General features: G+C 43.8%; 14 protein-coding genes and 2 long non-coding RNA genes across 33 annotated transcripts; 11 read left to right on the top strand and 5 right to left on the bottom strand.

Annotated features, from left to right (window-relative positions):
• The first annotated feature begins 6,905 nt into the window (after positions 1-6,905).
• On the top strand, positions 6,906-26,840 carry LOC310684148 (uncharacterized protein). The gene is made up of 4 exons (XM_083454635.1): positions 6,906-7,456; positions 11,528-11,692; positions 24,017-24,226; positions 26,235-26,840. Exons 1-4 carry the CDS (start codon positions 7,199-7,201, stop codon positions 26,466-26,468), a joined length of 867 nt encoding a protein of 288 aa, XP_083310761.1. The 5' UTR covers positions 6,906-7,198; the 3' UTR covers positions 26,469-26,840.
• Positions 26,841-32,353: 5,513 nt separating this feature from the next.
• Positions 32,354-36,719, top strand: LOC310666752 (uncharacterized protein). The gene is made up of 2 exons (XM_083418020.1): positions 32,354-32,636; positions 36,015-36,719. The coding sequence occupies exons 1-2, from the start codon at positions 32,439-32,441 to the stop codon at positions 36,198-36,200; spliced, it is 384 nt and encodes a 127-aa protein (XP_083274146.1). The 5' UTR covers positions 32,354-32,438; the 3' UTR covers positions 36,201-36,719.
• Positions 36,720-38,990: 2,271 nt separating this feature from the next.
• On the top strand, positions 38,991-40,942 carry LOC310666767 (interferon-induced transmembrane protein 1-like). The gene is made up of 2 exons (XM_083418021.1): positions 38,991-39,324; positions 40,294-40,942. Exons 1-2 carry the CDS (start codon positions 39,124-39,126, stop codon positions 40,435-40,437), a joined length of 345 nt encoding a protein of 114 aa, XP_083274147.1. The 5' UTR covers positions 38,991-39,123; the 3' UTR covers positions 40,438-40,942.
• A 1,934-nt stretch (positions 40,943-42,876) lies between these two features.
• LOC310666771 lies at positions 42,877-45,742 on the top strand. The gene is made up of 2 exons (XR_014506024.1): positions 42,877-43,389; positions 45,059-45,742. It is a non-coding gene; the product is annotated as an uncharacterized lncRNA (long non-coding RNA).
• A 3,004-nt stretch (positions 45,743-48,746) lies between these two features.
• On the top strand, positions 48,747-54,660 carry IFITM5 (interferon induced transmembrane protein 5). The gene is made up of 2 exons (XM_083432350.1): positions 48,747-51,476; positions 53,581-54,660. Exons 1-2 carry the CDS (start codon positions 51,156-51,158, stop codon positions 53,797-53,799), a joined length of 540 nt encoding a protein of 179 aa, XP_083288476.1. The 5' UTR covers positions 48,747-51,155; the 3' UTR covers positions 53,800-54,660.
• Positions 54,661-70,621: 15,961 nt separating this feature from the next.
• PGGHG (protein-glucosylgalactosylhydroxylysine glucosidase) lies at positions 70,622-84,553 on the bottom strand. Of its 4 annotated transcripts, none has more exons than XM_083417695.1 (14): positions 84,409-84,553; positions 82,005-82,270; positions 81,159-81,369; positions 80,092-80,527; positions 79,060-79,179; positions 78,415-78,546; positions 77,931-78,042; positions 76,985-77,057; positions 75,726-75,862; positions 74,547-74,680; positions 74,307-74,402; positions 74,104-74,201; positions 72,276-72,490; positions 70,622-71,785 (listed from the first exon to the last, which is right to left on the bottom strand). In XM_083417695.1, exons 2-14 carry the CDS (start codon positions 82,249-82,251, stop codon positions 71,727-71,729), a joined length of 2,070 nt encoding a protein of 689 aa, XP_083273821.1. In that variant the 5' UTR covers positions 82,252-82,270; positions 84,409-84,553; the 3' UTR covers positions 70,622-71,726. The 4 variants fall into 4 exon arrangements, with proteins under 4 accessions (XP_083273821.1, XP_083273822.1, XP_083273823.1 ...); XM_083417696.1 differs by having other exon boundaries at positions 84,309-84,447; XM_083417697.1 differs by lacking the exon at positions 84,409-84,553 and adding an exon at positions 83,805-83,820.
• A 4,943-nt stretch (positions 84,554-89,496) lies between these two features.
• Positions 89,497-136,155, top strand: LOC310684142 (uncharacterized protein). The gene is made up of 24 exons (XM_083454626.1): positions 89,497-89,585; positions 90,997-91,365; positions 91,860-93,606; positions 95,937-96,074; positions 96,287-96,355; positions 96,917-97,087; positions 98,031-98,201; positions 98,903-99,073; positions 99,738-99,902; positions 100,858-101,028; positions 104,592-104,762; positions 105,903-106,073; positions 106,823-106,836; positions 110,640-112,308; positions 113,217-113,303; positions 115,342-115,512; positions 116,260-116,433; positions 118,139-118,309; positions 119,768-119,938; positions 130,626-130,796; positions 131,860-132,030; positions 133,143-133,313; positions 133,935-134,105; positions 135,745-136,155. Exons 2-24 carry the CDS (start codon positions 91,065-91,067, stop codon positions 135,830-135,832), a joined length of 6,675 nt encoding a protein of 2,224 aa, XP_083310752.1. The 5' UTR covers positions 89,497-89,585; positions 90,997-91,064; the 3' UTR covers positions 135,833-136,155.
• On the top strand, positions 120,199-130,239 carry LOC310678337 (uncharacterized protein; the record flags this gene model as incomplete). The annotated part of the gene is made up of 3 exons (XM_083442218.1): positions 120,199-120,205; positions 124,628-126,300; positions 130,219-130,239. Exons 2-3 carry the CDS (start codon positions 124,840-124,842, stop codon positions 130,237-130,239), a joined length of 1,482 nt encoding a protein of 493 aa, XP_083298344.1. The 5' UTR covers positions 120,199-120,205; positions 124,628-124,839.
• A 1,848-nt stretch (positions 136,156-138,003) lies between the features above and the next one.
• LOC310666698 (veficolin-1-like) lies at positions 138,004-144,881 on the top strand. Its single transcript, XM_083417961.1, has 8 exons — positions 138,004-138,228; positions 139,632-139,769; positions 139,970-140,032; positions 140,323-140,367; positions 140,756-140,889; positions 141,982-142,111; positions 143,572-143,706; positions 143,943-144,881. The coding sequence occupies exons 1-8, from the start codon at positions 138,123-138,125 to the stop codon at positions 144,191-144,193; spliced, it is 1,002 nt and encodes a 333-aa protein (XP_083274087.1). The 5' UTR covers positions 138,004-138,122; the 3' UTR covers positions 144,194-144,881.
• Positions 144,882-153,125: 8,244 nt separating this feature from the next.
• Positions 153,126-161,424, bottom strand: PSMD13 (proteasome 26S subunit, non-ATPase 13). Its single transcript, XM_083417948.1, has 13 exons — positions 161,127-161,424; positions 160,543-160,621; positions 158,772-158,806; positions 158,582-158,637; positions 157,905-157,948; positions 157,403-157,489; positions 156,346-156,517; positions 155,963-156,042; positions 155,752-155,877; positions 155,149-155,211; positions 154,815-154,895; positions 154,413-154,529; positions 153,126-153,931 (listed from the first exon to the last, which is right to left on the bottom strand). Exons 1-13 carry the CDS (start codon positions 161,219-161,221, stop codon positions 153,836-153,838), a joined length of 1,131 nt encoding a protein of 376 aa, XP_083274074.1. The 5' UTR covers positions 161,222-161,424; the 3' UTR covers positions 153,126-153,835.
• Positions 161,425-161,606: 182 nt separating this feature from the next.
• SIRT3 (sirtuin 3) lies at positions 161,607-171,046 on the top strand. Of its 8 annotated transcripts, none has more exons than XR_014505981.1 (9): positions 161,607-161,948; positions 162,606-162,701; positions 164,799-164,982; positions 165,358-165,540; positions 166,771-167,003; positions 167,170-167,270; positions 167,522-167,832; positions 169,046-169,255; positions 170,282-171,046. XR_014505981.1 is itself a non-coding variant. In XM_083417869.1 (9 exons), the coding sequence occupies exons 2-9, from the start codon at positions 162,626-162,628 to the stop codon at positions 170,300-170,302; spliced, it is 1,170 nt and encodes a 389-aa protein (XP_083273995.1). In that variant the 5' UTR covers positions 161,607-161,948; positions 162,606-162,625; the 3' UTR covers positions 170,303-171,046. The 8 variants fall into 8 exon arrangements, 6 of the variants coding, with proteins under 6 accessions (XP_083273995.1, XP_083273993.1, XP_083273997.1 ...); XM_083417869.1 differs by having other exon boundaries at positions 167,522-167,683; XM_083417867.1 differs by having other exon boundaries at positions 161,624-161,721; positions 167,522-167,683; positions 170,206-171,046.
• A 1,796-nt stretch (positions 171,047-172,842) lies between these two features.
• Positions 172,843-194,833, bottom strand: RIC8A (RIC8 guanine nucleotide exchange factor A). 6 transcript variants are annotated; one of them, XM_083417807.1, is made up of 13 exons: positions 194,740-194,833; positions 194,594-194,664; positions 192,207-192,422; positions 189,566-189,750; positions 185,450-185,497; positions 182,382-182,996; positions 181,156-181,250; positions 180,300-180,450; positions 179,498-179,593; positions 179,004-179,148; positions 177,961-178,105; positions 176,708-176,827; positions 172,843-174,128 (listed from the first exon to the last, which is right to left on the bottom strand). In XM_083417807.1, the coding sequence occupies exons 4-13, from the start codon at positions 189,647-189,649 to the stop codon at positions 173,993-173,995; spliced, it is 1,635 nt and encodes a 544-aa protein (XP_083273933.1). In that variant the 5' UTR covers positions 189,650-189,750; positions 192,207-192,422; positions 194,594-194,664; positions 194,740-194,833; the 3' UTR covers positions 172,843-173,992. The 6 variants fall into 6 exon arrangements, with proteins under 6 accessions (XP_083273933.1, XP_083273934.1, XP_083273936.1 ...); XM_083417808.1 differs by adding an exon at positions 191,541-191,613 and having other exon boundaries at positions 194,594-194,748; XM_083417810.1 differs by lacking the exon at positions 192,207-192,422 and having other exon boundaries at positions 194,594-194,748.
• On the top strand, positions 194,776-198,235 carry BET1L (Bet1 golgi vesicular membrane trafficking protein like). The gene is made up of 4 exons (XM_083418072.1): positions 194,776-194,909; positions 195,458-195,549; positions 195,958-196,014; positions 196,756-198,235. The coding sequence occupies exons 1-4, from the start codon at positions 194,891-194,893 to the stop codon at positions 196,921-196,923; spliced, it is 336 nt and encodes a 111-aa protein (XP_083274198.1). The 5' UTR covers positions 194,776-194,890; the 3' UTR covers positions 196,924-198,235.
• Positions 198,236-199,996: 1,761 nt separating this feature from the next.
• Positions 199,997-207,473, bottom strand: CIMAP1A (ciliary microtubule associated protein 1A). The gene is made up of 7 exons (XM_083418019.1): positions 207,189-207,473; positions 206,430-206,559; positions 205,778-205,975; positions 203,670-203,771; positions 202,759-202,880; positions 202,037-202,174; positions 199,997-200,596 (listed from the first exon to the last, which is right to left on the bottom strand). The coding sequence occupies exons 2-7, from the start codon at positions 206,536-206,538 to the stop codon at positions 200,507-200,509; spliced, it is 759 nt and encodes a 252-aa protein (XP_083274145.1). The 5' UTR covers positions 206,539-206,559; positions 207,189-207,473; the 3' UTR covers positions 199,997-200,506.
• A 20,084-nt stretch (positions 207,474-227,557) lies between these two features.
• Positions 227,558-230,688, top strand: LOC310670121. The gene is made up of 3 exons (XR_014507530.1): positions 227,558-227,697; positions 228,487-228,671; positions 230,439-230,688. It is a non-coding gene; the product is annotated as an uncharacterized lncRNA (long non-coding RNA).
• Positions 230,689-233,684: 2,996 nt separating this feature from the next.
• Positions 233,685-240,186, bottom strand: LOC310672091 (uncharacterized protein). 3 transcript variants are annotated; one of them, XM_083428692.1, is made up of 5 exons: positions 239,688-240,164; positions 237,508-237,628; positions 235,978-236,143; positions 234,449-234,642; positions 233,685-233,944 (listed from the first exon to the last, which is right to left on the bottom strand). In XM_083428692.1, exons 3-5 carry the CDS (start codon positions 236,027-236,029, stop codon positions 233,909-233,911), a joined length of 282 nt encoding a protein of 93 aa, XP_083284818.1. In that variant the 5' UTR covers positions 236,030-236,143; positions 237,508-237,628; positions 239,688-240,164; the 3' UTR covers positions 233,685-233,908. The 3 variants fall into 3 exon arrangements, with proteins under 3 accessions (XP_083284818.1, XP_083284817.1, XP_083284816.1); XM_083428691.1 differs by lacking the exon at positions 235,978-236,143 and having other exon boundaries at positions 239,688-240,186; XM_083428690.1 differs by lacking the exons at positions 235,978-236,143; positions 239,688-240,164 and adding an exon at positions 237,753-237,917.
• Between the last annotated feature and the right edge of the window lie 3,436 nt (positions 240,187-243,622).

Genomic DNA, 243,622 nt, shown 5'->3' with positions numbered 1-243,622 from the left:
GCCTTGCCCTCCCCTAAGCCAGGCTGCTGGCCTCAGGTGTAACAGAGGAGAACGTCCCATCACCATCCCAGAAATAATAGTCAGCATGGGATGGGGCGGGGACACCTTTGCTCCATACAGCAAAATGTATTGGACTGGCCCTGACTACTTTGCAGTCAGCCACCCTGTAAGCAAAGTAGAAATAAAAAACAAAAGGTGGGGAGAGCTTTTACAAAGAGAGTAAGGACAGGAAATCCAGACCCCATCTTCAAAGATACTGCTATCCTGCTGCATCTTGTGATGGTAGTGGCAGCGACATTGCTTCTGGGACCCGAGCACAAGGGGACTGTCCCCACCAGCTGTTCAGAAGCATTACTGCCTCTGGCTGGGGCAGCAGAGCAAAGCCACTGTGGCTAGTAGCTATTGACAGCCTTATCCTCTATGAATTTGTTTAATCCTCTTTTCAAACCATTCAAGTTGGTGGCTATCACTGCTTCATGTTAAACCCTTTGTTTCAGAAGTGGAAAGGAACGGCACCAATTTTAACCACTGATTTAAAAGCTGAACTGATTTTGGGGGTTTCTTAGAATTCCTGAGCACCACTGGGCACGAGGCTGCTAATAGGCAATGATAGTAAGTTTTATCTGCAGGAATTAGCATGTGAGCTATAACAATATGGAGCTAAACTTGCATCACCTGTTCATTTCTAGAGATCAAACTGCAGTTTTAAGAGCAGCTACAGGAGTCAGTTGTTCTATTCATGTATAAGAAAAGATTGTTGCCCTGTTACATAAAAAACAATTTAAAAAACCATTATCCTTTTTTGAAAGTTGCACTCAAGCGCTGGAGGAAATAAATACAAAGTTAGACAGTGGAACATTCAAGAAACCACAGTATGGCAAATGGGGCAGGGGGAGGAATCTGTCCCTGCCTCTCAGTGATTTTAGTGACACAAAAATTAAAAATGACCTCAATAGAGACTCAAAACATAACTACACTTACTGATTGTGGTTACTGGGGGATGAGTCACAACTAGCATGGTTTACTGGGTTCAAAGGGTGATTACGAGCAGTTGTTTCACAATAGAAGCAGATTCTAGAGAAATCTCTTTTTGGAAAATCAGAGATGGCTGTGCAACATCTCTGCATATTGTAAACCCCACAGAATATTGCAAGGCCCTCAGATCTTGAGCTATATACCCATTTAAGCAGAAAAAACTCCCAGTGACTATTTTTTGAAAAAGCTTTTGTGTCTTAGTGTCCCAAACTCAGTATCTAATTTTCTTGGCATGAGACAGCCTAATCCTTGAATTTTATCTAATACCCACAAATGAAAGGAAGAAAAACACACACAGGATGCCTGCAGGGAACACACAAAGACCTCCTGGAACAAGCGCCCATGACTCACCCTGGGAAAGAACGATTCGATTCTTTTGCCAAAGGGAGAGTCAGAGCTTCATTAATGTAGGGCCCCGAAATTCCAGACTCCCCCAAACTGATGCCAAGGTTTTCAGCTAGTTTTTTTGCTATTTTGCGCTGCAAATCCTGCATTTTGTGGTGCCCCTCAAACTGAGTAATTGAAAAAGCAAATCAGGGACACAAGCTAATGCCAAAAAAATACAATCTTGTCTGATTGACTCCAAACAGGTGCCAACGTGTTGTGCTAGTGCTGTGCCGCAAACCACACATTTTCTTTCACCCCCTAAAATGAGCAACTGACACTCAAACCAGGATCACAAGTAAAGGGCCAAAAACAAAACCTCGTCCTATTTGACTTCAAACTAGTGCTAAAGTGGTGTGCTGGTTTTGTGCCATTTGAGTGTCAGTTACAGTCAAACCTCGGATCCCGAATGCCTCCATTTTGGAATAGTTTGGCTCCCAAATGCCGAAAACCTGGAAGTAAATGTTCCGGTTTTCGAATGTTTTCCAGAAGTTCCTGCAACCAATCAGAAGCCCCACCTTGGTTGTCAAACATTTCGGAAGCCAAACGGGCTTCTGGAACAGATTGTGTTTGACGACCAAGGTTTGACTGTACTCAGTTTGTGGTGTTGTGAAGAAAGCGGGGTTTGTGGCACAAAACCAGCATACCATTGAGAGCTGCTCCACCCTTCCTTCAGCTGTAGCTGCTATGAGCACCCCTTTTCTTAAGAGGAACGCCTGGCTATTGTCTCAGCATTCCCGCACACAATTTATTTAGCCATGCTAGAAACAGATGCAGCACAACTTCATGGACTGAACATAGCTTTTGTATGACTCATACTTAGAGGTCGCAGGGAAGTCAAGGCTCAATTCATGCTGATACAAATTCACAAACCAACTGCACATTACACGCACACACATTTACCCTATGCAACTGTACACCTTCGCTAGAGATGAAATAGGAACTGGTTTGAAAAGCAGCACATCAAAAAGCAATGTTGTAAAACAAAGTACAGGATACATGTGCATTTTGGATAAGTTGCGTGAAACAGGGATTTTAAAACCCAGCATTAAGTGCACAGTAAATGGGAGCAGGCACACACGTGCTGCGCTCACATTCGATGATACAGTACTGCTACCATATTGTGGGGAGAGTATTGCCTGCTCTTTTTTTTAATCATTGTTTTACTTGTGTGGGAGTTCTGCCTGTTTTTCTGTGAGCATTTCCAAATTTTCTGAGCATTGCCAAATTTTTCGGAAGTGAAATGGGTATTTTGTGATGCCCATGACAGTTTCTGAAATTTCTAAATATACCCCCAGGCACACAAACATTATGGACCTTTGCTCTAGTAAGGAGTGGGGACCTTTGGCCCTCCAGAAGATACAAAGCTGTTGGTAATATAAATTTGTTTGCATGTGTGATAAGGATTCTAAGGTCTCAAATATAAAATTAATGTTCATAAAAGTACAAGGCAAACACATACATAAGTATATAAACCACGTGTCTGAAATAGTACTGGAGAACAATCCTGAGGCCATTTTGACTCCCAAATTGACCTCAAATATTTCTCTGCAAGGAGGAAGGAAATGGGAAAAGCTTTCCAATTGTCTTTTGACTGCAGGGGCTTACACCTCCCTTTTCAAACGCAGTCTGGCAAGTATCTGTTAAACTAAACACACTATCAGTATGCATAAGAGATTCAGGAACTAAGTATTTACCATCTCAAAAGAATGTCCAGGCTACCCAGAAAATGCAATCAAGTGAGGCATTATCAGGTATCCTGGCAGACAGGAGAGAAGCAACACTCTCAAATTTCTGCTGTAAGACCGCCTCCTTATGTGATATATGTATAATGTTTTTGGATGGTGGTCTTGGGCAATTTCAAAAGTCTTTATAAGGGCTTGCGCACCATTGTTCAAGGTTCTCCTTCCTCCTGTGTGTGGTGAGTGTAGACCCTGTTTCAACAGTTTATTTCTTTGAATAAAGATCAGGCTTACTAGCTGCTTTGCTTCTCTATATACTCTGGTTGGCCTCTGTTATTTTTCTCCTACCGATAGGGAACCCACTGAAGGACCCTATACGGGGTCTGGAATACCCCATAAGGGAAAGGGAACAGTTTTCCATACAACACATGTTATTATCTGGCTGTCACTTTGCAAATGGAAGAGGTAGGGATAATCAAAGGGTGAATAAAAAACATGAGAGGAGGGAACGGGCTGATGGAAGAAGAGCTAACAATTAATCATTAACAATTAACAATTTTTTGTTACAAAAGCCCCTCTCTCCTCCAAACAGTAGCCAGAGCACATGGGGTCACAGGCACACATACAGGGTCTGTCTCCCTTTGGAGAATTGAAGACATGGCAAAGACTGTTGTGCCTTTAAGAAATAGGGTTTATTTGCCTATTTGCACCTTCAGTCTGCATGGAGGGAGTCCAGATCTTACAGCATGGCTCACAGCAGTGCCAAGAACCTTTCATCTCTTCCTCCAAGATGGATCTCAACCTTACTTACTTCATGTTCTTCCCAGAAACCCCTTGTCCCCGCCCCACCAGCAGTTATCCTGGCAACCTTCTAAATCCCCCCCCCCCCCCGTCTCTGGTCATGCCTAGGGCCCTTGCCTTATTAACAACCTTTAATGGGCCCTCAATGGCTCCCTGTTGCTCACTTAATAGCCCAAGCTTGATCAGGCTACCCAGGAATTCCTTTGCAGCTTCCATTTCTCCCTTCCCACTCCAAATAATCACAATCCTAGAATTTATTAATTTCTATGTTTACCCTAAGTCTACAACATAATTACAGTGGTACCTCGCAAGACGAATGCCTCGCAAGACGAAAAAGTTTTTTGTTTTTTGAGTTGCTTCGCAAGACAAATTTCCCTATGGGCTTGCTTCGCAAGACGAAAACGTCTTGCGCCTTTTTCTTAAAACCGCCAATGCATTCCTATGGGAAACCGTCAATGCATTTCCTATGGAAACCGTGCTTCGCAAGACGAAAAATTCACAAGACGAAAAAACTCGCAGAACGAATTAATTTCGTCTTGCAAGGCACCACTGTACATGGATAACTAGACCTTCAGAAGCTAGAGGACACCCTCCCACTCCCTTGCATTAAAAAGTCACAAAGTAGGTTAAAGGTTTGCTTTTGGTTTACTCAAAATTACTTAAACAGAAGACAGGAAGGGCCTGTTTGTTATGTTTTGTGTCTTGCTTCCTCAGAAAATGATATTATCTTTTTACTTGGCGCTTCACAGTTTTTCTTACAAATATTAATTACTATACAGCATATATTATTTTCTGGCAGATTTCCTGCCTTTGGTAGCTTATGACAAGCAGAATAGCAACAGGTGAAGTTCTTCTCATCACAGTATCTGCAGATGCTGGTCAGAACCTCACCTATTGATTTTCTGCCTGTCCTAAAGCTGCTAAATGACATGAAAATGTTGCAGCTCCGTATATCAGGGAAGAGCAGCAGATGCAAAAGAGGACAGTGCTCTTCAACTTTTAATAGTTGTATAGAAGGTAGAATTTCATCAGGTGTATTTTTTCCTGCTGAAATTCCCTCTTCCTCACAAGTGTTAAAGGTGCAGGAGCACTGCCCTCTTCTACATCTGGCCAGCATATGGAGATACAGTGGTACCTCGGGTTAAGTACTTAATTCGTTCCAGAGGTCCGTTCTTAACCTGAAACTGTCCTGAAACCTGAGGCACCACTTTAGCTAATGGGGTCTCCTGCTGCTGCCACGCCGCCAGAGCACGATTTCTGTTCTCACCCTGAAGCAAAGTTCTTAACCCGAGGTACCATTTCTGGGTTAGCGGAGTCTGTAACCTGAAGCGTATGTAACCCGAGGTACCACTGTATCATCATGTACAATCCTATGTATATACAGAAGTCCAACTATGTCCAATGGGGGTTACTCCCCAGTAAGTGTGAACAGGACAGCAGCATTAACACCCCAGGCCCAACCCAGACTCAGGTAACATCCACTGACTAGCACAGAGCTGCAAAAGTATTTACATAGGTTTTTTTTATAAAAAAAACCCCTAGCACACCACTTGCAATGAATCCCCACCTTTATTTACATGAAGATCACTTAGGTTCTCTTTATTCCTGTTCTCTACTTACCAAGGAACCTGGGGGTTTTGCTCAAGAATGAAGACAGACCTAGGTAACACCTGTTTTTTGTACTCCCAGAGACGGCAAATCAGCCTCTCTATGTTTCTAGTTCCCAACAGGCCTTGGTGCAACCTGAAACCTGCATAGCACCCAACAAGACTCACTTGCATCCCTCCTACTTCCTCTCACACTCTGTCTTGACTCTTACCAGACACAGATGACTTTACCACCAGTCAATTTGCCTTTTCCCCACCCGCCCCCACATCACTTTCATTACCATCTAGCCTAAGATCCGAAGAACTCAAAAACTAGCACACTATTTTGTGAAATTTTGATGGGCTTGTTTAAAAAAATGTGGCACTGCCCTAATATGGATTTTGGAATCTTAACTATTTTGCCCACTAGAAAGAGATGGTTACCAACAAAGACTGGAGGATCAAGTAGTGACTTGCACACGTTAGTTATCGAAGACATGTTCTGAGAAGTTCTCACAAGTGTCTCTGTCTGCGGTGTGAGTGGGAAGCAAGAAAGGGCCATCTCCTCTGCGGTGGCTTCCAAACAATAAAATGCCTTCCTTCAGAAGCTACCCCAGTACAGTCAAAAACATTACTATACACTGGTTCCTCAGGTTAAGAACTTAATTCATTCTGGAGGTCCGTTCTTAATCTGAAACTGTTCTTAACCTGAGGTACCACTTTAGCTAATGGGGCCTCCCACTGCTGCCGCGCCGCCGGAGCACAATTTCTGTTCTCATCCTGAAGCAAAGTTCTTAACCCAAGGTACTATTTCTGGGTCAGCGGAGTCTGTAACCTGAAGGGTCTGTAACCTGAGGTACCACTGTATTTCTGGTGCCTGGTGAAGTATTTCCCCAAGCTTTAATTTTATATATATAACATGCTGAAAGGGTAAGTGAATTGGTAGAACTGGAAGGGACTCCTGAGGGTCATCTAGGCCAGCCCCCTTCAATGTACAAAATCTCAACTTGTGGTCCTCCATCCAATTTGAAACCACATTGAACTCTGCTTAGCTTTACAAAAGTGATAGCAGTTATTTTTCTTGCTGCTGAACTGCTATATTTTAACATTACCTGTACTTATATATTTGCTGTTGTTTTCTTAAACTGTGCTAGCAGCTCTGCTGGAGGGTGGTTATACATTTTTTATACAATAAATATGAGTGAACAGTTGTATAATTCGCAATTTAAAAAAATAGGTGGGTTGCAACTTCGATAAATTAGAGATGTATCAGAACACCAGTGCGTCATCTAATGCTTGTATGTGTATATGGTCATCAAGCTACAACAGCCATACTGTATTAATAACTTTTTTTAAGTAATGCTGATATATTTTACAGTATACGCTTGCAAAAAGGAGAGAGCGCGCATACTTCGAAGGCGGGGAGCGGGAAGATCCCTTCTCAAGTCAAGAGCAGGCCATGCCGCGTTACACAAAGGGCAAGCAGTTCACACATCCGCCTGCCCAAGTCCCCCAAATTTGGAGGTTCCTGCCTAAGTTTCGATTCCTTCAGTTTGCCCACTATTCCATGCTGGGAAACAGAGAGCGCATCCACGCCTCCCCGGGAAAAAAGCCTGGCAGCTCCGCCTCCTCCCTCCGCCTGCCTTTCACTCCCCGGGTCGCTGCCCCGCGAAGCAGTTCTTCTTGAGAGACCCGGTTGCAGGCGAGAAGATGGCAAGCGGCGCCCACTTCCCTCTGCCCGGCCAGCCCAGCGGCGGGCTGCCGCGCTACGAGGAGCTGAAGGACGAGCACGACATGGCCATCCTCGACCCCGCGGGCGCGTCGCCTGGCTCCACCGTGATCCACATGCACAACCAAAGCCAAGTCTGCGTGGCGCCTCCCCGCGACCATATCTTGTGGTCGATCTGCACCATGATGTACTGCAACTTCTGCTGCCTCGGGTTCATGGCCCTGGTCTTCTCGGTTAAGGTGAGAAGGGCAGGATGGACGAGAGCTCCGCCGGCCATGGGACGCTCCCACCCCTTCCTGCTCCACGCTCCATTTGCCCCCTCGTGGGTGGGGGACGGGGAGGGGGCGTAAAGCCGGCGGGACGTGATCAGGACTTTAAAAAAACCACGTTTTGGGTGCTCAGAAGTCCCTCCAGCCATCCTAGGAGCTCTCTCCTATCCGTGTTTACTCGGAAATGAGCCCCGCTGACATCGATTGAACTTTTAAAAGTATCTGTTGGGTTGTTGCTTCGCTTGCTAGACGGAGGAGGGGAGGCATTAATCATGGCCTCTCATTGGCAAGAGGCAGGGGAATGACGGCATTGTTTCTTCTTTCCCAAATTTTCAGAGCCGAGTTTTGGATTTAGATTTAACCCATGGGGTAAAGTATAGCTTTAAACCGGGCCCAGTTATGCTTTTGAACCAAAACTCAGCCCTGGCTACAAAGTCTGGCGGATCAAGCTAGGCTGTGATGCGTCCATGTGTCAGCCCTGTGTTGATGTATAAAGCTGGGGCGGGGGTCTTATTTCCTGCAAGGAAAGGGGCATGGGAGGGGAGGGAAACCTTTCCCCCAGTTGGCTCACTTCCAACACTGAAATTGCCTGGGAGGAAAGGTTTTTAAACAAGGGAGCACAGTGAGGAAAAACAGCATTTTGCCCACCCCCCTGCATCATCTTGTGTGTGTCTGCATGTGCAACACGGGGGGGGGGGAGCGGGGAACACCCATCCATCTGGCTTTATGTATATAAAAATGGGCAACCTTAAGGGACTGATCAGGCAGCTGCAGCCTAGCAGTACCACAGCATCGCTCCGGTTTACATTCCACACTCAGTGTCTGTGCCCTTGCCTTCCACTGGCAGTAGGGAGCCTCAGTCAGTAGAACATGAGACTCTTAATCTCAGGGCAAACGTTAAGTTATTGGGCTAGATGACCCTCGGGTCAATTCTATGAAATGTGGAGGGAAGTTACTAGGGCAGGGCAAAAGCTAGCTGGTCTCTAGGAAACTTGGAATTCAGTTCTTAAATTTGCTGGTCACCTGCTCTGATTGTTCGAGCAGCCTCTTTCTCCACAGTTTATCACTGAAAAACAAATATCTAAGACTATCTAAGCCCCTGAGGTAGGTGTTTTCTACACTTCAATAGTAGAAAACTTGTGCATGTAGCTTAACACAGAAGAGTCAATGACCAAAAACCAAGTCCGTTTATCATCTACAACACGGATTTTTCTTTTAGACTGCTTTGTGTGATTGCAACATCTGTGGGATTTCCCCCCTATCATCTTAACTTTAATATGCAAAAATAATGATCTGCAAGGGCAACAACAGACCAATAACTTAACTTAAACTTAAACTGCTGGATCAGGTCAATGCCCCATCAAGTCCAGCATCCTGTTCTCACAGTGGCTGACCAGACACCTTTGCGAAACCTGTAAACTAGACATGAATACAACAGCATTCTGCCCACCTGCAATTCCCAGCAAAGGGTATTCTGAGGCATAATCGCCTTGACAGGGGAGGCAGATCTGTGGCTTCTCTATCGTTTTTGTCCCATCTCTTAAAGCTATCCAAGTTGGTGGCCATCACTGCCTCCTGTGGGAGTAAGTTCTATTATCTATGCGCTTTAAACAAGGAGTGTGTGTCTCTTTATGATAATGGGGAGGAGCCAAAGGGTGCTATAAATGACCAAAAAAGAGGCACCCCTATTATTATTACTATTTGGCAGAGGAAGGTCAGTTCTGAAGTTGTGCAGGCCCTGCCTTAAGGTTGCAGCCCAATACACACTTGCTTCTGAGTAAACCTGCATTGGACTGCCCTGTACAGCTCTCTTCTTAAAACAGATTGGTATCAAAATAGAAGCCTGGAGACAAGATCCATCTTTGCACTTCCTTTAGCATATAGACGCCTGGAGACAAGATCCATCTTTGCACTTCCTTTAGCATATGAACTTGCAGCACCTCTCCAACAATATTGCCACTTTTTCTATCATTAAAGCATTTTTAAGAAGCTAGCAAGCATGCAGCTTGATTAAAAACCATACAAAACTGCTGATGAAATGCATGATCAACTGAACTTGTATGTAGAGGTTTGACATTTTTATATTTTTGAAACCAATATATATATATATATATATATATATATATATATATATATATATGCTTTCGTAGATTTTCACGGGTGCAGGAATGCAGGTTTTGGTGTCCTCGGGTGTCTTCCCGTGTAAAAGTTGGGGTGTCTAGGCGACGTTTCGACGAGGTCTCACTCGTCATCTTCAGGCTGGTGCTTTCGGCTTCTTGTTACTGGAACAGAGCAGGATCTCAGTGTTTGAGTTCCTATAAATACTGTTGAGGAGGTGTGGTGTATAGCCTCCAATGTTCTGGGCAGAGAGGAGGTTCCCAGGCTAGTGTGCCTTTTCTTCTTTTGTTCCTTAATTACTTGAGGGATATCTTGAGTGATTTCTTGAGTGATTTCCTGAATCCCACTTAGGTGGGTCATTAGGTGTGGATTAGTTGCTAAAGCCTTCGTGTCTTGAACTCTTGAACTTTGTGAAGAGTTTTTCTGAGAAGATGGCTGTACTGCACTTGGTTGTGCTCTGGCTTGGCTTCGTGTATAGGGGCGAGCTGTGGTTTTGTGGCCTGTGCCAGCCAGATCTGTGTAGGGATTGCAGGGGGGTGCAGCATCCGGAGGTGCCACCCTGGTTTGGCTACTGGATGGTGTCTGTAATTTATCTGTGGAGAGGGTCTGGGTTTGGGTCTGGTGTGGTTGATTGGTGATGGCGTTCTGTGTGCCTCTGGATCTGGTGTCAGATTTTGTGGGGAGGGCTAATTTCCAGATGTCTGGCAAGCGGGATGTGTCGTCACGCTTGTTCATGTTGTGAGGGTGTTTCTCTGCAAAGTCTGCCCAGCCACGTACATTGGACAAACAAACAGACGAATAAATGCACGGATCGCAGAACACAAGAATGCCGTCAAAAAAGAAGAAAAAACTTCCTCTCTTTTCCAACACATGAAAGAAACAGGACACGAAATTAATTTTGCAGATTCCAAATTGCTCTTTAACATGGAACATCACCACAAGAGAATAATCATGGAAGCCATCGAGATAGAGAAACACCCTCACAACATGAACAAGCGTGACGACACATCCCGCTTGCCAGACATCTGGAAATTAGCCCTCCCCACAAAATCTGACACCAGATCCAGAGGCACACAGAACGCCATCACCAATCAACCACACCAGACCCAAACCCAGACCCTCTCCACAGATAAATTACAGACACCATCCAGTAGCCAAACCAGGGTGGCACCTCCGGATGCTGCACCCCCCTGCAATCCCTACACAGATCTGGCTGGCACAGGCCACAAAACCACAGCTCGCCCCTATACACGAAGCCAAGCCAGAGCACAACCAAGTGCAGTACAGCCATCTTCTCAGAAAAACTCTTCACAAAGTTCAAGAGTTCAAGACACGAAGGCTTTAGCAACTAATCCACACCTAATGACCCACCTAAGTGGGATTCAGGAAATCACTCAAGAAATCACTCAAGATATCCCTCAAGTAATTAAGGAACAAAAGAAGAAAAGGCACACTAGCCTGGGAACCTCCTCTCTGCCCAGAACATTGGAGGCTATACACCACACCTCCTCAACAGTATTTATAGGAACTCAAACACTGAGATCCTGCTCTGTTCCAGTAACAAGAAGCCGAAAGCACCAGCCTGAAGATGACGAGTGAGACCTCGTCGAAACGTCGCCTAGACACCCCAACTTTTACACGGGAAGACACCCGAGGACACCAAAACCTGCATATATATATATATATATATGCATCTGCAGAGTCATACAAATTCCCTGCAGAGTCTGCACAGGGATATGAGCATAGGATTCTTGCACACTATATTCTCCCTTGTTCTGTCTTGTCTGTTTTGGCATAGATGACTTTTTGGTGGTCAACGCCAACCCAGAAGTGTGGGAGCAGCTCTGCTACCGAAGCACAAGCAGCTTATCTTCTACAGTAGTTTGTTTTCAATCACTGACTTTTTTTCTTCTTTCTGAACAGGCAAGAGATCGCAAAGTGGTTGGTGACCACAGTGGAGCTCGCAGCTATGGTTCTACTGCCCAGTGCCTCAACATCACAGCTGTGACCCTGTGCATTGTGCCCATTGTCATTGTCATCATCCTACTAGCAGCTGGGGTTTTCACTCCCCAATTTCATAACGGTTATTAGGAAGCCTATGGAGAACCATGTCACAGACGGGTTTCCCTTGTAAAACCACTCACTGCCTTTTCCCTTGCTGCCAAGGTTCCCACTCAAGTCACTTTGTCTGTGGGTAATGGTGATGTTTTGCTTTCCAATGACACGGGTGTGTAGTTTGTCAAAGAGCAGCCCTTATATTGATAATATGGTACTTCCAGTGATGTCTCTCCAGTGCTTGCCAAGATGGAGCTGGATAAGCATCAATTTCAAGAGTTGCCATGCTGTGAATTGTGCATTAGAGGGATTTCACCCCCCAAAAAATCCACATGGCTCTAGTGCCTCTTCTGCTCTCAAGTTATTTTCCTATGGATTATAAGCATCCAGTTTTCTCTCTTACTGGTGCACATGGGGACCAAGTGACATGAAGATTCATCTCCTGTTCCTGATGCAAGGAAGACAAATTATCCAGTATTTACACCTACACACACTTCTTTGTAATAAGAGATGCTTGTAGAGTTTGGTTTTTGCAACACTATCACCGTAATACATTTGCTTAAAAATATATTAAAAAACAAGCTTGTGGAGCTTTTGTTCTTGTACATGTTTATTAACAAAGAAGCTATGCACACCCCAAACAGGGGCTACAAAATGAGTTCCAGTTGTAAGGAAAATAGTTTCCTAGGATGTGTTTACACTCCAAAGCCGTCCAAATAATGTTCTTTTGCCATGGTGACTGGCTGTGCTGGTGTTACAGGGAAACAATTAAATGGTGCCTCTGACAAGAGTGCAAGCAGAGTTTACAAGTCTTGCTGCAGTTATCTGTGCCATTTCCACCCCCAAACACAAAGGCTGCATTCATCCTCTCGGTGCTTGGCTACCTGCTTCTAATTACAGTGGTATCTTGGGTTACATACGCTTCAGGTTGCAGACTCCGCTAACCCAGAAATAGTGCTTCAGGTTAAGAACTTTGCTTCAGGATAAGAACAGAAATTGTGCTCTGGCAGCAGGAGGCCCCAATAGCTAAAGTGGTGCTTTAGGTTAAGAACAGTTTCAGAATAAGAACGGACCTCCGGAACGAATTAAGTACTTAAGCCGAGGTACCACTAAAAACAAACTTTAGCTATCACAAAGAGGCAGGGCTGGCCCTCTTCCCAGCCATGTGGCAATAGATGCGCAATTGTACAATTAAAAAAATCGAAGTATTCTTAAATTGGAAAAAGCACAGCATCTAGAGTCCTAGTTGTAGGTGAGTGGGAGACTGGACTGAGTAAAGATGTAAGGAGATTCAGTGATGAGTTGTAGGTTTCATGATCCTATATTAAACCATTTACTGGGGAGGGTGTCTCACTGGAGGTCTTTCAGATAGAGGCTGAACAGACAGGGCGGGTGCGGGGGGGGGGAATCTAGCTCTGCATTTTCTGCATTAGGCAAGGAACTTGATCTGGCAGTGCATGGGATTTTGGCACCTGAGGCAAACCACAAAATAGTGACCCACCCACCTGCACCCCAGCCAGGGAAGAAAGAGTAAGTGAAGTTCTACATTGGGAAGGGTGGGGGAATCAAACCAACCTTACTGATGTGGAAATCAAAGTGGTGAAGGGCCCCCACTCTGAATCATGCTGGGCAGATGCAAAGCCCAGGAAACCCCAGAGGGCAACCCCCACCATTTCCTCCCTAGGGGTGCAAGTTGACCAGCAGTGCCTCCTATTTGCTTAGAGGCTGAATTGCAGTAGGAGGGGGTGGAGTGGCCACCAAAGAGGCAGCAGATCTGGCCTCCAAGGAGTGTATACCAGCAGTGAACAATACATTCGTTAGATGCTGGATCTGTGGATCCTGCCACCTGAGGTGGTTGCCTCACCTTGCCTCATGGGTGGGCTGGCCCTGTTAAGAAGCATTTAAAATTATGTATGGTGTGGATTGATACCTCCCCAACCCCCTGCTTTGCTCATAACACCAGAACCTAGCTCACTGGGTGAGCCTAAATGGTGGGAGATTTAGGACAAACAAAAGGAAATACAGTTTTGCATAAAGTATGTTAATGTAATGAATTTGCTGCTACAGATGATGTCCAAGAAGTGGAGACTGGGCATATAGCCTTATCCTCTGTCAGTTTGTCTTAAGATCTTTTAAAGTCGGTAGCCATCACTAGATCCCATGGGACACAATTGCACTTGTGACCAAAACTGACTTTCAAGCACATATGAAGCATATTTTCCCTGAAAGAATTCTGGGCACTGTAGTTAAATTGCAGTGCCCAAAATTATTGGGGGGGATGTGCTTCAAAGGTGCTCTTAAAATGGGAGAAAATGTATTAAGGGGTGGCTTCAATTACTCCACATAGGCAGGGTAAAAGCATATTCTCATGATGTATAGAAGAAAGAGGTAGGGTGTCAAATATATGGATTAAGACAGATGCTTTTTAACTTGTTCATAAATGATATGTTATGGCAGGTTAAGCAGTGAAGTGGCCCAATTCGCCCATGGCAATTAGGGTCATAAAAACTGAAGCAGACTGAAGCGTGTCAAAATCTCTCTCCAGACCGGGTTAAGGGGGCTAAAAAACGACACAGCGTTCACTGTAAGTACGTGTAAATGATGCAATCCTTGTTTGCAAATATTTACAGAACTTTTTGGCTCTTGAAGAGATGCAGGGCAAAGTAATGACCTTGTACTTTGTGACTGAACAAATGTAGAATGAGGGGCGCTTTCCCCTATCAACAAACATCTATATTATAAACTGTCCCATGATCCTCAGATGAAGGGAAGTATAGAAATTTAATTAATAATATAAACAGCATCAACTTTTCAATTGCAGTGGTAACTCAGGTTACAGACACTTCAGGTTACAGACGCTGTACAGGGTACAGACTCCACTAACCCAGAAATAGTACCTCAGGTTAAGAACTTTGCTTTAGGATGAGAACAGAAATCGCAAAGCGGCAGTGGGAGGCCCCATTAGCTAAAGTAGTACCTTAGGTTAAGAACAGTTTCAGGTTAAGAATGGACCTCCAGAACGAATTAAGTTCTTAACCCGAGGTACCACTGTAAATGAAACCATATTACACACAAAGCAAACAAAATGCTTTGTGCTAAATAGCACAAGGAAGAAATAGAACCATGTGGGAACCATGGAAACAACCACAATGTTGGATAGGAGTCTCTCACTCGCACCCCAAAACCACTTTCTGAACTACCCTCTGCACTGAGGGCTGGAACCATAGCAAAAAAACACACTCCTCAGTAGTTTGGAAGGTCATCAGGGTTGATAGTGCAGAAAAGTGGCAATAAGTTCAACACAATCAATATGGCTGCATTTCCCCTGGTTCAGTTCCCAGTGTGCATTGTCACCAAGGTAACCCAAGAGGTAATGCTCATGATTGAGAAAACGTCTGGCAATGAGACATGTTGAAGAACCTTGACCAAGAATGGAAAGTGGAGACTTTGCTAGATTCAACATGGTGGGATTCTGAGAGAGCTTCTTTAAGAGAAGTATTACTATTGCTGCCTAAGTAGCTGGAATAATGCCCCCATCACCCACTCAACCAAGCCAAATTTATTGTGGGTTTCCCAGGGGCATTTGGTTGGCCACTGTGGTGAACAAGATCCTGGACTAGATTGGACCAGCAGATCTCTCACATTGTTAACTACACACTGTGATAATCATGGCAGCCCTGTGGTGTGTTGTCACTCTCAAAAATATGCAGCACAGCTTATTCTGGGTCCTGATGTGTGATGCTGGTAGTAAAGCAGCAAACTTTGCTAAATAGGGGTTGGGAGGACATATTTTGACACCCTTTAAATTGGTTCGTACATGCTGCTCATCACTGATGACTGCAGCATGAAGCAGTCAGTTGGGTCTGTGAATAAGTCATTGCAGATCAGAGAAAAGAAAATACACAACACCTCAGGCACAAGGCCTTTCAGTGGAACCCATTCACACATTCATCTGTGAGTCATCAAGAACTGCTGTGTAACGAAGTGATAAACAATCAAATTATATCCATACATATGTAAGCTGGATCATAACGAGCAATCAGTTATATTCTCCTGGCTACATGGCAATAGCTTTAGTTATCAAATCACTGTTTGCAACTGAGCCATTGATAGGAGATATTTTCATTTCCCCCGTTTTCCAAAACAGTCCTTATTCCAGAACAAAATAACTTCACAGACTGAAAGGTGAAGGAGAATAATCACTTCCTTTCCATGTCTGTCAACTTCAATGGAAAATACTCAGTACTCACTAGCACAAATTATGTTAACTTTTGATATGGCAACTCCGTATCAGAGGGTGGGGGAGTCTACAAAGAAAAGCCTTTTGCTAGCCTGACCTGAAGGACAAAAGAGAATGTAGAGAAGCACAGCCAAATGTAGCCCACCAGCTATGAATGGGGAGGGTGCCCATTTTGATGCTTTTTTAGGATGGCAAAAATAAGACTTGGGTGCTGAACACCTGGCACGCCACAATATGTTACCTTGTTTGCTTGGTGCACCATAACTTATGCAGGCATGGGTTAAACTTATTTGTAGTAACAACTGAATAGCTGAATAACTGAGGGAGAGGGAGAGGCTGGGTGAACAGCCAATTTTTTCAGAGAAAAGCTGGAATTAATTACAGTTAAATTCTTATCTGTATAGTCATGGCTGGTTCCTTTGCTTTTGAGCTTTGGGAGTTGCAGGAGTCATCAGACGGCCAAATCTTTGATCAACAACTTTTCTGTCTGATTTTCTCTGCTCTGTTTAAAATATGGCAACCCTAGCTATCTATAAGATTTGGGTATTTTACACCTATGCCCTCATCTGGTTAGGTGAAGTGATGGCCAAAGTGATGATGTTGCATGGTGTACGAAGAATGTATGAATGCTTGCTTGGACTTCAAACCATAATACTAGTAACTTCAGTAACTAGTAACTAATAATTTATTTAGAAAGTTATCCAATTAAAAGGTATCTGGAAAGCTAGTCAGGCTTTCCTTTTAGAAATGTGTTCCCAAGTGGAGTCTTGTATATTCTGTTATATTTTACTCCAGGAAGACCCATTTATCCTAAATAGAACCCAATAAGACCAACATGTATATAGAAAATATTTTTTTAGAATGTGATCCCATTAAGATCCCAAGATTAAATTTTGCAGGAAGCTCTTAAAAATATGAAATAATCAATACATTTTGGGGGGAAATTTTAATCATATTGATTTTTAATCACTTAAAAAATTTTAAGTTATGCATATTAACTTTAAAGTAAATCCATCATGTGCCATATCATATTAAAGCTCATGAAGTTCGGAAGAGATTGGTATTTTAATTTTGAAATATCTCAATTCTGGGCTGAGCTTTTAAGGTTTTTGTGTAGTCTGGCAAGGCCAAAATTGTCAATTAAAAAAAGAAATCAAACCCTCATAACTCAAAAACAGTATGAGATTTAAAAAAAATTCAGATTCAGACTTGGCTCTGATCATTCAACAAGTGTACAAAATTTTAAGAAAATTGAACCACTTGATATGGAAGGACCTACGTGGTACCCCTGGAATCTCACACTGCTTGAGAATTGGGTAGTGTGTAACAATATATTGCCTAACCAAAAAGTTGACATCCCAAGAAAAGACACGGGATTGTTAGGATTATATATGGCTTGTTCCTGGTTGGAGATGAGAGGAGTTCTCATTCATGATTGACCAACTGCCCCCCACCTCTTCTAAGAATCCTGATGCCCTAGTCTTTTCTCTATTGATCTCCATTTGCTTTATGAGCAGGGTTTCATCTGTTGCTGCCATTTAAATGCAGGGCAGTGGGGAACATGAACACACACACACACACACAGCAATGATACACAAGGACCCTGTATAGACAGCTCAGGTGCACTTTGGCTCCCCAATCTTCAATTGCTATGGATTCACAGTTGGTGCAGAACAGCCCCCCTGTCATGGTGTTCCTAGGAAATGTCTCTACCCATTTCATGCCTAGTCTCTACTTGAGTCCATAGAAAGGAGAACTCGAAGCAGAAGAAAAGGACCTGGAACAGACCCAAGTTCACTAGTCCTTCTCCTTTCTGCTGTGAGGTTTCTGGTGCAATGAGAGGATGCCAGTATCTTTACTCCTGTAAACACACTGGAAACCTTGGACCAGGTGAGGAGAAGCCAAAAACACGCTGGAATCTACTATTGTGGGCTGCAATATTGCCAACCTCCTTTTCTGCTCCAGGCCTTGGAGCGTGTCACAAAGGCTTAGGCATTGTCCCTGTGCATATTCAGAAAAAAAAAAAAAAAACAGCACCAGGGCCCCTCAAACTGCAGACAGGAACCTCATGAGCAACTTCTCCTGGGCATGAGACTATAAAAAGCCTTGCTGATCAGCCCAGTGGCTAGCATCCTGTTCTCAGTGGCCTACCAGATGCACGCAGGTCCTGCTTCCCATAGGCAGAAGCACTCTTCCCACCTGCAGCTCCCAGCAATTGGCATCCAGGGGCATGCCACCCCCAACAGTGGTGGCAGAGCATAACCAATGTGGCTAGTAGCCATTGATAGCCTTATCCTTTACAAAGCTGTCTCTAATCCTCTTTTACAGCTATTCAAGTTGATGGCCATCACTAGCTCCTGTAGGAGTGACTTCCATAGTTTAACCATGCACTGCGTGAATAAGTTCTCTTCTCTCTGCTGACTCTTCCAACATCCTATTTCATTGGTTGTCCCCCAGTTTTAGCATGAGAGAGGGAACACACCCGGCAACAGGCCGCAAAGCACAGGGAAAGTGCCTTGCCAGGGGACTGTCCCGCTAAGAGTTCTCCCAAAGGGGGAGTATCTTCAGAGCCACTTGGAGAGCCCACCCCTTTTAAGGTCAGGGCTCTGCTCATCTCTTAAGTTTGTTTATTCACACTCCTGCCACCTAGCCTGCCCCAGAGTTTTCAAATCTTCCTCTCTTACTGTTTTCTCTCTCCTTGGTAACTGCTTGCTGCTGAAGGAGCATATTTTGAATGAGTCTTCCAATAAGCTTTGTCTAAACAGAAGTGGAATTTATCAACAAAGAGATGCCCACTTTAAAACAAGAAGTTTTATAAAGGGGTCTGTTAATATATAATTCTGTATGCACTGAGTGTTAAAACAAAGCTATTAGGTTTATGTTGAATTGAATGTTGTTTTGTTAAAGAAGATTGGTTTGGATTTCTAAAAGCTTCCTTGCTTCCTTGCTTGCTCTTTCTTTCTTTCTTTCTTTCTTTCTTTCTAAAAAAGAAATAGCTGTGTGTGTGTGTGAAGGCCAGTCTGGGACATAGCAAACCCTCAACTGGCAATGAAAGCTTGTTTTCCTCTAGTGTGGAATCTCTGGAGAGTTGAGAACTCATACTTTCCAAGTGCCTCATTGAGGTGAATATATGGCTGACACAGGATTAATCAAGATAGGTTTCTCTCTTTTTGAAGCACAAATTGAAATGCTGTGATGATACGCTTAGGCTCAAATGTTTCATGTAGCTTCTTTGGCCCATTAAGGTCTGCATTAAAAATGTCATACAGACTACTTCTGCTATCTCAGCCTCTATTGTAACATTGAGAACTTCATGTGATTTGTCAGGAAAAGGTTCTCTGTGTTCCAAAATTATTTCCTACATATTAGAAATATTGGTTGCTCCTCTGTGGAGAGTGGAAGTAGGGTCAGGGGGGTGTCTTTGGCAGTGGGAGAAGAAGTAGGTATGCTCGATCAGGGTCTGGGGTTCTAAGGGAGCCTGGAATACTTTGCTGGTTTTTAAGCAGAGGTTGGATGGACATCTGTCATGTATGATTTAGTTGAGATTTCTGCATTGCATGGGGTTGAACTAGATGGCCCTCAGGACTAGATTACCCACAACAAAACAGAACACCATCTAAGCAGTGCAAAAGAACATGACAATTAATCCAGACTCTCTAAAGCAGTCCACTTCCACACTTTCTTATGGGATACAAGCCCACATGAACTATGTTTGACATTCCCTTCCTGCTTGATACCATAAAACTGGTATAAATGATATATTAGAAACCTTGTTGATCTCAGCTTTTAAGATCTATCAAATTGCAATTATTGCCCCCCATTTATATACCTTTTAGGTATTTATCATGAAACCAAAGTACCAAACAAGGACAGGAAGTTTTGAAGAAGCTACCACAGCTGCTGCCAGTGTAGAGCTGAATTTAACAGATGAACAAAGGACGCCACTGTACAGCCCCTTGAAACTGAAAAAAGCATACCACAGAGTGATGTCATAAGTTCAGATGGAAAAGGTCAGTCTATCTGCTTTCTCACAAATGAAATCTCTGGGTTTCTCTTCTTTCCCCATAGCTCACAAAACAAGAACAGCTTTGATGGCAGAAATTCTGTCAGTTTCACAGACTGGAGCGCATTTATTATAGTAGCCAAAGTTCAACCTAAATAGCTCTGCTTCTGGCCTGGGCTTCTGAAAGATTATGTTTCATTAGTTTCTACTTAGTCTCCTAGAATAAGGGTGCAATCCTGTACTCAGGATCTGCTGGTTGAGGAGCTGTGTTGGAAGCTCCACCAGCAGTGAAAGCAAATGGGATGGGGTGGGATGGGGGTAGAGCACGCTCATTCTAACACATTACCCCTCCACATATTTGTTAACTGACTACATCCTGCTAAGATTCAGAGCCAATCTGAAAGCAGCATCTATTATGTTTTTCAGATCATCTGTAATCACAAACAGACACATTATTTAGTGTAGGACTCAACATGTCATATATCAGAATTATTCCAGGAATAGAAAAACTACAAAAACCAAGGGTGTTCTTCTGCCAATGCAACGGTTTGACATCACCCCCAGAGGAGTCTCTCAAGACAAACGGTTGCCAACAACAACAACAACATTAATCTTCCCGCTATTATAATCTCAGGAAACAGACACTGCCCTTTGCTTTGCTCCGATTGTCCTTTTCCTGCAAGACTAGTACTGGGCTGACCACAGCTGCTGTAGGAGATGTAGCACTGCACTGGAGACAGGGTGTTTACCGTATTTTCCGCTCCATAAGACACACCTGACCATAAGACGCACCTAGTTTTTAGAGGGGGAATGCAAGAAAAAAAAATTCTTTAAAGGGAGCACTGAGCAGAGCCTGTATGCATCCCAGGTATACAGCGCTCCCTTTCACGAGCCACATGGAGCATGTGTGCGGCGCTTGTAGGCTTTTCCCCAAGAAGGGAAAAGGGCATCCTCTCACTGACACACACGCTCTGCTTAGCTCTTTAAAGGGAGCGTGGCTCTTGCGGGCTTTTAAAGGAGATGAGGGAAGGGACAGAGCCGCGCGCTCTGTCCCTTCCCCCATCTCCCACAAAAGCCAGCAAGAGCCACGCACTCTTTAAAGGGAGCGCGGCTCTTGCTGGAGGTAGGGGAAGGGACAGAGCGCGGCTAAGCCAGAAGCTAGAACAGCAAGAGGGATTGCTGTGCAGCGATCCCTCTCGCTGTTCTGGCTTCTGGGATAGCTGTGCAGCCTCTTCAGGGCAGCAGGATGAAGGATCCTCGCTGCCCTGAAGAGGCTGTGCATGGCTAAGCCAGAAACTAGAACAGCGAGAGGGAGCACTGCACAGCAATCCCTCTCGCTGTTCTGGCTTCTGGGATAGCTGAGCAGCCTGCATTCACTCCATAAGACGCACACACATTTCCCCTTACTTTTTAGGAGGGAAACAGTGTGTCTTATAGAGCGAAAAATACGGTAACCCTTTTCTCCCATGCAATTTCCCCAAACTTTTTTTATATCTGCAGTGGGGGTTGGGGAGAAACATAGGCACAATATGTGTATCTGCTGTTCTTGTGGGGTGGTGGTACAAAAAGACAGTAAGACTCTCCCCCCCCCCTTTACTGTTATGCAGAAGAGGAAATTTCAGTTTGTAATGTCAGTTGAAACTCTCTCTTTTATACAACTATTAAAGGTACAAGCACCGTTTCTTTTGCACTGGGCTACCCTAATTTCTTCCACTGCAAAGCTAAAAACACTTTCTTCAGGGTGATTCAGATTGGTCTTCTCTAAACATGATGCTTTGAGGAAAATCAGTCCCACACACCTCAATAATTAAGATCACATCTTCACATCAGTTGAGAGATATGATCATGAATCTACCATGTCTTGTGTGGTTTGGTCATCAGGAGAATTCTTCACTGTAGTCCTGCCCTGGTGTTTTGCTTTGTAGCCTTTCAGCTGTTGCTGGAAAACGTTCTGCTTTATAAACATTTCTCAGTTTTTATGATTATCTAAGGAAGTAAAGAACTGAACTCTGAGCCAAGTAAATGTTTCTTTATTGAATCAGGCTAAAAAATATTTTCATGTGTACTCAGATTGTAGAAAAGAGCAAGCCTATGCAGGCTTGGATAGCTAGTTTCTAGATGTTTATTTTCTAATGCAGAGTTCTCAGCACTGGGAGTAAAGTAACCTCTATAAAATATGAGCCTGCTTAAGCCCAGGACAAAGAAGCAGGAAAAAGGAAATATGCCTAATTGTGACAAATGTCAAAAGAGGTTCCAAATTAGATCTGAAATCTGAGTACTCCATGGACATGTTACAACAAGAAGAAATTATCAGTATAACTATCTGACGTTCAGAAGACATATGAAGGCATCCCTGTTTAGGGAAGTTTTTATTCTGTTGGGAGCTACCCAGAATGGCTGGGGTATAAATAAATTATTATTAGCAAAAGTTTGTCAACCGCCAAGTGGATATAGATAAATCAATAGGGCAAGAGAAAGGGACTTTTAACTAGATAATTAAAGCTGGGCAAAGCAGGAATAGTGTCATACGAGTGGTGTTTTTTTCTAAAAAAATGTTTAGGGGCACTCCCATTTTCCTACTCATATTGAAATACTGCCCCTTAATGTGGCCAAACTTAGATTCACAAAATGTTTAGGGGTTCTGCGTCCCCCAGAAAAAAAGCCCTGAATACAACCTGTTTCCTGGACCAGGCAACTGCATCTCTGCAACAAACTGAAGTTTCAACAGGTCAGGTTTTTGGGTTGCTATGTGTCAGGCAGGGAAAATACACAATATATTTTCTAGAGGAACATAAAGGTGTAATACTATGTGTGCCTAAGTATACAAATATAGCATTCAGTTAACTTTTACTCAGAAGAGATTTGTGGAAATTAATGGACCTAAGTTAGTCATGGCCATTAATTTCAAAGGGTCTACTAGGAGTAAAAGTTAGCTGAATGCAACTCTTTACTAAATGAACTGTACCCCAGTCCCCTTTTGGTACTGAACAAAAAAATTGTTGGCAATATTATTTTAGTGGGTTTTTTTTAAGAAGCTGGACTAGCTGCCTTTCTCATATACCTGGTCATTTGTCAGACCATGGGCATACTCAGGATTTGAGGGGGGCAGGCTTTATGGTGGGGGGGAGCAGAACCAAGTTATCTGCGAGGCAATTGGCCAGTTAGTTAAGTATTTTTATTTATTTACTTGATTTAGCCCGCCCCGCCCCGCTACGCACATGTGTCAGACCCTTTAGCTCCTCTTTTTGAAAGTAAAAGCAGGGTACAAGCGTTGAAATGAAACAATGCAGTGAAAGGTCTGTCTCCAGGGCCGGATTTAGGTTTGATGAAGCCCTAAGCTAGTGAAGGTAATGGGGCCCTTTATATGTCCAGCTGTCCTTTGTCAACAACAAATTGCTGCTGCTTTTTGTGCTGAATATATGCTATATGGTAATTTTAGGGAGCAGGCTAGCAGGCGGGGCCCATTACTTACATCATTGGAGCCCACACAACACAAAGCACTGTTGCTATATATGTTTTATTTTATTTGGTTTTTATCTTATATTTTGGAAATGTACATCCAGTTCCCCCCCCCTTTAAATTTTTTGGGGGACCCCAAGAGAGTGGGGCCCTAAGCTATAGCTTGTTTAGCTTATATGTAAATCTGGCACTGCCTGTCTCTATAGGAATATAGTTCCCCCTTTACTTTCTGACGGTAGTTCCCAAACTGCCCCCCCTCCTTTTTTTTTTAACACTACGCTAAAAGCTTGCTGGCGAATTACCAGTGTGTGAGATACACGGCGGTTCCTTTTCTTTAGGCTGCTGCTAGAAAGCGGGCGGGATAAGAACTCGAGCCTCCCCAGGCCGCGTGGCCCCAGGACCGCCGCTGAGCTTCCCCTGCGGCTCTGGGAACAAACCCGCCTTCCCTCACGCGCCCCCCACGGATATACTGTATATCCATTGCCCTGTTCGCCCTGCTCCGCCCCCGTTTCCGAGGAGCAGGACAGAGGCCCCAGCTTCGTGCGCCAGAGGCCGCTCCTGACTAACCAGAGGCCGAGGAGACCCTCCCTCACCCTCACGGGCGGCGGGATCCTCTTCCTCCTCCTCTTCCTCAGCAGCCTCCCGCCAGCACTAGCAGCTCTCGGCCACCATGGAGCTGGAAAGTGCCATGGACGTCAACCTGAGGCCCTACAGCGTCGAGATGATCGGCGGCGACACCATCACGATCTGCCCTTACCCCTTCGTAGTCGAGCAGCCCAAGGACTACGTGCTCTGGTCGCTGTACAACTTCTCCTTCATGAACGCCTGCTGCCTGGGCTTCGCGGCCCTCGTCTACTCCATCAAGGTGAAGGCGCCAAGAAAAGGCGGGAAAGCTCCGCCAGTAAATCCTCCTTCCTCACCCCTCACTTTAGTGTCCGCCGACGGCCCCCCGCCACCTCAAAATGGCTGGGCAATATTTTTGTCTGGCCCAGAATATATTGTACACCCCTGTTCTTGCTACGTTTCCTGCCCTTGCTAGGACAACCCCTCGCTTTCCTCCACCCTTGACTCAGATCCTAGCGTTGCCCTTTCCAAGCAGCCTTTGTACTTTTCTCAGCGACTCTGGGAAAGTAGAAATCCAACAGCTGTGGCTCCCTGGTTCCCTTTGTGGTGGGAAAAGTATCACCTGTTGGATTTCTGCCAGTTACACAGGTATAAAACCCTGTGTGAAATGTGTTAAACTCTCAAAGTTCATCCCTGTCCGCTTTCCAAGGAATTTCCCCCCCCCCACCCCAAGACATTCAAAGCTGTGGATTCATTGTGGAAAGTTTCCCATCTCCTGTAATTCCATATCCGCCACACAGAAGACATACATTTCATTTTTAAAATCATTTTTCTACTAAAAAATGAGGTGTGGAGGACATATTTAGAGGCACATGGCCTGTTTTGCTTCAAAGTATTAGGATTCATCAGTATAAATTACTCAGTAACACTGAAGCAGTAGGCAAGGCTATTTAATTTTCATGTTCTCTAGCTTTGAGATGGATGAGTTTCAGAATACAGTTCATTCGTGTGTGTATGGGGGGGGGAGCGCTAATACATCAGTTATATTAATAGGATTTTGGGTACATTTGAGAAGAAAATGCCCTCCAATCCCTCTTACCGCCTTAGTTATTAAGACACAGTCTTGGGCACTGTTTGGGGATTGATAGTTAATGTCTGCAGGGGTCTCCAGCTGTGGCACCTGTGGGCACAGTGACACTTTTGAAGTATTTTCTGGTGCCTTCAGCACCCCTGAGGCTCTTCCCACTTACTGCCTCCTTCCTCATAAGGCGGTAGTGTGATGGTGAGGGTTACTGTTTTCTCCCATGAAAGTACCTTTGAAGGAGAAAATTGGAAGCTTGACACTCTCACTTCCTCTTTCAGCTGTACCGTAAAGTATGTGTTTTTTCAAGGCTCAGGGTAATTTTACTAGATTCAACTTTTACAGAGATCCATTGGGAAAGTGAGGTGTGTGCATTGTTTGTATGCGTATCTGTGTTTTGAGAAAGTGGGAAGTGAGGTTTCTAGGTTCCTCTTCCAACAACGATCCCCTTGTTTCCTTTGACTAAACTGTAAAGATCACAGATCCAGTGGTCTCTGGATCTGAGACACATAATCTTATAGATCTCAACTTTTAATTCTTTATTTTTTTTTACAAGGAATCTCCTTAAAACCACCATCAAATCATCAGTCACCTCTGTGTCCACAGATATAGTCTGAGATTTGTGGGTGGTTTTGTTGTCATCCTATGCAAAAATCATGAGGCTCTGTGTTTTAAATAAATGTTTTTTGAGGTAATAGGAAGCAACACACCTGTGATTGTTACTCTTCAGTCTGTCAGTGTAAGCTTTAATCATGGGGGTTGGGGTGTGTGTGGCTTGTATAAAATCATGCACATTCAAGAGGATCCATTTAAAATTTACTGGATCTGATTTTTGCTCATGGAAAAGTAAAGTGAATTTGAAGGTGGGCACATGTGCTTCTGTCTGTCTTGGGAGAGAGGAAAACAGGAGTTGGTTCTTATTACAGTCTCCACATTCCAAATACTTCCTTGGGCCTAGAAGGGTTGGTGGGCTCTCATTAAAAGAATATGAATGAAGACAGATGATGCTGAGGCTAGAATAGGATGCAACCTTTTGGGAAGCAGGAACTTTCATTTTGCAGAATCCTTTGGTCACTAATAGCACTGAACAGGAAACTGTAGATTTGATTATGATTACACAACAGCCATGGAAAGTCCATTTGAGCTTTAGGTGTTGTAAGCATGTGCAAATGTTTCCAATGTTAATTCTCATTTGTTTGTTTGTTTGAAAAAATTCTCTCCCCTGCAGGCAAGGGATTGTAAAGTCGCTGGAAATGCTGAAGATGCAACTAGATATGGCAAGAGAGCCAAGATTCTGAACATCGTTGCAATAGTTCTGAGTGTCTTGTTGTTCCTTTTGCTCTGTGGCTTCATTGCCAGTGTTTTAATAGCTTTACAAGAAAGAGTCCAGAAGTTGTTTAATGAATACAAAACGAACATGGGGGATGTTTTTGGATCAGGGAGTGGATCTGGGGCTCCCTAAACAAATCTTTAAGCACTGGCTATCCTTTCTTCTGCTTGTGAAAGTGCCTGCCCTGCTCGTTCATTTGCCAAGGCACGAGACCTTCTGCAAAGCAGTACTACTCGCATTTATGAAGATGTACTGCCACTGATTGCCTACCATCCAGTTTGAGATGTTTATTGAAAAAAATGCAATGCTTTTATGAGCAGTGATTTCTCTGTCCCAAGCTCTGGATTTGGAGCATTTCCAGTTCTGTTACTCATGGGAAGTGCCATATTCATTTGGTTTTTAAGTATTTTGGCAAGTCTCCAATTCAGTATGTGTATTAGAGCTTTCCTTTATTGAAATTTTACATTTGATGTGAATTCTAAGAAAATAAAACATATTTTGTTATTCCATGTAAAGTTACTTTGTTAATCACCCAGTAGAGGGGCATCTTTTCCAACTGGCAGTTTGTTGAGCTCCACCAAGACACAGCCAGCTCTTCTTCCAATGTTGACAACCTTGGCTGTCTCCTCCATTGAAAATGAGGCTTTCACACTACTTCCCACGGCCTGTGGAATTGGACGGAGCTCTGGCAGGAAGAAAGAGAATGCCAAAAAGTGAAGCAACAACTGTGTAGTGTGGTTGGCTTTGCTGCTCATTTGGTTTTTCCGCTTGTTCACTTGTCCAGGTAAGAGGGTACTGCTAGTTTGGCCCAGCTCAGATAACTTGTTTCTTGTGGAAATCCAGCCCAGGACTAGAGAAGGATGAGAGAGGAAAAGCTTTTAATCACCCCTTCTCCGTCTCCCTCTGACTACACAATGTTGTCCAGATGGGGAAGCTTGCACACTTGACATGTGAAGGGGGTGGGACAAAAGGAGTTACTCAGAAATCCAGCAGAGATGAGGATATCAAAGTTTTGGTGCTGGCATGTGGCTGGAAAACGTGGATGAAGAGATGGACAGAGGAGATCATAGGGTTGGATGGGAAGGTGAGAAGGGGGCACACTAGAACACAATCTATTTGGGAACTGTTTGAATACAGTCCACTCTCTTTTTTTGGAAATTATTCTCTTTATTTCTGCGAGGCCAAGAGATGGGTCTTGTCGACTGGACAGCCTGGACATCCATGCACACTGCCCAGGCTTCTGTCCTGGGGAGGTTACTTCAGCGCTGCTAACACAGCGGTTTGACTTCATCCTCAGAGGCACACTCCATTGTCTCTTGAGAAAGACAACAAGAACAAGAGTACCTAGGAAGCTAGTGTTGAGTGTGAAAAATGGGATCTTTATTCCCTCTATATTAATTTGCTTGAATGAGAAAAGGGATAATTAAATTTTAAATCAGTTTTCCACAATCTTTCCCAATCTTCAAATATATTATGACCTATGTCTTGTGCCCATTTAATCATAACTGATTTCACCTCATCTTTTGTTTCCCATTCTAGCAGAATACAATATGCGCCTTTCAGCAACTTTACTTTCGCTTCCAGAACTTCCTTCTGAAATCTAGATGTCGTGTAACTGAATCCTTTCTTATTGTCTTCTTTGTAAATCTCATGTAATTGCCAATAGTGTAACCAACTCTGAAAATGCTCTTTTATTTCCTCATAGTCTCTTAATTTCCATTTTCCTTCTTGGTCCTTTAACAAGTCAACATACATGAGCCACTTTCCTTTCTTTCCAAGTAGTTTGGGCAGTAAAGCTTCATGTGGTGAAAGCCACCAAGGGGTCTTGTGTTCTAGTAAAGTGCAGCTTTACTTCTTACACTTTCCCATTCAGCTAACGTTAAAAGCAATAAAACTGTATTAATATACTATAAAGAATTAAATGAATTATTCCAGAGAAAGCAATTCAGTTAGTTACTAGCTAAATTTAATTCCCAGCATAAAATAAATTATATCTACAGTTGAAAGTCCAGAATTCTCAAGTAGTATTCCAGATAAGAAACAAAAAGTCCAACACTTTCAAACAAAAGTTATATGGTAGTTCTATAAGTAAAATTAGTATTACCAAGGGGCAAAAGAAAAAAATTAAATTAGGAAGGATATAAGTATGGGTGTAGCCCAGGGCGTTTTTTTCCAGCCAGAACACACTGGCAGACCCTGGATGGAAGTTGGCGCAGCACATGTTTTTGGCACTTTTTAAGGTAGCCCGATGTGGCGCATATTTTTGGTGCCCCCCCCCCAAAAAAAGTTCAACAACTTTGGCACTGCCACCCTTAAATCAAGTAAAGAAATAAAAACACATAACTAACTGACCAACTGCATCACAGATAGCTCGGTTCTGTGCCCCCCAATTTAAATTCTGGCTACACTCATGAGTCTAGTCAGAGTTTAGGGCAAGATGGACCTTGGAAGGAAGTAGTTTGTGACAGATTCTTGGCCATGGAAACAGAAAAGCTGCAAAATTAAGAAAAGCGTGAAGAACTTAGATGGAAAATCAAAGAAGACATTGGTCAACATCAGAACCCCCAACAAATAGGGGAAACTGTGTCTGAGAGTGTGTGAAAACGTACTTGGAAGCAAATAATTCCTCCCCTGAAAGGATTCAGTGTCCATGAATGTTATCTTCTCACTAATGCAAGGACAAAAATGTTCCACTCTTGCCAAAGAAACAGCAGCAAGAAAGCCAGAGATTCTCCCACCCTTGTCTGTGTATCAGTAGAAATTCTGTTGGCAACCGATCATAGTCCAAAACATTTCTTGCATTCTGACTGATTCTCTCTAGTTGCCCCCTAAATAATTTCCTCCTCTTTAAAATGTCCTCTATTAATTTATGATTTCAAGCAAGATCCTAGGTCTTATTTGTCTTTCTTTTAATCTGAATCCTTCAACACCCTTATTCAAAGTAATCAGTGGTGCCATTATCAACAGACCATTGGGAAGAAGTCTGAGGCCCCAGCCCAAATGGCCACCTGCGTAGCAACCGGTGCCTAGGGCGGGGCATGCCACCTGAGTGGTGTCTTATTTTTCAAATGGTGGACTGACTGTGATTGAATTATGTGAACTGTGAACTTCTGGCTACTTCAGATGACAACTTTGAGCTAAGCCTCACTTTCCCCCCAAATTCTGACTGTGAAAAGTTCAAGTGCGGCTTATATTCGCGACCATGCAGTATGCAGCCAGGAGCGTGGGGCAAACAGCACCAGGAATGCGGCAAAGTGGCGCCCACCCCGCATGTCCTCTCCTGCAAATGCTGGGAAGGGAGAGAGCGAGGAAGGGGAAAGGCTGCTGGCAATGCAGTGCAGCTCCCCCCTCCCCCCCAGTATGCAGCCAGGCAAGGAACGGAGTGGCTTATATTTGGGTGTTTTTCCTTTTTTTTCTTTCTCCCCTTCCAATTTTAAAGGTGTGGCTTATATTCGGGCCAATACAATATATTGGCCTATTGCTACCTCTTTTTCTTAATGGTGACATGGACCATTCATAACATAGGAATATTTTCCCCAACTGTGAGGGCAGTAAGACAAGCTACAACAATTAACGTTATTCACTGCTTCTTCTCAGGCTGCATGGAAAAAGCATTTCCGAAATTAATTATGATTGTGCAGGTAAAGTGTAAATGATAGAATTCTACAGGATGGACTATTAGTGTGTGAAAGCAGTACAGATCCAATGATCTCCAGACAAGCACCTCCAGATGATGGAGATGTCAGGTGCCATCCTGGCACCCAGGCGTCTTCACTTGGTCGCAAGTGGCCAATAGCCAGGTGCAAAATGTTCCTGGTGCCTGTTTAATTTAGACCATGACTTTATTATGATGTCAGAAGTAATTTCAGAAGCTACAGAACCACCCACTAATCTTGAGAACCTAAACAACAGGTCATAACTGTAAAGGATTACTGTCTATACTTTATAACATATTAGCAAAGGGAAAGCAGGTACATACGAGGATTTTAAATCAACTTGGGAACAAGATATTAAAGCTACACTTCAACCACAACAGTGGGATGCTATTTGTATCAAAGCTCCATTTAATTCTGTCCCACCAAGGATTACAGATAGCTTTATAAAACTCATTTTACATTGGTATTTTACTCCTTCCAAGTTAAATAGAATTAACTCAGATTTGCTTCTCATGTGTTGGAAGAAATGGTGGTGAAAAACGAACTTTTTCTCATATACAGTGGTCTTGTAAAGAAACATTTAGTGTTTGGTCTGAAGTTTTCAAAGAGATGGGAAAAATAACTAATCAAAAAATGCAAGCCAGCTGGCTTCATTGTTAATTTTTGATGATTTCTCACGAATTATTTTCTTTAAATATTTAATAATGATTTGTATTGTGGCAGACAGAAAAGTCAAAGCAGAACACTGCAAACAATATTCAGCATTTACTGAATCCATGGTATAAGAAACTTTGGCAAATCACGGTAATGGAAAACGTGGCTTTTAAATGGAATGCACAAAGGAAATGACCAGAAGCAATCAAGATTTACACCACATGGTACAAGTTTATTGAACTTATGGCCTCACTCCAGTAGCTCACTTCATCTTCCTTCAACACACGGAATTCTGCCGATAACTACTTTTGTCTGCTCAGAAATCGCACGACAGAACTGACCATGATCTGTATAACATATGTTACGATATGCTCTGATCTTCCTTCCTCTCTCTGGTTTTTTTCTGACATGCTGTCTACCCTCTCCCATACCTTTCTTTTGTTTCGTCGTCATCGTTATGCTGTTTCTTTATGGTTATACGTATATGCACTACCAAAAATGTTTAAACCTCATTAAACACATCACGGAAGAAAGAAGGGTATATAGTATAGTATGCACGCAGCCATAGTAAAGACAGCTCACCAACCTTTGATGGGGGAGGGAAGGGCGGCTCTGTAAACAATGTTTTGTTTAATGTTAAAACCAATCCTGGAATTGAAAAATGCCGCGCGGAAAAGCAAATACTACTAAATGACCAGGCGGAAACCTAACTTGACAAATACTAGATTCAGGTAGGTATCCATGTTGGTCTGACGCAGTCGATATATAAATTTTTTAAAAAGTCCAGTGGCACCTTAGAGACCAACAAAGTTTGTTCTTGGTATAAGCTTTCGTGTGCATGCTTATACCACTTGTGCATGCACACGAAAACTTATACCAAGAACAAACTTTGTGGGTCTCTAAGGTGCCACTGGACAATTTATTTTTTATTTTATATATATATATTGACAAATACTGCCCAACCATTCTTGGAAGGATTCAAGAGTCACTAAATTTGAAATCTGGGAATAAAAGGAATACTGGAATTAGGCAGCCGAAATCTGACCTTCTTGAATCAAAACGCAAAGCAGCATCATGATTCTCTCGCCAGCCTGGCGTTCCCTTCTCTTCCCATCACGAGGCTATTTTACCTTTGGGAGAAAGCGATCCGAGTTAGAGCACTAATGCAGGAGAGAAGAAAGCAACTTCCGAGTTTTGTTCACTGCTCGCCTCCTAATTCTGAGTCCACCGCTTAGCCAGCAGGCTCTCCCCAAAAAGCTTTCCCGCCCACCCCCAGGGGCTCCCCAAGCTTTTGGCCACAGCATATTAAGGTCTCACCTTGCGCGGATGACACTTGTTGAAAACCTACAGAGATTTCGTTTTGACTCTGAATACAACGCCAGCACTAAGCTCAAGAAGAAAAAGCGAAGAGGGTATTTGGGAAGGGGGTACAACAGTACAGGATCCCAAACCGAGGGGCGCACATCGCCACCCGATCGTTGAATAAAAGGAATCGGGCTCCGTTCCCTCCTTGATCCCCGTTTCTGCCGCGCGAAACTTGTTGCAGCTGGAAGAAAGTGGTTTCGAAGCGGGTCTTGGCGAAGCCCCCGGGGGCAGCGCCGCCTCCCACTGCGAGGAATTCGCTCCCCCACCCGCTGCGCTCCCTCCCTTTCGTTTCCTGCGAGTCTGGGGGCCAGATTCAGCCCCTGGGCGCGTCTTGCCCAATCAGAGCGCGAGAGCCGCGCCCAGCCCCGGGCAGACTCCAGCCGCGCGCCCTGCGCTCGCCGTCGCCACTCGCTGGGGACCTCTCACAATGCAGACCGCTCCGCACCACCCCGTCGCCATCCATATGCAGCCTCACGACGGCAAGGAGTCGGACGCGCCGCCGTACCCCTACGCCAGAGCGGCCACGGGCCCGCAACCCCAGGACTACGTGCTGTGGTCCCTGTTCAGCTTCTCGTTCCTGAACGCCTGCTGCCTCGGCTTCGCCGCGCTCGTCTTCTCCATCAAGGTGAGGGAGCGCACGAGGGCTGCTTGACCTTCCTCTCTTCTCTGCTGCCTCCCTCCAGTATTATTGACTTCTCCCTTGCACCCAGTTGTGGCTGGGTTGTAGTTATTTCTTGCTCCCTCCTCCGCCAAGCCTGGAGCACTCCCCTGCTTTGCTGGGGCAGTCCTCTTTATTTCTTCTGCCTCCCTCTTTAGAAATTCAACAACCTGTTTTCTGAAATGCATCACCTGTTGAATTTCTGCCTGCCATGAAGCTCTTATGTAGGCATGACCTTCGCTCCCCCCCACACGAAATGTGTTGATCGTAAGCTAACTCTTAAAGTATTTTCCACCACACCCATTCCCAAGGAAGTTTTAATTCCCCTTACCTCATCTAGCTGTGGTTTCATTAAGAGAACTGGATAATTGTAGGATGGAAAATCACAGGTTGAAGTTTACTCCTCATTAGCAGACATTTGCTGCACTCAGAGCTCTAAAACAATGGATGTGCTTGGCACTTCTTCTTTTATTAATAATTAAGTATTAAATATATGAGCATATTCACTACTGTTATTTTCTAGCCGTTTGGAATCTGATGTTCTGTACAGTACAGTTTGAGCATAAATCTTCCAACAGCAAAAACGAACAAACCATCAACTTTAGTTCTTAAGACTGTAATATGATGTCAGCAATTCCCTTACACTGGTAGCATATTGCTTTAAGTCAGAAAGAAAAGAACATCACAAAATTAAAAGCACAGCATACGAGTAATTGTGTCTCTCACTCTCTGCAGTGTTTGTGAATGTAATGAAGGTTCCACCATTTTCCAGAGAAAGTGTTCTTGGCACGTCCAACAACATGTGCATTTGTTACATTCTAGAATAGCAATAGTAATAAATCTACTGTAGCAAAAAGGACAAAGGGGCTTTGTGGCACATGAGAAGCTAACAGTCAGATTTTGGTAGCATGAGGTTCTGTATAGGCTCTGGCTTTCTGGGAATGGCACAACACATGCTTACCATGAATGTTGAGAAATGTCATGTTGTGATTTGGTCCTTGTTGTTGTCCTTAATATTTGCCAAAATTGTTGGGTGAACCCAAATTGCCCTCGTGGCCCCTCTTTTCCACATGAAAACTGTAGGCATAATAAGTGACCATGTAGTGAGAGGTTGGGCCATATTCTGGCACCCTTATTCTGGCATCCCCAGTGGTGTAGCTAGGGCTTTTACCGCCCGGGGCAGTCACGGAGTTTGCCATGCCTCTCCCCCATCCACTCTGACTGTCCTTCCCTTCTCTTCCGCTTCCCAAGGGGCGGGAAGGAGCTCAGTTCCCATCACCTCAGACTCCACACCTTCTTCTCTTTACTTGTAATGCCTCATCGTGTATGTTGTTTCTCTTGCTTCAGCCACAGACAGAGTGGCAACCCCCATCCCCAAATAGTGCATAACTGGAGGAATAAGGGAGAATGTAGTCTCTCATACCTGCATGCTGCTTCTGTGGACAGCCATAATACTGCTCAAGTAAGGTGGATTTAGGTGGTGTCATAGGTGCTGCCCCCCTTGCACCTGTGACAAACCCTCTCAGACCTTTTTGTGGCCCACCACAGGCACAGGAAAGCCCAATGGGGCTCGTCGTAGGTGCAGTGAGGCCCACTGCAGCGAGGCCTGGCCCCTTAAAGTTGGGTGTCTGAGTCCCATCCCAATTTTGTCAGGAGAGCTGAGGTCTACTCAGCCATAGGGAGTTGGCACTTATGGGTGGTGTGGTCAGATGAGGGCTGCAATCTTAAACCTTCTGAAGTCTAGGTAAGTGCTTCACAAAATTCCCTGTTTAAAAAATCCCTGAATTGCAGCAAGTGACACTGGAGCCCATGGGAATGGATTTTTCTTTCTGTTCTTTTAAGTCCTACTAGTCCTTTTCAGCCTGAAAGGTTCTGCGCTTAGGTAGGAATAACCAGCTGCACAGATATAGGATGGGGGACACTTGGCTTACCAGCAGTACATATTAAAAGGATCTAGGAGTTTTAGTAGACGGCAACATGAGTGAACAACATGATGGTGCAGCAGCAAAAAAAAAAAGCAATGCGATTCTAGGCTGCATCAACAGAAGTCTAGTCTCTAGATCAAGTACCACTCCATTATGCTATGGTCAGACGACACCTGGAGTACTGTGCCCAGTTCTGGGCACCACAATTTAAGAAGCACGTTGGCAAGCTGGAACGTGTGCAGAGGAGGGCAACCAAGATGATCAAGGGTCTGGAAACTAAGCCTTATGAGGAGTGCTTGAAGGAGCTGGGTATGTTTAGCCTGAGAGGAGACTGAGAGGAGATATGATAGCCATCTTCAAATATCTTAAGGGCTGTCACATGGAAAATAGAGCAAGCTTGTTTTCTCCTGCTCTGGAAAGTAGGACTCGAACCAGTGGCTTCAAAGTACAAGAAAGGAGATTCCAACTAAACATCAGAAAAAAACTTTCTGACAGTAAGAGCTCTTTGACAGTGGAACAGACTCCCTTTGGAGGTTTTGAATACTCCTCCCTTGGAGATTTTTAAGCAGTTGGCTGGCCATCTGTCATGGATGCTTTAGTTGAGTTTCCTGCATTGCAGGGGGTTGGACTAGATGACCCTCGGGTCCCTTCCAACTCTACAATACTATTAATTCTATGAGAAAGGAGCCAAAAGAGGAAAATTGCTCTCCAAAGGTGTATTTCCAAGGTGAGAAGGGGTTTAAAGTGAGGCAGGAAAGACATGGAAAGGTGGGATACTTCAAAAATGCAGTACCTTACTCAGGAAAAGAAACCCATGAATAACACCTGCATGTAAGTGCTGAAGAGCTATGCAGTGCAGAAAGATTTATTTTCCTCCCTGTGCAGCACAGAAATGAAACTTGCTGGTAGCTCTGGGGTGGGAGGGTTTGGGGGTGGAAATTTCCATCTGTAGACCACAGACACTTACACATCGTGCCCCACCAGCTGCAGGTGTTTTCTGTTGCATGTGAGAGAAAGTGGGTCTGTGCTTCTCTAAACAGAAGAGACTGAATCAAGAAACAGAGGTAACATGGAAGAGCAGAGCTGCTAGATCACACCCAGCCAACATCCTCCCATTTGCAAATACTGGCACAGGACTGCAAGAATTACTGAGCTCAGGCGTGTGAAGTATTGAGTTCACATTGCTAGGGAGGAACTCAGTGGAAATGGCTGCTGATAAAACAGCTACACAATACCTAGTTGAATCCCACGCCAGAATATTAATCTACCATGTATAATCACCGTGTTTAAAAAACCATGAAAAGTCTATAGGGGCTTTAGGTATTCAAAGCCTATCCAAATGTATTTTCAGTGTTAATTCTCATTGTTCTTTTTAATTTTTAATTCTCTTTTCTCTCCCTCCCATACCTGCCACTTTCAGTCAAGGGATCGCAAAGTTGTTGGAGATCCTGAAGGCGCAACTACCTATGGCAAGACCTCCAAGTGCCTGAACATCGCTGCTCTGATAGTGAGCGTCATAATATTAATCATCTTCATCATCATCCTTAGTACCTTCGCAGCAGCTTTCCAAGCACAAATGCAAGAGATGATGAAGAAACGCCACTAATTGTAGTGTTGGCTCAGTGGCAAATTGAGAAGGCAGAATATTTCCCCCAGCATTATAGCATTGCTTGTAAGCTTGGGCTTGCCTTTGCTTCTCTGAGTGTACTCAACCTGCTCATCCACTTGCAAGGAAGGAGGCATTCCACACAGAACCTGGTACTTATGGAGATGCAGAAAGGTCAAGGCATGTTTGCCTACAAAGATGACTAGATGACCCCTAGGGTCCCTTCCAACTCCACGGTTCTATGATTCAATGAAAGATGGAGGAGAGACTCAGATGTCATCTTGAAATTCACCATCCAGTTTAAGATGCTTATTGAGAAACAACGTTTGTTTGATGCTCTTTCTTTGTTCAAGATCTGGCCTTCCTTCATCCTGTTGCTCATTAAATTTAATCATTTTTTTATTATTATTGGTTTTCCAGTTCAACAGGTTTCTCACTCAAGATGTGTACTGCAGCTTTTCTGTATTGAAACATGAAGTCTGGGGTGAATTCTGAGCAAATAAACACATGCCTACCTTATTCTGCATCATTTGCTTCCTTGTTGGTATAAAACTTAAAACATTGAGGCTCCCCTTATGTAGGATTCTTCAATATTGTGGTTTCATGGGCCAGACTGGATGCAACTTGTAGATTCATGTAATATTCTGATGACTGATGATATCGTGCAATATTTTTATACATGAATAAAAAAAATTAAGCTGGGAGGTCAGTCATTTAGGGGATCCAAATATCCCTAGATCCATTAAACATTTAAATATATGGGACTACTTAATTCTCTTGGAAACACACACACGGCATCTTTTAATTAAAATGGCCCTAGGTGTAAGAATTAGCATTGCCGACTGTGTATCTTCAGCCTAGAATTAAACCACAGGGGAAAGCACACACTCTCATGACAACAGTGTACAGATGTTGCCTTCTATCTAAAAAGGTTCACCCCATGAGAGAAATGTGCATGTTGGGAGAAGCTTGCTCATTTCTTCCCTTGTATACCTCCTTAGGGGATCATGCCTTAGTAGCTGAGAAAGTGTGTTGTTGTGTGTGTTGTTACGCCATCAGCATATAGGCAACTCCCAATTTACGTGGGGATAACATTCCAAGGCATCAGATGTTTAAGTAAAATCACGTTCATTTGAAGCACCATTGAGAAAGCCTGCAAACACCCCGTTCTGCCCCTTTACGTGACATTTTTGGGTCACTTCTGGGTTCAATGCGATGCACGTGCGCACGCACATATCAGTTGCCGTAAACGGTCACTGCCTGTATATGGTGCTTTACAGAGAAGACATGTTCTTGCTCCAAGGGGCTTACAATCCTAAATGTTGCCTTCTAATGGCCTCTCCCTGCCTCAGTGCTGGCAGTCTTTCAAATTTTTAGGTGGCCTGGTGCTATGTTTATTTGTGCTTATAATTTGATGATTGCCAGATGCTGTTTCTGGTAGCAGCAGCTATCATTCCACTTTGTTAGAAAGCCTTTGAGAACTTCCCTCTTCTTTAGGGAAGGGGAAATGGTTGCCCTCCGGATGTTGGATTTTGAGATTACAGTACTAGGTATGCGTCCAGAGCCAAGTGTGCACCCCACCGCTTTGAGACAATCTTTAAACCTCTTTTGTTGACCACCAGCGTTACGCTTTCCATTTTTAAGTTTAGAATAGAGTAGTTGCTTTGGAAGACGATAATCTAGCATCTGTACAACATGACCAGTCCAACGAAGTTAATGTTGAAGAACCATTGCTTCAACACTGGTGATCTTTGCTTCATCCAGTACACTGATATTAGTTCGCCTGTCTTTCCAAGTGATGTGTATATGTGGGTCCAGAATTGGCCTCCACAGTCACTTACGGATTCATTGTTCAAACCATGTTTATGGAAGACAATCTTACTCAGCTATGGGTGATCACCAAAGAAGAACACCCCACCGCTCATGTGTATTCATGCACACACTACCAAGAGGTTTAGGAGCTTCTGCTTTAAATATATGGCATGCACACAGCCTTATTTGGACCTCTTTATCTTTTCACACTTGAGATGCATATTTTTAGGATCCATCTTATTTCTGTGATTTTAAGTTGTTTCAAACTATTCACTAAATCTGTTTTAAGTGTCCCCTGCCCTGGGATATTAGGATGAAGGGTGGGTAAACAACAGGCAGAAAAATGATTAAGGGGTTCACCAAGATGCTCAGCAGTTTTCAAATGGTCTGAGAGTGGAAAGTTTGGAAATCAGTGTTGTTGACAAAGCAACATCTGGGAGATCCTTGGCCACGGCTGATTCCAGAACGGAAAGGGGCGTGGAGAGCAACAGATAGCCAGAGGCTGCAGGAAAATAATAGAAGTCATTGCAGCAGCTGCTCGCCTCCCAATTCTGGGAAGCGCAAAGCGAGTCCATCGCGTGGTGAGCAGGCTCTCCCAAAAAAACTTTCCTGCCCACCCCAGGAACTCCCCAGGCATGAGGTTCTGCACCCCTAACAAAAGCTTGCCCCCACAACAAAAATCCTGGCTACGCCCATGTCCCGAGGTGTTTGGCCACAGCATATTACGGACCCAGGTAGCGTAGATTACACTTGCTGAAAGCCTAGAGGGATTTCCTTTCCACTCTGAAGACAAGCCAGCAGCAACACCAAGCCGATAGTAAGGGATCAGAAAAGGAGGGGTGCACATCGCCACCTGCTTGTTGAATACAATAAGGGGGGTTCCGTTTCCTCCGTTTCTACTTGCTACAACTGGAAGCAGGTGTCTTCCAAGTGGGCTCAGCGTGCAATTGCGTCCCCCTCCCTCCACCGCCGCGCTCCTTCGGTTTCGTCTTCTCCAAATGAGGCTCAGGGAAGCGCCCGTCCCAGCCCCAAGGCGGGACCCGCTCTCTCTCTGCCCCTCTCCTGAATCCCTTCGCCACTCGGCCGTGGGCAGCGCAGGGAACTGTACGCCATGCAGAGCGCTCCACACCACCCCGTCGCCATCCGCATCCAGACCCACAGCGGCTATGAGCCGAGCGCGCCGCCGTATCCCTCCCGCGCCGGAGAGGTCGCCGCCCCGCCGCCGCAGGACCATGTGCTGTGGTCCCTGTTCAGCTTCTCGTTCCTGAACGCCTGCTGCCTCGGCTTCGCGGCGCTCGTCTACTCCATCAAGGTGAGGGAGCGCAGGAGGGCTGTGCGGGTCTCCTCTCTGTCGCCACTGCAGTCTGCACTTATCTCTCTCCCCGTGACTGGGTAGTATTTCTTTCTTGCTTTTATGTTTCGTTTACTGGAGCATTCACCTATCTTTGTGAGGCAGTTCTTTCTCTTTATTTCCTCTGTCTCCCATCCTAGGCTCACTACCACTTTGCGTTCCTTTCTGGCAGGCTTTATACCTCTATTCGTTCATAAGACAGGTTGAATGATGATGAGGATGATGATATTTATACCCCACCCATCTGACTGGGTTTCCCCTGCCACTTTGGGCGGCTTACAGCATATATAAAACATAATAAATTATCAAAGTTCAACAGATGCAGGTTCCCAACGGTTTGTTTTAAGAAACACTTCACCTGTTGAATTTCTGTCCGCCATACAGCTCTAATATACATATGAGCCCTGAAAACTCTTAACAAGCACTTAAAGGATTGTTCTCCACCTCCCTCTTTCCTTTCAAGTTTCCCCAGAAACCCCTGAAAGTACATTATGAAAACTTGTACACCATGCTTCTAACAGGATACATCTGTAAAACGTGTTCTTATTAAGTGATCCACAAGTTAGTAGAAAAACCTTTGGAACTGGTCTTTGGTTTTCTGGAGTATTTGTGAGTTGAGGACCCTGGCTGGTAGCTCTGGGTGAGAGTGGGGGGCAGGGACTGGGGCCAAGAAGATGGGGCAACTTAGACTGAAAGTTGCTCCTATCTCTAGTCCACAGACATGTGCATCTTGCCACTGTGCTGCAGGTCGTTTCTGTTGCATGTGGATTATGATTCTAACCAATGCAGTTAGTGTTGAGGAGTGTGTGTTTTGATAAGATTATACAATCATGGAAAGTTTATTGGAGCTTTAAGCGTTCAGCATGTACAAATATATGTCCATTGTGAATTTTCATAATTAATACTGTTAAAAATTCTCTCCCCTTTCAGTCTAGGGATTACAAAGTGCTTGGAAATTCTGAAATTGCGGCTGCCTATGGCAGGACCTCCAAGTGTCTGAACATCGCTGCTCTGATACTGAGCATCATATTCTTCATCGTTTTCATCATCGTCATCGTTCGCTACAGCAAATAGCAGCAATGGTGTAGATGAAGAGGAATGACCACTGAATGTTGGCTCAGTGGCAAAGTGTGTGCAGAATATTTTCCCCAGCGTTATAGCACTTCTTGTAAGCTTTTGCTGCCTTTTCTTCTCTGAGGGTACCCACCCTACTTCTTTCACTTGCAAGGAAGGAGGCATTCTACATGACACCTGGTACATCCTGCATTTCTGGAGATATAAAGGTCTCAGCACTGTTTGCCACGAAGGTGGAAGAGAGACTCTGATGTCATCTTCAACTTTGCCATCCAGTTTCAGACTTTTATTGAGAAAATAAAGTGTTTGTATGAGTGTTTTTTCTTTGTCCAAGATTCAAATTTGTGGCCTTGCCTCTTCCTGTTACTCATGAGATCTAAGCAGTATTTTTTATGATCTGTTTTCTACTTCAACAGGTTTATCACTCAAGATGTACACTGGGAGTTTTTCTTTATTGAAACATGAATTATGGGATGAATTTTGAGCAAATAAAACTAAGTCCTTATTCTGTTTGAACATTTTCTTGATAAAATCATTGAATATTTTTCAGGATCTAAAACATTGAGACTCCCCTTTGTATAGTTCTCCAGCATTAATGCTTTACAGGCCTACATCCATATATTATCATGACTTTTAAATGAATGAATAAATAAATAAATAGGGGGAAAATTAACTGGGGGACCATTAATTTAATGGAACCAAATGAAAGAGCATGATTTTGTACGTATGTATGGTAACTAAAAGGGTGTAAGATGTAAGAAATCACTCTTCTGTGTACTTTCAGCCTAGAATTAAACCACTAAAGAAAGCACATTTCTTCTTCTTTGGTGATTGCTTGTAGCCAAGAAAGATTGTCTTCCATGAAAACGGTCTTAATAGTGAGTCTGTAAGTGACTGGGAGGCCAATTCTGGATCCACACGTCCTTCCACAGTGGGGACATAGGTTTCCTGGAGGGAGTTGATCACAGTGAGGGTTTGCCAAACATGCCTTCTTCTTAGCTCGTTTCTCCTTCTTTCTCTGGGTTTGTGCTGCTTCAAAGTCCATAACACCTTTGGTAAAGGCTGCTCTCCAGCTGGAGTGCTCACCACAGGCCAGTGTTTCCCAGTTATCAGTGCTTATGTTACATTTTTTAAGATTTGCCTTGAGAGCATCTTTAAACCTCTTTTGTTGTCCACCAGTATTTCGCTTTCCATTCTTGAGTTGGGAATAGAGCAGTTGCTTTGGAAGACAATAATAAGGCATCCAAACAACATGACCAGTCCAACAAAGTTGATGTTGAAGAATCATGGATTCCACACTGGTGATCTTTCCTTCTTCCAGTACACTGATATTCGTTTGCCTGTCTTCTCAAGTGATGTGTAAAAATTTTCTGAGACACCATTGATGGAATCTTTCGAGGACTTGGAAATGGCATTAATAAGTGGTCCATGTTTCATAAGTGTACAGTAAAGTTGGTCCCGGTCCTCAAACACTCTGTGCTTCAATTGAGAGAAAGTTGCGCTTGCAGAGCTCAGGTGATGCTGGATTCCAGCATCAATGTCAGTTCTTGTGGAAAGATAACTGCCCATGTAGGAAAAGTGATCAACACTTTCCAATGTTACACCATTAAGTTTTCCAGTTCAACAGGTTTCTCACTCAAGATGTGTACTGCAGCTTTTCTGTATTGAAACATGAAGTCTGGGGATCACGTTCGCAACCCGAGCGTCCACTGTATCTGAATAGCAGTGCCCATCAAATATTTTATGGGGGGCCCTAGGAGATGGCTCCTATACCCCCGCCCCCTTTCTTAACATGAGAATGGAGGGCAGAAGAGAGGCATGGGATAGCCATCCTTTAGCTCGAGATTGTTATTATTACTTATTAGCCTTGATGGACGGCCCGAATGGAATCTGTCTTTCCCACCACCCTCACCCTGGAGACTAGCAGAAATCGCTGTGTAAACCATTTATGCCGGGAAGTCTGACACGTGTCCGTCAGAAGGGGTCAGCTATCTAGTGTCTGTTTTTAAACTTGCATAGGTCGGCAGTCTGGGCCAAAACGCACAGACTGGCAGTTGCAGTTTGGGCGAACGGGGATGGGATGGGGGAAGACTATTAAAGTTCTTTGCTGTTTGGCAGACAGAACAGGAGGTGAATGAGGCTTGAGACAAGTCCTGCTTTTTCAAAGCTGTCTGTTGCTCACTATAAAGAGGAAGCTCCAGCAAACGATCTGGGAGCAGCCATTGAGAAATGATTCTCGCTGCAGCACCTGCGCAGGTGAATAAATTTAGCCTTCCTCGGAAAGAACCCGTGTCTGTCGTTATTGACTGGGAGAAATCCTGCAACAGCCTTATTACTGTACTTGCTTGTTACCTAAAAGCTCCCCGGACCCTGGGTGCTTCCCTAAGTAGGGTCTCCACCTCACCCCCCACAGGTGAGCTGATCCTGAGCTCGCTGGCTCCAAGCAACTGTCAACATTTATTATTTTAGCGGACTTGCTGCCACCGACGCTTCGTGTTTCGGAGCAAACCGTCGGAGCACCACAGCTTCCTGCCTGCCTCTCCCTGCCTCTGAGTTTCGTTTCCTACCAAATCGGTCCCCGCTCTAACTCGCCCCCGGCCGCTTCCCTCCCTCGTGGTTTTCTCAGAATCGAAAGCGGCGGCTTCTCTCACGCGCCGCCCAATCAGGACCCGCCCTCGGCTCGCGCCCCATTTCGCCTCAGCGGCCGGCCGCCGCCTCCTGCTCTCGCCGCCCCGCGTCGCCATGCAGCCCGTGTCGTCGCCGCTTGCCCTCAGAATGGCTCCGCACGACCCGTACAGGCCCCGTACGCCGCCCCCCGCGAGCCCCTACCCCTACCCAGTGTCCTACGTCGTCGTCCAGCCCCCGCAAGACTTCGTCGTCTGGTCGATGTTTAGTTTAACCTTCATGAACCACTTCTGCCTCGGTTTCGCTGCTCTCATTTTCTCCATCAAGGTGAAGCCGCCCTTTCCCACCCACGAAAAAAAGGGCGGGAAAGCGCCATTATCTCACTAACCCAGTTATTTGCCCCCCGCTTCCGGTTTTCTGCCGTCCCTCAGTCTTGGCTCCTTTTCCTCCCCATGGGACTGGATAGCATTTCTGCCTCCGCTTCTTGCTTTACTCTCATTTTCTGGGTCATTCTTCCACCCCATTCACTCAGGTCTTGGAGTGGGCCACTGACCCCTTACCTTTCCTAGCAGCATTTGGCTTTAACAGCTCTCCCCTCATTGCCTCTGTGATGGGGGGGGGAATCTCTACCTGTTAAATTTCTGCCCATCACACAGCTGTCACAGAGGCCCCTACCCCAACAGTGTTAACCCTAAACTAAAACGTTCTATCCCCACCCCGCTTTCCAAGGGTGTTTTCATTCCCCTCACCCATGTCATCTAGCTAAGGATGGGTTGATTGATGGTAGGAACCAGGCACTGCTAGGCTGCAGGGTGGAGTCGGAGGCCTTTTAACACACCTTAGCTGCAAACAGAGGGGAAAAGATGGGTGCTCTATGTACTTTTCATTGCATGTGTATAAGATGGTATTTTATATATATATTGTTGTCACAAAAAGGCTTGCTCTGGAAGGCTTAAAACAAAGTGCCACCATCTTGCAAATGTTAGATCGTACAGAGTGCACTTAACATTCTTCCAGTCCACGGTGATAAGGAGAGGATGTATAGAGATAGATAGGAAGGTCATGACATCACTTAACATTCTGGGCTAGCTGGTGCCAGGGTAGTTTAGAAAGGAATGTACAGAAATACACGGCTACGCAGCATTTCTAGAAATATTACTCTGCACCACCAGCTTTTGTTTAATAGTCTATGAACCAAGGGCCTACAATGGCATACAATATAAATTCAAGCAATGTCATTAAAACAAAAATACAAAAACCAAATGGAATTAGGGAATTCAATCACAGAAAACACTATCTGATCTTATAGGCAGAGAAAGCCAGAGCAAAAAGGTGTGGACAGTGTCCAGCTGACCTGTCCCATCAGCACAGTTTACAACTGTGCAATTGAACTTTCCCCCCTCGCGCCCATCTGTGTCCTCCTCCAATCTGTTCTGGAAGGTTGTGGGAACCCCTAGAGCAGACTGGTGGGCATGGGAACGGGAGAGGAGGGGACATTCAGTTTACAAATGGAAATCTTTATGCTGATGGGATGCATTAGGTACTGCTCCGGCAGGAAGGTAAACAGCATTTCCGTGTGCTGCTCTGGTTTGTCAGAAGCAGCTTAGTCATGCTGGCCACATGACCCAGAAAAACTGCGGACAAATGCTGGCTCCCTTGGCCAGTAAAGTGAGATGAGCACCGCAACCCCAGAGTCGTTCACGACTGGACTTAACTCTCAGGGGTCCTTTACCTTTACCTTTCATATGCGGGCTGAGAATCAGAATATAATTGCCAAGTAAATCATTACTATTTGAAAAGAGTACTATCTCATTGCTAACAAGGATGCTGCAGTGGTAACACTGAGCAGGAAGTTCTTGGTTTGAAATGATTGCACAACAACCACAAAAAGCCCGTTTGACTTCCAGGTGTTTATAGCATGTGCAACGATATTTCTACTGCTAATTTTCTTTATTTTTTATTAAAAATACTTTTTTTTTCTTTACCTCTGCTTCAGTCAAGGGATTGTAAAGTCATGGGAGATAATGAAGGTGCAGCTATGCATGGCAGGAAAGCAAAGTACCTGAATATCCTTGCTTTGGTAGTGGGAATCACATTCTACATTAGTATGATCGCCGTGATTGCATTTGATCCACCACCTTTCCATAGAGCAGTGAAAGCAATACTGCAGAGATACCAATGATTCGAGCTGGCTAAGTTGGAACTTGTGTGTTAAGGATATTCTGCTCTGTACTGTATTTATATCCTTAGTGTGCATTGGCTGCACTTTCTTCTGCTTTGATTATACCCACTTTGTTCTTAACACTTGCAAGGAATGAGACAGTCTAAAGAAGACAGGACATCCGGCACATCTGAAGATATAAAGGTTTATGCTCTTCTATGCAGCTCTACAATCCCACCTTGTTTACAAGGACTATGAAAGGTTAGGGTGATCATCCTCAACTTCTTTGTCCAGTTTGTGTTTCTCAATACCTGTCTCAATGTTTGAGTGATGTTTTCTCTGTCCTAAAGTCTGGATTTGTGGCATTCCTAGTTCATGATGTTGATGGGAACCATCACTCTTTCTGTTTCATTTTTCAGTATTTTCACAAGTTTCTCAATTAAAGTGTATTAGAGCTTTCATGTATTGAAATATGAAGTCTCTGGTGAATTCTCTGCAAATAAAGGCATATCCTTCTGATTCTGTGGAAACAGTTTTCTTATTGGTAAAAACAGTTAAAACTATTCAGGACTGAAACACTTAGGACCCCCACTGCATTTTTAAAAACATTAGTGTTTGGGCAGTTGTTTGATTCCCCTATCAGGGTGAAACTATGTATTAAACTAATGTTGCATCTTTCAACTAGAAAGGTTAATGCTTTTGAGTTTTTTAAATCTTAAGAATTTGGTTGGTAGAATGTGGCATTCAACCTTTTGGGACCCAGCATCATCATGGTCATACTGCTCATTATTTAACAGTGTTCACTTAACAGCTCCATTCAGCTGTAGCTGGCATACTGCTCTGATTAGAAATCAGTGTTCTTCAATCTTGTGGGCCTGGGTACATTTAGCATTGTGAAAAAGTGATGTGGGCACCACCACAAAACAGCAAGAAGGTAAAAGTAGCACCCAGCAAATAAAACATTGATCCTCTTGTATGATTATTACATGAGATGCCCTGTAAACCACTATCAAGTTAAAGCTTACATTGGTGTCTGCTGACTGCGCAGTAAAATTTAAAGACTGGCTGTTTACTACCACCATGGAACAAAAATGCACTGCAATGGCACAAAAACATGGACCCAAGGGACACGTTCTCATGAATTTTCATAATTTTTAAAACAGGTGTTCCAAACAGAATCACCATCAAATCACAGTACACATCTGTGGACACAGAGGTATTGGAGAAAATGCATTGTAAGAATCTTTAGAATCCATGCCTCTGATCAATGTTTTGTGCCATTGTGGTATTGACAAGTTCTGGATTTGTAATTTGATGGTACAAAGAAGCTGTGTCTCTGTATGGGAGGCTCCCATCCTCATCATGTGATAGACATTTTATAATCCCCAAAATGGTTGCTGCATGATTAGGATGGAAGCTGACCTATATGGGCCACTTGGGTGTCAGTGGTGGAGAGTGAGAGTCTTGCTAGCACCATGTTGAAGGATGCCTAAGTTAAGAAGATAGGATTCTGTAAAACAGATTATCTACATCTTGAAAGTTGATAGATGCTCCTATGATGGCCTAAATAAATAAAATCATTTCTGTAGTGGTTAAAAGAGGAAAAGATGCACCTATATGAATGGGTTCCCCAACAGCTCAAGCAATCAAATCCTATCTATACATTTTCACTGTGAAGCACATAAGATTTCATCTTTAGTTGCACAAAATTATTTTGCATATGTAAGGCTGTGCAGTATAGCTCCAATGAGATTCGTGGAGCATAGCCATTTATGGCCCTTTGGAGCTGACTGAGGGCCATAGGATTGGCCCTACTGTTAAATGGAATGAGGTCACTTCACACAGCCTATGTCCTGTGGGAGGCAGGGAGCAGCAGAGGGGGAGCTGGAGGACAGAGCTAGCCTGATGCACTCTTTTCCAGTGGATACTGTCCTGTTGGCAGGTGTTTGAAGTAGGATTTAACTTCCAGTCTGTTCAGAAATTGGGCAGTCTTGGTGGTGGGACAGTCTTGTCATAGGAATATAGGAAGCTGCCTTATATTGAGTCAGACCATTGGTCCATGTAGCTCAGTATTGTCTACACTGACAGGCAGCGGTTCTCCATGGTTTCAGGCAGGGGTCTCCCAACCTTACATGGAGATGCTGGGAACTGAACCTGGAACCTGCTGCTTGCAAGGCAGACTCTTGTCATTTGCCTTGGTTCAGCTCTCACATTGTGCACAAAGGGGCTTACAGGGTTGCAGAGATTGGAAGAGAGTTCAGAGTACATGTTGAGTAAGTTGCTTGAAGAAGTGAAAAAGGCAGAAGAAACTACAATGAGAATAAAAACAATCACACAGTGGAGGAGAGAGTAGCCTTCATGTTATACCCTCACACAGTGATCATACAGCAGCAGCAGCAACTGCTCCACAGCCAGGGGAGTGACAGAGGAGGAGACTGACTATTTTGCCCTAGACTCACTCACCTGGGAATCACTTAGTAAGTGGACTTCATCCCCTTCTATTTGTAGTTTAAAACTTTGCCTAGAATTGTATACCTTTATGAATTGTTCATCTTCTTTCCTTTTTCCCCCTTCATAAAATAAATAATTGCTCTTGTTTTTATTAACAAGTGCTCTGTCCCTCCATTCCATATGCATCAGGAGAGGATGTGTAGGTATTGTTACTTTGGTGGGCTGCACTGGGGCTAACAGACTGAATTCTGGTAAGATGGAGGTCCATACCTGTAGCTGGTATGTGGCCTTTGACAGAAATAGTTGTCCCACCTCTGGATTTGTAACTTTTCATTTCCCTCTTTTCTCTGTCCCCCCTTCACATGTGTGTGTGTGTGTGTGTGTGTGTGTGTGTGTGTGTGTACACCCCCCACACCCCTCCCTACCTGTCTAGTAAGGAAGCCAATTCACACATCTGATCAAGTGGTGTTCAGAAGTCTATCCCATACCATAATACCATTGTTTAATCTTAAAACCCTCTACTTTTTGCTTAGCCTTCTTGCGCTTTTTCTTCTAGCCACGTGATGGAGCCAAAGAAAAGAGACTGGGGGAGCCTGATGTTCTAACATTTATACTGTAGTTACATATATATAACCTTGACTTGCAAGCTTTTGAGCTTCTTTCACAGGCTACTTTTATAGCAGAGACCTGTGTTTATACAGCTTTGGGTTTTATAGGAAGACCAGTAAGGGGAAAGTCTCATTGACTTTTAATAGCTGTAAGAAAGAAAATGCCTCTTCTGTGCAACAGATACAGGGGTGAGTTCTATCCTCCTTTGCCCTAGTGTTGGAAAGCCTGCCACTATCATACTGTATCCCTCCTTTTTCATTATTAGGGCCAAAGGGCTGCAGTTCAGCTGGTCAGATCCAGTGGCATCACAATGGACTGAATGATCCTTGTGACGAAGGAAGGGCCACCTGCTGCAGTAAACAGAAATCAGTTGTAGGGCAACTCAGCAAATAATTTCATACATAAATCCAGTTGACTGAATTTCTAAAGACACGGAGCTCGTTTACTTTTAATAGTTGTGGGAAAGGGTTTTGTTTCTTTTCTTTTTGGCAAGCAAAGCGAGTCAGGTGGGGATGATAAAAGCTGCCCTTGATAAAAAAATCCCTACAGAATCTTTGTTCTTTAAGCTTAGGACTGAGTTATAAGGTGACAGTCCTAAACAATAAGCATGATTGCTTCTTATGGAGGGTGGGTGATATTGGTGTCCGGACTGAGATCTCTCTAGTGCACAGAGAGGAGAGAGGTGCTGGGGAAAAGAGAGACAGGTAATGGAGACACCTGGTCCATTTCCATACATCTTTGCATTTCCTCTAGCCCAGCGTGTTCTATTGCCCATAGAGATCTGAAACACAGGGCAGTTCTCTGCCTTTCTTTTTTGGGGTGCACACACTTCACTGTCAGATTCACCATGACATAGTATGATAACCCTTGCAGTTTTGTTATTGTTGGGTAATCCAATAGCTACCACAGTTACAAACATTTTTTCAAGTTCTACTAGCAGCAGCAGCGGCAGCAGCAGCAGCAGGAGCAGGAGAAGTACAAACATCAGCGGTGTGCTAACAGCCATACAGGAGTGATACAGAGCCAAACTGACTACAATGCAGGAGATCCCTTAACTGTAAAACAGGTACACTGTTCTAATGTTATTATTAACAGTGGCAGTAGGAGGAGAATGTCTTTAAGGTTTCATATTCTAATGCAAATCCCTTCCTCTAAATTGCGCGCAAAGCTCAAGTTATCCCCACAGGAAGGAAACACAGGTGCAGCTCAACTGTTGTAGCTGTTTTCCCCACTTCACCCTCCCAGGGGCTGATAGCAGCTTCAGGAAAGTGATTTGAATCCAGGAAGTAATACGGGGGGGGGGAGGGGAGTTAAACACCTGTACCTCAAGCGCTACAGCTCTGATCAAAGGGTTCAGCCAGACTTGCTTGTCTCACTGCTTTCCCCTAGGGAATCCTAATCTTTACTGCTGAATCAGAGCAAACATCCATCAGGTTTTCTCAGGAGTGAGGTTGGTGAGCTCCCGTTGCTTGGTCCCTGCTCCTGCCAACTTAGCAGTTTGAAAGCACGTCAAAGTGCAAGTAGATAAATAGGCACCGCTCCGGCGGGAAGGTAAACGGTGTTTCCGTGCCCTGCTCTGGTTCGCCAGAAGCGGCTTAGTCATGCTGTATGCCGGCTCCCTCGGCCAATAAAGCGAGATGAGCGCCGCAACTTCAGAGTCGTCTGCAACTGGACCTAATGGTCAGGGGTCCCTTTACCTTTATTGCTCAACAGCAGGATTTCCAGCAGTGGGGCAAGGGCAAAACCACTCAGACCCATGCCTAGAAAGCACGGGAGAAAGCTTGTCCTGTGTGTTTTCTAGGCACAGGACAAGCACAATTCTAGATGAGGTCAAAGTTAGAACTCACAAGAAGGTAAGAAGAGCATGAAGGATCAAGCGAATGACGCAGCCAGCCCAGCATCCTGTTCTGACAGTGGCCACCCAAATGCCTGTGGGGAATCCTCAAGTAGGACCAGAGCGCAAGAACGCTCTGCCCTACCATGTTTTCTAGCATACTGCTTCTGACCATGGAGGCAGATCATAGTTATCTTCAATGGTAGTCATTCGTAGCCTCCTCCTCCATGAATTAGTCCAATCCTGCTTTAAAGCCATCCAAGATGGCAGCCATCACTGCCCCCTGTGAGGTCAAATTCTATAGTTTAACACCCTGTTCTTTCCTTTAGTGGCTTTTAAAATCTTTTTTTAAGTCAACAGCACAAACACTTTGCATCTTCCTGGTCCAGCCCACCGTTTCTACATTTTGCAATCTACATTAAACAGTCCTCCTCTGTTTAATATAAATTGTAAAATGCAGAGATGGTGGGCTGAACCAGACACAATGCAGTCATCAGCTGGCTTTTTGCTTTGTTGTTTTTCAGCCCTGCCAAAGCAAGGCCTCAAAAAATTACATGAAAACTCATGAATCTTTAGTAAAAGGCAAAAGTTTTATACGATCTGAAGAGAAACCAGAGTATGTCAGCTGGCTTTTAAAACCTTGTAACCTACAAGTGCAAGGGGAAAGCACTGGAAGGGTAAGAAGCAGGAGACATTTCTGCAGGGATAGGGGTAAAAACCCCTACAAGATAAGGTTTGTTAGCTCTGTCTGCCCTTACCTGATGACCTCACACATATGAGAGCACTTGCCCTGTAAGTAGCACCCTGTCGTGCTCCAGTTTGTATCTGTCCCGTACTTGCCTTTGAAGACAAGTGCCTGAATTGCTGGAGCTCTCTGAGACGGCATTGGGCCAACACCAACCACAGGGTTATAAAAAGCACTCCTTGTCCAAGGGAGCGAGGGCAGGCTTGGAAACCAAACAGTTCTCTCAGTCCTGGCAAAGCATTTCTGATAACCACAGTCAAACCAGAGCTGCAATTTCCCTGTTTTATATATAGATGGAGATGAATCTGTGCCTTGGCTGGGCACTATATAAACAGCTGTCCCTGCCTTCCCCCGCTCACAGGCTGCCACTGCTAGGAAACAGTGTGATTCCTCCAAGGAAACGGTGTGTGATTCGTCCAACTGGAGCCATGGACACTTCTTATCCTCGTGAAGACTACCTGCCCATGTCTTCCCGTAAGCAGGAACCTTCTCCAACGGTCATCACTGTCAAGCCTCCGGTGGTCCCTCGCGACTATATGATTTGGTCCGTATTCAACACCATCTACATGAACCTGTGTTGCCTTGGCTTTGTCGCCCTTGCTTATTCTGTCAAGGTAGGGAGATTCTCCACTGGTTCTTATCTCTTGGGCCCTGCACTGGAGCTACATACTTGCCTGGAATGGCCCCTCCAGAGAATTCTGGTTGAGAGCAATTCCCAGAGGTTAGCTGTGGTATTTGGTGGCATCACTTACACAGAATCTGCTATGGAACCTTAGAGATAAGGAGGAAAGCATTTCAGTCTATCTTGGGGAAGTGGACATATCTAGGCATAATGATGAACAGTGCTGTGAAACTCCAGAGCCTGTCTCTTACTGTTTCACACAGCAATTCCATTCCATAGTTCTTCTTCTAAAAACAACAGGCCAGATTGCAACCCTGAATTTAAGTTTTAAAATGCTGCTTTCCCCAGGGGATTGTAGCATGCATTTCAAGTGGGTCCTGTATAATAATTTTTCCATTTCTTTCTGTTCTCCGGATTATGAAGCACTTTTTAAAAGGCAAAGGAAACAGAAGTAGAAATTGAAGTAGAAATATCTAGTAATCGAGGAAATACCACAAACTCACTGCACCATAACCTGGTCATGTGTGAAACTGCTGGAAGGAGAGTTGAATTTCTGGATAGCTGTGGTTTTTCATGAAAGTTTAAAGAGCAAAATACAGGATAACAGAGACAAAAATTTACACCTGGTGCAGAAATGTGACTTCAGGAATCACTCGATGGCTACTTAATGTTATACCTGATAGAGCACATGCTTCAAACAGCTCATTTTTATGCAGATGACATTTCCCAGTATGTAGCTGCAGAAAATAAATTTGGGAAGGAACCAAATTCTCCCCACCTCTATGTACACCAGTCTTTAGAGCTTATTGTTTGTAATATTGTATTGTTCAGGATAATATGATGCCTTTTCAGAGCTATGACATCCAAAAATATTTCAAAGGAAATGTTTCCTGGTATGGAGATTAATGGGGAGAAAGTCTTAGCTACTGCATATTGTCAACTAGGCTGTTATTTAAAGGTGCAGGAGCAGCACCAGCAAAAGAAATAAAGAAAGAAGTTAGCTATCCTGAAGTGAAGCAAAGATTGTAAAGGACGCACAGGGGCAAGAGTACAATAAAATGTATAGGATCGATTTGTGGTGTGTCATGCCGTTCCTTCCATTCCCACTGGCTCACGCTGATTTGTTGATAGTTCATTAAATTGTGTAATTAATAGTCTGCAGAGAGGAAATGGGATTAAGAGTTGGGACAGGCTATTGTAAAGGCACTGTAGCCAATATTTCAACACATTCCTGCATGCGGAACTACTGCTAAGTCAGTGATTTATCCAGAGATAAGAAAGCTACTGTACACTCTCTTTGGTTTGTGATTGATGTAATGATTGTAAAAAATTATTTATGGATTTATTAAATTTGTTAGTCATTTTGTCTTGCCCAGGGCAACCCAAAATGACTTACAAAGAATTAGATTGGCATTTAACATAACAGGAAAGAAACAGCAGTAACATGTAAGTAACCAGAAACTCTCTAGACCTGGAAAAGGAGTTTGGAAAGCCAAGCTGGAGAGATGGATGTGGGTTGGGAATCAACATTATGTAATGACTAGCAGAAGTAAAATAGGTCACTGGTTCTAGAGAGCTGGAACGAGGATGTGCCATACTTCTGTCCCTGTGAAAGCTCCAGCTTGTGCATCCACTGGCCTACTGAGCACCCACTGGCCTTTAAGCGCATGGAGCATCTTATGCTGCCACTTTGGGACTTCTAGCACTAAACGGATGTGTATGGAATGCAGGAACAAGTGCTCACTATAAGGCAATGCCAACTTGTGTGGGCTTCTGTAAGCCATTCCTACATCTGGATGGTGTCACGTGTGCCAACCATCACCCACCCAATTTGCTTTGTGAACTTCAGGGGAATAGAATGAGGACTGACCCCAATACCACAGGCACTGTGTAGACCAAAGAGACTGACCAAATCCAGCTCCCAGACATGCATAGCTGTCTTGACATAGTCGCTTCTAACATTGTGACTCCAGTTTTGGGTGTTGTCCTTCTCAGTTGTGTTGTTCTGCTCTACACAGGGGGTTTCCCTTCCCCATCGCTTTCTTTCTGTGTAGCCTTACTAATGCTCTGTGCCTCTTCCTTATTCTTTCTTGAAGGCACGGGATCAGAAGGTGTCCGGTGACCTGGAAGCTGCCCATCGCTACGGCTCCAAAGCCAGGTGCTACAATGTCCTTGCCACAGTGTGGAATGTGGTGCTGCCGCTCATGCTCATTGCTCTGGTGATCACGGGCGTCCTCCACCTCTCCAAGCTGGCTCAGGAGTCCATGGACTTTTTGGCTTACAGACTCTTTCCTAACGATGATGACAAGAAGTGAGCCGAGGGTCTCGAGCATTCCTGTGAATGTATTTTTGACCATTAATATGGCTCTTTACTGAAACTGTCAACTGGTGTAACTCAACCACTATGCACTACAAAACACCTGCTAGCTGTAATTCAGGTCATCTGGTGCGTTATACTGATGCATTGATGTGCCTTGGAACTCATCTCCCAGGTCACCCTTTGGGGTTGCAGCAGACGAAGAAATTAATCCTTGGCGTTCTTCATAAACTCACGGCTGAGCTGCCCATCACAGTGTTTGTTCTCTCTGTCTCTCATCTTCCGCTCTGCTGGGCTTTCACACACTTGACAAACATGCAACAACCATACAGAAAGCAGATAGCCCAAGATATACTGATAAAACTATTAAATATACTTGTGTAAACTGCATACTATATTTACACCATGCATACTATTTGTCTTTTATTTTTGCTAGTTTGTGTGTTTTCAGTGTAGTTTCTATCTGCAGGAGGTTTGTACGAATATTAGTGAACGTATGTTGAGGCATGTGTGTTAAATTGTACAAAAAAATGTGATCTTTATTCTTTATTGGCATGATCACAGCTATTCAATCTGTTATTAAATAATTAGTTTCCATGGTGACTGCTGATTGGTATATGTTCAGACATGTGGTGGCTTATCTACAGAGACATATTTAATCTATTAGGAAGGATCCTAAAGTCACAATCTTTTATCTTGTATTAACAAATCAGGTGGATAATAATTACCCTAGAACCTTTTTATGTTTCCTTAGGTACAAACCTCAGAACATTCTTTTTAAAGCTGCATTTTCTTCTTCCCTGACTCCAGTCCATCTTGTTTCTATTTAAGTACCGTAATTAAATAATTTTACAAGTTACCATTCTGTTGTGCAAGTCTGTATTAATAAAAACAAAATAGGTTGTGTCACCTGGGTTTTCAACCTGTATTTCACATCAATAAGAGCTGGACACCCATTTTAATATTAACACAAACACAAGGCTTTGATGGGTTCACTCAGGTCCAGAAGCACAATGCCTGTGGGCAACTTTTTGGAATGGCCCTTCATTTATGCAAACACTCCCCCATATCTACATCCTTGAAGGCTGCAGCCACAAAACAAACATGTAAGCATGAGATTTTATGGAACAGTGGGAGGAATACAGACACGTGCCAATTGACTTGGCCATGGTGAGCAGAGCGCACAGGAGACAGTGACAGAAATGAGCTTGGCAGAAGCTTCAAGTATCCTCACAGTGCAATCATACGCATGTCCCCTCCTATGGTCAGTGGGGCTTCCTCCCAAGGAAGTGTGCATGGGCTTTCTACTTAAATCTATATTTAAAAGTGAGGTCAAGATAACATTGCATAATGCATCATGGACCAAGAGTTTCACTTCTCTAGAGATAGCTTGTTTTAGATGGGCATGTCTTTGAAGAATCACCCCAAACCATTTGAAAACATTCAGACATGGTCTGTGCTGGTTCAGATAGCTTTACACCTGGCCAGCTTTATTGGTAGAAAGCCCAAAACTGGTGCAAGTCCAAACCTGTGAGCATTCACCCTCGTGTAATGAGGTGCTCATGACCTCTCAGTTTGGCTTTCATTTTGAATGCCGAGTTGGGGAACCTTAAGTCTATGGGCTGCAGGTGGCCCTTTAGGGCTCAAAGCTCTCCCCAGGCTCTATTCATCCTCACTGGTTCTGGCTCCTAGCCAGAGTGTCCCTTTCTGGCTAGAATGTGTCCTTGTTCTCTGATAGTGCTCCTTGCTTCTCTGGACAAATGACTGAGAGAGGCGTGCAGATGCCTGTGGAAACTAAACACCTCCCCCCCCCCCCCGTACAGAAAGAAAATTTGTGTTCCTAGCTCTGCCCACATTTGCCTCTGGCCCTGTCCAACACTGACGTGTGGCCTCTGGAAAGGAATGCGGTCCTCAAGCTGAAAAAGTACCCCCCCACACACACACAGTAAAGGCATAAATGCAACATCTGCACATATTTCTGTAAGTCACCAGTTTGCTGCTAATACTCAAACCTGGATCCCCATAGCAAAGTGCAAACACTTGCATATAATCGTTCCTTTGCTGTTTGCATGTGCTGTCAGGCAACTGTCTCACACCTTGCTATTCTTGCTGATCAGAGTCCCTGATAAATAAATGCACCTACTTTCACAATGAAGCAATTACAGTGGCACAAACATGGCCTTCGAGGAAATGACTTGTAGTAATTTACCAAGCAGGGACGGATGCCAGCAGTCTCACACATTCACATATTATCTTTCTCGGTGTACATGAAATAGAGAGTAACAGCAGTGCGAAAACTCGTCTGAAAAAGTAAAGATAAATGCAATTAAATAATCACAAAGGTGTCTGTATATAGCTGCATTCCTGACCTACTATTGATATATACTGTAGGTACAAAATAACCAAAGCATCACATGCCAGGATATTTCTGCCTTGCTTGGCCATTTTGTATTTCTCGGAAGATGTTCTGCTAAATGGCTATTGGTTCACAACCCCTGGATCACATTCCTCCAAGGCTGACCTGTCATTATATTCCTGGCTACGTTTAAGAACAGGGACTGCAGTGTAGTGCAAAACTGTAATTTAAGAGTTTTGCCTCTCTCTCCCCATGTCAAGTGTTCATGTACTGCTGTTTGTTCTAAAATAGTTCCCTAGCATAAAAGGGCAGCTTTCATCTTTGGTCACACTCCGGTCGGCTGTCCTGGCCATTATCTCTTTTGCCTGCCAGGGTGGCAGGTTTCCCACAGAACAAGGTTATTTCAATCCAGGATAATAGCAGTGAAGTTCTGCACTTTGAAGCCTTTGTGGCTAGCTGCTTTGTGGCCTTGCTTTAACATTGCACTCCCATGTTTTCAGCATGCTTTTGCTTGATGGTGGCATGAAATTGCCAGCACTGCTGAAAGCCCTGGGTCAATAATAGTGTTGTTATTATCAGCTATATATTGCAGCCTGTGGCTTTGGAAAACCAATGGGATGTGCCATCCACTAATAGAACTCTTTCATTAGCATCTTGACTGAGCGAAACAGAAAGCTAATTGGGTAGTGCACAGACACACATCTCTCAGCGGGCAGAATGCTGGCTGAAGCACTTTTTTTACCTTTAATTGGAGCACTTATTCCCAATTTTCAGATTGGTGATAATATTTTTTGGTTTGTGCAGGACTTGCTTCTACTAGTTAGTGAAGTTCACCCCCCATTTAAGGATGAAATCCTGTGCATACATACTGATAAAGTTCCCATTAGTTCCCGTGTCTAGGAAATGGGGAGCTGGCCTGTTCTGAATGAAGTTGCATTCCCCCTGAATGAGCAGGTTCATCGCTTGGGAATGCTCCTGGATCCAGCTTTGTCCCAGGAGGACCAGGTGGCTAGGAGCCAGTGGCGTAGCGTGGGTTGTCAGCACCCGGGGCAAGGCAAGTAATTTGCACCCCCTAACCCGTGGATTTGCGCCCCCTAACCCTAACCCCAGATGTTGCGCCCGGTGCGGCCGGCCCCCCCTGCACCCCCCACGCTACGCCACTGCTAGGAGACCCTATTTGCTGTTCTGGCTAGTTGACCAGCTATATCAGTTCATGGACTGGGCTAGCTTTGCCACAGTGATCTACGTGATGGTAACCTTACCTCCCAGCTAGATTACTGTACTGCCCTCTATATGGGGCTTTTCTTGAAGATACTTTGGAGGTTGTGGTGGTGCAGAATTCTGCTGCTCGATTAGGAGGAGGGTGTTAAGTCAGTCTCCATGAACTGCATTGGCTGCCTATTCATTTCCAATCTTACTTCAATGCATTTCATTGGTTTACAAGGCTCTGAAAAACTGGGACCCAAGTACCTGATGGAGCATCTCATCCAGTATGTGCCAAACTGACAGTTAAGATCTCTAGAAGGGTTCCTCTTTGTGGCCCAACACTTTGGCAGAGTCTGGGGTGGCGGTGACCCATGTAAGAGCCTTCTTAGTTGTGGCACCCTCCTTCTGTCAGTTGTCTTCTCTACTTCAGTTTCACAGTTTGCTTAAGCAGCACCTTTCCCCCACAATCCTTTGGGCCCTTGTGAAATGTGAACAGTTTGATTTAGTTTATCATAACTATTTTCTTGCTGCTTTTCGTTTTAGTTGTGTGTCATCTGATATTTTATTGCATACTTCTATGTGAGCTGCTCTAGGATTTATTTATGAGATAATATATAAGACCCATTGAACACTGTGCACTGAGTAAACATGCATAAAATTGAGGTGCAACTCTCTGAGAATGAAAACAAAGCTGTTTGCAGGTCTTTGTAACACCTTCAAGACTTCTGGCAAGGCCTGCTCTTATTTTGAGAACAGTGGCCACACTCAAGCTAAATTTAGTCCCATCGAAAGTAATGGGACTAAGTTTGTCACATTGGTTAAAGTGGGACTTATAGTGTGATCCCTGTGCAAGTTTGCTCAAAAGTAAGTCCCATTATTCCCAGTTAGGATATATAGGACTACCACCTAAGCCGTGACCAGTTTAGCTGGGTCTACTGAAGAAACAGTAATTCAGAATGGATTCCTTCGTGCTTAATCCTCTCCCACTAAAATCAATGGGATTCAAAAGAAGTCCCTTACTTTGGTTGCATTGTACCCAACACAGGTATCTCTCAGGCCCTTCAACATGGGGAACTGTGCTGATTACCGTACATAGAAGGCCTCTGTCCTGGATTGCAGAGTCCCCTTTAAATAGAATTGTTCTCATCTTCAGTCCAGTACTTTCCTGTACCTCTAAGATCCCCAGTCCCACAGATGTTCCCCCTCAGTGGGTCATTCTTACATGTACATGCATAGAATTGATGTCTAAGTGTGAAATGAAACCTGCATCCCTCAAGCCAACTACAAAAGGGGGAAAGAACAAGTTTGGGGGAGACGGTTCCCTCCCACTGACCCACCCAGCCAATGTGGTTTTCTGATGATTAGGGGTATGAGTGTTGTTTTTTGTTTGTTTTTTAAAGACAGGTCTTGATTCTCAGCCAGACTAATTACAGGGCAGAAAGCCTCGTTTCTCTCCCTCCTTAAACATTCCCACATGCTGACATGAAGCTTGCAGTCTTTTTATACATCTGTGTTGGTTTGGGATTTCTTGAATGTGTTTGAACAGAAGCTCCTCCTTTACCGATATTTAGTTTTCTTGTCCACATGCCTTGTGTGTTAACACGATACCAGGTGGGTGAGAGAAGGAGATGCAGGCAATACATCAAGTGCAGAAATGAGGCACATTATTTGCTGCTTGGTCTTTTAAATGAGGTTGGAAAGCACATTGAGGCCCCAACTTTACAGAGCCGCTAAACACCTTCAGAACAAGTCCAGAAAGACAAACAGAACCATTTCATTTTTTTTTTTTTAAGTAATTTTTATTTTTCCACATAAAAAACAAACATAACAATAACATAAACAAAAACAATAACAAACATATAAAATGGACCTCCCCATACCACCCCTTTTCTGCATCCTTATTTCAGATTTTTCAGCAACTTTTTAGTCAAACAATGTATACCTTTTTTTCCATCAATTAAATTTTCTTTAACTTAGTATTAACAGCTGTAGCTCTTTACCTCTTATTGCCCTGAACCTTAGTTTTCATCCAAATTACAACGATTTTTAAGATATTCTTTAAATTTACTCCAATCTTCTTCCACCGCCTCCTTCCCCCGGTCTCGAATTCTGCCAGTCATCTCCGCCAATCCCATATAATCGATCACCTTCGACTGCCATTCTTCCAGCGTGGGTAGTTCTTGCGTTTTCCAATACTTTGCTAGGAGAATTCTTGCTGCTGTTGTGGCGTACATAAAAAATGTCTTGTCCTTCCTTGACACCATTTGGCCCACCATGCCCAAGAGAAAAGCTTCTGGTTTCTTGAAAAAGGTTCTCTTGAGAACTTTCTTAATTTCATTATAGATCATTTCCCAGAATGCCTTAATCTTCGGGCAGGTCCACCAAAGGTGAAAGAAGGTTCCCTCAGTTTCATTACATTTCCAGCATTTGTTACTGGGCAAATGATAGATCTTCGCTAACTTAGCAGGAGTCATGTACCACCTGTAGATCATTTTCATAATGTTTTCTCTTAAGGCATTACATGCCGTAAATTTAACACCAGTGGTGCACAACTGCTCCCAGTCAGCAAGCTCAATATCATGTCCAATATCTTGTGCCCATTTAATCATACTAGACTTCACCATTTCATCTTGAGTATTCCACTTCAGCAACAAATTATACATCCTTGATAGGTTTTTAGTATTGGGTTCTAACAATTCTGTTTCTAGTTTGGATCTCTCCATCTGGAAGCCTATCTTTCTGTCCTGTTTAAATGCTTCATTTATTTGTCTATAATGTAGCCAATCTCTCACCTTGTCTTTCAACTCCTCAAAACTTTTCAGTTTCAGTTGTTCACCATCCTGTACTATAATTTCAGAATATTTAGGCCAATGTGGCCCCATATTCAATTATTTCACCTCTTTGGCTTCCATAGGTGACAACCACCTGGGGGTTTTACTTTCAAGTAAATCTTTATATCGAATCCAAACATTGTACAAAGCTTTCCTGACAACATGATTTTTGAAACCTTTATGAGATTTTACCTTATCATACCATAGATATGCATGCCAACCAAATCTATTATCAAATCCTTCAAGATCCAAGATGTCTGCATTCTCGAGGCGCAGCCATTCTTTCAACCAGCAGAATGCTGCTGATTCATAGTACAGTTTTAAGTCTGGCAGGGCAAAGCCTCCTCTATCTTTAGCATCTGTTAAAATCTTAAATTTTATTCTAGGCTTTTTGCCCTGCCAGACAAACTTGGATATGTCTTTCTGCCACCTCTTGAAACAATCCATCTTGTCTATTATTTGTAAAGTCTGAAACAAAAATAACATTCTAGGCAATACATTCATTTTGATAACGGCGATTCTTCCTAACAGAGAAAGTTTCAATCCTGACCATGTGTCTAGATCTTTCTTAACTTCTGACCAACATTTATCATAGTTGTCTTTAAATAGATTCACGTTTTTCGATGTCAGATTTACCCCCAAATATTTAACTTTTTTTGCTAACCCCAAACCAGTTTCTTTTTGGAATGCCTCTTTTTCCTCATTTGTTAGATTTTTCTCCAGCACTTTAGTTTTTTGTTTATTCAATTTAAATCCTGCAACTTGACCAAATATTTCTATCAGTTCTAAAACTCTTTTTGTACTAGTGTTCGGCTGCTGTAATGTTAAGACTAAGTCATCTGCAAATGCTCTTAACTTATACTCTTTCGCTCCGAACTGAATTCCTTTTACCAACTGGTCCTTTCTAATCATGTTTAACAATATCTCCAAGACTGAAATAAAAAGTAAGGGAGAAATGGGGCATCCTTGTCGTGTTCCTTTCTCTATAGCTATCTCTTCAGTTACCACATTATTCACAATTAGTTTTGCCTTCTGTTTAGAATATATTGCACTTATACCATTTTCAAAACCTTGGCCTACCCCCATCCCCTGGAGATTCTTTTTCATAAAGCTCCAACAAATGTTGTCAAAGGCTTTCTCCGCGTCCACAAAAATCAATACTGCTTTTCTATTAATGTTTGTTTCCAATAACTCCACAATGTCAATTATATTCCTTACATTGTCCGACATGTGTCTTCCCGGGAGAAAGCCAGCTTGATCTTTATGAATCTCACCTATCAACACTTTCTTAAGTCTTTTTGCTAAAATGTCTGCAAATATTTTGTAATCCACATTTAAAAGTGAGATCGGGCGGTAGTTTTTAACCTGGTTCTTTTCAGTCTCAGTTTTTGGTATAAGTGATATAAAAGCCTCTCTCCACGATTCAGGTGCCCCCTTCCCTTCCAGTATCTCATTGCATACTTCTTTCAATGGTTGTACTAGACAGTCTTTCAAAACCTTGTAATATTTAGCCGTCAGGCCATCTGGTCCTGGAGATTTTCCCAATTGTGTCTTTTGAATGGCTTCCTCTATTTCTTGTTCTGTTATTTTTTGATTCAAAATCAGCCTGTTCTGTTCCGAGATTTTTGGTAGTCCATAATTTTCCAAAAATTCATCTATCTCTTGTTCCTTCACAGGCCCTTGTGAATATAATTTCCTGAAATAACTTTGAAAACAGTTACTTATCTCATTCGGCTTACATATACTCCTTCCATCCTCCTCCAGACAAGTAACAGTGTTCAGTTTCTGTCTTTTTTTCAATTGCCATGCAAGAAGCTTCCCACATTTATCTGCTGATTCAAATGTCCTCTGTCTCATTTGTTTAATTTTCCATTCTATCTCTTGGTTTGTAAGTTCCATATACTGCATCTGATAATATTTTATTTCTCTCAATATTTCATGAGACTTTGGATTGGACCTCAATTTCTTTTCTCCTTCCTTCATCTTTTCCAGAATTCTACTTTTCCTTTCATTTTGTTTTTTCTTCTTAATTGAATTCTGTTGTATCAGGAAGCCTCGCATCACGGCTTTACTTGCGTCCCAAATTATTCTTTTTTCAACTTTTGTTCTTAAGTTAATCTCAAAATAATCTTTCAATGTCCTTAGGGCCTTTTCACAAATTTGTTCATCTCTAAATAGGAAGTCATTCATTCTCCACCTAAAGGATCCAGTTGTTGTCAATTTCATTTCCATCTTCACTGCGTTATGGTCGGAGCAGGTTTTTGGGCAGATTTCCACTTTTTTTATCTTTGCAGCCATCACACTAGATACCCAGATTTGGTCGATTCTTGTCCATGTCATTTTAGATTCCGAGAAAAAAGTTCCCTCTCTTTCGAGAGGGTTTCTAGTCCTCCAAATATCTATTAGGTCCATATTTTCTGTCATCTCAAAAAAGATCTTTGGTAATCTACCTTCTTTAGAGATCATTTGTCTTTGTGCTTTATCCATATTTGTAGAGACCACTCCATTCATGTCCCCCATCATTATTATTTTGCAGTCGAGATAGTCCATCAAAGTCCCATGCAACTTCTTAAAAAATTCTGCCTTCCCGTCATTTGGCGCGTATACTCCAACAACCAAATACTTTTCTCCTTGAATCTGTACTTCAATTGCCAAATATCTTCCTTCTTCATCTTTAAATTTGATTTTTGGATCCAATTTTTCTTTTGCATAAATCACAACTCCTCTCTTTTTGACTTTGTCAGAAGATATAAATTCTTGTCCTAATCTTTTATTCACGAGCAATTTTCTATGTGTCCTGATTATATGAGTTTCCTGTAGACATATCAAATCCAATTGCTCTTTTTTCAAGATATGAAAAACTTGACGTCTTTTTCGGGGATGGTTCAAACCATTACAATTCCAACTAAGAAGTTGCAGTGACATCTTGATTATTAAGCGTTTGTCCCTCCGACTGCCCCAAGTTTGTCTTCTTCTTCAGTTGTTGATTGTGGTAGGCCGTATGATAAGTTTGCTATATCCACTGGTTCTCCCCCTTCTGCTGTTAGTCCTTGTGCCGTTCCTTTCTGCAGGTCCTCCAAATTTCTCTCCAAGAAATCTTCTTTCTCCTGTACTGTTCTTATTCTCACCTTCTTCCCTTTATAGTTAAAGGACAATCCCTGTGGGAACTCCCACCTGAAAGGTATGTAATTTTTCCTCAGCAAATTGGCAAGATCTCTATAAAAGGTTCTCACTTCCAAGATGTATCTAGGAATATCTTTAAAAATCAGAGCTTGAGTGTTCTCAATGACCAAAGCTTTTTGGTAATGCAGGTTCAATATCTTATCTCTCTCCTGCTTGGTTCTTAGGGTAATCAGACAATCCCTTGCCCTTTTAACTTGTTTTCTGCCAAGTCTGAAAGCCGTTGTTATTTCTATTTCATCATCTTCCAAATCCTCTCGCCAATTTTCCAAAATTGCCTCTGTGAGGAATTCCTTCAGGTCGTCCCCTTCGTTCTCTGGAACTTGCCTTAGTTTCAAATTTCGTTCTTTCCTCTGTAATTCCAATAGGGAGAGAGCTGCCTCATGCTCATTCACTTTTTTCTCAATCGGCGCAAGTTTCCCCTGTGTCTCTTCTGCAATTGCCTTCGCACTCGTAGCAATTTTCCTAGTTTCTGTAGATTCCTGAATCAGTCTATTAATAGATTCCGTATTAGTTGTCACAGATGTAGTATTCAAGTCCAGTCTCACTGTCAATTCTGTCAATTTTTTTGTATTTTCTGTGGATTGCTTTGTTAAAGCCTCAAGGGATTGATTAATTTTCAGTAGTGCCTGTGTCATAGAATCCATTGATGCAGCTGTTGAGCTTTCTGGTGCCGGCACTGTTTGGCCAGAAATTGAGGCTCTTTTCTTTTGTGTTACCTTAGTTTTAGATCTGGTTCTTATCTCCTCAGCTGTGCCGCTCATGTCCCAAGGTCGTTCTCACAGGAAAAACTCGCGATGGAAAATCCCACTGTTAGTCACACTTTTCCCCTCTTGATCCTCAAGAGGGAGCAATTAACAATGTCCAAATTCGGGGAAACAAAGAAACAGGAAGCCAAATGTGAAAAGTCCGAAGTCCGCCATTAAAGTTATTAAAAACACTTTTCCTCTGATGGATTTAATTAATCAGTTTCACTAATAAAGTCCCCTTCAAGTTCTACAACTTTATCCAACTTTCCGACTTTTTAATGATGCTCTTAAAAGACCCATTCCTCCCGGTGTTCACTCCTGGCAGGTCGTCCCGGGGGAGTCAGGGCGATGGGAAACCTTGTTTCCTTTTCAAATTAAAGAGTATCTTCACAAGACTGTCTTTCCCCCCCTTCTCTTGCCGATCGGGGGGGAAGGATACATTTGACAGGTCAGGGTTAAAAGTTCAACTGTAACTTTCTTGCAACTGCAGCGAGGTCTGACGTTGCTTTAGATTTCTGCAGTCCGGGGGGGGCAGACTTCCTTATTTTATGCCGTCCCGTTTTCAGCCAAATTTTTTAAAATTTTGTTGTACCGTCTTTTTTCCGCTCTTACTCACGGGTGTTCAGTCCAAATTTTCTTTTCAGGAAGGAATCGACGCTCTCCGCTTATGGCGACGCGGCTTCACTCTGCGAGCTGGGTTGCGACTCTCAGCACCGCGCTCACACCCGATGCCGCTACGGAGCCTTTAAAAAGGCTCTTTCGCAATACCGGGGGGCGCAAAAGGTGCCCGCCGAGTCTCCTTGTTCACAGGCTTCAGCGCCTGTGATTTTAGGGGTCCCCCGCTCGCCGTAGCGGGTCAGACCCGAACTCACAGAGCAGTCCTGCCTCGGAGCTCGAGGCAAGGACCGCCATTAAGCGCTGGCGCCGACCGGAAGTCCAAACAGAACCATTTCAAACTCCACCTATGTGACCTGGTGACATAGATCAGGTCAAGCCACAGATGGACACCTTGCAAAACTCTCCTCAGCAATTGAGCTCACTGGGTGGCCTTGGTCAAATCATTATCTTTCACCTGAACAAATCACATAGGGTTGATTGGAGGGGCAGGGAGAGACATTATGCCTTGTGGATTTACAATAATAATATGCTGAATCAGCACAACCTTGACCAGCAGGGGCAAACAACTTTTCTTTCTTTCTGTTGAGGGACACATTCCCTCAGGGGCAATTCGTTGAGGGACACATGTCAGTGGTGTGTGGATTCAGAACCAATTATATATGTGGAGCCAGAGACAAGTGCTTTGGATTAACACAATTGAAACTGCTTCAGTTTGCACCATGGTTCCCTTGTATTACAATTCCCAGCTCCTCAGGTTTACTCAGCACACCCCATGGGGTTTGAAAAGCTTCATCGCTATTCCCCCGAGTTAAGAGGCTGCGTCTCTTCCTGGAGGTTGTAGGTGCATCTTTAACCATCCTGATGAGGTTGCATTGCCAATCTGTGAGCCCTTTCCTGCTGGGCAAGAAAGAAGCACCCCATCCTGGTACACTGTTTCCAGCATCTAAGGACCCCCTTGTGGTAATGTTTTGCAGGTGCCAGGTCTGCACTGTTTGGCCTGAAATCTTACAAACACACTCCAGCACTGCAATGCTCTCTTATGTAGGGCATCCCCAGCAGGGCCGTCTTAAGCATATCCAGCGCCGTGGTGCAAAGACCCCCACCCCCCCACCCCCCCGTTTCCCAGAGTTGTCAAGCTTTTCTAAGGGGTGGAACCACTGGACTTACTCCCAAGTAAGCAGGTGTAAGATTGCAGCATTTTGTGCTGCTTCTCCTGCATTCTCCTGGTTCCTTCTCCTCACTTTCCTCAAAATGTGAAATCCTTGCATCTAATAGAAAAAAAATCTACTGACAGGGTTAGGGTTAGGGAGCTCACCCCGTCACAGGGATTTGAACTGCTGACCTTCCAATCGGCAAGCCCAAGAGGCTCAGTGGTTTAGAACACAGGAGGGGCGGTGGAAAATGTCCTCTGCCTCCCCCACAGTCCCGATCCCCGGCGTGGTGGCGGCGATCAAGCAGGAAAACATGCTGACAGACATGCTCTCTGGTGTTGGGGCACCCAAGAAGGCAGCCCGGGAAGGTTGCACACTGGCTGAGAGCCAGTGTGGTGTAGTGGTTAAGAGCGATAGACTCGTAATCTGGTGAACCGGGTTCGCTTCCCCGCTCCTCCACATGCAGCTGCTGGGTGACTTTGGGCCAGTCACACTTCTTTGAAGTCTCTCATCCCCACTCACCTCACAGAGTGTTTGTTGTGGGGGAGGAAGGGAAAGGAGAATGTTAGCCACTTTGAGACTCCTTTGGGTAGTGATAAAGCGGGATATCAAATCCAAACTCCTCTTCTTCTTTCTTCTTTCGCCAGGAAGCAGGAGGAGGACAATGACTGGGAGCAAGGCTGTCTTTAGCAGATGCAGAAGCTTGGGGAGGAAGCTGCGTGTCCGCCAGTCATATAGTTAGCGGGGCACAGCTGGCGGGCATGCAGGGAAACGGGAAGGCCACCGGCAAAGCCGCACAGCTCCCCCACTAGCTAGGGCGCCCCTGAGAGGCCGGCACTCTGGCGTGTTGAACCACTAAGACCAATGGGAAAGACAGCTCTGATCCCAAGGCTTGTATTATCTCAGAAGAAAGGCACGACTTCAGTTTGTATAGTTGCGACATAGGAAGCTGAGATATACCCGTTCAGAATAGTTGTCCATCCAGCTCAGTGTTGTCTACACTGACTGGCAGTGGCTCGCAGCAGTTTGGATGCAAAGCACCTGCTCTGCTACTGAGCTACTGTCCCAGCCCTTTGTTCCTCAAAAGATGCTTGGGGTTGTTTTTTTGTCAGCCCTGAGTGCCTGGAAAACGAAGTTGCCTGGCAGCTCTCACCTTAACTCACTGGCTGTTCAGGGCACATATGGCTATGAGAAAGTAACTAGGGCTTGAAGCAGGCACAGGCAAACTCGGCCTCCAGATGTTTGGGGACTACAATTTCCATCATCCCTAACCACTGGTCCTGTTAGCTAGGGATTATGGGAGTTGTAGTCCCAAAACATCTGGAGGGCCGAGTTTGCCTATGCCTGGCTTGAAGCATTTGGTTTGCTGTCCAAATCTCCCAGACGGCTATTCTTCCCAGTGTGGAAGAACAAAATGATAAAGAAATTAAAAATGAGAAAGTGTATGTGTGTGTAGGTGTGGTTTTGCTAGCAAGGAAGGAGGGACCAACAGCCCCAGGGTCAAACTGAAACGCAATGTCTGTGAGAGAAGAGAGTCTGGAATGTATAGCCTGTGTGTGAATAAGGCAAGGACTGGGATCCTTGACAAGGGAGACAGAGGCTCCAGCTGTCATCTCAAGGACTGCTTGCTAAGGAAGTCTGTTGAATAAACAGGAGGGAGGGGAAAAGACGAAGAACAGAAGATCTTGTTTTACATTCTTGAAGATTCTGTTTTACAACCTTGCTGTCACAAGGCTGCGTATGGAAAACTCCCACATTTGCCATGTGTGTGATCTTTTGTAGGGTATATAGGGCTTTAAGGGGTAGTAAGTCTTGGGAGGGACACGTTGTGCTCCTTGTGGGGTAGTTTGTCCACCTTTTGGTCCCCATCCTGCACTCCACTCTCTCCTGTGACTCTTAGAAGCTGTCAGCATGCGACAGCAGCCACACCCCAGGAACAGCTTCGACTAGCCGGCTAAACCAGGTGAGGGTAATCAATGGGTCTCAAACGCTCAGTGAGTTAGGGGTTTCCCCTGCCTGCAAAGATGGGCTCCAGTGAATTGAGACCAATAGTGGTCAAGAAGGCAGTTTTTGCACATGCTGGTGGGGCTTGTCAACCTGAGAAGGCAGCCCATCTAGGAAAAAGAAAACTCTGATCCTAAACCTCCACTGCTTTGTGGGATATCTTCGGCAGAAGAAATGACCAAGGAGTAAACTCTACACAAATCCAGAATGGAGTCCCTAAGACGGTTGTATGGCATCTTGTACATCTCCTTCTGGCAACTCCCACAGCCAGTTGGTATCTGGATTCAACTGGCTGGGCTTGAACCCCAAAATTCCCCCAACACAAGAGTGGAGGCTGAGATGAGGGAAATATTATAGAATGCTTTGCAGCCACTACAGTGTCAACCAAAGTTTGGCAGGTGGCTATCAGAGAAAGCCTCTGTGGCTGTAGGATGCCCTCTTCAGACAGGTTTGCCTGGCACTGGGGTTGCAGTCTTTCCTCTCCCAGATTATCTTTTAATTTTTAATCTTACCTTCTTTAAAGAGCTTCTGTACTGCTGTTGCTCTCCCTTTTTTGGTGTGTGTTTTTTAACGTATCTTTTATTAAAGATTTTTTGGTTTACAAAAGTATGTGTAATGTCTCTTTTTTCAAGTTACATTTTCTACAGATCCATTTCATTTGTTGAGACATTACATTAGGAAGAAAAAGGGGGGAAGAGGTGGAGGGGGCATGGTTGATGGGGCTGGTGGCAACGCTTCTATTCTGCTTGATGTATGTGTGGGGTTTTATGTCAGCATCGCTTGTGCGGGTTCTCTTTCCTATTTGCTTGTGTTCCTTTGGTGGTGAGAGAGACTGGGGTTGGCCTAGGGTGTGGTTGTTTGTTTGTGATTGGCTGTGGTGAACTTTGTTTTCATGTGTGAGTGGGGTGGGTGGGTATTTTTTACCGTATTTTTCGCTCTATAAGACGCACCAGACCACAAGACGCACCTAGTTTTTGGAGGAGGAAATCAAGAAAAAATAAATACTCTGAATCTCAGAAGCCAGAACAGCAAGAGGGATCACTGCGCAGTGAAAGCAGCAATCCCTCTTGCTGTTCTGGCTTCTGGGATAGCTGCGCAGCCTGCATTTGCTCTATAAGATGCACACACATTTCCCCTTACTTTTTAGGAGGGAAAAAGTGAGTCTTATAGAGCAAAAAATACGGTAATTACCGTAGGTTAGCCATATTGAGTCATATGCTGTTGGTGGATTCTTGTCGTCGTCTTGTTGGGCTGTGTATGTGATAAAGCGGAGTCATACCAGGGTGAAGGCGTCTTCTTCCATTTGTCCCCGTGTCAGTTTCAGTTTATTCGTTAATTTTTCTAATAACACTGTTTCCCATACTATCCCTTTTTTGGTTTTAAACCTGGATCTTATTTTGCTAGCGGTTTTCTTCCGTTTTAGTATTTTTTGTCTATTATATTTTATAATGTATTCTTTTGCTCTTTTTCATGTAAACCACTGCAAAAATAACCTTAACAAAATACTATATTCTACATAGCATTTTGCTCCACGGCCTCCATCCATTCTTTCTTCCTCTCCACCTGTTGTAACAAGCAGTACGTATGCTGCACAGCAGGCGGGCAGGCAGGCAAGGGATGCCTGACCCAGCAGGACTAGGAAAAGAAACTGTGGGTGCTTCTTGTCCCCTGCTGCCTTTGGAAATTTAAAAAAGGAATGTTCTCTTCATTTCCCCCCTGGCATTCCTAACCCCTGGCATTTACACAACCCAGGTCAGGGTAAACAGATGACAGTGCCATGCACAGCCCATTTCCTCTTCAGATGCTCCTTTCGGGCCTTCCCTTCCCTGAATCAGTGGTTTTGGTGCCATCGTGTGGTTGTTTTGTTGACTTTCAAAGGCTAAAAGTGGGAGGAAGCAACGCCCCCAAAGTTCCCTTAAATAATTCTCCCCCTTTGCCAACTCCTGTTCATGCAATGTTTCTACAACCGCCAAGCGACTCTCAGACAGTATTCTACTATTTGGAAGGAATGAATGGTTTTCTTCATCCTGGTGAAAGATTGCAGCGAGCAACCGTGTTGACCCTGAAATTCAGATTCCCTTCCTCTGCCTTCTGACATTGTCAGGACATAGCCCAAACATCAGGTTGAGGAAGGTCTGTGTAGCTGGTGGAGGAACAGGATGTGGAAAATAAGCTCTCACAGCATATGCAAAAAGAGACTTCTCTTAACCGCTGACTAACCAAACGGTGAAAATGCTCTGGAAGGCGTGTAAATGCCTTCTTGGTAGTCAAGATAACCCTGGGGCTAATTGGTGCAAGCTGTAAAATGAGATCATATATGCTTCTCTGCTTGCTTTGAAGCCTTAGTTTTGATTTAGCAAGTTGGGAGAGGGGAGCCTGTTATTCAAGGTAGGTCAGTTATTCCCTTATATGAGAGATGGATGAGAACTGGAAAGAGGCTTCTAAACCGAGTTAATTGGACTATTGCTGCCGGCATATGCAGCTTGCTTTTTGTATAAGTAACGCTTAGCATATTAGCCTCTCAAAGACAAGCCATTGGAAATGCTTGCTGTTTTGGCATCCATCCCAGGTCTGTAAAGGTAGCAAGGTCTTCTGCACTGCCTTGCAAGTTTCCATCTGGTAAACCTGCTGAAGAACATTTGGAACTGTCAGAGGAGGAGGTAGGAAGAAATCCTTGAAAATGCCAGGGTTCAGTTCTGGTCTGAAGAAAGACTACTACTGACTCGCAGTTTTATTTATTTATTTTATAAAATGCATATACCACTTGACTGTCAAAAAATTCTAAAAGTGGTTTACACTCCCCCATATACGGGGGGGAAATTGTGTACACTTGAAAACGCGGGCATCATTAAGATGAATTCAACAGTGTAAATAAGTTTTGATAGATGTAATAATGGAATACTGAATGGTTTAGTTTATGTAAAATATGCAGGGATTTATGTTATGCAAGGACGCAGGTGGCGCTGTGGGTTAAACCACAGAGCCTAGGACTTGCCGATCAGAAGGTCAGCAGTTTGAACCCCCGTGACGGGGTGAGCTCCCGTTGCTTGGTCCCTGCTCCTGCCAACCTAGCAGTTCGAAAGCACATCAAAGTGCAAGTAGATAAATAAGTACCTCCGGCGGGAAGGTAAACGGTGCTTCCGTGCGCTGCTCTGGTTCGCCAGAAGCGGCTTAGTCATGCCGGCCACATGACCCAGAAGCTGTCTGCAGACAAACACCGGCTCCCTTGGCCAATAAAGCGAGATGAGCACCACAACCCCAGAGTCGGTCACGACTGGACCTAATGGTCAGGGGTCCCTTTATGTTATGCAAAATGAACCATGGAAAGAGAAGGAGAGACGTCATTGATACATTTTAGAATATTTAAACAACCTTAAAGTAAAACAGAAAATTTAATAAAAATTATAGGGGGAAAATATAAGTGGTTTACACTCCCCCCTCCCCTCCCCCAATGCTAATCACAATGTACAATAATCAAATTAACAGGAAAGTTTTTGGGATTTCTTCAGACTAGCTGCTTGCCCCTCCCTCCAAAAAAAAGAATGGAAAATAAGCTATTTTCCTTTTCTCTCCATTGCAGAACCTTTCTGTCCAGGAAGGAAGCTACATCTCTAAGGTAGTCAGTGGTGGTGGGTGGGAATTTCAGCTCCCACTTCAGCAGGTTGGTTATATACACAATGAATGCAGTCAAGAACTCAAGATTCAGGCTCTTCAGTATTGCTGCATGCTAACATGAACCACAAAGCCTCTAAGATACTACTGGCTGGCTGCTAGCTTGCAAAGGCCTGGTAGTTTTTTCATATTTGTCATAGAATCAAAACAAGCTGGCTTTAAATTGTCTCAACCTTCTGGATCCAGCCTGCGGCTGCAGGGAAAGAGATACTCTGTCCTGAAATAGAACAGAAAGCACACAAGCTGTAAAGGTGGCCATCCAAACAAACAACTCTTCTAGTATCATCATCTTTTTAGCCTTCTATATAGATGCTGCAGAGGATCAACAGGTCTCCTGAGGTAACAAATTATTCCACCTATATTTAGCTTGTCTTAGGGCGTAAATATTGAGGGAAGTGGATCCAACAGGTTGGTTGCAGCTTGGACAGGAGGCATTGCTTAAAACCACCACCAAGGTGGTGAACCCTTTCCTCGCCATCTTTGCTATATACCAAGGGTGGTGTTCAACTAGGTTTTCCTCAGAGTAAGCCCACTGAAACAAAGGAACATAACTACACCAGGCCCATTAATTTCAATGGGTCTACTCTAGTTCAGTACCAACCCAAGAATATACCTCAATTTGTTAAAACATTCAGCTAAGTGGGAGAGGATCTCCCTGTCAGCAACAGGAAACCTTGATAATACAGCTGTGGGAGATGATGCTGTACCTTCATTTAAGGGAAGATGCTCGCCGGTTCCTGCCAGCACAGCCTCCAGACCAGGTGGCTGTAGGACAGAGGAGGCCTGTGTCACTCGGATGGTGACATCTTCTTTGGTAAGGGTGAAATCCAGCTTGCTTCCTAAGTAGCACACACCGGTGATCTTTAGTTTCTTTATGTCATCTGGACAGATGGGGTCAAACTTCAGGTGCTTCTTGGTGATCCTAAAGGAAGTACAGGAAGACTTTCTGTTGGAGAGTCAAGAAGGCACCCTACTTCTTTTGCCTCTCACTTTCCACACCCCACATTCACAATGGACTGGACAGCTTAGGATGGTTCCTGCCAGTTGTGTGGGCTGGCAGAGATCAGAAGCAGCCATCAAAGATGGACTGTGGCAATTAGAACCCACCTGGGAACCATCTGGCGGTGCCCCAGCAAAGCTACCACAGAGATTACTTTTCCCCCCCACGTCTCCTTCTGTTGATTTTGCTTCTATAAATATTAATCTTCATTTTGACAATTGCCTTCTGCCTTTTTAATACCGGCATTCTAACTGTGACAAATCAATATAAGTAGAAATCTGTATATACTTTATCAACACAATGCTGATTATGCAAAAGCACTGAGGCTCCCAGGCGTGGCTGAAGGCGCCTGAGGACAGACCAAGAAACAACCTCAAGAGGGCATTTCCCCACTTCCTCAGGACTCTCAAAACCGGACCTGATTTGAGTACTTCAGCCATTTCCTGTTCTTCCTTAACCTAGAGGCAGCTTTGTGGTTATTTTTATCTGAGTGCCGAGAGGCTCTGTCCCACTTCAGTATTGACTCAAACTTTGTTAGGACAAGCTTTGTGGCTGCAACTAAGTTTCCCACACATGTTGGTTGCAAATAAACCATCTCACTAGGAAAAAACAAAAAACAGAGCAAGAACGCCTCTGCTATTCCTCCCACCTTAGGGCAGCCAAACTTAAATCACACTAGTCCAGAGATAAAAGCCCTTCCTTCTAATAACATCTCTCCACTGGAACTGTTTGCTTGTGTTGCCCTGAAATTTGGGTGATGCACCCACAACGCTTTCCTCAGTATGAAGATCACATTGGGGACAAATCAGGAGGAAACTGGATTACTTCAATCTCAGAGCCAGGGGGTATACAGGCTTTATTGGGGCAGGCTAGAGAGTGACTCGCCACGGACCAATCCAGCAAGAGTAACCATTTAAAATCAGCCCCCCCCATCCCTATTTGAAGCTCTTTGTCAAGTTGCAATCACTCCCCAGTCTTTCAGGCATCCAGCAGGGTGGCAGGGACAGGAGGGATGGGGATTCATCTTTCCTGACTCCAACAAGTCATTACAGAGACAACAGGTGGAACCTGCAGCTCATATGTGATTCAGTTTCCTGATGTAGTGAACACCTTTTTCATAGGAGCTGACATCCTTTTTATTCCAATGCACTTCAGGACCATGTACATTCAGCGACATAGCTAACTGCTTGGGTGCCCAGTGCAGCATGCATGGGGGGTGGGGCAGGGCACGCCAGAGTCCCACTGGCCGAGCCCCATTCCGCTCTGGCGCCCTGCAGGCCCATGTTGCTTTTTTGAGCAGCACAGAGCCTGCTGGGAGTCTGCCCATCGCCTCCCCCTCAGCTGTAGCGCAGCTGAGTGGGAGGTGGCAGGCAGCGTGGAACCTGCAGGCGCCTGAGCCACAGCGTCACTCCCATAGGAGACGTGTGGCTCGGGCGCAGTTAAGTGCCACCCACCACGGTGTGGCACCCAGTGTCCCCTTCTCCCCCTGGCTACGCCTCTGTGCACATGAAAATTATTGTTAATACAGCTTGTACCTGAATCCAGTGTATCCATAAACAATAGCCTGCAGAAATCCACCCATCCCTGTAAGGAAGTTCACAGCTCCTGATCCATCAGCGTTCTCCACCCAGATCTGAAAGAGTCGGGGGAAAATATTTTTTTCAAGGTTGTTATTTGGAAAGGGTACCTACAGGGATCAGATTTTAAGAGGGGGGTGGGAAGGTTTGACCTGCCTGACCTTAAATGGCTCAGTGATGTTGCTGAAACATTTGCTCAGCTGCTGTTGGGCTCTTCCGGTCTCCTTCAGCTCCAACCAGCCAATAGCAAACATGCTCTGATGGAGAAAAGGACCAATGCCATTACCAGTGAGGGCCACCACAGCCTCATTCAGATAAATTCATTTCAGCAGCAAACCTATGGAAGACCTCGCACTGAAACCATTTGAGGTTTCCATCCTTTTCAAGACAAGGTTTTTTACCCAGGTCATGGCTGGCCCCTGAGGGTCAGTCACTGGCTCATACATCTCTAGGTCATTCCTTCTGACTTCTGGGTCCATGGGATACATGACAGGGAATCCAAGCAGGACAACATCAGCCTGTTTCACTTGCTCACCTGAGGAAAGGACAAGAGGCAAGATAGACATGTGACCCCAGCCCACGTGCCTTATGGTGAATTGTACCAGAAACGGAGTTGCCAGACTACCTTGGGTGAGGGTGCAGCAAGCGCAACAGCTAGGACAACAGTGTGGGAAGCCCCACTGTGGTGCCATGGCTGTGGTGCCATGATGTCGCTTGGATCTGTCACCTGGGGTAAATGGCTCCACCTTGCCTCATAATAGTTGTGTGTGCAAACCAGTTGCACTCAGGGGGCAAGACAAGTGCCTTCAAGGTGGGGAAACTGAATTTGGAGGATGTGTGAGGGAGGATGCACATTCTCCAAGATGAATTCTCTTACTCCCACCCCTTGTGTTACTTGAAACTGCCGAGGGTGTGTGTGTGTGTTCGTGCAGACTAAGAGACTCCTCAGGGAGGAAACTGGACTTCAAGACGTGCCTTCTAAGGTCAATTCCTTTCCTTCCCCCTCATCTTCCAAATTGTGGAAAGACTCAGGAGGCGGTGTGTCTCCTCTGAACGCAGGAAACTCCACTTCTGCTGCCAAATGTAATGTCAGCTTTGGCAGCAGAGGGTTTATGCTTCTCTGCTGTTCCCTGCTGCCAGTGTTCTGTGGTGGCATGAGGGCAGTGTGCATGGACCACAAGAGATTGCAGTGCCAGAGCCATGGAAAGGTCCCAGGTTCGCTCCCTGGCAAACCCAGGCAGGGCTGGGAGGGACTCCTGCCTCAAACCTTGGAGAGACAGTGCTGGTCACGATACAATACTGACCTAGGTATATAAAAAAAAGCTTCCTGTGTTCCCTGCCTCAGACTCTGCTACTCTGAGGTTTTGTTGGGGACCTAGGGTCTAAATACACTGGGGGTTCTCTCTGGTATGTGGGAAATCACGCCTATCCTCTGCCCATTTTGGTGCCCCACACCTTTGCACACGGAAACCCATTTTACTAGAAAGGCAAGTGACACTGACGTGAAGACTTTGACCTGCACAACAACTGTTATAAAGGGTTAGGCCCACCACACACTCCCTTGCCATGAACCGACTCACCTGGGCAGTACCCATCATACTCTGGGTGGTAATTCCTGCTTTTATCAAAAAGCACTTTAATTTTCTTCCGAACTTCCTCCCACGCTTCAGGGATTGGAATATGCAACTGAGACCCCAAGTCAACTGCAAAATTCAAGCTGGGAAGCAGCAAATAAAAGTGTTTTTTTTAAAAAAAAAAGCTTTACAAAAAAAGTGAAGAAGGAAAGAAAGAGTTGGGCTAGCAGGACAAGGCTGAGAGCTACAAGGTGGGAAGCTTTAGGGTGATTCTGGACTGCTGCAATTTTTGTGTGGGATTCGGTCACTTGGTGGCAAATTCATGTTGCACAATTAAAGATGACTTGGAGGTCATGCACAACAAGCCCACTTCCTCCCCCAAAATGAAATTGTCGCAGAAAGGAAAGTCATGGGGAAATGTATTGGAAATTGTGGGGGTAATGGCGCTTGATACGAGGTCTTGTAAGCTCCCCACAAACTAATCTGATTGAATGCTCATTGAATAGCCCATGTCATCTGAGCTTTCCGCAAACAAATCAGGATGAATGTGGAAGCAACCTCCATGTTTTAAAAGGCACCAATCAAGCTGTCAAAACCTAGAGTAAAGGGACCATGAAGGAAAATGGTGGCAGGGCAAACAGGAAATGCAAATGGTCAGCCTAGCTCACACATCACACCATGGCTGAGCACTACTGTTCAGGCTCTGTGAGAGGAGACTGAGGCTGGCTGGTTTGCTGCTGTGCCACACTGAGCTAACCCATAGTTAAGCTTTTTTTAATGGAACATGGAGCCAACTTCTTCCTGCAGGACTTCTTCCTGCAGCTAAATCAATCATTTACAGCTGAGCTGTCCTTTAGGCAATAATCAGTATTGGAGGTAGGAATCAGTACTGATGATTAATTCTGTAAAGAGATTTTGTTTTGTGTTGTTTGGTCAATTTGAAGATCTTGTTGAGTTATTAATTTATTATAACAATTATTTCATTGTTGTTTTATCCCCTGCATCTTCTTTTATTCTGCTGCTACCTTATGCAGTGAATTTTATGGCCTTTCATAATTTTATGGTCAAGCAGCCTGCTATTTGGCAGAAAGGTGGTACAAACCTTTTGAAAAGAACTTTTAATTAATCAATTAATTTATGGATTCCTTTGCCTGTATCCATCACCCAAGCAAGAAGAAGAAGAAGAAGAAGAAGAAGAAGAAGAAGAAAGGCAGAAACCGGAAGAGCATAGAGAGAAAATGTCATCAATTCTGCAAGTCCCTTACCTCCTCTGGGCAATGACATTGGTATAAACAGAGTTATCTACAGCACCGTGATATTCATCAGGGGGCAGGACACCTAGAAGAAGGCAGAACATGGAAGCACTTCCTGGATTTTTTGAAAATTCAGAATGAGCCCAAGTCAAGAAAAGTCAGATTCCAGGAGCCAAACAAATGTTGCAGGTTAAGTCTATTGTGCATATACTTGCCTATTTTGCACTTTTTGCATATATCTGCTGTTAGGTATGGGATGCGGCAAGGAGTCATGCAGATAACTAAGCCTCACTTAGTCAGCACTGGAACACGGCAAGCTGCTTTATATTGAATCAGATGGTGGCTCCAGCTGGCTCTATGTTGTCTGCTCTACAGCAGCTGGCAATGACTCTCCAAGGTTTCAGAAGCAAAGGTCCCTCCTTGCCCTACCTGGAGATGCTGGGGATTGGAGCTGGGACCTTCTGCATGCCAAGCAGGGGCTCTACCCCTGAGCTACAGTCCTTCCCTTCTATAGCTCCTCTGAGATTTTAGCAGTCACTGCAAACATAGTTCCAAGAGCCTAGAGATGTGCCTTAGAGAAAGGACATGCACACAGGCATGGATAATGTCCTGGTCGAAGCTCTTGCACAAGCACATTCACTGCATTTTGGACACAGACGGACAAACTGCATTGAGTTGGTGGTAGTAGTGGGGAACCTGTTCTTCCCGTTTGCACATGTGAAGAAGGGCAGGGCTGAGGGCTGACAGGTTGGTCCTTGTGACATACACAACGCCATCTCTCCTGCTTCCCCAGAATTGTGTCTGGTTTCCCCTCAGAGGATTAAGGAAAGAGGCCAGAAAACCAAAGGCAAATCACTTTGCACCTGAATGAGAAGTGTAATAGTAGTAGATTGCAGGCAGCTCAAGAGGCAGCACATGAAATGCAAAAGTCGGTGTATGTCTCTTTGCGCATATTTACCAGGGATGTGGTAGCTCTGGTCTTCTGGGTTCCACACCACCCGGCTGCACCAGTACTGAGCCACAGCATGGACCACCTCCCAGCCTCCTGCCTGATGGAAGAGCTCCAGGTCCTAGAACAAGAGGGGAAAGAGGGGCTCAGAGGGCCGCCGAGCTCCACGTTTCCATCCAAGAACAGGATAACATCAGCTGGATAGCTCAGCTGGTTAGCGCTTGGTGCTGATAATGCCAAGGTTGCAGGTTCGATCCCCATAAAGGCCAGCTGCATATTCCTGCATTGCAGGGGGTTGATCCCTTCCACCTCTATGATTCTGTGAACATAGTTCACGGGGAATGAGAGGTATAAATATCAGAAGATGCATTAACTGGAAAGAGGAATACAACACTGTCTTCAGAGATGAAGCTCTCTCAATTTCAGAAGCAGGTCCCGAGGCTAGAGTTTTATTCATTTACCAGCAATGCCATACAATATGCCCCACACTTACCTGAGTGAAGTAGTAATACTGCTCAAATGCCAGCAAAACATCTCCATTGATGTGGATTTCCTCTTTTCCATAAACCTCCTCAGGGCAGACCTCTTGCCCTGTTGCTGCACTCTCCCAGGGGAACTTTGCACCCTGCCACAATCCAATCGAGTAACACTCAAAAGAGATGATAATTCAAATGGTGATTCTCTATTTCTGTGGGCGATTTATACCCAGGACAACCTTGCACTTTAGCCGCTGTTGAAAGTCATGCGTACTAGACACTGATCGTGACCCGCTTTGTATAATCCATTTGAAACAAATCAGAATGGTCCCATCTGCACTATACATTTAAATCAGAATCGTATCACTTTAAACAGTCATGGCTTCTCCCAAAGAGACATGGAAACTTTAGCAAAGAGCTACAGTTCCCAGAGTGGTTTACTAATCATTCCTCTTTCCATGGGAACAAAATGCCATACCCAGGATTATAGCTGCATTGTGCAGTGTGGATGGGAAGCAGTGGGATATTATCAAATATGATGAGCAGAAAAAAATAAGAGTGCATGCACCCTCATGGGTCAATCTCTCTCCCTCTCTCTCTCTCTCTTACCTGAGCAATCCCTTTGTCAGGTAAGGTCCCCATTCTGTTCCTGTTGCTCCTACCTTGTATCCTTGCTCCTGTGCGTTGCACAGAGCTCCTCCTAGCGTTCGAATCCGGTATTTCAGGATAGCACAAGCTGCTTCCGGATAGAAAAGCAAGATGTTTGGGTACATCCAGGTATCCTGGGTTTAACGAGAACATCACACATTGTTATTAGATGGACAAGCTCATATTCCTTCTAGCTCACCACCACTAACCTGGTCATAAAATCTGTATGTTCATTCTTCCTGAAGCTTTTAATGATGTAGGATAGTGGTAGCCCACATAAGATGCTCTTACAGTGTCTAGAGAGCCACAGGCTCCTTACCCCTGGAGTACAGGATAGTGCCCATGTCTGACTTTTTAGAGAGGTATATGCTACAGATTTTCCCTTCCATGGCTTAAAAAAAAAATACATGTTAGTTCAGTGGGGTGTATACAAGATAGTGTTCAAGAGCTAAAAACAGGTAACTTCTGGGATTTGTGAAAGGCTGACCCCTACATACGTTTTAATAAAGGCCGATCTTTTTACTCGAAGTCTATGTCCTTTTTCTTTGGTTTTCTTGAAGGGTTACCTCCGTCTAGGAACCCCTTTAAATTTCTCCAACCTATAGTTCCAGTTTCATTTTCTGGCATCTTTAGTTTAAAAGATCTCAGTCTACAGGACTGGAAAAATCTTTCTCTGCCTAATATCTTGGAGACACTGGGTTGGATAAGATTTATAGTCTGACTCAGTTTCCTTGATTTTGAACAAGTCTTTCATGATCACTCACCACAAGCTGTGTATATAACAAGACAATACTTCATTCTGGAGCTAGTTACACAAAACTTAAATAATATAGCACACGCAGAGAAAATCCTGCGGAATTCACACCACCTCCTGTTCTTTATCTCTCAGAATTATATACTCTGGAAAGCCAAGATTTGCCTAAGCAACCAAAGAATAAGCTCAGTTCGGGGCTATGTCTTCCCTACTGGTATCTCCTGATTTCTGCACTTCATCACCTCTGTACAGAGATGGGAAACTGGAGACACAGTAGTGCCTTTTGGATCACCTGGTCCCAGAAGACATGGCCCCAGTAATCTTCACCCGAGGTGCCATTAGAAAGGCCTCCAGGGCTAATTCCGGAGAATGGGAAGTCAGAAGAACCCAGGGGGGGAATGGCACTCAGCAGGTAATAGAGGCATCCATAAACAGCCTGGCTCAGTGAAAGAGGTCCCTCAACCTCCACACAGCATCCTTTCCAGAGGGCTGTCCACGCCTGGACGTGAGACACATACAATGAACGAGAGACAATCAGTGACATTCCTTCACTAAAGCTCCTTTTCACGTCCTCTTCACTCTCTGCTACGGCTGTGAGAAACTCCCAGGTCTTTTCCTTCTCCTCCTCAGGGAGGGTCACTGCTTGTGGCACTGGGGTCCAGATCATGTGTACAGTAGGCTGAGGGCCACTCTCCACCTCAGGGACCAAAGTCTTTCCATAGATGTAGCTAAAGGAGAGAGGGAGAGAAAAGCTGCAGGAAGGAAGACCTTATGGTTCTTTCATCAGATCATAGAATCACACCAGGAATTCAAATCCCATCTCTAACTCTACTGTTAATCCTACCACTGGTTTTCTAGCTCCCATCCATATCCTGCACAAAATCTTTGTCCTCCTTACTTTTCAAACACTCCATATCTTTGCCCTACCTCCAAGGCAGATATTTTGGACTACAACTCTTTTGGACTACAGCTCTCATCCTAAGAACATAAAAATATATCAAGATATACATGGTAGATCTTCTCCCCCATTAATCTGCCAACATCTTCTGAATGGGGCTGCCGTTGTTCCTTGGGCTTGCCTGTATTCAAACACAGGGACATAAGAAGTTGCCTTCAGGAACGCAGGTCCTTGTTCCATCTAGTTTGGCATTGTTTCCGGCAGAAGTCTTTCCAAGGACTCCCTGGAGATGACAGAGACTGAACCTGGACCTTCTGCATGCAAAGTATGTGCTCTACCACTGAGCTATGGCCTCTCCTCCAAACCATAGGAAGTACTCAATTCTTTCTACCACTGTCTTTATATCTCAGGGGAAGGAGGACAACACAAATCTGACCAAATCTTCTCATGATGATACTCACTGAGCTCCCTGGAAATCTGCCCCTCTGTGCAAGTCCAGGTCTGGACTCTCAGGTGTGAATTGGGTCTGTAGATTGACAATAATGGGTTCACCTTCAAGCGTTGACCTCTGGATGGTTATGCTGAAGGCCAGAAGGTGAACAAGGGATTGGTGGGCATAGATCCTGTGAGTGGCTCTATAACCTGGAGCCTGGATTGTGTGGATATAGGTCCCTGCAGGAAAAAGGAAAGAAAATGATCCATGTGAATTCAGATTCTTACACTTTTATTTACGTTCTAAAGAAAGCCTAACACCACAAATTTCACACAAGGTCTGTCTGGTTCAAAGTTCACTTTTGGGACAAGAACATCTAAACACAATCTACAACTCTAAAATGATATACTTGGACAAATATTGAAGTTAAAAAACTATTTGTTTTGTTATTTACTGAAATAAGAATTATATCAGGCACCCTATGGAATTGAAAAAATTGTCTAGTAGCACAAGAAGACAGAAAAACCTCCAGATCTTAAACACATTGTACTGGAAAAAATGATTACATTTGAATCCTAAGTTTCCTCTGGAGTGGTATACTTTGGATTCCATTTAAGCTTTATTTCAAAACTGGTTGCTAGACTACAATTAGCTCCCCAAAACTTAGTGAACTTTGTGCTAAGTGGGAATTTGAATCCAGGACATCCTGAGCCCAATACCAGCACACTCTATTCAATGTTCACCTTTGTCTCTTTAAAAGTAAGAGCTTCCTTTTAAAACAATGCCCATGCTCAGTGCAAGCTAAATAACCTAGTCCCATCATTGTGGCATTGCTGCATTTGCAATGAAAAGCAACAACACTGTTGACACTTACCTGTTCTGGTGTCCAACGAGAAAGTCTCGGTCAGGCTGTCCTCAGCAGCCACACTCATTTTGACATTAATAGGGCTGGGAACATCAGCACGATGACAGTCCCCAACTGCTCCATTATACACCCCGTTTACATGCAAGATGTCCCTGTAGACACGAGTGCCCAGGTAGGCGTTGGTCACCGTGGCAAGGAGACGGGGGTCAGAGGGCAAAGTGCCAGAGGTGAACACAGCAGGATCTTCCTCTGCCATGGCAACATACCACAGGCAGCTGAAAACAATGTGATGGCACACAGTGAATATTTCATCAGATGAGAAATGTTATGCGTGTAATCACAATATTCAGCACTAAGGCACACAAAATGAAATGTAAGCCCTGAGCTGGATGGAGGTGTGGAAAATGTTCTTATAAGGAAGTGGAAACATCGTGTTGCTGTACTTAGGCTGACCAGGCAGAGAGGGGGGCAGGGATTGTCTCAGACAATAATTTTGAAAACTAGAACTCTTCTCATCCCTTCAGGACAAGAGGGACCTGCTCAAATTCTCTCTTTTATGCAGTTTTAACAGAGAGAGGAATCCTGGCATCTGGCTGTCCACTGAAGGATCAAAGAACAATGCCCTGCGACTCCTCTCAGTCTCCCACTCAGCCACAGGAAGCGAAGGCTGTAAGAATGGTGGTCATGCCCAAGGACTTGAATGTCCTTCCTCCTTTAACTGGCAAGATTCTCTCTTACAAAGATGAAACCAAAAGGAGAGGACTGATCTTTCCCTCACTTTCCATAGGTCAGAAAAAAGGGTTCCTGCTCATGCACATATGAAAATTTTCAAATACTAGATGCTAATGCAAAAACCTGTTTTTAAGAGTCATAGTTGTGACAAGATATGTTCCATTGCAGCAGTCTGACCATGTAAGAACTTGGGCATCTGCAGGATTTTTTCCAGGAGAGAGGCAGTACAAAATGTACATGGATATATAACTAGTGCCAAAGGACAGGTCTATCATTTCTGGTAGATCTGGTGACTGAGTGGTGGTGAGGCCTGGGGACCACGTCTATAAGCTGTGTAGTAACTGCCTTTGAGGAACTAATATACCATAGTTCTCCCATTCTGTTATTTTTCAATGGGCAGATTTACTCATCATTGCAGACTTGCTGTTTTGACAATATTTTTCCACCACAGCTGAAACGCTTCAGGTTTTCCCCTGGCTCCCTTTGCCCTGCACACCCTTAATTCATTGCACTGCTGCTCCAAGTAACACCACAGTCCCCTCGCATTTCCCCTTTTAAAAACAGAATAAAACGTGGGAAGAGTACACTGCAGGGCTGCCACTCCCTACTGCAGCGCCAGCAAAATGGGTATATCACTGGTCTGTTTCTTAAGGCTAGTATACTCTCTGTTGTCACAGCAATATTATCTTTGTTATTACAGGGTGAGTCCTTTAAAAGAGGCCCTGTGGATACAGAGTACACATGTTCCACGCAGTGGCGTAGCGTGGGGGGTGCAGGGGGGGCCGGCCGCACCGGGCGCAACATCTGGGGGTTAGGGTTAGGGGGCGCAAATCCACGGGTTAGGGGGCGCAAATTACTTGCCTTGCCCCGGGTGCTGACAACCCACGCTACGCCACTGGTTCTACGGGGCCTCTTTTAAAAGACTCACCCTGTATTAGCATGGCAATTTTACAAGAAGAAAATCACATGTATGGAAAATAAGCCCAGAGGTCGAAAGCTCAATCACAGCCACAATCTATGGTATTTCTGACCTTCCCCAATGGAACAGCAATCACTCCCTTGTCCAGAAACACTCACTCCAAAAGGTCAGCGAGCGGATGGGGGGGGGGGGCGCTCAAAAAATTAACCAGGAAGTTTCTACTCCACCTTTCTTTTGGTTAATTGGCTAGCTCCGATTTCTCATTGTTACGACTTCATTCATTGGCTACACACAGTGAAAGGCGGGAGCAAGGTTAGTTTCTTACAAAAACAAACCTCCCATCTCAAATGTCACAAGGTTTGCTGCGATTATATTATTGAAAAGCTGCTTCCCCTCTCTCCACTGCCATGCTGGCAGTTTGGGAAAACTCCGCTTCTCTCACTCAACAGGTATAACAACACTTTCCTGGCGATTTTCCTGCAAAAAAGCTCCCTCTGCTCGTCCGCGCTGAGGATCGAGCAAAACACGCACACGCGACATAGTCATTTAACCACCTTAATGGAGGTGTTAAGTGCCATTGAGTCAGATCGGGCTGACTAGTCCCAGGTAAGTGCAAGCACACTTACCTTGGAGTAAGCCCCACTTGGATCAATGGCACTTACCGCGCTAAAAGACGTGGTGAACTGGAGGCCAGTTCATACTACAGTACAGGTGAAGAGGGAACGGATGAGTTGCCTCGGGAAAACAATGGTTGGGTCTTGCCTTGAATCAGGTCGCTGAGAGCCGGACAGTCCTCCGGATTGCTGCTGGAGGTGGAGCCGCCGGAGGACGACGGGGGCGGGGAGATCGCAGAAGAGGGGTCCTGGAAGCCCAGGAGGGAGGAGAAGGAAATACGTTTAACTTTTAAAAAAGCAATAACAACTTCCAGCCGGAGATAATTAACTTCGCGTGTGTCCTATAATATCGTAATCTGAGCAAGGGAAACATAGCAGGGTACACAGGGTACACAGATTTAATTATCTGGTTAATCACTTTTTCGCACGAAGAGGAAATTTCCCGCTTGGTGTCCTGCGAGTCAGTCAGCAAAGAGATCAAGGGAGAAGCTCTGCAAACAATAAAGAGCGAAAAAACACAGCAAAAGGCAAGGAAACCAGGAGTTCCAGAGCAAAGAAACATATGCAACAGGGAAATTCCCGTGAAATAAAAGATTCATTCCCTTCACACCTGGGGCTGCCTACAGACTATAGATTTGAAGCACATCCTTCCAGATCCTGGGAACGGTAGTTTACTACTCCCATATATTGTATGTATTGTACATTGTTCCCAGCACCCACAACAAACTACAGTTCACATGGTTTTTTGGTGTGTGAGATTTAAGGGGGGGGGGAGGAACCTGGGTCTTCCAGATGTCTGGAAGCTGTGGCTGGATGGCTACGTGGGAGCCGGTTGAAGTTAAATCCTTCGAAGACAGAGGTCCTGTGGCTGGGACGGGACGATATGGGATTGGGGGGGCAACTCCCATCTCTTGCGGGGGCGCAATTAGTGCCAGCACCGTCCGTTAAGAGTTTGGGTGTAATCTTCGACACCTCCCTTTCCATGGAGGCGCAGATTGCAGCTACAACAAAGGCGGCATTTTTCCATCTCCGCCAAGCTAAGCAGTTGGCTCCTTACCTCTCTCGCCCTGACCTAGCCACTGTGATCCACGCGACGGTCACCTCCAGACTGGATTATTGTAACTCGCTCTACGTGGGGCTGCCCTTGAGACTGACCCAGAAACTCCAGCGGGTGCAGAATGCTGCAGCGAGACTCCTTACGGGGTCTTCGCTGCGAGATCACATTCACCCGGTGCTATACCAGCTGCACTGGCTCCCGGTGGAGTACAGGATCAGGTTTAAGGTGCTGGTTTTAACCTTTAAAGCCCTATACGGCCTAGGACCCTCGTACCTACGGGACCGCCTCTCCTGGTATGCCCCACAGAGAAACTTACGGTCTTCAAATAAAAGCATCTTGAAGGTCCCAGGCCACAGAGAAGTTAGGCTGGCCTCAACTAGAGCCAGGGCTTTTTCGGCCGTGGCTCCGATCTGGTGGAACACTCTGTCACAAGAGACCAGGGCCCTGCGGGACTTAACATCTTTCCGCAGGGCCTGCAAGACAGAACTGTTCCACCAGGCCTTTGGCCAGGGCACAGCCTGACTCCCTCCATTGGCAATCTTCGCAGAGCTCTGGCCCAATGGTTGCCAGTGGCTTGAATTAATTAATTTTATAATGAATGATTTTAAAGTGTTGTTTGTACTGTTTTATTGTTGTTAGCCGCCCTGAGCCGGGCTTCGGCTGGGGAGGGCGGGATATAAATAAAATTTATTATTATTATTATTATTATTATTATTCTGGATGAATCTTCTGGTACCATCAAGATCTACCTTGGGATCTGCTGCCCCTGTGGATCCCGCCACCTGAGGCAGTCACCTCACCTTGCCTTATGAGTGGGCCAGCCCTGGCACCATGATACAAGTTTTTGTGGCGGGTAGGTGGAGTAGAGTCCACATTATACTTTAGTAAACATGTTAGTGAATAAGTTATCACAGGACTCTTAGTTGTTCGTACTGCAGTGCGTCTGGGAAATGGGTGGAAAAGGGACAAAAGAGGGGGAAAAACTCTTTTCGTTTTGAAAATGAATGTCCTTCTTTTGTGCCTGCAGTGCACTATTTGCCTCCAGGAAGGCGAGTCCAGCAAACATCTTGTCTATTCTGTCTGGTAGATCAGTTTCTGTGGTGACTCTAGTGATGTGATGCCAATTTTTAGGGGTCTCTCTTCCTGGACTACTTTTAAAACTATCGGCTTGGGAAATGTTTAAGGGCAATGGAATACACAGTAAGCCTGCAACTTATGCATCTTTAATTTGTACTCATTCTTCTTTACATGCTTAGCATTTTTTTTAAAAAAACAGAAATTTAAAAGGGGGCAGGCACCCAGGAAAAAAGACTTTGGCAATCCCGCCTGCCCTTGAACCCAATGTGTTTTTACTATACACAATATTGGCTTTAGGTGTGATCCGTGGAAAGTAACCACCAAAAAAGTTGAGGGCATACTGTGATACAAGGGCTCCCAAAGCATAGTCATTTTAAAGAAGAAAGTCCATATGCATTTTAAGATGACTTATGAAGTGTGTGTGTGTGTGCGCGCTGTGTGTGTGCGCTGTGTGTATTTTCACTTTTTTTAAAAAATCAAGGATTTATATTTTACAGAGCTTGTAGCAGTATGTTAGGAATTCAGTGGTAATGACTTTACTTTGTTGCACCTTCTCTTTGCTCTTACTCTGAAGAAGTAAGAACACAGTGGTCATTGGGCCCCACAAATAACCCAGAGATGCATTTTAAATAAAAGCACACATTCTACTCATGTAAAAACACACTGATTTCCGGACCGTCCGCGAGCCGGATTGAGAAGGCAATTGGGCTGGATCCGGCCCCCGGACCTTAGGTTGCCTACCGCTGCTCTACACCATTCATAACCCGCCTCTATTATGCCCCTGTTTTCTAAACTAGAAAGCTCTAAATGTTGTAACCTTTCTTCATAGGAGTTGCTGAAGTCCCTTGATCATTTAGACCATGCATGCTGTTATCCTTGCCTCTAAATGTGCTTGTCCCCCTCAGGTTGCGTCATTCTTAGCTCCATGCTATTGGTGGTTGGCATCTCTCATCTGTTCTTCCCACCTACCCATCACTATCTGAGCTGGACCTGGGAATTAACCTGCTGAGAGAGTCTGGAATGCTGGCTGAGGGGGTGAAACACCCAGAGTGCAAGACACAGAAACTGGTGTAAGTGATGGGTTAGCATTCTATCTTCTGTGTTTGCTATTTCTGCTAGAATCATAAAATCCTGTGCTTGACCCAGTTATTCTGTCTTTACAAAGAAAACAACAATGTCAACTTCTTTCACTTGGTTCCTGTATATTTATGTATCTTTTTCAATCATTGCTGCTAAAAATGTGGTTTGGACAAACAACTCGTACTCTAATAGCCCACTGGTCCCAGTGTGATGTTTCCAAACATCTTTGCAGAAGAAAATATAACTTTTCCAGATAAAAATCAAAGTATTGCTTCACTCTCTTTCTTCTGCTACATGTTGGCCAACACCCAACAAGAGAGCTGCCTGCCTGCTATTCTGTGTGTTTCTCTGAGCCAATACCTCTTTGTTAGCTGCATATGTAAACAGTGGTAAAACTCTTTTACAGCCAACTCATTACAGCTTCAAATCGTAATTTAGTTCTACTCTTGTGTGAAAAAACAACATGCTCCATGGAAAAATACAGAAGATTTCTTTACAATGCAGAGTAAAAATGCAGCAATTTATTTACATAAAACATAACTTTAATACTGTATAATGCAAGGAATCCCAGAGGTGCTGCCACACTGAAAGCTCAACTTTTTTCAGATGTGGAGTGAACACCATATGGTCATTGCAGGAGTGCAAGGTCCGTACAGCAAAGTGGTCAGGTAAGCACATGTGGTGGGGAATCCCTAAGGTAAACTGGTCTTAAGCTCTTAAAGAGCTTTCTATAGAATAGTAAGACCTTGAACTTGGCAGCCAGTGCAGGTCTTTGAGCGGCGGTATGATTTGGTGGCAGGATCTCTCTCCTATCAGCAGTCATTCTACACTAACTGCAGCTTCTAGACCAGCTGCAAGGGAAACCCCACACAGAGTGTTTTGCATACTCTAACCTTGAAGTACAGTACTGTATAGTGATTCTTGACCTAAAGGGAGCAGCCTAAAATGGGGCAGCTCAAAAAAGAGCTGAAACACTTGAGTTTCCTGACTTGGGAGCGTGTGTTTCAGTGAGAGGGGGCAATTCATCTTTGCAAATACCCAGTTCAGACAAAAAAATTACATCAGCTGTGTATTGAAGTCTAATTTGTGAGACCTTTCAGCGACGGGTGCCGCATAGAGATCCTGCAAATCACAGTCCGTCTGCGAACAGCTCCTAGGGAAAGGGAGCAATTATTATATATAGGACCTCAGGCTAAGTATCCCGAGTTTCTTTTTCTTTTTGCGGGTAGGTGGGCAAACTCCCGCCTCGCTGTGGGCAAGACCAGGGAGGGCAGGCGAGTGTTTGGGCGAAGAGGGGCTCCGGGTTGGGAGCCCAGGACCTGCGAGGCAAGGCCGTTGCCTGCTGCGTCACCAGCGCTGTGCGTGCCTTTCGCGTTTATGGGAAAGTGACGCGCCTGACTCCTTAAAAGTCCAGAAAAAACACTGGCGGCACCGCGAGGAGAGATGGGCGCCGGAGCAGCGGGAAGCCGAGCGGTGAGATGCGCCCCGGTGGCCGCGCCTGCTTTTTCTGCCCTTCCCTCCACTGAGCCCTTCCCCCGCTGTCGTCTGAACTGGCCCCGCGGCTCAGAGATCCCGAGTCTGGGCTCGTCCCTTCTCACGTCGCAGCCTGGAAAAAGGGGAGTTTTAGATCTCGTGGGGAGGAGGCGAGAGGGGCCACGATTCTCACCCGCTCCTCGATCTGAGCGGAAAGCTGCGATGTGCTAAAGGCACTCTGCGCGTTCTCAGAGACCTGTTGCGTCATTAGTGCAGCACGTGATATCCCAGGGCAAGGTTTTTGTTGCTTTTCTGAGCATGTAGCTGTGCGGTTTGGAAAGATGAAGATGTGCGGAGTTAGCACTTAAATAATAGGCAGTGTCAGGGGCACAATGCGTTCAGTTGTCATGTTTAAACTGCCGAAGCCGTATTGAAACACCACTTTCCTTCGGGCGGGAATATCCTCTTTCATCTTTGGGCAGGTAACGCTTCATAACGCTCTCTTAGCCTTCTTAACGCCCTGAAAGCGCCCTTCTTCTTGCAGCTGTTGCTGAGCTAAAGGCAGATTCATAAAATATTCATCCTGTATAGCAGATAAGAACTACTGACTGCTGTGGAGAAACCACAACTGACACAAGGTGTAAGAAAGGTGCAAAGCAAGCTTTGTATCCTTTTGGGGTTATTTCTCTTTTCATAATGTGTCTGAAGGGAAATTTGTGAGGTGGGGAAACCTGCTTCTAAAACCTATGCCAGGGCTCAGTTACAGTGTTGAAAAATACTTCCTGCTAATCTCCTTAAAAAATAAATAAATCCCCACATTTGTTTTAGTTATTGCTCTTAATTGATTTTTTTTTCTTTTACAAACATGCATTTTCTTTTTATTTCTGTTAATCTTCTTTGAATGTTTCAAAAAACTGAGGTGGAGGGAGTGGGATAAAATGGTTTTATGAAAACCATTTTGCCCCATGTTTAAGATGTGCTGGCTTGTTTATATGCTTGCTTTCTGTATGTAGAAGGAGAGTCAGCCAGTGTTTTTTTTTTCTTAGGAGTATTGCAGGGAAGACACTACGCATTATGCTCAGGGCATGTTGATATAATAATTACTTTGCTGTAGTCATCATCTGAAATACTGAAAAAAGTATGTTATGTAATTAATGTGTGTGTCATTAACACTGATGACTAAGAAAGATTTCAGAACCTGCTTTCCAATTTCCAGATAACAAGTTTTAGTTTATCACAATTAATTTAATTTAAATATTTACATCCTCTCTTTCTACCCAAGGCAGGTCTCCAAGGGGGCTAACAACATGACTGAGAGTCACTGCAAATAATTCCACAACTAAATTAAGAACCAACCCACAATAGTCAGTCAAATCAAATAAATGCCACTGGAAGCCTAAGGAAAGAAGACATTTTAACTTGTTGTGCCCAAGCTTAGTAATACCAAAATGTTTTAAATTTGTCCAGTAATTGCTTTTATTTTGAGTAAGCGCTGCAGATTTGTTAGACGCTGGTGAAATATGGTCAATCCTATTGGCCTTGGTTAATAACATACTGGCCTTACTAATGGATATTTCTGTTCTAATGGAAGCTTCTCAGCAATCTTCAAGGCCTGATCCCTGCAGATGAAAATGAAGTAATCTAGAATTATGTTATGGGAACATGCTAGGTGATTATTGGACTGTTCCATGGGGATAGCCATGGGCGTAGCCAGGATTATTGGGGGGGGGGGAGGCCTTTTGTTAGGCAAGGTAGGCCTTTCGTTGGGGGCAGAATCTGAGTTTGCTCTGTATTTTTATTGAATTTCCCCTTTTAGTTGCCCCTCCCTGCCCCCCTGGCTACACCCATGGTGATATTTCAGTTGGTTAGAGCATGGTGCCGATAACACTAGGGTTGCAGGTTCAATCCCCGTAAGAGACACCTGAATTGCAGAGGGTTGGCCTAGATCATCCTTGGGGTTCCTTCCAATTTTATGATCTCTTTAGCTTGCTTTTCACAATCTCTAAGTAACAGCTTTTCATCTTTTTCTGTTGCTTTGTGTGGCCCCAGATCTGAGAGCAGAGTCCTTTTATGAGATCGCCAAAGCTCTGCTCCAGCCTCTAACAAGCAAACCCACAATGGCTCACCCAGATCTAGCGATGGGTAGGAATAGAACCTTAAGCCAAACCCTCTATGATGCCTTGGAAGAACTCCTTGAAGACCAGTTTAACATTTTTAAACAGAAGCTACAAGACATTGACCGTGATGGAAAGGGGAAAATCCCCAAAGTTCAGCTGGACAGTGCTGATAGATCCGATGTTATTCATCTCATGTGTGACTTCTATGGTGAGGCCAGTGCAGTAAAAGTATGCATATGTGTCCTTGAACATATTGGCAAGGAAGACATTGCTGCAAATCTCAAAGAAGCAACACGGAAAGGTAAGAAATCATAGCATATTGCTGGAGATTCACTTTTTTCTTTTCTTTTCTTGGTCATGTTAAAGAGTATCTCCAGTAAGCAAATGCATCAGATCCTGGTGGACCTGCTAATGGGGACTCACCTGAAGAACTCCATTATCAGGCAGGGGTATAAGGACTTGGGCAGCCCTTAAGGTACCTTGGACTCAAGTTGTTAAGGGCCTTGTAAGTTAATACAAGAAGCTTAAACTTGGCTCAGTATCATGTGCGCAGTCAGTGCAAGCTTTTAAGCCCTGGAGTTACATTCTAGCAGTAGTCTGTCCCCATGAACAGTGGAGCCACAGCATTTTACATCTCCACGTTTGATTGGGATGGGATTATATATGTCTGTGTACAGGCTAGAACAGCTTTTTATATTTACTGATCTTTCTCATTTGAAGACAAGAGATGGAATTCCTAACAAAAAATATTTGGTGCTTTCTCAATACATCTGCTAGCGCATGTCCTTTTCTTAGGTTCTAGGTTAACCTACAGAGACTACATAAAGGGCAAATTTCAGTCAATGAAAGTCCACCCTTCCCTTGCTGAAAATCTGCTTCGAAGCTGCCAGTATTCAAAGCTAACCTTTGATATTGACAGTCCCAGAAAGGAGAAGGAAGAACATGAAATCATGGCTTTAGGATGGGTATATTTTCGAGACACTTACATGGACTATTGTAGCCTTCAAACAGAGTATACCACTGAAAAGCTATTTAATCCTGATAGAAATGGACTGGTTCCACAAATCGTTGTACTGCAGGGAGCTGCAGGGATCGGGAAAACAACAACGGCAAGAAAAATCATGTTTGACTGGGCCTGTGGAAGACTTTATCAGGCCATGTTTGATTATGTTTTCTACATTAATTGTGGAGAGATGAACCTCTGTAATGAGGATAGTAGTATTGCAGAAATCATTTTAAAACGGTGGCCCAGACAGGATGAAATTAAGAAGATGCTGGAGAATCCGAAGAAACTGCTGTTTGTAATTGATGGGTTTGATGAATTAAGATGCTCCCTTCAACCAGACCCCTTTTGTACTGATCCCTGGCAGAAGGGGCCTGTGGAGGTCCTCCTGGGCAGCTTACTTAAGAAAAAACTCCTTCCTGAATCCTACTTGATAATAACAACAAGACCAACAGCCCTGGGGTATCTCCATGAGTGCTCAGAGGAATTACGTCGCCATTTCAAGATCCTGGGATTTTCAAAAGAGGACAGAGAGAAATATTTCCACAAATTCTTTGAGAATAAAGACCGAGCAACTCAAGCTTTCAGTCTTGTAAAACAGAACGAGACCCTCTTCACCATGTGCTCGGTTCCCCTTGTGTGCTGCATCATCTGCATGGTGTTGGTACAACAGATGGAAAACAGTGAGGATCTTTGGCAAACATCCAACACACTCTCTGCCATCTATATGCTTTACCTTTTCAGCTTGCTAAAGCTGCACCACAACAGCCCGCCAAAGGAACATATTAGAAAGAACTTGAAAAGTTTGTGTTCTCTGGCTGCAGATGGAATCTGGAAACAAAAAATACTGTTCTGGGAGGAAGAAATCAAAGAGCTCGGCTTAGATCAGGAAGACTCCCTCCCCCTCTTTCTGAGCAAGAGTATTTTCAGAAGGAACATCGAATGTGAACGTGCCTACAGCTTCATTCACTTAAGCTTCCAGGAGTTTTTTGCAGCCTTATCTTACTTACTGGAAGAAGGAGAAGGGCTGAGTTCTGAAAATCCTAATCGAGATGTGGTCAGATTATTGGAAAGCTACGCAGTTTCCAGACCTGATTTAGAAGTAACGGTGCGCTTCCTCTTTGGCCTCGTAAATGAAGGAAAGGGAATGAAGGACATGAAAGAGCGGTTAGGATGGAAATTTTCACCTAAGATTAAAGAAGTCTTATTAGAATGGGTGAAAAACACCACAGAAACAAAGATGGATGTACATGAGAGGCATAAGCACCAATGGCTTGAATGCTTGTATGAGAACCAAGAGGAAAATTTTGTGGAAAGTGCATTGGATCACGTGACTGAAGTTACCGTACATGGAAGATACCTGACTAAGACGAGAGTGATGGCCCAGGCATATTGCTTGGAGCACTGCTCTGCTTTGGAGGTCCTTCACGTGGAGGAAATGTTATTTATGAGAAATTATGATTTTACCGAAGAAATACTAGAAAAAGAGGAGGAGGAAGAAGAGGAAAAACTTACTAATTCAGAACCATGTTCAGACAGGTATGTATTATTTCAATAAGGGATGTTGAGTTTCTCTGCACCTGCCACTTCCACACACGGGATTTCATCACACGCAGCAACTTTTTGCCCCTTTCTGATATTTTCCAGAGTTTCTGATAAGGACACACATTTGACTTTGAACTCTCATGAAATTCTCCACACACACACACACACACACACACACCATGCGTATTCTTGATGCTGACCAGCCAGATCTTCTTTTGATAGACAGATTTCTGGTTAATAGCCAAAAACAGTTAAGACCCTATTTAACTCTTGGCTGACCAGCTGCTGCATTAGGAATTCCTAGAGTGGGCAAAGGTGTTGACTGTGGCAGCAGAGCAGATGCAGGAACTGGGAAGTGTGTGGGTGTGGGTGTGTGGGTGTGAACTAAATGTTCCCATGACCTTGTATCATGGATTATGGCCTTGGAGAAAAGCAAGAATGCAAAGGAGTCTGGCCCCCAAAACACAGGGGAACGGCATGGCAGGGTGAGCATCCCAGTTCCTCGGGAGGATGGTGAGTAATGCACCACTTTCGTGGTGCTTGGAGTCTGTTGACCCACAGTGCTTATGGGTAAGTGAGGATTTTTTTGACCCCCCAACCTCTAACTGGGCTTGTTTTTCTTCAGTACTTTGAAGTGCAGTAGGCCACACTTTTAAATAAATAAATAAATAAATAAATAAATAAATAAATAAATAAAGTCTGATAGCTCATTTGGTTAGAGCATGGTGCTCATAACTCCCAGGTTGCAGGTTCTATTCCTGTTTGGGACAGCTGCATATACCTGCATTGCAGGGGATTAGACTAGATGATCCTCAGGGTCCCTGCTAACTCTACAATTATATGATTCTATGAATAACCAATGAGAGCATGTGAATGTGTTGTTAAGTGTAATTATTCAGTGTACATCAAAATGGGAGATAGAGAATGCTTCTGTATTGTATACTGTGAAGCATGATAGGAAATTTTCATGAAGTTAGAGAGGAGCCTACCTGGGCTCTATCTTTGTGGCTCAGTCACATGCTCAGTTATCAGCATACAGTCACATGAAAGAGAAAGTATTTCACGTCTATGCATATCTAAACTGACAGGCATCCATGTTGGGTGTAGTGCCTCTTCTGAGCTACTGAAAAGAATGGATATGTTAATCTTCATCTCCAGCAAAAAGAAGTTGCAATGGAGAAGAGCTTTGATTTTAGCTCAAAATGCAAGATACTTGTTTTTGTATAATCTCTTTTTATTGAGTTTTACATTGCATATTTAAATTCAAACATTAAACATCAGCATCAGCATTTAGGATTCCCTGAATCCTTAGACTCCCCTCCACCCTTCCATGGTTACCATTTTCAATATTTTCCAGCTGCCTCACATTTTCATATATGAGAGCCAGTGTAGGTTAAGAGCGGTAGATTCGTAATCTGGGGAACCGGGTTTGCGTCTCCGCTCCTCCACATGCAGCTGCTGGGTGACCTTGGGCCAGTCACACTTCTCTGAAGTCTCTCAGCCCCACTCACCTCACAGAGTGTTTGTTGTGGGGGAGGAAGGGAAAGGAGAATGTTAGCCGCTTTGAGACTCCTTCGGGTAGTGATAAAGTGGGATATCAAATCCAAACTCTTCTTCTTCTTCTTCTACTTCTTCTTCTTCTTCTCTATTTTTGTTAAACAGTCCATTTTTACAGTCCAGTTTTTATTACATTACAAGCGTTACTCAAATCCTGCCAAAGTTTTTAGTTGTTTACAGTGTTCTCTTAAGTACATTGTAAATTTTTCCCATTCCATATTGAAGTTCCTCTCTTCCTGGGTTCTGATTTTCCTGGTCATTTTCGCCATTGCAGCGTTGTCCATCTTCATCAGCCATTCATCTCTGGTGAGGACCAAATATTTGTAATCTAAGTTATCGTGCCTTATGCTGGAATCAGTGCAAGAGTTATGCAACTGAGTGAATGTAATTTTTATTGTTTGAAGTTGAGAGCTGAGTTCTGTGATAGTGCAATTTTTTTGTAGGGATACAGTTAGGGCCAAAGGCGCCATCTTGAGAGGGCGGGGGACATTGCGCACATGAGCATCACACCTCCTTCCTTAAGCTGGGCAGAAGCTTCCCAAGCTTTAGGAAGGAGGCACCAGACTTTAATACTTTAATACTCTAATTTACCAGGAACATGTAGGGGTTCAGCTCAGTCTCCCATGTCCACTGACTGCACACCACTGTTCTGTGAGTAAAACTTTTTGAACCATATTTTCGGACTGGATAATTTTTATTTCAATACAAGAGTCAGTTTTTGCTCATACAGTGACTTCCACTGGATAATAATATAATAATTTCAATAGGTTATGGGCCCAGATCCAGAGACGTAGAAGAGACCCAGAGTGCAATAGCTGGACTATGTACAATTTTTTGCATCGACTGACTTGTGGTATTTTTGGGAAACCGGAAGAACCTTTGTTTGGGAAGCTGGAATCCTGTTGGTAAGTCCTCTTTTTTGGGGGGGAGGAGGTGGCCTGACCCCTTGGATCAACTCGCACCATGACACTGATGGGACAGGTTGTGCAACAGTGGTATTTGATGTGTGTGTCATGATTAAAGTACAAGTTTGAAAACCACCACACTATTCTCTTCATAAAAATAAAAGAATATGATGAACCTTTTCTTAACAAGGACATTTTCTTTCATCTCTTAGTGAACAGTATCAAAACCCAGCCATCTTCAAAGCACTGAAGTCTCCAAAAAGTAACTTAAGGCATGTGGGGTAAGAAGCTGTTTGCGTTTAACTTCATTAGAGTCCTTTTGCAGGGGCAAAATATTGATCCTGATCCTGGGTGTGATGGACCAAAGTGGGGGTCCCCCGCACTGTCCTCAGTTTCTTCAGTCAGCGAAAGGCAGCTCTCAAAGCATGGAAAAGAAACCCACAGAAGCATCCTCAGTGGCTCCTCTCTAGCTCTCTCAATCCTAATACTGAGCACCAGAATCAGGCAATATTGTGCCCATGTTTCTGGCCCACCAAGGCTTTTTGCCTGATCAGGGCAGTCCTGCTGCTTTTGGGTAACTGTGCCCCAGGATGTTCTTTCCGGGGAGGAGGGTTCAGTGAATTTAGGGGGACAGACTTGGCAGGCTTGCTACCACCCACAGTTCTCATGTCTCCTTCCAACAAACGCCATGTATCGGAGGTGATGGTTGAAGGTTGAATTGTAGAGAACATGGACATTTTGTGGCTGGAAGGAAATACAATGCTAGCATTGTTATTGTTTTGTTTTATTGTATACGCTGAATCATTTCTATATACAGATTTTCATCCAATTGTCCTCCACAGAGTGAAGTTTTTTAGCGAACAGCTTGTTCCTTGTGGTTTCCTCGCATCTCTTCTCTCTGTTAACTCAACACTATTGGAGCTGGAGCTGGGAAGAAATAAAGTCGGAGATTCAGGACTGAAGCTGCTAGCTGAGGGACTAAAGCACCCAAACTGCCAAATACAGAAAGTGATGTGAGTCAGTGCCTGTTAAGATTTCGGCCTCCCTGCGTATCTGCTCCGTTTGCTACTATGATTGCTGGGGCTGAAGGTTTATAAGGTCCCTCCCTTTATCTCACTCCTTCATTCTGAAGACAAGTGAGGTCAGCAATAAGTGGGACGAGAGTCCATCTCTGTTCGCTAACCCTCTTGAGTAGAGCTGGGTGATATTTCAATTCATCGTCTGAAACCGATATGAAGTTCCGATTGCGATATCAGTTTCAGACTTTTTGAGCTGGCTCCCTGGCCGCCACCAGCACAGCACATTTCACTTCCATCTGCCTGTGCTGTACTGGCAGCGGCCAGGAAGCTGCAGTGTATTGCCAGCTGAATTGCCTGCTCTCCCATCTGCCTGCCTGCACATTTGCCTTTGCCTGAGCAAGTGGGACAGGCTGTCTTTCCTCCACCTTCTCAGGCTCCCTCTGACAAGGCCAAGCTGTGGAGAGAGGATGGGAGGGAGTGGGCAGGAGCGCCTTCGCCCAGCAAGCAGGCAACCGTCTTCATTTCCTCCTAGTCACTCTACAGCCCCACCACTTTTTCAGCCTTTTTCGGTATTATTTCAGATATCATGATATATCACTGATAGTTAGTTGGTGGTATATTACGATGTTGAAAACCAGATATCGTCCAGCCCTACTCTTGACATCAGAGATGCAGATGAAACAGTATTTGTGGAGGTGTGGGTCAGAAAGGAACATGGCAACTTTGTTAGCCAACTTTTGTTGTTGTGAGGGAAGCTATGGAAATGTGGGATGTAGTCATATGTACATACAGCTTTCCCCTCTGAGGAGTTCCACTGGCACTTTGCCAGCGCCAAGGCAACCAGAATATCTTAGGAGATGGCAGTGGGGAAAGGAAAAGATGGGGACAGATGTGTAAACATGTTTTATTTTCGTGCTTGTATTTCTGTTTGCTGTAGGTTATATAGCTGTGGACTGACAGGAGCATGTTGTGAGGACCTGTCCTCTGTGCTCTGTACCAAGCAGACCCTGACAGATCTGGATTTATCAGACAACGCACTAGGAAATGTTGGAATCCGCCAACTTAGTGAAGGTTTAAAACATCCTAACTGCAGGCTGCAGAAGCTCGTGTGAGTGTTAACAGGCAGAACAACAATGAAATAATTGTGCACCTGGAAAACCAACCAGATTTTTGCAGTCACATACACTGTTTTATTGATAACCCTTTCAAAGCCTAATCACCTCGCCAGTAGTCAGCATGTTCCCCATATAAAGCTCACTTTAAGTTCCTTATTCTCACATGGTTTGGATCAGCTAGTCCTTATTTAACATTAAAAAAGAGAATGTTTACTCCAGTTTCGAACTAAATGTGTGTTTATTTGAGTTTTTGTTTCTGCCTACAAAACTTCCCTTTCTCTTGTTCATGTGGCTTTTTGGAGAATGTTTGGGGAAATGAGAAATGCTGGCAAAGAAACAAATATTAAGTTTTTAAGGCTGCCCTAATAATGTGAACTGTTGACAGAGTAAGAACTCAACAAAATAAAATACACACCAAGGGGTGTAAGGGGCCATTCTCATGGCAGACCAGCACTGGGCTCATTTGGACCTGGGAATTTGGCAACCAGAAAGCCACCCCACTGTCCTTTCTGACCCATTGTGCAAAACCCTTAACTTATTTTGCTTGCTTTTTAAAAAACCATGTTCAGTGTTTCCTGCATTGCAGGGGGTTGGACTTCTGGTCCCTTCCAATCTATGATTGTTCTTGTTTATGAAATTCTATTCACAACTCATCCAGAAGTATTCTTGTTTTTTCTTTTGCTGTCCTCTGCAGGTTATCCAACTGTTCTTTCTCAGGAACTGCTTGTTGGGGTTTCGCCAAAGTTCTGCGTACAAGCCAGACGCTGAGAGAGTTAGATCTGCGTTTCAATAAAGTGTGGAACATAGGAATGATGTTGCTGTGTATGGGACTAAAGGATCCAGCTTGTAAATTAGAGAACCTACAGTAAGTATGACTGGTGCAGTTCACTCTACTGAATGCTTCATGCAGGAGTTTTCAACTTTGGGGTGAGGGGAGGCGGTGGGCACACTTGGATTATTTTTTAAAATATAAATTTGTATTAATTTTCCAATATTTACCCAATATTACCACAGTTTTGCCAATTATACAGATACCAATCAATATCAAAATAGTTCCAATTAATTCCAAATTTATACAATTTAAGCAAAGTGTTTCCTCACATTCCTTGATCAGTGGTTTTTGCCCAGTTCTTATATTGCTGTGGTTCATTTTTTAAATCAACTTCTAATTACATTTCAGTTAGTATATTAATCATTAAGATAACAGCTACATTTTTTAGCGATTACTATTCGTGTTAATGCCATATCTAACTTTTTCTAGGATTTCAAATAAGGTGCTCTGATTATTTTCCTTTTCTCTGTGTGTGTCAGTCTGAATATGTCCAATTCTTCTTTGGCGATCACTTGTAGCTGAGTAAGATTGTCTTCCATAAACACGGTTTTAACAATGAGTCTGTAAGTGATTGTGTAAGCCAATTCTGGATCCACACGTCCTTCCACAGCGGGGACATTGGTTTCCAGGTTTTATCATTCCATCTTTACCATATATGGTGTGTGCTGTTGGAACGTGCTATGTTTCCGTCTTGCAGGTTGATTAAGTGCAGCATCACAAGTTGTGGAGATCTGTCTTCTGTCCTTGCCACAAACCAGATGCTGAAACAAGTAGATTTACGAGATAATAAACTGGGAGATTCAGAAGTGAGGCTGCTGTGTGAGGGCTTGAAACACCCAAACTGCAAGCTTGAGGTTTTGTCGTAAGTATGAAATCTGCCTCTTGGAATGCATTGTGCAAAGGGCTTCTTCCGATAATGATAAAAATAATATCTACAATTATACTTCCGTTCTACCGGGGGGTGTGTGTTTTCGTATAGGTTTCTATGTAATGTGGGATACATTGCCAAGAAAAGGGTTATCAAAAGTGTAACAGAGAGAAGGACATGGAGATGTTTGCTAGATTTTTTTCTACCACCAAAAAGATCTTGAGGCCATGATGGATAGCTTGATGAAGTTTATTGACTCATTGTGCAGCACCTGTAAAAAAGGTGAATTCTGTGCTGGAGATAATTAGGAAGGGGGTTGAAAATATGACTCTCGGAATCTTAATTCCTTTATACAGATTTCTGCTGCAATCACACTTGAAACACTATGTATAGTTCTGGTTGCCATACCTCAAAACGGATCTTGCAGAGCTGGAGCGGGTGCAGAGGAGGACAAAATAACCAAGTGGCTGGAATGACTCTGTGAAGAAGAGTTGCTATATTTGGGACTTTTTAGTTTATGAAAGAACTGAAAGAATAATAGTGGGATTGAAGGCTTGTAACAGATACCCCTGAACCTTCCTCTATCTCAACAGCAGCCACTACCTGATCATTCAGAGAATCATAACCTCCTTTAATAAATAAAACACCTGTAGGTACTCTGAAATATGTATGGGGCATCTCCAAACACATTTAAAAAGTAATCTTGCTCCAGATTCTCAGAAATGTAGAGCTAATATTCCAGCACAATAGTTGCAAAACAGTTAGACAGTATTTAACAAATGATATCATAGTTTACAGACATTATCTGCTGGTACGTAAATTGGCTCGAAGGATTCAGCATTAGGGAACTTCAGAAGTGATTATATCATAATTTGAAAATGGTTTTTTTTTTAACCAAACAGTCATATTACTTCTTCTGTTCATAGCCATTTCCTTCGGTTTGATTTAGGTTGTTTGCTTGCTGTCTGACAGCAGATTGTTGCAAGGCTCTGTCTTCTGCTCTCATTACCAACCAGACCATAAGAAAATTAGATTTAACTTGGAACGCATTAGGTGATTCAGGGGTGAAGCTACTATGTGAAGGGCTAAAACATCCAGACTGCAAGCTGCAGACTTTGAGGTGAGTACTTGTGTCAGCATGTGAAAATATGCAATGCAGTGTAATATGTAATAAATGCAGCATTTTTTTGTCATGCAAAATAGAGTGATCATGGTGATACCTATTGGCAGACAAAGGCTATCAGGAGTTGAGCTAATGGGAAATTAATGCCCCTCTCATTGCTATTGGGGCACATGTCATACGTTCAACAGCAAATCTATATAGATATTCTTGATTTCTTTTTACACTATTTGCAAGTGAGACTGATTATACATCCAAGTGAGTAAAAATAATCATTTATAATATTATAATATTATTATAATATTATAAACCCCTCCCATTTGGCTGGGTTTCCCCAGCCACTCTGGGCAGCTTCCAACAAAATATTAAAAATACAGTAGAAGAAAGAATCTTGACAGATTGCCGCTCTGAGTGGCTCGTGATCTAATTGAGTCCATGTTAAACTGACCAAAGCTCAAAGCCAGGCAAGTATGGGTTATGTCCACAAGTCTGGAATCTGCAAATGGCAGTCCAGCAACAGGAAATGGATGTTAGGAAAACCAATTGGATGTTAGGAAAACATTCTTTAAGAAACAGATAAAAGTTCCTAGAAGCTTTAAAGAGGGTTCCAGAACTTTCTTTAGTGTGTAGGAGTGGCACTCTAGGTTTGATTGGTGTCAGCTGGAGGTGCAAATAAAGGGAGGAAGTTGCAGGCTGCAATTTCCTCATGAGGAAAACGCACACACAGTCAGTACGCACGCTAACAAGGTTGGAAGGAAAACAATGTATGCTGCTGATACTGTGAGTTTTGCTGTATCAGGATTGTTTTGTTTTTTCCCCCCCATCTTGATATTTTATTAAGGATTTTCTTGTTTTACAGAAGTGTAATGCCTCGTATTTTTTCCCCCCATGTAACATTTTTACAAATCCATTTCATTTGTTGAGGCATTAGGGGGAGAAGAAAAAAAGAAAGAAAGGGGGGTGGAGAGAGGGAAGATGGATGGGGTGGGGTCGGGTGGCGGTGTTTCTATTATGTTTAATGTATGTAGAGTTTGGTGTCAGCGTTGCTTGTGTTGTTCACTTGTGTTCCTTTGGTGGTGAGAGAGGTTGGGGTTGGCCTAGGGTGTGATTGTTTGCTTGTGATTGGCTGTGGTGATCTTTGTTTTCGTGTGTGAGTGAGGTGGGTGGGTGTTTTGGATCAGATTAGCCATATTGATTTGTATGCTGTTGGTGGATTATTGTCATTGTCCTGTTGGGCTGTGTATGTGATAAAGGGGAGCCATACCGGGGTGAAGGCGTCTTCTTCTGTTTGTCCCCGTGTCAGTTTCAGCTTATTAGTTAATTTTTCTAGTAGTTCTAGTTTCCCATACTATTTGGTACCATTGGTCCATGCTTACTCCTGACAGGTCTCTCCAGTGTCTGGCTATGATGCTTCTGGCTGCTGAGAGTAGGTGGGTTATGAGTTCTTTGTGGTGTAAATGGGCATTGTTGTCTTGGAAGATGTTTAGCAGGGCCAATTCTGGGGTGATGTCTATTACTTGCTTAGTTATTTTACATATTTCTTGTATGGCTGTTGTCCAGAATAGTTGGATTTTGGGACACTCCCACCACATGTGGAGGTATGTGCCTGTGGAGGTGCACCCTCTCCAGCATTTTGGTGAGGTTCCTGGGTGTATTAGCGCTAGTTTCCTTGGTGTTAGGTACCACCTGTAGGTGAGTTTCAGTGTGAGTTCTTTTCTTTTCGTTGATATGGATTTAAAGGGGGGTTTAGACCACATTCTGGTCCATTGAGTGGGGTTAATCTCATAGCCTATGTCATTCTCCCATTGTTTTTTGATTGCATCTAGGGGATTTGCGGGATTTTGGAGTAGTATTTTGTATATTGCGGATACCGTCCTTTTACCGTTTCCCTTTGTTGTTAGGAGGAGGTTTTCGAAGGTTGTCAGGGGCCTAGTTGCTGCTGATTTTACTGTTGGGTTGTTTAAGAGGGCATGTAGTTGGTGTTGTGTTAACCAGGGCATTTGGGTGTCTTCTAGTTTGTCTTGTATTTCTTGTGTTGACAAGGGTTTGTTATTTTTATAAAAGTCTATTAGGCGATATAAGCCTTTGGTTTGCCATGTTTTTATCTGGAGGTTTTGTGCTGCATGGTGGAATAATGGGTGGTACGCCAGGGGGATTAGTGGGGATGGGGTTGGGGATGGTTTGCCTATTTGTGTTTTCCATGCTTTGAGCATGGTCTGTATGTACCTGTTAAGTGTTGTGGGAATTTTCTTTAGTTTGTTTGGGAGGAGTGGGTATGTTGTGGTGCAGGTATTTTCAATTGTGTCCCTCTCTAGGTGTACCCATTGTTTTGTCTCGTCTTCTAGTATATGTGGAATTATATGGCGTATTTGGTTGGCATTGTAATATGCTTCTATGTTGGGGATTCCCCATCCTCCTTCTGAGGTGGGGAGGTGCAGGTATTTGGGGCTTATTCTTGGTTTTTTATGTGAGAAGATGAAAGAGTGTAGTTTTCTCTGCCAACTGCGAAGTTGGCTGTATCAGGATTGTTAATTACTAGAATGAGATTATACCATGCTGGAGAGATAAAGAAGGAATGTAAATAGTTTATAATAAGAATAACAGAAATTCTTGTGCAACCAGCCAAGCAATAAAGCTCTTGACTGTGAATTTGAGTATGACTCCTGTTCTTGTCCTCTGCCTCTGGGGAAAACAGCAAGTGGTTTTACTGAGATGCCACCACACAAGCAGAAAGGGCAGCAGAACTGTGTGGGTGGTAACCTCTAATATTGGAATATTGTTTCCTTTTTGTTTTGAAAGCGAAATACTTGTTCTAAAGATTGTCAAACTTGTGGGGCGGGTGGTGGGACTTGTGTTACCTATTTAACCCTTTGAAGCACAGGTGGACTTTCCTTCCTTGGAGGTTTTTAAACAGAGGTTGGATGGCCATAAGTCATGGATTCTTTAGTTGAGATTGTATGATAGGCCTGTGCGACCCCTTGGCTGCTCTCTAGGTTAGCCCTGGCAACCTGTGCCAGCCAGATTAAACCCCGTGGAGGCCCCTAGTTATTCAAAATCTTAGGGCCTCCCTCACAAATTATCTCCTAATATGTTTTTGTAATTTTCTTTCAAAATGAAATCAATGTTATTTTGAACTGTTGTTGCGGGCCCCCTAGAAGGCTGGTGCCTTCTCTGCCTATTTGGGAATCCAGCACTGCTGACAACCTTTCGCTAATGCCCAACTGATAAGCCATCAGGATATTTAGTGAGTGTGTTTGTATATCAGTGAATCTACCCAGTTCTAGCCAAACCCACCACCTGCCACACTCATGACCATGTGATCTCTGAGCACCCACCTACCACCTAAGGCCTTCGGGTGCAAATAGATCACACCATTCATGAGCCAACAGTACGAATTGCAAAAATCTTTTCCCTTTTCCCTTAGTTTTAAACTGTGGGTGACCAAAGGGGACCCATTTTAGTTGAAGCTTCGCAAATTGTTCGAGTCCGACAGGTCACTGTTGTTCTTGATGTCAAGAGTATAACTCCTCCATCCTGATAACTCTTATTACTGTCCCGTGCAGGTTGTCCCACTGCTCTTTTACACAGGCTTGTGGCGGGGATCTTGCCGAAGTCCTGAGGGAGAGCCAGACACTGATAGAACTGGATCTGGCTTGGAATGAAATCGAAGACAAGGGAGTGGAGCTGCTCTGCGAGGGGCTGAAACACCCAGACTGTAAACTGGAGATTCTAGAGTAGGTCACCAGCTCCTTTGCAGAAGCACAACACTCTCTTTAATCTATGCTTGTTTTCATTTGTCAGGGTGCTGCAACAGTTGTTAAAAATGAGGACTCACTATCAACTGCATTTTAAAAATAGTTGTGTTGCTGTGTATGGATTTTTCATATTAAGAAAACAAACACACATGTGCCCCAGTTTGTCACTCTGCTCTTCATAAGACAGCCTGCCTTACCTAGTTTCTGCTTGGAGGTAATTGTAGATAATATTTAAAGTAGATCTTCTGTGAATTCCAGGGGAAAGGCTTCCCCAACATCCTGTGCAAAGCAGAGAGTGACGGTATTGCCCAGTGGCTTGACCACGTGGCTGTGACAATCGATTCCTCTTTGCGCCTCACATGCAAGTTTAAAAACCAATCCCCTTGCCTCTTATCCTTGCTGTGGGGAGAAGGCTGCCATGTGTGGTTTTTCAGGAGAAGTTGTACATCAGGGTTGGGCAACCGCAGTCCCAAGGACTGAATGAGACTCTCCAGTCATTTGGCCTTTGGGACTCTCTCCAGATCAGGCCATACTCTTTCCCAGGCCATACTCCCTTTGAGTACTTTTGCCAGTTGGAATGTGTCCTTGAACAGTGAAACACCTCTTCCTTCCTTGGAAGGAGAATGGAGATGTGTGTGTGTGTGTAAACTACTGGCTTTGGCATCAGTGGAATGTAGCTCACTATATGCAAAAGTAAGATTCACATCTATTGCTCTGTCCATATTTACATCTAGCCCTTCCCACCACTGGTTTGTGGCCCTCAGAAAGTTGTCCATAATGGAATGGGGCCTTTGGCTAAGCCAGCAGTAGATAATCTGAGCAGGCGAAGGGAAGTGATCACATACATGGTTAGATCTTTTGAATCCTGTCATAATGGCAGGACAACTCATATGCCCCAGTACCATTCCTGTTGCCCTTCATTAAAACCATGAGAGGCTGGTGAGGGTTGTGGAGATCCTCACAGCAGCTACCTGGTCCTGAGGAAGATAGTTGCTGTGAAAGAATCTCCCTGTGCTTCAGGTCTTGGATTATTTATTCAGTTATTTAGTGCCAGGCATTTTGATGCTACGACAGTGAGAATGAAGGATGTCACTGGGGATTTGTCCTTACATTGTGCAGGCTGCATGGGTGCGGCAAGACACCTGCTGCTTGTGAGAACCTCTGCGCTGCCCTGACTACAAACCAGTCACTGACCAGACTGCATGTCAGCTATGACGTCCTGGGAGCCTCTGGCAAGGATCAGTTCAGAAATGCACTGCAACATGGAAGGAGAAGACGGCAGGGACTATGGTGAGTTATTTCTGGCAGCCATTTTGAAATCGTGCCTCATAATGATTGGGCACTTAAGGAAATTGCAATTCTACCAGAATGTGGGATTTCTTGTAGGGGAAATCTGTCATGTCAGAGTGTGGCCTCTAGGAGATTGGGTCTAGGCGTTACTCTTACCCCTCAGCCATATATTCCAGCAGGATGGGTTATTTTTAAAAGAATCTGGCCGTTTTTTAATACTTCTGGTGGTCTGTCCAGCTTTAGGTTTAAGGCACTATACCAGAAGAGCACATGCAGGAGTGCCAATACAATTTTCTCAGTCCAATACATTTTTCAGTAGATCAGGCCCTTTGGTAGCAAAAGAGGACACAGATTTGCATATGTTGTGTGTCATATGCACATTTGTGTCCGATTATGCGAGTAGAGGGCCCCTTCCCCCCAAAGTAGTGTACCAGGTTGGCAAATGCTAATACAAAGGATTGGAGCCTAAAGCTTTAGGGGCAATTTAAATTTGTGCTTAAAATAGGAAAATAAACCATTGTTTAGGCTGCACAGGCTTACTATCCTTCCGCAAATGTTATAGAAAAGAATATTAAAAGATGGGTTTTTAGTTTGTATACAGAACAACCAGTCATTTTGTGTTTTAGGATGAAACACCTGGGGCCTTATTTCTAGGAATAACTAGAACTTATTTCTAGCAGTAACTAGAACTTGACCAAGAACTTGTCCTTTCTCAGTACTGGAAAATTAAATGCGATTTTCGATTACAGGTTGAATGGAGAACGTATTGGCATACCCGAGTGATGATGAAAGAAGTGAAGATTAAGAAAACTATGGGCAGGATTCACCTAATTGGTTCTGTTGGCAGAAGACCTGCACAAAGACTTTCACTTGCACAGTGTGGCTTTCTCTCCCCCCCCTTTATTTTATTATACAATAATATGCTTTATATATTTCATTATGCAATAACTCCTCCTTCCTTGAGCTCTCTGTGCACCTCCACCCCACTGAAATTGGTTTGGGGTTTTTTTTTGGAGAGAAACTGGGATAGTCTTGAGGGGGAGGAGGGGAGACTTCCATCTGGCAGGCAGGAATGTTTGCGCAAATGGATAAACAGGAAGAGCACAAGGTTAAGTTCCACCCAGTAATTCTGGCAATTAAATACTTGTATCAAAAAGATATCATTGTTGAGAAATGGCAGCCAAAAGTCACCAACCCAACCAAGCTTTACTTTGAAGGGGAAATAAATTTGAGATGTAAGTTTCTGCAGGCTGCTTGTGGGTGCCTGTTATATAGTTCATATGAGATTATTGCATTTTTTGGGGCAATAATTCTAGTTTTGTCTCTGGGAGCAAATTAACCACTTTTAAGTTTTGGAATCCTCCCCCCGCCCCCCCCGAAACCGTAAAGCAGTATATAAATTCCAGGAAACAAATAGAATCAACTTGTTGGTTGTATACAGAAAAAAAAAAAAAGGTTGTTAGGGCTGTAAAACCCCATACCATTAACACCCTTGCAGTCTAAAGGTGTCGTTCTGCCCTATAACTTACCCACATTTCTTTGTGTCTCACTGCCATCAGAGCTGTACAGTGGTACCTCAGGTTAAGTACTTAATTCGTTCCGGAGGTCCGTTCTTAACCTGAAACTGTTCTTAACCTGAAGCACCACTTTAGCTAATGGGGCCTCCTGCTGCTGCCACGCCGCTGGAGCACGATTTCTGTTCTCATCCTGAAGCAAAGTTCTTAACCTGAAGCACTATTTCTGGGTTGGCGGAGTGTGTAAACTGAAGCATATGTAAGCCGAGGTACCACTGTATAGGTTTGATAAAGATTTGACGCAGGGCCTTTACAGTGGTGGCAACCAGGTTGTGGAATGACTTTGGAGGTTTTTATGGCCCCCAGCCTTTTCATTCAGCTACAAAGCCTGGTTTATTTCACTGGGCCTTTGGTCTTGGGTATTCTTTTTGGTCTGATTCTTTATTGTTATTTGAACGCTGTATTGCATTTGCTGTTTGTGAGTTTTTATTTTTATTTGGTAATTCTAATGCTGTGTTGGATTTTATCTGTTTTTATGTGTCGTAAGTGGTTTTAAAGCCCTTTAGTGGTAAAGGTAGGCTAAATAGAGAGAGAGAGAGAGAGAGAGAGTGTATCACACACCATTATTTAAAAGTAGCCAGTTGTGCAGTAGTTACAATACTACTGCAACCGTTCATCAATGGCTGCTTACCATGTACCACAAACATCATCACCAATCAGCGATTTTATGTGTGAATAGACCATAGAAAATTACATACTGGAGTTAGAAATGTTGGGTCCCCTCCCATTTATTTAAACATTGGGATACTTTCCAATGATATGCTTAAGGTTTGTCTATTCCTGTGTACTTGCTGCAGTTTGCACTCTCATTTAACTTGCACTGTCCACCTGATGTTACCGTCAAACAACACCATCTTGAGACTTCTCCCATCTTCATTCTAGTTTACCTAACGTGGGTAGAATCTGATTAAAAATTGGCGGGGGGGGGGGACCTCTCCACTTGGGGTTGCAGACAAATTGTTTTGGAGGTTTTGGGTGGGGAGATCAATTGTCACTTTTTGCTATTCCCCTTGCTACGCCCCCACCCAATACCTCTTCAGTGCTTTCATTTCTTTTTCAGCCACGCTTCACACAGGGGAACGAACATAGCTTATGTAGGTTTTTAAAAAATTAATTTATTAATCTCTTAGATTTGCACTAAATCAGAAAAATGCAAGCCTGTGTGCTAAGAATTTACAATTGCCTTGGCTTGTGTGCACTGCTTAGGTGGGGATTTATTATTATTATTATTATTATTATTATTGTTGTTGTTGTTATTGTTAAAGTGTGCCCATAGCTATCTGCTTGCATGCCCTTGCCATGGAAAAAATGGTTTTAAGAACATGGAGAATGCCAATGTATGTTGAAAAGGGTTCTAGGTAATGCAGCCAAACACTTGAGAGTGGGCAAAATTACGTAGCTGGGCAGGCAGTAGAAGCGGAGGCATGCTTATTAAGCAGTGGGCACTGGTGAAGGCAAGGAGAATAAGGCAAAAAGCTGATGCCCTGTTGCTATGCTGTGTGAAAATCTGACTAGGCTGAATAGTCAATGCATTGCTTCCATGTGAAGTATGAAGTGAATGCTTTTTTCCCTGTGTTCAGTGTAACATTTCTCCACTGCCTGCGAAGGGCATGTTTCCACAAACTATGCCTTTTAAATAAACACCATTTAATCGATCTTGACTGGTATCTGGATATTGACCATCAAACATCTGCTTTTAAACTTCCAAGGAAAAAGAGGCCACCACCTTCTGAGGGAGCCAGTTCCACTGTCCAGAGTTAAAATATTAAGTTAAAATCTGCTCTTCCACTACACAAAAAGGTTCTCAAAACTGATTACACGGCTCTTCTGCAGGTTGTCATGCAACCACATACCTTGATTTTTTGGCTATCCCATTTTTCTGGTCTGGTCTGGTCACACTAATACTGACTTCCACCAGCAGATGGTGGACTTTCAGTGTAAGATTACCGGAACCCGAAGACAAATCCATTTCTCTCCACCTTTTTCCTCGGGATACTTCCTTGTTGCTGAATGCATTTAAACTTAAACAGAAACCGATGACGTACAAAGGGCCGTCTGCACTGTAGAGATTGTATTGGATCTTAAGACTGAGAAGAAATTGCCCTTTTGTGTTCCAGAGGAAGTAGTGTCCTGGTTTTGTTCGTTTTCTCTTTCATGTTCATAAATGATACCACCGATGCGGTCAGGTAAGCCAGGATCGTTTTGCTTGCAATCCTGTTCAGATTAGTTCAGGTTGCTTAATTGAAATCAGGTGGACTTTGGTGAGTTTTGAAGTAACCAAATTGTGAGCAGTATTGCAGTTATTTTGTTAATTTTGGAGTTGCAAAAAAGGGGGGGATTTAAGGTAAAGAACCCCTGGACAGTTAAGTCCAGTCGAATTCGACTTTGGGGTGCAGTGCTCATCTCTGCTTTCAGACGGAGGGACTTTACAGGCAACCTGCCATTTGTCTGAAAATGGGAGCATTTGCTGTGATTCAAAATCTTACTTAATGTGATAAGGAAGTTTCTTTGGATTCCAGGAAGTGGATTTTTAAGGACAACTGAAAGGAGGAGTGTTGGAGCAAGACAAGGGTGGTGTCTGAAGTAGGATATTGTACAGTAGGATTTCGTACAGTGCCGGCCTATGCAGATTGCTTAGAAGTCCTGAGTTCAGTGGGACTTAGTCCCACGTAAATGTGCACAGGTTTGCAGCTAGTAAACCGTTGTCACAGGTCTTAATTCAAACAGAACTTTTCTCTGTCAAAAATACTTTCTCTGTGAATCAGTTCACGTGTTAACATTTCCCAGTATGGGGAGCTGGTTCTGGAAAGGAACCGTGTAAAAAATACGTGAACTCACCCAGCTTTTGTATCATTTTGCCAAATATATTTCAGAAAGCCTGTCAAAATACACCAAAAGCTTAATTGGTTTTTTTTGCAATCCACAATGATGCTTGCTGAGTTTCTTTCAGAGTTAATAAAGTATGCCTAATGACAAATAATGTCTGAATTAGATTACAGGGAGAAATACAGAGAACATATTAGAGAGAAATACCAAAGCCCTGAAAGAAGGCTCGCCAGCCATGGGGTCTGTGGGCCTCCCAATGAAAAATATGAGCAACTAATTATTGCAAATGGAGATAGACGAGAGACTGAAGTACTGCACAGACCATGGAGACATTCTGGGATCATGTCAGAGCAAATGGTTGCCGTTCCCACCGAGGCCTTGTTTGAGGTTGACAACGATGGACCACAGACTGTGGTGCTCCTGGGAGGGGCTGGGACTGGGAAAACCACCTTGGCCAGAAAGATCCTGCTAGACTGGGCAGCTGGAAGACTCTTTCCCGGGAGATTTGATTACCTTTTCTACCTCCGTTGTGGCCAACTGAATCTCGTTGAGGGCCAGGAGGACTTGGCTGACTTGATTTTAAACGGTGACCCTGAGCTTAGAGAGAGAGAAGAGATCATGGAACTCCTAGAAAACCCTGTCAAGCTTCTCTTCATAATTGATGGCTTTCATGAACTCACTTGCTCCATCGAACACCAGGAAGACAACCCGAGCGTTGATCCCAGGGAGAAGAAGCCAGTGGGAGTCCTCTTGAGTGCATTATTTCACAGAGCCCTTCTTCCAGAGGCCTGCCTGCTAATTAGTACCAGGCCATCCACTTTGGAAAGCCTCAGGAATTGCCTGCAATCTGAACGCTGCGTGAGACTTTTGGGTTTTTCCGAGGAGGGCAAAGAAGAGTATTTCCTCAAGGTCTTTGGAGATCAAAAATTAGCAACACAGGCTCTTAGGTACGTTAAAGGGGATGAAGCACTCTTTGCCCTATCCTTTGTCCCCAATTTGTGCTGGGTCCTCTGCACTGTGATGAAACAGCAGCTAGACAGGGGTAAGGAAGATCTAGTGCCAGTGTCTGAAAAACTCACTGCGGTATATGCACTTTATCTCTCCCTTTTGACTGAGTCTCCCTGCAGTAGCTCAGGGCAGTGGAATCTGAGAGGGCTTTGCTCACTGGCTGCTGATGGAATCAGGAAAAACAAGACCTTGTTCAAGGCCGAAGAAATCCAGAAGCAAAGTTCAGGCCACTTAGGTTCTCTTCCTCCTGCTTTTTTTCAGAAAGACCCTGATTCTGAAGGTCTCTATAGGTTCCTCCACCTCAGTGTACAAGAGTTTCTTGCGGCCTTGTTCTATGTTTTGGAAGACACGCCCAAAGATCCTGAAACTATGAAGCAAGATCTGGAACTCTCACTAGAAGGATGCGGCAAAGACCCAGGAGATTTGACCTTATTTGCCCAATTCATCTTTAGCCTATTAAACAGAGAAATAATGGAATACCTGAAAGAACAATTTGGGTGGCCAATTTCACCTGCAATTAAGGCTGACTTGCTGGATTGGTTTAAAATGGACACACAGATTAAGTCAGATTATCCAAATTATCACCCGCTGGAGAGGTTTCACTATTTGTATGCAACCCAAGAAGAGGAATTTGCCCAACGTGCTCTTGACCATTTGACTGAAGTAACTATGGACAGATTGACATTTACTCCCCTGGACCAAGCTGTTCTCTCCTTCTGTGTCCAGAACTGTTTACACTTGGAGGCGCTTTGCCTGTACGGATGTTTGTTTCTGTCAAAGGAACCTGAGGGAGAAGAACTTCCAGGGCATCTCAGTCATCCATGTCAGTAAGTAGGACCCAAACTCATAACTGGATTACTGTTGTAGCTGATTTTTATTCCTCTTCTTTCCTACTTCTCATAATATGCATTACCAAAGACTTCTGCTCTTTGCTTTCTTTTTTCTGTTTTTTGGCAAATCCTTCTTTCTTCTCCCCTTTATATCTGGATTATGTCTATGCTAAGCTGTAGAGCAGGGGTGGGAGTACCTGGCGTCCTCTGAATAATAATAATAATAATAATAATAATAATAATAATAATAATAATATAATTAAATAAAACCCCACCCATCTGGCTGGGTTTCCGCAGCCACTCTGGGCGGCTCCCAACAGAACATTAAAAACACAATAAAACATTAAAAACTTCCCTAAACAGGGCTGCCTTCAGGTGTCTTCTAAAAGTCAGATAGTAGTTTATTTCCTTGACATCTAATGGGAGGATGTTCCACAGGGCAGGCGCCACCTCTGCCTGGTTCCCTGTAACCTCACATCTTGCAGTGAGGGAACCACCAGAAGGCCCTCAAAGGAGGACCTCAGGCTTAATGATGGGGATGGAGACGCTCCTTCACGTATACTCCTTCAGGTATACTAAGATGCTCCTTCTGGGAGCTATACAGCCCCAGCCGGTATAGTTAACTGTCCTAAGCACCTTGGGAAATGTAGTTTCGTAAAAGTCCTAGGGCTCTCTGAGGAAGAATGATCATCACACTTACAGACCTAGAACTTCCTACATTTATTGGAAAGAAGTAGCGACAGTTAAACTTCTTTCAAACCAGTTTAAAGTTTGTAGTGCAATCACTAAAACTGCTTTTTTCTCTCCCAAAACAGAAAGGGTAGCATAACCAATAAGCATATTTTGTCCATTATGCTCATTTTATATTAGAAAACAAAACATAACGAACTTTTCTACCTTTTTAGGCCCGATCAGAAAACACAGGAGCGTTCAGCAGTTTACCTTCTCTGTCAAGCACTGAAAGATCCAAACAACAAAATCAGGAAACTAGAGTAAGTCACAGCTGTTTTCCCTGCCTTGTTACTTGTTTGGCTCTATTGACTCAGACACACTCAGCTAATGTGTGTCTTATTGAGGTTCAGGTACTTCCACAGCAGTGCCTGAATGGGTCCCAGGGCAGCCCCACATTGTCAGAGGTTTGCTGAATAACTGGCAAGTGGAAATGTCTGAGGTCATGAAAGTTTTGGGAGGCTACGGAGGACTCTATATTAGATCTCACCATCAGCTCTTGAAAAATGTTCGCAAACCGGAACACTTATGTCCGGGTTTGCGGCGTTCGGGAGTTGATTTGTTCGGGAGCCAAGCCGCTCGACAAGCAAGGTACAGTGGTACCTCCGTTTACAAACTTAATTCATCCGTTCTTACATCGAAAGCGTTCTTAAACCGAGGCGCACTTTCCCTAATGAGGCTTCCCGCCACCGGTTCCCTTCCACCATTTCGCTTCCGTTTGGCTTCCAGGGCAAAGTTCACTAGCTGGAACACCTACTTCCAGTTTTGCAGACTTTGTTCCCCGAATCATTCATTAACAGGACTGTTCTTAGACCAAGGTACAACTTTACTAACAATTAAGTGTTTCAGAGTTTCCTTCACATGTCAGTCATCCCATGTCAGGAGGGTCGGGCTTCTCCATTCTCATGTGCCACAGACCTCTGGTGCTCTGGTGGGTATGAGCAGCGATCATTCTTTCTCTCCACCTTAGACTTTGGAGGTGGGTGGAGATAATTCCCACAACTATATGGAGATCCCATACATTCTCTGGCTCCAAGCTTTGGGGGTCAGCCATCTACTCTTTTTGGTTTGGAGCCAGTGTGGTGTAGTGGTTAAGAGCGGTGGACTAGTAATCTGGTGAACCGGGTTCGCTTCCCTGCTCCTCCACATGCAGCTGCTGGGTGACCTTGGGCCAGTCACACTTCTCTGAAGTCTCTCAGCCCCACTCACCTCACAGAGTGTTTGTTGTGGGGGAGGAAGGGAAAGGAGAATGTTAGCCGCTTTGAGACTCCTTAAAGGGAGTGAAAGGCGGGATATAAAATCCAAACTCTTCTTCTTGGCTAGCAAGACCCAACAAAAATGTTGCTCCTCTTAGCAGGAGGGGAGAGAAGGCCGCTGGAAAGACCAGGTGGACCCAGGGGGAGAGGAAGGGGGTGAGGCGGGTGCAGGCCGCCCCGGGTGTCACCACTGAGGGGGGTGACAAAATGCCAGGCAGCATTCACCGCGGGGGCTGCAGCGTGCCTGAGCCACGTGTCTCTCCGCGCTGCCCAAACAATCCACCCGCTGCCTCCCCCCAGCTGTAAGGTGGCTGAGTGGGAGGAGGCAGGCAGACTCCGGAGGCCCCGTGGTGTGCCCCATACCTGTGGGAGGCTCGCCCTGCCTCTGGGCACGCTGCCCCAGGTGCCCGAGTGGCTTCCTCCTCCACTGGGTGGACCAACACACCCCAAGTGCCAAGGTAGCTGTTAATGTGAAGGTCCATCTCTCTGTGTGTTTTCAGTACAGTAGGAGAGGAGAACCTGTGGCCGCACTGGATATTGCTGGATTTTAGCTCTCATCAGCCCCAGCAAGCCTGACCCCAGGGGTCAGGGATGATGAGAGTTCCTGCCCAACAACATCCGAAGGGCCACAGCTTAGCCTCCCGTGCAGGACAGAATTAGAAGTTGCTTGCTTCTTAAGCCAGTTATTTACATCTGGGTTCCATTTCCCCATATCTGTTGGTCTTTACCATGCTTCTCAAATGCCTTCTATTTGCCTATGGCAACTTCCCAGAGCATTTCCGTGGATCCCAGAGAAAGAGTTTGCTAATCTAGTGGGAATATTAAAAGCTGTTGTGCTTTGAACCACCTAAGGAGAAAAACACAGGGGAAAAAGAAAAGCTCCAGATGCAGAATGTTTTACACACGTTCAGGTGGCCTGTGCGTAATCAACATCTGCTGCATCATTGAGATGATGGAGAAGAATCAGCCATGTTTATGAGGATTTATCCAAAGGATACCCAGGGAAAGAGTTGGCCAGTGGAGCTGTTTCTGTCCCATTTTGCAGGCTTAATGGATGCCAGCTCACAGATGGTTGCTGTGCAGATCTTTCCACTGTTCTCTCAACAAGCCAGAAGTTGGTAGAACTGGACTTGCAGGCAGCCATTCTGAAGGAATCGGGAGCCAGGCTGCTATGTGAAGGGCTGATTCATCCCAACTGCATGCTAGAAAAACTGGGGTAAGCTGAAAAAATGCTTCTTCTGCCTAAGCATTCCCAGCGGAACATAAAGGCATTGAGGGTGCACAACATCAGTTGTCTTCAGGTGTGCAAAATTACTCAGGGGCTTTGCTGTTTTAAAAAACAACCACAGCACAATTTCTCCCTCTTGGACAAAAGACTGTTTTGGAGAGATTTCAAAATTTTGAACTAGAACACGAAGCTTAAGGGCCCACTATCTCTCAGGTGTGTGCTGTCAGTATCTCCCTTTCTTGTGGTCGCTCTTCTGTATCTTGATTCACACTGCATCTGTGTGTATTCCTTCTTTATACACACTGTGATGTATAATGTTTGGTATTGTTTGCCATATTCTATAATTCCTGCCATCACAGATCCTAACCTGAATTTCTCAGAACTCCACATACATACTGTATGTGTGTGTTTTTAATCAGTTGTAATCTGACTTACTTTTATCTTAGTCCAAAGCATCTTTCAACATTAAAGGCACCATTGTTTGAAAATGGATATTACTAAGTTCCCCAATGAATTAAATCATAACTATCCTCAGTGAAACCAACGATAACTATACCTAGTTAGGCAAGTGGGCTTAATTTGATCTATGCTCCCCAAGGAGTGAAAAGGGCACAAGCTTCTCCTGTGCTGGATCACACCTTCTTTTTCATGAGTCTTAGAAGAAGGGTGAGAAGCCACGTGATGTCATCTCGAGCTCAGGCTCTTTCAACCACTCATCTCTTTTTTATCTTTCAGACTGAAGGACTGTGGCCTGACCTCTGTTTCTAGCAGAGACCTTTCCACTGTTTTCAGTACCAGTCAGAAGCTGACAGAGCTGGAACTGGGTTGGAATCCTTTACTGGGAGATCAAGGAGTTCAGCTGCTGTGTGAGGGATTGAAGCATCCGAACTGCAAGCTGCAGAGCTTGGGGTGAGGAACACCATGCTGTCCTTTTCAGAACCAGACTGCCAAAGCCCAGAGCTGGTGGATTTTTGATAAGCAGGTGGTCTTACCAAGCAGGTGATCCAGTTTTTTTAGGTCTTAAAGGTAAAGGTACCCCTGCCCGTACGGGCCAGTCTTGACAGACTCTAGGGTTGTGAGCCCATCTCACTTAAGAGGCCGGGGGCCAGCGCTGTCCGGAGACACTTCTGGGTCACGTGGCCAGCTTGACGAAGCTGCTCTGGCGAGCCAGCACCAGCGCAGCACACAGAAACGCCGTTTACCTTCCCGCTAGAAAGCGGCACCTATTTATCTACTTGCACTTTAGGGGTGCTTTCGAACTGCTAGGTGGGCAGGAGCTGGGACCGAAAGATGGGAGCTCACCCCGCCGCGGGGATTCGAACCACCGACCATGCGATCGGCAAGCCTCAGGCGCTGAGGTTTTACCCACAGCGCCACCCGCGTCCCTCTTTTTAGGTCTTAGCCAGCATTTTAAGATGGACTCAGAATTAACACTGGGGGCCAAGGTGAATCAGGCAATGGTGGAGTCGTAAGCTCAAATCTGCACCAGCTACAGTTTTAATTTTGCTTTGAAAAATAGTTATTATACTGCTGTATCATAAAAATATATAATAGTAATTTGCAACAATATAAAACATCAAACAATAACATCATAGCAAGTTAAAGGCAAAAATAAAATAAAAACATCAGCAGACCATTCTGGGGGGATGTATTCTTAATTGCCTGCATAGGCCTGGTGGAATAGAAAAGTTTCCCGTAGGCTTTTAAAAGTTGGCACAGAAGTTGTCTGCTGAATCTTTATTGGCAGGGTGTTCCATAGGATCCGGCCAGTGACGCTAAAGGCTCAGCTTTTCGTTGTTGTCAAATGAGCCTCACCAACTCGGGGAATGACGAAAGATTTCTGAACGTTCCTCAAAGGCAGTCACACACAGATCATGCTGCAGTAGTCTAAACCAGGGTCATGTTTTGTGGCCCTCTCCAACACACACACACACACACACACACACACACACTTACTTTTTAAAAGATTGAATGTTTGAGGCCTCGGAACTTTTTATTTTTAAATTTAGGAAGAGAATCATCATGGCATGAGTTGATGTCTTCTCATGCCCTGTGTTTTTCTTTTGTTTTTTCCACTGCACAACCACCCAAAACTCTGCTCTGAACCCTCCAGAGCAGATTTTGGGGAGGGGGCTGCAAGGGGACAAAGAGAAATCAGAAGTCTTGCAGATCACCCACTGTGGTGCTGCAATCCCAAAAGTTTTTTTGTAGGATCCCCAAGACCCCCCCCCCGCCCCAAAATTAATTCGTCCATTAAAAAAAAGTGTGTATTTTGCTGTGTTACTATAACGGCAAAAAAGTGAACTGCCACCCTTAGACCCAACCTTGATAGCAATTAATTGATCACAGTTATTGAAAATAGCATACAATAGCTGATAGGGAAGCCTTTGGGATAGCAAACTTGAAGACTGCAGTCTTCACTCTTCCCACATTTCTACTTTGGCCACACCCACTCTGGCACATGGCATGGCGGGGGGAAGAGAGAGAGAGCACTGCAGTGCAAATGGGATGCAGCTTATCTTGGTTGCAGCTTGAAGTATGAAAGAAGCAGAGGCTCAGCAAGTGCCCCCCCCAAAAAAAAGTAATAACAATTTTGCACACACTCCCTATGCAGGTTGGACGGCTGCAATCTCTCAGCTGCCAGTTGTCAGGATCTCATCCCTGTTCTGAGTACCAGCCGGACTCTGATGAAGCTGAACCTGGAAAGCAACAAAGTGGGAGATGCAGGAGTGAAGCTGTTGTCTGAAGGACTGAAACATCCAAACTGCGTACTGCAAACTTTATTGTAAGTGGGAGCCAAATTCCTTCCATGTGAAGTCCTTGAGCAGCTTACTTTCAAGGAGTCCTGGGCAGATCAGGGGTCCTGCTGGACAACATAGTCTGGTCTCTTGGTTTCTATAGAGCTGTAGGATCATTCATGCCTTTCTTCTCCTTGATAAAACAAAGGATAACCCACCCTGCCTTTCTGAAAGGGAGGGGTGAAAATATGACAATATCGCAAACACTTATTATTTCCTCTTCCCTGCAAAGCAGAGCCAGAGTAAACCAGCAGTCTGTAGGAACAGACCTTCAGACTGGCCTCCATGTAATTTCCATTGAGAACCTTCGGTTCAGCTACAGTTGCATAAAGGCATTAGGAAATGTTTGGTTGACCAGGAAGTTCAGGTGTGCATTCAATGTCAGAGTTTTCGACTCCTCTTCTAAACTTCTTGCAATTGCAAAATCTGTGTGTGAACATCCGGCTCACGGGTGTTTCCTCCATCCCATATATAACACCAGGAATGGAACTGGCCAGTTTGAAAAGGGAAACTCGGGAGCACATTCCTGCTTCTTCATTTCTAGCCGCTGGCAGAATTTAGCACTTTCTGGCAGCAAAGGAAAAGCCTTCCTTTTCAGGTACAGTTTGAACAATCAGGGCTGCACAGGAGGACTCTGTTGACAGCAGGTGACTGACAGGTGGTTGACCCTTTGGGGTGGGGATGGAGGAGCATAGGATCCCGCTCCCTGGCCAGAGCCAGTTCCCCACCCGTGCCTTGGAAGGCGTGTATGTGATGAGGTCAGATGGAGGTGAGCTGAATGTCCAAACCAACTCTCCATATTGGGAATCCTCACCCTTTCTCCTTTATTGCTGTGGTCTTATCACTTCCATGACAGAATAATTTCTCATGTGCCTAAAAGAATTCTCTGGGACCAGAGCCGAGAGCTCAGTGATGGATGAGGACAGGGAGAGTGAGGCTTTGGCTGGGTACACCTTAACCATCTTAAAGCACAGCCAGGTGGCTCTTTTTCTCAACTCGTGTTGAAGCTGGTTTGGGAGGAAATGCATCAAAACACAGCCTTTAATAGGATCGCTGCAGCATAGATATGGATCGTGGGTTGCAGCTAACTGGACACAGAGTAAATGGGAGCATGTTCCCAGCCTTTGCTGCAGTGAATATCATGTTATAGGTGAGGCCCTGGCTGAAGGGTCTCAACCTGAGTTTTACATCAGAACCATCCACAGATCACGGTATACATGCAGCTCAGCTATAGAGGCAGACAGCCCTCCTTTCATCACCCACCAGTTATAGGCTGCATCAGCTGTAAAGTGAAGAAATTCACTGACGTGATCACTGCGATTTAGAGTGGAAGGGCTGTTGTTTCACAACATATCTTCTTAATATCAGAGGGTGAAATAGAAGGGGCCTGTAGAAGTGAGTGAGCCATGTTTGCACTTGTTGGATCTGTTTGTTTTCTCTTGCAGACTGGACACAAGTGAGCTCAGCCCTGCCTGTTGTGGGGATTTCAGCTCCATTCTCAGCACCAGCCAGACATTGACAGAACTGGCACTAGAATATAATGGACTGGAAGATGCTGGAGTGAGGCTGCTCTGTGAGGGACTGAAGCAGCCCAGCTGCAAGCTGCAAAAACTGAGGTGAGCAGCAGCTGAGATTTGTGCTGTGGGGTTCCGTGATTTGGTGTATTGCAGAATGATTGCAGAATACAAAGAAATGTCTGCTCTCAAGGGAAATGAAAAGAGGTGATTCCCTTTTGCACAACTGCAGCATCCTTGATCCAGCATATTGGGGAGAGGGTTAATATATTTGCATGCAGGAACAAATAGCTGTATATTTTAAAATATCAGAAAGAATATGAACATAGTCCCCCCCCCATGTATATATATATATATATATATATGCAGGTTTTGGTGTCCTCGGGTGTCTTCCCGTGTAAAAGTTGGGGTGTCTAGGCGACGTTTCGACGAGGTCTCACTCGTCATCTTCAGGCTGGTGCTTTCGGCTTCTTGTTACTGGAACAGAGCAGGATCTCAGTGTTTGAGTTCCTATAAATACTGTTGAGGAGGTGTGGTGTATAGCCTCCAATGTTCTGGGCAGAGAGGAGGTTCCCAGGCTGGTGTGCCTTTTCTTCTTTTGTTCCTTAATTACTTGAGGGATATCTTGAGTGATTTCTTGAGTGATTTCCTGAATCCCACTTAGGTGGGTCATTAGGTGTGGATTAGTTGCTAAAGCCTTCGTGTCTTGAACTCTTGAACTTTGTGAAGAGTTTTTCTGAGAAGATGGCTGTACTGCACTTGGTTGTGCTCTGGCTTGGCTTCGTGTATAGGGGCGAGCTGTGGTTTTGTGGCCTGTGCCAGCCAGATCTGTGTAGGGATTGCAGGGGGGTGCAGCATCCGGAGGTGCCACCCTGGTTTGGCTACTGGATGGTGTCTGTAATTTATCTGTGGAGAGGGTCTGGGTTTGGGTCTGGTGTGGTTGATTGGTGATGGCGTTCTGTGTGCCTCTGGATCTGGTGTCAGATTTTGTGGGGAGGGCTAATTTCCAGATGTCTGGCAAGCGGGATGTGTCGTCACGCTTGTTCATGTTGTGAGGGTGTTTCTCTATCTCGATGGCTTCCATGATTATTCTCTTGTGGTGATGTTCCATGTTAAAGAGCAATTTGGAATCTGCAAAATTAATTTCGTGTCCTGTTTCTTTCATGTGTTGGAAAAGAGAGGAAGTTTTTTCTTCTTTTTTGACGGCATTCTTGTGTTCTGCGATCCGTGCATTTATTCGTCTGTTTGTTTGTCCAATGTACGTGGCTGGGCAGACTTTGCAGGGTATTTCATAGACCCCTTGGTTTTCCAACTGAATTTTATCCTTGGGGTTTCTGAGGATATTGGCTATTTTTTGGTTGGTGCAAAAGGCTGTTTTGATATTGTGTTTATGGAGGATTTTGCTAATTTTATCTGTAGTGCCCTTGATATAAGGAAGGAGGGCTATGCCATTGTTTTCTTCTGTGTCTTGGTTTTTGGGGGGTGTTTCTTTTTGGATTAGCTTCGTAACCCTGTTTTGCTGGTATCCATTGGCAATTAACACATTTGAGAGATTCTGTAACTCAGTTGTCAAGTGGTCTTCGTCAGCCAGGCGTTTGGTTCTGGAGATGAGAGTCTTGGCTACGGAGTTTATTTGTGCAGGGTGGTGGTGTGATTGTGCATGTAAGTAGCGGTTGGTGTGTGTTTTTTTCCGGTAGATAGTGTGTCCTAGGGAGCCATCAGGTTTTTTGTAGATTAGGACGTCAAGGAAGGGAAGTTGGTTGTTGGTTTCTATTTCCATAGTGAATTGTATTTTGGGGTGTAGGCTGTTGAGATGTGTGAGGAAGCTATCCAGTTTTTCCTTCCCGTGTGGCCAAATTACAAAGGTGTCGTCAACATATCTGAGCCAAAGTTTGGGTTTGTGTTCTGACTTGTCTAAAGCATTGGTTTCAAAGTGTTCCATGTACAGGTTAGCGATGACCGGTGAGAGGGGTGATCCCATAGGTGCTCCTTCTATCTGTTTGTATCTTTGTCCATTGTGGATGAAGTACGTGTTGGTTAGGCAGTGGTTGGTCAGGTCCAAGATGTATTCGGGGGGATTGTATTTGTTTTGAATGGCTGTCAAGGCTTCATTAATGGGCACTTGTGTGAAGAGAGATACAACATCGAAGCTCACAAGTAGGTCATTGGGTTGTAGGTTTTGCTTCTTTATTGTTTCTATGAACTGGAAGGAGTTTGGAACGTGTGAAGAGATGGATTCTGCATAGGGCTGAAGTTGCTTGGCGAGAAATTTAGCGAGATTTTGTAGAGGTGAGCCTATGGAGCTGACTATTGGTCTGAGTGGTGTTCCTTCTTTGTGTATCTTGGGGAGGCCGTAGAGTTTGGGGCATCTGGATGATTTTTCTCTGGGGATGATTCTTAGCTGGATTTCTTCACTGATAGGGGAGGCTTTTATTTTGGATTTGGTGGTTTTTTCCAGATAGGTGGTGGGATCTGTTTTTATAGGTTGGTAGGTAGGGTCTTGGGGTAGATTTGATAGTTTTGCTTGGTAGTCCGATGTGTTCATCACAACAGTGGCATTACCTTTGTCTGCTGGGAGAATGATTATGTTGTTGTCTTTCCTCAGGTTGGTGAGTGCTTTCTGTTCTTCTTTGTGTAAATTGCTTCTGGGTGGTTTGCTGGAGCAGAGGATGTTGGTGACTTCAAGTCTGATTTTATTGGCTTCATCTGGATTGATTTTGGTTAGGCTAGCTTCGACTCCGCATATGATGTTTTCCGTGGGGATGCGTCTCGGGGCGACTGCAAAGTTGAAACCTTTGGAGAGTACTTTGGTTTCAGTTGAGGTGAGGATCCTGTCTGATATGTTATGTACTGTTTGTTTCATGGGTTGTTGTGGAGGGTGGCTGGGCTTCTGGCGTTTCTCTAGTTTGTGGAGTTTGTTGGTGTGTGTGTCTGTCTTGTGTGAGGTCTCCGTTTCAGCTCTCCAGACGGCTAGTTGTTTGCATTTGTCCCAGAGTGCAGGGTGGATTTTGTTACAGAGTTTGAGGTGAAGAGTGAGTAGATCTTTGTTGGTTTGGTTTAGTAGGTATCTTTTCTTGTGTAGTTCGTTTCTGATTAGAGATAGTTCAGTTCGTTTCAGGATCCTTTCGGTAGCTGGGGTTTTAGAGTGGAATTTAAGTTGGAAGCATGTGGGAATTAAGTTGTTGTCTCGGCAGTTGCGTAGGAACAAGAGATCACATAAGATGGTGGCTCTTCGGATTTCTAGTTTCTCGTAGGTTCTTGTCAGCTGGAAGGTTTCCTCCCCGTAGAGGTGAGATATTTGCTTTCGTAGATTTTCACGGGTACAGGAATGCAGGTTTTGGTGTCCTCGGGTGTCTTCCCGTGTAAAAGTTGGGGTGTCTAGGCGACGTTTCGACGAGGTCTCACTCGTCATCTTCAGGCTGGTGCTTTCGGCTTCTTGTTACTGGAACAGAGCAGGATCTCAGTGTTTGAGTTCCTATAAATACTGTTGAGGAGGTGTGGTGTATAGCCTCCAATGTTCTGGGCAGAGAGGAGGTTCCCAGGCTGGTGTGCCTTTTCTTCTTTTGTTCCTTAATTACTTGAGGGATATCTTGAGTGATTTCTTGAGTGATTTCCTGAATCCCACTTAGGTGGGTCATTAGGTGTGGATTAGTTGCTAAAGCCTTCGTGTCTTGAACTCTTGAACTTTGTGAAGAGTTTTTCTGAGAAGATGGCTGTACTGCACTTGGTTGTGCTCTGGCTTGGCTTCGTGTATAGGGGCGAGCTGTGGTTTTGTGGCCTGTGCCAGCCAGATCTGTGTAGGGATTGCAGGGGGGTGCAGCATCCGGAGGTGCCACCCTGGTTTGGCTACTGGATGGTGTCTGTAATTTATCTGTGGAGAGGGTCTGGGTTTGGGTCTGGTGTGGTTGATTGGTGATGGCGTTCTGTGTGCCTCTGGATCTGGTGTCAGATTTTGTGGGGAGGGCTAATTTCCAGATGTCTGGCAAGCGGGATGTGTCGTCACGCTTGTTCATGTTGTGAGGGTGTTTCTCTATCTCGATGGCTTCCATGATTATTCTCTTGTGGTGATGTTCCATGTTAAAGAGCAATTTGGAATCTGCAAAATTAATTTCGTGTCCTGTTTCTTTCATGTGTTGGAAAAGAGAGGAAGTTTTTTCTTCTTTTTTGACGGCATTCTTGTGTTCTGCGATCCGTGCATTTATTCGTCTGTTTGTTTGTCCAATGTACGTGGCTGGGCAGACTTTGCAGGGTATTTCATAGACCCCTTGGTTTTCCAACTGAATTTTATCCTTGGGGTTTCTGAGGATATTGGCTATTTTTTGGTTGGTGCAAAAGGCTGTTTTGATATTGTGTTTATGGAGGATTTTGCTAATTTTATCTGTAGTGCCCTTGATATAAGGAAGGAGGGCTATGCCATTGTTTTCTTCTGTGTCTTGGTTTTTGGGGGGTGTTTCTTTTTGGATTAGCTTCGTAACCCTGTTTTGCTGGTATCCATTGGCAATTAACACATTTGAGAGATTCTGTAACTCAGTTGTCAAGTGGTCTTCGTCAGCCAGGCGTTTGGTTCTGGAGATGAGAGTCTTGGCTACGGAGTTTATTTGTGCAGGGTGGTGGTGTGATTGTGCATGTAAGTAGCGGTTGGTGTGTGTTTTTTTCCGGTAGATAGTGTGTCCTAGGGAGCCATCAGGTTTTTTGTAGATTAGGACGTCAAGGAAGGGAAGTTGGTTGTTGGTTTCTATTTCCATAGTGAATTGTATTTTGGGGTGTAGGCTGTTGAGATGTGTGAGGAAGCTATCCAGAAGCAAAACCTACAACCCAATGACCTACTTGTGAGCTTCGATGTTGTATCTCTCTTCACACAAGTGCCCATTAATGAAGCCTTGACAGCCATTCAAAACAAATACAATCCCCCCGAATACATCTTGGACCTGACCAACCACTGCCTAACCAACACGTACTTCATCCACAATGGACAAAGATACAAACAGATAGAAGGAGCACCTATGGGATCACCCCTCTCACCGGTCATCGCTAACCTGTACATGGAACACTTTGAAACCAATGCTTTAGACAAGTCAGAACACAAACCCAAACTTTGGCTCAGATATGTTGACGACACCTTTGTAATTTGGCCACACGGGAAGGAAAAACTGGATAGCTTCCTCACACATCTCAACAGCCTACACCCCAAAATACAATTCACTATGGAAATAGAAACCAACAACCAACTTCCCTTCCTTGACGTCCTAATCTACAAAAAACCTGATGGCTCCCTAGGACACACTATCTACCGGAAAAAAACACACACCAACCGCTACTTACATGCACAATCACACCACCACCCTGCACAAATAAACTCCGTAGCCAAGACTCTCATCTCCAGAACCAAACGCCTGGCTGACGAAGACCACTTGACAACTGAGTTACAGAATCTCTCAAATGTGTTAATTGCCAATGGATACCAGCAAAACAGGGTTACGAAGCTAATCCAAAAAGAAACACCCCCCAAAAACCAAGACACAGAAGAAAACAATGGCATAGCCCTCCTTCCTTATATCAAGGGCACTACAGATAAAATTAGCAAAATCCTCCATAAACACAATATCAAAACAGCCTTTTGCACCAACCAAAAAATAGCCAATATCCTCAGAAACCCCAAGGATAAAATTCAGTTGGAAAACCAAGGGGTCTATGAAATACCCTGCAAAGTCTGCCCAGCCACGTACATTGGACAAACAAACAGACGAATAAATGCACGGATCGCAGAACACAAGAATGCCGTCAAAAAAGAAGAAAAAACTTCCTCTCTTTTCCAACACATGAAAGAAACAGGACACGAAATTAATTTTGCAGATTCCAAATTGCTCTTTAACATGGAACATCACCACAAGAGAATAATCATGGAAGCCATCGAGATAGAGAAACACCCTCACAACATGAACAAGCGTGACGACACATCCCGCTTGCCAGACATCTGGAAATTAGCCCTCCCCACAAAATCTGACACCAGATCCAGAGGCACACAGAACGCCATCACCAATCAACCACACCAGACCCAAACCCAGACCCTCTCCACAGATAAATTACAGACACCATCCAGTAGCCAAACCAGGGTGGCACCTCCGGATGCTGCACCCCCCTGCAATCCCTACACAGATCTGGCTGGCACAGGCCACAAAACCACAGCTCGCCCCTATACACGAAGCCAAGCCAGAGCACAACCAAGTGCAGTACAGCCATCTTCTCAGAAAAACTCTTCACAAAGTTCAAGAGTTCAAGACACGAAGGCTTTAGCAACTAATCCACACCTAATGACCCACCTAAGTGGGATTCAGGAAATCACTCAAGAAATCACTCAAGATATCCCTCAAGTAATTAAGGAACAAAAGAAGAAAAGGCACACCAGCCTGGGAACCTCCTCTCTGCCCAGAACATTGGAGGCTATACACCACACCTCCTCAACAGTATTTATAGGAACTCAAACACTGAGATCCTGCTCTGTTCCAGTAACAAGAAGCCGAAAGCACCAGCCTGAAGATGACGAGTGAGACCTCGTCGAAACGTCGCCTAGACACCCCAACTTTTACACGGGAAGACACCCGAGGACACCAAAACCTGCATTCCTGTACCCGTGAAAATCTACGAAAGCAAATATCTCACCTCTACGGGGAGGAAACCTTCCAGCTGACAAGAACCTACGAGAAACTAGAAATCCGAAGAGCCACCATCTTATGTGATCTCTTGTTCCTACGCAACTGCCGAGACAACAACTTAATTCCCACATGCTTCCAACTTAAATTCCACTCTAAAACCCCAGCTACCGAAAGGATCCTGAAACGAACTGAACTATCTCTAATCAGAAACGAACTACACAAGAAAAGATACCTACTAAACCAAACCAACAAAGATCTACTCACTCTTCACCTCAAACTCTGTAACAAAATCCACCCTGCACTCTGGGACAAATGCAAACAACTAGCCGTCTGGAGAGCTGAAACGGAGACCTCACACAAGACAGACACACACACCAACAAACTCCACAAACTAGAGAAACGCCAGAAGCCCAGCCACCCTCCACAACAACCCATGAAACAAACAGTACATAACATATCAGACAGGATCCTCACCTCAACTGAAACCAAAGTACTCTCCAAAGGTTTCAACTTTGCAGTCGCCCCGAGACGCATCCCCACGGAAAACATCATATGCGGAGTCGAAGCTAGCCTAACCAAAATCAATCCAGATGAAGCCAATAAAATCAGACTTGAAGTCACCAACATCCTCTGCTCCAGCAAACCACCCAGAAGCAATTTACACAAAGAAGAACAGAAAGCACTCACCAACCTGAGGAAAGACAACAACATAATCATTCTCCCAGCAGACAAAGGTAATGCCACTGTTGTGATGAACACATCGGACTACCAAGCAAAACTATCAAATCTACTCCAAGACCCTACCTACCAACCTATAAAAACAGATCCCACCACCTATCTGGAAAAAACCACCAAATCCAAAATAAAAGCCTCCCCTATCAGTGAAGAAATCCAGCTAAGAATCATCCCCAGAGAAAAATCATCCAGATGCCCCAAACTCTACGGCCTCCCCAAGATACACAAAGAAGGAACACCACTCAGACCAATAGTCAGCTCCATAGGCTCACCTCTACAAAATCTCGCTAAATTTCTCGCCAAGCAACTTCAGCCCTATGCAGAATCCATCTCTTCACACGTTCCAAACTCCTTCCAGTTCATAGAAACAATAAAGAAGCAAAACCTACAACCCAATGACCTACTTGTGAGCTTCGATGTTGTATCTCTCTTCACACAAGTGCCCATTAATGAAGCCTTGACAGCCATTCAAAACAAATACAATCCCCCCGAATACATCTTGGACCTGACCAACCACTGCCTAACCAACACGTACTTCATCCACAATGGACAAAGATACAAACAGATAGAAGGAGCACCTATGGGATCACCCCTCTCACCGGTCATCGCTAACCTGTACATGGAACACTTTGAAACCAATGCTTTAGACAAGTCAGAACACAAACCCAAACTTTGGCTCAGATATGTTGACGACACCTTTGTAATTTGGCCACACGGGAAGGAAAAACTGGATAGCTTCCTCACACATCTCAACAGCCTACACCCCAAAATACAATTCACTATGGAAATAGAAACCAACAACCAACTTCCCTTCCTTGACGTCCTAATCTACAAAAAACCTGATGGCTCCCTAGGACACACTATCTACCGGAAAAAAACACACACCAACCGCTACTTACATGCACAATCACACCACCACCCTGCACAAATAAACTCCGTAGCCAAGACTCTCATCTCCAGAACCAAACGCCTGGCTGACGAAGACCACTTGACAACTGAGTTACAGAATCTCTCAAATGTGTTAATTGCCAATGGATACCAGCAAAACAGGGTTACGAAGCTAATCCAAAAAGAAACACCCCCCAAAAACCAAGACACAGAAGAAAACAATGGCATAGCCCTCCTTCCTTATATCAAGGGCACTACAGATAAAATTAGCAAAATCCTCCATAAACACAATATCAAAACAGCCTTTTGCACCAACCAAAAAATAGCCAATATCCTCAGAAACCCCAAGGATAAAATTCAGTTGGAAAACCAAGGGGTCTATGAAATACCCTGCAAAGTCTGCCCAGCCACGTACATTGGACAAACAAACAGACGAATAAATGCACGGATCGCAGAACACAAGAATGCCGTCAAAAAAGAAGAAAAAACTTCCTCTCTTTTCCAACACATGAAAGAAACAGGACACGAAATTAATTTTGCAGATTCCAAATTGCTCTTTAACATGGAACATCACCACAAGAGAATAATCATGGAAGCCATCGAGATAGAGAAACACCCTCACAACATGAACAAGCGTGACGACACATCCCGCTTGCCAGACATCTGGAAATTAGCCCTCCCCACAAAATCTGACACCAGATCCAGAGGCACACAGAACGCCATCACCAATCAACCACACCAGACCCAAACCCAGACCCTCTCCACAGATAAATTACAGACACCATCCAGTAGCCAAACCAGGGTGGCACCTCCGGATGCTGCACCCCCCTGCAATCCCTACACAGATCTGGCTGGCACAGGCCACAAAACCACAGCTCGCCCCTATACACGAAGCCAAGCCAGAGCACAACCAAGTGCAGTACAGCCATCTTCTCAGAAAAACTCTTCACAAAGTTCAAGAGTTCAAGACACGAAGGCTTTAGCAACTAATCCACACCTAATGACCCACCTAAGTGGGATTCAGGAAATCACTCAAGAAATCACTCAAGATATCCCTCAAGTAATTAAGGAACAAAAGAAGAAAAGGCACACCAGCCTGGGAACCTCCTCTCTGCCCAGAACATTGGAGGCTATACACCACACCTCCTCAACAGTATTTATAGGAACTCAAACACTGAGATCCTGCTCTGTTCCAGTAACAAGAAGCCGAAAGCACCAGCCTGAAGATGACGAGTGAGACCTCGTCGAAACGTCGCCTAGACACCCCAACTTTTACACGGGAAGACACCCGAGGACACCAAAACCTGCATTCCTGTACCCGTGAAAATCTACGAAAGCATATATATATATATATATATATATATATATATATTTCAAAGTTGCTTGATAAACATAGCAGAAGAGGAAAGGCAAAGGAAGGAATGTAGGGAGAAGAGAGGAATAACCTGAAGGTAAGGAGGAGGGGAAATGGATCATGACCCAGCACTCCCGAGGGCCTTCAGAGACGCTGCTTGCTGTCTGTGGCTGGATCCAGCTGGCTTTGCAGATCTCTCACCCATTTCTGTCACTTCTAGGGGGCCACACTTTGTCATGGGCACTGTAGTCTCCCTGCAGGTTTCTCATCATGGATCTGTTGTGCTTACTGACATGCTTGTCTTCTTTCTCCACACACCCACAAATGAGGATGGACCAGCAGAGCCAACCAGTTTTCACCTGCTTGTTGCTCTTGATTTCCTACCCCTCCTAAAACGTCTGGCAGCAGGACTGTGACCATAGGAAGAAGGCAGAGTGGCTCTGAGAGCCTTTGCATCACATACAGAGTGGGATTCGTACACACAAACCCAGCACACATGGCACAAGGTGATCTGCATGAAAACCTGAAGGGAATCTAGGTTTACTGAGCAGAACTGATTGCTGCTGCACTTGCCTTGGGGCAGGGAAGGGCCCTAGCTCTATGTCGAAGGGAGGGAACTATCCTTGCTGAACTACAAGTCCCATCATCCTTGCCATGTTTGCTGGGCCTGATGGGAGTTGTAGTTCAGCAGCATCTAGAGAGCCAACGGTTCATCACCCTTGGTGTAAGCTGCCATCCCCTTTCACCAGCAGGTGGGTCCCATGTACCTCTGAGAGTCAGATAGTTGAAAAAGACCCAGAGGTGAGTGTTGGCTCTTAGGAACATGAAAGATAAACTTTCTCATGCATTTGGAAGGACAGGCCTGGAAACATGAAATCAACAAAGTCTGGCCAGTTTAAATTGACTATTGAGACCACACAGAGGGGTGTGAATAGGAGCAGGCTGTGTGCTTGTGAGTGAACCAAAACCGCATACACAAACCAAAATCCTTCCTCAGAGTGCCTGCCCAGCTGCAATGTTACTTTGAGTTCTTCAAGACTCCTTCATCCTGACAGTGGCTAGGAATAAAGGCTTCAGGGTTTTCTAGCAAGCAGAAGCTGTTTGTGGAGGAAGACGTGAACGGGAGAGGTTTTCCTTTCATATTTTCTTTCTCACACAGGCTGGCCCGATGTAATATTACAGCTGCTTCTTGTGAAGATCTCTCTTCTGCCCTCGCAGTCAGACAGACTCTGACAGAGCTGGTGGTGGAATGTAACGAGCTTCGAGATCCAGGGGTGAAGCTTCTGTGCAGAGGTCTCAAGCATCCGCACTGCAAGCTGCAGCTCCTCAAGCAAGTAATCGGCTGGATCCCTCTGGGGTTGGATAGCATCTTTGGAGCCCAGGTTCCCCCCCCCCCCGAGAGTGAAGGGACCCTAGAAATGCTGCTCCCCAAGCAGGAGCCAGACCGACCCTTTTGTACAGTCAAGCCTGTTGAGGCATCACTTGTTTCTGTTCGGAATCACAATATTCCAAGATCCCTTCCTAAATTTTGATTCCTTCACCTTAACTATTCATAGGGTATTAACAGGTTGCCCCTCACCCCCACCCTAACCAAAAAAATTGGCTTACATTTCCTGCCATCAAGGGCTGAGAGCAGGGGTCAGCAACCTTTTTCAGCCGTGGGCCAGTCCACCATCCCTCAGACCATGTGGTGGGTCAGACTATGTTTTTTTTTTGGGGGGGGGAGAACGGATTCCTATGCCCCACAAATAACCCAGAGATGCATTTTAAGTAAAAGCACACATTCTACTCATGTAAAAACACCAGGCAGGCCCCACAAATAACCCAGAGATGCATTTTAAGTAAAAGGACACATTCTACTCATGTAAAAACATGCTGATTCTGGGACCATCTGCAGGCTGGATTGAGAAGGCGATTGAGCCATATCCGACCCCTGGGCCTTAGGTTGCCTACCCCTGACTGAGAGTGTCACTACACATCTTCTCTGCCTGAGTTTCAGAGTGAGAGGTTTCTGCACCTCAAGGAAACTCTTTGAGGAACATAGAAGCCCATTTTTGCTCATTGAATGGGTTCTGTAGCAGCTACTGTCAGCTGAGGCATGACCAAGAAAGCCCTTGTCATCCAGTTTGTTACATAGGGGCTGCAGGATATTGCTGCATGTGACAGGAATTGTTTGTATTTGAAGAAAGTTGCGAGGTGATCTGAAGAAACAGGAGAAGGGTCTTTACACTTCAAGCCATCCCCTTAAAACCCTGTTCTTCCATGCCCTGCCGGAATCCAGTTTTAAAGAGTGATTAGATGCGGTACAAACTTGCAAACGGCATGGAGGAATGCAGAGGGACTCTTCTAGCTTTTGTGTGAACATAACACAGCCAATTTCTTTTCTCCTGCAGCTTATACAATTGTGATCTCACTGCTGCTTGCTGTGCAGATCTTGCCTCTGTCCTCAGCAGCAACCAGACGCTGACCGAACTCTTACTGGGAGGTAACCAGCTTGGGGATTCCGGGGTGCAGCTGCTGTGTGAGGGACTGAAACATCCAAAGTGCCCGTTGCAGAAATTGTGGTAAGGAAGAACTCTGTTCCTATGGGTTCAGATCCATGAGCACGGTGCTTGTGGGTCCGGAATTGTGTTCTATTGCATATGAGGGAGCAATCTACTGTATTTTTCACTGTATAAGACACACTTTTTTCCTCATAAAATGTAAGGGGTAATGTGTGTGCGTCTTATGGAGCGAATGCAGGCTGTGCAGCTATCTCAGAAGCCAGAACAGTGAGAGGGATCACTGTGCAGCGCTCCCTCTTGCTGTTCTAGCTTCTGGCTTAGCCACGCGCAGCCTCTTCAGGGCAGGGGGGGCCTTCATCCTGCTTCCCTGAAGAGGCTTCATGCGGCTATCCCAGAAGCCAGAACAGCAAGAGGGATCATTACGCAGTGCTCCCTCTTGCTGTTCTAGCTTCTGGGATTCAGAATCCCCCCCCCCTTGTTTTCCTCCTCCAAAAACTTGGTGCATCTTATGATCTGGTGCGTCTTATAGAGCGAAAAATACGGTAGTTTTCATGGGGGAAATCCCTCCCTTATCCATCCATCCATTCATACCACTCTCTCTCTTGTTTTCATTTTTATATGTCTTTATATGTGCATTTTCATAATTGCAAAAGTACACATGCCCTAGCCAAAGGAGGCCCTTCCCCACTCCAGGCTCCTTTCTCTTGTGTTTTCCATCCCTCTAAGTGGAAGACTTTACCTCTTCCCTTGCCCACCCCATTCCTCCCCTCCCATCTCCAATCTACAGTCCATCCCACCACAACGATACATGGAGGCATTCAACACAGCGCTGTGGAAATCACATTTCAGCTTCCCAGATGGACTGATCCCCTTCTTCTTCCTCCACACCCTGCTCTAGGGGCTCTCTTAACTTCTCCTTGAGCCAATTTGGGGTGGGGTGGGGGTGTTGCAGAGGAAGTGCCAGGCGAGGAGAGAGGAGAAAGGTGCATTGCACCAGCAGGACTTCTTCGTTAAAAGCTGCCCAATATCTCCTGCCCTTTTGGTGTCTTTCCCAAGGAAACTCCCTCCTCCCACCCAATTCAGTCTTGGTGGTCTCACCATAAACCACAGGGGCTCCCTCATCTACCCCTCCCGAAACCCATGGTCACATGAGGTGCACTTGTGTCCTGCAGCTTGTGTAGCACTGAAATCACAGCAGCAGGTTGGGGAGAGATCTGTTCTGCCCTCAGCACAAACCAGATGCTGGAAGACATTGATTTATGGAACAATCCATTGGGAGATTCAGGAATGAGGCTGCTGTGTGAGGCGCTGAAACACCCTGGCTGCAAGCTTCAGATTTTGTCGTAAGTAAGAAATCTTGCTATCTACACAGTTTTTTAAATCTGTTTTTGAACAATTCAGTTTTTCAAAAACAAAAATATTGTCAGGAAATGAGCAGCGGATGCTTAACAGAAGGTAACGGTGAGAAGCACATGGAAATATGATGAAGCTTTTCCTTCCAACAAAGAGTGAGGGCTAGTAACTTTTCTCTTTTCAACACCCCGAAAACACCAACAAAGCCTGAAACCTGAAATTCTCAATAGGTAGCTTTTCATAGCAAATTCTGTTCTAAGAACAAATGCGACAGCACTGAAACACAATGAGGAAAGTGCAGTGAATTTGACTAGTTAAGAAATTTGGATCACTGTGAGTATAGGCAGCTCTTGGTGTATGACCACGGATGTGCACACCACTTTCAGACCCAAAAGAGGGTGTAATGGGGGGGGCTCATGCGCACTCCAACAACAACGGTGACGCACATGAAGATGTGGGGTGCAACCCCGGCACAAATTGGGGGTTGCCTGTAATATATCACGAGTTCTCCTGAACTGTTGTCACCCTCATGCTTTGTGGAGTTGTATTTACAAGTAAGGAACAAGTCAGCAGCCCCTCCCATCCTAGCTGTTTGGTTTTTTTTTTTCCAGGTTATGGAATTGCGAATTCACCTCGGCTTCCTGCAGGGATCTCTGCTCTGCTCTCAGCACCAACCAGAGTCTGAAGAAGCTGAAGCTGGGGGGTAACAAACTGGGAGATTCCGGAGTGAAGATGCTCTGTGAAGGACTGAAAGACCCAAGCTGTGGACTGGAGGCAATTGAGTAAGTTGCAGGCAGCTTCCTTGCTGTGCAACGTTCATTTGAGGAGCTGTGTGGTTGCCTAAGGTAGGCTCCCAGGGGCAGAGATGCCCCTGCCTTTTAAAGGGGAAAGTTAAGAAAACAAGGCAGGAGAAGAACTAAGGGAGCCAGTGTGACAATCAAACTGTGAGTAGAACCGGGCAGGGGGACATCAAGGGACAAGGGGAAGTTGCCTAATTGCCTAAGTGGCATTTGTGAAAGAAGTCAAGAACAGGAGCAGGCTTACCTGTGGAGGTCTGAGTCACTGTTGGCGGATTGTTCCCAGGAACATATTAGTACACAGAGAATGGAATGTATAGTATTGTTCTGCTGAGTATAATGATTAAAGCCGGTGGATTATGAATGGGGAGCCTGTGGCCCTCCAGGTATGTTTGGACTCCCATCACCCCTGGCCATTGGCTCTGTTGGCTGATGGGATTTGGAGTCCAGCCACAGGTTCCTGCTCCATGCTGTAGAAGGTCCTTTTCATGAGAATCACAGGCTTTGAACTAGACCCATTTACTTGATATCATCAAATACATCTGTTAGGTAAAGGTAAAGGTACCCCTGCCCGTAGGGTTGTGCGCCCATCTCACTCAAGAGGCCGAGGGCCAGCGCTGTCCGGAGACACTTCCGGGTCACGTGGCCAGCGTGACAAAGTCGCATCTGGCGAGCCAGCGCAGCACACGGAAACGCCGTTTACCTTCCCGCCAGTAAGCGGTCCCTATTTATCTACTTGCACCCGGGGGTGCTTTCGAACTGCTAGGTTGGCAGGTGCTGGGACCGAGAAACGGGAGCGCACCCCGCTGCGGGGATTCGAACTGCCGACCTTTCGATAGGCAAGCCCTAGGTGCTGAGGCTTTAACCCACAGCGCCACTCGCGTCCCTTTTCATGAGAATCACAGGATTTGAACTAGACCCATTTACTTGATATCATCAAATACATCTGTTACTTAAGCACTAAAAACACGCCTTGGGCTTTTGCATCTAAGCACTACCACTGAACCTAAGTAACCCTCCTTACTTAGAGATACCTCCTTCACCGAGTTTTTTCTGATAAGCACCAAGGAGTCCTATAGAATTCCAGTGAGCCTAAGTGTGATTGCATGCATAGGCAATTTAGCTGTTTAAATAAGGAAGGAAATGAATGAAGAATAAAGCCCAGTGGAAGCTTAAATGGCTGTAAGGAGCCTGATAAGGCCCGTTAGTCATCTCTGTACTTTTGACTTTCTCTCCATGTAATTGGGGTGGGTGGTGGGGAGTGTACACAGTATATCAGGGGGCTAAAAAGATTTGCCATTTTAGCAAATACCTGTGAAAGTGGTGTGTTAGAATAGAATAGTATGTCTTAAGAAACCATTCTTAGCAACCTCAGCAGGTTTAAATGTCACAATTTCTGTCTTGCACAACCTTCCCTAGAAACTAATTCCGGGGGACGAGAGGAATTCCTTCCCCAGGAAATGTTCAGCACCACCATGCAAACTTGCATATTAAAGTGGGAAGCAGGGACCTCGAAACTGCCTTAAAAAAAATCACTTAAGTTTTGTAGTGTGTATAAGTTGTGCATAGTCTTTGTTGCCATGTATAGGAGGCAACAGATTGTTTCTTTCTCTTCCATTCACAGACTCGATATTGACGAGTTATCTGAAGACACAGTGAGAGAGCTTAGTAGCGTGAAAAGGATTAAGCCTGACTTGGCTATAGACACATAGGAGCCGCTATGATGACAGAGGACAGGAATGGTCATGGATGGAGTACCTGGATAGCTCTGTTGGGAACTGGGATTCCGCTGAACCACGTCATCTCCTACTTCAATCACTGGGAAGCAACAAAAGCAACCTTCAGGCCAGACTGAGAAACGGGAGTTGAAGCAGCAGCCAGAACGGGAAGGAAAAGAACCCCTTGCCCATTATAGGATTTCACACATCCGCAATACTCCCCTGCCCAGTTTCCGCAGCCAGTTTTACTTACTGGTATAGGACTGAGTGTGGGACTGTTTGCTGAACAAATAATAAATTTCTGCCCTGTTTGTTAACCCGTTTATTCTGTTGCTGGTTGGTTGATGTGAATGTGAGTCTTGCATGAATTCTGCTCTTCTCAACAGAACTGTTTTTTGTATTGTGTTTCACATTTCATTTGTATGCCTTGGTTTCTCCTGGGTTTTTCTTCCCCTCTAAAGGCTGAAGCTTCACCCTTTGCTCTATTTGATCACGTCTTGGTTGCCTTAGTGCACCAGGATACATGCTCCATCTTATCCACACACCAAACACACTGGAATTGGGATGCGTCATACATTAGCTACATCTTGCTTACATTAGATTCTTATGAAGGGGGACTAACTTCCCCATTTCACTTCATGCTGTAAAAATATACAGACAGAAATCCCGTTCGCCAGCTTTTATTTCTGGCAAGAATTAGTCTCCTCTCCAGTCAAGCATTTGGCTTTACCATAAAGCAGAACTTGCTCCAGTCCCATGGACTAGGATTCACCCCACCTAGATTGCATATAAGAGGCATTTTTGGACCTAAATACCCACTGAAGATGAAAATGCAGGTTTGTACTGGTCACCTGAGGGGATCTGCCCTCCTAAGGGAAGAATAGAGAAAAAATCCTGCTTCATTAATCACAGCTTTGAGTCCAGCACGGAGCAAGCTTGCCTGTGTGTCCATCTTCCAGTCTGCTTCCACCTTCCTCACACACAACTCTGGCTATTGTTCTCCTACCTGGCATCTAGGTGAGAAGGGGGAGGTCCTCCCATTTGTCCTTTTGCACAAAGCAACTTCTTTGGTTATGTGGTGCTTAACTAACCAGCCAAAGCCATTGCATAGACAAAGAAACTAGTTTGGTAAGCTTGTGTTTATACATTCCAAACCCAGCCACCACGGTATCATAGGTTTGGAAGAAGCACAGAGTATCAGCCAGAATGGCCATTCAACACTACAAAGCCATTCAGAAAAGGAATTACTGTATTTTTTGCTCCATAAGACACACCTGACCATAAGACACACCTAGTTTTTAGAGGGGGAATGCAAGATAAAAAATATTCTTTAAAGGGAGCGCTGAGCAGAGCCTATATGCATCCCAGGTTCTGCTCAGTGCTCCCTTTCACGAGCTTGCAGGCTTTTTCCCGAGGAGGGAGAAGAGCAGCCCTTCACTGATGAGCTGCCCTTCTCCCTCCTTGGGGAAAAGCCCCCAAGAGCAGCACACACGCTCCGCATGGCTCTTTAAAGAGAGCGGGGCTCTTGGGGGCTTCTCCAGGAGGTGGGGAAAGGGACTGGGGGGCTATCCCAGAAGCTAGAACAGCCAGAGGAAGCGCTGCACAGCGATCCTTCTCGCTGTTCTGGCTTCTGGGATAGCTGTGCGAAGCCTCAGGGCAGCAGGATGAAGGCTCCCCCTGCCCTGAAGAGGCTTCACGCGGCTAAGCCAGAAGCTAGAACAGCGAGAGGGAGCGCTGCGCAGTGATCCCTCTCGCTGTTCTGGCTTCTGGGATAGCTGCGCAGTCTGCATTCGCTCCATAAAATGCACACACATTACCCCTTACTTTTTAGGAGGGGAAAAGTGCGTCTTATAGAGCAAAAAATACGGCAAATAAAGAGATGGACAGAAGAAGGAGACACTTCTATGAATGTACTATAGTAAGGAAACCAAGATCAAGCCTCACGCCAAACAAGATAGCGATGGGATTATGGCTCCAAAGAACACATTATTCAGCACAAATAAACATTTCCTGATCAGGGCAGAGTAGGGGGTGGGCATTGTGCAATCGAGGGATTTCCAGCCATTGTCTAGAAATGTACAATCTTAAATATCACGAACTATGCTGACTCTTGTGAAAGCAAGTATTGCACAATAATGGGGTTCGGCAAAGCCCTTTCCCAAGGCAAGAATTTCCTCGTTCCTGTTTACATAACTGCTTGGGATTGCCATATATATAAGCCCCTCCACCGCCACTTACCTCTGTTTCACCCGGACGAGCGGCCAAGAAAGTTCTGCAAGGAAAGATGACTGCCTTGACTGGTTTCCGCCTGGCTCTGACTCTCTTGGTGGTTGTGTCTGTGGAGGAGAGAGGAAGCTTTGGACAGGAGGCAGAAACCAGCTGCTGTGAACGTGAGTGCAAAATGGGATGAGGTGGGAGGTGATCTTTGTTTCTGGACAAGTATAAAAGGCAGTGGGACAGACGGTGCCTTTTATTCACCCAGTCTATTAAATATTTTAATCTTGGCTGCAAATTGTTTTTATGTTGTCATGACATTTTTTTTGATTGTTTAATTACTATTTTATATTGCATTTTTTATTGTAAGCTGTCCAGGAAATGTTAATTGTACACCTATAGAAATTCAAATAGTTGTGCAGAAGAGTATTGGCATTTCTCCTAGCACTGTGGCGTTATAATGAGTAAAGCTGGGCCTAACTAAGTTTGTTCTTCTGTGCAATTATTAAAGGCAAATGAGGCTTTTTTTTGCATCCCATCAGACCACTGTGTGGCACACGTCAAGGCCAGCACTGTTTCCTCAGTTAATTGTTTTGGTATGTGAAAGTATAACCCAGGGGCTTACATTTTAGTCACAGGGATGTGATAATGTTTAATATGGAAGCAGCGGAGGGAATGTTCTTGAGGAGGACTTTGAAGGCTGGTTTGGCAAATTGAATTGTGATCTCTGAAACAAAGGGCGTTCCTCAAAAAGAAGCAGCATCTGGTCACTCTATGTGTCTCTGTCTTCTGGCTGCAACTAGCATTTTCTTCAACTTCCTGTCACTGTTCCCTTTAAATGTTCAGATTTGTCAAGATATTCCCAATCAGGCCACAACTAATTTCATGAATGAGGCCAGAGTGGAAGGGGCAGGTGCCTAACTGGTCTTGAATTCTATAAAAACCTAGCTTCAGGTCTTTCAGAAAACTCTTCAAGATAAGATAGCCCAGGTTTCTTTCTCTTTCCTTTTAAACTGTAGTTAAATGGTTGATTTCATACATGATAGCTTTAAGATATTTACCCGAGATATTTTAAGTATGCCTTTGAAAAGGTAAACAAGTGGAGCTGTGCTTGAATCTGCAAAGACATCAACATATCCCTTAGCAAGCCAGGGATTGCAAGCTTCCAATCAATCATACTTTAAGTGGAAGACCTAGGTTTATCAATATGTCCTTTCTGAAATACTCAGCAGGGATTCTTAAATTGGCCCACACTTAAATGAAGATATATGGAGATATATATATAAAGGAGAAAAGGTTTCCATGGTTGCTTGGACAATCCTAACCGCTTCCAACAGCTCAGGAAAGTAATTTTCCTTTCTCAAAAATCCTCACAACAGCTGATCTGTATGGTTGGTAAAGATGAGAAGATGGTGCCTGAGGATATGAACCTGCCTTCCCCTCATGTAAATGCAGTCCTATCTGCTGCACCACATAAGACGCTTGGCACTCCAGTCCTTTCTTGGTTTAATATGCCCATGCCAGGGAACATGTCTTGTCTCACACAGGTTTATACGCTGTCTCACGTTTCCTGTTTCAGAGCTGAAGGGCCTATCACATTGTGGACCAGGCCGGATCTTTTTCCAGGGCCAGCCAGGGATACCAGGAATACCAGGTGTGCCCGGAACAAGCGGATCACTTGGGCCTAAGGGTGACCCAGGCCCTCAGGGTCCTCCAGGTAAGAAGATCCCAATCTCTCCTTCAGAGTTTGTGCTAGACAGATCTGGAGATCATTTGCTCTAATTCAGCCTCATCCCTGTGGAGAAGAGGCTCGCTGCTATGCTCTGCAATTGCAAACACCATGTCTAGGAGAGGGGCTGTTTCTAGAGATGTTTTGATTGTTTTCAAAGGCTTCGTCTCTCAACTGTTCCCTCTCAGGCGAGAAAGGTGTTGCTGGGATGCCTGGGAAAGCTGGACCCAAGGGAGACAAAGGAGACAAAGGTAATTTTGCATCTATAACTCCACTGTGAGGGGAGGGGTGTGGCAATGCAAGAGCTTGGATTATTCACAGGTGAAAGCTGATCCAGGTGAACACTGTGCTGTGCACTGTGCTTGAGCAGAAACAGACCCCAGTGTTAACAAGGCGACCCCTTTTGCCTCTACTACTCCACTGGAGGAAAATGAAAATAAACTTACCGGTACATAAAAGCATGGAATCTGGAACTGCTTTCACTCTCACCTTTCTTTTTAGCTTGTTCACCTCACCAGACGTTGTTTTTCTCTTCCTGCAGGAGAAGACTGCAGTTTGGACACTTCTGCTGGTTGTAAGCTGCAAGGTATGTCTTTATCATCATCACCATCATCATCATCATCACCATCATCATCATCATCATCCTCTTGCTAGTACAGCTGTGTTTGTTTGGTTCAACTCATGGTCCTTTCCAATCTAATGCAAGATGGCTGCGAACACAGATCATGAGGATAATATAGGGAAGGGTGAACTTATCCCATGAGAAATTATACTTCGCTGGTTAATAAAAAATAATAATCCCGTGGTGGAAGTTCAAATTAAACTTCTCTGTATTCCCAGAATCTTGTTGATTTCTGTGCAAAACCAAACATGAGAAAGACAGTAGAGGGCCATGTTGCTCTCATCACACACATACCTCCAGAACGGAAAATAGGTGAACTGTTTTGCATTTTCCTCCCTGATATTTCTCCTAGAGGCTGGAGCCAAAGACTGCAAAGAACTTCTGGAACGTGGAGAGACCCTGAGTGGCTGGTACACCATCTATCCTGCCACAGGGAAAGCGATGGTGGTCTTCTGTGACATGGAGACGGATGGAGGAGGCTGGCTGGTGAGCTTTACCCCATGGAGAAGGAAAAGCCACCTGTTTATGTCAGGCAATATGATGCACACTTTTCAAGAAGTGGAATCCCCTGCCAGGAAGGCACTTGGGCAACTCCTTCCTCCAGAGACATCTCCTTCACTGAGCAAGAGAGACTTGGCCCAGGGTGCTAAGCAAAGCAAAGGCAGCCCCACATGCTTTCTGCTTGTGCATGCTCATAAACAGTAGACTAGAGAGAAGAAGCAGCAGGAGGAGCTGCCTTCCCTTGTTTGCTGGCTTCTGCAGAGCTCAGAGGAAGTGTTGTCCAAGGGCGTTCTGCAGGGGAACAACTTATGTAGGGGAACGGAGGAGAGTTTGCTATTGGCTTGTCCACACTTCCACAATCCTTTGCTTAAAAAACATGGGTCTGAAAGGTTTTCCGCTTGCCCTGTACTTTCTGAAAGGACATGTGGTGCAACCTGAATGCAAAACTAATAATCTGACTCAACAGAGTAGGGAACATGTGCAAGTCTATCCCTTACCATGTTGTAGTGCTTTGTAGAGGAGGTATGGTGTGGAAACCCTGCTGATGCCCTTGCAAGAATTTATTTTCATTTTTTTATGAGGTTATTGTCCTCATTCCCTAATTTATCACCCTGTTGAGATATGTTAGACTGAGGAAGGGTCAGTAGGGATACCTCTTTATATTGTGGGGACTGTTCTGAAACCAATCAGCCTGCCTAAAAGAGCCCACCCACCCAGGTGCACCAACTCTATGGGGCTGAGGGGTCTTCGGCCCCCTTAATATTTGCTAGGATGGGGATGGGCCCCTCCATGTTGAAGGAGGCAGAGTGCAGAGCCTAGCATGGCGCGGCTTAAGTGTCGGCCTCCTCCTGAGCACACGTGAGGAGGAGCTGCTGGCCATTGTAGCTGCCCCATGCTGGGCTCTGCTCAGCCTCCTCCCGGCGATATGTGATGTTGCGCACATCGCGTGTCACGTGACTTCATGCTCACATGACACACAGTGGGCATCTTAGCCTCTGCACCTAGCACTTGTAGGGAATAGGAAACGGACTTGTCTTTCAGCTGGGACACTGACATATCACCTCCCTTTGCCCCCAGGTCTTCCAGAGGCGACAGGATGGGTCGGAGGATTTCTACCGTAACTGGGAGTCCTACAAGAAAGGGTTTGGGAGCCATGCATCAGAGTTCTGGTTGGGCAATGATAAAATCCATCTTCTTACAAGCTCTGGTAAACCAACGTTTCCTCTTCTGTCTGATGCTGGAGCATCACTGGAAAGCTTGGGGATTTTTAATGAATAATGGAGAAAGGTGTGGAATCAGTTATTGAAAGCTCCTCCAGAGTCGGACCTGTGAAGTTTTTACGTTGGGATAAATAGCTGTAGGGTCCTGTCTGGAGCATATCATTGGAAGAGTGCTCTTGGTGTGTACACTGTGGAATCCCACAGGGCACTATTTTATTCCCAATGCTATTCAACATCTATATTAAGCTAATCACTGGGAGTTTTGGAGCAAGGTGTCATACACTGATGATACCCAGCTTCATTACATCCGAGTCAGGACAGACTGTGCAATCCCTGGACATGTGACTGGATGCAATGCTTGACTGGATGAGGGTCAGTAAATTGAGCTTGAATCCTGCAAAGTCTGAGGTCTTGCAGGTGAGTGGTTCTTGTGTCCAGGTGGTAGGTCAACTGCCTGTTCTGAAGGAGCAGATTTTCAGCTGGAGGGGTACTCCTCCATCCATCTTTGATCTAGATGGTGAAGTGATTCGTGTGGCCTTCTACCAGCTGTGACCATTCCTAGACTGGGATAGCCTGACTATGGTAGCCCATGCATTGGTAACCTCAAGACTTGACTACTGCATTATGTTTTATGTGGGGCTCCCCTTGTATCTAGTGTAGAATGCAGTGGCCAGACTTTTCACAAGAGCAGGTTACTGGCAGCATGTTATTCCTTTCCTAAGAGAAACGCACTGGTTGCCAGTTTCCTACAGGGCAGGTTGAAGTTTCTTGTGTTGATTCACAAAGCCCTACTTGTTACTTTTTTCTGAACCTCATCAACAGTTTGCTTTCCATGAAAGGGTGTTGGGAATTGTTTCATTGCAGTAGTGCATGATCACTTCTATGCCTGAAGCTGGCTCCCCCTGCTTGTGAAATTTCCATTCTTGGGACAGCCACATCTGTTGAGTAGCTAAGTAATTGTACTGCATTGCTTAAGTGTCCTTACAAAACCAGAACTATGGCTCTGCCTTCCACTCCACCGGCTGCCACAGCCTGGAGCAAAAGCTGCTGGTCTTCATTGTAGCCGTAAACGTGTTAAAGGCTTTCTATTGTCAACAATGACACAACCCCTCTCACACACTAAGTAGAATAATAGAAGCATAACCACCCAACCCCATCCCACTTGCCACTCCTCTTCCCCACTTTTCTTCTTCCTCCTCTTCTTCTTTCTAACTGTTTAAACCAATTCATAAACCAAGAACTTATACATTGACCACTAATAATGAAACATATGTTGTAGATATTTTTCCACATTTATTATGCTATTTTTGTGATATACAAATGACATGAGAAAGCTTGGTATACTTATTTGTATAACATTGTTCTTTTTCATAAAACACAATTTAAAAAACACAAAAAACCAAACCAGTGCTTACTCTCAGATCTCTTCCATTCTCTTGGGGGTTAGGAGTACAACAATTACGAATTGACGTGAAGGACTTCAATGACACTAGAACTTATGCTACATATACCACCTTCAAAGTCTTGAGTGAGAGGGACAACTACACTCTGGAAGTGGGCTCCTATTTAGATGGCAACATGGGTGAGTTATACAGAGAATTCCCTTTGAGGCATCTGCTTCAAGGTGACCTAAAAACACAAATATTGCATTTTTGAAGGTCCAGGAATTGAATCTAGGAGGACCTTCCGCCTGCAGAGCATCTCCTCTGGCACTTATATATGTGACCTAGCAGTGCATCTGCCTTTTTCCACTGCCTTAGCACACACAGTTAATGTGAAAGAGGTGAATTTGATGTTTCCCCTGCTCTTCTCTTTCAGGAGATTCTTTCTCAGGACACAGGGGCATGGCCTTCTCCACCCGAGACAAGGACAACGATACCAACGAAAAAGACAGCTGCGCTGTGGCTTACAAGGGGGGCTGGTGGTACAGTGTCTGCCACTCTTCCAACCTGAATGGCCTGTACCTCAAAGGCGAACATTCTTCTTATGCTAACGGCATCAACTGGTCTTCTGGGCGGGGGCATCATTATTCTTACAAATATGCAGACATGAAATTTAGACCTCAATAGGTGAAGTGTCCACCTGTTCAGGAACTTGCTTCTGCATTCCATGCCTGGCAGGGGAATCTCTGAATGCGGAATCATCTGCTTTTAAAATACAACACACAAAGAGGCCCTCCTTGGAGCACAGGGCACTGCAGTGGCCTGAACAGGAAGAAGACAGTCTGATGAAGCACCTGGTTGTCACTTGCATAAGGCCGCCTTTTATTCCCATTGTATGAATGGTAGAAAGTATCCCACAGTGAACATTTCGAATGGACAAATTGTGGCTGGCTGCTTGCTTTGAAACACCCACAACGTCCCCACATAAAGCAACAGCCTTATGTTGAACTGCAGCGCTGGTGGGTGTTGAACAGCACACAAGAAGTTTACATGCCGGTTCAAACGCTTTTTAAAAATGATGTGAAATGTTCTCATTATTTTTATAAATTCCTAGTATGTGGCATGAGGATAAACAGAGTTCCCATGTTTTGTCGCTTGGGTGCTTTATCAATGCACATTGGTAAAGCAACACATCACAAAATGATGCATTTTCATATGTACAGTCATATCAATAATGGTTTTATATAGAGTTTTGTCAGTGCACATTGATAAATGGAGTGGGGTTGGGGAGATACAAAGGAACCAAAAGTTGTAGCAAACAGCACATTTGCAAATAAAAACTGGAACAATGCAGAGTTCCTAATTGATCAGTTAATACTGCCTTGTGCCTTTTACTTACAATTTGCAGCCCGGTTTCTTTCCCCCCTGTAGCTCTACAATACTCTGACATTGCACTGGAGATTATAATCACGAGGGCCTTTCTAGAATATTCATTTATACATTTTTAAAAGCACATTTGTGTTGCTAAATACCTACCAACCTCCTGTCTTCTCTTGAGGCTTAATATTTATTGCAGTATTTCTCAGGATTCCAGTTAGAATATTTTGCTATTGGGAAAATACATACACAACATATTTCATTCTTTTACGGGCCACACGCATCAGATGGACATCAAAGCTAGAAAATGACATAAAGGAGTTATTTCATTCAGATAACTGTTCCCTGTGCTGCTTTTTCTGGGGAGACACATACCCCTAAACATTTTGTGAATCTATGTTTAGCCTCATTGAGGGGCAGTAATTCAATATGAGTAGGAAAATGAGAGTACCCCTAAACATTTTTTAAGAAAAAAACCACTGGCTGTTCCTGTAAACAAACAGCTACGCTGACAGGAGATACTGCAGAATCCATTCATTTGCGATTGCCACTGCCTGAGTAATCCACTTTATTGTGTTAGCAGGGCTGATGGGAGTTTTAGTCCAAAACAGTGGGTGAGAGACTTGCAATATATTTTATGCTCTTCTTGGCAGTTTTCACCCGTACATGGAGAGAGGGAAAGAGAGAGAGATGTAGAGAGTTAAACAGTATCCCCTATTTGGGCCCCTTTGGACTTTGGCTTCGCACACTTTCTTTCTTTATGTTTATACAACTCCTGCTCCTGGACACGCTGGTTCAAAGAGACAGAGAACAACTGGGAAAGCACTGTGATATGAAACAGGGAGAAGCACTGCAGCAAAGTAAAAGGGTGCATCTTTACCCTTGGATTACACCTCAAGCATTTTCCAAATTCTAAACATGGAGGGCAAGGGATTTTGGGGGCATTTACTAGAGTAAGTCCCTCACTTTGTGCAATGGGGTTTGGGGGGGCTGGCAGCATACCAGGATCACGTTATTGTAACACGTGCATCACCCAAACAATGACCTGCTTCTGGGGGTGAAAGCGAGCTGGTCTTGTGGGGATGTGCAGGCTGAGCTGTCTCAGAGGCCAGAGGCCGGATCACTTTAAGCACACTGTTAGGACCTGACACGTCTTTTAACAAAGGAAAAGTTTGAATCGGGACCGCAGTGCAAGAAGCTTTTCCCTCCAAAAAACGGCTCTGCTCCAAGCCTGTTTGCCACATTACTCCCATAATTGGTGGTACATTTTCTTTAAACTTCCTTCTATAATTCAGTCAAGCAAGTCACACTTTTAAAGATAAATCAATTTTAATTTTTGCACTGGGTTCTTCAAAAACATTTCACACAGTTTAGTAGAAACTGTTTAGAGAGATTCAGTTAGAAGTCCTGATATTTCCTGCTATCGAGGCACCTTTGTGCAGTTGCTTGCTATCCCAGGGAAGCAGCTGAACAACTCAGCAGCCAATCGGAGACAAGAAAGCGGTGCTAAATTAGTCTGGCAGGAACGGAGCCACTTGTTTTCCTCTCCGACCTCTTGGAAACCTTCAGCTGCCTTTGGACGAGTGAGCGTGCACTTGTTGTGACACCGACAGCTGCAACTTCCCAGCTCGAGAGCCGGAGCCCGTAGACACTCCCTACCAAAGGGCAGAAAGCGCCATTTCAGCAACAGCTTTGGGGAGCTCAAAAGCGAATAGCTAAAAGAAAATGCTGCGTTTCCATAAGACGTTCAGATTCCTGAATGCAACAATGAGGAATCAGATTGTTCCTCGAGCAAATATCACGGAGAAGCCACCGAAGGAGATCATAACGCCAATGGTAAGTATCCTTTTTTGGTGTCTCTGGACCACCAGGAAATTAGGGTAGTGCAGCAGATACATTGTATTGTTGTGTGCTTAGATGTCACGTTCAGATTTCAGAAGGTGAGAATGGTTAAGGTGTCCCCTGAACTGGCAACTACACCCTTTATTCAGCCACAAACCCGAAGCCTTGATTTTGGTTTCTGAAAGGAATGTCTGTAACGGGGGGCAGCCTAGGGAATTCCCTTTTTTCCTCCTCCCTTGTCTTTTTTTCCAGTGAATAAATTCCCCACAATTTGCACTGTGATATCAGGCATGAAAATGGCACAGGATTTAAGGCTCCTGAGCAGAATGCCACACATACACACATGGCTGCTTCTTTGTTAAAAGTGGCAGCAGGTTCTAACCAAGTGTTTAAGTAACGCTTTGGACAGACTGCGTCATTTGGCCCTCAAGCAGCTGGCCTAATAGTTTCTCGACTGCCTTGAGTGCTGCTGGGACTCTAAAGCAGCTCCTCCCCACCCTTCTGAAACATAGGCCATTACACCTTCCCCGCTATATACTGTCTCAAATTCTGTTCCCCAAAGTTTCAGCACAACAGTACGAGTTTATTGGTGCAATCGGGTTGCGCCTATTCATTGCAACATGTTTGTGGCACATTTGCTTCATATAACGTGCAGCAACTGCTCAAAATGGCTCTTGGTCCCACTGGCCACATTTGAATGTTACTGTGCATGCATTCTTTTACCTATAGCATGGACGTGTATCAAAGCAGGGCTTTCCCACAGGCCAACCTTCATTTCAAGTCTTCCTAAGTGATGGCTCTCCTACTGCAGGTGTGGTGGGTCCACGTTCCATGCAGCCAGGGCTGACTCCAGAGTTTGCAGCCTAAGGCGAAGGACAAATCAGACGTCTAGAAGCAATCAGGATGGCAGTTAGGATCTTTCTCCAACACTGGCACTGGGATATCACCCTCCACAACTCATGGCGGTAGGCTAGATTAGGAGCCATGTGGCACACACAGCTCTTGTCCTCTTAACCCCTTGCCATCGCAACCCCTTGGCTCCCAGCATCTGCCCACTGAGCACTACTTGCAGGAGGCAGAATGACACATAATACTAATGTTTCTTGCAGTAAAGTACAGATTACATACATATAGCCTTAAACTGTCTCTACATACATCTGGAAACTTTTGAGACATGAGTATACGTGCGCCGAAACGTGTGTGTACTTTATATTACCCTCCACATGTTGTTTGCTTTGTGGATTTGAAGGTATTCCAGATCACTTTTAGGGGAAAGAAGCTAAGCTTTTGTTTAATACATTTAATCAGTGCAAAAACCCCTAATAGCCAAAAAAATCCCAGTGCTTTGAGACACATGTAGGAACGCCCCCCCATTAATAATAATGGAGCAGAGCGTTATTTATAGAGACCATCTCCTCCCACCCTCAACTCTTGCACATCCAGCCTCATTTTAAAAAAACCATACAATTAATTTCCTCATTCTTCCCAACTTAAAGAGCGTTAAGAACTTTGGCAATATGCCTGCACAGAGCCATTGTTCTCCAGATCTGATACACGTACCAGGAAATAGAAATTTCACAGCTCTATACCTTTTATGGCACAATAAAGTGAGAAGCAGCTTTTAGAGGCCTTTAACCTATAAGAAAATCAAATATTTATTTGAATATACATAGGCAGTATCTGCGGCCTTTATTGATCAGTGTAGAATTTTTGCAACCACAAATAAATTCTACCGGTTTTTATGGCCTCAAGTCATGTCCCCCTTTCTTCATGTTGCTTTAATTATTCAGAGTGTTTCATTTTTGTGGCATGAACATTGACTTCCTTGCCGAAAAACTAAGTTTTTGGCACCAAATTAACAGCCCAGATAATGTCAGTAGCAACTTGTGATTAAAAGAGTGGTTTCTGAAGGAAGGGCAATTTTTTCTTCATTCTTTCATCAGATGAATCTGAACTGAATTAAATTGCGAGTAAACACCCTTATTGAAAATCATGTCCACCCTCTATAGGAACCAAATATGCTTTACATATTTTTTAGTACACACAAGAGTTAGTATGCACAATCAGTCCCACAGGGGCGACAGAATATAACTAGTTCAGATGATTTCTAATTGGGATCAGGCAGGCCTGTGCTACTGCTCTCAGGACAAAGTCACTTGAAAGTCAGGCTACTGCCAGTATGCCATTGCAAAAAGATTATCTCCTTGCTCAGAAGTAATTTAAAGGGTGCACCATTCAGCAATACTTATCTGGGCTGACTACAGCCTTTGCTTATAGCTAGCAATAGTGAGGGCCCAACTAACACTTTATATTGAATGAGGAAAATTATGTACATTGCGTCATAGGAAAAATTAAACGACACAAATTAACAGGCACAGCAAGACCACACGTTTGGTAAGAGTAGGATGTACAGTACACTGTTCAAACTCAGCCAAACCATGGGGTGGGTGGGTGAGCACACATACATACAGAAACCTAAACCCACTCCCTTGTGGGACTTCTTTGGGAGAAGAAAAGGCTAAGGAGTAAACCCTACATCAATGCAGAGCAGAATCCTTAAGACAGTTGGATGGTGTCTTGATGCTTCCTTCCAGCAACTCCTGCAGCCAAGCTGGTGCCAAACGTATAGCTCTGCTTTTCTTTGGACCACATAAATAAGGCCAAGAGGGAGGTCTTGTGGTCTGGGCAACCCAGGACCTCCATACACACTGCCCAGGCTTGTGCCTTGGGGAGGTCACTTCGGTGTTGCTAACACAGCAAAAGCAACACAGGAGGCAACACTTATGAGTTACTGGTTTCCACAGCTACAGCAGGCGCTGTGATTCTCCAGTGGTGTGACTTCATACACACACACCCTAAACACACCCATACTGCAGGTGTTCCTCAAAACTGAGGCAAACTTTATAAGACTTAGTCTTAAGATGAAGAATTCTTGTTCTCAACCCCATCCATCTCTATCACCCATTAGCGTGCCCTTCCTCCCCTCCCCTTATTAAAGTGGGAACAGCATCAAAGCTGTGTGAGTGGAGAGCAGAGGATTTTGTTTTCCTGCCCCATTGTGCTTGTGAACAGACTAGAGAGAACTATGAGGTGTAGTTCTTCAAAAGCTCCTGCTTCTGAATGAAAAGGAGGAGTGCATCTGGGAGCTAGCAAAGGGAGGCCAACACTGGAAATCTAAATATAATATAAGCAATCATATGAATTGTCTTACTTTTTATTAGATGTTATCTTTTGTGGTTGCATTTTTTGCAGTTCCATTTTAAATTGTAACCTGCCCTGGGACCTTGGGGTGAGGGATGGGTAAGAACTAAAATAAAAACCCAAGCCCTCTGATTGACTTAAAGGTAAAGGTACCCCTGCCCGTACGGGCCAGTCTTGCCAGACTCTAGGGTTGTGCGCCCATCTCACTCAAAGAGGCCGGAGGCCAGCGCTGTCCAAAGACACTTCCGGGTCACGTGGCCAGCGTGACATCGCTGCTCATTGACTTAGTTTTCCCAAATTTTCCTTTTTTGGTAGGAAACCTAGAAAAAAGTCCAATCCAAAGAGTTCCTCATCTCTAGAGAACCCATGTATGCAGCATTTATACCCTGCTAAGCCTCCCAAGACATTTTCAAAACTATACAATTAGGTGTATAGCAATCTCTTTTAGGCCCTGGCAGTTATTAATGCAATTCAGTTTTCAGGCTCTTTCACAGAAGAGGCTATAGGAGCTGAAGTGGGCTCAGCATGCCTGTTAAAAAAGATACCAACCAACAGAAGGCCTTTCAATTATCTGCAGATTATTTTGGGCCCTGGCAGTCAGACTAGTCAGGCAACTGAGGATTCTTTCAAAACCACAACGAACATCCTATAAGGACTTCACTGCACTATACAAAAATAAAGATTAATCACATGGCACATAGAGTAACTTTAGCCCACTTGCTTTCTTCCCTGCATGAACTATAAATGGTGATTAGCCCAGGGAACCCAGAATGTTCTTCAACGTTCATAATGCTGCAGACGACATTCACCTCTGTTTCTTTGTACAGGAACAAGCTATTGGACTGACTGTGATGTTTGTAACCTTCTTGGTCCCATCCGGTTGGATATTGAGCCATATGGAGGATTACAAGAACGCGCACCGTGAATGAATCACAGGCAGAAGTTCTCCACTATGAACGTGGTCACAAAGCAGATGCCAAAGGAACTTGCATCCTCCCATATGCAAAGCTGTCTCTTGCTGTTTTTATAATTAAAAAATTGCTTTTAAAAAACCACAGTGGAACTTGTTTGTTCAGGAAAAAATGCCCCTTATTCCTCTTCCCTATAGCAACATGAAATAATAAAACATGCCAAGGAAAGAAGTGAATCAGTTAGCATAGCGCAGTGGCTTGGAAGATCAAGCTGTAAATCTGAAATTCCCCAGTTAAAATCTCATTTCTGCCACAAACTTGGAGATGGTACAACAGAAAAAGGAGAATGTGGTTAACAGCCTTCTCAATTAAGCAGTGCCTTCTCATGTCTCTCAAGTCCCAATCCTATACACAGAGTACATAGTGGGACTTGCTTCTAAGTAAATGTGTTCCACAGATACTTTTCAACCCACTTTAAAGTGAAAGCAAGAAACAAGCAACACTGACTGTTAGCCTTTTTCTAGGATGTGCCATTCCAGACTGCAGGAGGGGACTAACTTAATGAAATGCCCCTCCAGAAAAGCAAACAAATGCTGCACATAGATAATTAGCATGTCAGGGTGATGGCTTGACTAGAACTCTTTCAAATTCGAAGCTGCTACTGCAGGTTGGATCAATACAACTGAGAAACCAATTTACCATCTCTAAGAACAAGGTATGCTGTCACTAACAATGGCCTCTACATACTTTTGTTACAGATAGATGCATTATCCCCCTCACAAGGACTAAAGACTGGAATACACAGTACACAGTTAAAATGGACCACTTTGAAACTCAGCTGAATTAGTGGAAATTATATGTTGTAAATGCAGTTGTACAAAAGCACACAACTATCTGTATCAATATAATCAGTTAGCCAACCCCACACCTATAAAAGGTTGAGTGATGTGGCTTCATGTCGCACTTTTTGCAATGTTATCAGTTATAAACCAGTGTAACTGAGCAAGGCTGTGATGCTATCAGAAAGCTGTTAATACACAACTGGCAGCAGCTAGTTATTATACTTTTAGTTTCTTTAGCAGATGACCAAAGAACTATTAGCTGCTGATTTTTTGACATGAGATAGGCCAGTCAGCCCCTTTGTGAGTGATTAATAGTTTTTTACAAGACATTTTACACTGCTCTGACCAGTCCTGGGAACTTGTGAATGGTAGATAATCTAATCATAATGATCAATTCACCATCACCACAGTTCTCATTAATTTAGAGAAAAATATCTGGTCCTATGATTTCCCTAGAATCATAGAATTGTAAAGTTGGAAGGGACTCCCCCCCCCCCCCAGCTTCATCTAGTCCAGCCTCCTGCAATTCAGGAATCTTTGGCCAATGTGGGGCTCAAACCCACGACCTTGAGATTAAGGGTCTCATGCTCTTGAGAGCCAGTGTGGTGTAGTGGTTAAGAGCGGTAGTCTCATAATCTGGGGGGCCCGGTTCACGTCTCCGCTCCTCCACATGCAGCTGCTGGGTGACCTTGGGCCAGTCATACTTCTTTGAAGTCTCTCAGCCCCACTCACCTCACAGAGTGTTTGTTGTGGGGGAGGAGGGGAAAGGAGAATGTTAGCCGCTTTGAGACTCCTTAAAAGGGAGTGAAAGGCAGGATATCAAATCCAAACTCTTCTTCTTCTTCTACTGTAGACTAAGCTGTAAGCCTACTTCCCCCACCATTTCTCTATGTTCAATTTTTAAAGAAAATCTGGACATTTTCCTCCCCCAAGGGAATCTGACCAGAACTAAAACAAGGGCAGATTTAGTTTACTAACGGCATGTCCAAGGTGAAAGTCACAGTGAAAAAGATGCTTTTCAAGATAACCTTTAACATTGGTGAGCACCCTATTGTGGATGAATGCCAATTGGTCACCAAAAAGCCCTACCAGAGAAGCCTTTATCATTAGATGTCCATTTCACCTTTAAACATGAAGCTGAAAAATTGTCACGGAAACCTAAAAGCTTTTTAAAATAGATATTTCATATGTATTCAAAAATTGGAGAACAGAGCCCCTTTTCATGATCAAGTCCAGAGCCACCCATTACTGCTCTAAGACTGAGAGCAATACTAACATCGAAATCATGCCTTCCATAGATATGTGATTAGTAGTATTATTATTTAAAACCCACTGATCTCTGAAGGGCACAAGTAAGCTGCTAACTCTGGTTTTGGCTTCTTATAATAGGACTGCTGCTCAATTCAAGACTCAGTGTAAAGCATACCAACAGAACTGCGCAAGAGGGAAGGCAGAGAAGTTTATTCCAGCAGTTATTTGACTGCATCACACTTCAGGATAAAACGTTCATAAAAGACAAGAGCAAACCCAAGGAGAGTATAAAAACAAATCCATTAAATTTATGATTTTATTCTTGGAAAACTCATTGATGGGGTTTGAGCAGTTTCCTCTACTGCAAAACAGAGGGAGACTAGGGGAAAGAGGCATTTGTTCTCATTTATGCTGCCTTTGGACTGGCAGGGAGAAAGGTCATGCTCTCCCCCCCACGTCTGTCTGAAATGCCCAATGACTGAAGATGGCCCTTCCTTCTTACACCCTAAATGCACAATGGAAGTCCTGCTGCCATCCCACTGCGGAGCTAGTGACCTCCACCCTTTAGCCCATAAGCCCCAAACATCCTCCATTGCGGCAGCCTCACACCAAGACCGATTAATCCACCATGAAGGAGTCCTTATTGCCTTTGGTGGCAGCAGGATGGGAGCTCCCAAGGAGAATGCTAATCAAATGGCTTAGCACGTAGGAGGGAATTCCCGACTCCAAGCACCAAAGGGTTACACAGCAAAGGCCACTTAGTCCTCTGTACAAGCATCAGAAAAGTAGTTCTTTCCCTCCTCCCCTAGCCCCCCTGTTAATAGAATTCAGTACAGAGTCAGTGGTCAGGGCACTGCCAGTTTCAGCAACAGTACAAGACATTCCCTCAGCCAGTGCAAAGTCCTCTATGTCAGGATATCGTGGGCTTGGTGCTCCACCAACATCTCCATGCTCTTCACATCTGTGCACCAGAACTCCAGGCGGTCTTTCATGCCCTTTATCTAGGAAATAAACCCACAAGCACTTTAGGAACTTGGACTCGACGGATGCACAATGAATACATAAAGACAAAATAAGGGCCACGAAAGATAAAAAATTTAACCATTCTGCATCAGAATGTCTCCTGCAACAGACTACATTAAAATCCTGTTTTAGAGAAAAGATAAACTGCAATCTCCCAGTGGTGTGTCTTATTGGTTTGTCTTTATGACAAGACGTTTTGATAGGGAGATTCAAAGGTGTCAGAAACAAAGTAAGCATTGTGAAGAAAACTGAATTAAGTCAAGTATTCAATGTGTCATAAATTCAACATGTGACCGTATAAAGCTGTTTCTGCACTGAAGTAAAGGAAGACATGAAGTAAAGGAAGACTTTAATCAAAGAAACCACACCCTTTCTCCCCAGAAAGCTGTTTTTTACTAAGATTCCATGCCAAGCTTTAAAAGGAGAGTGTTGCACTGAGATTTCAGCAAGAGTGATTACCTGTTGTAAATCCAGCACCCGTGGTTGGACCCATGTCATGTGAACTCTCTTATCCACTTCATCAATACTGCCTTTCACCAAACCCACTGACAGGGCTTTCATCACTAGCAGCTCCACCTGCAGGAAAAGAAAACCAAGAGTCCCTTACTGGCTTTAGAGAAACACATCCAGTTGTTTCCATAAAAATCACTGCAACTTACCAGTCTGAGTACTTGCTACAACTCAAAAAGAGGGATTTAACAAACAGAGAAAGGGGAAATGGCCAAGATCATGGCTGCTGTAAATGCCTATCTGGAAATTTAATTGCATCGATTTTAACAGGGATTATCTGAAATGAAAATGGAATGACACAGAGTCCCTGAACATTTGTTTCCCTCCTACAGAACTGCAAATGCAACTCACCTCATTTACAGTGACTTTGGCACTTTTAGCAATCTCTTCAAAAGTGAGTTGCCTGTGGTTAGCTGGTCGGGTGAAGGTCATCTGCAGTCAAGTAAAAGTAAAGTTAAAACCAACCTGGGCTTACGTGAAAAAAGAAGTTCCCAACAATAGTGATCAGAAAGCTTGATTTCCCCAGCTTTGTTTGCCTCTGTGCAAACATTATTTGAAAGGTGGACTAGATCTTCAATAGCAATATACTGTATGTTACATTTCAATACAAATAAAAAGTTCTGCCCCAAGTGGGAACCACTACAGGGAAGGACCAGATTATATAATTTAGAATTGCTAGACTTACCTCCATGAGGCACAGCAGCTGGATCTTCTGTAGAAGAAGAGCTTCATTTGCAGCCAAGTCTGGCTGTAAGACATAACAGATGAGAACTTTAGTTACTCCAAAAACCTTATTGTGTTTTCTCTTATTTAACAAGATGCATGCAACACACAGAAAGCGCTCATCATTTCACGCGTCTTCTGTGTCATGAAACCACAGCCTTAGACCTACCATTGTAAATTATTCAATAGAAGTGTTTAATTTCTAAATGCAACCATTAAGATTGATTAAACCAACATCCCCTCTATGGGAGTGAGAAAATGAATGCTACTACACAGTTCAAGACATCAGGCAATGCATCTGTTTCAGAGCATGGATTTTAAATTGAAGTGGGATGCTTTGGAGTTATTTAGAACTTCTCTGCAGCAGATCCTTCCTGAACTGGCCCATGTCCCAAGGCTTAAGTACTCTAAAACAGTTAATGGGGGAACTCTGTCCTGTTGCCCCAAGGTTTTTTTTTGAAGACTCTGAATCTATACCAGCTGTTTTCAGAAGTGCATAAGCTTTACTTTCCAGTAGCTAGTCAAAGAGGAAGTACTTATTCAATCAGTCAAACCAGCCACCTACCTGCTGCCCCCATGCTGACTTCAAAGCCTGGAATTTTTCCACATTGCCACTATTGAAGGCATAAAGCGTGTCAATCAACCATTGCCTGTCAGTGTTCCTCAAAGACTCCAGGACTGGGTGCATAAGCTGAGGATAGAAATAAAGCAGGACATTGAGATATAGTAGCTAGCTTCTGGTTCCTGAACATTTTCACCAATGAAGTTCTACTTACCAGTTCCCCAAAGTTATAGACTCCTCCCCCAAGGAGTCCTGCTAACCCTAAAGTAAAGGCTCTCTCCTGCTGGTCTGCCACTGAAAAGAAGAATGATCTGGGTCAAGCAACAGTCTGAGAGACCACACCCCATTTTAGTGTACACACACACACACGTTCATATATTCTCCTACATTCAACAAAAATGTGAGCATTCTATACACAAAGGTACAATAAATTATTTGTCTTAGGCCTATTTTCCTGAAACTCCAGGTTCCAGCAACAATAATCTTGAGGATAATTTCTTTTTCCCCTCTCTGCACAGTAAATTAAATCCATTTGATACAGGTCTCCACAGCACAAACAAATGCATTTTGTTCAATATGGGAAGAAAAGAGCATTACCTGGGAGATCTTTGACATCTATACAGCCCAGGAACCTTAATGCATCCTTATAATAAGAGGCATGATTCCCAATTGTCTGGTAATACTTGCTGGAGAGATCATAGAAACGGCTGTGAACAGATGTCACACCAGGAAGATTATTCAGCATCTCTTCAACATCCTCAATGGTCTCCTAAAGGGAAAAAAGGTGATACCAATCCTTAAAATCCACATGTATTTTATATACATACACACAAAAGCATACTCAGCATCTTATTTGAAAAAAACCCTCAATACAGTATCTTATCAGAAATACCAACACTTTTGATTATTTAAATTGTATTGTACAGTGGTACCTCAAGTTACAAAAGCCTCAGGTTACAAACTTCGCTAACCTGGAAGAGTTACCTCGAGTTGAGAACCCAGGATGAGAACGGAAATTGTGTGCCAGCGGCGCAGCGGCAGCAAGAAGCCCCATTAGGTAAAGAACGCCTCCAGTTAAGAAGAGTTTCAGGTTAAGAATGGACCTCCGGAATGAAGTAAGTTTGTAACTAGAGGTACCACTGTATTGCATTTCCGGTAACACAAAGTGGAACACAAGAAGCAGATAGAATTTAGTCTTCTCCACATATCCTGGGGAGAAGTAGGTCCACAATATTGGTAGATCCTTGCCTGATGTCCAGTACAATGGCAAAGATTTCTGACTCTCAATTGTTTAACAATGGCAACAAAATGCCTCTCCCCCTGTGACAATGAAGAATGCTTGGGGGTAATCAGGAATGGATGTTTGCATGGAAAGAGACCAAACTCAGCTCAGTTCTGGTACCCAAAACAAATCATGCTGATCAGCACCTGCTCAAACACAAAATGTCCTTCAATTCTAAGTTTATGTCTTTTGCACCTGCCTCCAGCTAATGGCTTTTCAGAGTACCTATAAAGGCCTGAAGTCTGCCCTCTCCTATGTTAGCAGATACGTACTAAAAGCTAAGGGCTGCACAAAAATGCAAGAGGCGTCCAATACAGCAAATTCAAAAAAGGTTTTGTTATTATGAACAAGAAAATATGTATTTTGTCTCACCTTTGTGACTTGTAGATCACCAATGTTTAATTTCAGAGCTCCAATGGCAGTTTTACATAGAATCACGGCTTCATCACTGCTTTTCACCTGCAGCCACAATACAAAATGAAAGTAATAAAACAGCTATTGTTTCAAATAGCAATGAAACTAGTGTCTGCCAAAGAGAGCATAAGTAGTTAGCAGTTTTTCCAAATTTGACTGTATAGCTATCCTTGATCATTTTCTTACTGGCAATGAAGCATAGCTTGTTGGCCAGTTCAGTAGATGTGTTATTAATTTATATTGTGCTTTTCAGGACAAAAGATAGTACACAGAAATTGTAACATAAAACCTATAATTGCTTATTTCAAATCAACAGTTTTAAATCTACAGCCCTTTAAAACGAGTGATAAAAACATCAGTAGGCTACAGCAATGAATAAAAACTAGTAACTGCATTGAAAACAATTCCATGCAAGTGGATCAAAGTACTATATAAAGTATCTGTCATATATCATACTTACTTTTTCTCGGGTCTTTTCCAGAAAAGTAAGAGCTACATTAGGATCTAAGGAGGTACAAGAAAGCAATTACATTAAGATTCACATAACCTCTTATTGGATCCTATCACAAAAGTTTTAGAATTGAGGACCTGCCTGAATGATATTGTCCTTGGGGAGAAGAGTAGAGGGCTTCAAGGCATGCTTCCTCCCTTCGTTCCAAGAAACAATGAACGACAAAGTTTTTGCTCAGACTTCTGGTTTCAAGGATCCCCTGATTTAATGTCCCAAAGTCAGAGGAGAGCTCGTGTTCAAAGTAACATGAGATCTCCTGTTTGAGCATTCCATTTCTCTCTGCACTGAGGGGGAGTGACTGCGCAAGCCAAACGCCAGCTCCCAGATACTTCCTTGGATCAGTCCCAGGGAGAAACCAGCACCAAAAGAGGCCTTCAGTCCGTCAAACTCCTAGGATTAGATTCTCAAATTCTACATTAATACATCACTGCTGGCCTTATAGCAAAGTTAAGGAGTATTGATGGCTAGTGTCCACAAAGACTGAAATGTGAGTAATTCCCTTTCTCCAAGACTTACTTCAATCCTTTGTTACTTTCCTAAAGGTCTTATTGTTGGCCTCAGATTTCCCCCCCCCCCCGAACCAGTTCATTCTGAAAGATAGCTATGATAAAATGAAGATGTTTTACCTGTCATCTGCCGCACCACATGAAGAATTATCTCTACAAGGGACAAAGGGTTCACCCTGAAATAAAGAGATGGTAACATGAACAACTGAAGTTTTAATAGCAATTAAGTTTAATAATGAACTTTATAATTAAAATATTGATCTTAAAATGTAAGGTTTTCCCTAAATTTTAAGTATTTTAAAATCTTTACCTGTGTTCAAACTCACTGATAAAGTTCTCATAAAGCTGTAAATCAAAGAAAGAGGTAGTAAGTTTAGCAGTACAAGTGTGCTTTGGTTAAGAAGTCAAGTTGATCATTAGTACATCAAGGACAGTATCTACAGTTTGATTAGCGTGCGTGGAATTCCTTACAATCAATGTTAAGCCCCGGGTCAGCACTAGACCACAACACCTTTGTTACAAATCATGCCTTGTCTGGAGTGAGAAACATCAAAACCCAGGTTTGGACAACATGCCAAGCCAAACCATGGGTAATAGCAGTAGGCCCAGAGAAAGAGCAAAGCAGATGTGATCTCTCTCCAAGAGCTCATGCATTTACACTAAGCCATGGCTTAGCTTAGGTACGCTGGCTTGCTCATGTACACAGAATGGAAGATGGCAGGATCCCCAAGGAGAGAGCTGGCTTCTGGCACCAGGCCAATTAGCAGGCCAACTCTGTGCTACAAATATGTCTGCAAATTATGTGACATGAAGGCTGGCAACACTAACCCTGCTCTTACCAGTAAAACATTTTATCCTAATATTGAACTGAAATCTATCCCTCTGTAACTGAAACCAGTCAGTCCTGCCCTCTAGGTATAACAAGTATGTGATCATTTCTATGTGAGCGCCTCTATTTCAACAGTGCTATCATGTGGTGGACTCTGCCTCCTTGGAGGTTTGTAAGCAGAGGTTGGATGGCCATCTGTCACGGATGTTTTATCTGAGATTTCTGCATTGCAAGGGGTTGGGCTAGATGACCTTTGGGTCCCTTCCAACTTCTATATCCCCTCTCAATCTTCTTTTCCAGACCAAACATATCCAGTTCCTTCAATCTTTCTTGTTTTTCATATAAATGTCTGTCTTGTTGTCCTCCTTTAAAGCAACCCTTCATTCATTTAGTATTTTCTAAACTATAATACAGGGTGGGCTGGATCCAGAACTGGTACATCATCCACCTGCCATTCTGACAGGTGGGTGGGGCTATCCACCTCTCAATCACCCAATATAATATGACACCAGGTATTCAAACTTCAAACCATGGGAGCAGGCACAGACTTATATCTGCTGTTAGTACTGTGGATCCACAGTACTGCCTGTTTTTTGATACACTTGGGCTTATTTCCAATTTTAGCACTATAGTGCTTAGCACTAAGATAGGAGAAAGGAGATCCCTTATTTCCAGTCTTGACAAACAGCACTTAGACTGGAGATAACAGATTATCCATGCCTGATGTCATATGGTGTCAGATGACTGACAGTCGGTGTTGTTTGTGCCAAAAATGGCCTGGTGGTCAAAATTCAGAGGACTGGTAGGCATAACTAGGCCTGGGAGCAGAAGTTCCCCACCAATGATTTAATCTGGCAGTTTATCACTGCAATGTCATCTCATACCATTCTGCATCATCTATTTAGAGTACCAGCATTATACAGTATTTACAAAATGCACCCTTTCACTTCTGGAAAGAATAAAAATGTGATCCCAAATGCCAAAAAAGTGATACAGAAGTCAACAGAATTTACAAAGCAAAAAAATTTGGACATAAGCTACAAAGCCCTGGAACTGATGTGTTCAGTGGAGTTCCCCTAAATGCCTCATCATTGGCAACGTTTGTATTCACAAGAAGCCAGGGGTATACATTTACACTACTCTTGATTTTAATTTTTCTTATTTATGGAAATTCCAAGAATCTTGTGAATTAGAATACAAATAATGCAACCCATCACCATCTCAATGACTAAGGTAAGACTTGGGAGATTACCTTGATGAGTCCATCTCCTTGGGCAAAACAGGGGTCTTGCACAAAGTCCAGAACCTGAAGGGTCAGCTGGTGCCAGAGTCTGTAAAACATACACACATGGCAATGGAAATGGCAAAGGACAGGCTGTCAATTTTGCAAAATGAGGGAGAGCAAGAGTACAGTAGCCAGGAGACCACAGCAAACCCTCAACGGTGTATTTTCCCAAATCAAGCCCGTGTTATATGAATAGAAGCCCTTGCACGACACACACACGTTTTGGCAACCAGGCCAGCGCAGAGCCTCAATGGAGATGGCCAAGTGATGCACACTTCCGACCCTGTTGTGCTTATGCCACCTTGGCCCAAGGCAAGCGACGCGTGCCTGTCCACCATTTTCCTAGGGCAAGCAGCCTGCCCACACATCTCGGGAGTGAGGCCCGATGCACCAGCTTCCTAAATTGGGGGGGGGGGGTTGGCCTTCAAGAGCAGGAGACCCCCCAGCGGATCATCTCCAGAAAAAGGCACCGAGTCGCCCCAGGGAAAACGGCAGAGAGCCCCTTCCCCACCTCCCGCAAGGCCCCCCCGCCGCCGCCCCCCCCGCCTCACTTCTTGTTGTAGAGCTCCTCCAGGCGGTGCCACACGGCGGCCTGGCCGGGCCCCGAGCTTTGGCTCTGCTGCAGGAAACCCGGCACGTCCTTCATGGCGAGGCCGGGACCGGGGAAGCAGCGGGAGACAGAGAGAGCCGTTCACCCTCAGGAGCAGGAGCAGGAGGCCGGGCCACCCTGCCGCCGGAAATGCACACTCACTTCCGGCACCTTCGGCGCGGAGCACGCCGGGTACCGTATTGGCCTCGCTCTGCGCAGCATTGCTTCTCGATCTCGCCCCACGCGCTGGGGAGGGGAGGGATGAGGAGGAGCGAGAGTTCCGGGGGAGGGCGGGCAGGCCCGCTGGTCGCCATGGCAACGGCCTCCGCTTCGCGAGCGAGCCGGCGAGCTTCTCTCGGGCGCCCCCTGCAGTCGTTGGGTGCCGGTTGCCATGGCGGCCCGCCCCCGCGTGACGCGGGAGTGGGGATGCTGACGTCACTCGCTACCGCCTCGCGCCATGAGGAGGCGGAGGACGTCGAGTGTCGCAGCTTCGTGAAATAAAACATTGCCGCCACCGCCTCGCTATACCTGTCGGCGGCAGAGAACATGTTTCCCAGGCGGGAGGTCCCTGCTGTCCCCCCCCTCCGGTTGGGCTGGGGGAGAGCCGCTAGGGCCCCTCCGCGCCGGCCATAGGTGACCTGGACAGGCCCTCAGGTTCCTTTTGCTCCCTTTGCTCAGGTGCATCGGACGGAGGTTTGGGCAGGGAAGCATCGCTCTCCCGTTTCTGGCCCCTCCGTCCCTTTCTGCCCACTTAGAATCGGAGGGAGGTGCGGTTTCCTTTGCTGTAAGTGGCATCTTGCGACGCAAAGAACAAAATTGTTGCGCTCATTGCTGTATATTGGTTTCGAAAATGCTAAAAAGAATAATATCCTGGATGGGGTTGTGTGTCTGAAGTGGGCCTTGCCTTAAAATGAATGAAACACAGAGCTGTGGTTCTTGGGCAATTACGGCAGTCGGAGACTAGTGGCGCCCCATAAAAAAAGCCACTGTGAACGACATTACACCCAGCAGAACCTACTGCGAAGAAAAAAGCTATTGCCAGTTCAGAGCAGCAGTGTATAACAAGCAGTTTTGTAGCATAATGCCTTAAGTGGTGGTGCAATTCATCTCCAAAAAGCTACTGCAAGGGTGGTGGGGACCGTAAGAGATGGATTTTTAGCATGAGCGGATCTAGGCTCTTCTTTTAGGAACATTAAGGTAAAGAGCTTTTCAGCTGTTCTTTCAGGCTCAAGATCACTGAAAGCAAACAAGAGTGGTGCTTTGCCCTACTGCTCTACTCCAGATCTTCTGTAACCTTCAGACCACAAATACAACCCAAACAGGAAACTGGCGAGATACAGAGTGATACCAGCCTCCTGCCAACCTGCATGAGTAGAGCCATTAATAAAGGCAAGAACATAGAAGACATAGAAACCTCTTGATTTTTCTTTCTCTGGTGCAGGACTAGGCGGCTGGAGGGAAATGAACCGGAGATTATATTACAGAGTCTCTGCAGGAAGGCATGCACTTTGTGCTGAAAGTTTTCAGAGACCAATAGGTAAGTAACAATCTAATACAGAAGAATATGAATGAACTGGAAGGGGCATATCAGATTTTGGAAGAGTTAGGAGAGCTAAGACCTGGAATGGAAAAGCTTACAGGTACTCAGGGAGATTGCTGGCATGTTTAGTATAAATAGGAAAGTTGAATATAGGGAGGATTCTTACAGTGCATCAGACCATTGGCTGAGTACTCTGACAGGCAACTGCTCTCCAAGTTCTCAAGTGGACAGAGGCCTTGGCCCTGCTATGTGAGATAACTAGAGATGCCGGGGACATTGTGCATGGAAAACATACTGCCTACCACTGAGCTAAGGTGTTTCCTCTATGAACCAATTTAGAGTAGGTAATTTTTTACATCTGTCTGTCTGTAGAACACTTTTAGCCTGCAAAATGGTTTATAACTCTCACATCCTCCAAGGAGCCATATGAAGGAAGTGCAGTAAAATGTAACCTCAGACTTTTGCAGTGTATCCCCCTTTATCCCCTTTTGTTGCATAAAGTGTGAGTCTCCTTTGGAGGAAAACCCTGTTGCTTTGTCTATACAACTGCATGAGGAGATACTTAATAATAATTTATGTTCTTCAGCAAATACTAGTCATATATAATACAAGGCTGGGGAACCTTTCCCACTCTCCAGGGCTCCATTTGCGGGGGGAGGAGTAGTCAAGGCCATACACCTGTAGTGTTTGGGGCCAAGGCCAAAAGAAGGCAGGGTCAAAGCATACATAGACACTCACATCCCATTCACAAACCTACCACATCCCGTTCACAAATCTACATACAGTGGTACCTTGGTTTATGAACTTAATCCGTTCCGGAAGTCCATTCTTAAACCGAGGCGCGCTTTCCCTAATGAGGCCTCCTGCCGCCAGTGCCCTTCCACCATTCAGATTCCGTTCTTAGACCGAGGTAATGTTCACAAACCGCGACACTACTTCCGGTTTTGTGGAGTTCGTAAGCCGAATCGTTCGTAAACAGGACTGTTCTTAAACCGAGGTACCACTGTACATAACACGTGCACATATACACACTGTATCAGGCCGCCAGTGTGGTGCCCTCTCAGAGCCAGTGTGGTGTAGTGCTTAAGAGCAGTGGACTCGTAATCTGGTGAACCGGGTTCGCTTCCCTGCTCCTCCACATGCAGCTGCTGGGTGACCTTGGGCCAGTCACACTTCTTTGAAGCCTCTCAGCCCCACTCACCTCACAGAGTGTTTGTTGTGGGGGAGGAAGGGAAAGGAGACTGTTAGCCGCTTTGAGACTCCTTCAGGTAGTGATAAAGCGGGATATCAAATCCAAACTCCTCCTCCTCCTCCTCCTTCACCAGACAGGCTGGTCAATGATCAGGAAGCATCAGAGTCATAGTTCAACAACCTCTGAAGAGCACCACGTTCTGTTTGCATGGCTTCTGTGCTACATGCTGAGAATGGGACTCTACTTTCTCCACGCTCAGCCCAGGAACTGCCAATGGGGGAAGAAAGTAATCTCTTCCTTCAGAAGCAGCTCAATTAACTTTTGTGCTGCACAGTGTGAAAGGGACTCCTTTTCTCACTGTGCAGAATAAAAATGCACCACACTGCCCATGAAGGAAGAACTGCTCAGCTCAGCTCATGGGCAGCTCAGCAGCAGGACTCAGCCATGTTCCCTCTTCCCCACTACTGAGCAGTAATTTTCAGTAAGCTGAGCAGCACAGGACAGTGGGAGGTTTTCCTCCCCTCATTATGATCTGTTCTCCCTGGGCTACTTTGCGGATTGAATATTACAGCTCAGCAGTGGGGCAGGGGCGGGGGAGAAGGGGCTGAGTAGATGGCTCTGGATCTGGGAAAAGACTGGTAAGCTAAAGGGGAGATCCTGTGGGCCACACCTGGATTATGAATGAAGGTTCCTTACCTCAAAATAAATGTTTAATTAACTAAATTAGGGTTAATTCTATTGCTCCCACTTCACTTGTGAGTAAGCCTCATGAAATTTAATAGGACTTCTTAGTAGACATCGTTGGGATTGCACTGTTAAATGGGTTTTCTGTTCCTCAGTGAAATTTCATATAACCAACTATTACAAGCCCTGCATTTGAAAATGGTTGTTATGTTTTATAGGATGGAGGAATTGCTGGATATGTTCCCAGCAACATTATTATGGGAATTTTTCTGGTTCTATGGCCTGCAGAAAACTCCTCCTAACTTCATTGAAACCCACCTTCGTCTTTCCAAATGGAAATCTTTTCTTTCAAAGAACTCCAGAAAGCAGAATAGAAAAGATTGCAAGTACCTATGGAGTGAGGTATGATATCCTTTCCCCTGCTCATTTTGACTTTGAATTCTTCCACCTTCCTTCACAAAACGTGCTTGAGACGCTTGCATTTATTTGTGTTTCTGTACCTTATCCCATAAGAATATAAGAATCTCCTTGACTTAAAGTGCGCTCCTGGTTCTTCCTTTGCAGCTGTGGCTTCAGTTATTTTAGAATTCAAGCAAAGGAAGTGTTGAGAGCGCACTTTAAGTCATATGACACCAGACACAGGATGAGTAAAGCCACATTGTTAAAAACAATGCCAATTCACTGCTAATACAAACTGAGTTTTCTCCCAGTAATCTCATTCTGGTGAATGGCATTTGAATGTGTTTCTTTGTAACCCGTTGCATATGTTGCTGGCAGGCCCTTTTCATTATCCACTGCTCTAATGGTATTCTTTGGAGGTGGCAGAGGAAGAAATGATGGTCAAAAGGAGCAGCTCACCCTGAAGGATGTGACAGAACTAATTCAGAAGAAAGAATGCAAGAGAGTTGTGGTGATGACTGGAGCAGGGCTCAGCACTCCTAGTGGTATCCCCGATTTCAGGTAACACTCAAACTGCTTGCTCTCTTGACTGTACAGACATTTTCCCTACTCTGTAAAGTCCCCACCTTGTGGAAACTCTTCAGCAGCCACCACACTGCCCAGTCATAGATGGAGCAGCTTCAAGAATAGGGCACAGGCAGTAAGAGTGAACCAGGCTCTTTTTTTGGAATTGAATGAAGAGGCTGGAACTGTTGGTGTAACTTTTTTCCCTATCCCAACATCGCACCAAACAAGGTCCGTTAACGGTATAGTCCCTTAATGCCAAATAAGTTTTATGCTACATGGAGGATGCCACAATAGGTCCTTTAACTATTTAATTTGATTTTCTTGCATCCAGAATTTCCCCTTTTATGGATTGCAACCTATGTTCAAAAACAAATAGCAACAGAATCCAGAGCAAATACACCAGGTGTTGTGCATGAAATGACAGACACGCATTTGTGAACAGAATGCTATTTTACCAGTCACGCACCTCCCCCTCCTTCATGTGGATTGTCAGCTGCCTTTATTTAATTTTTGAAAGCATTTTGTGAACACTTATGCCTATAACCATTCAGCCATTGCCCTTTTTTTTAAAAAAAGAAACTTTTAACAGATTTCTTTTTAAAAAATAAGGCAGTAAGGTGAAAAACTGCTATTGGGGATTAGAGAGGGATGTTTTAGGTGGCTTTATGCAGTGCTAGCCAATGTCCTGCACAATCATCTTCTGCTTTGAACTTTCAGCACATTTCTGAAAGGAAGGCATGTTTAATCTGAGTATTTATGTAAAGATCTTTGGTCTCAGGGAAGTGTCACATTTTGCTGAAGTTCTCATTTGCTTGTTTGATCCTGCTATGCTGATAAAGAGTGAAACAACATGCTACTATATCAAATTAAAACACCCTTATCCTGTTTGAAGTTCTCTTACCAGGCATGCTATCAGCTACCTTCCTTCTCATTTTCTGGTATCATTGTCACGGGGTCTCCTCCCATCTTAAAAGCGCCATTGCTTCTTGAGAGAGTCCTCCACTGCTGAATTCTCCTTCCTGTTCACCATAAGCTGTTCACATATCAACTGATAGCCCACTTTGGTGGTATGACTTCTTGACAAACTTGTGATAAAATATTCCTCAACTGTGTTTTCTCATGTGAATTTATTTCTAATAGGGGTATACCAGCACATGAAAAACCTTTGCAATGGCTTGGTTTCCTGGCATGTTCTGTAGTTTTCTTCCCCTCTTGTCTCCACAGGTCCCCTGGGAGTGGCCTCTACAGTAATCTCCAGCAGTATAATATTCCTTATCCAGAAGCCATATTTGAGCTTAACTACTTTTTCCACAATCCTAAGCCTTTCTTTACATTGGCCAAGGAGTTATACCCTGGCAATTACAGGCCCAACTATGCTCATTACTTTCTCCGACTTCTACTTGACAAAGGGCTCCTTCTGCGTCTGTACACACAGAACATTGATGGGCTGGAGAGAGGTACGTCTCCCCATCCCCTCAATTTGGATCTAAGAAATAAAAATCTAGGCTAATGTTAGAGATACTGCAGCAAACCTTTGGATGGCAGGGAGAGTATTCCCCACTTCCTTTGCATTGATGGAACGTTTGGGCCGAATTGACCTTAACTCTGAGTTTTGTGTTCTAGTTGCTGGGATTCCTCCAGATAAGCTAGTTGAGGCTCATGGTACATTTGCTTCTGCTACATGCACTGTCTGTCGAAGGTCATACCCTGGTGAAGACTTCAGGGTAAGTGACAGCACAGCAGATACACCACTCCAGGAATATCAAGCGTACTCCAGAGGGTGCTGGTTATGTTTGGCTTAGGCACCAAGAATCCTGTTTTGCGGGGTTCACAGGTTTGCTTTTACTTTCATTAATGCTTGGGATGTTCAGTCAATAGTACCAATGGAAAGTGTCCCTTGTAATTTCAAGTGATATAATGTGTGGCTTATACTGCCTGCTTGTGGACTCATATCCTGCTTTCTGTGTTATCATAGGAGGATGTGATGGCTGACAAGATCCCCAAGTGCCCTGTGTGTACTGGAATGGTCAAACCTGACATTGTTTTTTTTGGAGAGGAGCTCCCTCATCGGTTCTTCTTGCACGTGACAGATTTTCCAATGGCAGACCTGCTCTTTGTCATTGGAACCTCCCTTGAGGTCTGCGCTATCATGAACATGGGAAGAGAATGAAAGCTGGGGTATTGAGACAGAGTGGTTCGGGGACTCTGGAAAGCAATGCGGATCCAAAGGGAAAGCGAGGGTGGCAATTCAGGGATCAACAAAGTCAAGTGCATCTTGGGAAATGTGTAAGAAGGATTTATAAATAGCTCGGGAAGCATAGATTGCCAAAATTGAAGAAATGATTTTGTGTATCTAGTGATGTAGGGAGAGGCAGAATCAGTGTTATCATCTCTCAGTGGCAGAGCAGAAGTAAATGTGCCTTAAGCATAGACATATGACAAGACAGTCTTAACTAAATATTGTTGTGTACAAAGTCAGGAATATTGGAAATGCAAGCAGTTTTTCCTCTCTGACATTATCCCAGCACACACAATAGAAATCTTAACATGCGCATTGCCCCATCAGCAACTGTGTTAGCAGGGGAAAGGGAGAGCAATATGGACTCAATCACATGTACTGTAGGGATCAATGACGAATCAGTACATATCATTTCCTAAATAAGAAGCATGTAGATTTCCTTAGCTGCTGTTCAAATGCTCTGCATTAATTGAGGGTGAATAGCTGGTACAGTGTATGGCCAAGGGCAGGGGTCAGCAAACTCTTTCAGCAGGGGGCCAGTCCACTGTCCCTCAGACCTTGTGGGGGGGGTTGGACTGTGTGGTTTTTTTTGGGGGGGGGGAGAAATGAACAAATTCCTATGCCTCACAAATAACCCAGAGATGCATTTTAAATAAAAGCACACATTCTACTCATGTAAAAACACCAGGCAGGCCCCACAAATAACCCAGAGATGCATTTTAAATAAAAGTGCACATTCTACTTATGTAAAAACATGCTGATTCCCTGACCGCCTGCGGGCCGGATTTAGAAGGCAATTGTGCTGAATCCGGCCCCCAGGTCTTGGTTTGCCTACCCATGGCCAAGGGTATGCACCCTGAAATAGGAAGGCTTTGGTTCAAATATTAGATTAGATACAAACTCACTGGATGGCTGTGAGCAAGTCGTTTTCTTACAAGCCTCAGCTATACTCTTTCACTTAGGAATAATATTGCTAACCTACCTACCTGACTTGTTGAAAGGATAACCTGAAATAAAGTTTGAATTGCTTCAAGTGGGCATTTAGCAGAACCACTGTACAATAGGTAACATATTTCCTTTTTGTTAGCAGGTTCTCATTTACACTACCATATAGCACTCTTCATTAACCAGTATTGGGGTGCATTATTACAGTTGTTCGATAGATCAATAGATCTCAAGGTGTTATGAATTTCTTTTGAGCTGTGACTTTCACTTTGGAGCAGAATATGCAGCCTTTTCCTTTTGGTGTTTGGCTTTTAGGTGGAGCCATTTGCCAGTCTAGTTTATGCAATTCGTAGCTCTGTTCCACGTGTGCTGATCAATCGGGAATTGGTGGGACCATTCGCTCATCAGCCACAGCACAGTGATGTGGCTGAACTGGGAGACGTCATCATTGGAGTGGAAAAAGTAGTGGAACTGTTGGGCTGGAAGGAGGAGTTGCAAGAATTAATGAAGAAGGAAAAAGAAAAGGTATGAAAGTTTGAGTTGAAAAGGTTTTATTTTCTCTCCCCATTTCACTTGCAGAATCTCTCACGAGTACAAACATTGCAGTAGTTCTGAAAAGAGCAGTTGATCCCGTCTTGACATAATATGACCTGTACAAGATGGGTATCTGGCATGCCAGTAGTACAAGTGAAAAGGTTCTAGAGGTCCTGGTAGACCACAAGTTTAACATGAACCAACAGTGTGATACAGCAGCAAAAAAGCTAATGCTATTCTAGGCTGCATTAACAGAAGTACAATGTCCAGATCAAGGGGAGTAATGATATTGCTCTATTCTGTCTTGGTCAGACCACACTTGGGCACTGTGTCCAGTTCTGGGTGCCACAATTTAAAAAGGATATTGACAAGCTGGAACATGTGCAGAGGAGGTTGACCAAGATGATCAAGGGTCTGGAGACCAAACCTCATGAGGAATGGTTGAGGGAGTTTTTTTCTCCTGCTCTGGAGGGTAGGACCCAAACAAAAGGTTTCAAGTTACATGAAAGGAGATTCTTAGTAAACATCAGGAAGACCTTTTTAACTGCAAGAGCTGTTTGACAGTGGAAGGGGCTTCCTCGGAAGGTGGTGGACTCTCCTTCATTGGAGGTTTTTAAGCAGAGGTTGGATGGCCATATGTCATGAATTTCAGGGGATTGTACGATTTGATTATTATTAATTTTGTATACCACCCTTCATCCGAAGATCTTGGGGAGGTAAACAGCATAAAAATACAAAATAAGAACAAATCAAATGAATACCCCCTCCCAAAACAATGGACTAGATGAGTCCCTTCCAACTCTACAGTTCTGTGATTCTGTGATGTTAGAATTAATGGCATTTCCCTATGTACTTGTATTCTTACAACTCAACAGTGATATGCTTTCATTTAACTGTAAACGAATCATTTCCTTCTCTGTGTTGTTGCTTTTTCACTTTAGTCAGTATCAGCTGTTGAATGGATGGACTTTGGAACAAGCAAGCTTCATAGACAAATAATGTTCTTTCTATTTTTAGCTGGATGCAAAAGACAAATAGGAAATCTGACCCCTGCTGTTGGAAATGATGTTTACCTCCTAAAGGACTGTTCACTGCAGCCAAAGGTTACAGCAATAAGAGCAGAGAACTGGAGGAAAATATGCTCTCCACTGTGCTAGCACCCAGTAGGTTAGAAGAACTAAAAATCATTCAGAGAGTCTAGTTGCACATGGATGCCCTCTGAAGGATCTTGGGAGATGATGATCAAATGGCAGGTTGTGAATTTGCTTTTGCTTAGAGGCTCTAGATACCAGAGTGGAAGATGAAGATGTACATTATAGCTGCTCCTTCCCATTAAACTTCACCTCTTAAGCTGTTTCTCCAAACAAACTCTTCAAATGTTTTCTAAACCATCATAGATCTTGTGGTGTTGCACTAGTAGCCTTAGCTGCAATAGCATTCATCACAGTTATGCTGAATCTGACATTGTACCAACTTGTGAAAGAATTTGGATTAGGCCAACTTTAATAACTAAGCTTAGAAGTTTGACTGTTCAGTCAGTGTGTCTTCTGCTGTAGCTTCTGTGAAGATCAATCTGAAAGCTGATATTCTAAAAATAATTTGATGTATTACTATGCAGTGTATCATTTATGTAACATGAAAAGATAAGGTGTGTGTAATTACAATTCTAGCAAGAAATGACAACAATGAAAAGTGTAGTGAAGCTGCTGTTTGAACTTGAATAAACACTTATTGAGTGGCAATAATTAGTCAAAATAAAAGCATGTTTCAGCAGTCTCTCAATATTCTGTCTGCAGATTTCTCAGTATTTAAATTCCAAACTTGTATTTTCTGTCCTTGAAATCATTTAATGGGGAAAAAAGTATTGTGGGCATCATTCACATAATTGTCTGACATTTTTCTGGGTGTTATTCAGCATCTTTGAATGACAGGATTTTATCTGTTTAAAAGAGATGCTGGGCTTCTGGGTTTCTTCTTTCATTATGTAATTGTTGACAAAGAGATGAAAGGAAGCTCTGGGTGGTTAGAACAGTGTTTTTTGTAGTGTTACCCTGAATTAACATTGAAATTGTGGAACCTATTAAATCTAGTACTGCTACTTTATGAACTTCAAATCACCATTTGAAGATGCAAACACCACTTTGTACATGTCAAGTGTGTGTAGCTTAATATTAACTTTGTGGTTGTGCCATCCAATAAGCATGTAAGCCAAGGATTACCCTCCGCTTTTAGGAATTGTGACTAGTTTGCTCCCCCAATTTGAAGAACTCTACTTATTTCTCTCCAATTACAATCAACCTCAGAGGCTGGATCCCCCGCCCCCAAGCTCTATTTTCGGCAAGGCCATTTTTGCAAAGAGCTTCTGATAATTTGAATGTGCTAACAGATTTGTTTATATGAATGTGTGATTCAAATATTGGATTGGAAAGCTCTTGAATTTAGGATAAGCCATTCAAATGAGACATTTGAATCACCAGCCCTGCTGAAGTGTGTGTGTGTGTTTGCTATATACTGTCACCTCTTACCTGCCTTTTCACCAAACTAAAAATGCTGCAACATTTCCTTACATGTGAGTACCTCCATCATATTGGTTGCCTTTTTCTAAACTTTTTCCAACTCTACAATATTGTTTTTGAGGTGAGGCAACCAGAACAGTATAGTACACAGTATTTCAAATGTTGTTGCACCCAAGATTTGTATAACAGCAGTTTTATTTTCAGCTTCTTTCCTAATGCTCCCTAGCATGGAATTTGCCTTTTTCACAGCTGCAGCACAGTGGAGCAGCATCTTCCATGGAGCCATACACTACAGCCCCAAGGTGTTCCTGGTCACTGTCAGTTTAGAACACATGAATTTAATTTGACTTTTTGGTCCTGATAGACATCATTTTACACTTGCTTCCACTGAATTGCTTTTGCCCTTTCATTCAGTTTGGAGAGTCGTTTTGAAATTCTTCATAAGCTTTGTTTTAATGACCCCGAACAATTTTATTTTAATGGCAAGGAAGACAAAAGGAATACCAATGGCCATAAGGCATGATGGCTACATGAACAACAGGGGAAGGCTTGGTTGTGGGCTTCCTGCAATTGCCTGATGATCACTCTGGGAAACAGGATACTAGGCAGACCTTTGGTCTGATGTGCAGACCTTCAATTAGTTTCATTGTGTTGAAACGTAAGTGATTAATAACCTTTTAACTATATATTAGCAGGATGGGTATGCAGAAGAGTCATAATTGTACTCAATGTTAGTTTGTGGAGATAACCCAAAGTTTCCAACATTTTCAAACAGTACAGCTAGAATCAGAGGCAGCTGGAAGATCATCCAGTCCGATGCAATGGGCGGGATACTCCACATATGTGATCACTACAGACTGACTGATAGACACCAATGGCCTCAGTGAGGTTTCGTTTGTTGAAAGCACAGAAAGTTCCACTGCTCACCCACATGGCATTGTGCTTGAGTACAACACTGCTATAACTGGACTCCTCCCAGTTTGGCTACGGTTATATTGCCAAAAAATGTAATTTCTAATTGCTCAGATACAATCACCCAAATAATCAACAGATGCACGCATATTGTTATCTGAAGGCTTCATTTATTCTAGTGAAAATCTTTATATTTGTGCTAAGTTCAGAAACTGTTGGCAAAGTTGGAAACAAAGTAGGAGATGGAGGCTGCTTTTTTTAAACAGAAAAGCCTATGATCAGGATGAAGGTACATAACAGGGTGAATGCAGAGTGCTGTGGATATAGGGGAACTGAAGCAGATTTAGAGTGCGGTTAAGCAGTTGGTCACTGCCTTTTGTCTGAAGAGCACAGAGAGTGAGAGTAGTCCAGAAACTAAACATGGTAGAAAGAGGAGCATGGTGTCAAGGTTATAGTGGGGATTAGAGGCCTCCTGGCCCCAAATTATCAACAAACGCGAACATTAATGTCGCTGTGAGCAAAGGATATCTCAGAGTTTTGCACATTATCTCAGATAACGGACACATACCACACATATACATACTATTTCAACAATGCACGTTTCCTTACCTGCATGTTTCCATACACATGTAATGTGTCTTAAAGGAACTGCCAAAATATGTGACTGATTGCCACACACATTGCACTTATATGCCTCCAGGAGTATGCTTTCTTGCATTTCACATGTAAAAAAAATGCAGGCTTCTCATTGTTCACACATTTCTATATTCTATTAATATGCCCCAGTCGTGTATGCAAATAGACATTTACATTTGCCAAGAGTATCCGTGTGTTTTAAACACCACCACGCTGTATGGTTGCTGCATTATGTGCTTTGCACAAGTATCAATGCACGCGCGCACACGCACACACACATATATATCACCTGTGTGTTTCACATTTTAGTCCCATACAAGTAACTCTGCAGTGCACTCACAGCACCCTTAAGTGCTACTAAACCTCCATGATATAATAAGAGATTGCCCTTCCCTCCATGAAATTTCTGTTCAAAAATACCTGGAATCGGAGTGTAATAATCTTGTGGACACAGAGGGAAAACAGATCAAAAGAGCTAAGCTGTAAAGAGCTCTCTAAGGTAGGAGTGTTATAGAGCTAGAGAAGAAACAGATGTTATACCACTCTGGGCGGTGGAGATCCATCCCATGGGAAGTCTTTTCTTGGGACTGGTCTCCTGATACAGCACCTGTTACAGAGAGAGAATAGAGGGTCCATAGGTTTTTGAGGAACAGGAAATGTTTTTTCAGTCCAATTCCAAGTCAGAGTCAGATGATAACCTCTCCTCAGATATCTGATGGACAGCATCCTCCAAGGAGGTTACATTGAGAGACGTTAAATTGCCATCTGGATTGACCCCCATTGGTTGGATGACTCGCTGTCTGCAATGGAAAGGAGAAATAGCACAGTCAGTGAGGGGCTCCTCATGATAACATTCTTAGAGAAAGAAGCCTACATTAAGGACAGACCAGTAGTATGCCCACTTTGAGAAATGTAATTCATTTGTTGATCCTAGCAGAAATAGTATAAAATAGCCATACATACCACCACCAGTAAGAACAGCCCCAACCCTCCCTCAGTTTGGCATCTGGTACATGTGCTGACACTGCTTGGCTCACATCCAGAATATAAATACTCACACCATGGACAAATTTACTCAACTACAGATGTTGCTCTATTAACATTTCTAGAAGAGAATTTGAAGCTTTCGGATGAGATTCAATTACTACTGGTTTTATATGACAATCTACAGTAACCCAACAATCTACAGATCATCAGGTTGTTAGGCAGATTTCTTTTCAGGCACCTAAGATTGTAGGACCTGAATCTGGTGTCATTAGCAAAGCATGTGCTCAGTCACTGAGCTACCTTTAAGGATCAAGTGGAATGACTTTTCCACTGCTTTTCTATCTCCTAGGGCCCTTTTAGTCCATCAAGGGAACTTGGTCAGTGAATTCCAAATACGAAGAACATTTTTCAGTCTTCTGGAGAAACTACTAAGCAACAACAAATGAATCCAATCAGAATGTAGATTTCATTTAATCAAATGTAAATGAAATACTGTATAATCAGTGTGTCAAATCTAAGAGTGTTGTTTAGATTTCTTGGGTAGCAAGGATGTACTCTCCATTTTTAGCCAGAAAGCAGTTTTTCATGCTCAGAAACCTGAACAGAACTGCCTACATTCTGACTGAAATCAATTTATATGATGAACCATTTCCACTGAAAGGAAAATATTTTTTGTTTGAAACTCAGTGGGAAATGTGGAGACTAGCTTGCTAATGAAGGCTTTTCCTTCATTTTACGGTGCACTGCAGCTCTATTTTTGGCTTCATCACTAGTTAAAGGGCACATTAGCCATGCACCAAATGCTAATTATCAGCCTTTCAGAACCTTCATGACATACACCCTGGAAAAGTATAAGGGTGTGATTTTCAGAGAAGTTAAGGTCCAAATGCAAGTTTGTAACAATGCTAAAATTACACTGGAAACCCAGGAAGTGATTGCTCCAAAATCTTTCTCCGCTAATCTAGCTGGAAAATGCCTCAGGGGTCCTTCTGATTAGGCCAGGTCAGCAGCAAAAGAAAGTGACATTGTAGTGGAAATACCATTAATGAAATGCTCAGACTAGCATTTCTGTCTGTCTAATGCACACTGGAAACATGGGGCATCTGCATAAATAGACTGACGGCTGCTCAGCAAGATGTCATTTGAACTCCTTAGGTAGATCCTGGACTCCTGCCCACACTACTCTTAAATGATGTATGAACAACTACTGTAGAGTGAATGCCTGCTGGGAAGGAGAATGGGTGGCATTAGCTGCCATCTGCCTTTGCAACAGTACTTCCTACTAGCAGCTAGCCAGAGTTATCACTACATAGCCTGCAGAATGAACTTTGTGGAGATGACATTCAAATGTATACTGTAGGCAAGTGGTGTGCAATCCCCCAGGGTGCAGATTTCCATTATTCCCAGTATTCACACCCAGTTTATCCAAGGTGTTCATTTTCCAGCACAGATGAACCGCCACCTAGAGCACTGATTTTTGGGTTCCACTTCCCCCTCAGGATTCTAGAAAATTTCTGCTTTAATATTATAACAAATATTTCCAATCCTCACTGTTGAGGAAGAAACTTAATGATACATGGTCAACATTTTCCAAGCCCTGCTACTCTAGTTCCAGTAGTCAAAAGGCCAGAATACCAGCACCCTTTTGGTATGGTCACCTGTCATTGCCTTCCTGTTGCTTGCCACTAAGTTCAATATAATTTTCCTCGTCCACTAGCAGTTACAAAACAGTCTAAATGCTTTTTTAAATATGAGATGCACACTATTTCATTCCAGCAACCACATCTGAAGGCAATGAGTGAAGCCCTACTGTCACCAAGTGATGGAAATCCAGTGTAGCTGCTGGTTACCATGAGAGGAAGTAAAGCCAACAGGGAGCTTGACACAGTGCATGGATTGGCACCCACACTGTGCTGAGCTCCCTGCTGCCATGCCCCCCCTCCACCTCTTAGTAACTCACAGTGATGCACAGCATTGGGAAGCCAAGAAAGCAATGCTACCCCATTAGCCACCACTGATGCCAGGGCAGTACTTCACTCCTTTGATTCTTTCAGACAATTGGTTCCATTTCATTCCCATTCAGTGACTATTAACACATAATGGCTTGATGGACAAAATCATATTGATATCCTGTGCTACCTAACAGGCTCGTGGCTGTTTTCAATGGCCTTTCTTGATGTTAATAGCCCTCCTTCCTAGGAGCTCACAATCTAAGACAGTCCAATGATTTGGAGGATAAAAGAGGTCAAATGTAATTCAACAATTCAGAAATTATTCGTTTGAAGTCACAATGTCCTTGGAATTTCAGAACCTTTGATTTTAACTGGTTGACCTCTTTTAGCCTGCTCTTCAAACTGCTGACCCACTTCCAGATAAATCTATCTCATGGTACCTTGAGAGTTTGTCAAACATGTTCACCAGTTTCATTGCTTCAACCTCTTTCTGCTCATCTGTCATCCCCTCCATTGGGTTGGGAAGTTTCTCCTCCACACGTCCCGTTATAGGGTTAATGCTGTACGAGTCAGTCAAAACAACAACACACAGAAAGAAGGCAGAAGCATGTTCATTTAAAAAGCAGATATACTGACCACTGGCATAATGACTGTTGACTGTACCAGAGATGTAGCAAACATTCTTCAACACTACATGCTACCTAAAACCAAATACTACTAAAAAATTGAAAATGGCACAGGATTCTGTGGCAATCCCCCTACTGACATGCATGGCAGTTTTGATGCCCATTTGGACTGGTTATCGTGGAAGCAGGGGAAGAGGAGGAGGTTAGCAGTCCAGCAATCTAGTGTTTTAATTCACATGCCTATTACAGACATACACCTTTAACATGAGAATACAAGGTGCTTTTGTGTCTCTATCCCCAAAGTGTCCAGAATAGCACTCTTTACTCAGTTCAGTTCAATCTTATCCCTCTCATTGTCCAGGTTCTTATCTTCACCCCTTTCCCAGTAATGTTCACTTCTCCCTCCTCTGAATTTCAATAGTCCCTACTTTAATAAATTTTCTATATGTGCAAATGCATTCACATGTATCACAATATAAATGATGAGCAGGGGAAAATGGGAAGGGGTAGCAGAAGGAAAGAACATTGACATGGGATTGTGAAGTTTGTGCTAATAAAACAGTTAACCAAAGAAATCCGCAAGATGGATTTAATCGTGAATGATGGAAATTCTGTATATATTTGGAATAGAAGGGAGAATCATCTGCTAATGAAGGGGATGGGAGGAACGGGACAAGGGATAGGAAGAGAGAAAGCAACCAAGATAAATGGGAGTGGGGAGGAGTCAGAACCTCTTTCATGACAGAGAAGCTTTCGTACATACAGCCACCTATAAATGGAGTTCAAAACAAAGGTTTGTGATTCTCTGCAGCAGATTATAGGGGAAAGCTGTTGGTGTAGACATGCAACTGTGAAGACGTGGCAGGCAGTGAATAAGGCCATTAGGCATGGAAGCAGATAACCACAGTATTAAACACAGGGAAATGAACATCATGCCAATAAGAACGTTGGAAAGAAAAAAATGAGTAATGGGTTGAGTGAGGAAAAGTTAACAAGAAAAGGACTTGTGCCAAAAGTAGAAGAAAAGGCAATACTTAAGGAAGCAATGCATACAAGGGGGTCCATACTTGGGTTTTGCCTCCTTGTATTCCTCTGTATCAGTGTCTTCATCCTCAGAGTATTCTCCTTCTGTCCGACCTCCTGTCATGAGGCCTCGGGCTGCCAGGAGCCCCGCAGCATTCCCATATCCCGTGTACTTCACAAACCGTGACACTGTTGAGGAAAATAAAGGCAAAAGGGTCATATTCTTCTGCTGCTACAAAAACAATCTGGAAAAGACTGCTGAATTCAAATGATCATAAAACCGACTCTTGCTTATCGGACCACCTTTTAAGGAAAGGATTTCTTGCAAGCCTCTCAAGTCTGTAAGTCACATTCAGAGCTGCTTCACTTCACCTCTTTTGCTTCTCACTCTCCACCTGCTGTACAGGCCCAGGGAATCCCCTTACCCCTGTAGCAGCAGGGAACCCAGCTTCTTTGACCGTTAAAGATATTTGTATGGCTTTTACCTCAAGCAAATATAATATCCACACTTGAAGAAATGTGTGAAATGTCATATGGGACTGCTTGTAGGCATCTATGGGCTGGTGCATGTATTTGGAGGGAAACAGTCACTTTGCAAAGGAAAAACTGTTGTCGTTGTCCTAACATTCAGCAAAAAGAGTGATTTAATTGTGAAGCGAGGCCGTTTGATTGAACTTGAGAGAGAATATGTAAGTATGTGGCTATCAAAGCTTAAGTTTGGAATTCCCTCCCTTTTTACAACAAATATTTTTCTTTCCTAAGTGTATCTCTAGTCAGTGAATGTTTAGGGTGAATTATTTGGTTCTGTTTCATTCCACCCTTACCCAGGCAATATGTAATTTTGCCTTATGACTCATAAGTGAATTGCCTCAGCTCTTAGCAGCCAAGCCACCATTAAAACATATTCTGTCTGTCTACCCCAGTGCTATGAATCTTTCAGCAGTTACGAAGTTGGATGGATCAGTCTATTCACTCAACTGCGTTTTCAGACAGTCAGTGTTACAAGACATTGTAACATACAATGTCAGACATACAATGTTACAAGACAACCTTCACTAGATGAAATAGAACATGGAAAGGCACACACCACTCTCCTTGCAGAGAACAAAGAGGAATTCCGCAGCACAGTGCTTGACATCAGTGTCAATGTGAGTCATGAGGCGCACAAGCTTATTTCTCAACAAGTTCCCCACCTCCGGTCTATTTTTCACATCCCGCAGTGGAGGGAGTACCTGCAATCCCATGGAAAGGGAAGAGTTATTTTAAAAGGCCTTCCTATTACGTTGGTTTTCATAAGGCCCTGTAAATATTGCTCCAAAAGTGCCACTACATCTTTGCAGAAACCATCATGGTGACTTTTGCCACTTTTACATTAGGCAGACACATGCCCACTCACACTCATAGCAAGGGATTCAAAGCATTTTTCAAAACGATAGGATCACACAAAGCCTTAGGTGACAATTTCAGTATTTCTACAGTATATATTTCCAGAATGATGGCATGGGTGGGACTTGCCTTACATTTTTGCTGGATCAATGGAAGCATTATTGCTTAGGATCCTACGTAATTTAAATACAGTACCTTAGCTTTAAGGAATTTCCTGGTCTGCCGATGGGCTCGAGCACTCTCAGTCAGCAAGTTCAGCACAGGGGTCAGGCTCTCCTTAAGCTTGTGACCCTAGAGAAGAGCCCACAAAAAAAGAAGGTGGTAATAATAATCACAGCCATGTTGTTTCCCATGTAGGGAAAAAATACAGCAGAGTACAATTTTTATTATGGAAGGATCTAAAAACACTAGTTTCCTTTCTCTGAAACAGAGCAGGTAAATGGCAGCTCAGCTGCAGGCAACATAATAAATCATCAGAGTAGATCAGGCACCCCCAATCTTCGACCCTCCAGATGTTTTGGACTACAATTCTCATCATCCCTGACCACTGGTCCTGTTAGCTAGGGAACATGGAAGTTGTAGGCCAAAACATCTGAAGGGCCGCAGGTTGGGGATGCCTGGAGTAGATCATAGGCATAGCCAGAGAGGTGAGGGGGCAGCTGCCCTCCCCAATGAAGTAAATAAATAAATAGAAATACTTAACTAACTGACCAATTGCATTGCAGATATATCTGTTCTGTCCCGACCCCCAACATAAAGTCTCTCCCCCCACAAAAAATAAATCCTGGCTCCACCCATGGAGTAGATATACCTTATAACCTATCCCTTTTCTCAGATGAAACTTTATGGTATAAGAAATTCATGGTACGCACCAAAACCTGTAACACTCTGTAGTTCCCCCTTCCTCTCTAATAAATATTACAGTGTATTTCATTGGCTGCATGAAAAGAATCTGAAGTAAATGTGGGTGTGAGGCAATGAGGAACTTTTCACCCACCCTGTCAAGACGTCGGTCAAGGAAATCCAGCAGAACATTGACAGCATCCATATTGACTCCCATATATTCAAGCGAGCCCGGATGCACCTTGGGGGCCAGCAGGACATCCAGACACTTGAGAGGCAGATTGCCTAGAAGGTTGACTGTGTGGCTGAACATGCAATGCAAGACAAAATATGCAAAGGAAGTAGCCTCCACATCAACAAGGAACCATTTTGTTTTGTTGTTTAAAGCTGACAAAAATCTAGTTTATTTCAATTTTCAAGCACCACAGGAACAAGACCCAAAACTATCCTTGCCTTGGTATCGTGGCAAGACTATAAACACTCCTGAGAACATTTAACAATAGAATTTACTTCTCCCATGTACTGCCTCAATTTTCTCTTCCCTTCCTTTGCTGTTTTCTGATGTCCATTTTTAGATTATATCAAACTAATTATTTATAAAGTGCCATGTACTATATCATCATCAACAACCACCACCAGTAGCCAGTGGCGAAGCAACATGCGGCAGCCCCTGGAGCAGAGAACAGGCGTGGGCATGGCTGGTGCGTGTCCCGGGGGCGTGGGGCGTTGTCTGCGGGGGCGTGGTGCACATCCCAGGGTTGCGTGTCCCCGGGGGCAGCCACAATGGCACCCATTCTCCAAATAGTACCCGGTGTGGCACACTCCCCCGCCCCCCCTGTACAGAAGTGCAGGTAGCACTATATCAATCAGTATCAGCAACTAAAGTTCTTAGGTACTAACTGTGTCAAATAGACCTGACCCCCAGATTCTTGAATACCCAAGCTGTATGGCGGTCATGATAATGTTTTTTGTTTTCCCAGCCAATCCAAGCTTTTCACCAGGATAATCACCTGTGAAATTCTTCTGTCCGATCTTCACCATCTGCTGAAATCATCAGGCAGTGACGGAGGAGGGCACCCAGGCGTCGGTACAGAGCAGCATCTTCCTGGCCCCAAAACACAATGAAAAGCCTGATTATGAGAAAGGAACATCTCTCTCTTGTGCACAGTCTGTTGGTTGCAAAAAGCTACGCTTTACAGTACGTTCTCAAAATGGAATGGAATTCTAGTCCAAAGAAAAACTGTGCCCAAGGAAAGTAAAAATGTGCATCGCTGAAGTACCCTGCTCTGAATACAGCCCTTAACAAGAGAGTTCCTGGCACCATTTTGTGGAGAAATGTGGGCATAGTAACCAAAGTAGGGCTGAATGAAGGAGTACGAGACTCCTTCATTCAGCATTTCTTTCTTCCCTTGACCCCTTATCCTTCTCTCTGGGTGTCTTGATTATGGTCCCACAATTTTGTCTAAGCTGCATTCTTCCTTCTCTTTCCCCACAATGTAAAATGATGCAAAGTGGTCTTCAGGTTAAGAACAGTTTCAGGTTAAGAACAGACCTCTGGAATGAATTAAGTACATAACCAGAGGTACCACTGTATATAATTTGATGAAATAAATAAATAGTATAAAATATACACGCAGGAATTATATCCTTCACAAGTCTCCCTGAGCTCACAGTTCATTACTAATCCAGAAAGTGAGAGAGACTCTGAATTTTTAAATAGCTTGATCTGCTAGGTTTTAATCCGCATTTAGTTAGTAAACAGACACTGCCAACACTGCTGCTTACACCTCAACACCCACAATACTAGGCTTTCTTTCTTGAGTTGCCATGCATTGCTGAAAAATAGATTCCAACAGATTGTAAAATATCTGATGTTACTATGTTTTAGATCAGGATCGTGGAAGTAAACACATTTTAGAAATGAATGTTTTCATTCATTTAGCCTTTCTTTTTTATTGGCTTCGAGTGTGCAGGAATTTGTGCTTTTCTGTGTTGATAAATAGGCCTGTTTATAACAAGAGTCAGCCAGTGGGCATGAGCAGAATTGACCAAATATATAGGTGCTCCCACAGAACAAGTCAGAAATGCAGGGAGGGGGTGAACTAAGGCAACTTGCCCCCTTCCTTTCTTAAATGGTGTCTATAAGCACAGGAATCATGGATGAAAGAAACAGGTACATAAAAACAGAAATACATCACAAAATTGAGCTACGAAAAGCTCCCTCTGAGTGTCTTACCTCATCTACCTCCCTCTTGCTGGTGTCAAATGTGATATTGAAGAGCACTTTCAGGATCTCCATGGCACGCTCCACCTCCTGCCGAGGCAAAGGAGCAGAAGGGTTCCCCTCAGCAGCTACCTCGTGAGGGTCCAGCCACTTGACTCCCAGGGTGAGTTCCAAGGTATCTGTCATCAGGCCGATACCACGGAGTTCCTGCGCAAGCTGCTGCCGGATGTCCACCCTCAACGCCGTCAGCAGGAAGAGAAGGCGCAAGTCAAAGAACTTGATATCGTGCGGGAGGTTTCTCTCGTTGTAGAGTTTGATGCGGTCTGTGAGGCCCACCACGAACCGGGCTTCGGAGGTCAGCTCCTGAGCCCGGGGACTGCTGAAGACAATGTTGCAGAGACACTTCAGCGCCTCCAGGATCACTTCAAGGTCGGGAACCTCCAGAATCTGCTCTTCTGCGTAATCAATCCCCGCGTGCCTGGCCAGCGTCTTCAGGCCTTCCATGGTTGTGAAAGGGCCAAGGCAGCTTTTGTCTCGGGACAGGATCCGTATGCTTTCCAAACAGGTGACCTGGCAGGATGGCTGCAGCACCCTCTCCAGAAACTTGATCAGAAGCGCAGCCAGTTTCTGAAGCATTACAGAGGTGGGGGGTGGGAGAAGAAAACTAGTAGTGAAGCAATAAATGTCTATGTGAAGAAAGAAAATTATGTCTGCGCTAGTGGATTGCACAGGTTGAACGAGCTATGTTGTACCTCAAACCTGCACAACCCATCCAGTGCCTCAGGCCCTATCCATCTTGGTCAGTCCCTGCCAGTTTGGATCCCATTAGTACATCTGTGACACGTGTTAATATACTGTACCACTTATTATTTGAATGTAGAACAGTTTATAATTTTTAAATAAATAAATATAGTTAAAATAAATGAGGCTTTTTTTGCCCAAATGTGCACTGATCTACACTTGCTTATATTGGGCAGGTTAAAAATTTAATAATAAAAACAGCAGCAGCAGCAACTGCATTTGCAGTTTTAATGACAAGTTCCCTGCAATTTGCAGATATGCCTTTGGGACTCCTCTCAAAACCTCTGCCATTGTCGGCAAAATTCTAAGTCTAGGTCATTAATGAGCAAGTTAAAAAAAGGAGGTTTAAAACTGATCCTTAAGAGGATTCCACTTTCTATACACACACCCTCATTGGTTTTAGTGATAGGTAGTTCTTTGCTTTCTGCAGGCCACAATAAAGCAGCAAAATGATACAAAAGTGAGTGGAGGAGTGCCATAGTGGAGCTTCAGTGAAAACAGATACAGTATTTAAAAATAGGCACATTTGTAGTTTCATGGGTTCTCTCTCTCTCTCTCTCTCTCTCTCTCTCTCTCTCGTCTTCTCTTTGTATCCTTTTATTCTGCAGCAGGTAAGGTAAAGGGACCCCTGACCACTAGGTCCAGTCGTGGACGACTCGGGGGTTGTGGCGCTCATCTCGCTTTACTGACTGAGGGAACCAGCGTACAGCTTCCGGGTCATGTGGCCAGCATGACTAAGCCACTTCTGGCGAACCAGAGCAGCGCACGGAAACGCTGTTTACCTTCCTGCCGGAACAGTACCTATTTATCTACTTGCACTTCGTGCTTTCGAACTGCTAGGTTGGCAGGAGCAGGGACTGAGCAACGGGAGTTCACCCCGTTGAGGGGATTCAAACCGTCGACCTTCTGATCGGCAAGCCCTAGGTTCTGTGGTTTAACCCACAGCGCCACCCGCATCCCTTTCTGCAGCAGACTATGGGTCAATTTAATCCAAATTCAGTAAAGGTACAGAGGTATCTATTTTTGGAGCATTATCAGCAAACACTTGTTTAAACTGATGCTAGTGAACAGGACTGTTTATGCAAAGAACTACCGTTCTCCTCAAAGACTGGTGGCTTATTTCTGTCAGAGTTCAAATCCAGAGAAGAGAAATTGAAAACAGCTGGGGGGTGGGGTAGGAGAAGAGAACAAGTCACAGTAGCTTTCTGCCCCGAAAGTGAATGCAATAAAGATATCTGCATAGTCACTGTATGCAGTTACATCTTGGATGATTCCCCTTTTCTTTCTGCAATTTGGCTATGCAGTAAAACTCAAGGAAGCTTCCTTGAACAGATAAAATTATACTGGCTGGTGCACCTACTGAAAATGTGCTTGCCAATGTGTGACCCTATTTATTAAATTTATATCATGCCTTTCCACATAATGACCCCCAAGTTGCCCAATAACAAGATAAAAATACAACATAAAACAATCCCATACACATAAACTACCACCTATAAAGCAAGCAGGTAAAAAACACGTCAATAAAACTGCCCGTTAAAAACAGCAACAGTACTTTTTATTATCTAAAATAGTTAAATAAATGTTTAATAATCAAATACTTACCTATCTATCATAATAGTATTAATAAGATTGGTTATACTTATCATTAGTAATAGTTCATATTATTTTATGTTAAATAAAAGTTAACTATAGTATTTTAAATAGACCTTATAGATCTATATCAACAGAAATGTTGATATAGAAGGATCACAAATGCTACAGCTTTACAGGACTTATGGTTTGATGTAATTGGCTTAGCACTGCTGCCTCATCAAGGAAACTTCATGAGGGAACTGAGCTCCCATTCTTTATTGTGATTGTGCCTCCTCATAGAAAGGCCTTTCTGTATAAGCACATCACACAACCACTAGTCAAGTAGATTATTTGCTACTCATCTCACGGCTCCAAGACTGGCAGGGGGGCGGGGTTTAACAAAAGAAGTGGGACCTGAATGCAACAGGTGCCTCACTATCAAACTGTACTCTGCTTCTTAACCAGCATGTGGTTTTATGAGGCAGCACCATCAGCCACCCTCTAGCTGCTACCAGGATGATTTCATACTTCTTGAGGACCATAATACACATGAAGCATGGTTTTGAACTAGACACTTTTGTTCAGAAGGAAAAGCTTCCATGCATGTAGGAGGAATTCAGTGCTTTCAATGTCTAGGGCAAGTCACCATCTCACAGCCTCAGTGATCCTGATGGAGTAAGCAAAATAAGAAAATAAGTACTTACCCTCCTTTCTTCCTGTTCCTCATCTTCAAAGGTGAAACACTGTGATTTCTGAGATGAAACAGAGACAACAGATATGTACTAAGAAAATAAACTTATTCTAAAAGCGCGAGAGGAATTTTAAAGCAAGTGATAATCAACTGATTTCTGCTGAACACCTAGTCCTACAGCATGCAACTCCAGTGAACACTATAAAGCAGTGAGAAGTTAAGCAAGAAACATGCTTAAACTGATAAATTCATACTGAGGAGCATATGAAAGCTATGATACAGTGGTACCTCAGGTTACAGACGCTTCAGGTTACAGACTCCGCTAACCCAGAAATAGTACCTCGGGTTAAGAATTTTGCTTCTGGATGAGAACAGAAATCGTTCTCCAGTGGTGTGGTGGCAGTGGGAGGCCTCATTAGCTAAAGTGGTGCTTCAGGTTAAGAACAGTTTCAGGTTAAGAACGGACCTCCAGAATGAATTAAGTTCTTAACCTGAGGTACCACTGTATAAGGAAACTGTGCAGCTCTGAACAATTCTACTGTTTCATATAAGGCTATGCTGAAGAAAACATCAAAAGATACATAGGATGCAATTCTGAAGTAATATAAGACGCAGAACAAAGCAACTTTGGGGTGCAGCCCTTAAAGTACTTGCATCTGGAAAGCCCTTTGAAGCCATTGAGGATGTGCTCATTTGAACAACACAAAAAAAACGGTTCTCCATTCTGATGTCTTCACGAGAAAATGACAATCTAATTAGTTTCTCTTGACTTTGGAACAAGAAGTTTCAATATATTATTGTAGCCAATTTCTATTTGAGTAAAAATTCTTATGAGTCTGCAACATGGAAGACGGAAGAGGCAATTTTCTCTAATTCTCCCTTCCTGCTGCAACCCCCTGCACTCTCTCTCATGCTTCTCTGGAGAGTCTTCCAACCTTCTAGAGCAGATTTTGTAAGGCATAAGGGACTGCAGGGGGAAAGTGAGGAAAGTTCCATTGCCCATTCATGAGATGCTCCTGCCAACAAAAGAGGAACTCTGCTCAAGGGATGCTCCCACAAACAAGCCTAGTTATGGTCCAAGTTTTTGTTTTTGGAATGTGTATATATGTCACTTATGCAAATCCCTAGCTACTGATCATAATATTCAAAAGTATGTTACATGATTTGTTTCATTATAAGGAGCTTAATAAACTAGAATGTACAGAACCTAGCATGTTAGGCGTGACCAGTAAGGGTCACATTAAATCCTACACAGAATTAGAGACACTGAGCACTGAAAATATCTAGAGTCCATTTTTAAAGTATGCTATACATACTTAAAAAGTTGGAAACTTTGAATTAAATTCATTGGGTCATTTCAAAGCATACCTATTCAGTCTTGAGGTACCAGGATACCGAGACATCCAAACATCAGCAAAAGATTAATTGTTATGGTAAGGCAGGTAGACAGCTTCATCTCATACCACTATGGTTTTTTTCTTCCATTTACACTGTATGAATCTAAAATCTTTAATGCAGCCCTACACTCTCCACATCTTGTTCTACTGAAATTAACTGTCCTGAGATAACCTTACAATCATTTTAAGTGAGGGTAGATAGTGACATTTTTTCCACAATGAAGTGGTAGGGGAGCACACAGGGCTCTAACCTGAATTGTCAACTACCACTCAAAAGATTACTGCATTCAAGGGCAATCCTCAGTACAAGACAGTTCACACAGCCCAGCCAGCTTTCCTGAAGGAAGAACACATGGGAAATTGTAAATAAGGACCCAACATTCGAGTCCATTTGCTTTTTAAAGTCTTCTAGATTCTTTTTTAATTTTACACTGCTATGTAAACATTTCATAATCACAATGTATTTTTTTTTAGCAAATTCACTTTTGAAGATGATTCTCAAACAGACACAGGCAAATCACTGTTGACAGGTCTTGTTCACACTCATCTATGCACATTCCAAAATCATGTTCACCTCTTTCAATCCTATCATATAGAAATGAAATGGAATACTAAGATTCCAAATTTAGGAATGATTTAACAATGCATTTTGGCTGTATGAAGAGGATTTCTTTAATGATCAGGAGGCCTTATGCTTCAGATCTTGCAATATGTTTTATTAGCAGCAGCAATGGTTTCTGAAACTCTGTTCTACGGTACTCTGAGGTTCTGTGAAAACCTATCAAGGGATCTACAATAGTTTTAATTTATTAGATATGTATTTCACTTTTGGACTGGAGTCCTCAGAGTGGCTCACATTCCACGTGGGAAGATATTGGGGGGGGGGGGGGAGGATGAAGAACAACATTATCAATGAGAATACAGTGGTACCTCTGGTTATGAACTTAATTCATTCCGGAGGTTCATTCCAGAGGTCCGTTCTTAACCTGAAACTGTTCTTAACCTGAGGTACCACTTTAGCTAATGGCGCTTCCTGCAGCCCCACTGCCACTGTGCCACCGGCGTGCGATTTCTGTTCACATCCTGGGGCAAAGTTCTTAACCCGAGGTACTACTGTACTACTTCCGGGTTAGTAGAGTCTGTAACCCAAAGTGTTTGTAACCCGAGGTGTTTGTAACCTTAGGTACCTCTGTATTGGTAATGATGGGCAAGCTTCTCTGAAAGACAGCCCTGCCCATTGAATCATACACAGTTTGCTATTGCAGACAAAGAACTAAACCATATTTTGTACCATCTTGTTTTGCTGGGGTAAGGAGGAGGGAGAGATACAGGAAGAATGGCCTATTACCACCTGAGTAGCCATGTTGATTATGACTGTAAATATATCTTAAAATATCTCAGCATTAAACTATTTCCATACTGAGAGACAACAGTGAAGCATTTCTGGGTGCTCAGAGAATGGCAGTCGCTCTTCCAAACACTGATGGAGAAACACCAAAAGGTGGCCTTTCTGTTTACAAAGCTCTTGTTCTCTAAACTTCCAGGTAGAATATTGATTTTCTCTATCCAAAATCGCCTACAAATGCATACATACAGTATATACACATATATCCTGAATGGAGTTCTAAAGGTTTAAACCTTTTTCTCTGCTAATGAAGCTGATATTTTATCTACCAGTTTCTGCTTTATTCATGTTGTCATTGCTACAGCTGGAATCTTTGCCACAGCAAAACAAGGGGAAGGCTCAGCAGTGGAGCACAAGCTCTTAATGCAAAAGTTCCCAGGTTCATTTCCCAGCATCTCTAATTAAAAAAGCATCTCAGGTCAGGACTTGGAAAGACCTCTGGTCGAGGCCTCGTTGTGAGCTGAAGTAAACAAATGCTGGATTAAAGACCAATGATCTGACACAGTGTAAGACGATTTCATATGCAAATAAATACATGCAGTTTGCCAACTCATTTATTTTTCCTCTGAGGAAATACCACTTATGCTACATATAAAATGTGCAGCTTTGCTTATTTCCCACCTAGTTTGAAGGTCTACCACAAGGGGAATCACATAGATATGTAAACCAAAAGTATTCCTGATGCAACTGCCTGTAAATTAATGACACATTCACAGGAGCTTGATTCCAAGTTCTCAGATATGATTATCATTGAAGTATCTGGTTCTTGTGTCAGTTTGAAACAAATCTAATGGTTAGTGCCTTAGACTGCTTGTTCTCACCATGTTCATTGTTTTTCCTCTCTTCCCCATCAGTTTTCAAATGCCATATCTATGGCAATCCCTTCATTAAGAGATTTTTTAATTATCTAAAATTGCACAGTAGTTCTATTCCACATACAGCTCCTCCTGGGGCTGCCTGTTTGTTAATACCACACATCTGCTTGCCACATAAAGCTCCTCCTTTCCCTTCTGCTCTCCAAAATCCGTCCTTCACTGCTAACATCGATTTTTCCAACACGTCTGACTCTGGCCAAAGCAGCACAAGCTCCCCATTACATACAGGAAAAAAGGGAGAGTGCAGTCACAAACAATCAATATGCAAATGACCTAATCTTTGCAAAGGCAAAAAGATACTTGCTTGCAGAGGTTAACAACATTTTGTTGAAGCAATGCAGGCAGATAAAACTGAAGGCAGCTTATGGGGAACGGCACCAAAGCACCAGCACAGATTCTCCAGCTGATCCTTCCGACTGACATCAGCCAAACAATTTCCAATGAATACTCACCTCCTGGTTGTAGATCTGCAGCACCTTGAGAATAGTATCTTGCTCCCCACTTTCGACAGTCTCTAGCACAGTCCGGAGCGCCATTGCTCCACGGTGTGGAGGTGGCCTGGAGTGCTGTAAAGTGTGGCAAGCGGCTTTGCAGTCTGGCTGGATAATTACAGATGCGCAGGGCCCTAATCACACAGCTGAGGAGGAGATGAGGAAAGCAAAGTGAGACTGCCCACTTCAATATGCCCAAAGCACAGAGCAGATGGATGATCCTAGTAAAACCAGCCAGCAGCTCACTCGCTCTCTCACACTAATCCTCTTCCCTCACTGAGCTTTGCAGCTTTTAAAAAATGCCCTCCCAGCAAAGCACCTACAAAAGCCTCCCCCTCCCCCAGTCTGAGGATTACCTCAGAAGGGATGCTGCAGCTCCCTGAAATAGCCTCCCTCCTCCAACTGTCCTGGTTTCTGTTACAGCACAGAAAAACCTAGAACCATCCCAGTGATATATTTAAAAAATGTACATAGCACAATATAGGCAAACACACACACCCATCTAGGTTAAGGTGGCAAAATCATTTGTCAGGTTTCCACAGATCTGAGTGCCTTTTAAATTGACTCCCATTAGATCCAAATACATGAACCTGGTTAAATGTATCATCTGCATTCAATTACCACAGAGTAACAAACATGGCAACTGTTTAAAGGATGTGTGGCCATGTTTGTTTCCCTCCAGTAGTCTTTCTAATCACAGCACATGATGTCAGCACACAGTGACAGGGTGAGGGAGATCAGCAGGCCATGCACACAAGCTGGGAGAGGCAACAAGAAGTCCATGCCTGTCCCATCTTGAGAGTGCTCAGCCTTATAATCAAGTGCATTCCATTTACATTATAGAATCCATCCTGGCCTTCAAAACTAAAATGCTAATCATGATGATATATGTCTCTTCCTGCAAGTTGCAAATTATGTGCAAGCCAGAATTACAGAAGCCTGATAACATTCCCAGAATGCCATGAGTTGTACTATCTAAGAGTCACGTCTCATTTTTAGAGGTGCCTGACCTTCACACTTTACATGTGTACTGAGGAAAACACTACCCAGCTGCCACAAAGTGTGAAATTGCTGTGAGCTACAGCTTACATGGACATAATTAAATACTTGCTATGAATTCTTTGCAAACCAGCAAAGAGTATGGCACAGAACAACATCCAAATAAAGAACTAAGAGATACGATGCTATATATTTATGACCAGATACAGGCAGGCATTGTCAATTCTGGCACAGCACCACCATTCTTGGATCCATAAATGCTTCATCTCATAAGAATTCAGCTGTCTTTTATACAAAATTTAATCAGCTCTCAGAGCTACAGGCATTGGAACAGTGGGGTATGTATGTGTGGAGACTGAGATGTAAACATAACCAGAGTATTAGAAACAAACTGCATGAAAATAAACAGCCTTCTGTACACATAGTTAATGCACGTCCCCACCCAGGGCCAATCACACAACTAGTTCCTCGCAACTGGAGCTGGATCAAGGTCTCTGTTGCTAAATCCCTGAAATCTTGTGGGGAATGTGGGCTTGTATGTTTTCCTGTATTCTCTTTTAAACACTGTACAAAAAGTTTTATGACAGTTCTCCAACAATAAAATTGTCCCCTGATTTCTCCAAGCACCCTGGTGGATTTGTCTGGGGCCATTTGTCCCAAACTGGGACCATTTGTCTCAAGTACAAATTGTGATTTGGCATACTGTTATTCAACTCCTATTAGGAAGGTTTGCAATGGAGTGGCAACATGAGTTTTGTGTTTACAACAAATAATTGAGACCATCTTTTGCCATAAGGTGTAACCCATTTTCTAAGGGAACTAAAAAGGAAAATATAGAATCATTGCATAAATTAGCTCTTAATTGCATAACAGTTTTTTGACATCAAGCATTGTCAACAAGTGAAAGTTTATCAAAGAATGAGGCCAATAGCTCAACTGATTGTATGAGTTAGCTTGTAACAGCTTGCGAAACAGATCACTTCCTTTATCTTATATAGACTTGTGATAATCTGAAACAAAAGCAAAGCATTTTAAATAAGGTATATACCTTGAAATAGGAAACATCTGGCAGTACTTGCTACAATGATTGTAGTTAGCACTTCCACTACAGGTCCACACACATGCAAGGATTTTGTAATTTAGAAACAGCCATATCAGTTTATTTTTCACCCATTTCCAGTGCACACACTGGAAAAAAAGATCAGCATCAAACAGAATATGCAAACCTTTGTATATGAATGAAAATGTAAAGCTGAAGTCAGACCTGTTTCTGTTTAGGCAAGCCATATATACATAGATTATGTTAATCATTTAAACTCCATCAAAGCCTACTGCCATCCACATCCCTCTGGAAAACATTCACAAGCTGGGGGAAATGGAAAATATCCCATTAACCTATATCCCAGCCTGTCATCCAACATGCAAGCTACATGACAAACTCCAAAATGGTTTAAAATAATATTGTTTATATATCCATTCCCCCCCTTTTTTTTAAAGAGCAAAAAAATCATTTTCACTATAAATTCATGCCTAGCTAGTCCTACTAACCTGAATTCAGAAATTTAAAAACCAAACTAATCAGAGGGTGAGGGGGAAATGTTACCTTCTTTTTAGTTAAGCTGCCTTTTGTGTGTGCAGTTTTCGATCAGACTTCCTGCTTCATTTCCTGAAAACAGCAACTCTCCCTCCTTCCCCCAACCCTACCAAATGCAGTTTTCAAGAGCAGGCAGCGGCTTTGTTGTCATTCTGCTGGAAATCCTGCTAGCAGAAAACAGAGGGCGCAGTGGGGAACCACAATGCTGGGCTGCTCATCCAGAGACTGTAGAAGAGAATGAACAGGTCTCTTGGGAATTCCACCCCTTTTAGTAACTGTCTTCAGGCTGATGGGAAATGGTGAATGCAAAACCATACGGGAAGTGAGAAATCATGGCATGGAGCAGATGACTGACTACAGTCAACTCTTGGCTTTGCTCCCCAGGCAGCAGTCAGAAATGGCAAACCAGCATCCACAGATTGGATATCCAAAGGATAAAAAAGAAATCACCTGGATTTTGTTTTACTCTTGGAGATAACAGACTTATGGAAACCCTTAACCCAGCTTGTTATTTCAAAGTCCTACTTTGATTCTTCACTAACTAGATAGATAATACTTTAATCTTCTGTAATGGTACTTACAGAAGCTTGTGTATCCTCTTACTATTATTGTTTTAAGATTTTGGCGTTTGTCACCCTGGAGCCCTTTGAGATGAAGGCTGGGGTAGAAATTTAATAAATAATAACATAGATTAATGAGGTAGGAATAACTGCTACATCATTGTTCTACATAAATATTGATCTAGATTCTAGACAAACACTTAAATGTATCACTCTTCTATGTATAAGCATAAAAAGTCAATTGTACCAATATTTAACTACCCTCGCTCCAGGGGGGCAACTTGTATAAAATATTGTGGGGGGGGGGAGGTAAGCCCTGCACCCCATAATCAATCACATGATGCAGTGCATGCACACCATTTCAGGGCTGGCCCCCTCAAATATTTTATTGGGGTGGCCAAATACCCCTTGGCCTCTAGGAGTTTGTGCCTATGCCTCTCTCTATGATTATTACACTAAGGGAAAAGTAATCCATATTATCTGTTCCTATCTACGGTATGTAAGCACTGTCTTTAAACATATAAACCACACACCCTCAATCGTGTTCCGGTCAGTTAACATGTCATTTTAGACTACTTTCTTGAATGAGTTCACTAACTTCAGTTCCACAAGGGAACTGAAGTAACTCCCCTTTGTCCCAGCTCCTGCCAACCTAGCAGTTTGAAAGCACACCAGCACGAGTAGATACACTCTGGCACTCATCATGGTCTTCTGTGCGCCAGAAGCGGTTTAGTCATGCTTGCCACATGACCTGGGAAAGCTGTCTGCAGACAAACGCTGGATCCTTCAGCCTGAAAGCAGAGATGAGCATCACACCCCATAGTCGAATTCAACTGGACTTAACTGTCCAGGGGTCCTTCACCGTTATCTTTACCTAAACATTTATTTATTTAAAATAGTTGCAGGCTGCCTTTCTAGTAAAGAAACTGCTAATTTTATCAAATAAATGTCTTTGAGCACATGCAAGCAGAGCAAGTAAACATCTTGCTGCTGTGTTATTTTATGAATAATTACTGTAGGTGCACCAACTCTGCATGTGATTACACTGTAAGCCATCACAACACAAAGTTATCTGGCCCCTCAATATGAAAATCATCCTTGCTCCTGGTGTGTTGGTAAGTGCTTTTGGACAAGACTGGACTTGCCCCTTATAAATGTATTTGGGCTTTCAGCCAGAATCCCATTCCCTTCAAAGGAACTTAAGCAACTTGCATGCAGGATGCCAGCCTTAATTACCAATTATTCTTTTGGAGTTATATACCAGTTCTTGGCAATGTATTGTATCCAGTACAAGAAAATTAGTGTCCGGTATATTTAACCTGAAGAAAAACACATGAAGAACTTAGATGAACTGGAAGAACTAACATACTCATAAATTGTTTACATACACAAAGAAGTTTCTGTAAGCTATTAGGTATAGGGACCCCTGACCATTAGGTCCAGTCGTGGATGACTCTGGGGTTGCGGCGCTCATCTCACTTTACTGGCTGAAGGAGCCAGCGATGTGGCCAGCATGACTAAGCGAACCAAAGCAGCACATGGAAATGCCATTTACCTTCCCGCCTACTTGCACTTTGACGTGCTTTTGAACTGCACAAAACCTGGAAGGTGGTGGCATAAAAATGTCACACTTTAGCATTTGGTTTGCCAAACGCCTCAAGGCTCACTTGGAAGAATAAATAATCTTATAGACCTGCACTGCTCAGGAAAAAAGGGCGAGGAAGGAGTGCCACCTTTTCCTCTAAACGACTTCTTGCCCTTTTAACACCTGTGTGACAGGAATTCATCCAACGAGCCTTTGTCGCAGCCCACTAGAAGCCAGAGCGGGCCCCTTACGTGGCGATCCTGCCCGAGGCCGCGGACCATCCAAGTCGTTCCCGAATAACAAGGGCGACGAGGCCGCTCTCCTGAGGGAGGGAAGAGCAGGCGTTGCAGCGCCAGCCGAGGACAAGGCCTCCGCTCCCATTGCACCGCGCCTCCGCAAGAGCAGCCGGAGGCCGCCTCCCTCTCCAGCCGACAGGAGGGGACGCTGCGGCCGAGGGGGGAGTTTCCCCGGCTAGCCGAGCCTTCGCCGCCGCCGCTCCTCCTCCTGCTCTCTGTGGGCGGAGCGGGACACGGAGGCAGGAAGCGGCCATGGCGGACTGGGGGCGAGGTGAGATCGCGGAAGAGGCTGGCGAGGGGGCGCCGGAGCGGGAGCGGGTGGTGGCGGCGGCGGCGCTGCCTTCCCTCAGGAAAACGGGCTGGAGGCGCCGTTGCTCCGGCTCGTCGCGCTGCCTCAGTACCTCCGTGGCCTGTGCTGGGGGTGGGGGACGGGGAACAAAGGAGGCATTCTGATCCTCCCCAGGTCACAGTTGCCACCTTCCCCCTTGCTGGGGGCTCCTGTGCCTTCTGTAGTTGACTGGCGGGCAAGGACGTGGCAGCTTTTTTGCCCATGCTTTGCAGTGTGGCTTTCCGTTGTGGTGGTGGAATGGACTCTTCCCCATTCGCAGGGCATTTGTGTGTGTGTCTGCAGTGTGGGGTAACATCCCACACTAGCAAAGTGGGGAGCCTGCTGTGCCCTGTGATGGTGAAAATAGGCTTTGGAGTGAGCTGGGGGAAGGTCTGCAAAATAACCACACATTTTACCATACTACCTTTTGTTTTAACAGTTGTTATGTTTTAGCTGCACTAAGTGGCATAATTACTTTATCTTCATTCCAGGTCAGAATGCCAATGCTGTGGATGATATGCTAGATGTGGAAAACAAACGTATGACTGAAAACCTAGCCTCCAAAGTCACCCGGCTAAAATCGGTTTGTAGATTACTTTCTTTACTTGGGGCATCCACACTTAACCTTTTGCCCTGTGCTTTCTAGGCACAGGGCTGTGCTTTGAAATGTCATCACTGAACATGTTTTCTTTCTTTTGGCCCGCCGCTTTCCCATCAAAAACTTGCTCTTTCACGCTGAATCAGAACAAATGGAAATTTGTGGCATTTGGGCAAAAAGGAAGTCTGGATGAGCCCTTGCTCTTTGATTGCTGTCTTGCTCTCCAGAAGACTTTGGTCTTTGAGGGTTTTTGTTTTTGTCCCCAACCCCCTTGTATTTAGTAATATACAGAGAATTGCTGAGGAGCAAATGATATTCTTGTTTGCCCTTTTATTAGTTCTTTCCGAAAGTTGTCTAGGTGTCAACAACTGCTTCATTCTGTGTTTTCAATAGCTTGCACTGGACATTGACAAAGATGCTGAGGATCAAAATCACTACTTGGATGGCATGGTAAGCAACTGTTTGCACTCTTTAAGAATTACTGATGAAGCTCAGCATGAGCAAACAGGACAATTAGTTTGTACTGGAACATATTTCTGTACAGAGAAGAAGTCACTCACAAGTCTATTGGTGTAAGTAGCTCTGTTCCAGAGAGTTAATGTGTTTTAGCATGCCATTCTACTTCTGGAACATGCACACGTATCTTTTTTTCCTTTCCAAGAGGGACCAAACTTGTTGGTCTTCTGTTGGTAGTGATTCCCTGAGAAACTGGTGTTCAGTGATCTGGCATCTAATGGCAAATATGCTGTGAAACTATTTTATGCAGTAAGGTTCGTGTCAAATATTCTGAATTTCTTATGCAAGAAGTACCTGAATGAACAAGTGTGCAAACCTTGTGTGGACCTTGCACAGACTACCACATGTTATAATGATCACATAGAAGTCTTATTTTCTCACTGGGTTATCGCAAGGATAAATGAGATCAAAATATGCACGCAGTAAAGTCATTTAAAATTGTTATTGACAAGGTCAAATCTTGAATTTCACTAGTGTATTTTGCTGGTGTGGGATCTGAGCACATGTGTCTGCATTTGTTTGGGTTTTCTTTTTAAATATCAACAGTATTAAATTGGAATTCAATTAACTGAGTTAAATATATTTCTCTCACTGAAGTATGCCATATGTATCATGTTGCTTCTTTCAGTAAGCAATGTCTTCTAAGTACCTTATTATTTCTACTCTTTGCATTAGGATTCCGATTTCATGAGTGTGACAGGCCTTCTGACGGGGAGTGTGAAGCGTTTCTCCACTATGACCCGGTCGGGAAGAGACAATCGTAAACTTCTTTGCTACGTCTCTGCTGGACTGATTGTAGTCTTCTTCATCCTCTATTATTTGGTGACAAGAGCACGGACTTGAGTAATTGTCAAGATTTTGTATTGGATAGTTGTTGAAGAGGGGGAAAAACTGATGATGAAAATGGTTTTGGAAGATCTTCAGATCCTGAAAATATTATTCAAATGTTGACAGTGATCCAGAGGCACCTCTGTGGATTTCAATATCATCTCTGGGTTGTTTTGACGCGCTCTCTTAAAAAGAATATAATTTATTCTGTTACTGTTCCTTTGAAAATTTAAGTGCAGCACAATTCACATCCTTGTTGAAACCAAGTCTCTATATAATACCTTATTCTCTCTGCTGTCTGGGTGGGAAAGCATGCTGGTGATGCCACCTCTTATAATTTTGTGGTCAGCAGGAAAATCCTGACACCCATGTCAGAGATGTTCAAGTGCCCAATTTAAATGAAAAAATACTACCTGGAGGACTGTGATGCATCTCTTGAGAACCAATTGTGTTATGGACAACTTCTTCCTAGAAAAGTAACTTTGAATTTATTTCCACTTCTGTTAACACCAGCATTTATAAGTAGTCAAACAATCCTTTTTGCCTATTACTCTCAAGGACTTGCTTAGTAAAACAGAGAACATTCCTAAACAAAGGAAGAGTGAGAACTTGCACAAATGATTTTATCTCATTTTTTTTCCTTCTTGTTCTAGTCTGTCCCCTGACCAGATTATTTATATTTGTTTCTTGTTATACAAACCTTACCTTATAGCAAGTTAATGTATATTCGCTTTAAAAAGTTTGTCCAAATCATCCTTTCTGTTAAAGAATTTTATTGATTGATTGATTCTTGGTTAAGTCTTTAGCTGGCTGCTGAATAATTATCCACTTCGCTCTGGAATCAAGTAACATTTTGCAATACTCCTCAGTTTTAATGTTTGTTACTAGGTTTTGGCACCTGGAGTGCCAGAAAGGTATTAACAGCAAAACTCGAGTTAAGTTTGTGTGTGATTGATATATATATATCAATCTGTGTGTGTGTGTGTGTCCTATGCATGTATACTCAAAACTTGGGTAAAGGCACATATGATTGCAGCCTAGGTTTTTCATCTCTCGGCTGGTGGTCTGACGTTCCAGTTTCCCAGATATAACTTTCCATAATTTACTATGTCACAATTGAAATAATATAAAGCAGAAAGATTCTGGTACAGTTCTGCTGTGTATCATGGTCTAGTTGATACATTGCTGATCTTTGTCATTCGAAGCCTGACTTGATTTGGGTGAATCTTGCTTTTTTGTTTCTCATTTATTCTATAACATCTCACCATAGCAATAGTACCTTCACACTGGTTTTTAACTTAAAAATAAAATTAAAACAGGTTTTAAACACCAGTATTTTCCCCCCTGTATCCCTGTCCCTAGTATAAATTCTGATATATACAGGTCCTGACCTAGTATTAGGCAAAGTGAGGCAGTTAGCTCAGCCAGTGCTAGGGAGATAGCAGCAACAATCCCACAAGCTGTTCCTGAGCCTTCAGCCCTCACCTGTTAAAGCATAGCTGTGCCACAGGATGTTACACACACCCCACCTGCCCAAAAAACCCAGCATGTTGCCCTTAGGTGCAGTAGAGGACACTATCTTGTTGCTAGTAGTGAAGTAAGATTCAGCTGCATGGAATGGAAGGAGCATCATTGTGTCTGCCTCAAGCAGCAAAACATGCCAGTCCTGGATATATATTAGGTAGTTTCTAAAGTCTTTCTTAGTAACCTTTGGCTGTTCTTATGAAAAGCAAATATTTGCTCCTGCATGTAAGACAATAGAGGCTGCTGCCCAAGGTTATAGTTGCTTCTTTAGATAGTTGCTTCTTTAGAACAAGTGAGCTAACTAGATCAGTATCAGGTTTTTGAGGTCAAAAAATCTTCCAGGAGCCTGTCTTCTGAAACCTCTGAATGAAGGGACAAGGCGGCAAGGCCCAGTTTGTGAACCCCTAAATGCATACTCCAGAGAGACATGCAGTGAATTGTAGCTCTTAGACAAGTGTACCTGTCCTGATACATGTGGTTGCAATAATGTTTGTCATATTCACCTCATATCTCTATGTGTACAGTACACCTAAAAATGCACTGGGCAAAATGAACCTTGGGTCACTGAAAAGCTAAGCAACCTTCAACTCAGGGATGCTGTCAAAAGATGCCGAATTCTTTGAAGTCACTATGATTTATTTATCATTTTTTAATGCCAGAAAATTAAAAGCACACTTCTCAGTTGGCTTCCAAGCCAGACAAACTTCGTAGCATGCCATTCCTGTTCTAGACTTAAAAGTTGTTGGCAGGGGTCAGTGCAACTAGATCAGGGCAAAATTACTGCTCAAAAGCTTCCTCCCATAGCCGATAGCCTTGCTGTCTCAAAGCAAGGCTAACGGTTTCTGTGTCAAGGGAAAGGGTTAAATGCCCCTCCCCTTTTAAAGCTCTGAAAAGAGATTGGGAGATCTGATTGCAGATATTCCACATCATGTGCTAGGAGGCTTTTGAAAAATAAATCTAAATAAAGAAGTTTATGCTTTTCTTTTGAAAGATATCTCAACTGACATTCTGTTGCTACAGCATGGTGAGAAAGAGTGTTTATTTGCTTTTTGCAGCAAAAACAATCTTGTAGCACCTTTAAAGACTAACAGATTTTATGGACTGTAGACCATAAAAGTTTTTGCCGTAATAAAGTTACTGTCTAAATTGTGGTCAAGTGGACAGAGTAGGGCTTGGAACAAGTTTCATGTGTGCTATGAGCTTATTGTGTAGCCTGGGGGGAAATAACAGGTGCAGAGTTGCTGTGAGGATGAACACAATAAATATAATGTACAAAGGATGATAAGGAGGGGGAACTGGTGAGATCCTGTTCCCCCTCAACACATTTGTGCAGGAGGGGATGCAACCATTCGCAGCGTCAATTATTTCAGCTGCTGTACCAGTATTAATGGGTGAGAATCCTGACTGAGCTGCAAGGCAATATTGTTATCACTATTACTGCCAGTTCTCTATGCAAAGGCTTAACATTCTACTTTCCAAGTTCAGAATATTCCTACAGTTTGAGTAGTGAACCCTCTCCATAAGAACTAATGTTTTATTTTATAGCTAGGACATGAAATAAACATTTTATTCCTGATTTATTTATTTATTTCGAAACACGTTTCTCAGCTGAAGATATGGAATATACAAAATACTTTTTATGTGAGTTATTGCAACAAACAAGTTCCATGAAATAATTCTGGATCAGGAACACAAGTAGCTTTTTTACACAAATACATATATATATTTAATATATATTGGATCCTACTTTATGAAGAATGGCACCGCTAGTTGTATACTAGTTGTCAGAATGCCGACATGCATTTAGATATGTATTCCTTGGGCTCAAAGAGTAGGGCAAGTGTGAGCTGCGCTTTGTCTTCCTCACAAGAGGGGCTTATGGCATATCCCTTCATCAGAGGACAGAACTTCAGTCTTGAATGGTAATCAGTTTCTGAATATTTTAAATGGTCCTTTAGCTCTGGTATTTGTAAAAAAATGCAGTTAAACAGCTGGTGGTTAACTGTGTTAAAATGTGGAGGAACATGATATAGAAATATCAGTAGAAAAACCATTTTCTGTACAAGGGATGAATTCAGCAGACGTCCACAATCAGCGGTGTTGTGTAGTCGGAGTGCCTGATTCCAAAAGTGACAACTGGAGCACAAGATTTGAGCAATGATACCTAGAAACAGAAGGAGTGTAAAATATATTAGGTGAAACAGGCTAGGCTTCTGCTAACAGATTATTGATTTTGTTCCTTGATCTCTGTGTTCTGCTTAACAGAACAGGCTGCTTCCTGCTGGTTTACTGAGTAAGAAGCATTTTAAATGGAATGTTAAGTGGAAGAATTAAGTACAGATAATTAATAATTGCAGAGCACAACTAGGGCAGTGTTTCATAAAATACTGCTGGAGGAGCTAGATGAATATCCTGGGGATTGTGGACCCCTGGAGATAAATAGTAATTTCAGCATCTTGTTTTTTCTGGTCTGAGTAACTTCATATGCAATTAAGTAGCACCATGGTTGATTCTGGAAATGGAGTGTGTACAGTTTCAAGATCCAGCAGCACACACTTGCAAACAAAATTTCATGTGATTTTCATGTTCACCAGGTCACAAAACCCCCAAACTGCTTTGCACACACCTGTAGTAGTCTCAGGGGCTTACAAAGTGGGGGGCGGAGGGGGCGAATCGCTCGGGGGGGGGGGGTTTGACAAGATGGCCCCTGCCTCCCTCCAGCTGTAGAGCAGCTGAGGGCGCGTGCAGTCAGTAAGGGCTGCCTCTCGCATGGCGACCGTACAGGCTGCCGCGCGTGCACACTCCATAGGGATGCCGCTGCACGAGAGAGGCAACCCGTATGGACTGCGCATGTGCGGCATCCTGTATGGTCGCCACACATGCGCAGTCTGTACAGATGTTGCGCGTCTGTCACTGGGTGGTTCGCCCTGCCCCTCGGTGTCCTGCCTCGGGTGCCGGAGAGGGTTCTTCCACCACTGAGTAGTCTCACTATGTTCCCAGTCTGTCAAACCATGTGTTAGGCAGCAGAAGAGACTGGTCTGTTAAACTATAGTTTGCATTACATCCAAACCAGGAAATTGGCCTAAGCATACCATGTAAATCAGGACTGCAAACCACTGCTTGTTCTCGGTTTACACTCCTGGCTTGTAGAGAGCTTTAAAGCTATACTTTAGACATCATGGCAAACTGTCATTCAACAATACAGAAAGTTTCTCTAACAGCCAGCTGCATAAGGAGAGGAGGGACTGCTCCAATTCATTGCTTGCTCCTGAGCCAACAAACCATGGTTTCTTGAAGCAGAAATGTGATGTCCCAATCAGACCTGTGTGACAAATGGAGCAATCTAGATAAAGACAATCACTAGTAATTATTTGCATGGGCCATAACAAGTTGATGGTTTGGTAATTACGTCTAATAAAAATGAACAGGGTTGCTAAGCTACCTATGACCAGCTCCTAACTTCTGTTTCTGTAATGTTAGGACAAACATTTCCTTCACCTCACATCCCACGATTTCAGGCTCTGTTGCCAGGAAAGGAGAATATTGGTACATGGGAATAATAATTGCTGAAAACAATTAAGAATGAAAGGAAGCTGCTTCTCACCTTTCCTACACTATAGTCTGCAGGCCCAGGTGTTTTCCCAGCTCTTAGACCCTTGCTTCGACTGCCCATGGAATACTTGGGCGCTCTCTTTTTGTAGATGTCTGTATCGGGCTTATGATATGCAGCAGGACCAGGGGTCTGTAAGAGAAGGAACAGGATTCCCATAGATGAAGTAATAATACAACCCATATCTCCTAATTTCCCAGGAAAATTGAGCAGCTCCCTGTGTTACACCAAAACACATTGAATATAGTTTCTACCGTGGCAACACTTTACTTCTCTCACTAGTTGTCTTCCGCTCCCCAATGATTTATCAGTGCAGTTGTAAAATAAAAAAGCAAATATGAAAATAGGACCTGCCATTGAGTTGTTTTCTTTTAAGAACACGTGGAAATTAGTGTAAAAGATGTTGCACAACTGAAGCCAAAAAGTAGGGGTAAAACAAGATTAAAGGCGTTGCAAAAAGTTTGGTAAAATGACCATGACAAGAGCGAACAGTGCATCACAGCCAGATTTCTATCTGCTCCTGAATGAGTAATTTTAGCATTAAGACCCCCCATGAAAGAGAACAAATTGGCTCTTTGTCACTAGTAACCAGCAGTATACATTAAACTGTTAAATCAAGATTAGAAAAAATCTCAGAAAAATGGACCAGAGCAGGCACAACTTTGACTATTGGTAACCAAGAGAGAAACAAGGCAGGACATGAAGCAGCAGTCTACCTTATGCAAGTCTTCATCGAAACGCCCAAGCTTACTCCTCCCTGTCATGGAGTAAGAAGGGCCGGCGGGGGTGGCCGCTGTGTGCGGCCCAAGGACCTCAGGCATGGTGTAAGCGCTGGGACCTGAAAGAGGAACATGTGGACCGTGGGGAGGAGCACCAGAGACTTCCAGCAGAGCCAGAGGAGGAGGGAGGTAATGGCTGGGGTGCAAAGAGCTACTTCAGATTGGCCTAAGTACTTGGGAATACCACCTAGGAAACTTTTGACTGTTTTCCTTCGAAGAGGTGTGGAGAACCATTGGTCTGCCAGATGTTGCTGAACTACAGCTCCCATCATTGCTGGGGTTGATGGGAGCTGTAGTTCAGCTACATCTGGAGGGCCAAAGCTTCCCCACACCTGTCTTAGAACATCGAACCATCACAATACAGTATCTCAGAAATTGCTTTTCAGTGCCTCCTCCATTTCAAAAGAGTTTTCTTAATTTTATTTTCCTCCAGAGGCTCTGTGCACATTCTCTCCAGCGCTCAGGTTCACAGGTCAAAACATAAAAAGCTATTTCCCACTTCCACCAAGTCTATCCTTTAACTGCAAAGGCTAGGAGCTCTTCTTTTCATAATTTGTGAATGGTGATATCTTAGCAAGCTAATAATACCGGGTTAGCATGATGCCAGCCACCCATAGCCTGACCACCATGAGAGAAGACCTTTCTGAATGGCAGAAGCGTAACACTACACCCCTAGGCTCAGACATGCGCATGTAAGTCCTGCTGAACTTGCTCCCAAGTAAACATGCATAGACCTGAGCTAATGCGCTGTGTTTCATCATTGATAAATTTCTTAAGACAACCTATGTTTGATGCCTTCCAGCAACAACAGCAAAGCAAAGAACAAAACCATAAGGAATAAGCCTTACCTGGTGTGGCGTCTACTTTGTAACCACGAGTCCTGAATGACATAGAATGTGCAGGAGCATTTTGATAAATTATTTTCCGTGACTTCTCTGGTGAGTAAGAGGCTAGGTAGATGGGAAGGCAATGGATGCAATTAGGTTAAAGCTTATTTTTCACCATGCCAAAATCGCTGCTATGTCCTAAAGCCTCTGAAGGGCTGTCTACAGTTTTGTTAATTAAAAAGTTAACATTCTGCGCGCAGGGAGGGTAAATCCCTCATCACATTTTGACTAAGGCATGTGAATTAAAATGCAGGATGAATGTACATTTTGCATGATTTATTCTGATTGCAAATGAGACCGCGGTTGGATGAATATAAAACAGCAGATACAGAAGGAATAGAATGTAGAGTGGGAAGCAGGGCTGCTGTTGGGAGTTGCAGAGACAACAGGTGTTTTCTGGATCTCCTGCTCTTAACTTTAATTCTATGGCACTCAGGCCCTCTTCAGCGTGTGGTGCTTGTAGGACCCCAGCCACTCACCATCTTAGTTTCTTCATATAAATTACCTTATGCATATACATACCCACTGCCTTGTTTTCGGGAGAAGAAAAGGCTAAGGAGGAAACACCACACAAATCCTGAGTGGAGTCCCTAAGATGGTTGGACGGCGTCTTGTATGCCTCCTTCTGGCAATTCCTGCAGCCAAGCTGGTGCCAAACGTATTGCTCTGCTTTCCTTTGGACCACATCACTGAGGCTGAGAGGGGGTGGGTCTTGTTTTCTGGGCAGCTCAGGACCTCCACACACACTGCCCAGGCTTGTACCCCAGGGAGGTCACTGTGGTGCTGCTAATGCAGCAAAAACAGCATAGGAGGCAGCAGTTATGAGTTACCGGTCTCTGCAGCCACAGCAGGCGCTGTGATTCTCTGGCAGTTTGACTTCACCCCCTGAGGAGCATTCCATTGTCTCTCTAGACAGAAGGATGCCAAAAAAATGTGTGTTTTGTGCAAATTTGTGCCACAGAACTGTCCCTGGTACAAAGGGTGTATGCACTGGTGGACGAAAAAGTATCTATGTCCCTGCGAGCTGGCAGGAAACTGGGTGTCCCTTCTGTGGCCAATGAGGTGAAGTGACTGCCGCAGGTGGTTGAATTTGCCAGGGCAGCAGAACCTGATGCTGATATTTCTCCCACCCGTCCCCGTTTTGGATCTAGATCTTCTCTGACCCCTTCTTCCCAGGCAGGGCAGGGGCACCATTTTGGGGCCTGGCTCAGATGCCAAAATGTTGTGAGCTGGCTCTGGGAGGGGGCAGAGGTGTGCAGGGAGAGGAGAGGGAGAAGTTCTGTTGTGCAAGTGGAAATCCTTAGGCTAGTTGAACTAGTTGAGTCACAATGGCTATCAGCCCCAGCAAGCAGGGCCCAAGTGACTAGAGACAATGCAAACTGTAGCTCAGCAATATATGGAGGGTCAATATATGGTCCCCACTCCTGCACTAGTGGAAGAACTTCTTTGGATTCTGCCCAAAGCAGCTTACCCAAAATTGACACGGCAGAAAATAAAAAATACCACCAAAAAACAAGACACAATGCAGCCTAAACTGAGAAATAAGACAAAATTCAACCTAAAGCCAACAGGAGCATGCGAGATGTGCCCGATGTTGTGGCAAGATTTGAGGACACTTTTGACAAACATCCAGATGCAGCCTTTGACAGAGCTTTTTTATTCTCTAAAAATAATCAGGCACGTTGAAACTGAACGAACAGTTGGATTACTATAAAAGATACAGGAGGAAATGATTAACAATAGGACCCACAAAGGGGAGGAGGGAAGTCCAGGAGATTCTATGGAACCTTATAACGTATGTTGGATATGTGATTGTAAAACTTGAAATTGAAAAACCAAATAAATAAATTTACAAACAAGAAACTGAACAAACAGAATCAGTCCAGTCTCTGTCTGAGCAAGCAACTCATATGGATTATTTAATCTGAGGATGACACCGCATGTTTTTCAACGTAGCCATAAGAAATCATTCCAAAGGCCAGTTTTGGAACGATGCACCCAAACTCTGCCTTAGTCTTGGGTTAGCAGATGTCGTCAACATATACCTTGGATGGGTGCCTATTACTCACCAGGACCTGGGGTAACCTCCTTTTTCACTCTGAATCGACCACCCATTGTATAAGACGGAGCCGATTGCCTTCCTCTGTTTGTCATATAGCCCTGCACATCATAAGGACCTGGAACTCTGTCTTTGCTGGATGGGGGCTTTGCGCCATACATACTGTAGGCAGGGGCTTTCCTTTTGGTAGGGATGTGTGAGATATAACCTGAAAAAGGACAGACACATTTCATGCCACAGAGCTCAGGAGTAAGGCGTTGCCTCTGACTGGTTGCAGTTCTCCAGTATCTCAAAGACAAAGGACATTCCTGGCCCTGCTTCCTTAGATCATTTAGTCCGAGACACGAGGGATTGAAAGATATGTTCTCCTATGATGATGCAGCTGATCTCAGTCATTTCTAGTTGTGGGGCACCAGGGCAGCTGAGAGGGACAGGGTACAGAGGGTACTGGTGTCCCCGGCCAAGAGCCAGCAGTGGACCCAAGTATCTAAGAGTTTCTACATGCCCCCAAAGGGAAAATATGTACCGGAATATGGAGCTCCCCCACCCCTGATCAATTTCTGTGAGGTGGGCCAGCCTGGCAGACTGCTCCTGCTGTCCAGCACTTTTTTTTTTGCATCAACGTTTTAAACCCCACTATACTTCTGTTTCCATTTGCTTACCTGTTGCTCCCGGTATGTTGTACTTGGGCCCAGGGCTGGAATACTGGGCCATGACTGGTCCTCGTGGACGATGGGGCCTCCATGTGCCCACCCAACCTCCATTACTCATGATGGCAGCCTAGTCTAAAGCCTAAGAAATGAAGAACACAGAGCGAATTTGTGTAAAGGTTAGTTTGGATACATCCTCCTGGGGGAAAACTTAGGGTAACTCTATTGTACCCTGCACTGAGCTGGCAGGATCTATAGCTAGCTATTAACATGACTGTTACCAATTCAGTAGAGTCTCATTGTATTATCTGGGTTGTATTGGAGATAGAAGTACCAAGAACGGAAGAATTAGGCCTCTCCTGCATAAGAAGTGCCAACTGGATCATGCCAGCTGCTCATCTTGTCCAGCATCCTGTTCTCACAGTGGCCACCATTTATTGTGGGAAGGTGCTCTTCATGCATCCAAGATCTTTTGTAGAGTCCACATGGCATAGTTGTCGTCATCAAAATACCAGCCTGTATTTCTCCCTCTCTTTAATCTGGATTTACCTTTCCTGGGAGAAACCCAGTAAATAAATAAATAGAAAACCTTGTGTTGCTGATTACCAGTTTGCACTATCTAAGTGATCCGTTTACAGTATTAAACCCCCGCCCAGAATCAGCCATCGACTTCCAAAAGAGTCAGGTAACTAACTATATAGCACATGAAACAGAGGAAAAAATGGATATAAACTAAAACAATTCTTAAATGGCCACTGAGTGCTAATTCACCTTCTTTTGCCCTTGGAGATTTAACTGATGTGGGCAACAGTGTTTTCTGCAGGATATTTCCTTGCTGTCTGTCAACAGGGCTGTGGACAGTTTAAGGAGAAGATGGAATTCTGAACAGGCAGAACCCATCTCTGTTTGCAGGGATTTATCCTTCCCTTCCTGTGAAGAACCTTCATGAAATTGCCATAGAAACAGACAATTGCCCTTCATAGTACTTCTGGGTGTTCTAGAACACCAGGTTTGACTCTTAGGAAAGCCTGGGCTGTGTGTGTGTCATGATGAGAATTAGAGTCAAATCACATAGTCTGTGGAAGATCCTTGGCTGGATCTCCAAATATATTTTTCTTTTGCTAAAAGCAACCGGGGATTTTGATTGGCACACTGCATAGGAGAAGGAGGGGAATTAATTCGCTCCTCTCCCATGCCAGCTAATGATGCAGGCAGCCTTGTAAGTTAAAATTTCAGGTATGAAAATCTCTGAGAATGAATAGAATATCTGAAAATAGTGCACATTGAAAATACACAATCCTAATTCAGGCATACCTGTCAGGGAGCCATAAATCAGCAATAAATCACACAGAGTACCTAGTGTTTACTCTTTATTTGAAGAAGCAAGGCCTGCTCAGAAGAGCCAGGCCTAATGAGCACAGCAACTCTTCTCAGTAGGTCTTGCCCCTATGAGGCAGTTGTGGAGGCTGAAGGTCGCTGCCTTCCCACAGATGTATGAATCTCATCCTCCCCCAGGTCCTTCTCAAGCAATCTGAAACTATGCTGGCACGCCTGTCTCTGCTCCTCTGTCTTCAGACCTCTTCTGGTCCTGGGAGATTGTGGGGAGGAGAGCTTGTTGCAGCAGGAGAGGGAGACATCTGCCTTTCTTCACCAGCCTGACTCATATCTGCCTCTTGGCCTCCCTCCTCTCCTGCTTCAGATTCTGATTTTGGACTTCCCTCTGCCACAGCCTCTTCCTGAACAATAAACCATGTTACCTCTTCAGCTTCCGACACGCACTGGCAGAGGAAGGGGGTGGTGACATCGCCCCCCGCCCCCCAGGGACACTCACCGTGGGCTTGCCCCGCCCCCAGAGATGGGTAGCCCTGCCCCCACAGCCAGCTAGCTCCACCCCCGGGTGCACCTCTGTGACAATACCTCAGAGATCTTGTGGGTTCAGTTCTAGACCACCGCAATAGAGTGAATATCACAATAAAGCAAGCCACACATTTTTTCTTTTTGTTTCCCACTTTCAGTGGGGCCCCAGAACTGATGAGCAATTATGCCCCACGCAAAGTGAATATGATGGCATTGTTGACAAGCTTGCCTTTGGTTCCAGCAACTGCCTGTTGACCTGAAACCAGCCATGTTGGGATATTGGTTCCCCTTCATAATACTGATGGCTTTTGTTTCATTTCAGGTTCACATGTAGTCATCAAGCCAAAATCACTGTCTCTATCACTAGATTGCCCTACAGCTGCTCTGGATACATTGGAACATTGGATATGTGTCCAGGGCAGCTGTTTATCAGCTCTATCTGGTACGCAGACTGAGACCCTACCTGTCTCGCCAGAGTGGTGCATGCTCTAGTTATCTCTCGCTTGGACTACTGCAATGCGCTCTATGTGGGGCTACCTTTGAAGGTGAGGAACTACAGCTAATCCAGAATGCGGCAGCTAGACAGGTGACTGGGAGCGGCCGCCGAGATGACATAACACCAGTCTTGAAAGACCTACACTGGTTCCCAGTACATTTCCGAGCACAATTCAAAGTGTTGGTTCTGACCTTTAAAGCCCTAAACGGCCTCGGTCCTGTATACCTGAAGGAGCGTCTCCACTCCCATCATTCAGCCCGGACACTGAAGTCCTCCTCCAAGGGTCTTCTGGCAGTTCCCTCGCTGCGAGAAGCCAAGTTACAGGGAACCATGAAGAGGGCCTTCTCGGTAGTGGCGCCCGCCCTGTGGAACGCCCTCCCATCAGATGTCAGAGAAAAACAACTACCAGACTTTTAGAAGACATCTGAAGGCAGCCCTGTTTAGGGAAGCTTTTAATGTTTAATAGACTATTGTATTTTAATATTCTGTTGGAAGCTGCCCAGAGTCGCTGGGGAAACCTAGCCACATGGGCGGGGTATAAATAATAAATGATGATGATGATGATTGTGGAATGGATTCTATCACAAGTGCTATCATTGACATGTAGAAATAAATTGATTGACTTTCAATTGCCTTCCACCTTTTGGCACAGTAGGGAAATTGAGACAGTAGGGATCATTCTGTCCAACAGCTTTCTATCTAACCTCACCCCCCTTTGCCACTTTCCCCCATGCTGAGGCACAAACAGAAGGCTCTCACCCCTGCCCCCCTTTCCCCCAGCTGGGGATGCCAACTGGCTGGGGAAAAAGACCTTTGCTGCTCCTGTGCAGGTTCTTCATTATGGGTACATATGGGAAGCCACAACTGGTCAAATAAAAATAAACAAACATGAAAAAACCTGCACCTGCAGTTGTCACCACAAATGCAATTCCCATGCATGTTCCAAATCATTTCTCAAATTAAATTGAATATGTTGATTCTGTATGTTCATGCAGACAATTTCTGTATTTTACAAGGTTTGAACTGAAGTTTACTTTCACGCAGTGGCGTAGCGTGGGGGGTGCAGGGGGGGCCCTCCGCACCGGACGCAACATCTGGGGGGGGGGCGCGCTCGCACTCGCAGCTCTCTGCCCCTACCTGGCTCACTCACTCTCTCTCACTGCAGTGCTGGCTGTGCAAATCCGATCCGAGCCGCCGCCCACTATGGAGGGGAGGGTGCCAGGCGTGCGGTGCAGTGCTGTGCGGTGCGGAGAGAGAGTGAGGGACTATCTGGGGGAGGGACAGTGCAACGGGGGGGGGGGGGCAAATTACTTGCCTTGCCCCGGGTGCTGAAAACCCACGCTACGCCACTGCTTTCACGTATTGCAGACTTAAGACAGAGCCAAGATGGTGAAGGAACAGTGGTCAGAATTCACCTTTGTTACCTCCCCATGCTCCTGGAACTGGCAGAGTTACCCAGACTCACACCAATTACCGTCTTTTTCCATATTGAATTACTTGTAGTGGATAAGCCGTTGTATTACCTCCGTTACTTGCAAGATTGAAAATGAAACTCCTTAAAAGTATTATCAGCCATACAGCACTACATGTTACAGAGACCCAAATTGCTGCTATAACTGCTGGAAAACACACAAAGATCGTTTGTAATTTACCTGAATGCAACAAGATAAGGAATTTTAATGAAACGTGAAGCTTGAATTATTCAGGAATATTATAAAGAGGTTTCTCATTGGTTTTGAACAGCATGATGAATATACTCTAAAGGAAGGATAGGGCTTGATCAGTGAAAGCAGAAAGAGAAAAGGGTGCATCATTCAGTGAGCAGTACTGGGCAACTGCTGCTGGCAGATGCCTGCAATGTTATTGAAGATTTCCTTCGAATTGTCAGCACATCTTCAGTATATCAGCCTGAAATTAAAAGGGCAGAAGAAAATTTAGCATAAAGTCCTCTCAACATAGCAATATGGGATAAGTTCACATCTTCGCAGATTACCCTCACCATTGTTGTGTTAGTCTTTTATATATATATATTTTCAATTTTTACAAATCGAAATAGACATTTTACAAACTTATTGATATCCAATGACTTCCCCTCTTCTCTTTCCATGGTTCGTTTTACATATCTTCCATTCCTGCATATTTTACTATAACCATTCAAATCAATTTTCCATTTTTACACCATTCAAACATTAATTACACTGTTGAATTTATCTTAACGCTACCAGCGTTTTTGGGGTTTTGGACCAAAGCTCACAATTTAAAAAAGAACTATTACAAAACAAGGATAAACTCTTGTCTAGAATGTATAACTTTCTATTGCAATGGGAAACAAAAGACGGACTAGTGAAAGCTTCAGTGACCCACTGGGCAATGGATATAGGACACAATATGGATTTGAAACTCTGGAAAAGAGATTTGAAATTTACTGCATGTTACACATTGAAAGAGAACTATCTGAAAATGATTCATAGGTGCTACTCAACTCCGAGTAGGTTGGCTAAGATGTATAAAGTACAATCAGATATGTGTTGGAAATGTAAAGAAAAGGAGGGGACCATTTTTCATACGTGGTGGACATGTAAAAAGGTAAAAGAATATTGGGAAATGATTTATAACAAGTTGAAAAAAATGTTTAAAATTACCTTCCCCAAAAGACCAGAGTCCTTTTTATTAGGAATAACCCAGAAAGAAATTCCTAGGTGTCAGAAAATCTTGTTTATGTATGCAACAAGAGCAGCCCATGTTTTGTTAGCCAAAAAATGGAAAATGAGCGAGGTCCCAGATAAAGAGGATTGGCAACTTAAGATGTTAGAATATGCAGAACTTGCAGGTTTAACATATAGAACAAGAGAGCAAGAAGAACATATGTTTAAAGAAGAGTGGAGAACATTGACTGAGTATACGGAAAATAATTGTACACCACTGTTGTGGTAGTTTTGACCTAGTGCTATTGGAGCACCATGCCTTGTGTCCAGTGGCGGAGCTTCATGCTCTGGCACTGGGGGGCAGAGAGCAGGCGGGGGCGGGGCTGGCCACCTGCGAGGGCGTGGTGCCCAGCGCTGGCGGGGGGGGGCAGATGCGATGGCCGGGGCGGTGCGCTCCCCCCCCCACTCCTCTTCCTCCGCCAGTGCTTATGTCTACATGACGGATGCTGGGATGGCCACACACCTGTTCACATGTTCCTTTACAAAAACTTGCTGATATTATATCTAACACAAGTTTTCCTGTTTTGAGCCTGGCACCAGCTCCTGCCACCGCCTAGGATGGCACTGCAGACCACATGGGGCTAGGTTGCACCCAGTCCAGCGGTCCAGGATTTCGCCATTCTCTAGTAGATAGAAAACTCGTTCTAATTTTTAAACATTACTCAAGTCCCTGGAAACCTGTGTGATTCTACATTCTTTCATGTTCAGTATGTGGACGTTAGCATGATTTTTCTTAATTGAATAGCATTTGTGAAAATGTTACGACGACCCGTCAGAGTTAAGGTTCAACTGCAAGAAAAGCAAGGACATTTTTAAAAAATAGAAAAAGAAGATTACCGCTAGATCCACCAAAGCCAGTTTGTGGAGCAAAGACAACTCGGATACACTTGCTCTCATTTTAAATGCACCACTTATTGCATGGACGTCACTTGTGTACTTTGAAAGTTCTTCCTGAAACACCGAATCCGATTTAAAAAGCCCTTTCTGCACAATGTTATTGACAGCGATACAAGAAATCAAGCCTAGGTTAAAAGAAAAAGAAGAGCTGAAGAGCAAGTGATTTGAAAATTACATTTTTTTACACATATTTTATTTCATGCCTTAGGAGTGTAAAATTAATAACAGTGATGCAGTGGCTTAACAATTAATCCTTCTTCCCAAGCGACCTCTGCAAATTGTAGCTCTGTGCGGGATAATGGGGTCTCCTAATGACTCTCAGCACCTTTAATAAACTACAGCTCCCAGAATTCTTTGGGGAAAGCTGTGACCGTTTAAAGTGGTATCATAATGCTTGTATGGTGTGAATGTTGAGCCAGTCGCTTTCTCACACACTCTAATCTATCTCATAGGGTTGTCGAGAGGATAAAATGGTGGTTTTTCCTCAGGTTTTAAGGAAGGAAGGGGCTGGCTCTTCTTAAGGTTCTGTTTATTTTCACTGCCAATCTCTGGCTTTGATCACACACTTTTACCCAGCTGTCAAGCGTCCCTTATTTGGCGGGACAGTCCCTTATCCCAGCGCCATGTCCTGCTGCTGTCCCTTATTGATGATGTCCCTTAAATAAGCTACTGAAGCTAATGGGGCCCTTTCTATGTCCAGCTGTCCTTTGTCAACAACAAATTGTTGCTGTTTTTTTGTGTTGAATATATGCTATATGGTAATTTATGGACCTAATAGGTATCTAAAGCCATTTGCACGCAACAAAATATGTATTTTATCAAAGTAATTGTTGATCCCTTATTTTGGCTGCTGATCCCTTATTTTCGAGGCTGCTGGTCCCTTATTTTCAAATCTGTAAATTGACAGCTATGCTTTTACCTTCATCTTAAAGAGACATAAACAGTATTGGTGATACTTACCAGAGTTGCAGCCACATGGCAGGGAGAGGAGCAGAAAGACAATGGCTGCCTTCATAGCTGCAAGGACAAAGGAGTGCTCCCTGGGAATAGTCAAAAGGCTCTGTGACTTTCTTCGGAACCTCAGACATGCAGCCGAGAGAAATATATAGGAGCCAGCCAGCAACACTGACTCCTCCCTCAATATGGCATGGCAGTTTACAAGACTTCTTTGGCTGTTTTTGTTTCTAAACAGCATGCACTCACTCCGGAGCCAGAGGGAGCTGGACTTTAAAAGACTGAAACCCATTGCTAACATGCAACGTATCATTTTGTTGCTTTGTAACAGTTATTGTCTATAGCTAAATGTTTAGAAACCAAGTTCTGCAAGTAAAAAAAAAAATTAAACTTATTTACTGGGGTGAAGAGGATTTATTTCTACACAAGCGTCAGATCAGAGACTTTCTGCTGACGCTATGAAACAGGATCTTGGCCATCGGCGGATTAATGCAACACTATACTTTCCCTTCTAGCTATGCTTTATATTTCACATGCAGCTAATTGTGGAAAAATAGTGCCTCAGCACTAGTAAAGGCTCTCGTGTTGAAGCAGCCGATATTATCAATTTTGTACTGCTCAGGTATGAAGCCTCTGAATTATTCCATTGCAGTACTTCAGGACAAAAATCAAAACAGATGCATTTTTAATAATAATAATAATAATAATAATAATAATAATAATAATAATTTAAGACAATGCATTCAGCAGCTGGACAGGATGACTCTCTGTTGTATGATATGATCCCGCAATGGTTCTTATATACTTAGCTCAGGGGTCGGCAAGGCTTACCGGGCATGGGCCGGATCACTCCTGTGGAGATCCTCCGTGGGCTGGACCGGCGCAGCATGACGCCGGAAATTGCGTCTGCGCATGTCCACGGCACCAGAAGTAGCTTCTGCACATGCCCAGATGCCTAAAATCGTGCCTTCACAGAAGCGATTTCCGGCGTCTGGGCATGCGCAGAAGCGATTTCTGGCTCTGCAGAAGAGATTCCCTGCACCACGCTGTGCCAGTTTAGTGCAGCATGTGGGGACTTGCCAAGCAGACGGCTCGGTTCAGGGGCAGCTCGTGGGCTGGTTAAACAGCCTCCGTGGGCTGCTTCTGGCCCATGGGCTGCAGGATGGGAACCCCTGATTTAGCTGGTGCTCAAGTCCCTGCTCAGTCCAAAAGGCTTACTGGCTATCCTTGAATCAGTTGCTACAGCTCAGAGAAACCTACCTTCCAGGGCCGTTGTGAGGGTCAATGGGGAGGAGAACCAAATATGTCACTTTGAGCTGCATGGAGGAAATTAATAAAAACACTTTTGTTGTGTTCTCTGCAAGCGGAGGCCGAACAACGCATGTGCGCACATGTGCGAAGTGATGTCATGATATCATGTTGAGCACACCGCTGGGCACCCACAAACTGGGGCCCAAGTTGGCGCCTCTGCCTCAGAGATATTGTGGGTTCAGTTCCAGACCACCACAACAAAGTGAATGTTGTAATAAAGATAGTCACATTTTTTTGGTTTCCCAGCGCATCCAAAAGTCATGTTTACACTATACCGTGGTACCTCTGATTAAGAATTTAATTTGTTCCAGAGGTCTGTTCTTAACCTGAAACTGTTCTTAACCTGAGGTACCACTTTAGCACCCCCATCCTCTTAAGGAGCAATATCTGTGACGTGCAATACAATGAGGCACGCCTGTACTTTGGCAACCACTTAATTGCCTGAGAAAAATTCATTTAAAGATGTTCAGAATAGATAAACTGAACTATGCATCTATGAAAATACCAGAAAACCTTTAAATGTATAGATATTGCATTGCAAAACGAGACAAGCAGGCTAGCAGATGGCATTTTTTGTTTTTAAGGGTCTTGTCCCCTCACACTCATATTGCAACATTGGAGAAAGAGAAGAACAAAGTGTTTTTCTGGTTCTGCTTAGCTGGTTCTGGGGAGAGTGAAAACACAGCTATGTACCCCCCAAGATGAAGAAAGGTGCACATGGTTTTTAAAGCGAAACGGGACTTTAACATTGTACTCAACATCCCATACGATCAGCACCCCATGCTTCTTCCACAATTTCTTTATAGTCTGATTCAGGGCACGTCCCTATATTCCAAAGCTCTCAGCAGCAGGTGGAAGGAGACTGACGGATTGCACAAGGTCCCAGAAACTCCACACAAGGCTTACACACATGGCAAAATGGAGCTTAGCCTGACTCAGAATGGAGACCTTGAAGATGCATTCCTATTGGTTAAATGTCTTGTGGTGATCTCGTAGAGGGGTCATACCATGTGGCCGTAGAGGGTCCATGTGGCCTTTAAACTCTTCCCAGCCACAAAAGAACAGCTGTTTCTGGAGAGGATGGTTGGGATTAGAGAAATGGCTGAAGGGAGGCTTTGAAGAAACACACCCACAGTCCCCAAATTGGGATGGTCTAGACATGAGCTAGACATACAGCATGTTTTTGCCCTGGGTGACTGATGACAGGTTTCTCAACTTGCTTTTATCCAGCCCTCCATATTTACTGAATGTAGTACAAAGCTGTTAAAATAAAAGAATTTCTCAGATTCAGCAGAATGGATCATTTAGTTTCCGTCTTTAAAACAATTTTTCCATTTCTATCATATGTAAAAGAAAATTAAAAAATAATGCCTGAGGAAAAAAAATGTATATTAACGTGGTACCTACAAAATAACAATGCAGAAGGCCCCAGATAAACTTCCCTGTTCTAGAAACAATACTGACTACAAATCAATAGGAAAAAATATACATATAAATCTTTTAATAACCTACATGATTTAGAAGCAGCATTTGTGTTAGCAATTCTATCCCTGTACAGTGGTACCTCAGGTTACATACGCTTCAGGTTACAGACTCCGCTAACCCAGAAATAGTGCTTCAGGTTAAGAACTTTGCTTCAGGATGAGAACAGAAATCGTGCTCCAGCGGCGCAGCAGCAGCAGGAGGCCCCATTAGCTAAAGTGGTGCTTCAGATTAAGAACAGTTTCAGGTTAAGAACAGACCTCCGGAACAAATTAAGTACTTAACCCGAGGTACCACTGTATTGAGATGCATTGTCTTCAGATTTCATTCATATATGCACATAATGAAGTACACATTTAGAATGTTACTACACTTAAAGAGAATTATCGAGGGGGAACTAATGAAAGACACAAAGTGCAAAACTAAGGGCATCTGAATCAGGTTTCTCAGCTGCACAGAATGCACATTAAATTTGACTTGCGAAAGTGACATATTTCATTTCATTCTTTACGTGCACATTTTCTCCTTCCACCAAGAAATACACATAACATTCCAGCCTCCTAAACCAGGCAGGCAGGCTATGCAAAGAGAAAGTTGTTTTCTCAGGACTATCCAGTGAATAAATGGCCACGTAGGCATAGCCAAAGAAGAGAAAATGCATCAGAAGATAAAAATAAGACACACAAAATTTGCACATGCTCATTTATATATATAGATATACATTTAGAAACAAATGCAATTATTTAATGGGAAATATAATGCATTCCATCCTAGGGGTTAGACACTAACCAGGTGATCGGTGTGTTTGCTCTACAAGTGCTGTGTGCTCACAGTGTGCTCTAGACTAGGACCTGGGGGAGCTGGGTCAAAAAACCCCTCTGAGCTATAAAAGCTCACTGTGTGATCTTGGGCCAGTCACTGTTTCTCGGCTTAACCTACCTCACAGGGTTGTTGTGAGAATAAATGCAGATGGGGAGAAACATGTGTGCTGTCTTGAGTTCCTGGGAGGAAAAAGGGGCTTTCCCAGCTGGATAAATGGCTCCATACTATGAGTGTCCACTATGTTAAGGTTTTAGTTTTGTTTTAAATGTATTTTCTTTTGTGCTTTTAACTGGGTTTTTTAATGTGTAAATTGCCTTGAGATGGTGGTCTAGAAGGTGATTCATAAATCTATTGTAACAGCAGCAGCAACAACAACATAAAATAAATGGATAAATAACCGTTGACAGGTGCTTCAAAACCCCTGCTTTCTCTTCTATGGCTTCTGTGGGTTTTATCTTTAAACTGGGAAACCCTTCAAACAGCAGACTGTCCTCTGGCAGTCTTTCAAATAGAAACATGGCAGCGCTACCAGAGAGCTCCATATGCGAGCAGGGATTTTCCACATTCAGATTAAACACTTCATAACACCATTTTTGCCCTCTTGCATTTTAAAACCCCACTTATATTCTGCACCTGAGTCCACAGGGAGTCCAAAGGGAGATGCCTTGGGCTGGGGGGGGGCGGGATCTTTCCTTATTTTGCAAGGAAATGCCTTACAGGGCATGCCACGGTGACCTACACATTGTCTATTAATTTTACAATGTTTGAAGCAGCCCCGTCTCCTTCAGATTTCATTCCCCACCTCTCCCTCAAGAGACATCAGACTGCCCATCTTTTCTCTCCCTCAGGTAATAAGGAGAAGAACAAGGTGAATAAGGTCATATTTCCTCATTTGTCATTTTGTGGGCGGAGCCGGTCTTGCTACCAGGTGTGTGTGTGTGTGTGTGTGTGTGTGTGTGTGTGTGAATATATATATACACATACATACCCGAGCTGTGCAGTCCAGGATCCCAAACAGCTTGCCGCTTATTGTAACCCATATTCAGAGCGTTCTTTGCCACCATGAAGCCAGTGCTTGTCCTTCTGCTCATCACCCTGGCATGTCGCTGTTCCTCTGGTAAGCATTACTAATGGCCTTCATTTCCTCAACAAACTGAAGGAGCAAAAATAGAACAATTCAGTGTAGTGTCTTCAGAAGCAACATTTGTAAACAAAGTGCCAGAGAGCCTCAGTGAAATGAACTCCAAAACCAGGACCCTTCAGGCACCGGGCTCTTCAGGCAAACGGTACCACCTGCCCAAAGGTAGGTACACAGGTGGCCAAATGCAAAGAGTTGTATTCAACTGAGTTCTACACAGACCCACCGAAATTCAGGAACCTAAATTCATCCTATCCATTAACTTCAATGGTTCTACTTTGAGTAGAGCTAGCGCTGAAAACCACCTGATATGTGGAAAGGGGTCAATTATGGATACCGCTAGTAGCAAGTTTATGAGCCTGGATGATTAGATCGTGGGACAGCTACATACTCCTGTATTGCAGGGGGTTGGACTAGATGATCCTCAGGGTCACTTCCAATTCTCTGATTCTATGAAATTACTGGCTCTGACTGTGTTGATGTGAATTAGCAAGGATTGCTTGTGCATCTGCTTGTGCAGTTGGGTTCAGAGGAGCTGTGACAGTGGAAGGAGCGTGAAGGAAAGAAGTGTGTGGGTTCAGGGAGAAGAAAGAATAGTTCTCAAAAAGGCTGGTCGTAGTATTCTAGCACTATGACCCACCTACTTACTTCAGGAAAATGGGGTGGTCCTCTCAGTGCCCAGAACAAGGAGACAAGGAGTTCACCTGGACTAACTCTTGAGAGGGCCCTGCACTCAAGCACAACCCAAACCAAGTTCTCTCAGGAGCAGATCCCATTGTGATTCATGAGGCTTACTCCCTAGTAATTGTGTTTACTAATTGTGTTTAGTTGCTTTTGTGTTACTGCCTGGCAGCTCACAGGACGGAGCTCAGAAAGATCTGTGAAGGTGACAGTCAGTGAGTTACATGAGGCACCGCCAGTTTATGTTGGCTCTAGTAGTGAAATCTGCATTCTGTGGATGAGCTCCAGTGTCGTACTCAATGGCATCCAGTTTAGAAGTTGCTCAGCTCACAGGAAAGCTGGGCCAAAGTGTTTTTTGTGTTTTCTGGGGGGGAGGCAGTGCTACGCAGAGGAAGCTTAATGTTTGACTGGTCCTTCCTGAATACACCACTTCCAGTGAGTGTGCCACCCTTTCATCATGGCTTCATGTCCCTGGCATGCAATCATAGCAATGAGCGAGTAAGCATTACACTCTTCCCTCATGTAGTGTCAGCAGAAGGAGTGTTTCTCCCACCACAACTCTACAGAGTTATAATTGGTATCCACATCATATCAGAGGTAGTGCATTCTCAGGTGAGCCACCACAAAGGGTTTAAATAAAGCATGCATTAAAAAAAATAAAAATCTGTTTGGTTTTTATTTTTCTTTTCTTCCTAGCTTCTTTTTATCAGTGTGCAGTTGTTCAAGATGTTATGTCTCTATTGCTTCATGGATCAGAGTCCGATGTGAAGAGTGCTCTTGAAAAATACTCTGCTTCAAAGCTTGCAATAAGTGCTGTAACCACGTTGAAACAGAGCATCGACAAATTGTCACAGGAGGAAAAAAATGGCTACAAGACACTGGTGGTAATTCTGTCCTTTTTTTCTTGCTTGTTTTTTCCCCAGTTGAAGATTACAAACAGGTTCAAAATTTTCAAACTTAATGTACAGTCTGTTTGTAAAAAACATTATGGTACAGATCAAAAGTCAAACAGCCCTCTCTATACACAAATTCCTATGCATAATCTCTCAATTTACACAGTATGCCTATAAAATTATGAGCCAAACCCAGGTCTGCCCACACTAAAGCTGGCCAACTGTTCCAATAGTTCAGGGAGGTGTCCCAAGTCACAAAGAGAAGGCAAAGATATTAATTATTTCCACTTATCTGCCATGATGCAATCTCATACATTTGGGGAAGATTATTAATACTTTTGTTCATCAAAAAGTACTCTGTGCTTTTGTCTCCTGCTTCTTTTACGCTTCAGCACCCTGTACTGACCTACATTTCATTTCAGGAAAAAGTGATGGAAAAATGCTAAGCCTTCTAGGAATTATGATCTTTGGATGAAGCCCAGATAATTCTACATCCTGACTGCCAGCATCAGTTGCGGAGAAATACTCCTCATCAATCTATTCTTTTCTTCCTCCTCTCTTGTATTGTCATTGATGAAGAAGTTTCATTTCCCCTGTGAGGCAATAATCATTATGCTACAGAAAACCTTGAGAATTTTTATGCCATGTTCTTGAATCTTTCATGCTCAAATCACTGCTTTGCATTCCTGTGCTCAGGATTCATTTATAAATGTGTATGATGAATGCATTTTGTCACAGAAAGTGCCAGATTTACGTATAAGCTAAACAAGCTATAGCTTAGGGCCCCACTCTCTTGGGGCCCCCAAAACTATATACTTCTTCTTAATTGTATTTCACTATTAATATACTTCTTCTTAATTGTATTTCAGTTCAACAATTACTTTAATAAAATACATATTTTATTATGTGCAAATGGCTTTAGGTACCTATGAGGTCCATAAATTTCCATATAGCATATATTCAACACACAAAAAAACCCAGCAACAATTTGTTGTTGACAAAGGACAGCTGGACATATAAAGGGCCCCTTTACCTTCAGTAGCTTAGGGTCTCATCAAACCTTACATGCCCTGATTATACTACAGAAAACCTTGAGAATTTTTATGCCATGTTCTTGAATCTTTCATGCTCGAATCACTGCCTTGCATTTCTGTGCTCAGGATTCATTTCTAAGTTTGTATGATGAATGCATTTTGTCACAGAGGCTACTTTTGGGGATCTGGAGAACAAATCTAGAAGGGCAACATTCCCTCCGTCCCTTAATAGTAAGTGACGATAGGTTCACATTGATATACTGAAGGACACAAGCCCAGCTCCAGAGTATTGGGTGCCCAGAGCAGACTCCCCTTGATAGATCCCACAGCAGCAATTGCTTCCTCGGTTCCCAGCAGCATTTGGTGTTGTTCTGGGTGCAGCCACCAGCCTCTGCCTCCCCCTTGCATGCAAGCAGACACATGCACAGTGACAGTGTTGCTGTTATGTGCTGGGCAGCCCCCTAGCTCCCCCAGCCTCTGGAGGCAGCACAGCTCAAGCCAGGTAAACCCATTCTGGTGCTTTATGCATTTGCATGACAAAGACATGTGATGCAGCCCTGGTGGGAGGGTGCTATTCCTGCTTGGAGTTGGGCAGGAAAGTAGGAACTTTAAAGTATTGTGCTTCCTCTGTGTAGCACTGGTCAAGCAAAGGTTCTTCTTACAACAGTCTCCACAAGGTTTGGGTGATATCTACTCTAAGTGCAATACCTGAAGTTGCCACAGGATCCAGATGTCACTATGGAGCAAATAATTACTCCTCAAGTAACATCGACCATCTTCAATGATTCTTAGAGCTCCATCTCGTGGCTTGCCAATGAGATGCACAAAAGAAAATAAGGGAATTAGGGAATAAGCCCCGAGGAACACAACAGAACCCACAGCTGAGCAAATCTCCAGCAGATTGTGCTGCGCTTGAGTGCAGCCACACACACACTCTCTCTTATGGCAGGCATGTACAAAGTCCGTTTCAGGGGCCTAATCTGCTAGTCGGTTTAATGCAGTTTATTTCCCAGGGTAAAATCATAAAAAAGGTCAACAACTTCAATCCTAAAAAAAGGTTAGCAACTTTGGTTGGCCCCTTCATGGCCCTTCACTTCATCAAATCTGGCCCTCTTTGAAAAAAAGTTTGGACACCACTGCCTTATGGGGTATCCAAGAGCACTATTTCAGACACGTGGCTCATATACTTAGGTATGTGTTTACCTTGTACATTTATGAATGGATTATTTTTATATATGAGACCTTAGAATTCCTATAACACCTCGTTCTGGGCAATGGGAGAACCATCACATTCTCTTGAAGAAAGGCGGCTAGTCATCACAACGCCAAAATATTAATACTAGAAATGAAGGACATTTTCCTTCATGTGAAATTTTGCAGCTTAAAGAGAAGATGTTGCATTCAGCCACACGGGTGCATGTCCCAATGCAGGTGATACTATTCACATGGAGAGCCAGATGTCTGAAATGTCCTCATTTTGGAACCTGTTTTACTGTACAGGGGTACCTTGGGTTACATACGCTTCAGGTTACAGACTCTGCTAACCCAGAAATAGTACCTCGGGTTAAGAACTTTGCTTCAGAATGAGAACAGAAATTGTGCTCCGGCGGTACAGCGGCAGCAGGAGGCCCCATTAGCTAAAGTGGTGGTTCAGGTTAAGAACGGACCTCCGGAACAAATTAAGTACTTAACCCGAGGTACCACTGTATTTCGTTTATAAATGCTGTCTCTGAAAGCATGCACTGAATTGTTTTATTTTTGCTTTTTCAGTGACTTGCTGCAAAGAGCCATAAGTGATTCTTACCAAAGAAGTAACAGCATGCTAAGCTGATGAACAGAAGGACAAGTGTCAGTTTCTGGGCAGGGGGGAGACATTTTAGGAGGTGCAAAACTGGGCATGTAACTTATTTAATTGCATAGTTCAGAAACAGGAAATAGCAACAGATGTTCTACCCATCACATAAAAGCGGAGGGCACTATAAACTTATTCACATCTGTTATCTTCCTTATTTCTTGAGGTGGGGGGGGGGGAAGATGGATGGGAGGGGAATCCTTCCATTGGTGGAAGAAAAGGTGCAGAAATAAAGACAATAAAAGGAAGGAAAGAAAAATAATATATAAACAGCACTAACAAAAAAAAAATAATCAGTTCACAGTATGGATACAATAACCATCAGCACATCTTATTTTGATTTTTTCCTACACCGTTCCTTTTCCTTCCCCTTTTTGTGAAATCTACAGGTAAAAATTATTTAAGTAATAATAATAATAATAATAAGTAAACCTTCCACTGGTTTGGAAAAGCAAATCTAGCAGAGAGAGAGGGCTGTTTTAAACATTGCAAAATTTGTGGGCAACATGCTGAGTTTAGATATGGAAAATCCCTTTCACATATGGACTTCACCAGCAGGTTTGGGGCAAAAAAATCACTCTTTATTTGCATAGTTTACTTCACAAGGTTATTGAGAAGCTGAGATGTGCCAGTTTTATGCAAATCAATGTTCTCTTTTGTCCTCATTTTTGGTAATGCATTTCCTCTAAGCAGTGATTTAAGGACTGGATGTCAAGGTCAAAGTCCAGGTTCCTACATCCCAAGGTAAAGGTAAAGGTAAAGGTAAAGGACCCCTGACAGTTAAGTCCAGTCATGAACGACTCTGGGGTTGCAGGGCTCACTTTACTGGCCAATACAGCCCACATTTGTCTGCAGACAGTTTTTCTGGGTCATGTGGCCAGCATGGCAAAACCAGAGCAACGCACGGAAACCCCGTTTACCTTCCCGCCAGAGCGGTACCTATTTATCTTCTTGAACTTTGATGTGCTTTTGAACTGCTAGGTTGGCAGGAGCAGGGACTGAGCAACGGGAGCTCACCCCGTCGCAAGGATTTGAACCACCAGCCTTCTGATTGGCAAGCCCAAGGCTCTGTGGTTTAGACCACAGCAGCAGTTCAGATGATGCAAGGAGAGGCAAACAGGCCCCACATCAGCACTTGGGTCAGCAAGGGGCATGTTGGAGCCCATCAAGGCTAACATCTTTTCCTTCTTATTTTTAAAAACATTCTATAGTTATGGGGCAGCCAGCCAACCAGGCATGTGCATGGCTACAGATGTTCATTTTTAACCGCCCGCCCCCCCGTAATCATGTCTTATTCTTTTTTTTAGAACAAAATAGTGTTCATTCCCATTTAAGTGTATTTAGCAGCAGGGCAACAGACTCCATTTCATTCTTGTAGGCATGGTAGTGCTATGATTTTAAATGATTTTAAAATGTGAAATTTCAGGTGCTCATAGTTGTGGTTTTTTTCTTTTAAACCAGGGTCAACAAACAGTTTTGGTTTGTTTTTTATCATAAATGTAGAAACAGTTTTAAAGTGTGGAATTTGTGGTCGTGGAGGAGATGGAGGAAATAAATGTTAACTGTGTGCTTCACAACTGAAGTAGTTCATGTGCTCATCGAAAGGGGGTGCTGTCGGACCACTAAGTCCAAAGCCTAACATTACTTAACTGTACCACTTTGCCATTCAGAGAAAACAACAATCTACTTCATCGGGTTATGGTGAGGATGGAACGCTTAGAAACTCCTGTGAGTTTCTTAATGTATAAACCAAGCTATACCTGTCAGAAAAGCAACAATATCTATATCTACCTGACATGTTTTCATTTTTCATGTACATGGTTTGCAAGCGCTGAATCAGTTTCACATGCGCTCAGGCTTGCACGCCATGTCTCTGATTTCCTCCAAAACTCTGTATAAAGAAAATAACTATATGAATATGTATTTGGTGGCATACAAACAAAATCTGAGGACAATAGAAAATTAGGAATGAATGAAATTAAGTTACTGCTGCTGGAAAGGTAGTGAGATCAGGGAGAGTTAGTGCTCATTAAGAACTGCAGAATAGGATGTATAAAAATAATAAAATAAAAAATTGTCCAGTAGCACCTTATAGACCAACTAAGTTTGTTCTGGTGCAAGCACACGAAAGCTCATACCAAGAACAAACTTAGTTGGTCTTTAAGGTGCTACTGAACAATTTGTTTATTTATTATTTTATATTTCAACTGCGTCAGACCAACATGGCTACCTACCGGAATGCAGAATAGGATGGTAGATTTTGCAAAGATCAATAGCCATAAGGTTTTTATGGTTATAACGTGGCAGTGGTGATGATGATGGGGAACAGAAAACAGGGGGTAGACAAGCTAGAGCCTACTAGCAACCTTCTCCTGTGTTGGAGGTGAGCAAGGGTGAGTGGAAAAAAACCAAGCTTGAAGCCTAAGGTGGACAGGGTCAGAGGAAGGGCTTATCTGGACCCTCCAATATTTTATTCAAGTTGGCACCCCTGCCGAGATAACTAATGGGTATAAATAGCAAGGAAGCATTTGTATTAAGAACTGGTGACAGGATCATGGGGTTTGCAAAGATCAGTGGCTGTAAGATTTTCACAGTTACAATGAGCAAATGGTTGGGGCAGGGGAAGAGGCAAAGGCAGATTATTCCGTAGCAAGGTAAATCGAAAATGATCAACATAATCCTAGGCATTGTAAACAGTCAAAAATGTCTTGACTTTGGCAAGAACTGATAGCACAACTGCTGCTTCTAAATTATTCAGGTCATTAAGCGATTACCTAAATTAAAGGATTAGTTTGAATACATGGACTTTTCTTCTTTGGGAATTGATTTGGATGGAGGCATGTGTGCTTTCACTCATTTATGCTTTATGTCCTCCACGGAAAATTAAACTGGTACTAGCTGCCTCCATTTTGTTCACTGTGTGTGTGTGTGAGAGTGAGAGAGAGAGAGAGAGAGAGAGGGAGGGAGGGGGGGGGAGAGAGAGATTAAGGGCTTCAGACTGGGCACTTCAATGATGGAGTAGCATTTGAAGGAGGATTGCAGTTAAGAGACAAAGCTTCTCCAATAGGAGAATAGCTCCAATAGGAGCTGTCCAATAGGACAGATGCAAACATTCTGCCCCCCCCCCCACTAGGTGATCCTTCTGATGGGTGGGTCCAGCAACACACTACACATCTTTTACTGTAGCAGGCAGGTAGCCAACAAGGTGGAGATGGAAAGAAATTTCTTTTCAAGTTGGTGGATATGCTGGAGAGAACAGCTCTCTCTCTCTCTCTCTCTCTCTCTGTGTGTGTGTGTGTGTGTGTGTGTGTGTTAGTTAGAGGCCATAAGAACACAATTACACCTATTTGCATATAGGATGTTGTTCACTTTTGTATCTCCCAATGCAAACTTTTCTTTGAAATACTTAGAAATAAAAGCATTTGCAATGGTTGGAAAGCACTTTAATTTAAAACACACCCCAAGCACCTAGGGTGAACAGCACAGGGCTCCTTTCCAGGAAGGGTGGAATATAATAGTAAATAACTAACTAACTAGTGGTGCGGTAGTTTGGCACAATTAGCAACTGAATTTCAAAGCGTGCCAAAACCAGGAATAAAAGTAAAGCATGCCTGTGGCCAAATTAACTGCTCGTTCAGAAAAGAAACCGCATGTCAATATCAAGAGAAGAAATGTCAATAGCTAAGGAAATCCCTTAATGATAGAAACAAATCCCAAACAAAATCTGTATTAGAGGGTCTTTCCATAGGTGTATTTTATTTCCTTAAGAACATTGATAACAGGTGGCAGTGGGGTCCGCTGGAGTCGTGGAACCGTTCTCCTGACACTGCTGAGAACCTGGATGGGGCAGCAGCAAGGCCATGGCAGCCCAATCACCTGCTGGGACCAGCGCCATCAATGTGTGTCCTGGATTTCAGACAGAAAGCTTTTGTTTAAACACTAATGTTTAAAAGCCTTGAGAGTGTTTTCTCTGGTCACATTAGACAAGCTGCTACTGTGTTTGTATTTTATAACAAAAATTGTCACCGAAAAAGCCCAGGCCTGAAAAATAATAGGAGACCCCCACAAAAAAATACAAGAATGCAATGATCTGGCAACCGCTTTGTATGAATCCCCATAGAAAGTGAGTAAACAAATGATGGCAGTTCCAGGAAAAAGAACACAGAGGTGACAACTGTAGTGTCTGTCACAACAAATTTCCCATTGCATACAGATTAGGGGTGTAAAAACAAATCACTCGGTTAAGCCCACTTTGGAGCCTCAGGCTGAAGCCTAGTAATGTCCTCAAACTTAATTTAAGATCTGAAGAGGAGCCTTGCTTCGGTTAGTTTTCCAAAGCTTCAGCTGTCTCCCCATAAATTATAATGGAGATATCAGCAAATGGGTTTAATGTGTCAAAACTGGATGAAATTTGCAGGCATAGTAGTCTTCTGAGTGGATGAAGCCTACTAAGTATCAGAGGAATGTGTGTAAGGTTTGGTATTGTCCTAGATGCCTTAAAGATGATTGGGTAAGAGTACTGATTTCTTCACCTCTGCCATTGCTTTCCCAAGAAATTGTTTGAAATAAAACATTATCCTTTCCGTGCTCCTGCTTTATTGTTGATAGAGATAGTGAACGACATTTTATTGAAATATATCAGATACGAGGATTCTAGAGAAAACCCAGCTCAGCAGATCTTGGTGTTGTTATTTCTCTTGGGGGATTTGAAACAGCTCTTGTTGTTAAAAAGGGGTTAGAAAATTCCAACTCATTCTATGCTGTGTGCAACTACGTCTGGTCATAGTTGTTGCCAGTGCAGATGGCAGTCCTTGTGGCTGCTTGGTTTCCTCGAACTCTCCAACGTGTCATAGCTTCAGAGAACAGAACAGAGGCTTGCATATCTGAAACTGGCTGGAGGGCATATTTGCCTGTGTGTCCTTGCTAAGAAAATGCACTAGGAAGACAAGAGCGAAGGAAGTCTGGTGACCTGCCATGCTCTGCTGAGGGAGGAGTCAGTCTTATAGCCTCTTATATATCTCCTTCTTTCTTGGCTGTGCACCTTAGGTTCCAAAGGAAGTCACAAAGCATTTCAACTATTTCTAGGAAGCGGTCCTTGCTGCTATGAAGCCAACCCTTCTCTTTCTGCTCCTCATCCTGGCATGTAGCTGCAACTCTGGTAAGCATCAGTAATGCCATGCACGACTCTCTGCCTGAAAACACTGCTGAGCAGGGTTTCTACCCCTCAAGTCCCACCTGACATGGCTGAAAATTACTGTCACAGAACCAGTCGCAAAACAATGGCAGGGAGACGCAGAGCTTAGCATAACTGACTGGCAATCATGGACGTCATTCTCTACTGATATCTAATTGATCTTCGGACATTGCTACATTTGCATTACACGCTGAAGGTCTCAGTTTCAGTCTCCAGCACCTCTAGGCAGGGCTGGCAAAGACTCCATGCCTGAAATTCTGCAGAGCTACAGCCAGTCAGTGTACACACTACTAAGTTAGTGGCTTGATTTGGTATAACACAGCTGCCTGTGTTCCTACTGAGATATTGCAACTCAGCCTCTGCATTTTAGGCAGAATTTGCTTATTAGGAAGCTATAAGCGGAAAAGGTTTCTTCTTTTATATTTCTCTCTTCTCATTCCCCCTTCCTGATAATATTGTACAGCCTTTTAAATGTGTTTGTGGGAGGTTTTGTTGTTTCTGTGTTAACCATTTATTTGTGCTTTTATCTAGTGTTTTCATCTTGTGAACTGCCCTGAGATCTTTTGAAGGATGGTATATAAATCTAACAAGCAATAAATAAAAATAATCAGGCCATATACTCTTCCCAGTTACTATTGTCATTATACATTTAAAACTCCAAAGATCTGAAATAAAATGTATGTGAAAAGTTATTTCTTAAATCGCCAGCTATTTAGTGTTTTTGTTTTGTTTGTTTGTTTTGCTTTAATGCAGCTTTCTCCATCTGTGAGCCTGTCAAGTCTTTCGTAAAAACGGTGCTTTTTAAATCAGATGATGAAGTTGAGAAAGAAGTTTCTAAGCACACAGAGGACAGTGATGCCAAGAATGCTGTATTTAAATTGAAAGAATGTGTCGGCGAATTAAGCCTTATACAAAAAGCAACTCTGCTTCCTGTGGTGGTAATTATATTTTGCTACAACTATCTAGAAAATTAAGCTAGGTCATTTGTGGGGAGTTGGGGAGAAGGAGAAATAGTTTGTTCCCAGTCTCTACCATGGGAAGCTGAGGTGGGGAGGGAGGCAGACGGACAGATGAAGGAGGAGGAGGAGAAAGGGAGGCACAGCAGACACAGCCTAACCTTGATGTTCATGGGGGAAGTCAGCGGTGAGGGGTGAAAGGCAACAAAAAGCAAACCTTTTGAGTTCGTGGTTCATTTTCTCTCCTGGCTTCAGAGGCACTGATGCATCTCCTTGCCAAAGGTGGAAAGGATTTGGTGGTGGGGATGGGGAGTCAACGATATAGCTCCTTGCCAAGGGAGCATGGGAGCCTAGGTACGCCTTTGCACGCATGCATGCAATCCTTTCACTTTTAAATTCACATTTCAACCTTCATATTTCAGGTGGTGGACTATTTGTACAGCATAATTGTGTATCTATGAGATAACTGGCTAAGTCAGAGGTTCCACTGTTGAATTAATTCAACTAAATAGTTTTAACTGGATTTTAATAATAATAATAATATTTTTAATTTATATCCTACTCATCTGGCTGTGTTTCCCCAGCCACTCTGGGTGGCTTGCAACATATAAAACACAACAAAATATCAAATGTTAAAAAACAACTAAACATTTAACCAACACCAACCCAACAAAAATGAAGCAGAGCAACCAAAATTAGAACCATTTAAAACATTTTAGCCAGTTGCCCCAACCCAAGAGTTGTTCCAGCAGTGTCCCAGTGGCCTCCTGGGAGCCTCTTTTAGCTGTTCAGGGTGAGTGTGGGCCCCACCCCCTAGGCCAGGTGGAAATGGGCCTTTCAGCTGGGAGCAGTCTATTTTGAATAATTGTGCAATTAATTGTCACTGTTTTGAATTTTATTGCATTCTTATCTTCCTTAGTGGGTTGTGCAAAGCAGTGTTCTGAATGATGCTTTTTATAGGGGATGCTGGGAATGAGTTCATGGGACCTGGGTGTGTATGTGACCCAAAAGTTTGATAACCACTGAGCTAAACAAAGATACCAATATTGAATTAATTATGACTGAAGGTCCTACCTTCGTCTAATTCAGCGGACAAAGTGGTGCTCATGAGGTGTAACTAGGGTGGCCACCAGGTGGCTCCTGCTCCTATAATAATTGTTTAGATGAAGGAATTCCAGCAGTTGTCACTTGCTACACCTGCAGAAATTCTACTACACAACTGTTAAAGGTACAGGAGTCCCGTCCTCTTTCCCAACTGACCAGCCTATTGACTCCCTTGTTTGGTATAATGCCAGTGAATACCCATGAGTCTTTGGGTTGTATCTAAGCTGCTGTTCAGCCCGTCCAGAAGACTTCCACTTGTGCAACAAAACTTCCCCCTTCCCTCCTCTCCCCTGTAGTCCACCACGCATATGCCTTCAAAATCTTCTCCAGAGGATTGGAGGATCCTTCAGAAGAGATTTTGAGAGTGGGCTGGGAGGGGGAGGGGAAGCCCTGCTGCACAAACAGAATTCCATTGAAAAGTAACAGGTGGATATCAGTGTGAGTAGTATTCTGGTTTCTAATATATGAATAAGAGGCACAGTGCTCCTATACCACTCAGATCAAGGCTAGCACCAGTATAGTAAGGATGTAAAAACTTTTTAAAAAACTTAATCATCTTTCTAGACAATATATATAGCCCATATTGTTAGGTTGGGATGACACTGGCACTTTATCCTGACCTTTCCTCTGTTCTTTCAATTTCAGAGGAATGTGATGAAGAACTGCGACTCAATCCAGTAGCTTCAGTTTTCAAAGGAAATCTACAGCAACCTACAGGTCAACAGCCAGACAAAGCCAACTGCAAGCTGCATCCCTTCCTTCTCGCTGATCAAGGAGCCCCATCTTTCCTTTAGAGTGCATCCATCATGATCTACAAAACTTGAAGAAACCTCCTATAATATTTCTAAATCACTCAAACTCCCTGTTTCATTAAACTCGTTGCCTTGCATTCAAACTCTTCTTTGTGTATTCTTGACGACAAGTGCTCTTTGCTCACCAGCTGAACTGCTGGGAAGGGCACAAACGTTTTGGTTGCAAAGCTGACTTCGTAGCAGTCACTTGGGTGTTTGTAATATGCCACACTACATGGCTGGTGATATTTGTAAGAGTTTCATCTTCAATCTGAAATAATTCTGCAGATCATTGGCCCAATGCAAGGGGTTATACTAACTAACCCAACACAAAGAAGTCAAAATAGAACAGAATAGTTGCTGGGCTTCCCTAATTTCAGGGGCAAGATCAATTGTGAGATAAGCCTTCCATTCACTTACCACCTGGTTTTGCAATATATGAAACAGCTTCACTTCATGTGTCATGTAGGAGTAATTAGAAACACGTGGAGATTATAATTTGTGATATGCTATAGTACAGAGTCAGAGGTGTCTTCAGGTTTCCGGTAAGAACAGACAGTATTGCTAATAGAACTAGTTATGAAGTTCTCACCCTGGGCCAGCAGGGGGATACTGTAGATAGTTTTCACTCAGGTCCATATATGCAAATAAGGGATTGAAAGTGACATTCAGTGATTGGATAGTTACAGAAAGTGGTTACTGTTGCATTGTAGTGGAGCTCTATATAAGCAGGCTGGCTGAACCCTGCAGTTCAGTTCTGTTCTGGCCTGTGAATAAACAAGAGCTGTTTGAAGAATCACTGTGTTGTCTGATATGTTCACCCACAACTTAACAGAACTTAGCCACCTTAGATATAAAATACTTTTACATGCCACCCCCAATCTCCACAGATTCCGGGGTTCCAGGCACTTACACAGGGTTGTGTTTGCATTGGGCAGATGAAGGCACAGAGGAGGCTAGTGTCTTTAAGAAACATGCTTTAATAACACATATTTACAACCTGAGCCTAGGATGGAGGAGTACACAGCATGACATCTCCAGGGTGTCTCTCCTTACTTCTCTCATAGCTTCAGCCATCTTGAGTCCAGAGCAGCCAGCCATCTTCCTCAGCCTCTGGGATGCAGCCTCTCCAGCCAGCAGCCAAGATAGTTCTGCCTTTCAGCTCTTACATGAAGTTCTGACCCCTCCTTTCTCACCCCCCCCCCAAGTCCCTGGAAACGCAGCCCCTCCCCTTCTGCCTCAGGCTTTCCAAGGCCAGTTTTTAAAACCTGCCAATTCTCCTGTCTCTGTCCACTTCTCAGAGCCACGTGCTTCCCCAGGTGATTCCTGGCCAGGAAGCTGGTTTAGCCTGCATTTTTACACTGCATTTATACTATTATTAAAAACCTTAAAATAAATCAGAAAGTAAAAAAAGTCCAATAAAAAAATAACTAACTTCAGCATAGAACACAACAACTAAAACAATTAAACCCAGCATAAAACTTGGCGAATCCAATAGGTCAGGAGTCGCCAACATGGTGCCCTCCAGATGTGCCCTCCGAGAAAATTTGCTGCCTGAGGTGAAGCAGAAAATGGCAGCTCCCTGGGAACTGTATTCTGTTAAGGGTGCATAGATAGGGAATATTGGGCTCTGGGGACCAGATACAGCCATCCAAGCCTCTCTGTCAGGGCTCAGATCCCCCACCTCCAGTCCTGCTTTGCAGCCTCCTTGAGGTTTTGTTGTTTTTTTACTGACTGAATGGGTCTTTGGATGGTGAGAAGGCAGGGTGATGGTGGGAGAGTGTGCATCTTCCCTCCTTCCTCCCCCCCAAAACATGCTTCATCTTTCCATTCCACAGAGTGGGCTGGACTAAGTTGTTTGCTATGCTCCCGCTTGCTGTGCCAACCATGAACTGCACTGTAGAGGGTGCTGTTGCTTATGTAATGAACGAATGCTTGATAAGCAGGTCATTTGCAGGATGCGTAAGTCTGAATATGGTTATAAACTGTATTAGAGTTGTGTACCACATTCAGACAGAATCCTTTGATACAGCAATGCTGGCCCTTTGCCGTTTATTGTTTTTATTGTATATTATCCTGTGAGGTCTCAGGAAAAGCCACAGAGGCCTGTTCTTCTCTGTCTTTTGGTTAGACTAACTGATGCCATTTTGCTTCTGTAAAGGAACTGCCTGCTTTATAATTACGGAGGGTGAGCCACAAATATGTGAAGACCAGATAACATTGCTAGGCAATTTTCCAGAAAACTTCCCTCTGCCAGGAAGCTTTTCCCTTCAAGGTCTCTAGGCAGGGTGTCACTAGGAACCTCGAAAAAGGGAAAGGCAGGGGGGGCGCCTATAAAAAGTCTGAACAAAGGCTATTTAGGCATGGCTTCACCATCACACTGGTGAGTGTGGCTCACCCACTCTGTTTTACTCAGCTGAATAAATGAGTAATTATGGGACTCTGTCTATGGCATTTATTGGCCTTTCAGTGACCAAGGCAGCTTGCACCCTATTAGCGGACCCCAACAATCCTTTAGTGTCCTTTTATCATCTGACCCATCTACTGCAATTATTAAGTTTGCAGATGACACCACCATAATGGGTTTAATAACAGGTGGAGACGAATCAGCGTATAGAGGGGAGGTCCAAAAAATATCTACATGGTGCCTAGGGAACCACTTGCACCTTAATATCAGCAAGAATATTGGGCAGAAGATATAGAAGCATGATTAGTTGCACCAACAGGGTAAAGAACAGCTTCTATCCTTGGGCTGTTAGGCTGCTGAATGAAAAGATAACAACAGGGCAACTGACTTTTGGGTTTGGTGGGTGTGCGTCAGTAAACGAGGGGAATTAAGACTAAGAGAGCTGAGTGGGGGGTGCTGGTGTAATCTCACTGTATACAAGTTGTACAAGTGATAATAAACTATTTCATTTCATTTCATTTTATCTTTTGTTCTACCCTGCTTTGAGTTGGCAGTATATAAATATTTTTATAAATAAATATCAACAACAATTAAATTCCCTTTCTAGAATTGTTCTCTAGATCCTTCAAGTAGTCTCTGGATTAACTGTGACATTTATCATACACACTGAAAAATGAATCTTCAGCACAGAAATGCAAATCACGGGTTTTAATAATGATTCAAGTAGGAATGATTGAAGAACATGGCAGGAGATTTCTCTAGCTTTTCTGCAGCATATGATTATTGTTTCAAAGGGAGGAGGGACCTCCAACGTCAATGACAGGATGAAAGAAATAGAAGAATGGATCAATATTTTCCAGCAACCAATATCAGTAGTAAGCATGTGGAATTTGATTGACTTCTTCCATAGATCAGAATTACTCGTCGCTGCTGCATTTGTCAACCATCTTTTTCTGAAATGAAATGAAACAAATGTAAGTACAGGCGATAAAGGAAATGAGGAAGGTTGGGGCTAGCTGGTTCTTGGCAAGCATTACTCAACAGCCTGCTTCCTGAACAGTAGAAGATCATGCCATGGTGAAAATGACTGAAAGTCAATAAAAGGCAACTTTGCCTCGATTCACTTGGCTCAACCATCAGAACAACTGGGCAGGTTTAGGGTTGGAAAAGATGGGTCTTCCATATGATGGCACAGGCCTGCTGCATGCATATTAAACTAGAGTTATTACTGTATGACCTGAATTAGTCTCTGACATATGGAGAAGGCTCTGGTAATATAAATGGCAGGACAAAGAATTTAGATCCTTTTTAGATCATCAGATATTAACTTGTGGCATATGCATGCTAAAATAATGTTTTTAAATAGCAGACTGCAAATAAAGTTTGACGGGATGAAAGACAAAGTATAATAAATACCCAAACACAGGCAAGAAAAAAATGGCAAAATAGATAATTACCACAAGATCATATAACGCCTCTTTTTCCTTTTCTGTAAATTCATCCTGGGTACAACTTTGCACCTTCTGTGCATTGCTTATCCCATACTTTAAACGAGATACGTGTTTTTTAAGCTCCTCTTTTAAGTCATCCGCTGTTCCAGAAAGGAATGCAGTCACTGAATTCTCGACAGAAGGACATAGCTCAGAATAAACTGGGAGGGGGGAGGAAACAAAACAAAAACTGAATTTATAATACTTTATACATGTTTTATTTAAACTCTTTATTGTCATCTTAGAAAAAAGAAATAATCACCTGATAACTGGATGGAAATAATATGATTCAGCTGAGAGGGCCCAGCTCAGCTCCAGTTTGGATGCCCACTTCTCTGCAAGAAAGCTCCACAGGAAAAGCACTTTCTTGTGCTGACACCACATGAGGATGGTTTAAATGTTCTTTCCTTACCATGTTTGTATGTCAGGGACACACAGTCCTGACCAGAGGGTGCTATGTTTCCTGGGGTCCGTAGATGCAGGGGGAGAAATACTATACTTCCTCTGTGTAGCACTAACCAAAACTGGCCTTTTCACAGCCAAGTAATTTCTAAATTGGAGGCCATAAATATGACATCTTAACTTACCATAAAATGCACATGTCACTAGATCAAACTGAGTCTTGTTGTAGTCCACTTAAGCTCACTGACTATCATCTTCAGTGATTTTTAGGGTGCCCAGGTTATAAAAAAAAAGGACAGGGCTCTTGCGCCTTTTAACAGCTGTGTAAAAGAGGAGATTTCTGCAGATGCACCTCCCATGCCAAACTATACCTGTTGAAATTTTTTAAGGTACAGGAGCCTTGTCCTCTTTTTTTTTTTTTGCATCTGGTTGCCATAATGATTTTTTAGAGTTCAGTACTGTCACTAGGGATGTAGGAAAGCACCGTTTCTGTCACAAACTATGTTACTCGTCTCACTGTCCGATGTGACAAATTTTACATAATTATGTAAATTATGTAATTACATTGCCATTGCATTATTCCACCTCATTCATTTCTATGCAATGGAAACGCGGGGGGGGGGGACGGGGGACAGGGGACGACGACTCATCAATCATGTATCGTTTCCAGACTGAAAGTGACAACAGCTAATACCGATTGTGTTCAATTGACTGACTTTCATTCCAGACGTGGAACGAATAAGTGAACAGAGGCAATTTCTGCTTCTATTTCCGTCAGGATTCTCCATTATCCCTAACTGTGGCCTGTGCAATCTTAAAGAAAGCATACTGGGGAGAAAGCCCCATTGGGCACAACAGGACTTACTTTTGAGTAAGCCTGCTTTGCATTGTGCTGCACTTGAGTGGAGGTCCTGCAGAGCTGGTCCAGGACGTCTCATTGCCTAAAATGTCCAGCTCTTGGAGTTCATTTCACTGAGATTCTACTGTATTTCATTTACAAATGGCATATTTGGAAATGTTATGCCATGCTACTAAATGTTTGCTTCTTGAGTCTATTGAAACCAAGAGCCAGAAGTCTCAGTAGTGATGCTTACCTGAAGAGCAGTAGCATGCTAAGGCGATGAGCAGGATGAGTGTCAGCTTCATGATGAAGAAAAATGCTCAGACGGGTTGCAGCCCACAGCAAAACTATCTGGGATCCTGAGCTGCGCAGCTCAGGCATCTATATATATAGCTCTATGTGCCCACGAGCTGCTCCGCCTACAACACAACACATGCCCTAAATCTTATTGTTCTCCTCCTCATTTCTGATCAAATCCAAAGAAGATGGAGAGCTGCAGTGTGCATTTAAAATTCAGTGTGCACTGGGTTGGTTACTGCGGTGCGCCCTATTAGAGAGTTCCTTGAGAGGATAAAATCAAATTTTTGACTATTTGTATGCACTGCAGATGGGGGGGAGAGCCAGTCTGTCAGCAAACTGATACAGAATATCATCTACCTGAATTTTTGTGGCAGCTTTTAAAAGAAGTGGGGGGGAATGCTGTGGAAATGGGGTGAACTAAACTTAAGGTTGGCAAGATGACGAGACCAAGATCAATTCCTACAGCACAAGGAGGGTCAGGTGTGGCTTCCTGTTGGCCTATATGCAGAGTGTACGTAGGATTTAAGAAGACAAGAGAGCCAAGAGAGATTTATGGCTGTACTCTTGAGTTTCGATGCATCAAATCCCTGCTCACATATGAAGCTCACTGGGTAGCCCTGGGAAAATCACTCTTTCTTGGTATAGCGTACTTCAAAGGGGTATTGTGAGGCTCGAGTGCCACACTGAGTTTCTGGGGACGAGAACGTAACAAAACAAAATCTCTCTCTCTCTCTCATGTGTTATACTTAATAGACCCTGTGTGCAGTTGCTAAATCAATTACAAATATACTCAGGTTTTAATTCTGCGTCTTTGATTTGATTCCCGCACCCCAACCACTTTATAAATGTATAGTAACCTTCCAAATGTGCATTCAATTATATGCAAAGGAAATTTCAGGACAAAAGATCAGTGGCTGTAAGATTTTCAAGGTTACAGAGAGCAAATGGTTGATGGAGGCAAAAAGGAAAGGGCAAGTTGTTCCATGGTAAGGTAAATGCAAATGATCCATATAGCCTGAGGTTTTATAAACAGTCCAAACTATCTTGACTTTGCCAGGTATTGCTAATATGAATGTTGCTTTTAAATTCTTTAGGTCATTATGGGATTACCTAAATTAAAGGATGTGTATATATTGACATTTCTCCTTTGCGTATTGATTTGTGCCCAGGCATGTTATTCATGTCCTAATGGAACGGATTTAGGGGAGTGGCAACGCTGGGGACACCACAACTATGATTTAGAATGGAGCACGAAAGGGGGTGGGTGGTGAATTTTGGAGTTGCGCAGGGCTCCACTGAAATTTGAGACCCCAAGCTCCACCACTGATGGAACTACTTCATTGGATACCACCTATTGTCTTTGGGCTAGGCTAACTATGAATTCTGCTTTGAATTCTATTCACTCCCCCCAATTATCCAGATCATCTTCATTCATTCATTCATTTCATAAGCAGACAGTATAGACAATATTATCTTTACTAACCAGCTTGGTTTCTTCTGATTTCCTTCTCTTTTTCTTTCCTTGTTATCTTTTCCTTGTGTGGAGGAATGTACTGTAACTTTCTGTGGGCGAAAGGTCTGACACGGGCAGAAAGATTCCTTAGCTAAAAACAAAGTGAAAAGGGCCAAAGATTTTAAAAAATAAAAATCATGAGACTTACCATGAGAAGAAATCTCACCCATTTTTAAAATGCTGTATACTATTATGAGGGATCAAGAGCAGCTCACCTGGTTGGGTGGAGCTGCAACAACAACATTTGACAGAGGTAGCATCACTTCCATGTACTGGAAGGGGAAAGTGGTGGTGAGGTCAGGGCTGTGCAGAGCCAATCTAGTGCTTACGCTAATACGTCTGTGTGGCCTAGATGGAAAATGATCTGAACCTGTGCAAAGCAGCTTTGTGTGTTTGGTATTAAGTGTCTGAGGCAAATTTTGCACCTTCGTGTGCTGTAGAAGAGGAGTGCTCACAAGCATGCTATCAGGTGGATTAATGGATTGATCAACCCTTAAAACCTTTTCAGGAGACCTTGTCAAGGAACAAGAACTTACGACCCTCCAGATGTTTATGGAATACAACATTCCTATCCCCTGTCTGTTGGCCATGCTTACTTTGTAGATAGTAATATACGAGGTGGCTACAGCCACTTTACCCCAATGCTGCTGCTTGGAGGGTATTCCGCCTCTCTGGGGATAGGCACTGCCTTTTTTATGTACTCTTATGAGAGATAGGCAGGCTGTTTGTACATCATCAAGAAGCAGAGCCAGCATGGCTTCTGCATGGACAAGCCCTTTCTGACGAAGCTATTAGATTTATTTTGGAGTGTCAACAAGCATATAGATAGAACTGATCCAGTGATGTAGTGTACCTGGGCTTTCAAAAACCTTTAACAGGGTACCTCATGAAAGTTTAGTAAGGTTAGCACTCATGGAATAAGAGGAGAAGTCTTCTTGTGGGCCAGATATTGGTTAAGAAAACAGAGAACAGGAATCAATGGACAGTCCTCCAAATGGAGACATGTGGAAAGTGGAATCCCACAAGGATTGGTATTGGGACTTGTGATCTTTGGCTTGTTCGAAAGTGATCTAGAGTTAGGGGTAAGCAGTGAGGTAGCCAAGTTTGTGGAAGATAATAGGTTGTTCAGAGTCATTAGCATGAAAAGATTTTGCAAAGGGCTCCAAAAAGGCCTCTCCAAATTGAGGGAATGGGCAGTAAATGGCAAATGCAATTCAGGGTAAATAAGTGTAAAGTGATGCATATTGTGGTGAAAAATAATCTTAATTTCACATTTACACTCATAGGGTCTGAACTGCCAGTGACTGATCAGGAATGAGACTTTGGGGTAGTAGCTGAAGGAATATTTGACCCAGGGTGTAGCAGCTGTGGAAAGACAAATCCCATGCTGAAGATGTAAGAAAAACACTAAGGCCTAATTTGAATAGTAGAGTGCTAGGTATCTGGTGGGAGGGGCTTGTGTGTTCTGCTCCAGAATCAGCCCCTCCCTTCAGTGTGTTCTGTTAAGTTTCAGTTAGGAGGGACCAACTGTCTCTTCTTGTTCCATGCCTCAAACTTGCCTCATGTCGTCGTATTTAGTTTCTTTCATTATGTTATTTTGTTCCAGTTTTCTTTATTATTAAAGCTGAGTTTACATATACGTGAGCTTTATTTTTCTCAGTGAGCAAGAAACTCTGCTGAGGAAAGGTATGGAATGTCCTAAACTGCGTGAGTGAGGGGATATTCCCAGATATTGCAGGAGGATTGATTTTGTTAATCACCCCACCTCACCTCCACAACAGAAGATACCTAGAAAAGGAATTAAAAATAAAACTGCTGATATCATAAAAACACCATTATACAAATCTATCAAGAAGGTGGAGTAATTTCTCTGTGAGGAAACGCTGCAGAATTTTTGACTTTTTGGTTCAGAGAAAAAAGGTGATGTGACAGAAATTATGCATTGCATGGAGAAAATGTTTTTCTGCTTCTTTCCTAACATTAGAACTCATGGGCATCCAATGAAGCAGAATGCTGGAAGATTCAGGGCAGATAGTTAAACTGTGGAACTTGATCCCTCAAGAGGCTGTGATGGCCACCAACTTGAATGGCTTTCCAAAAGGATTAGACAAATTCATCAGTGGCTACTAGCAATGATACCCTTGTCCTACCTTGGGAGCCAACATACATCTGAATCCCAGTTGCTGGGAGTTTCAGGTGAGCAGAGTGCTGTTGTCCAGCTCAAGTCCAACTTGCAGGCTTCCCATAGGCACCTGGTTGACCCCTGTGAGAACAGCAAGCTGGACTAGATGGGCCATTGGTCTGATACAGCAGGAACATCTTCTATTCTTATGTTATGTTAAGAGTCCTACCGGGTTCAGAGAAGTGCAAGACTTCTTAAACAAGAGTGCAAGCCTTGTGGGACTAAACTGAATCCATTTTTCTGCAATATCCAGTTACAGTGCTTTGGCAAGAAGGAAGGTCTAGAGATGGGGGGCTGCTTGGAGGAAGGAGTGCCCAGCACCTTAATAAAGTATATTTCCCAGAATTCTTTGGGAGAAGCCACAACGGTTAAAGTGTTATGATAGTCCTATAATTGTATTGTGTGGATGAGGCCACTGACTAGAGTCACATGATGCATTTGGCAGTCTTTGTTCCTTATTGAAATGTTTTGTTCATCATCCCTGGGCTAATCATATTGCCTGCAGAAAGGTCTTGTCTATTTTGAAAAAGTGGACAAATGAATGGTTTCCTCTAGCTTATCTTTGCTGCCTTCCTTTAACCTTGTAATATAAGCTCCTGACTGTCTAGCACATGTCAGTATCATGAGCGTGCAAGCGCATTTACTCACATTTGTGTGGGTGGGTGTGGGTGGGTATGTAGACATTTATTCACAGGTGAGCATATCAATTCTATCAGCTGCATTCCTGTTCCTGGGATCAAAGTTGGGGCCCATAAACTCTACCACCTGCTTCCATGACTTTCTGGAATCAATGTATCTGACTGATCATTATGGCACTTTGTCCCTAGTACTAGCCACTCTCCCCACCCCCCACAAAAATGGTTTGGAAGTTAGGGAAGCACAACTGCCTGTCTCTCAAACTAGCAACACAAGGGCCCTCTCTAAGTTGTAGAGAAGGGCTGGGCCAGCAACTCGCTGTTCAGAACATTCCTTGTTCTGCTCTAACATAGTCTCTGGCTGGCTCTAGCAAATCTCAAGAGATCAGTGCAAAAGGTACACATTTAACAGCCTACAGGAATGAAACTTGAGCAAAGGAATGCAAGGCAGTAAGTTTAATAACAATTTGAATATGACTGATTGCAGAACAGCACATGTGATTTCTCTAGGATTTCTGTCGCATAATGATTATTGCCCCACAGGGAGCTTCTTTGAACAAGGACAGTACAAGCGAAATCGAAGAATGGATCAATTATATGATATTTCAGGAATTGGTGGTCAGCTTGTGGAATCAGCGTAGCATTATCCAAAGATCAGTTCTTCCAGTCTTTTTTGCATTTGTGCATTAAGTTTTTCTGAAATTTAATGAAATCCAGGTGAGTACAGAGTGCTAAATGACAAAGAAGAAAGAAATCACGGCTATGCAATGTAGCTCCAATGACTTTATGTACATATTTTCATATACTCTTGTTCACCACTTAGGTATTTTTTATTATACAGAAGGGAAAGAAAGATAGATAGATGAAAGAAAGAAAGAAAGAAAGAAAGAAAGAAAGAAAGAAAGAAAGAAAGAAAGAAAGAAAGAAAGAAGGGCTGAAACAGTAGTAGGGTTAATCTGAAGGACCACCACGGGCCGTACCACTGCCTTTCTCCTTGTCAGCAGGGCCTGTTGGTGAAGAATGGCTGGGAGATTAGAAAGGTAATGTAAAGCTGGGAGAGGCACAGCTATTGGCCATGAGGCTTCAGGGATCCTTATGAATGAGGAGGAAGGGAAAGGGTGAGGTAGACAGGGCTTGAGGGAGTTCTAGTTGAGCCAACTCAAGGGTGTTGGAAGAAAAAGTATTTGTGTCTTGGATTTAAGCATCAGCCTGCTTCTCAAACAGTAGGAGATTGCCTCATGGGGTGGTATATTTGCCTCCTTTCTGTACCTCGGTTCGCATGTATGGCATAGGCAACCTGCGTAATGACCGCTCTCCCATCAACCGGAGGGCGCCCTTTGCGTGGCCGCATGAGGTACCCTGATCCCTGAGACAATGGCAGAAGTTCCTGGTCCACCTCCCCACGCCATAGCCCCTTGAGGTTCCCACCAAACTTCAGTTCTAATAAACCTATCTGGGGGGTGGGGGAGGCAGAGCTCTTCGCGTAGTTAAAAGGGGTGGAGCCTACCTGACAGCACACAGTCAGCTCCAGAGCTTCACCTTCCCTACCCTCCCTTTGTTTAATGCTCTTTTATTACAGGTTAACTTCTTTTACAGGTATTCAGGCACTGCTATGGTCTTAGGATGGTTGCTGTTAAGGGACTGGGAAGGAATTTCCCTGCATTGACAAGTTTCGCCTTCCCCGTAGCAGATGTCACAACCTTGGTGGTTTTAGGCCCTGGGCGGAATCCTTTAGTCTATCTTCCCTATATGGGTGGGGGGGGAGGGCGTGAAGTGGTGATGCTCCCCCCTGCAGCGGTGATCCCAGGGTTCCCCGTTAAAGGGCCAAAAGCTGAAAAGTTGTCAGTGCACTCGCCAGTGTTGCAGTGAAATGGCGGTGGACACTGCGTAAAAAAATGTCTTCCAGAGCCAGCCCACTTCCCAGACAGAACTGATTACCCGGATGTGCCCCAGATCCCCAGCTGGGGACTGGGAGGGATACATGCCCAATGCCTAAGCTAAGGTCTTCCTACATCTGAAAGTTTAAATAAAGTTGTGGCCAATTTAATCCCATAACACGTTGTTATGAGTCATTCATGAGTCATTCATGGCTCTTGGGGTCGGGGGTCTCTGCCTGGGCACGCAAACATTTATCTGGGATGAAAAGAGAATACATATGTGTTGTGGATGTAAATTAGTTTGTGGAGAGTGCTGGGGTCAGGCAACGTATTTAAAACCATTTTAGAGCATCAGATTTTGTCATATTACTTTCAATCTGTAGGGTAAAACACTCTCTTAAAACCAAAAGACTGTAATTTGTGGGATAGGTGAGAACATATACACCCCTGGGACGGAAGCCGTTTGTAGACTACCTAAAAACCATTGTAAAAATGTTAGAACTTTAGTCAGTTTGGAGTAAGCTCAGCAGTTATAGTTTATACTGGGAAGTATTTGAATGTTTAAATAGTTAGAAAAAATAGAATATGCAGCAGGAAAGGGAAACTTTAGGGAACCATGGAAGGATGGATGGGAAGTTGATGAAATAGAATTATGGATTGATGTAATGTATCTCTCCCCCCTTCCCCCCCTTCCTTTTCTTTCACTTTTTTCTTTTATTTTTCAGTTCTGTATTTTGTACTCTTATAAATTCATAAATAAAAATGAAATAAAAAAAATAGATGGGGGGGGGGGACATATACATCCTGGGTTGGATTCAATTAACCCAGTGTGCTAGCAGAAGTCAGTGCACAGGCTCCCACTAGTGCAATATGACTCCCCTTCTACCCCCCAATCCCTTCTGGGGCGTCCGGAGAACCCCCAGAACAGCATGCGGCAGGAGGAGAGAGGAGATCATTCTGTTTGGCAATCACAATATCATATTCCTCCCCCTGTCTCTTGTTATGAGTTAGAAGCACAAAAAGCCAGCAAGAAAAAGGGCAATGCTTAAAATTACCACAAGTTTCAAGTATTCCGAACGTTTCTCATCCGAAAATGTTTCAATAAGATCTTTCACTTCCATTGCAGCTTGGATGCCATCTTCATTGTCAGAATAACGTTCAAGTTCTTCCATATACTCAGAATCTGATCCGGAAAACTTTGCATCTAGAAATTTCTCCATAGGTTTGCATGTTTTGTGGGAATCTAGGAAGAAGGAAAATGAAAACCCAAACAGGCTGTTAAAAACACTTTTAATCTACACACACATACTCTTCTTTAGTATCGTCTTTAAAAAGTAAATAAAAACTAAGCGATAACTGGCTGCAACCATGATAGCCCACTTCAGTCTGCC

This window comes from Podarcis tiliguerta (assembly GCF_965153285.1).
Source record: "Podarcis tiliguerta genome assembly, chromosome: 1".
Taxonomy (NCBI): Eukaryota; Metazoa; Chordata; class Lepidosauria; order Squamata; family Lacertidae; genus Podarcis; species Podarcis tiliguerta.
Note: the sequence above shows the minus strand (reverse complement) of the source record. Positions and strands in the feature narration are given on the sequence as shown.

Coding starts and splice junctions, on each gene's coding strand:
- LOC310684148 (XM_083454635.1), top strand. CDS start 7,199: ATGGCAAGCGGCGCCCACTTCCCTCTGCCCGGCCAGCCCAGCGGCGGG. Junction 7,457..11,527: donor CCCTGGTCTTCTCGGTTAAG/GTGAGAAGGGCA, acceptor CTTTCTGAACAG/GCAAGAGATCGCAAAGTGGT. Junction 11,693..24,016: donor CCCAATTTCATAACGGTTAT/TAGGAAGCCTAT, acceptor CGCCAGCACTAG/CAGCTCTCGGCCACCATGGA.
- LOC310666752 (XM_083418020.1), top strand. CDS start 32,439: ATGCAGACCGCTCCGCACCACCCCGTCGCCATCCATATGCAGCCTCAC. Junction 32,637..36,014: donor CGCTCGTCTTCTCCATCAAG/GTGAGGGAGCGC, acceptor TGCCACTTTCAG/TCAAGGGATCGCAAAGTTGT.
- LOC310666767 (XM_083418021.1), top strand. CDS start 39,124: ATGCAGAGCGCTCCACACCACCCCGTCGCCATCCGCATCCAGACCCAC. Junction 39,325..40,293: donor CGCTCGTCTACTCCATCAAG/GTGAGGGAGCGC, acceptor CTCCCCTTTCAG/TCTAGGGATTACAAAGTGCT.
- IFITM5 (XM_083432350.1), top strand. CDS start 51,156: ATGGAGATGAATCTGTGCCTTGGCTGGGCACTATATAAACAGCTGTCC. Junction 51,477..53,580: donor CCCTTGCTTATTCTGTCAAG/GTAGGGAGATTC, acceptor TCTTTCTTGAAG/GCACGGGATCAGAAGGTGTC.
- PGGHG (XM_083417695.1), bottom strand. CDS start 82,251: ATGGCAGAGGAAGATCCTGCTGTGTTCACCTCTGGCACTTTGCCCTCT. Junction 78,547..79,059: donor CACAGGAGCAAGGATACAAG/GTAGGAGCAACA, acceptor GGATTGTGGCAG/GGTGCAAAGTTCCCCTGGGA. Junction 74,403..74,546: donor AGGGGCCAGCCATGACCTGG/GTAAAAAACCTT, acceptor TTTCTCCATCAG/AGCATGTTTGCTATTGGCTG.
- LOC310684142 (XM_083454626.1), top strand. CDS start 91,065: ATGGCTCACCCAGATCTAGCGATGGGTAGGAATAGAACCTTAAGCCAA. Junction 93,607..95,936: donor TCAGAACCATGTTCAGACAG/GTATGTATTATT, acceptor TAATTTCAATAG/GTTATGGGCCCAGATCCAGA. Junction 132,031..133,142: donor TGCCCGTTGCAGAAATTGTG/GTAAGGAAGAAC, acceptor TGTGTCCTGCAG/CTTGTGTAGCACTGAAATCA.
- LOC310666698 (XM_083417961.1), top strand. CDS start 138,123: ATGACTGCCTTGACTGGTTTCCGCCTGGCTCTGACTCTCTTGGTGGTT. Junction 139,770..139,969: donor AGGCCCTCAGGGTCCTCCAG/GTAAGAAGATCC, acceptor GTTCCCTCTCAG/GCGAGAAAGGTGTTGCTGGG. Junction 143,707..143,942: donor CTATTTAGATGGCAACATGG/GTGAGTTATACA, acceptor CTTCTCTTTCAG/GAGATTCTTTCTCAGGACAC.
- PSMD13 (XM_083417948.1), bottom strand. CDS start 161,221: ATGAAGGACGTGCCGGGTTTCCTGCAGCAGAGCCAAAGCTCGGGGCCC. Junction 160,622..161,126: donor GAGGAGCTCTACAACAAGAA/GTGAGGCGGGGG, acceptor TATGTTTTACAG/ACTCTGGCACCAGCTGACCC. Junction 154,530..154,814: donor CCAAAGTCACTGTAAATGAG/GTGAGTTGCATT, acceptor CTTTTCCTGCAG/GTGGAGCTGCTAGTGATGAA.
- SIRT3 (XM_083417867.1), top strand. CDS start 162,626: ATGAACCGGAGATTATATTACAGAGTCTCTGCAGGAAGGCATGCACTT. Junction 165,541..166,770: donor AGTGGTATCCCCGATTTCAG/GTAACACTCAAA, acceptor TTGTCTCCACAG/GTCCCCTGGGAGTGGCCTCT. Junction 167,271..167,521: donor ACCCTGGTGAAGACTTCAGG/GTAAGTGACAGC, acceptor GTGTTATCATAG/GAGGATGTGATGGCTGACAA.
- RIC8A (XM_083417807.1), bottom strand. CDS start 189,649: ATGGCGCTCCGGACTGTGCTAGAGACTGTCGAAAGTGGGGAGCAAGAT. Junction 181,251..182,381: donor GCAAGAGGGAGGTAGATGAG/GTAAGACACTCA, acceptor TTTTGGGGCCAG/GAAGATGCTGCTCTGTACCG. Junction 176,828..177,960: donor TACAAGGAGGCAAAACCCAA/GTATGGACCCCC, acceptor TGACTCGTACAG/CATTAACCCTATAACGGGAC.
- BET1L (XM_083418072.1), top strand. Junction 195,550..195,957: donor AAGTCACCCGGCTAAAATCG/GTTTGTAGATTA, acceptor TGTTTTCAATAG/CTTGCACTGGACATTGACAA. Junction 196,015..196,755: donor ATCACTACTTGGATGGCATG/GTAAGCAACTGT, acceptor TCTTTGCATTAG/GATTCCGATTTCATGAGTGT.
- CIMAP1A (XM_083418019.1), bottom strand. CDS start 206,538: ATGAGTAATGGAGGTTGGGTGGGCACATGGAGGCCCCATCGTCCACGA. Junction 205,976..206,429: donor CAACATACCGGGAGCAACAG/GTAAGCAAATGG, acceptor GTCCTTTTTCAG/GTTATATCTCACACATCCCT. Junction 202,881..203,669: donor CAAAGTAGACGCCACACCAG/GTAAGGCTTATT, acceptor TTCCTCTTTCAG/GTCCCAGCGCTTACACCATG.
- LOC310672091 (XM_083428690.1), bottom strand. CDS start 237,806: ATGGAAGTGATGCTACCTCTGTCAAATGTTGTTGTTGCAGCTCCACCC. Junction 234,643..237,507: donor AATCAGAAGAAACCAAGCTG/GTTAGTAAAGAT, acceptor CCCCCCTCCCAG/TTTATTCTGAGCTATGTCCT. Junction 233,945..234,448: donor AGGCGTTATATGATCTTGTG/GTAATTATCTAT, acceptor ATTTCATTTCAG/AAAAAGATGGTTGACAAATG.